The sequence below is a fragment of the Panthera tigris genome, chromosome E3 (genome assembly GCF_018350195.1).
Source record: "Panthera tigris isolate Pti1 chromosome E3, P.tigris_Pti1_mat1.1, whole genome shotgun sequence".
Taxonomy (NCBI): domain Eukaryota; kingdom Metazoa; phylum Chordata; class Mammalia; order Carnivora; family Felidae; genus Panthera; species Panthera tigris.
The window spans coordinates 9792082-10072345 of NC_056675.1; the positions used below are offsets into that span (position 1 = coordinate 9792082).

General features: G+C 46.3%; 7 protein-coding genes, 1 long non-coding RNA gene and 1 pseudogene across 20 annotated transcripts; 5 read left to right on the plus strand and 4 right to left on the minus strand.

Annotated features, from left to right (window-relative positions):
* Positions 1-537: 537 nt before the first annotated feature.
* Positions 538-51280, plus strand: LOC102970842 (nuclear envelope pore membrane protein POM 121C). Of its 5 annotated transcripts, none has more exons than XM_042970850.1 (14): positions 538-692; positions 7459-7595; positions 28740-28955; positions 29484-29642; positions 31275-31355; positions 32850-33021; positions 44349-44440; positions 45083-45156; positions 45591-45715; positions 45834-45936; positions 46364-46540; positions 47395-49014; positions 50317-50439; positions 50882-51280. In XM_042970850.1, the coding sequence occupies exons 3-14, from the start codon at positions 28891-28893 to the stop codon at positions 50977-50979; spliced, it is 2889 nt and encodes a 962-aa protein (XP_042826784.1). In that variant the 5' UTR covers positions 538-692; positions 7459-7595; positions 28740-28890; the 3' UTR covers positions 50980-51280. The 5 variants fall into 5 exon arrangements, with proteins under 5 accessions (XP_042826784.1, XP_042826783.1, XP_042826782.1 ...); XM_042970849.1 differs by lacking the exon at positions 7459-7595 and adding an exon at positions 23621-23639; XM_042970848.1 differs by lacking the exon at positions 7459-7595.
* A 1874-nt stretch (positions 51281-53154) lies between these two features.
* Positions 53155-66432, minus strand: NSUN5 (NOP2/Sun RNA methyltransferase 5). 2 transcript variants are annotated; one of them, XM_042970859.1, is made up of 11 exons: positions 66287-66432; positions 66070-66192; positions 65419-65596; positions 65209-65317; positions 54919-55057; positions 54721-54860; positions 54186-54364; positions 53793-54003; positions 53579-53719; positions 53369-53474; positions 53155-53278 (listed from the first exon to the last, which is right to left on the minus strand). In XM_042970859.1, the coding sequence occupies exons 1-11, from the start codon at positions 66377-66379 to the stop codon at positions 53264-53266; spliced, it is 1434 nt and encodes a 477-aa protein (XP_042826793.1). In that variant the 5' UTR covers positions 66380-66432; the 3' UTR covers positions 53155-53263. The 2 variants fall into 2 exon arrangements, with proteins under 2 accessions (XP_042826793.1, XP_042826792.1); XM_042970858.1 differs by having other exon boundaries at positions 54721-54836; positions 66287-66430.
* Positions 66433-71705: 5273 nt separating this feature from the next.
* Positions 71706-85394, minus strand: TRIM50 (tripartite motif containing 50). 5 transcript variants are annotated; one of them, XM_042970855.1, is made up of 7 exons: positions 85299-85394; positions 79259-79669; positions 76131-76193; positions 74932-75162; positions 74819-74841; positions 73600-73724; positions 71706-72681 (listed from the first exon to the last, which is right to left on the minus strand). In XM_042970855.1, the coding sequence occupies exons 1-7, from the start codon at positions 85359-85361 to the stop codon at positions 72092-72094; spliced, it is 1506 nt and encodes a 501-aa protein (XP_042826789.1). In that variant the 5' UTR covers positions 85362-85394; the 3' UTR covers positions 71706-72091. The 5 variants fall into 5 exon arrangements, with proteins under 5 accessions (XP_042826789.1, XP_042826787.1, XP_042826786.1 ...); XM_042970853.1 differs by having other exon boundaries at positions 74819-74838; positions 76131-76226; XM_042970852.1 differs by having other exon boundaries at positions 76131-76226.
* A 181-nt stretch (positions 85395-85575) lies between these two features.
* On the plus strand, positions 85576-114502 carry FKBP6 (FKBP prolyl isomerase family member 6 (inactive)). Of its 3 annotated transcripts, none has more exons than XM_042971752.1 (9): positions 85576-85805; positions 85899-86016; positions 86440-86529; positions 87267-87469; positions 88685-88804; positions 97080-97274; positions 97402-97511; positions 99079-99171; positions 113983-114502. In XM_042971752.1, exons 1-8 carry the CDS (start codon positions 85749-85751, stop codon positions 99167-99169), a joined length of 984 nt encoding a protein of 327 aa, XP_042827686.1. In that variant the 5' UTR covers positions 85576-85748; the 3' UTR covers positions 99170-99171; positions 113983-114502. The 3 variants fall into 3 exon arrangements, with proteins under 3 accessions (XP_042827686.1, XP_042827684.1, XP_042827685.1); XM_042971750.1 differs by lacking the exon at positions 113983-114502 and adding an exon at positions 113756-113960 and having other exon boundaries at positions 85669-85805; XM_042971751.1 differs by lacking the exon at positions 113983-114502 and adding an exon at positions 104832-105633 and having other exon boundaries at positions 85669-85805.
* Positions 114503-163764: 49262 nt separating this feature from the next.
* Positions 163765-165884, plus strand: FZD9 (frizzled class receptor 9). Its single transcript, XM_007073991.3, has one exon. It carries the CDS (start codon positions 163765-163767, stop codon positions 165538-165540), a length of 1776 nt encoding a protein of 591 aa, XP_007074053.2. The 3' UTR covers positions 165541-165884.
* An 886-nt stretch (positions 165885-166770) lies between these two features.
* BAZ1B (bromodomain adjacent to zinc finger domain 1B) lies at positions 166771-240849 on the minus strand. 2 transcript variants are annotated; one of them, XR_006212267.1, is made up of 22 exons: positions 240384-240849; positions 232364-232480; positions 227542-227686; positions 219082-219283; positions 214605-214726; positions 212079-212276; positions 202360-204061; positions 196571-196709; positions 195947-196077; positions 193828-193933; positions 192776-192874; positions 189777-189954; positions 187655-187837; positions 179726-179873; positions 178524-178671; positions 176209-176324; positions 173802-173947; positions 172519-172622; positions 171823-172191; positions 169034-169106; positions 167614-167755; positions 166771-166849 (listed from the first exon to the last, which is right to left on the minus strand). XR_006212267.1 is itself a non-coding variant. In XM_042970897.1 (20 exons), exons 1-19 carry the CDS (start codon positions 240488-240490, stop codon positions 171834-171836), a joined length of 4449 nt encoding a protein of 1482 aa, XP_042826831.1. In that variant the 5' UTR covers positions 240491-240849; the 3' UTR covers positions 169926-171313; positions 171823-171833. The 2 variants fall into 2 exon arrangements, 1 of the variants encoding a protein (XP_042826831.1); XM_042970897.1 differs by lacking the exons at positions 166771-166849; positions 167614-167755; positions 169034-169106 and adding an exon at positions 169926-171313.
* A 193-nt stretch (positions 240850-241042) lies between these two features.
* On the plus strand, positions 241043-250064 carry LOC122234548. Its single transcript, XR_006212325.1, has 3 exons — positions 241043-241126; positions 241879-242005; positions 249513-250064. It is a non-coding gene; the product is annotated as an uncharacterized LOC122234548 (long non-coding RNA).
* BCL7B (BAF chromatin remodeling complex subunit BCL7B) lies at positions 250009-267377 on the minus strand. The gene is made up of 6 exons (XM_042971210.1): positions 267203-267377; positions 263772-263847; positions 254378-254474; positions 252015-252185; positions 251359-251438; positions 250009-251094 (listed from the first exon to the last, which is right to left on the minus strand). The coding sequence occupies exons 1-6, from the start codon at positions 267292-267294 to the stop codon at positions 251002-251004; spliced, it is 609 nt and encodes a 202-aa protein (XP_042827144.1). The 5' UTR covers positions 267295-267377; the 3' UTR covers positions 250009-251001.
* Positions 267293-273660, plus strand: LOC122234755 (annotated as a pseudogene).
* Positions 273661-280264: the final 6604 nt, after the last annotated feature.

Below are 280264 nucleotides of genomic sequence, written 5' to 3' on the forward strand. Positions count from 1 at the left end.
TAGCTATTGTAAAGAAAGAAAAAAAAAAGGTGCCCTTTGGGTCTGCCTTCAGTCTAATTGTGCCATTTTCCGGGCAGTCTTTACAAAGGTCTGAGTAATTTACAAGGGAACAAAACAAAAACCCGACAACTAGCCGTGGGAGATCTCCAGCTACTTGCGGGTGCTCTGTTCCTGGGGGTCCCAGAGAAACCCTGCACAAGCAAAGGGCAGAGCCGCAGGGGGATTTGGGTTCTCAAAGAGCCACACAGCCTGGGAGGCACACACCACCCTAAGGGACGCGGGTCACTGGACGTGAGCGGATTCCCTTCTCCCTTGGGAAAGAGTCACCGAATGGGATCCCGCAAGTCTACAAGGCGAGGACGGAAGGCGGGAACGACGGACAGCAAGCGCTCTTCCCTTCCTGACCCGAGACTCCCGAAGCCCACTGCGGGCAGGGAGCGGCCTAGAGCGGTTGCCCGGCAACTGGCTCCCTCGCCTGCTCTCGCGGGAGTCGCCCACAGTGACGCGAGACGCGCGTGGTGCACGGCGGGACCACGCGGCGTTCGCCCGCTGGTGGCGGGCTGGCTACGGAGGTTGGAGACGCGTCCTCACGGCCCAGGCTGGAGTACGACGTGGCCTCCCGGGCCGCAGCCTCCTGGGCTGGCCGCTTGCTGGGGCCGTGGTTGGGCCACCGCCTGGAGGTGCGCCGTGGGGTAAGCTCCTTCCGCGCGCTCTGGCCGCGGGGCCTCGCGCGTCCCTGTCCTTGAGGCTCGCTTTTGGGCCGGCCACCAGCGCTTGCGACTCCCGCGAGGTGGGGGCCGCAGGACGCTGTGCGCCTGGGTGTGTCGGGCACGTGATAATGGAAAGGCAGTTCGGCGCATAGTAGGTGCGCAGCGTTTGCTGCTTAGCAGTCGCTGCAGCGGTCGATCCTGCGCCTTCTTCGCCGATTCCTGGGCCCCCGTGGGTTCCATGATGCCGCTCCTTCGATGACATTGGGTCTCCTCTGCCTGCTGCCCCTTCCTGGGTTTCTGCTCCTGAGCATTACGTCTCTGTTCAGGATTCAGTTCTTGGCGCTCTTTTAAGAGATGCTGGCCAGCCCTCCCGTGTCCCTCCCTGATCACCAAGGTTGTTTACATGGCTCCTAAATGCTGTCCTAAATGCATTTCATCTCTTTGTAGGGTAGCTTTGTGCCTTTTTCCCATATCGCAGACTCCGCCTGAATCTGGCCTCGTGATTTTCGCTTGTCTCCCAGTCTCCCTCCTCCTGTGTGTTGGCTGACTCCGTTCACAGCAGTCACTAAGGCATGAAACCGTCAGGTTTGACTCGTGACCAGCTCTTCAGCGCCATCATTCCGTGAGGTGGCGGGTCCTCTAAAGCCGTCCCCATCCTTCGGTTCCCACGGGTCTTTTTGGGCTCTGTTCCATTTCTTCGTTTAGTTTTCTTCAAACCGGATAATTTCAAAGGACCGGTCTTCAAGTTTGCTGATCTTTTCTTTTACTTCTCAGATCTGCTGCTGAACCCCTCTAGTGAGCTGTTCATTTAATGTACTCTTCAGTCCAGAATTTCTGGCTGGTTCGTCTCCCTAATTCTTTCTTTTCATAGATGTTCTCCTTTTGTTCATCTCTTGTTTTCCTGATTTCCTTTAGTTCTTTGGCCGTGATTTCCTGAGCTCACTGAGCACATTTAAGATGGTTGGTTTAAAGTTTGTGTTTAGTAAGTGCGATGCCTGGGCTTCCTTGGGGATGGTTTCAGCCAAATTCTTTTTTTTTTTCTTTTTTTTCCCCGGGAGTGGTCTGTACTTTCCTGTTTCTTTGTGTGTTTTATAATTTTTTTGGTGACAGCTGTACATTCAAATGTTATAATGTGCTGACTTTCAACATGTGATTTTCTTAAGTCATCAGGGATTGCTAATTTTTGTTTGCTGAGAGCCGGGACTGTGTTACCTTTCCAAACTAATTTTGCAAAATGTGTCTGCTTTGTTTTTGTATCATCACCGAAGTTTCTGTTCCGTTTTCTCTGCAGTCAGTAAGTAACCTGCCATAGATTTCCTTAAATGCTTGACTCTAAGTGGGGAAGCAGGCGAAGGGAATTCTGTCTCTTCAGGTCTGATAGATGCTCCCCGGGGAAGCCGTTGCCGCCAAGAAGGTCAAATGCACAGCAAGTATCTGTGCTGGTCGTCAGGGATCTGTCAGACTGTCCAAAACGTATAGCCCCAAATTTACGGAGGACGAGGTTTCCACAGCCTGCCCTGGGGCCAGCAGATTCTTCAGGAATGCAGGCTGCTACCCGTACAGCGGCAGCATGTCTGTCTGAGGAACGGGGGGATGTTGGCTGGTTTCCACATGCTGCTCGCTTGTGAAGAATCAGCAACCTCTCCGTTCATTTTGGAAGGACTCCTCTGGTTGTTAAAAGTCTCTGGTCATGTTCCAGAATTCCAAAATAGTTGACTCTAATCATTTTTCCCAGTTCAGTGGTTGCTTTGGTGAAGGGACCAACCTTTAGAGCTTCCTACTCCTCCATTTTGTGTGCCGTCGCGCTGGGTAGTTTGGTTTGTTTGTTTGTTTTTTTTTTAATGTTTATTTATTTTTGAGAGAGAGTGTGAGCTGGGAGGGGGCAGACAGAGAGGGAGACACAGGATCTGAAGCAGCCTCCGGGCTCTGAGCCATTCGCACAGAGCCTGACACGAGGCTCGAACTCATGAAGCACAAGATCGTGACCTAAGCCGAAGTGGGACACTTAACTGACTGAAACACCTAGGCATCCCTTGTTTTGTTTTTTTTTAATTTAACAGTCTGTGTTTTAAATTGGTCTGTTTAGATAATTTACACTTAATATAAATTTTGATTGGTTAGGATTTAAGTCCGCAATTTTACTTTTTTCTCTTTGTTCCCTCTGGTTTTTTCTGTACTCTCTTCCGTTTTTCCTTCCCTGTTGTGTGATATTTGAACATTTTTTTAGTATGCCATTTTAATATGTCTAGAGGGGTTTTTTTTATTTTTTTTAACGTTTATTTATTTTTGAGAGAGAGGAAGGGAGGAAGCAGGGGAGGGGCAGAGGGAGAGGGAGACACAAAATCTGAAGCAGGCTCCAGGCTCTGAGCTGTCAGCACAGAGTGCCATGCGGGACCCAAACTCAAGAACCGTGAGATCATGACCTGAGCCGAAGTCGGACGCTTAACTGACTGAGCCACCCAGGCGCCCCTGTCTAGAGGTTTTTAATGTAGCTCTCATTTTATAGGTTTTAGTGGTTGCTTTAGAGGTTGTATTATACATACTTAGGATAATTTACTAGTATCAGTCATTTTACCAGTTCACGTGGAATGTAGAAATTTTACCACCTTTGGGTCCCTTTGCCTTCCTTTATATGAGGCTTTAGTCTTAAATATTACCTCCGCACACATTGAGAACCACATGAGATGATGTTATAATTTTGCTTTCAGCCATCAAACATAACTAAAAATTCAAAAGATTATATTCACCCAGATATTTACACCAAAAAATGCTTTTTTCTTCATTTCTGTCTGATGTTTCAAGTTTCTGTTATTTCTTTTTCATTTGAAGAAGTTTCCCTTGATGACTTTTTTAAAAAAAAAGATTTTATTTTTAAGTAATCTCTACACCCAACGTGACGCTCGAACTAACAACCCTGGGATCAAGAGTCACATGCTCTTCTTTTTTTTATTTAAAAAAAATTATTTTTAACGTTTATTTATTATTGAGAGACAGACACAGAGCGTGAGCAAGGGAGGGGTAGAGACAGGGGGAGACATAGAATCTGAAGTAGGCTCCAGGCTCTGAGCAGTCAGCACAGAGCCCGATGCGGGGCTCGAACTCACAAACTGTAAGATCATGACCTGAACCGAAGTCGGTCGCTTAACTAACTGAGCCACCCAGGCGCCCCAAGAGTTGCACACTCTTCTCATGGAGCTTGCCATCCACCCCCCTTGATCACTTGTTTTGGAGCCAATCTGATGGTGGCAGATCATTTCATTTTCCTTTATTTCATAATGTCTTTATTTCCCCTTTGTTCCTGGAAGATATTCTCACTGGATATAGAATAATGGCTTTTCAGTTCTTTTCTTTCAGCCCTTTAAAAATATTTGCCACTTCTTTCTCTCCTCATGATTTCTGATGAGAAATTGTTATTCCTTTGCATTGTTCTTCCCCTGTAGGTAGTATTTTCCCCTGTCAAGGTTTTTATCTTTATCTTTAATTTTCAGACATTTGATTATGATGTGTCTGGGTGTTGATTTATTTGGGTTTATCCTTTTACGGTTTGCTCAGATTCTTGAATTGATAGGTTTACATCCTTTGCCAAATTTGGGATATTTCCAGCCATTATTTCAAGTATTTTTTTAACTTTTTTTTCTTTTCTTTTAATTTTTTTTAATTTCCATCCAAATTAGTTAGCATATATTTTTTTAACTTTTTTTAATGTTTATTTTTTTGAGAGAGAGACAGAGCATGCACAGGGGAGGGGCAGAGAGAGAGGGAGACACAGAATCTGAAGCAGGCTCCAGGCTCTGAGCTATCAGCACAGAGCCCGACACAGGGCTCAAATCCATGAGCCGTGAGATCATGATCTGAGCTTAAGTCCGATGCTTAATTGACCGAGCCACCCAGACACCCCTCAAGTTTTATTTATTTGTTTGTTTATTTATGAGAGAGAGTGAGAGAGCATGCATGCACATGCACAAGCTGAGGAGGGGCAGAGGAAGAGGGAGAGAGAGAATCCCAGGCAGGCTCTAAACCTAGCACAGAGGCTTGATCTCATGACCATTATTATATCATGACTTGAGCCAAAATCAAGAGTCAGATGCTTAACCAACTGAGCCACCCACATGCCTCTCTCCAAGTATTTTTGTGTCCTTCACTCTTTCCTCTCTTTCTAGAACTCCAGTAAAATGAGTAAGATCTTTTGTTATTTTCCTGTAGACACTTGTTCATTTTTTTCTGTTTTGTCTCTGTTCAGATTGGATCATTTCTACCGATGTATCTTCAGGTTCACTGACTCTTTCCTCTGTTAAATCTTCATTTTGTATTAAGCACATCCTGTGAATTTTTCACTTAACTGTAATTTTTCATTCTGAAATTTCTATTTGGGTCTTAAGATATTTTACTTTGATGAGGCTTTCTATTTTCTGGTATCTTTCAAGAGTGTTCATAATTACTTCTGGGAACATTTGTGTGATAGCTGCTCTAAAATCCTTATTTAATAAATCCAACATCTTGTCACCTTAATGTTGGCATCTGTTGGTTTTCTTTTCTCATTTGAGTTGTTTTTCCTGGTTCTTAGTATGAGGAGTAGGTAATTTTGTATTTTATCCTGGGCGTTTTGAATCTTCTGTTTTGAGGCTCTAGTTCCTATGTAAATCTTCTATGTTAGCAGTTAGTCAATATGTTTATATTCAAAATGCACATTCTGGTCCCTCTAGGTAGCCTCTGGTTTGAAGGTAACTTTGTTTTTCAGAACCTTTGCAGAGCTGTTTTGGCCTGCCCCGCTAGTGTGCTACCCAGAGGTCGGTTTGAACCCTCAGAGTATTTCACATTGTAGTTCAGTTCTCAGAGCTTCAGAGCTTTTGCCGTGTTGATGCCGGTGGGTTTCACACATGGGCTGCTTAGGGAGGCATGCCCAGTCCTTCATACCCATATTTAAAGAATCCCTTTTTCTAGATCCTCACTGTCTACTTGAGAGGGGAGGGGGTGCCAGCTTCTTTAGTATTATTCAGTTAGTGCAGGTAGTGGATGATGGGGCTCCTCCCCAGTCTCCTCAGTGCCTGGTGGGGAGGGGAGAGGCTCTACCTCTGCTTTGTTGGTGCAAAGTGGGCCTGGTCTACAGGGCTTCATCCCACGGTCTCTGCAGTACCTGATGGGAGGGGAAAGGTATGGATTCTTTTCCAGTGTTTGCCTGAAGTAGGGTGGCTGCAGTCAAAAGGGTACCGTCCTGCAGAACTACCCTCTTCCTGGTCATTTGGCTGGAGAGAGTGGGCTTTTCTTGGCACTTTTGTGTTTGGGGTTGTGGGGGTGGGGCCAGGGCCTGTTGGCGTATTCTGGTTGCAGACTGCTCTGTCACCAGAGCCAAGATACAGAGAAGGCAAAAGAGACAGACCACCCAGGGAACTCACCACTGGGTCTCCTCTCAAGTCCCTAGCCAGTTGGCCTTCTTTTTTCCACCTTTCAAGAGGTTTTTTGATAGTTGCCTCATGTATTTTAAACAGGAGTTTCGGTTGTAATTAGCAAAAGGAATGTGATGGAATGTCCTTACTCCTCCTTCTGTGGGGCCAGGAACAACATCAGGCGTTTTTAATTGTTTTCTTCATACGTTTTAGAGTGTTACTCCTCATTTTAGCAGTGATACATTCGCTGCCGTGTGATGAAAATTCCTATCCATGTTGTGTGGGGGTGACGTCTCATGGCCCCGTGCTGCGGCAGGCGGTGAAAACCCGACCCCAGTCCACAGTGTGCAGAACTCCACTCTCCAGCCCCTCTGCCTTTGGACCCTGGCCCATGGGACCTCTCCAGACCTCTCCCCTCATTTCGTCCATCCATTTGGGCCCTGTTCTCCAGGTGACCAGCCTCAGCCTTGTCACCCTTTGCTGGACTCGCAGCAGTAGGACTGGCAGGAGGAATAGGTGGATGATACGTGTCAAGCACTTAGAACAGCAGCTGGCGTGGGGGAAGCAGTCATTACATGGTGGTCGGTGGCTGTTACACCCTTCAATTTTGGCATAGTCTCCGCTTCAAGTAAAAGACAACCCAAAGTGTCTGTGCTCTCCCACTGAAGTAGGGGAGTCGGATTCTTGTTAGCTTCAGTTTGAAGATGAAATTGTCACTCCTCCAACCGTCTGCAGACATTTATTGAGCGCTCACGATGTTGTGCAGCCAAAGACGGACAAATAGTATATATGTGAATGTGCACAATAAAGTAAATAAATGCAGTGAGGGGTGCCTGGGTGGTTCAGCTGATTAAGCATCCGACTTGCACTCCGGTCGCGATCTCACGGTTCATGAGTTTGAGCCCCGTGTCAGGCTCTGTGCCGATAGCTCAGAGCCTGACCTGGAGCCCGGAGCCGGCTTCAGTTTCTGTGTCTCCCTCTCTCTCTGCCCCTCCCCTGCTCACACCCTGTCTCTGTGTCTCTCAAAACTAAACGTTAAAAAAATAAATGCAATGAAATTAGTCTGTACTAGATAGAACGGGGACCCCAGGGCAAGCGTGGCCATATGTTTCGGGTTGAGGAAGGGTTCACAGAGGTGGTGATGCTCAGGTTGAATCTTAGAACATAAGTAGGTTTTCCCCATGTGAGTAAAGGCATTTCATGCAGAAGCATACATCATTGTGGCAGGTAGTTTAGCGCCCACATAATCTGTGTCATGTCTTCAGGTGGATTGAGATTGTACGCTTAGAGAGGCACACAAGACAGACTCTAACCTAATTTACGAGGTTATGATTCTGGTTTTATCTCTTACCATTTGCATACAGATATTTATAATTTTGCCTGATGGAAAGTATTAATACTTGCACAGTGATACACAGTAACCATTTGAAAGACAAACTTCATGGATCTGACTCTGCAGACAAGACCAGCAGCCGTACACGCATTCAGTCCCAAGTAGAAGGTGAGAAAAGACCCACTGAGTCACTGATCTGAATGGAGGATGAAGGCAAGGAGTACGGGGTAGCAGATGCCTAAGTGACAGCAACTTGAGATTTTTCTGTGGCCGTGCCGGATCTCCCCGTAGCCGCCGGGCTGCTGATACACCTGTGCGGTCTCCATTTTTAGCTGCCTCGAGCATCTGTTAGAGGCAGAGCTGTTTTCTCCAGATTTCCATTGCTCTGTCTGGATACAACTTGGCCAGATTCCATTTTATCTTCCATGTGGGGGCCTCTGGGGTGGGATGGCAGCTAAACCGGGCAGCTTTCCCCGCACTGTCACCGGTCTGCTGCTGTCCTCTCGAGCTTCTCTTTTCCTAGGACACTGCTGCCTGGAGGCTGCTGCTAATATCGGGGGCAGCACAGAGGGCCTGGCCCAGAGGCCTCGGAATCTCCCCTGTGTATCTTCCTTCCGCACCACTTTTTCCTGCCTCTGCTATCATCACAGCCTCTCTTTGGACTGCAGCCTCTCACATTCCTCCACCTGAAACTCTTCCCCAGGCTCCTCTTAGCCCCTGGCCCCCTCTGCCTAGGACAAGACTTCCTCACTGAGGCCTTTGCTGGCTGACCTCTTCGGCTAAGTTGTGCCCCCACCGCCCATCCTATGCTGTCACGACAGCCTGGGGCAGATTGTATTCTGCCCCACAATACAGATATTACTTCGTGCCACACAAGATGCAGCACCCCGCGTGCTCTTCTTACCATATCTCCCACCCCGCGTGTTCTTCTTACCATATAACCTTACTGCTGCTCCCGTCACATGATGGTGGCAGTACGTCTCTTCCCCTAGAACCTGTGCACATCTTTGAGATTGCCTTGACCAAATACAGGAGGACAGAAGTGATGCCGTGGTACTTCTCAGGCTAGATCATCAAAATGCCATGCACGTCCACCTTTCTCGCCAGGAGTGCTCACCACGAGTACGGCCAAGCTGCCGCACTCTGCGGAAGCTCAAACTAACCAATAGGGAGAGACAACAGGCAGAAGCAGCATGTAGCTGTAACGGCCCACGGTTCAGCAGAGGTCCCAGCTGATGGCCGGCACCAGCCTCTCGTATGTAAGCTGAGATACCTCTAGATGATTCCAGCCCCCTACCGTCAGCCACCCCTAGCCTTTGAGTCTTCCTAGCTGAGTTCCCAGACATGGTAGAGCAGAAACAAGCCAGTCCCGTGGAATCACAGAATCCCTGAGGATCATAAAATGAATGTTTTATAACCACTACATATTCTGTTGGTTTCTTACGCTATTAGTAACTGAAGCAATCCTTTTCTTTTCTACTTCTGTACTTTTCGGTGCATTTCTTTTGGTTTAATGTATGCTCCTTGAGGGCCGGTACTGTGTCTGTAGTGGTCATTGCTGTATCTTGTTTGGCACAAAGAAGGTGGCGGGTGCACAATAAATAATGAATTCATGAATAGGAGCTATGTGTTTCTTCTTTTGATGTGGGTAGACACGTTGGTGTCTGTATGTGCAAGCAGGCACACATGTGTTTCTGCTTCCAGGGTAGCTTCTGGCCTGTGGTTCTGTGCTTAACGTGTTAGTCCCTCCCTCCCCAGGCATCTCCTCTCCCTCCCCACCCTGACTGATCTGTTGGTGTGAGACGTACTTGATTGTTTCTGCCACCTGGTTTTTTTTACTTGACATGTGGTGCCTGTAAATGTTCACATCACCACTGCAGGGACAAGGGGAGAAAAGGTGAAGACATAGGAGGCTAGGAGTTCCAGAGACAAACTTGACCCATTTCATAATTTTGTCAATGACAGTCTTGAGAGAATAAATACGAACCTTAGGTTACGTGGTATTTTGTCCTTCAGGGCTGGTCACAGGTAGTATGGACTGTGGGGTTATGGAAAAGCTTCAGCCTGCCCTCTAGTGGGAAGTAGCGCAATCCTACTGTAAGTAGGGAAGTAGTAAGATCCTACTATATTCCACTCCCAGGCAACCTGGATCTCGGAACAAAGAAATTAGAGTGTAGGGGCCAGTTCTGTCTTGCTGACGATAATCGGGGCCTACGACATCATCTGGCATTTAGTAGGAGCTCCACTAAGATTTCTTGAACAGACTAAACAACGTGCACTGCTTATGAATGCCAGCACATTTCTCAAGAGCCTCCTGTGTTTAAGACATTAAACCAAGCACTGTAGATGATAGAAATCAGGGCCAGGTAGTTAATATTTTGGGCGTAGAGGCCATATGGTCTCTGTCCTACTCAACTCTGCTCTTGTGGTAGGAAAGCAGCCATAGACAACACATAACCTAATGAGCGTGTCTCTGTTTTAGTGAAATTTTATTTACAGAAACAGGTGGCCTTCTTGCAGGCCATAGTTTGCTAATCCCAATATAAATAATAGTATAAATAATAAAAATGGGGATGTTTCTAGTTGGGTTCACCAGTAACTCCCATTGCCAAATCCCCTAGATCCTTTAAAAATGTTTTTTTTAGGGGCGCCTGGGTGGCTCAGTCGGTTGAGCGTCCGACTTCGGCTCAGGTCATGATCTCACGGTCTGTGAGTTCGAGCCCCGCGTCGGGCTCTGTGCTGACAGCTCAGAGCCTGGAGCCTGCTTCGGATTCTGTGTCTCCCTCTCTCTCTTCCCCTCCCCTGCTCATGCTCTGTCTCTCTCTGTCTCAAAAATAAATAACATTAAAAAAAATGTTTTTTTAAATTTTTTTTTAGTATGAAGTATTTCAAATCTCAGAAATGTACAGAGGACAATATAATGAATACCTCATTCATCTATCACCCAGATGTACCAAATGTTCATATTTTGCCATGTTTCAAATCTTGAAAAATAACGATACATTATAGGTACAATCGAAATTCCTTTGTGTAGGCCAACTGGATGCCATTCTCTTCTTTCTCTTCCTGTCCGGAAGTGAACATAATGTTGAAGTTTTGTGTTTTCTTCCCATGCATGCAGTTACGTTCTTAATATATATGTAGGTATTCATATTAGGTATATTATTGTTTAGCATCCTTTAACTTTGCATGCATCGTTATGCCACTTTGCTTTTCCACTTACCATTGTTTTTGACATTTATCCATATACTATGTGTACAACACTGAGTTATTTTTAATGGGAAGTGCTTTTTGCACACTAAGAAATCTTGGCCTCTCCCAAGGTCACAAAGATTATCTCCTATGTTTCCTTCTATAAGTTTTATAGTTTTACCCTTTGTTAAATTTTCTGATCCATTTTTAACTAATTTCTACATCCATGTGGGGCTCGAACTCATGACCCCAAGATCAAGAGTCATATGCTCTACCAACTGAGGCATCCAAGTGCCCCTCTCTGATCCATTTTCAATTAATTTTTGTGTATGGTGTGAGGTAGGGGTTGAGATTAATTTTTCCCATATGGGTATCTTGTGTGGGCATTTTATAATATGTTTACAAATTCTATGATACTCCTGTCTTCAAAAGATAGAACCCAATTCTCTTCTCTTAGGTGTGGACTGTACTTAATGACTTGATCTTAATGAGTAGAAATGTGATAGAAATGATGTTATGTGACCCAAGATTAAGGCATAAAAGGCATTTTGGCTTCCCCCTTGCTCTCTCTCCTTGATGATTCACCCTGTGGGAAGCCAGATGTCATTATGGAGAGGTCCACATGGTAAGAACTAGGCCTTCTGCCAATGGCTGGCAAGGAACTGAGGCCTTCTCTAAATGCTAAGTGAGTGAGCTGTCTTGAAAGCAAATTCTACAGCACTAGTTGAGCCTCCATGACTGCAGCCCTCACTGATGTCTTGACGCCCACCTCCTGGAAGATTCTGAGCCAGAACCACCTAGCTAAGCCACTCTCAAATTCCTGACTCACAGAAACTGTAAGATAAGAAATGTTTGTTGATTTAAGCCAGTAAATGGTGGGAAGCTATGCAGTAATACATAACTAATAGGTCCAATGTCCTAGCATCTTCCCCTTTGAATTACAATGGTGCCTATATTGAACATCAGTTGACTACATATATATTAGTCTTTTTCCTGGATTCTCTATTCTGTTTCAGTAATCGATATGTCTGTGTTTATGCCAATAACATACTGCCTTGATTGCTATGACTTTTACTATAGTCTTGAAGTCAGGTAGTGCAAGTCCTCCAACTTTGTTATTGTTATTTCTTTTGTCAAAATTGATTTGGCTATCCTGGGTTCTTTTGCATATCCATATATATTTGATTTTATTTATTTTTTTAATTTTTATTCATTCGTTTTTCGAGAGACAGAGAGAGACAGAGTGTGAGAGGGGAAGGGGCAGAGAGAGGTTGACACTGAATCCAAAGCAGGCTCCAGGCTCTGAGCTGTCAGCACAGAGCCCGACATGGAGCTCGAACCCACAAACCGTGAGATCATGATCTGAGCCGAAGTCGGATGCTTAACCGACCAAGCCACCAAGGGGCCCCTCCATATATATTTTAAATCAGTTAGTCCATGGGGCGCCTGGGTGGCTCAGTTAAGTGTCTTTGGCTGAGGTCATGATCTCATGTTTCGTGAGTTTGAGCCCCGCCTTGGGCTCTGTGCTGACAGCTCAGAGCCTGGAGCCTGCTTTGGATTCTGTGTCTCCCTCTCTCTCTGCACCTCCCCCGCTTGCACTCTGCCTCTCGCTTTCTCAAAAATAATCAGTCCATTTTTACAAGAAAAAAAACCTACTGGGATTTTCATTGGTATTGCACCAAATCGATAGTTCAACATGAAGATAGTGGCTATCTTAGCAATATTGAATCTTCTAACACATGAACATATATCTCTCCATTTATTTAGATCTTCTTAAATTTCTCTCAAAAACACTTTGCAGATTTGTGTGATGTTTTAGTATAGAGGTCTTGTACATATTTTGTTAGATTTATTGCTGTTTTTCAAGTTTCTATGCTATTATAATTGGTATTGTATTTTTAAGCATAAAATTTTAATTATTGCTAAAATTGATTTTTATATATTGACACTGTTTTCATGTACTTTTGCTCAGTTCACTCATTAGCTCTAGCAGTTCTTTTGTAGATTGGGTAGGATTTTCTTTGAACACAAATCATTTTCTCTGCAAATAAGGAACACCTTTGCTTCTTCCTGTCCAATTTGTATGTCATTGCGTTCTTCTTCTTGCCTTGATTGCCCTGGTAATGTTGAATAGAACTGATGAGAGTGGACATCCTTAACTTGTCCCAGTCTTTCCTCATTAAGTGTAGGCTGAATTAAGTGTACAGCTCATTAGCTGTAGGCTTTCTAACATGTCCTTTATTAGGTTGAGGAAGTTCCTTTTTTTCCCCAGCTCACTGGGAGATATTTTTACTTCATCATAAATGGGTGTTGAATTTTGTCCATTGCTTTTTACTGACTGGATCCTCTGCCTTTTAATTGGAGTGCTTCTACCATTAACTTTAATGTAATTATTGACATGTTAGGTTTGCTTTTATCCTCTTGCTGTTTGGGATTTGCTCTTTGTTCCTGTTTCCCTCTCAGTTCTGCATTCTTTTGGATTAATCCGGTACTTTTTGTTATTCCATTGTCTCCTTTGTTGACTTGTTAGCTTAATTCTTTGTTTTGCTACTTTAGTGATACTTTAAAGGTTTTCGTATTCATCTTTAACTCATCAGAGCCTACAAGTAATAGGTGGGCACATCATATATATGGCTTAAAAACCTTTTTTCCCCTGTCTCCCCATCTTAAAAACTTTTTAATATTATACTTTCATCCCTACCTTTATGGCCCCTTGTGCTATTGTTATTACGTATTTTACTATTACTCATGATACAAGCCCCTCAATACATTGTTATTGTTTTTCCCAGATTTATTGAGATATCATTGACATATTGACAAAGTTCAAGGTGTACAAATTGATGATTTGAAACATGTATATATTGTAAAATGATTACGATAAAGTTAGTTAATACCTCCATTCCCTCACATAATTACCATTTGTGTGTATGTGTGGTGATAATATGTCTTAACAAATTTCAAGTATACAATACAGTATTGTTAATTATAGTCATCATAATATACACTAGATCACCAGAACTTGTTCATCTTACGGCTGAAAGCTCTGACCAACATCTCCCCATTTTCCTCACCTTCCGGGCCCTGGCAATGACCATTCTATTCTCTGGGAGTTTGATTTTTTAATATTTATTTTTCTATGTTTATTTATTTATTTTGAGAGAGAGAGTGCAGGCAGGGGAGAGGCAGGGAAAGAATCTCAAGCAAGCTCTGTATTGTCATCACAGAGCCCAGTGCGGGGCTCGAGCCCATGAAGTATGAGCTCTTGACCTGAGCTGAAAATCAAGAATCAGACGCTCAACCAACTGAGCCACCCGGGTGTCTCTCTAGGAGTTTGATTTTTTTAGATTCCACATATAACTGTCTCTGACTTATTTCACTTAGTATAATTCCCTCAAGATCTAGCCATGTTGTCACTAAAAGCAGGATTTCTTTCTTTTCATGGCTGAATAATATTTCCTTCCCTGTCCATACCACATTGTCTTTATGCAGTCACCTGTCGATGGACACTTGGGTTATTTCCATGGCTTGGTTATTCTAAAGAATGCTGCAGGGAATGAACATGGAGAAACAGCTCTCTTCAAGGTCATGATTTCATTTCCTTTGGATATACACCCAGAAGTGAGATTACTGGGATATATGGCAGTTCTGTTTTGTATGTTTTTGAGGAACTGCCAAACTGTCTTCCACAGCAGTATTTGAGGGTTCTAATTTCTCTATATCCTCACCAACACTTACTTTCCTTTTATTATTATTATTATTATTATTATTATTATTATTTATAGTCCTCTTAGTAAGTGTGAAATGGGATCTCATTGTGTTTTCATTTACATTTCCCTTATGACTAATGGTACTGATTTCATGTCCTTGTTGGCCATTTGTGTCTCTTTGGAGAAATATCTGTATGAGTCCTTTGCTTATTTTTTAATTGCACTATTCCTTTTGTTGTTGTTAACTTGCAGAGATTTGCTGTATATTCTGGATGTTAAACTCTGATCAAGTACCTGATCTGCAAATATTTTCTCCCATTCTGTGGACGGGCTTTGCACATTCTTGATAATCCTCTTTGATGCACAGGGTTTTTTGTTTGTTTGTTTGTTTGTTTGTTTGTTTGTTTATCTTGTTGAAGCCCAGTTTAGTTCTTCTTTTGTTGTAATGCTTTTGGTATGAAAGCCAGTGTCATGAAGAATTTACCCCTTTGTTTTAGAAATTTTATGGTTTTAGCTTTCATATTTAGAATTGATTTCTTTTCAGTATTGTTTTGCATATTTGGAACCCTTGCAGTTCCTTAGGAATTTGAGGATTGACTCTATTTCTGCAAAAAAAAAAAAAAAAAAAAAAAAAGGCTACTGAAATTCGGATAGGGATTGCATTGAATCTGTAGATTGCTTTGGGTAGGATTGCCATCTTAACAATAAGTGTTCCAATCAATAGAGGTGTCTTTCTATTAGTTTAGGTCTTCTTTAATTTCTTTCAGCAATATTTTTTAGTTTTCACTATGCAAATCTTTGGTAAAATTTATTCCTAGGTATTTTAGTATCTTAGATTTTACTGTAAATGGGATTATTTCCCCAGGTTTTTTTTTTTATTATTTATTGCTGATGTATACAAACAAAATTTAACACAATTGATTTTTGTGAGATCTTATATTCTACAACTTTGTTGATTTTATTAGCTCTAGTGACTCTTTTGTGAATTCTTTGAGATTTTCTGTATAGGATTGTGTCATCTACAAATAGAGATGGTGTGATTTCTTCCTTTGGAATTTGGGTGTCTTATTTCTTTTTCTAGTCTAGTATCTCTGGTTAGAACTTCCAGTTCATTGTTGAATAGCAGTGGCTAAAGGCTGCATCCTTGTTCTTTATTTTATGGATGCTTTCAGTCTTTCACCACTGAATATGCTATTAAATGTAAAGTTTTCATAAATACCTTTTGTCACCTTGAAGAATTTTCTATTTCTGCTTTATCATGACAAGATGTTGGATTTTGTCGAATGCCTTTTCTACATTAATGGAGATGAGTATGTGTTTTTCCTTTATTCTGTGAATGTGGTGTATTACACTGATTTTCATATATTGAACCAGCCATACATCCTTAGGATAAATCCCACTTGGTCATGATGTATATAATACTTTTTATATGCCAGATTTGGTTTGCTGGTATTTTGTTCAGGAGTTTTGCATCTCTTTTTTTTCCAAGTTTTTATTTAAATTCTAGTTAGTTAACACATATGGTAGCATCTATCTTCATAAAAGATATTGGTCTATAGTTTTCCTGTGATGTCTTTATCTGGTTTTGGTATCTGCCCTCTAGAATGACTCACAAAGTGTTCCTCGTCTTCTGTTTTTTGGAAGAATTTGAGGATAGTTGGTGGTAATTTTTTTTAAAAAGTTTATTGTATTTTGAGAGAGAGAATGCACGCAGGAGAAGGGCAGAGAGAGAGGTAGAAAATCCGAAGCAGTCTCCACACTGTCAGCGTGGAGCCCAATGAAGGGCTCAAGCTCATGAACCATGAGATCATGACCTGAGATAAAATCAAGAGTAGGACGCCTAACCGACTGAGCCACCTAGGCACCCCATTGGTAGTTCTTTAAGTATCTGGTAGAATTCACCAGTGAAGCCATCTGGTTCTTGTCTTTATTTGTTGGGAGGTTTTTGATTATTGATTCAGTCTTTTTACTTATAGGTCTATTGAGATTTCTGCTGCATCTTTAGTCAGTTTAGATAATTTGCATATTACTAGGAATTTGTCCATTTCATTTAGATTATCTCATTTGTTGGTGTACAGTTATTCATACTATTCTCTTATAATCCTTTTTCATTTCCATAAGGTTGGTAGTGTTCCCACTTTCATTTCCGATTTTAGTTATTTGTGTCTTCTTTTTTTGTCAGCCTGTCTATAGGTTTGCACATTTTGTTGATATTTCCAAAGAACCAACTTTTTGGTTTTTATTGATTGTTGTTTTCTATTCTGTACATTAATCTCTATTCTAATCATTATTATTTCCTTCTGATAGCTTTGCGCATAGTTTGCTTTTTTTTTTCTAGTTCCCCATAGTATAAAGTTAGGTTATTGATTTGAAATCTTTCCTGATTTTAAAATGTAGGCATTTACAACTATACATTTCCTTATGAACACTGCCCTCACAGCATCCCACAGATTTAATTATGTTATCTTTTCATTTGAATTTGTCTTTTTAAATTTCCCTTGTGATTTCTTCTTTGACCCATTGTTCAAGAGTGTTAATTGTTTAAGAGTTTAATTTCCACCAACTTGTGCATTTTTTCAATTTTCCTTCTGTTATTGATTTCTACCTGTGTTCCTTTGTGGTCAGAGAAGATACATTGTATTATTAAAATCTTTTAAAATTTATGGAGACTTAGTTTGTAGTCTAACTTATGCCATATCCTGGAAAATATTCCATGTGTATTTAAGAAGGATATGTATTCTGCTGTTGTTGGGTACACTGTAGTTGTTTTATAGTATTGTTCAGGTGCTCTATTTCCCTGTTGAGCTTCTGTGTAGATAGTCTATCCATTGAAAATAGTACATTGACTGTTACTGTAGAACGGTCTATTTCTTCCTTCAATTCCTTCAATTTTTTGCATCATATAATTCAGGGCACTATGTTTTTGTTGCATGTATGTTTATAATTGTTGTATCTTCTTGATAAAATTGGTCCTTTTATCAGTAGATAAGGTCTCTTTGTCTTATAATAGTTTCTTAGTCTTTTTTGTGTGGTATTACTGTGGTTGCAACTCCCAGGTCTCTCTTGGTTACTGTTAGCATGAAATATCTTTCCTTTCCAATCTTTGATTCTCAATCTATTTGTATCTTTGCATCTAATGTGAGTCTTTTGAAGACAGTACCTAGTTGGATCATGTTTTTTCTCCATTCTGCCAAACTGCCTTTTGACTGAAATTTTTTATTTATATTTAAAGCAGTGACTCATAAGGAAGGCTTTCTTTTCCTTTTTCCTATTTGTTTCCTGTATGTGTTATACTTTTTTTTTTTTGTTCTTCATTTTTTCCCATTACTGCCTTCTTTTGTATTTAGTTACTTTTTTTTATAGTGAACCACTTTGATTCCCTCTCATTTCTTTTTGCAGGTATTTTAAAAATATTTTCTTTGTGGTCACCATGGAATTACATTCATCATCTTAAATGTATAACAGTCTAGTTTGAATTGATAACAACTTAAGCACACAAAAATTCTGCTTCTATACAGCTCTGCCACCCATTATTGTTGTCACAAATTACATCACTATATATGGTGTGGCCAATAACACAGATTTACAATTACTTTTTATGCATTTGTCTTTCATGTAAGAAATAAAACATGGAACTACAAACCAAAATACAATAAGGTTTTTGTATATGCCCATTTAGTTAGAGATCTTTGTTTTTTCATACAGCTTTAAGTTACTCATATCCTTTCATTTCCATCAAAAGGACTTACTTTAGCATTTTTTGTTAAATGGGGGTTTTAGTGTTATCAAATTTCCACAGTTTTTGTAACTATGAATAAGTTAATTTCTTTTTAATTTTTGAAGGAAATTTTTCCTGGATATAAAATTCTTGGTTGACAAGTGCATTTGTTACCACTTAAAAAAAAATTGAGGTGTAAACATAGAACACTGTGTAAGTTTAAGGTGTACAGTGTGTTGATTTGATATATTTGTATATTGCAATAAGATTACCACCATAGCTTTAGCTAAGACTACTGTCATGTCACATAATTAACACTTTTGGGTTGAGAACAATTAAGTACTAGGCTTTGAAGTTTATAATACAGTATTGTCGACTATAACCACTGTGTTGCGTGTTAGATCTCCAGAAGTCATTTTTCTCTTGGTTGCAAGTTTGTACACTTAAAATAACATCTCCTTGATTCCTCCACCCTCCAGCGTCTAGTAATCTCCATTCTACTCTGTTTCTAGGAGTTTGGATTTTTTGGATTCCACATATAAGTAATATCATATAGTATTTGTCTTTCTCTGACTTATCTCACTTAGCATAATGTCCTAAGGGTGCATCCATGTTGTCTCAAGTGGCAGGATTTCCTTTTCTGATGGTAAATAGTATCCCATTGCATGCATATACCACATCTCTTTTATCCATCCTTCCACTGATGGGCACTCAGGTTGTTTCTACATCTTGGTTGTTGTAAATAATGCTGTAGTAAACATGGGAGTGCAGATATCTTTCAATGTATCATCCTCTGCCTTCTGGTTTCAGGTGGTAAGTCAGCTGGTAATCTTACTGAGGATCTCTTGTACTTGACAAGTCACTTCTGTCTTGCTGCTTTCAAGACTCTGTCTTTTTTTTTTTTGCAGCTTCATGGTTGGTTTTGGCCAAACTTTTTACGTAGTATTCTGTAGTTGCTTAACACACACTTAAATGGTCTTATTGGGGGAGGGGAAAGGGGAGGTTCTTGTAGATTCCCAAGGAAATGTCAGAAAGGCAAAATATGGCCAGCATTATCCATTTGCTTTTTTGGATTCATTTGGTGAATAGCACTTTCCTTACATAAAAGCATCTGATCTCAGGTTTTACATACTGAGAACATGGAGATTTCAGTTTGAAGACACTCTGAAATCCTAAGAGTAGCATATCCCGACCACCCTCTAATAGCTAGCTTGTTTGTATAGGGAGAAGAATTCCACCTCTCTATTTTAGATGGCTAGATGTTTGTGGAAGGTCCTAGAATTGCTTGCCTCATTTACTGGGAAAAATCAAGATATAGGAAGTGACCTTTAGGGACACTTTTACTTGGAAAATCACAACACTAGTACACAAGTCAAGTCTTAAACACATTTAACATTTGCTTACTGAAAGCAATGTCATAAAGTCAAATAAGATTAACAGATTTTACTTTTTTCCCTCACAAGAACATAAAAATTATGGAAGGGGAACTTAACAGGAAATTTAAAAAAGGTAACACAATTTTTCCTTTTAGTAGTCCTTGGGTAGTTATGACAGAAAAGTTTCCACTGTTTTGTTTGTTTCTTTGAACGGGGATTTTGGTCCAAAGGTTTGCTTTTAATACCTGCTTCTGCCTCCCCCTCTATCAGATCGGCTTCCTCCACGGCCACCACCTCTTGGTGCTCCGCAGCTTGAACTGCTGTAGGAATCACGTGGAGGAGGGTACCCCCTTTCCATAGAAGGGGGAAGCCCTCTTGTCTGCCAACCTGATCACGACCACTTGAAGACTCTTTGTCTTTATACAGTTTGATTATAATGTATATTGGCGTGCATCTTTTTGAGCTCACTTTATTTGGAGTTTGTTGACTTCTTGGATCTGCTGACTAATATCTTTCACCAAATTTGGAAGGTTTTCACTATTACTTCTTCAAATATTCTTTCTGCCTTTCTCTGTCTCTTCTTTGAGACTCCCATAATGCATGTGTTTGTCTTCTTGTTTTTGTCCCACAGGTCTCTTAGTCTCTGTTTATTTTTTTCTCAATCTTTTTTCTTTCTGCTTCTCGAACTGGATAATTTCAGTCAAGTTCGGTGATTCTTCTGCCTGCTCACATCTGCTCTTGAAACCATCTAATGAATGTTTTATTTCAGTTAATGTACTTTTAGCTCCAGAATTTTTTTGGTTCCGTTTTGTAAGTTACCTCTTTATTAGTATTCTCATTTTGCTTAAACAGCATTTCCCTGATTTCCTTTAGCTCTTTGCCCATAGTTTCCTGTAGTTCTTGAGCAGATTTAACACTGTTCTTTTAAAGTCTTTGTTAAATCCAAGGTCTGGAAATTCTCAGGGCCAATTTGTGCCAGTTTATTTTTGTTACCTTGAGTGGACCATACTGTCCTGTTCCTTTGCATGACTTGTGATTGTCATCGAAACCTGGACATTTGTATAAAATGATATAGTAACTCTGGAAATCTGATCTCCCTCTGCCTTGCTGTTTGCTGGGGTTTGTAAAAATTAAATCACTGAAGGTTGTAATAGTCCTCTTATTTAGTGTCTTTTCCAAACTATTTTTGCAAACTGTATCATTGTCATGTGTGATTGCTGAAGTCTGTCATGTTGACTTGTATCCAGCTAATGTTTTGACAGAGATTTCCTTGAATACCAGGAGCTAAATATGGACGGGGAAAAAAACCCACTTCTAGTCTTTGTGGATTGCCTCCATGCTACAGCTTTTCTTCAACACTTGTCCAGGCCTACACTGATCTAGGGTCAGGCCAAAGTGAAAACTTTGGTCTTGTCAGATACATTCTGAGCATGCATCTTGCCTTGGGCATGCATGTGGCCTTCTAAATCCTCTGTTATAATGGGTGATTATGAACGCCCTGATTTCCCATAGAAACTCCCACAATTTCCCTCCCATACTTTAGTCAGTCTGTATTAGTCTGTTAGGGGATTGCCATAACAAAATACCACAGACTGGATGGCTTGAACAATAGAAATTAATTTTTACACAGTTCTTGGATGCTGAAAGTCCAAGATCAATGTGTTGGTAGGGCTGGCTTCTCCTGAATCCTCTTGGTTGCAGTTGTCTGTCTTCTGGCTCTGTTCTTACATGGTCTTTGTACACAGACATCCCTGGGGTCTCTACCTCTTCTTATAAGGACACTGGTCATGCTGGATTAGGGCTCCACCCATATGACCTCAATGAAATTTAATTACCTCTTTAAGGAACCTGTCTCCAAATAGAGTCACATTGAGGATTGGGGTACAGCATATAAATTTGGGGGGAACAAAATTCAGTCCATAACAGTGGTTCATTGTGTGTCTCAACTGTAACCTTTTGCCCCATGCATCTGTGGTTGCTTGTCTCCTTTGCAATGTTTTCAAGCAGTGCCCGCTGTTTTTCCAGCCTGAATGAGTTCCAAGTTTGGCAAAATAGAGATGAGTTCCTGCATCATTCCCTCAGGTAGCCCCCATACAGAGCAGATATACATAGTAATTTGCAAATAAGGTCTGCTGTGCTTTGTGGAACCAGGAACCAGGTTCCCACACTAGGAATGCAGGTTTCTGTCTTGAAGATTACTGCCAAGATGGGGAGTAGGTGGGAGAAGGGCAAGCAAAAACATTACAAAGCTTTCCACCACTTTAAAATTGCAGTTTTTTTGATTCAGCATTTGTTTCATTGATGTAAACCTTTTTTTCCAGAGTGCTGATAGAGTTGGTTCTAACAGTTACTGCTAGTTTTGTGTTCTGTTTTGTTTTCATTTGTTTGCTTTTGATGTTTCTGTTGGAGGATGGGAGCTTGAAGCTGTCTACTCTGCCATTTTGCTTATGTCACTCAATTATGTCTTAAAGAGATTTAAATAATGGGGGGGGGAGTCATATATCTACCTATGTAGTTACCATTTCCAGTGCTCTTCATTCCTTTGTGTAGATCCAGGTTTCCATCTGGAATTATTTTCCTTCTCCCTGAAGCACATCCCTTATACTGTTTTTACTTGTTTATATTGTTTTACTGTTTATAACATTTCTAATACTGTTAGTTTGACACTGACACTAAATTATACTGTTAGTTTTGTATGTCTGAAGACCTCTTTTAAAAAAAGATATTTTCACCAGGTATATATTATCACTCTAGATTTAGTTTTTTCTCTTAGTACTTTGATGTTGTTACTCTCCTGTCTTCTCTCTTGCATTGTTTCCAACAAGAAATTTGGTTATTATCTTTATCTTTGTTCCTCTGTAAGTAACATGTATTCTATCTCTAGCTGTCTTTAGGGTCTTACCTGTGGCACTGGTTTTGAACAATTTGGTTATGATGTGACATTACCATGTGACTTGTTATAGTTCTCTTTGTTTCTTGTACTTGAGGTTGAGCTTCAGATATGTGGGTGTATATTTTTCATTATGTCTGGGAAGTTTGAGGCCATTATTTCTTATATTTTTCCATATCTGTAGTTATCTTTTTGAACATATGGAATACAGTTAAAACAACTTTCATTGTCCTCTGATAATTTTAACATGTGTGTCAGTTCTGGGTCAGTTCTGATTGATGACTCTTCTCTTGGTGAGTCGTGTTTTCCTGCTTGTTTATATTCCTGATAATCTTTGTTTGGATGCTAGACACTGTGAATTTTATCATGTTGAGTACTGGTCATTTTTTTATCCCTGTACATTTCTTAAAACTTCGTTTTGGGATGCAGTTAAGATCCTTGAAAACAGTTTGATCCTTTTAGGTTTTGCTTTAATGATTTATAAGGTAGGTCCAGAGCAGTACTCAGTATAAGGCTGATTATTTCCCATCACTGAGGCAGCACCTTCCTAATACACCCCTAGCATTTAAAAGAAACTTAGTCGTCTTCTAGCCTACCTTGTTTCTGATGGGAAGCTGTGTTATTCTCTTAGTTGCTTTGTAGTTTGTTCAACTTCATGGATCTTTATGTTACAATTTGCATCACATTTGGGAAATTCAGACATTATCTTTTAAATATTTCCTCCTGCCCCAGTCTCACTTTTCCTTGTTACAGTCCAGTTACACAACATATGTAGACTATTTGATATTGTTTCATAGGTCCTGGAAGGTCTCTTCATTATGAGATCAGTTCTACTGATCTGTCTTTAAGTCCACTGACTTCATTTTGCTGTCTCCAATCTGATGTTAAGCTTATCTGGTAAAAAATTTCAATTATTGCTTAGTTTTAGTATTTCTGTTAGTTTCTTCCTTATAATTTCCATTTCTCTGCAGATTCCTTATCTGTTTACTCATTCAGACCATACTTTCCTTTAATTCTTTGGAGGTATTTATAATAGTTACTTTAAGATCTTGGTTGGCTAAATCTAACATTTAGACCATCTTGGGTTCATTTCTATATACTGCTTTTTTTCTTTCTTGACTGTGGATCTCATTGTTTTCTTTCTTTGTGTGTCTCAATGGCTTTTCATTGAATAGTGTATGCTGTCAACAATACTCTGGAGTCTCTTATCTCTCCATGAGATATATGGATTCTTGTTTTGGCAGGTAGTGTAATTACTTGCTAATGACCTTATACTTGTTTACACTTGGTTTTTTGTTTTGTTTTTACAGATACGGCCCCACTAACTTGGTGAGACTCAACCTCCAAACTCATTGCTTGTGGATCTTGTCATGGTTTGATTTTAGAATTTATTAAGGCAGACCTAGAGTAGGTCTTACTCTAGACTGTGGTCCTTACCTCAAGTTGTAGCCTTTCTGCTGTTTCAGCTGGATGCCAAGGATGTTAAAAATGCATTTATGAGATCTCTCCATTTTGGTAGGGCCAGAACTCCCCTGGCAATGCTCTTACCCCAGGATTGCTCTAACTCTAGTATTTCTGTTATAATCTTAACCCATTTAGTGCTTTGCTTTCTGGTACTCCTCAGGTGGTCTCTCTGTGCATATACAGCCCAACTATATTATTCAGGGTTCTCCAGAGAAACAGAGCCAGTAGGATGGATACACATCCACACGCACACACACACGCACACAGTATTATTAGGAATTGGCTGAGAAGTCCCAAGATCTACAGTCAACAAGCTGGGGGGACCCAGGAGAGCCAAGGGCATAGTTTCAGTCCAAGGCCAAAGGCCTAAGAAGCAGAAGAACTGATAGTGAGTTCCAAGTTCAAGTCTGAAAGTAGGGGAGAGAAGACAGATGTTCCAGCTCAAAGCCAGGCAGAAAGAATTCTTACCCAGGCCTTTTGTTCTATTCAGGCCTTCAACAGATTGGTTGAGGCTTACCAACCAATTCCCCTGTGGAAGGGGAATCTTCTTTACTTAGTATACCAATTCAAATGTTAATCTCATCCAGAAATACTCTCACAGGCATCCCCAAAATAATCTTTAACCAAATATCTGGGCACACTGAGCCCCAGTCAAGTTGAGACATAAAATTAACCATCACTCCAGCCTTCAGCCACAGATTTTTGGGGAACTCACACATAGACTTCGGGAACTCCCTGTCTGCATGACATCCTCCTTTCTCTTGCTCTGCCCAGTGGTTTCCAGCAATTTGAGCAATCCTGAAGTCTGATTTTTGCCTCCTCAGCCCTACTCTAGCTGTCTGCACTGAACTTGGGAAAGTGTCCCCAAGTAGAGGAACTAGGTGATTTTCAAGGCTCACTCAGGAGCGTCCTCTCAGGGATCAGTCTTGAGCTTTCTGCTGTTCTCTGTCTGACAGTAGTTGCCTCATAAATTTTGTCCATTTTTATAGTTGTTTATGGTGGGAGGACTGGCCTGGAATCACTTAATTATGGCTAGAAAGGTGGTTAATTTTTCAGCGGCCTTTATAGTATTTTATGATATGAATTATACACTGTCCATCTGTCCTTGGGTCGGTAGGCATTAGACATTTAGGGTTGTTCAGATTGCCGGTAATGCAAATGATGCTGCAGTGGCTGTCTTTGTACCCAGAAGTGGAACTGCACAGTTAGGAGGTACCTGTTTCTTCACTCTTACCTAGATATTGCCAAATTGCTCTCCAAATCATAGTTTTACGAATCCACAAACAGTATGTAAGTTCCATTTGTTCCACATTCTTGCCACAATTTGATCTTGTTGAACCGTTAAATTTTTCTCCTTGAGCAAAGGAATGCAAAATTTTTACTACCGTAAAGCCTTCCTAGATTACTAGTGAGGTTAAATACATGTACATATATATTTACTTATTACTACCTATTTGGGTTTCCTATTCAATGAATTAATTTTTATATCACTTGTACTTTTTACATTTGAGTCTTTTTGTTACTGATTCCTTATAAATTTCATTTATGTGTTTTTTTATATGAGGTTTATTTGCTTATATGAGAGTGGTTTTTTTTTTCTCAGTCTTAATTAGCTTCTCTTTTAGCACCTGTGTTGTCTTTTCCCATACAGGAGTGTTAACATTTTAATGTAGTCATACTTATCTGTATTTTACTAAATGATTTGCAGGTTTTGTGTGTCCATTTCTTCGACTTGTAAACACTGGGGTGCCCTGGGGCTCAGGTCTCAGACCTCTCTCGATCTACATTAATTCCAAAGTAATCTTAGTCTCCCAACATGTATACACTGATGGCTTTTATGTCTGGCTCTTCCTCTCAATTCCAGTAATATATGATAATTTAAAGGACCCTTGCTGAGCTAGATACTTTCTTTTTCCTTAGTATCCCAATTCTTGAATGGGAAGTCTGCAGTCACTGCCTCCATTTCCTCGTCTTCCATTTCATTGTTTAACTCACTGCAGCTTGGCTTTTGTCCCGCCATTCCGCTGCTGCTATTGACATTTGTTCCTAAATAACAGCCCATCCCTTTGCTTGTCAAATGAAGTCTTCTATGAAATCAAACAGAAGCCGAATTGCCCTTGCAGTGGGTTGGGGAGAACTGCGTGCCTCTCTCATCTCTTCAGATTGCTCCAGAGGCATCTTTACCGAGTCCTGCCTATCTTTCCAACCTCTTTATTCCCTCAAACTTCCCAGTCTCCAGCCACATTGAACTGTTCGGAGACTCTTGTATCATACTCCTTTCCATCTCTGTGCCTCTGCACAGTGCTCCCGTATTTGCCTTGAACTTGCTTTAGCCAGTTCTCTCCCCTCCAGTAACACCTCCCAGCCTATCTACTTCTTTATCATTCCCTCTCTCTTTTGTGCGTCTGTTATCACACTGGCCACACTGAATTGTAGCTTTCTACTTACACCTATTTCTTCTCTACTAAAGAGAAGGCTTGTAGAGATCAGAGACCCTGGCTTTTCCCCTTTCATCTCTTCAGTGCAGATTAGCAGTGGAGTGAGTGAATGGTCCAGGAAGCTCAGCTAGTTCAAAATCTGAATTGGCAGACCACTAAAGGTTTCTTTGTTTTCGGCGGTTTTATTAAGATACAATTCACATGCCATACAATTCACAGGATTCTGCAACAATCACCATAATCTAATTTTAAAACAGTTTTGTTGCCCTTCAAAAAGAAAACTCTACTTTTTAGCAGTCTCCGTTTTCCGACCCCCAACACACTCCCCAGCCCTCGACAACCACGAGCCCACTTTCTAAGACCACCACATTTAACATAGATAAATTGATCACAAATCCTCAAAATCTCCCCGATTCTGGACCCGATGTGAAATTTGGTAGATAACTGTACCACTGAAACAATTTGTACCGCAGCAACTCCGACTCAGGTCGCAGCTTAAGGTTTGATCCGCAATCTGTTAGACTCTTTGTTAGACTGCTTGAGCGGGAATTTATTAGAATTAGATACACATTTAACAAGGGTGGTTGGTTTGGGTTGGTCTTGCATTTCAGTGTTGCTGTGGAAGTAAACCCCCTTGGGCAGTAAACAGGGCAACTGAAAAAACTCACTACCTCTGGTAACACTGTTCCGGGGACGTTAGTCCCCTAGAAAATAACATGGATCAAACATCACGTCGCTTTCCGGAGCTTTTATTCTTAACGCGACTCTTCCACAGGCTCACCTCGGTATGGGTGGGGTGCGGTGCGGTGCGGTGGACGCGCGGCACCCGCCAGAAGACGAGCGCCGCGTTTCTGCGAGACCGCCTTTGCCGAGCTGGGTCGGGTCTAGCGCGTTGCCGGGCAGCAGCGGCGTTGCCCGCGGCGGTCGCGCGTCCGGGTCGCGCGCGCAGTGACGCAGCCGGCGCGCGATGACGCGGCGCGCGGCGCGGTGCACGCTGGGATATTTAAGTCTTCTCCGCGGCGCGGAGCCGCGATGTCTCCGGCGGCTGCGGCGGCTGGCGGAGGCGAGCGGCGGCGGCCGATAGCGAGCGCCAGGGACGGCCGGGGCCGGAGCGGGGGCTGCGGTGGGTCGGCCGGGGCGGCGCTCCTTGGCTTGTCGCTGTTCGGCCTCGTGCTGTACCTGGTGCCGGCGGCGGCGGCGCTGGCCTGGCTGGCCGTGGGGGCCACCGCGGCCTGGTGGGGACTGAGCCGCGAGCCCCGAGGTTCGCGCGCCCTCTCCTCGCTCGTTCGGAGCGCGCGGCGTCAGCGAGCACTGCACGCTTCGCCTCCGGCCAAGTCGGCGGTGAACGGAAGTCTCCTAGAGCCGCGGAGCCCGCTCGAAGGACCCGACCCGGCCGAACTGCTCCTCATGGGCAGTTACCTGGGCAAGCCCGGCCCCCCGCAGCCTGTCCCCGCCCCGGAGGCCAGGGACCTGCCGGAGAGGCCTGGCCGCCGCTGCGCGTCCGCGCGCGCCGCGTCGCCAGCGCACTCGGCGCATCGCGCTCACCACATTCACCCTTCTCTCCCCACTCCTCTTCTCCGACCCTCGAGGAGGCCTTCCCACCGGTAAGATACGCTCACCTTCCCCAGACCCTCCTCTTTGTCGACCAGCTTTGAATGGAGGGCTTAACTTTTAAATCCGATTTTCTTTTTCGTTAAGTCAAAGTGGATTCTGTGTCGCTTTGTCCTCTTTAAACACCTTGGTGTGTGTCAACCGCCTCCTGCCCTCCTCGAACCTTTGGGATGAGATGTGATGGCAGAGCTGTTTCCTTCCTTACAGTTTTTAAAACTTAATTTTCATACGGCATGGATTCAGCAGGATACTTAATAAGCTACTAAAATATCCCACTTCTGGTGAAAATATCTTGTTCTTTCAAGAATAGTTTAGATCGTATATTTTGTTACATTTTTTCCTTTCGACCAGTAGGAGAAGTACATCAAAGCGGTGTTCCCAGGAGACCCCTCTTTGATAAAATTTGATGATAAATATCAAAGAGGCATTTCCGTTTAGTCCCAATAGCTGAGTGACACAAGGAAATCCAAAACTTTGGTGAAAATATTAGATTATGGATAAACACAAGTAGTTGAAGGATCAACTTTAGGTAGTAAAAATGTTTGACTTTGGGTGTATATTACTTATGACTCAGCATAAAAAACTGAAATGCTTTGAGAATTCTTGAAAAGTGCCGCCTGGCGTGCCCTAACATGCACTTTCCTTCCATTGTAGTTTTCCTTGTGTGGGCAGGGTTTTCAATTTCCCTCTCAAAATTGTTGAAATCCATTGTAGGGACAGCTGTTCAACAGCTGCCACTTGCCACCCTTAGATGGAATGGGGGAACGTTGCCATAAAAATGCTGTTTTGTGTGGCTCAAAAAGCGGTCTGAGCTCTCTGGAAAATAACCGAACCCACGTGATGCTTTAGGAGTCTACGTTTTCTGCCATTCTTTTAAGCTTCTTTGATTCTATAGTGTGTCTCCCATTCTCCATAGGGATTGTGGGACTTTATCAAACCGGTTTGTCATAACACCTCGAAGACGATACCCAATCCAGCAGGCCCAATATTCCCTTCTGGGGGTACTTCCTACAGTGTGCTGGAATGGTTATCACAAGAAGACTGTGCTATCTGCTCGTAATTCCAAAATGGTGTGCAGCCCAGTGACAGTGAGGATTGCTCCTCCGGATAGTAAATTGGCTCGTTCGCCAATGTGAGTATTACTGCTGGCAGAATGAACTCCGATTTATTTCCACTTATTCTTCTATAGCTACTCCTCTGACAAAACAAATGTAAAGCATAGAAGGGAAGAAACTGCTTATTTGAATGAGAAATCCCTAAATCTGGTCCTTGAACAGTTTTTTATGTTTGTTTTGTTTTGGCCTTAGGCTGTAGCTTTAATTGCTAGGGGCAGTTTCTATCAGTGTATACCTTTGCTTATCAGTTAGCTTCTGATTTTCAGCGGCTGAAGTCTGTGCTGTATGGCATGATTATTTTTTTAACGTTCATTTATTTTTTAAAGAGAGTGAATGTGGGGGGGGGGGGTGCAGAGAGAGACCGGGACAGAGGATCTGAAGCAGGCTATGTGCGACAGCAGAGAGCTCGATGTGTAGGGCTCAAGCCCACGAACCGTGAGATCATGCCCTGAGCCAAGACAGAAGCTTAACCAACTGAGCCACTCTACTGTCCCTGACATGGTTATTAAAATGTGTTGATGCTAGAATATTATCTTTCCTTACAGACCAGAGCAGATAATCAACTCCACACTGTCCTCACCATCAAATAATGCCCCAGACCCATGTGCAAAGGAAACTGTACTGAGTGCCCTCAAGGAGAGAAAGAAAAGGACGGTGGAGGAAGAAGACCAAATATTTTTTGATAGCCAGGAAAATAAAAGAAGGTAACCAGCCCAGCAGAGTATTAAACAGGCCTCCCACATGGACTCCTGTGATTTGTTGAAATACAGATCATTGCCAAAAAGATACAAAGGCCAACTCCAGTTTGTGAGCTTTATATTTATAGTAGGCTTCTTTGGCTTCCGTGGAAGAGCTTGGTAACAAGGGCTTTAATGTTCTTAGTTTTCTAAGATACAAGTTAAACTTTATAATTTACCTTTCCATAAGTGCCAGAGATAAGCTGACAGCTGTTAGCCATGTTAGCCTCATACTTTTGATACAAATGTGCTGAATCTTATTTTTTAGAGAGAATGCTAACAATCTTTCCCTCACCAGCTTGTGTTGTTCAGTTATTTGGGTAACCCCCATTTCAAGTGTCTTACTTGTGCTGAAGAAACGTTTAGCAAAGAAAGGTGAAGACTGGAATATGGCAGATTTATCAGTAATGAGACTAAAACCAATTTCATTGTTTGATTTCTGATATCTTAATGAAAATGGAATAAACAGTCTGTCTCCTGAGTGTGGAAAGAGTAGAGGCTGAAGTCACTAGTTAGGATGCAGAACTGCTTATGGTTTTCCAAGAATCAGTTCAGGATTCCAGTCTTTTAATTCAACAGATTGAGCACCTTCTTTTTGCCAGGGCCTACTCCAGGTACTGTGGATAGGGCAGCGAGCAAGATGGAGTTCCCATGGGACTTGGATAAGAAGATGAGGAATTCTAGATTGTGTCTAGAGGTTAAAAAAAAAAAAGAAACAACAGGGTGGATCTAACAGACTAATTAGAAGGGGGGGGTTCTTTATATTAGACAAGGAAGCACTCTGAGGAGACAGTGGACCCCATACTTGTTAAATATATTGTTTCTATTACCTAGACTAGATTTTTCATCTCCTACAAGTTCAAAGATGGCCATCTTTGATACTGCCAGTGGAAAATTAGGTAGGGAAATATTAATAAGTGGAAGTGTTTTATGTGATGTGGGAAGATCTGATGGTGGAGAGATGATTTACAAGTGAGCACTTCGAACTAATGTTAGCTAGCTAAGCAGGGGTGGCGAGTGGGGGTTGGAGGCAGGAGAAGGACTCTTTTTTTATATTCCCAGTAGGTCTCCCTTGTTCTCCAGTTATAATTTTTCTTCACCCCATGAGCCTATATAACTGAAGACCCTGTTATCTTTCTCACACTTGGAGTAAGCGGTGATTATGGGCACCATGCATAGGTCCTTCTTATGTGTGTTATATGACATTTTTCCCTAACGGATTTGCCATATTAACCTTTAGAACACTATGGGATGTGTGGGTTGGTCCCTAAAGTGTTCATTGGTTTTTTGGTTTTAATCTGTGGATGGTAGAGTATCAAATTTGTGATTGTAAAACTTTGGAGAGAAGTTAGCAATTAATTGATACACCTTAATAAGGTCAAAAGGTCTTGAAGCATGTTTATACTTCCCTTGGTATGAGGACAATCTTAGAATAAATTTACCTTTCAGAATCTTTAGGATTTGAAGCAACTTTTCCTTATCTAGCGTGGAACTTATATGCCATGGAAATAGTATAAGGTTCCAGGAATATGAGGAGATACTCTAAGAAAAAAAAAAACAGTCATTTCATTTAATTGAGGGTTTTTTGATTTGTCACAGGCGCCATGATAGCAGTGGGAGTGGACATTCGGCATTTGAGCCCCTGGTGGCTAATGGAGTTCCTGCTGCTTTTGTGCCTAAGTAAGTGAGACTCTTATCTGAATGAGATAGACTGTTGGGGAAAGGGAACCCTCAGAGCTGTTTTCCTGTAGATTTTACTCTGTGCTTTTTTGTGATGCTTTATTAATTCAGGTTCAAATCTTTGAAATTGGAGAGGAACATTTTGAGTAATGTGCCACAGTATCATCTAATTTCTTCTAATATTTTTTCATTACTATGGATAAAATATGGTAAGGCTAAGAGTTTGTAAATGTATTTAACCACATATGTAAACAGGTTTGTGCAATGGATAAAATGCAACAGTGTGACATTTAAGATAAATGTTAAGTTTGTACGTGTGAGTTGAAGATTTAAGGAAGAATTGGACAGGAGGGAAAGTGGCTTAGAAATTGGTGAGGTACTTGGGGTGACTTACATGCTTATTGAGTTAGTAGTATGATAAGGCTGTCAGAAGAGCGGATGTGCTCCTAGTCTGTACTGATAAAAGAACAAAGACTGGCGTGGAGCAGGTGAGAGGCAGTCCTGCTTCCCTTAATTCTGTTCAGATCATCCATGCAGTGCTGTGCTTGCTTCGATGCCCTACACGGTAAGAGAAGATAAACACAACCTGACATTCATTCCACGTGAAGCAATTATAAGATGTTAAGGGGTGGTGGTGGCACATGAATGGGTTTTAAAGGTACAAAGTACTAACCCAAAGGAGAAAAAATCTCAAGGAGAATAAGGAAATGAGGGAGGGGAGGCTAATGGTCTTCAAGAACCTCAAGGACAGTCGCATGGAAAAAAAAGAAGGAAAACAGTCGCTTGGTTTGGCTCCAGATGGGATTCCCCTGGTGAAATAGGTGGACCTTAGGGGAAATACATTTCCTCCATCCAGCGTAAGAGTGGCTAACAGTCATCACTCTAGGAGATCGTGAGTTGTCTACATTGTAACAAAGGTTGGATGACTATTCTACAAGAAAGATGTTTAGAGAATTTTTGTTTCAGTTGGAAGCTTAGAAAAATTGGTTGGTTCCTCTTAACTCTGATTTTTTTTTTAATAGCTTTGTTGAAGTATAATTGACATTTATGATAAACTGTGCCTGTCTAAAGTGTACAGTTTGATAAGTTCTGACATGTATACACCTGCTAAACCATTGCCACAATCGAGGTAATAAACATAACCGTCACCTTCACAAGTTTCCCCGTGCCCCTTAGTAGCACCTCTCTCCAGTCCTGCCTCTATCCCCAGGCATCCACTGATCTGCTTTTTGTCACTGTAGATTAGGGTGCATTTTCTAAAATTTTTTTTTTTTTTTTTTAATTTTATTTAAGTGGAATCCTACATTTCACTTTTTGAATATTTGGCTCTCCCTTCCTGCCTTTGTCAGAGATATTTAGCTGAAGTGGTAACAGTAATATTAAGAGCTTTATCCTTTTTTATTAAGTTTATTTAAGAAACATTTTATGGCCACGGATGAAAGCCTTCAAAGAATGTTGCCTTGTGCACCTCACTGTCCTTTTCTCTTGTATTAGGCCTGGCTCTCTGAAAAGAGGTCTCAATTCCCAGAGCTCAGATGACCACTTGAATAAGAGATCCCGCACCTCTTCCATGAGCTCCTTGACAAGCACGTACACAGGTGGCATCCCTAGCTCCAGCCGCAATGCCATTACCAGTTCTTACAGTTCTTCTCGAGGTTTCTCTCAGGTACGTTCATCCTGTGCTATGGGAGAAATGCGTTCCAAGCATTAATTAGTTGATTAGCCAGTGTTTACTAGGCACCTTCTGTTTGTCAGATATTGGGGTTACCTCTGAGCTAAACAGAAGATACAAACCCTTGAACGGTAACGGTAGACCCAGGGATGGACTAGAAAGCCCAGAAAGCAAACCAGGGCATGTGGCACAAAACAGCCAGTATTGCAGATAAATAGACTAAAGGATGAAGAATTCCATAAATGATACTAATTTAATTGAAAAGGTAGATTCAGTCCCGATTGCACTGGGTCTTAGAAAAGAAATTCACCCTATTGTCATTGAGAATTTAGTGAAAGTTTTTAAAATATTGTCATTAAAAAAATTTCTTTTTTAGAAAAATTTGCAATTCTTTCTTAGAGGAAGTAGTGTGGCCTAGGGAACAGAGCAAGCTTTGCTACCAGACAGACTTGCGTTCAAATCTTGACTCTTGACTCTTAGTACCTATAGGGCCTTGGGCGGGTAAGTCACTTAAACCTTTCTCATCTCCAAAAGATTATTACAAAGATTGAGGGCAATGCTTGGAAAATGCCCATCACAGTGCCTGTCAGTAGTGGACACCCTATATATAGTAGCTAGAAAACAAATAAGGCATGTGTGAAAGATTTTTGAGAGGAGACCGTTTTTGAGATAAGATAATCCAGAAGGTTCTTAGGGTAATACAAATGAAAGATGAAGGCCTAAGCCAGAGCAGCCGTGGGAATATAAAGAATATTAAATAGTAACCTTTACCTGGAGCACTTACTCTGTGATAGGCCCTGTGCTAAGCACTTTACGTAACTTTCCTCACGTAATCATCACAACGCGCAGATTTAGGGTAATTCTTAAGGGCCCTAGGATTTTCAGAACGGTCAGTGAGCACTGGCTTCAACTTGAAGTCACCAGCTGCATTCGCCCGTGACAAGAGAGTCGGCCTGTCCTTTGAAGCTTTGAAGCCAGGCACCGACTTTATAGTTACAGAAGTCCTGGATGGCCTCTTCCAACGTAAGGCTCTCTGTACTGAAAATCTGTTGATTGGTGGAGCCGCCTTCATTAATGACCTTAGCTGCATCTTCTGGATAACTTTGCTGCAGCTTCTCCATCAGCACTTGCTGCTTTGCCTTGTTGTGCAGACGGCTTCTTCCCTTAAACCTCATTGAGTTGGCCTTTGCTGGCTTCAGACTTCGCTTCAGCTTCCTCACCTCTAAGCCTTCGTTGAATTGAGGAGCTGGGTCTTGCTCTGGATGAGGCTTTGGCTTAAGGGAATGTTGTGGCTGGTTTGGTCTTCTGTCCAGCCCACTGAGACTTCCTCCCTCTCAGCAATAAGGCCTCCTCACTTTATCATTTGTGTGTTCCTTAGGGTAGCACTGCTGATTTCTTCAATACCTTTTCCTTTGCGTTCACACCTTGGTTATTGGGTACGAGAAGCCTAGCTTTCAGTGTCTCGGCTCTTGACCTGTCTTTCTCGCTCAGCTTGATCATTTGTAGCTTTTGCTTGAAAGTCAGACATGCGACTCTTCCTCTCACTTGGACACTTAGAGGCCATTGTAGGCTTGTTCTTGGTGTGATTTCCGTACTTTTGTATCTCGGCAAATAGGGAGGCCCGAGGAAAGGGAGAGAGAGGGTGGGGGAAGTGCCAGTTGGTGGAACAGGACACATGCATTTACCAGTTCAGTTTGCCACCTTGCACGGGTATGGGTTGTGATGTTCTAAGACAGTTACAGTTACAGTAAGAGTATTGAGGATCACTGATCACAGGTCATTATAACACATAGCATGATGATAAAGAGTTGGAAATATTGTAAGACTTACAAAATGTGAGACAGAGACATGAAGTGAGCACATGCTGTTGGGGAAATGGCAGCAATAGACTTGCTTAAAGCAAGAGTTGCCACAAACCTTCAAGTTTGTGAAAAATAGTATTTTTTTAAAGTTTATTTATTTTGAGAGTGAGACAGCGTGAGAGGGGGAGGGGCAGAGAGAGAAACTCCCAAGCAGACTCCACACAGGTGCTCTTACCCCAGTAGTTTTTGATAAATAACTTCAGTCCTTTTTAACTTTAAAAAAAAAAAAAAAAAAAAATCCTTTGTGTACATTTCCAACTCAAACTGAAGTCTCTTTGTTCAGACAGCCTTGGTTTTTTTGAGTTGGAAATGATATTTGTAGGTACAGTCTCTAGGACCATTAAGGTATGCGTACCCTTTAGAAAGAGGACGCTCAATCGTTAGTTTGTACTGATATTTCAAATTCAGATTTAGGATTACAGAACTTTTTACATAATTTCTTTGATTTTATATTTTTATGTATTCTTATACAAAAAATGTCGCTTCATAATTACTTATTTGATGGGTCCCTAGTACACACGATTTCAAAATAATGATATCAGTGCCATTACAAACAATAAGACAAACCAGCTTAAGAATTATTTGTGACTCATTTGGTTGTTAGTGTATATCCTTGTATGGGTACTGGGGAATATACAATCAAAATACGTGTTATAAAGTAATGTGAATTCAGTGTTCTCATTTACACCACCAACTTGATATACGGTAAGGTTTATTCAGTGTATTTTAATGTTTTAGGGATTTCTTTTATTTTTGAATATAGTTTGCTTTTAATTATGTAAAATAAAATACTTAAATCGTCCGAAGAACGTTCGGACGTTCTTTATCAAATACGATAAAGCAAAATACACTCAGAAGTCCGGTTGCCACCTCTTTCTACTCCATGTTGTTCCCTTCCTGTTTTATTACTTTTTGATCGTCCTTCCACTGTTTTTTTTGTTTCCCCTCAAAACCATATGCAAATCCATGTCTATCTGTAAAGTCCACCTTCTAACCTTTGAGGCAGTGATAGGTGCAAGTTTGAGCCTTGCTTCGTCTTTCCCTCTACACCTGCATAGTCACTCTTTCCCTTTGGTGACAAACATTGGGTTGTTTCCATCTAATGCTGGGACAGATGGTGCTGTAGGTAATGCTCTAGTTCATGTGTCATTTCACACTTTGGCCTTTACACTTCTAGGATAGCTTCCCCAGAATATAGATTTCCAGGCCAAAGGTTAAATGCATGTGTAGTTTTGCTAGATATTGTTAACTTCCCCTTCTTAGAGTATGTACCATTTAGCATTCCCATCAGCATCGTATGAGTCACCATTTTTCCATAGTAATCAATAGATGAAGGTTGTCATAGCTTTGGATTTTTACCAGTTAGGTGAGGAGTAGTATTTGTGTCTCTTATGAGTGAGTTTGGGCGGATTTTCCTATATTGGAGAAACAGGATTTAAATGTAAAATAAAAGCCATGAAAGTATTTGTGAAAACGGTCTTCTTGTGCAATGCTGGTGGGAGTGTCAATTCATACAGTTCTCTAGAGGGCAGTGTGGCAGGTAATTACCAATATTAGAGATGCAGGTGCCCTTGGTCCAGCAGCCTTGCTTTTCGGAATTAATTCTACATATACACTGGAAAACATATACAAGGATGTTGATTGTAGCATTTTAATAGCAGAATCTTGGAAACAATGTAAATGTGCCTTTGGGTGGGGGGGGGGGGTTGAATGACAGTTTTTCCATAAGTTGAAATACTATGTAACTATCCAAAAGAATAAGGTACCTTAATAGGCGCTGATGTGAATGATCTAAAAGATACATGACAAAAGCAAGGTGCAGAACTGTGTCTATAGTATCCTCTGTTGTTTGTGCTGCTGGTTTCTTTAATCTTTTAAAGTGCATAGAATAATTCTGACAGATTTCATTAAAAACTGGGAATAACTATTGCTGTAGGAGGGAAACTTTTTACTGTGTACTCTTTTTGTTGGAATTTGTGATACCTGCTGCAAGTAGTACATTTCCTGGTTTCAAAAAGGTTTTAAGTAAAATAAAATTCCCCTGCCCTGGGTGTCCCAGGCTCTGTCCCATAGTACCTGTTAACATTCGTGCTATATGCAAACACAGATAATACGCAGAATTACTGGTCTGTGTTACACAAATGGGATCATCACGTGTGCTTTTTTGAAAAACATCCTTTTTTATCATATATTGCATAGCATTCTGTGTCATATGATCCATGTTGAAAATATTTTTTTTAAATCAGAGTCTAATGTAGAAAAACAAGTATTGTAAGTGTTTAGCTCCATGTAACCACCACCCAGGTCAAGTAATAAGTCATTTTCTTTTTATTTTTTTAACTTTGTTATTTTGAAAGAGCGAGAGCACAAGTTGGGGAGGGGCAGCGAGAGGGAGAGACAGAATCCCAAGCAGGCTCTTTGCCATCAGTGCAGAGCCTGACGCCAGGCTCGAACTCCAGAACCGTGAGATCATATCCTGAGCAGAGATCAAGAGTCAGACGCTTAACCACCTGAGCCACCCAGGTGCCCCAATAAATTTTCAACGCCCAGAAGCCCCTCTCGTACTCATTCCTTCCTTCTTGAATATTAGCACCATATAATTTTTCCTGTTTTAAAACCTGATATATAAATGGAGACCAGAATATGTTTTCTTTGGTATTTGGCTTCTTTCACTCACCATTTTCTTTGCGAGATGCATCCATGTTGTTGCATGTAGCAACAAGTCTTTCATTTTCTTGCTGTGTTCATTTTTGTTATATGAATATGCCACAATTTTTTCCTCCTCTTGTTGGGACATTGGGTTTCCAGTTTGGAGCTGTTATGCATATTAAATCTTTTGGTGCACGTATACAAAGTATGTGTAATTCTCAGTTTTAGTAGATTGTATTGAACTGTTTTAAAGTTATGTTTCAGGGTGCCTGGGTGGCTCAATCGGTTAAGTGTCTGACTTCGGCTCAGGTCATGATCTCATGGTTCGTGGGTTAGAGCCCCGCATTGGGCTCTGTGCTGACAGCTCAGAGCCTGGAGCCTGCATTGGATTCTGTCTCCCTCCCTCTCTGCCCACTCCCTCTTGAGCTCCATCTCCCTCCCTCCCTCCCTCCCTCTCTCTCTCTCTCTCTCTCTCTCTCTCTCTCAAAAATGAATAAATGTTAAAACAAAAATTTTTTAAATGAATAAATAAAAATTAAGTTTTGTTTCAAGGGTGCCTGGCTGGCTCAGTTAAACTGACTTTGGCTCAGATCATGATCTCACAGTTAATGAGTTCAAGCCCTGCATTGGGCAATAAACTTTTAAAAATATATATATAAATAAATAAATAGATGAAGGGAAGAAGGAAGGACGTTGTTTCCGTTGATACTCCTACCCTTACCAGTGCAGTATGAGATTTTGTTCCTGTGGTTACACAGCCTCACTGACACTTGGTGTTACCAGTCTTTAATTACCCATTCCAGTGGGTGTGAAATAGTATTTCATTGTGGTTGTAATTTCCTAATTGTAATTTGTGGTTATAATTGTAATTGCTGATTGCTAATGAAATAGAGGTATGAACTGTTCATTGGCCATTCATACTTTTTTATGAAGTACCTATTCAGGTTTCTTGGCTTTCTTCTATTTAGTTGTCTTTTTTTTACTGATTTATATACATTCTTCATATATTCTAGATGCAAGCTCTCTGAATTCTATGTATTGCAACAAATCACTGTCCTATTCTGTGTCTCACCACTTGGGTTTCTTCAGATTTACTCTTATGGTTAATGTATTGTGTGCACTGTTTAGGAACTTTTCGTCTACCTGAAGTCATGGTGGTGTTATGCTACCTTCTAGAAGCGTTATTATTTTTCTTCTCACATTGGGATCTATAATCCACCTGAAGTTGATTTTTGTATATGATGCGAGGTACGGATCAAAATTAGTGTCTTTCCACATAAATATCCATTCGACTTAGCAACATTTATTGAAAGGATGGATCACCCTTTCCCTCTTGCGCTGTGGCACTGCCTTTGTTATGATTTAAGTGTCCATAGATATATGTGGATCCATATCTAGATTCTGTTCTGTTGGTCTGTTTTTCTGCCCTGTACCTGTCTTCTTTTCTACGCTGTGCCACACAGTCTTTTAGTTTTGGTGTGTAGTAGAATAAGTCGTCCAACTTTCTCATTTCTTTCATTCCTCTTCAGAATTGTCTTCGATCTTGACCCTTTGCGTTTTTCTGTAAGTTTAGAATTAGCTTGTTGATTTCCACCTAAATAAAGACCACTTGCTGAGATGTTAAGATTGCCTTTAATCTGCCAGTTATTTTGGAGAGAAATGACCTTTTTACAGTGTTGAATCTTCCAGTCCATGAACATGGTATATCCTTCATTTACATCTTTAACTTCACCATGTAGTTGTTCTACGTATTAAACTTATTCCTAGATACATGTTTTTGATGCTACTATAATGGTGTATTAAAATCTGTTGCTGATGTATAGAAATACAACTGATTATTGTATTCAGGAAATTTGCTAAATCCCATAAGCATCTATATATTCTTTTGTGTGTGCATCACGTTGCCTACGATAATGACAGCTTTTTTTCTCCCTTTGCAGTCCTTCTGTTGTTTGCTTATGCCTTAGTGCATTTGGTTAAGACCTGAAGTACAACGTTGAATAGAAGTGATAGCAAACATCCTTGTCTTTCCTGATCTCAAAGGGAGTGCTTTCCACATTTCCTGTTACATGTGCTGTTTAATACAGGTATTTTGTAGATAGATACTCCTTATTGGATTAAGGAAGTTCCTTTTTCAAGGTTATGTATCAATGAATTTTAGAAGTCACTTTATTTTATGTTTTCCTTTTTCTTTAATTTCTGCCCTTATAGATATGACTTCTTTTTTTTTCTTTTTCCTTTTTTTTTCTTTTTTCATGTTTGATTTGTTGGGATTTCTTTCTGGCTTTTTAATCCGGATTCTTAGATCACTGGGGTTTTTCCATTGTTTTCCCTTTTCTAATATATGTATTTAAGGTTACACAGTTCCTGCAAACTTAACCGTAGCTGCATTTCCACAGCTTTGTAATAGAAGAATTTTTCATATTCATTCTTCGATTCATGGGTTACTTAGAAATTCATTGCTTAATTTCAAAACCATTAATTCCTTGTCCTCTTTGTTACTGGTTTTTAGCTAAATTCTATTAGCTCACAGGATATACTCCTCTGTCCGTTCTTGTTTTGAGATTTGCTCTGTGCCTGAGTACATGTTTAGTTTTGGTAAGTGTTCCAACTTCACTTGAAAAGAAATTTTATGAAGTGCTCGTTTACAGTTTATATTCCTCGGAGTTTGTCTTGTGGCTCGATATGTTTTGAAAAACTCTCAACCTAGTATTATCTCTTCAGATACTGTTCTGCCCTATTTCCTCCCCCCCTCAGTGTTCTAGGGCACATGGTAGACCTTTTCCTTTTGTCCGCGTCTGTCTGTGTCTCCCGTCATTTCGTCTCCACCTCTAGTCTTCCTTCGTCTAGTTTACTGATTTACTTTAGCCTTCTGTCATCCACTGCCATCCGTCTTAAGTAGTTTTGATTCTCTTTCTTACAGTTGTTACTGGTGTGCCAGGATTCTCCATATTGTCATTTAAATTCTTGTATAACAATTCTTCTAAGGTTTTATTCAATAATTCCAGCATTTGAGTCTTCTGGTCTGTTGTTGATGTCTGATTTTTTCCTCTGGGGTATTGGATAACTATTACTTTCTTATATATTTTTGTTGTTGCTTTATTTCTGTGTCAGACCAAAAAAAAAAAAAAAAGTAATGGTGACTTAAAGCTCTGAATGATGGTGTCTTCCTCCAGGGAGGTTTTACTTTTTTACTTTACTTGGGCAGTAGTTAGGATAGTGGCAGGTTACTTCTGTCCAGGTAGAATTGACATGGTTTTGAGTTGGTTGTCAGTTCTCGTGAGGGCTGCTTTATTTCTGATTTGCCCTATCTCCTCGTATGTAGCCTTTGGGATCCCAACCAGAAAGCTTTAGGTCTTATTAAGGACCCCCTACTTTGGAAGACCCTGAATTCATTTTTGTCTTTCCAGCCATATGAGACTGCCAAAAGCTTTTCCGTGCCTCTCAACTACAGCTTTTGCTTTTGGAATTGGCATTCGCCATGAGAGAAAAAGTAGCCTTAAATATGGGGGCTAACCCTTGGCTCCACGATGTCTACTGCCCCGCTGGCTCTTCCGTACTGCCATACCTTCAAACACACGTAGCTCAGACCTTCAGCATTTGCTTCTTGTCTCTGGCGGGAGTGTTAGTGTAGAACAACACGGTCAGCCTTTGCCTGGAAGTGGGTCAGATTTTAAGCAGCCTCATTTGTGGTGGAGCCTTTGACCTGTTGCAGGAAATACACTCCCTGACACTAATAACTGTTTGGTATTCTGTTTTAAGTAGTTACTGGTCCCCTCTCTGCTTGTCCCCTGCTCACATGCATGCACTGTCTCTCTCTGTCTCTCTCCATCTCTCTCCATCTCTCTCTGTCTCTCTAAATAAATAAATAAAGTAATATGAAAGTTCTTTATTTGCTTATTTATATTTAGAGAGAGAGACAGCATGAGCTGGGGAGGGGCAGAGAGAGAGGGAGACACAGAATCTGAAGCAAACTGGGAGATTATGACCTGAGCCATAGTTGGATGCTTAACCGACTGAACCACCCAGGTGCCCCAATATGAACGTTCTTTATGTTTCTTTGGAAAAAAATGTACTGAGGTAGTGATCATCTCCAGTAATCAATTTCAGTGTCAGTCTTTACATTTGGTGCAGGTGGTAGTAGAGGTATTTAATTTAACTACATTTTTCCAGGGGAACACTAGTAAATATCCACATCTACAACCGTCTACACTGGAAGTCCTAGCATTGATACAAAATCATCACAGATGTTACACTGGTACCAGTTATAGAAAAAGTAAACTGTCCTCTGACCTTTTGTGCGCGGCGTTGATATCTCCCTGTGTCTTAACCAGATTTCTCATTTTCCAGAGTAGGCGTATGTATTTACCCTTGCCGTCAGTGCTTCCAGGCCTAACCTGCCTCTCGCCCTTGTGCCCCTTAACTATGTTCTACGTTGCAGCCAGACCGTGACATTTATCGTCTACCAAGAGCACTTCTACCTGCTGCCTTCCCTTGCTTTGTTCTGGTCTCCCTCTGGAATAACACGTCCATCCCACTGCAGGCACTCTTCAGGTGCTTTCTGTTAAGTCATGAAAGGCTGTCTTATCTTTTGGCTGTTACAGTCGATTTGTGTTCTTTCCTCTTTTTCACACCGTAAATTTCTTGATGGAACCGTCTTGCTCATCTTGGCATTCTTTGTAAAGTAGAAAGGTCTAGAGCCTCTGAGAAGTGGGGACTCTGCAAATCAAAGTTGAGTTATAGCGCAAAACTAAATTGACTGTTAGAAGTGTAGATTGACTATTTTTTTTAATGACTGTCCTTGTTACATCTTTTGCCTGTTTTTCATTTGGTACGTTCATTATATTTTTGTGGAGTTGCAGGACTTGCATTTTTCATGTTAAGGATAATAACTCTTCCTGAAAATATTTGCCTTTTAATTTTGTTTATAGTTTTTGTTTGTTTCGGGGTGTGTTTATTTCCAGCCTACATAGATTTTATTTCGATTTTATGGAAATGTGAGCATGGTGGAAAATACAGATGGCACCTAGAGTCTCCCTGCTGCGCGGTGATACTTTTGCACAGAGAGGTTCTTTACGTAGCGATTTTATGTGACAGTCTGTCATTTTTCTGTCTTCTGTCTCTGGCACAGACTTCTCCCTGTCCCATAGTATGGAACAGCTAATCTGTTTTAGTCCTTTTGTGACACTTCTTACATGTAAACCTTGGTCACGTCTGGATTGTGTGTGTGTGTGTCACCTGTGACAGACATAGTGGGGATACAGTATTTCCCCTTAAGTGTTGAACCAGGTCATCCTTAACCCTGGCTAAACATTGGAATCATCTTTGGTACTTTATTAAAAATGTAAGATGTGAGGTCCAAGCGTTTAGTTTTTGTTTTGTGTTTCTTTCCCTGAGTGCCCCAGCATTCCTCTCACACCCGTTCTCAGCCTTGGGTGTCCTGATACTGGTCTCGTGGAGCTGTCCTGTTTCACCACTTTCGCCACCTGCCTCCGAGTTTAAATTCTTCTTTACCTCTTCAGACTTTTATTAAAGATTGTTGTCTGCTTGTTTGTGCTTATATAACTGTTACTGAGTAAGAAACTTCTGGAAGAATGTCTGCAGTGAGAAGTTATTAGTATTTTTGTAATTAAGCTAAAGACTTCACGAAACTTCACAGTGCTTGCTCTTTGTCCGTTATCGAGGCTGCTTTGCATGAGGGGAGGTGAGAACAGACCTTCGCTGCCAAGGAACCGATTGCCTGTTTGTTGGAACAGACAGGTGTCTGGATAATAATCATGTAACAGCAAATACCATAGATACTGCATAAGTCATAAATGTCATGATAGGACACCTTAAAAAAATAAAGTTGAAGCAGGGGGCACCTGGGTGGCTCGGTCGGTTAAGCATCCGACTTTGGCTCACGTCATGATCTCATAGTTTGTGAGTTCTAGCCCCACATCAGGCTCTGTGCTGGCAGCGCAGAGCCTGCTTGGGATTCTTTCTCCCTCTCTCTGCCCCTCTCCACTTGCTCTCTCTCAAAATATACCTAAAAAAAATAAAGTTGAAGTAAAACAAAACTAATAAAAGCAAGACTATTAGTTTACTGGCTTACCTTTGCCGTAATAGGTTTTTTGAGGCGGGGAGGGGGGTTGGGAAAGCTTCTTAATTGTATAATTTCTGCAGACAACATAAAGTAAAGCTGGATGCATCATAGGCTCTAAACCATGACTGAATGTAACCTTCTACTTTTTAATATATGCAAAAGTACATTGTTCCTTGTACTTTATTAGTTAGCATTTCCTTACTTGTTCAGATTTTTTCCCTGTAGTTAATACTGGCAACTGACTTTCCTTCAGGGGCCTTCCTTCACAGAGAAATGTTTTTCTTTATTTTTATTTTTCTAAATTTATTTTTGAGAGGAAGCTCATGCACCAGGGAGGGGCAAAGGGAACGGGAGAGAGAGAGAATCCCAAGTAAGCTCCACGCTGCCAGCAAGGAGCCCAGTGTGGGGTTTGAACCCACGAACTGTGAGATCATGACCTGAACCAAAATCGAGTCAGATGCTTAACCGACTGAGCCATCCAGGTACTCCTTTTTTGTTTTAAAAGATCGTATTTTTAAGTAATCTCTACACCCAACGTGGGGCTCGAACCCACAACACGGAGATTGAGTCTCTTGCTCCACCACGTCAGCCAGGTGCTCCACAAAAGATGTTTGTCACTGAGGAGGAGACCCTGTGTGTGGCGATGAACAGAATACAAAGTTGTATTGAAGGCGGATGTCACGCTGTCCAGTAGGGTAATCATGTCACTGCTTTTTGCCTTTTAGCTTTGGAAGAGAAGCGGGCCCAGCTTGTCACCGTTCTCCAGCCCAGCCTCATCCCGCTCGCAGACACCAGAGAGGCCAGCAAAGAAAATAAGGTAACGGGTCCTTGTTTGCACTGCAGACTAATGAGAGGGCAGGAAAGGAAGCACACGTACTTGGCTCTTAGGCCTCCTGCGGCTCCGATCCGGAGGACCCAAGATTGCCATCCAGAAGGACAGTGAAGTACCTGCCCAAACTGCTCTCGTCTCTTAAATGTCTTCTGTGCTGACCCTGGAGGCTCTGGCTCTCTTCCTCATCCTGCAGCACAAGCGACTGGGGTGTGAACGCAAAGGCCACAGGGTAGAGGGGGCACAGAGAATCAATGGCAGGGGCAGGAGAGTTCATGTTCTGGACCCCAGCTGATCTCCAGGCACCGACAGGCGACTAGACTGCTGCTCTTAGGGGTCAGCTCTGTGGCTACAGCTCTCGGGAACTGGGCGAGGTGTAAGTAAGGTTGTGAAGGTTCTCGTTTCGTGCTGGTTGTGAGACAGAGGTTTCTCCGTGGCTTCCATGAACTTCTCCCTTCGTTTTGTAGGAATTTCCTTTTGATTTCTCTTATTTTTTGTCCTGGCCTGTGATCTTAAATCACAGTTGTTCTAGACTTTGGCTGGGTTGGTAGTTACGAGGCTGTAAGTGGTTCCCCGATACTCTGTATCAGGAAGTCTTTCTAAATGCGCTTCTGCCTCTTCTGCCCTCAGAGAGGACGAGCTTTCTCACCGCTCCAGTTCTTCAACTCCTTTGGCAACAGACAAGGAGGCCCAGGGAGAAAAGGGTAGGTTGTGAAGCGCGCAGGAGTGGCTTCTGGTGGTGGGAGCGTTTATGGAGCATGTGAGACCCCTGCTCATCCGGAAGCATGCGCTGAGCCTCGCTGTGTGCAGGGCCTGGTAGGTGCAGAGGTCTGTGGTCTGTGGCACAGGCAGCTACGGCACCGGCCAGTGGATCTGTGGGCTGGCGATGAGCGCTGGTGGGGGCCTCTGAGCAGCCTGGGTGACTCCTGTCAGTAAGCACTTGTATGCCTGTGTTTGGAGCAGTTATCTTGATACCCTCCTGGCAGAAACCGTCTTGCAAACTCTCCAAGACCCCATCCACGGAAGACCAAATCTTTCAGACATAACCAGTGAGAATTCAGTGTTAAAAACCAAGTGTAGACAAACTTGGCCATTTCTGGAAGAGGAGGAAGAAGACAAGTCCATGTTGTTTCTTTAGCTACAGATACAACCACATGGAAGGCGCAGAACTCGTGGAGCTCCCCTCCCACACCTGGCAGCTCTGGGCAGCGGAAGCGAAAGATTCAGCTCCTACCCTCCCGGCGAGGGGCTCGGCTGACCCTGGTATGGCTTTGTCTGTCCACACCCGCCCACCCCAGCTCGGCATCCCCAAGTTCCAGGGTAGCTCAATACAGGTTTCTTCCAGCTTCCCTGATGGGCCTCTCGTCTTTCTCTCTGGCAGCCCCCACCTCCCCAGCTTGGCTACTCCATCACTGCCGAAGATCTAGATTTGGAAAAAAGAGCTTCGCTGCGGTGGTTTAACAAGGCCTTGGAGGATGGGACTGGTAAGGAAGACTGACCAGCTTCACGCTGCAAAGAGGAGTTTCCTCTGGTCTTATTTGGATCTTTCTCATCTGACAAATCCTTTTGGGGCCTCAGTGGAATCTGGAGAACAATGAGCATTGGAATCAAGGAGAAGCATTTCTTTCTTGCTTTTTTTTTTTTTTTAAGTTATTTAGAGAATGCCAAATGGGGGAGGGCAGAGAGCGAGAGGAGAGAGAGAGAATCCCAAGCAGGCTCCATACTGACCGTTCAGGGCTTGAACTCACAAACCGTGAATCATGACCTGAGCCGAAGTCAGTCGCTCACCCGGAGCCACCCAGGTGCCCCAGGGGAAGCATTTCTAAATAAGCAGATACCGAGTCCGTGAGCATCTCGTGCTACGTGATGTGCCCCTGGAAAGAATTTCCCAGCACCTTTCTTTCTCCTTAGATACGGCTTCTAACTCTGGCACCGAGAAGCCCCCTACTACTCAACCTTCTTTGACATTTACCCTGCCAACTACTGGGACTGCCGCCTCCCCAGCTGCCCTCCCAGCCCCAAGCCCCAACCCGCTGCTGGAGAGCTTGAAGAAGAAGCAGAGTTCTGCAGGCCCACCCCCTTCCTCGGGTGAGTGGGCGAGCTCCATCTGCGGCGTCGAATGGCATCCGTCCATGGGTCACGTGGAGTAAAGGCGTCATGCCTGCCGGTCCGTGAAGGTCTTCGGGAGCTTGAACTTGCTGTGGCTCGGCAGTCCTGAGCTGGCGCACGCTTCCGAGCTTCAGAATTCTCTCATCAGGAGGTTCTAGGGAAGGGGGTCCGCGGCTTAGTCTCAGCAGTCGGAGGCTCCGGAGGCCAGAGCCACTCAGAGCCTTGCTGTTGTCCTCTGTAAAATGCACGCGTTTACCTTTGAGGTGGCTCTGAGATGTAAATGTGATCCCATGGTTACCAAGTCTTGTCACGTGACCACAGGCACAAGAGGACGTCATTTTTCCCTCTAGGTTTCCAAGGGTCCTTCATGGTACTGCATGTGCCCACACTCCTCTTGTTGCCCTTTAACATAGAGTAGTCTATCCGGCATCAGCCCGTCCCAGGGCTCAAGGGCAGAGACTCTTCCATTCGTGGTTATGTGCCCTGCACTCAGCACAGTAGGCAAACAGAGGCAGTCTTTGTTGGGTGAGTAGTAAGTAAGGTGCATCTGGGAAATTAACGGGACTGGAGTTTGGGTGATTGGGTTTTCCTTAGTTTCTACACATTACCCCCCAGTGAGGCCACATCGTATCCCCTCATATCTTACGATCGGGGAAGGGTGGAAATAATGAATGTTTCCTTGATTTTAAGGGGTGGATACTTTAACAGTCTGTGGTGTGGATGTCGTCACAATTTGTTGACGGACTCTGAATCCCCAGCACGGTGCTAGGGAGAGAAGCGTTGAATGCCATCACGTTTGAGGTATTCAGAATTTACTCTCTCTGTTCTTCCAGAATCTGCTGGAGTGGCAACCACTGGGGCCCACACACCTCCGAAGACACCCAGCCTTCCGGCCCCTCTTGGGTCTTCACAGTCGGGACCGCTTCCGGGCACCTCCTCGGACTCCAAATCCACAGCCGCTTTCTTAGGGCTGACCCCTGCTGCTTCCCCGATCCCAGCCACTGACCCCACCAAGTCTCCTCCCGCTCCTCAGGCTGAGACATCTGCCCCGTCTCCCACCCCAAAGCAAAGTCTTCTTTTGGGAATGCTGAGCACCCCACCTGCCGACCCCCCTACCTCCGCGGCCCCTGCCGTGTCCTCGGCATCTCCCATGTTCAAGCCCATCTTTCTGGCCCCGCCAAAAAGCGAGAATGAGGGCCCTTTGCCATCCAGCCCACCCAAGGTCACCACCGTGACCCCTTCCGGCTCCGCCCTCCCTGCGCCTGCCAGCAGCCCCAAGCTCACTTTCGAGCCGATCTTCGGCAGCATCGGGCCCCCTACGTCTGTGCCCTCGTTGGTCCCCTTCTTCAGTCAGACGGCCGTTCCAGCCACTGCCACGAGCACTCCTCTTTTCACCGGCCAGGCCGGTGCCACCTCAGCCGTGGCTCCCACGAGTACAGCCAGCACGTCCACAGACTCTGCTTCGAAGCCCACGTTCAGCTTTGGTGTGAGCAGCGTGACCAGCACCACCACTTCCGCTGCCCAGCCTTTCCTCTTCGGGGCTCCCCCTGCCTCCGGTGCCAGCTTCACCCCGGCCGTGGGCTCCATATTCCAGTTCGGCAAGCCTCCTGCCGCGCCCGCCTCGACGACGGTCACGACCTTTGTCCAGTCCCTCCCCGGGGCCGCGCCGACGACCGCCAGCGGCGGCGGCGCCACCGGCTTCGGCGGTTTCGGCGGCGGCGGCGGCCTCAGCACCCCCGCCCCGGTCACCAGCAGCCAGCCGGCGCCGACCTTCACGAGCGCCGCCACCCCGGCGTTCCACATTCCCTTCGGCTCGAGCACCAAGCCCCCCCTCTCTCCGTACCCGGGAGCCAACCCCCAGCCCACGTTCGGGGCCGCCGACGGGCAGCCGCAGGGCGCCGCCAAGCCGGCCCTCGCCCCGAGCTTCGGCAGCTCTTTCGCTTTCGGGAACTCCGCGGCCCCGGCCCCGGCTGCGACCCCAGCGCCCGGCCCGGCCCAGCCCGCCTTCGGCGGCGCCACGCAGTCCGGCTTCGGCGGTTTGAAGCCCGCGGCGTCCGCCTTCGGCGCCCCCGCCAGCACCCAGCCGGCCTTCGGCAGCGGCACATCCGTGTTCTCCTTTGGGGCGGCCGCCGCCTCCGGCTTCGGAGCTACGCCCCAGACCACCAGCGGCGGGACCGGTAGCTCCGTGTTCGGCAGCACGACGCTGGCGCCTTTCACGTTCGGGGGCTCGGCCGGCCCGGCCGGCGGCGGGGGCTTTGGGATCAACGCGGCCACCCCCGGCACCAGCTCTGCCTCTGGAGCGTTCAGCTTCGGCACGGGACAGAGCGGGACCGCTGGCGGCACGACCCCTTTCGGAGGAGGCTTGAGTCAGAGCACGTTGGGCGCACCCAGCCAGAGCACACCCTTTGCCTTCAGTGTGGCGAGCGCGCCCGAGAGCAAGCCCGTGTTCGGAGGTAAGATGAGGAACGGACTCGGGTGCTGCTCTGAGGGCTGGCCCCGGCCGCCCTCGGAGCTTTACGGTGTGGCGGTGACTGACGTTAGATACGGGGTCAGGGAGCTGTGCGTCCTGGGGGAAGACGGTCTGGTGGTCGAGGAGGTGGGCCTTGCTGAGGCAGTTTGAGCCGAGACTCCCCGTCTGTGATGCAGGGGTCGGGAGCGTGGGTGGGTAGGTGTGAGCCAGAGCACACTCTTCGGGCGCAGGAGAGCTGGCAGAGGCCCAGGGGTGGAAGCAAGCTCTGGTCACAAACAGCGAAAAGTGAGGTGTAGCTAGAGGATCGAAGAACAGAAGTGCTCCAGGATGATGTGGGGAGGCAGAGTTGACGGTCACACGTGGCCAGGGTTAAGTTTGGATTTAAGCATTGAGGGAAATCCTGGTAGAATTTCAAGCAGAAGAATGAAGTGATCTGATGTGCCACGTGGAAAGAGACTCCCAAGGAGCTCTGATCCCGATAGCGTGCTTTCTTCAGGAAACGGGAGAGGTCTTGGGGAAGGTCCGTGTACAGAGGAGGGCGTCTCGAAATGGTCGTTTGGAGAGTGGGAAAAGGAATGTAACGAGAATGTTGGAGAATCGCGGTTATGAATTTAAAGCGAGGCCGGCCCGTGCCATCACACGTTGTTAATCAGCGACATCCAGACTGAGGTGGAGAACGGGTGCAGGCGCGCCTGTCACAGCCCCAGCTGGTGCCGCGAGAGGGGCAGGGCTCGGCAAGGTGGGGGCGATACTTGAAGTGCTCGCGGTGGCCATCTGGGTGCTGGGCAGTCCCGGGCAGCGGTGAGGGGTGACGGGGTGGGAGTGGGGTGCGAGGTCAGGACTGGGAGCGAGGCGGCCGGCACTCCCTGAGGCCTGTGGGGGGAGGCGGTGGCAGGACTGGACTTTGAACGTGGCCACGAGAAGGCAAGAGGACCCACACTGGTGGGGTGTTTGGAAGGTTCCAGTTTCTGATGCCAAGGGACAGATAAACAGGCGGCAGAGGCAGAACTCAGTCATGACAGAGGGAAGTAACCTGGTCCAGGTGGAGGCGAGGGGGGTGGGGGGCGTTGAGTGTCCCCAGGAATGCAGAGACTCTGTTCCTGAGGTGGCCGAAAGGCAGCACGGCGGTTAGCAGGCAGAGAGGCACTTTCTACCAGCGGGGGAGCCAGCTTTGGTGGTCCAGGGCTGAGGTGCCCTGTGGGGACACCCCCCAATTCGTCATCCCGGCTGTTATGCCCTCTGCCCACTGCCTAGTCGCTCATTTTCTACGGTCTCTTCGTTCTAGGCACTTCCACACCCACTTTTGGTCAGAACACCCCTGCCCCCGGGGTGGGCGCATCGGGCAGTGGTCTCTCCTTTGGGGCATCCTCAACACCCACCCAAGGCTTTGTTGGAGTCGGACCTTTCGGTAAGCAGCCAGCGTGACCCTGCTTCTTTCTGCAAAGAAGGAGGGCGGCGGGGGGCCGGGGGAGGTGGAGGAGGGGGTGGGTCTTGGCAGGTTCCTGGCTCTGGGGCTCCCTGCAAAAGATCAGGCTCACAGGCATGAGAAAGATGTGGCCTGGCTACGAGACTGGCAAAGCCCAGGTATGGAGTTGAGGAGTTGAGGGTGGAATGTTTCAGACCACTGGAAAGCCAAGGGCAAATGCCTTTTTGCTCACTCTCAGGTGTTCTGGGATTCTGTACTTTCAGTAGCCACCCCCCCCCCCCACACACACACACACAGCTGCCACTGTTTGGAAAGCCTGGTTTAAGTACCGGATTCTGTCGGCCTAACCTTCCGGAGATTAGGGTACCCAGGGAGGTGTCCCGGATAGCAGCTGCCCTGATGAGACCTTGTTGAATCTTTCCAGGATCGGCGGCCCCTTCATTTTCCATTGGTGCAGGATCCAAGACCCCGGGGGCTCGGCAGCGACTGCAGGCCCGCAGGCAGCACACCCGCAAGAAATAGCCTTTGTCCCCGTTCCATACCCCCCCCCACACCCCCCTCCTTGCCCACATCTGGACCTCAGCACCTGCTAGGAAGAGCCTCTGACCCTTCTAGTTCCATAAAGCAACCTACCCCAGATCTCTGGCTTCCGCCACCAGGGAGGCGGTGGCAGCCCCGGTGGCCGGTTCCTGCTCCTTGAGGAAGAAGCCCCTGGCCTCTCGAGGGAGGGGGCGTGGGGTGCGCAGGGCAGGAGCCTGATCCCTTTACTTGAATGGCTCCGTGGTGAGGCTGGAGAAAACTGAAGAAACATCTGTACATACTGTCCTCGTCCTCCCCTGACTCTTGTCTGGTGTATGAGCTTGGTCAGGCGGCCTCCCTTCCCGCCTTGCCCCCAGAGCCATCTCCTCTCGCCTGGCAGGTCGTAGGCACGGCCCTACCCACACGTGCCGCCGCCGTGCAGTGGATGATGGGAGTCGGGGAAGTGGGTCAGCCCCGCGGCTTTACCTTGCTTGGCTTGCCTATAAAAAGCGGTTCTCCTCGGGTCCCGTTAGGGGACTCTGCTTCCCCAGTTCTTGCTGCTTCGTCCCTCCCTGGTTCCCCGCAGGCTCTACCCCTTTTTAAAGGACCTTGAATCTAGCTTTGCCTTTGGAGACCCCAGTGGGGCTGCTCCTGCTGGTCCACTTCCTCCTGCCAAGTCTGAGTCCATGTTTGTCCTCAACCCTCTGCCAGTTCGGCCCCTAAAAGCTCGGTGGCTCAAGACTGTTAGCCTGGCAGCTGCAGGGGAGCTACCTCGCTCCGGGGGAGTCGGGGGAGCGCCGGGAGCGGGCAGGATGTCCCCCGCTGCCTCCTCGCCCGCCTTCCCCGCTGGCCTCCGTGGGGCTCGTCCGCCTCCTCCCCGGGGTTGTATGTTTAAAGCCTTGTCCTGTGTTACTGTCTGATGCTCGCGTCTATTGCTCTTTGAATCGAGTTTGGAGGAAGAATTGAATTGTATGAGTGGCGGCATGTTGGTAGTGCCGGACTTCACTGTTTCAAGTTTCTGGGGCCTCGCTAATTGAATGTGGAAAGTAGCACCGCTTTATGGCTACACGTGCTGACTCCTGGATTTTCAAATGGTGTTTTGACTTTAAGGGCTGGCAGCCCAAGAGGATGGGGCCGAGGGGGAAGCAAAGCCCTCTTCCCTCTGCTGTTTCCCTCCCGCCTACCTGACCCCACCGTGGGCTGGATCCTCCCCAGAATGTTAGAAAACCAAAATTAACCAACCACGCTTCAAAATTCATCCCCCCACCCCCCCCCTTCAGCAGAGCCTCCCCTCCGTCCCGTTCTTCCCCTGTTCCCAGATCACATACCCCAGGCCCAAGAGCCTTGCTGCCAATGCCCATCCTCTTTGGGAGAAGTATGAATGCGTGTGTCTAAATTAAAAGAAAAAAATATTTAAACATTTTTTAACGAAATAAAAATTTATTTTTGTATTTAAGCTAAATTGCCTTTTAAATTCCTTCAAGCTTGGTTCACTGAGGTGGTTAAGTATAAATGCTATTGACTAGGAATTAGCTGTATAGTTAAGTTATGCCTGTGTGGACAAGAGGCTCAGACTGTCCCAGGCAGCTTTCCCGAGGGACTAGAGCCCCTTCGGGACACATTCTATAAACCATAATTCTTATTTTATAAATAATGTGACGTAGATGTGACTTGTTCCCCCCTCCCCCCTCGTGACTGAGGTTGAGTGTGATGCAGGGGACTGCTCCTTCCCACCCCCCAGGAAGCAGACAGTATTTACCTGTGTGTGGCGCCCAGAGGCCTGGACCTCGAGTCCCGAGTCCCTGTTAGGATCGGTGGGGGTGGGGGTGGGCACGGGTCTAGAAACCAAGCTTCTAGCGATACCTTCCGGAAGGTAGAGCCTCGTTAGTGTTAGTGTTCCGAGCTAGTTTACCTCAGGTCCACAGGCAGGACACTTGGCCCGGGAGCCCCCAAAGAGGGTGTCCCGGCGCGGCCTGAGTGTGTGTGTGTGTGGGTGTGGGTGTGGGTGTGTGTGTGTGTGTGTGTGTGTACACGTACGTGCACTGGACAGGAACGGGAGGCTGGGACTTTCCATTACAAATAAAGACTTAATTCCTGTGAGGCTAGTTGGAATTTTTAGTATGAATGTGAGATTTTTCTCCTTGCTTATGTCATTAAGAATAAAAAAAAACTGTGATCTATCGTAGACCATGTCCTGCTTTTTATTTCTGTGGGCAGAGCTGTCACGAGCAAGAACACGGCCCAGGGAGGGGCCCAGGGGACAGGCAAGTCCACACTCTCCCTCCAGCTACCGCTTTCCTTCCTAAAGCAATAAAAAGAAAAGAACCTTAAAACCCGCCGGCTGAGCTGCGGGACGGCGGGGTCCCCCCGCGCAAGGCACAGCTCTGCGGACCTGCTCGGTGCGGGGCGGCGCCCCAGGGGCCGCCGCTCTGCGCCGTCTCTTCCTCCGCGGGGCGGCCTCGGGTGGAGGTGCCGGTGCTTCGGCCCGGGAGACCGAGCTAGAAGGAAAGTACCTAAGTTAGAGGTGCCCGGGTCGTCCGGCGTCTTCCAAGCAGCACCCCCCCCCCCCGCCCCACCCCGCCCCACCCCGCCCCCCACTCACCTCGGCACCTCCACCCGTTCAAGTACGGCAACAAAGAAGCCGCCGGTGAGCGTGGTTTCAGGGGAGGCCCGGAGGCAGCATTCAGCCCCCGGAAAAGTGCCGAGGCCACGGTGGGGCCAGGAGGGGAGGACGGGGACTAGCCTGTGGAGGTGAACAGACTTCTGGGTAAAAGACAGCAGCCCCCTTCCCCAGGACCCCGGCGGGTCCCCACTACCTGAAGGTCCCCGAGTTGTGCTGCAGGGCGTCCCGCACCACGTCTTCATTCTCCTCTTGGCAGAGGGAGCACGTGGAGTAGACCAGACGCTGCAGGGAGGGGAAAGTGAGCGCGTGGCACAGTGCTCGCCGCTGGAACCCAGCCAGGGCCTGCAAGCGCGCCTTGCTAGGTGTGCCCGCCCCGGGCTCCTCCAGCCGTCTGGTCGCCATACCTAGGGACAAAGCCTGTCAGCTGCAGACGGGCCTCGTTTCGCACCGAGATCCCTGCACTGCAGGGGACAACGTCTGCCCAGGGTCACCACTGTTAGACCGAGGCCAAAGCGAACCGCTGCCCCTTCCGCCACGAGGTTGCCCCGCGTCTGGGTCCCGCGGCCAGGCTCTGTCCCCATCTCACCGGAGCCGCTACAAGAAGGATCCAGCAAGATGTACTGGACCTGACGGTAGCGCTGGTCGGAGGGCGATATCGCCAGGAAGTCCTCCTCGGCCAGCTCGCAGCACGAGACTCCGGCCCGGGCCAGCAGGGTAGCCATGGACGCCAGCCGCCCGGCGTCCAGGTCAAAGGCAAAGATCTTGCTGGAGAAGAGGGGAGAGACGGGGCGAACTGAGAATCCACGGGGAACCTCAGGGCCCACAGTTCTGACACGAGAACATGTCCCTTCACAGGGACACAGAAGAGAAGGGACAGTGGTTAGAGGGACCTGACCTGGAGACTCTGCCCCAAGGGCTGAGGGATTCCTATCTCGCACCGGCCACCCAGAGGGCAGCTGAGCTTCAGGCTCTGCCACCAACTGCTCTGGGTCCAGAAGCGAATATTTAAAGGGAGATCCTCCTTTCGGCCTTCAAGCCCCCACTGGGTCACAGTTTTCCTCATCTCGTCCTCCAAGTACAGGGTCAGACCCCAGCTCCCTCGGGCTGACCATGGCACTCACCCCTGGTTCTTGAGAAGAGCAGCCAAGTGACTGGTCTTGTTGCCTGGGGCAGCGCAGGCATCGATGACGTAGGAGCCGGGGGGCGGGGCCAGCAGCACGGCCGGCAGACAGCTGGCCTGGCAGGCAGAGCAGGCCCTGGGCTGGCGCACAGAGGCCCGGCTCCCTCTCGGTCCTCCCCTTCCCACCCACCTGCCCTACCTTGTCTTGTAGAATGAGGTGGCCGGCCTGGTACAGCGGGTGGTCGTGCAGATCCGTCTGGGCTGGAAACACCAGCAGCTCCGGCAACAAGGGATCCAGAAGAAAGCACTTCCCTTTGAGGGCCCGGAGGTCCTCGAGGCTGCCAGGGAACAGGAAGCATCGGCACGTCTGAGTTCCTCCGGGTATGCGCCAGGCTGGCCATTTCACACGTTTCCTCACTTGAACTGTTCATTCACCCGACAGATGCTCCAGACCGCCAGGAAGCGAGGGACAGGATCGATTTGATACGAATGGGCAGCAGAGGGGCGCCTGGGTGGCTCAGTCAGTTAAGTGTCCAACTCGACTTCGGCCCAGGTCAGGATCTTGAGGTTCCTGGGCTCAAGTCCCATGTCAGGCTGCCAGCGCCGAGCATGCTTAGAATTCTCTCTCTCTCTCTCTCTGCCCCTGCCCTGTGTATGTGCACACGGGCTCTCTCTCTCAAACAAACAAAAAAACCACCTAACTTGGACAGAGGTCACTCCTGGGGAGGCGGGCACCGAGCTGACTGCTCAGGGGCAGGGGTCTCCTAACGTGAGGAGCGGAGACGGAAGCATCACGTTCCAAACCCTCGCGAAGCGGGCCGACAACGATGCTCAGTTCGGAAAGCCATCCACAGGGGCAGAGCTGGAAGCCAAACCCAAACAGCCACTGCCTGGCGCACCGCCCGGCCTCCCAGCCACGTGCTGCGGGCAGGACGACAGAAGGACCGTCTACCACGGAAGGGGAAGGCGGACGCAGGGGCGGCTTCCCAGGATGAGGGGGATGGGAATGCAGGGGAGCAGCGGGGAGTGCACAGGAGCGGTGGCGGGCAACGGAAGCAGTGGGCACAGCACGAGAGAGCCAAGGACGGTTCAGGCAGGGGAGATCTTTCTGTGGCCGACCACATGACACGTCTGGAGGCGGAGAGACCAGGTCAGGGGCTGCTTCTGCCAAAGAAGACGGAAAACCACGGGCAGAGTGGGGGGAGGGGGCAGAAAGACGCCGCAGGCAAGGGCATAGGTGACGAGGGTGAGAAGAGAAGCATTTCCGGTGACTGGGTTCGTGGCCTGACCAAATGGTTGTGTGATGGTGAGGTCAGCTGCCAGGTTAAGAGGGAATGCAGAAGGGGCAAAGGTCAGGGATGCAAGGACGGGTTCAGAGTCCACAGAGCAATCCCCGTGCTGCACTACACTCACAACAGGAGGGATAAAAATCCTGATCGGCTCATCTGACAAAACTCAGCATGCACTGAGGATAAAAACACTCTCGGCAAAGCAGGTGCAGAAGGCACACGCCTCGCCACAATAAAGGCCGGATGTGAAAAGCCCACAGCTGACATCCTCGGTGGGGAAAAGCTAAAAGCCCTTCCTCTAAGATCAAGATCAGGGATGCCCACTCTCACCCCTGTTACTCAACCCAGCCTGGTGAGCATTTGGGCGAGATCAAGAAGAAAAAGGCGCCCACGATGGAAAGGAAGAAGTAACACGGTCACTATCTGCAGATGATATATATAGAAAACCCTAAAAACTCCCAACCAAAAAAACTTGTCAGAATTTTTTTTTTTTTAAGTTTATTTGAGAGAGACAGAGCATAAGCAGGGGAGGGGCAGAGAGAGGGGAAGGAGAATCCCAAGCAGGCTCCTCGAGGTCAGTGTGCAGAGCCTGACTGGGGGCTCGAACCCACAAAACCGTGAGATCATGACCGAAGCCAAAATCAAGAGCCAGATGCTTAACTGAGCCACCCAGGCGCCCCCAAACTGTTAGAACTTATAAATGAATTCAGTCAAGTTGCAGGATACAAAATTCATACGCAAAAATCTGTTGTGTTTCTACACACTGACAACCTATCTGTTGGGGGAGGTCACAGAGATGTGACCACCTGTTGGGAGCAGGACCCGGGCAGTCAGAGGCTCCTCACCCCTGCCCCGGGATGAGCATCCTGCTTGCCTTCGCCCCTCCCAGAGGCTGCCTGAGGACACAGCCTTGAGAGTAATACGGTGTTGAGACCATCTGGAAGGTATGAGACAACCCATTAAGGCCTCTGTATAAACTGAAGATTCTGGCAGGCAGGTGTATGTTCCCTCGCTTATGAAACCTGCCACCTAGGGGCGCCTGGGTGGCTCAGTCAGTTGAGCGTCTGACTTTGGGTCGGGTCATGATCTCACAGTTCGTGAGTCCGAGCCCCGGACCGGGCCCACTGCTGTCAGCCTGTCAGCACAGAGCCCGCTTTGGATCCTCTGTCTCCCCTCTCTCCACCCCTCCCCTGTTTATGCTCTCAAAAACTAAAACATTAAAAAAAACAAAACAAAACAAAAAACCTGCCACCTACCCACCCTTTGGTCTCTCCTTGCCCTCTGCATACAGGGGCCAGTTTCAGATCAAAGGCTGCAAACCAACAACGGAGGAACAAGCCTGGAGACCAAAGACACGGGCCTTGGGAAAGGCGTCCACAGAGGAAGTCCGCAGTTGGCCGGCGACCTCCGTGTGGGGAGGCGTGGCCCATACGTCGGCCTGGGGATCGCACGAGCACGGGGCCGCCCGGGGAAGTGCGGGCCGCTTAACCACATGGATCGCACGGCTGGGAAAGTGAGGACGTGGAGGGCGCTGTGGTGGTGGACAGCAAAACAGACGAAGCACCGGGGCTGGCGGACCCCTCGTACAAGGGAAAGCGAGAACAGCCACGGCAACCCCAGCCAGCAGGGCAGTCCCCGGTTCAGGAGACACTCCTGATGAGTCTGCTCCTGCCGAGCTCACCGACGTAGCTGCCAAGCTCCAGCAAAAAGCCAGGGAAAGCAGCCAGGCGCAGCTGGTGCGGCCACGGGGCAGTGGCTTTTCCCTGACCGCGCACGAGGCGGAGATGCCCTCCAGTCGGGGCTGCCTGGCGCTACTTCCTTCCTTAGACACCGGATTACTCTAGCCCGCGGGGAGGCTTGGCCCTGTGAGGGGGACCTTCCCGGGCTTGTGGGACCCTGGGAATCTAGAGAGGAGATCTAGCAAATTCTTAGGGGGGCTGGGAGCGAGATGGGCCATCTGCACCCGTCTTTGAAGGCTCTGATCAGGCCACATGATGGCAGGGAAGAAAACCGACATTCTCCAGTCCACCCCCAGCCCCGGGACGGGATGCTGGTGTCCACGCTGAGCCCACTTGTGCCACAAAACGCTTAGAATGAATGCTGGGCAACGCGCTGCTGATCTAGGGGAAGTGGAGCAGTCCCGGGGACGGGTGTGGGTCGTGGGGAAGAGCCGGGCCTGAGAGGGAGCTCAGAAAGCCAAAAAGGCTATCCCAATGGGCCACGAAGGGTCTGGAGAAAGTAACCTGGAAGCAAATGTGATCTGACCGCATCACTGCAGGGACCCCACCTGAACAGAGGTCAGCCCGTGGAAAGCCTTAAAACCCGAACAACAATTTCGGTCAAGAAAGTCCCTTGGCACTGCAAGCTGGGTGTTCTGCCCCTGCCCGCGAATATGGGGTTTCTCTCTCTCTCCAGTACGAGGGAACACACCGGGCACAGACATCCCACAGGGCTGAACTCTACAAGCCTCTTACGGTGAATTCACGCCGGTGCTGAGGGGAAACGCAGCTGGGAACCTGTAAACCTGTTACCCCCACGAAGAGTGACTGTCCGACAACACAAGCCACACAGGGAGACCGGAGGAACTACCTAAGATCTGCGCGAGTGGGCACTGTGCGCCCTGCACATAGTCCTTCCAAAGCCTAGCAGGGCAGACAGAAGAGCCAGAAGGCTCCTGGTGGGTGACAGCCAGGACCTCACAAAGCGTGAGATCACGACCTGAGCCAGTATCAAGAGTTGGACACTTAACTGACTGAGCCATCCAGGTGCCCCAATGTTGGACCTTTCAAGTGATCCCCCAAGGTCACCGGCACAACCCCACCATGTCATGGCATGGCGGCCAGAGACCTGTAAGATGGGCCCGCCGCATTAACGCGATAATGGTCACATGTGCAGACCTGCCTCTCTCACAGGACATCCTGCAGGCTTTGCTGGAGATCTGAGAGAGGCTGGGCGGTGAACCCATGGAACATTCCAGGCCCAGACACTGCCCCAAGGTTTTGGGAATCGTTTGGTCGAGTAAGACCCGCCTTGTCCCAGACGCCGTGATTGCCAGAGGGCACACTTATCCAGCCCCTAAGAACGTGGAAGATGTGTGTGAGCCTCTGCAGGGGTTTTTGGAGTCTGGAGGCCTCTTATTCCCTACCTGGCACAGTGCCGGGTCCTCTATACCGCCCGGTAAAGAAAGTGCACGTGTGCGAGCGGGGATCAGAGAGCGGGGCTGCCTATGAAAAGGCAAAAATACCAGTGGGACAGATGAAAGCCCTGGGCGTCCCCCAAGCAGGGCTGCCACTGGAGTTCAAGGTGTCTGTGACTCTAGAAGGTGTGGGGCGGGCGCTGTGGCAGAGACAACAGACGGGAAGGGTGCCCCTGGGATTTGGGTCTCGGCGCCGGAAGGAGACAGAAGCCACGCATTCCGCCCCGTCCCCCTGGGCGGGGGGCAACAGCTTCCAGCGGTGTGCCCCACGCTCCTCCAGGCAGAGCCTCTCAGGAAGAAACAGCACAGAGAGCGTTCTGACTGGTGATCTCTCAGAGCCCTGGCCCTTAACCCTCCGCACGGGCAGCGGGCTGCGCCAAGGGCACTGGCCCCGCGGCTCGGACAGAGGATGGTGAATAAGCCCCTGTGCGGTCAGGGCATATGACAAGACCCGTGGTTCCCCTGCAGGAGCCCAAGACAGGCCTCACCGGCCTCCACACCCCGGCTCCGAAGGCACTGACGCCCCCTGGCGGTCAAGAAACTGATGCCCTGGCTCAGGTACGAGCCCTAGCAACTGACCTTTGGCAGGCAGTGTGGACTAGGCGCGGAGGAAGCCGACCCACCGTCGCCCCCTGGCGGGACGGCCTGCTGCCAAGGAAGCCAGATTGCCCCGCAGACTCTGGTGACTTGACTTGGTTCACCCGGTTCACTCGGTAACACGACCTGTGTGTTCTAAGTAACGCCCGAGGCAACTGCCAAAGGTGCCTGCGGCCATCCTCCTGAGCTCCCAACCAGTAAGGAATTGGCAAACTGACTAGACGGCCCCTCCCTCCAAGCGAAGGTTCTAACTGCGACTTGGTTTGTGTGGTTATCACATCTGGCCCAACCTGAGCTTTCCTGGCCGCCGCACCAACTGGGCCGCCACCGTTGGGAGACTGAAAAAGACCCGTGGAGAGACATCCTCATCGACCAGTGACTGGGGGTCACGTTTGAAAGGCCGTGACGTGCAAGACCGGGCAGAAGAACATGATACTGAATGGAGGATCCTTCACCCACACACCCTGCAAGCAGCAGGACCGGCAGTCAGGAAAAAGAGATGTTTAATTTTTTTTTTAACGTTTTTATTTATTTCTGAGACAGAGACAGAGCATGAGCAGGGGAGGGGCAGAGAGAGAGGGAGACACAGAATCCGAAGCAGGCTCCAGGCTCCGAGCTGTCAGCACAGAGCCCGACACGGGGCTTGAACTCACGGACCGTGAGATCATGACCTGAACCGAAGTCCGACACTTAACCGACTGAGCCAGCCAGGCGCCCCGGAAAAAGGGATGTTGTAACAAGCAGATTACGTCACTAACAGAAAACCACCTTGGCTGGGTGGACTAGGCACCGTCCCTGCCGTTAGTACGTCCGGACGATCCACCGGTAGGGCCTGCTGCCCCATATGCCAGACCGGGGACCCTGCCGAGACACCCAACACCATAAAGCAAACAGCTGCCGCCCCCTTACCGTGCAGCAACGTGAGGCCACTGAGCACGCCAGGCTCCACCACGCCTGGGAAAGGAGTCACCCACTGACACGCACGCTGGGATGTCCCACACCTAGGCGGGGAGCTACCCGTCTCCCCCGGGATCCCGCTGCCCTGCGGCAAGCTGCACCTGCAGAAAAGCACCCCACCTGGAATGGCACACGCGTTCCTGGAAGAGGGGAGGAGGTGGGGGTCTCGGTCTGGCACACGCACCCCCCAGTCCCATCTCCTCATGGCAGACAGCGCCGCCTCCCCCCCCCCCGCCGCCGACACTCATGCTGTGGTCAACCTGGTCAAGAAACTAAAGCTGCCAGCCTCCCTCTCCTCAAGGCCAGATGGGCACAGTCTGTCGTCTTTGAGGATATGATCATTTGGATGGTGCCTCTGTTCCTTCCGCGGAACTGGAGGACATTCTAGCACATACAGAAGCCCTTATGAAATTCACCCAGCCCACTGTGAATGGCAGCCAGTAAAGCCGGTCCTTACAGAACACTGAAACGTCTCTAATAACAAAAGCTGCCCTCCAAAACAGGATGGCCTTGGAAATTATTACTGCCTCACAAGGAAGCACCTGCGCCATTATCCAAACAGAATGTTCTATGTTTGTATCTGATGAATCCACTAAAGCACCATCTTTACTAAAATCATCTAAGGACACAAGTAAATGCCCTGAGTGATCTGACCTCCAGCCTAGAGGATTTTAAGAAATCAATGGTTTGGATCCTGGGGTTCTTGGAGGAAGAAGTTATCACTGATTTGGGGAATTTCTGCCTTAATCTGTTTTCTTCTGCACGTGCCTATACTGTTGCTGTGGCTTCTGCCTCCAGGGCAGCCAGCCAGCTACCAAAGGAGCTGTCTCTGTGCTCGTGAGACCCTCGCTGACCGCTCAGGGCACACTGAGGACAACAGTCACGTGGGATTTTAAGAGCTTGTCACAGGGGTTAGTGTGGAGGGAGGTCACCGAAAGGACATGACTACCAGTTGACCTGTGAGCTGGACCCCGGCAATCAGAGGCTCCTCCCCTCTTTCCCTATCCTTGGGATGGGCATTGCCACTCGCCTTCTCCACCAAAGGATGCTCCAAGGACAAAGCCTTGAGACAGGGTCATAGTGTTGAGACCATATGGACGGTGAAGGGGCATACCTCATTTCATTGCATTTTGCGCTTCACAGGTAAGTGCGTTTTTTACAAACTGAAGGCGCCATTTTTCCAACGCTATCTGCTCACTTCTTGCCTCTGGGTCATGTTTTTGGAATTGTCACAATATTTTAAACTTCTTATTATAATATTTATTATGGTCATCTCTGATTAGTGATTCTGACTCGCCAAAAACTCAAGTGATGCTCAGCATTTTGTAGCAATAAAGTATTTTTAAAATAGTTTTTTTTTTTTTTTTTTTTTTTTAGATATGATGCTCTATACACTTAAGAGATCACAGTATAGTAGAAACATAACTTTCATAGGCAGTGGGAAACCAAAAAATTCATTCCACTTGCTTTATTGCAGTGTTCTGGAACTGAACCTATAATATCTCCAACATGGGGCCTGTATGTGACTGAACCCAATTAAGGCCTCTCAATAAACTTTCAAGATTCTGGCAGGTGGGGGCAAAGATGTACTTGCCTTCCAGTTACCCAAGACAAGCCTCGTATAGAAGTTCCCTTGCTTATTAAACCTGCCACCTATCAATCTGGAGCAGCCTGCCTCTTTTTTCATTCCTTCTCTGGCCCTGCCCTCTGTGTTTGGGGGCTGGTTTCAGATTATATCTGGGAAGCTCCCAAGGAGGTTGCAAACCAACATTATCTTGAAAAAGAAATTAACAATCCCATTTACACTTGTATCCAAAAAAATTCAAAGAGGTCAAAGTCCTGTACTCTTAAAACTATAAGATAGTGGGGTGCCTGGGTGTCTCAGTTGGTTAAGCATCTGACTTCGGTTCAGGTTCTCATGGTTCGTGAGTTAGAGCCCTACATCAGGCTCTGTGCTGACAGCTCAGGGTCTGGAGTCTGCTTCAGATTCTGTGTCTCCCTCTCTCTCTCTCTCTCTGCCCCTCCCTGCTCATGCTGTCTCTCTCTCTCTCAAAAATAAACACTAAAAAATAATAATAATAGTAATAGTAATAATAAAACAAAATTACCTATTCTTGAAAAAGCAAAGACGCAAACAAACAAAAAACCTCTAAGATACTGATGAAAGAAACTAAAGATGATACAAACAAATGAAAAGATAGTCCATTCTCAGGGACTGGAAGAATAATGCTAAAATGTCCATACTACCCAAAGCAATCTACAAGTTCAATGTGATCTCTATCAATTCCGATAGAATTGTTTACAGACAGAACAATCCTAAAATGTAGAACCACAAAAGACCCTGAAGAGCCAAAGCAATCTTGAGAAAGAAGAACAACGCTGGAGATACCACACTCCCTGATATCAAACTATATTACAAAGGTATAGAAATCAAGACAGTATGGCATTGGCATAAAATCAGACACACAGATCAATGGGACAAAACAGAGAGCCTAGAAATAAACCCATACTTAAATGATCAATTTATGACGGAGAAGCCAAGAATATACAGCAGGGGGAAAAAAAAAAAAACAGTCTCTTCAATAATGGCGTTGGGAAGACTGAAGCCACACGCAAAAGAACGAAACGGGACCCCTACTTTACGCCAGACACAGAAACTAACTCAAAATGGACGAAAGACCTAAACGTAAGCCCTGGAAGCAGAACACCCCTGGAAGAAAACATGGGTGGTAAGCTCCCTGACATCTGTCTTGGTTTTTTTGATTTTTTTGGATCCAACTCCTAACAAAAAGCAAAAGCAAAAATAAACAGGTGGAACTATGCCAAACTAAAAAGTTCTGTAGGGCACAGGAAACCATCAACAAAATGAAAAAGCAACCTACCGCGTGGAAGAAAGTATCTGCAAACCACATATCTGGATAAGGAGTTAATATCTAAAATATGTAAAGAACACTAACTCAACAGTTAACGAAAAAAAGGGGGAGGTGGGATTAAAACACACGTAAGGAATCTAAACAGTTGTCCAAAGAAACAGATGGCCAAAAAGTACACGAAAAGGTGCTGAACATCACTAGTCATCGGGGGAAATGGAAATGAAAGCCACAATGAAACATCACCTCACACCTGTGAGAATGGCTATTCCCAAAAAGAAAAAACGAGGGTTGGTGAGGATGTGGAGAGAGGGGAGTCCCCGTGCACCGTTGGAGGAAATGTTAACTGGTGCAGCCGCTGTGGAAAACACTATGGAGGCTCATCAAAAAATTAAAAATGGAACTACCATATGATCCAGCAATCCCATTTCTAGGTATTTATCCAAAGAAAATGGAAACACTACTTCAGAAGGAGATCTGGACCCTGTTTACTGCAGTACTGTCTATAACAGCCAAGATGTGGTCGACGTGTCAACTAAGAGATGAGCAAAAAAAAAATACGTAACTATATATACGTGTATGTGTGTACCTACACCTGTGTACACACACACATAGGAATATTATTCAGTTCCCTCTAAAAGAATAAAATCTTGCTATTTGTGACCACATGGATGGACCTTGAAAGTATTATGCTAAGTGAGACAAATCAAACAGAAAGACAAACACTGTATGTTCTATTGGGTGGACTCTCTTTTTAAAAACAAAAACCAAACCAAAACCAACCAACCAACTCATAAATACAGAGAACAGATTTGTGACTGCAGACGGGTGGGGGGGGCATGTGTGCAAAAGGGGGAAAGACAGTCAAAAGGTACAAGGTTCTACTTGAAGTCTTGGGGATCTAATATACAGCATGGTGACTAATAAAAACACACTCCTGCATATCTAAAAGATGCTAAGAGATCTTAAAAGTTCTCATCACAAGAAAAACAAACTTTCTGTAACTATGTGCGGTAACAAATGTTAACTAGATTTCTTGTAGCAATTCTTTCGCAGTGTACAGACATACAAAGTCATTAGCCGTCTATCTGAAACTAATGTTATGTCAATTATAAGGGGGCGGGGACACTGCAAAATAAACCAACAGCCGTGTGTTTAAGCATGCTGCTTTGGAAGGATTTCTTTTAAATCTTGAATTTTGAATAAACAGGATTTAGCAATTTAAAAAGAAGAAGGTGCAAAGTTCAGAGGGGAGATGAATTTAGTATGACACACACTGTGACTGTGGGGTCCGTTTACCACTCATATGACCCCGAGGGTAGGAACACTGAGAGAAGTCTAGACTGGGAGACACAAATCATCAGGCGAGAAGCAGGAGTTAAGAGTTCGAGAAATTGAGGGATGCATTAGAAGAACATAGGAGGGAACCACAAGAATCCCTGTTTAAGGGACAGAGGAAGACAGGCCTTGGAAGGAGAGGAAGCAACTGCCGGAAAAGTCCAAGAAACGGATCCCCGTCTCCCAGTGCCCCCCAGGCACCTCCCCTGGAGGAGGGCAGCCAGGCGGGGTTCTCAGCTCACCTGGAAGCCCGACCCTGGTAGGAGAAGCCTTGTCTCTTGAAGTAATCAACCGCATCATCACAACAGGTCTTCAGAGTGTTCACCCGCACAAACCGAGGCACCTGAGAGGCTGGGAAGCAATCGGCAGTGAGCGGGCAGGATCGAGGCCTCTCTTCCCAAGGCCCGCGAGCTACCCTCCTCCACACGACTCCTTCCTGGGAGAAAGCTCACCTGGGCCAGGCTTGGATTCCACCTGCAACAGGTCCTCGTTCTTACTCACACCTCGATGAACCTTGAGCCGGGCCAACTCAGCCTTCAGCCTTGCCTGGTGCCGGTCCAGCAAAGGTTTCCATCGGCCCCCACTGCCACCTTTAAAGCCCTTTCCCAGCAACAACTCATACACTAGTACCTGGGGATGAGGAAAGAAAGAGAAAAAACCTTAAACGTGAATGTCTTGGAACTCCGTAGTGTTGGAACGCAAGCGCTGAACCAATCCCCTATCCAGACGGCAACAGATGAAAGTGAGGTGTCCCGCCCAGGATCACAACGGATTTACGGCTGAGCCCTGTCCCGAAACCTGTCCCCAGGGCTGCTCAGCCCAGGGCTCTTGATCCCAACCTTCCTCCTTGTCAGCATCATCCATTTGTTTCGGCCAGTGTCCCTGCCACGGCTACTTTGCACTTTCGTCCTTATTTCATCTTCCACTCGGCCCGAAGTTAAAGCACGGTCGTCCCACCTCAAATAACCCGGCTTAAGAGTGCTCACCCTCATTTCAGAGGGGCGACTTGCCGAAGTCACACCGTGGACGGTACCGCGCGGCGACCAGGTCCGGAGGGGGCTCACGGCCCAGCCCCGCCCCGCCCCGCCCCCCGGCCCCGCTACCTTGGCCAGGTGCGGCCGCAGTTTCTTCTCGGCGCGGAGGAGGCCGGCGCTGGTGATCACGGCGTCCAGCACGGAGGAGTAGCGCTGGGTCTCGCACACCAGCGCGTATAGCTGCTTCACGTTCTGCTCGTGGCCGAGAGGACACCGGCTGAGGCAGGGGCCCCCCGCCCGGGCTCCCCTCCCGCCCCTCGTCGGCCCGAACCCCGAACCCCGCTACCTGGAAGCTGCTGGCATACACCAGCCCCTTGATGGAACCCCGCCGGCTCTCCACGCCCGCCAGCACGGACGCTGCCGTCGCGTAGAGCGCCATGCTCTGCTCCCGCGCCTTTACGGCTCTGTCGCGAAGCGTGCCCGCCTCTGCACCGCCCTGTCTGCCTGCACTTCCGGAGTCAAAGGGCACGGAGGTTCCAACCCGGAAGCCCCAGAGCTCTTCCGAGGCTCTCGGGCGTGTTTGCGGCCGAACCCTGGGAGCGCGTTTCCCTGTTTCGTAGCTCTTCGCTTTTTTTCTAACAAATCTTTGCCAATCCCATAAACAATGGAATTTTGCTGTTTTAACTTCCCTGAGGTTGACTATTTTCCTATGCTTATTGGTCCTTTGTAATCTGTTATGGTAACATGCTAATGTCTTTTGGTCACTCTTACAGCATCCCTTAGTGTCCTTTGTATCTTGACCGTATATAGCTCGTCTTAGGTGTTATTTTTTCCGGTTTGTTTTTGCCTTTAATGTGGCTTATAGTTGTTTTGGACAACTGTAAATGTTTATGACAACATTTATAAAACTATAAAAAACGTCTTCACTTTTTAAACTTTGATGGTGTCTGCCTTCGGTGTCATGCTTGGAAATCCCTTCACACCTTTATAATATAGAAATCGTGGCTTCGTTTCTTCACACTTAAATCTTTAACCCATTTATAATTCAGTTTGCACATGATGTGAGGAAGAGCTCTTTGTTTCCAAATGGCTAGCTTTTCAGGCATTGTAATCATTCATTTACGGGAAAGTTTCCCCAGCCTGAACTCTAGTAGGAGAACAGGGATTTTGCAGTATTTGCCTCTGTCCCAAGCCCCCATGTGGTTAGTGGTACATATTGAGTGAACAGATCCAGTGCGTGTGTATCTCAAGCATTCAAGTAGGCCTCCATGGACCAGAATATTCCTGCCTGTATAGTCTCTGTATTGTCAGCAGCATGTCGGCAAGCATTTTGCAAGAAGGTTGACTCTAAAATTGCTGAGTTGTTTAAAGGTTTAACCCAGTCCTGTGCCTCTAGGTTGGTTAATAAGTGATCTTTTAGTGGACTCCCCCAACCCGATCAAATCACATAATCTATTTTATTTTCTTCATAGCATCTGTTCCATATGTAGCTATGATTTATCCTCTAGCTGGCTCCATGAGGGCAAATCCTGTTTGACTTATCAATCCCTACCTCCTAAACCAGTGTTTTTCTCACAATAAGGACCTAATATATCTGTTGAATAAGTGAAAGAGTGAATGAATTGAGCACAAATTGATGTGGACACGTGGACAGCTATGCCAGAGTTGACCCGTCCTAAATCCCAACCCCACTCCTTCAGGTGAGTGGTTAAAAGTGCAACAATACTAATAAAGTCCATAGTTGACTCAGATGTCCTTAATTTTTACCTAATGTACATTTTCTGTGCCTAAATACCAGGACACCACATTACATTCAGTCATCATGTCTCCTTAAGGCAACTCTTGGCTGTGAGTTTCTCAGACTTTCCTGGTTTTTGATGACCTTGATAGTTTTGAAGAGCCCTGGTGTTTTGTAGAATGTCCCTCCACTGGGATTTATCTGAGGTTTTCTTTCTCATGATCAGACTGGGGTTCTGGGTTCTGGGGAGGAAGACTCCCAGTGCCATCCTCATCAGATCTCATCAAGGGCATATAGTATCAACATGACCTTATTCACTGATGTGAACCTTGATCATCTGGTTATGGTCGTGTTTTTCAAGTTTCTCCACTGTAAACCTCTCTATCTTGTTCCCTCTGAAAAGAAGTCACTATGCACAGCCTGCCCTTAAGCAGTAGGGGGTTATACTGTCCTTGAGGGCAGAATAACTACAGAAATTGTTTGGAATTCTTCGGCAGAACGGTCTCTTCTTCCAGATTTATTTAGTTAATCACTTATCAGCATGAACTCATGGATATTATACTTTGAGTTGTAACCCAGTACAGGTAACCCCCGTTTTGAAAGTTTACATTAATTACACTGCTTCATTTTTACAAAAGACCTACATCAGTACCTGTTTTTGTTAATTGAAAGAAATCCTAAGAGAATTTTCACTTTTATGGAAAAAGGGGAGAATATAGCATCAGGGGTTCGTTTTGCTGCGAGCCCTGGTAGAGGCAGTGAGTACCCCAAGCAGTGAGAGCGATGCCACCAAGTTCCTTCCCCAATATCTCCACACATCTCAGCATCAACCTTCCATAGCTTGGAACTGTGTCTGTGAGCACCTGTGCTTTGCCTTGATTGACTGTGTTTGCAAGATGTATCCTAAGATAGGGGCACCTGGGTGGCTCAGTCGGTTAAGTGTCCGACTCTTGATTTCAGCTCAGGTCAATCAAGACATCTGGACCGCATCAGGCTCTGCGCTGGGTGTGGAGCCTGCTTGAGATTCTCTCCCCCCTCTGCCTCCACCCCTCCCCCCACGCACTCTGTCTCTCTGTCTCTCTCAAAAAAAAAAAAAAAAATATCCTAAGGTAAGAAAAGGTTAAGAGCAGTTAATTTTTTAGGTCTGGAAACACTAAAAAAATGTTTCCATATAAATTAATGGTAATTGCTTCTTCACTTTATTGCATTTCAGTTAACGAGAGATTTCATAGAAACACTCTACTTTAAGTTATTTATTTTGACAGAGTGCAAGAGAGTAGGGGAGAGGCAGAGAGAGAAACCCAAGCAGGCTCCGCCTGTCAGCACAGTGAGCCGGAACTCACAAACCATGAGATCATGGCCTGAGCTGAAGTCAGCCACCGAACTGACTGAGCCACCCAGGTGCCCCCACTCTACTTTTTGATAGCAGGGAAACCTGTACTACTTGATTTTGTTGCTCAAATTCTTCCCATCTTGGCCACTGGGAGAGCTTTCAGTTGGCTCCCATGTCCCTGCGACAGTCCTCTATTATTGCAGAGGTTTTTCCCACGGTTGTTTGGTTTTGAACATTCCTAGCACTAGGAGACTCATGGCTTAGCTTGTGTATTTCCTCCCCCAGTCCTCGAAGCAGCCATTTCTCCAAGGAGCCCTGGTTCCATTTCACTGGAGAAGGGTATTAGGAGCCAAGATCTGGAGGCCAGGTGACCTGTGCCTTTTAATGTTTAATATGTGACCACTAGAAACCTTAAATCTACACATGTGGCTCTTCTATTTCTGTAGGCCAACACTGTTTTAAGTCTCCTCTATCCTAAAAAAGCCTTCCCTTAATCCCACCTTCTCTCAAATTCGTGACCCAGTTCTCTTCTTCCCTTCCCCATCAAGCTGCTTAAAACAAGAAACAGCAGTCATTGCCTTTACTTCTTCCTCACGTGCTGTTTAATTCCCTGCAGTCTGGCTTCCACCCTAGTCCACTGAGATGGCTTCCTCCAAGGCCACCAAGAATCTCCTGATATTCCTCAGGCCTTTCCTGCTGAGGCTGGGCTTTCACAGCACTGTTGGCACACCTTCTTTGCTGGAAAGCTTTGGCTTCTGTGACCTTTGCTGCTGGTACACACACCCCCACCCCCAGTTCTCTGACCATTTCTACGTTTCCTTGGCAACCTTGTCTTAGCAGCTCCTTTAAGTTCTGGTGTTCCATCCTCTGACCTCCTTTCTACCAGTCTAGTATTTCCTCCTGGGGCAGACTCCCTCCCTTCCACACCGTCATTGCTACAGGACAAAGTTAATACGCACTAAAGTAGCATCAACGGCCCTCCCTGGTCTGGCCTCCACCCCCTCTCCAGGTGCAGCTCCAGCCGCAGCACCCCTCGGTGGACTAGACCCCCAAAAGCTCTTCCCCTCTGCCTGTATTCCACTTTTTTTCAGCTAAAATGCCAACTCCGCATAAAGAATTCACTGCTCTTTCCTCTGCCTTCTCCATATTGGGTGGATCTTTCGGGTGCAAGCAGAAACACGAACTCTGGCCAGCCAAACAAAAGAAGGGATTTACTAAGTGAGCGCAGAGGTGTCTATTGGCACCTGGGGCTGGGGGGGTGGGGGGAGATGAAAGGTGAACGCACATTGGTAGTTGAGATGAGCTTAGAGAAGGGAGTATTTATAAAAGAATGGTCAGAGTTAAGGGAAATCATAAGAGATGGTGCAGGACTCAGGGCTAGTGACAGAACTGCTCGCCACCCGGCCTGAAGGAACAAAGGAGAGCAACAGAGGAAGGGACCCCCTGTTAGTGATCTCTGGATGAGGAAAGCTGTCAACCCACAGCCAGGCAGGCAGGAAACCAAAAAAATAAGTACCTGAACTCCTTCTCCTGCCCTTGGATCTCCGACCAGTCCCTCCCATCTGCTGACTCCAACAGGAAGCTAGAGGGTTTTGCGTTCCACCGGGGCCAGCCTCCCAGGACACAGAACAGGGGGGAGAGGTAGAGGGGAGTGGATGCAGAGGGTGACAATCTTCAGCCCAATCATGGAACTGAAGGAAGAGCTTCATAACCAAAAACCAGGTCTGCAAGGTGTCAAACAAGCAGGAGCCAGGGCCAAGGCCTCACAGATTCAGCCGGTAAAGATACAACAAGCACCTTTTGGCTCAGACAGCCTATTACTTACATGGGCAGAAGGAAGATCGGCCGAAGGTGCCTCACGGCCCTTGTCGCACACAACGGAAGGATGGCTGCAGTGAGGGCCGGGGGATCTCCTGTTGCTGAGAAGCCAGTTCTAGATGCAGCCAGGCTGTTTTACCGTCTACAGCTCTGTTCGGAAGGAGGTGGGGCCGGAAGTCGCAGACCTATCAGAGCCTGGGAGGTGATGGTTCCTGACTCTCCTATGGGATAAGGTCAGTGGAGATGGCCTTGGGTCGGTGCCTCACAAGCCTCCCATCCTCTCTGGTTCCTGGAGGATCTCCCAGACAGCCTGCAGGTCAAGCCTTCGCCTGTGTGGCCAAGGTGAGTAAGTGCCAGGGGACCAGGACACAGCTGTTCCCCACAGAGGTCTCTCAGGCAGCTCCACAGACCTCAGTGGCACAAGGCTGGGGAGCTTCTCTCTAAAGCACCAGGTCTCAGATGACTCGGCCCCCGCCACTCTCTCTTCCAATTTTCAAATTCTTGGCAGAGAATTCAGCTGTCCCAGCCTCGGTCTGGAATGGACACCATCAGCTGTGGCCAGGGGCAGACTCACCACGGACAGAGGGAGGCTCTGAGCCACTCCTGTGCGCCCAGCAGCTTTCAGAGACAGGCCACACCCGTCTAGACCCTACTTGCTTCTGCTCTGAAGCAGTGTTATTTCCATTCCAACGAATGGGAGGGAAGTCGAGAGAGAGGTCTTTGAAGACAGCGAAGACAGAGTGATTGGCGCAACTCTAACCACAGCCCAGCCTGCACGGCGCAGAGGCAAGATCTGACCTGACTGGAAGCTGGAGCAGTTTTAAAGGCCTGAGTGTAAAGCGGCGTATGTACAGTTGTTAACATTTGCAAATCATCTAAAGAGAAAGACGGTATCAAATTTATTATCCTTAAGTTCACAATGACCTGGAGAAATCACGTGCGGGAATGTTTCCAGCTTCAGTTAAAAGAGGAAGCAGAAAGTGTGCTTAGGAGGGACCAAGGGAAGCCTATCTTAACCCGTGGACACCCAGGCCTGGTTCTGCCGGTTTATGAGGAGGTGAATAACCCGGCAAAAGGTGAATCAATAGGCCCCTGGCTGTAGGGGAAGGGATTATGGTCCTTTTCTTCCTATCATTAAACGTTTCTAGGAACACACAGGCGTGAAGACCTTCCCACACGGTAAAGAACATCATCTCTGCACACTGGACCCAGCAGAGCCCCGGCTGGGAAGAGCCCGCGGGCAGGCAGACCGACCGGCAGTCCTACAGCTTGGTGGGCTGCGTGGGGGTGAGGTGGGCAGGCCCGCTGGGCGGGGGCAGCACCAGAGGCAGCGCGTTGCCGCCCTTCTCGTGCCAGCATGTGTCCAGGATGGGGTAGAGCTTGCCCTGGAAGTCAGCCTGGAACGTGTAGAGCGGCCGTAGGTCATCGGGCCGGTCAGCATCAAAGAAGGTGAGCTCGCCACGCTCGTAGTGCAAGTAGACGCCGATGCGGTGGGGGTGGCCGGCCACAGGCAGGGGCACCCGAGGGCAGCCGAAGGCCTCGTACACCCGGCCCTCCTTCAGGCCAATGAGCCACACGCCATTCTCCGGGGACTTGCTCAGCCTGCCCTTGCGACTGGCTGTGCCCTTGATGACCCCCAGGCGCCAGTCGCTCTTGCTGCCTACCACCACCTCCCAGTAGTGACGGCCGCAGGAGAAGCCCCGGCTGGCCAGGACACAAGTACTGTAGTCAAAGCGCTCTGGCTGGCTGGCTCGCCGCTGGGCCAGGAGCCCACACTGCACCACCGTGTTGCCCTTGGAGAGTTCCAGGAGTGGGTGGGCGGTGGCGGGGTCCAGCTTGAGGGACTCCGGGGCTAGGAAAGATCAAAGAAGTGTGTTTTCCAGCTGCACAGAAGGCAGCAGACCCTACCCCAGAGGGAGGCCCTGAGCTCCTCAGGAGAGGAACTGCAAAGGCCTCATCCCAGAATCGGAGGGGCCTTCTGAGAAGGGGCACAGAAGAGGCAACCCTGAGGACTGCTGAATGAACAAACAATGCCTGAACGGTGGAAAAAATGGGGCAGCTGTGAGGGAGGCATTCTGGTTAAGGGAAAGGGCACGCACCTGCCTGCCTAAGATGGCGGTGCAGAAGGAAGGTCCTGGAAGACAGCCCGTCACTTGTGCACCACAGCTGAACTCCCCAGGAGAATCCTTATCAAGTGCAATTGTTTTGATATCCTACCAGCCTATTCAAGGACAAACTCCCAACTGACCTCCGGATTACCTGCCAACTAATCAATTTACACCAAAACCACACAAACAACATTCACGGACCAGAGATCATCAGGTTTTTTCCTCCCCTCCCCTTTTTGTTTTACAATAAACCCTATTTTTGTCTTTGTTGGATGAAATCAGCTTATCGATTGATCTCCCTTATGTGCTAGTAACAAAGGAATTCGTTAAATGTCTTCGTGTTATTTTTTGACAGAGCGATAGCTACCATTTATTAAACACGAAACTATGCACACACATTTGAATGTTTATAAACTACACAGCCCAGCAAGGTGGACTTTAATACCCCCTCCTTGCAGATGAGGAAGCAGACTCAGATTACAGGTTGGATCTTCAGCTAGTAAGGGACAGAGCTGTCTGGTGGAGCCCCAAAGCCATGCTCTCAACACTAACCTACGCGAACACCCTTCCAGTCTTCTGCACCCTAAACTCTGGCACAAGTGACAAACTGCTACCCACCCCGCATGGCAGCCCTCAGGGAAGAGAACGGGTTGGAGCCTTACCCGGCAGAACTTTTCGGAAGAGCCTTTTCCACACAGTCAGCTTGATGTCAGCCTGGTGGAGGCCCGGCTTGAAGGAGATGGGGCTGAAGGCGCCTTCCAGAGGCCGGGCCTGCTGGAGCTCTGCTCTGAGGGCGACAGACCTACGTGATGGCGGGGATGCACACCGCGCACCCCAGCCCTCCACCCGCGGGCAAGTCCAACCAGCCAGTCACGGCTCAGGACACTGTGCACTCAAGAGGCCCATCATTTCCTCCCCTCCACCCCACTCTCAGAGGCCCCGCCCCTTCCTGGCAGGAGAAACACTACATCAGTGGTTCTCAAAGGGCATCACCTGGAGGCTTGTCAGAAATGCAAATTTCTCGGGGCCACCCCAGACCTGCTGAAAGCGATTACTAAGGCTCAGTGACGTTTTAAGGAGCCCTCCAGGTGGCTCTGATGCACACTAACATTTGAGGATCACTTCTCGATATTGGGCGACCCTGGCCCCTGGCCACAGCTGGAGCGGACACCTGCTCCCAATCAGCTACACTGTCCATTCTTTTAAACCAATGCTCCTAACCTGACTATCCCGAAGACCAAAGGAAATTTAAAACAGACAAGGAGATTCCCACAATCAGGATCTGAGGAAGGCTAAGAACTGCATGGCTATTCATTTGTTGGGGCTGGAACATGGATCCAATCCCTTCCCACAACCCGTGGTGCAGGATTCAAGGCCCCTCATCCTGGCTCTTGCCCACCTCTCCCACTCATCGCCCATTCTGCCCTGTAGCCTACATTTTACCCCATTCGTACTGAGTTCACATTTCTCCCAAGTGTGCACACTTGAGCCTTTCAGATGACCCTTCCCCACTCTGCTTACCTGGCCAACACCTGTCCTCTGCCCTAAGCTCGCCCCCCTGTATGCCATCTTTGCCAGTCCCGCCCCCCCGCCCCGCCCCCAACCTCAGTCACCTCCTCCTGTTATTTCTGTAGCCTGTGTGAACTTCTCTGGTCTTAAGTACCCACAGTGATCAGTGATGTAACCGGAGTTCACCATCCGCCTCCCACCAGTCTTTGAGACCCTTAAAGGCAGGGGCATGACCTTCATCGCCCTGTTCCCTGGGCTCAGTACAGAGCCAGATGTGGGCAGCTGCTGACAAGGCACTGGTGCAGCTACAGGCAGGAAGTAGGGTAAAGGAGCCACCAGATCCAAGCTGAGAGCTCCCTCCAAGGTTATTACCTGGAGGCCGTGGAGTGATACTTCTGGAAAACAAGACAGGTGGGTTAAGGCATGGGGGAGGCTCTTGGGACCCTGGGGACCTGGGCGTGGGTGACACTCCCTTGTCCACTCACCCGGATGAACTCATAGTGACTCTCATTACTGAACTGCTCGAGCACACGTTCAGCGTGGCCCAGCCGCTCCTGAGTGCCCTTGGCCTGCTCCAGCTGCATGTCCAGGGAGGCCACAAGGCCACGGGTATGACCCTCCAACCCCTCCAGGCAACGGGCCTTCTCCTCATCCACCAGGTGGTGCAGCTCCTGGAACTCGCGACGGATCACCCAGCTGAAGACGTCAGATTCATTCTGGGACGAGAAGGGGCTGGTCACAGCCAGAACCTCAGCCAGAACTGCCTGCCTCCGGCTGACCCCCGTGTCCTCAGGCCCTGGCAGCTTAGGCCTTCCTGGGCTTTTCCAATCTGAGCCGGTTCTAGTACTTGAGTTGCAGGCTGACTTGTGCGCTGTTCACACTGTGCCTGGGCACCCCCCGTGTGGCCACGGGGGACAGCAACACAGGCAGGGGACAGACTGGGCCCCAGCACCCATTTCAAACACAGTGGCTCTGCTTTCTTCGGTCCTAACTATTAAACGTGCAAGTAAGATTTTGCTTCAGTACAGGGTTCCACAACTGGAAAAGGTCTGAAAGGCCCTGGGAGGGCAGACTTCAGAGAGCCAGATTCCCTGTGTAACCCTGAGTTCAGCCTCCATCAGACAGGGGAAATGCCGCCTCCCTGTCAGGCTGAGGAAGGTTAACCAAGAGGACCCTCAGGGGGACATGGGTCTCCTGCTTCTGTTTCACAACTGCCTGCAGGGCCTGGGCTCCACATGCCTGCAGCCCCAGTGTGCCTGTCATTCAGGAAAAGCAGAAAGCCACCAAGGGCTTCAGGCCTTTCTATGCTCTGCTCCAAGCTACTGGGCAGGCTCCACAGACTGTCAAGGTCAAGCAGACACGGCGAGTCAGGCGTTGGGGGGGGGGGGGGGGGGGGGCAAGAGAGTCATGCCCACACTTTGAACTGTTTACATCTGGTACTTAGGTTCTGTGTTATCTCAGTCCCAAGGACAAGAGGGACACAGCCAATTTGGACAGAGTCCTGACAACTGAGTTGATTCCCCTGAGGGGATTTGCCCTTTCCCCACTCCGCCCTGCAACGCTTTGAATTCTGGCTTTATATGAAAGCATGGGTTTCTGTAAAGGACAAATCACAACCGGGCTCTGCAGGAAAGGGAAGGTGACCAGCCCCAGGGTTAAGGGGACAGAGGGAAAGGGCACTCACGACAATCCGGGTCCTGTTGTTCACCAGCTTGGCAATATGCTCATCCACCTTCTTCTGCTCCTGCTTCAGGTCAGAGATGAGAGCCGCTAGCTCCTCCTGGAGGCAACATACCACGGCCTCATGAGTAGCTGACCCCTGCACGCTTTCGGCTCCTTGGGGCCAGCCCTGGGCTTCACCCATCCAGGGGACATCCCAGTGGCCACAAGCACTCCCAGTGGAACCAGGGAAAGGGCTACCGGGTGCTCTTGACTCCAAAACAGGTGAAATTATTCAAGAATATTCCACATCGAGGGCAGGAATTACCCAGACAGAAAAGGATCTCCAGGTCATTCCTCTGCAGGACATGGAGACAGACCCTAAACGTTGTTACAACTACCTGGAAGTCACCGCACGACATCCAAGGGGGGCGATGACCGGTCTGAAGCCCATACTCCCTGAACAGAACGATGGCTGGTCACCAGCAGATCTAGAATCAGTGGGCATGCGATCAAGAGCATCACAAAAAGGCTGGCTCCAAGTGAGGCCAATGGTGCATACAGTAGCCCAGGTTATACCTGGGGATTCCCCAATCCCTATTAAGACCTGACTCAATCGCTGGCAGGTTTGGGCCTCCCCAGGCTGAAGTAAACACACTTCTCCTGGCCTTCCTGGCCCCAAATCTGACGGAGTCTTAAAGATTCAACCAGGACCACCTAGACTCCCATCCAGCTGCACTACTCGAGTGATGCTGGTTCGTGCCCATGGAGCGTACACAGTCTTTGGCTTAGACAGCTCCCAAGCAGAAATCAGCAGCAAGAGGGGTGCCTGGCTGGCTCGGTTGGAAGAGCAGGCAACTGATGATCACGGGTTGTGAGTTCAAGCCCCACAATGGGTATAGAGATTACCAAAAATATATAAATAAACTTAAGGAAAAGAAAAAAAGGAATCAGCCGCAAGAGGCTTTCAGGAAAGGAGCAGAGTAAAGAATAAAACCAGTGGAGGGATAAACGGACAGAGTCTTGCTCTGGAAAACAAGACATCAGAAGATCTCATAACAACCCGAGAACGAAATTCCAGTAGGAACTCTCCTGAGGCAGAGAGAGATGGGATTAGTTCTTTTCGTCAACTGGGTCACAGTGAGAGTAAACAGAAACACACAAATAAATAATCTCAAGATCTCAATCAACAGGAGGACAACAGGCATGCATAAAAGGGATCTAATAAAGGAACATAATTTAGTGGCATCACAGCAAAGAGTCTTGGGATCACAAACAGCCACATCCAAAACCAGGACCCAAGCCGTCCCCGGCTCCAAGCCAGAAATGATGAGTGAGCTCCTGTGTGTCTCCTTCTCTCCAGGGCTAATAAAACACAGGCTCTCGATCTCGCTGCACTGCAATCTGGCTTCCTCCTCCCACACTCCACTGAAACGACTCTTGCCAAGATAATCAATTCTTACTGCTAAACCTAACAGACTCTTTCCAATCCTCAGCAGGCATTTCATACAAGTGATCTTGTTCTCATTAAAACGCTCTGTCCTGATCTCCAGGAGGCCGTATCCAGCCAGTGTTCCTGTTCCCTCTGCTGATTCTTTCTGTCCTTTTTTGGGGTTCTTTCTCTACCCGAATCTTAAACCCTGGTGTCCTTTGGGGGCATCGTCCGTATCCTATCACTCCGCAGACTCTCCTGATTGGTCTTCTCCCGTAGCCTCAATTACCACCCATATGTAATTCTCCCAATCTTTTATCCCCAGCCTCAGTCTCCAGTCTACCCCCCAGCAGTGTTTGGACCACATCACCACTCTGCTTAAAACCCTCCGGAGACCCCACCATGATGGTCCTCTGAATAAACTACAGATCCCTTCACATTTCACAGAAGCCTTTGCAAGACCTGGCTCCTGCTTACCTCTCTCCAGAGCTTGACAGAACAACTTATAATTCTTCAAATATGTCTCCTGATCTTTTGCAGGGCTGTCTTTATACATGGAATGCTTTCCTCCCCTTTTTTTTCCTACCACGTCCTCCCTGTGGTTCAGATCTTGGTTTAGCAGTCCACTTCCTCCAGAGAACCTTCCCTGACTGAGAGCATGCAGGAGCTACAGTCCAGATGGCCTCACGATTGCCTGTATTTAACCTTGATGCTAGCACCCAACACATGGGGACCATCAGACTCCCAGACTGTGAGCTCCCCGGGGCAGGCCAAACCACTTGCCCACTATTGTACCCTGTGCTCTAGCATACCTAGCACAGGTTAAGTGCCAAGCACACGTCTGTGGGTCAGAGAGTCTGGTGGATGGCCTGGCTGGCCCTGTGCACGTTTCATACTTGTCTCCCAGGGTTCCGAGAGCAAAGAAACGCTGCTCACTCAGCCAGGAAATCCCAGGAACAGTGACAGGGGACCCCTCTGCCTTCATATCTGGATGCTCTTTCTTTTTCCCCACCCCTATCACCTGTATTTTGTCATTCCTTACCTTTACTCTCCCTTCCTCCCGAACACTCTGCCAGGTGCCCTATAACAATTCACTTTCCAGGATCCTTCCTGCCTCTTTTGATCTGTTGGCAGTGGAAAGAAAACTGGCCAGTTTGTGTCCTACCTCTGCCACCGACAAGCTGTATGACCTTGGGTTAAGACCCTTGGCTTCTCTGAGCCTGTTTCCTCATTTGTAAAATATAGTGAGAACCCCACCTTTCATAAATCTTAGATCAGCGTTATTCATCTTAAATAATGACGTGCTAAATCTAAGTTCAGGAGGGCAGGAATCCACTGTTTCCACAAATACATTTTGAGCTTTTACTACATGCTAGTCATGGCTCTAGGCACGAAAATACCCAAGGAAACAAAGTGCTTTCCCTCATGTGGAGTCTGGGAGAGCACTCAAAAAATGGATGAAAGCTGCGAAGAAAAACCGAGCGAGGGAAGGGGCTGGCACCCGACAAGGACTCTCCATCATGCCTGTCTGCAGTGCCCAGCACCTGGAGATTGGAGCTGCTGAGAACACGATCTACAGAGTTCAGCTCCAGGACAGGGCTACAGGGCGCCGGCATCCTGGCCTGAGACCCTTCTGTGCCAGGCGATGGCGCCAGAGAGCGCAAGAGCTGGGCTCCGTGGCCGCCACCCCACCCCCCCCTCCCCGGCCCCCAGCAGCCCACCTTCATGCGGCTGTAGACGGTGGAGACAGGCGTGACGCGGTGGTGCTGGTGGGAGCCCAGCAGGCCGCAGAGGCCGCAGATGAGCTCCTGGTCCCTCTCACAGAAGAGGCTAAGCGGGTTCCGGTGGTGCTGGCAGACCTTGGGCTCCGGGTCCCCGGGGAGCTGTAGAGCTTCAATCACCCGCGCCAGAGAGACGTTGGGCGGGGAGCTGCTGCTATCCACCTCCTGCCGGCACACTGGGCAGCGGAGCTCCGAGTCCAGGTGGTGGGACAGGTTCACCAGGCAGCCCTTGCAGTAGGAGTGGCCGCACTGCAGCATCATGGGCTCCTTGAAGACCTCCAGGCAGATGGGGCACTGAAGGCGGTCCTCCAGCTCGGGCACGCTCACCTGCCACGCCATCCACGGTGCCGGCTAGAACACAGGGCAGCTTTCTCAAGTCTGCTCCCTCCACACTGTGCCCCCAATCCCCCCGCCAAGTGCCACTGGGAAGTTAGAGCGCCTTAGGGTCTCCAGTCCTGGATTCCAATCCCAACGCCTATGACCTTGGGCCTATTTCCTATCTTTATTTTCTTTTTAATTTATTTTTGAGATCATGACCTGAGCCAAAGTTGGACACTTAACCGACTGAGCCACCCAGGCGCCCCTTTCCTATCTTTAAAATAAAGGGCTTAATTGGGGGGGAATCACTTGTAGATATAGGATTCTACATTTTTCACCCCAATTTGTAGGTAAACACAAAACGGGCCGTCTGCTGGGTCATCTGGAGTGACACCAACAATGTGTCCTCCAGCCGCAGTAGGCGTACTGACTCAGAACTGGACAGCAAAAACAAGCAAAGGTCTTTCCCACCTTCTAGATCAGTTCTCAAAACTGGCGAGCAACTGTTGGAAGCACAATAACAACCGATTCCTGCGTCAGCCCCTCACACATATTCAGTGAGCCCCAGAAATCTGCATTTACAATAGCACCCTCCCTTCCCAAGGTCATTCTAAAGCAGAGAGTGCTGTCTTAACAACACTGGAGACTCGGAGACCAAGGAGGGTGGCCTCCTAAATTCGCACCCACTCCCTGTGCAAAATGATCGGCACTGAGAGACGAGAAGCACCAGGTGCAAGTTGGCCACGGACCCAGGGAGGGCCCCCACAACGAACTACCTGCTTTCTCACAATCCACTGAGACGTTCACTGGATCTGCTCTACCTTCTCTTCTCCCCAGGTTGGGACAGAGGCACTAAGAGATGTGGGGATTGTAGCTGACCGCCTGCTCCACCCTTTGTCTCTGCCCCTTTCCTCCTCCCCTTTCCCAGAAACACTCCTATGTCCTCAAGGTCACGCAGAATCAGGTGGAAACTGGGCCACATCACGAGACGGAGGAGGCAGCCTCCTTTCAGCTGGCGACGTTGATAATTCCAACATGCAGGCGCTCACCTTGGCCACGCTTCGGGGAAGCTGGGGAGACAGAGGAGTGGTCCCCCAGCCACACCTTACAGACCCCAAACAGGAGTGGATTCATGTTTTGACACAACTCTTTCTGAATCTGTTTTTTTGAAGACATTTTTATTTATTCAACTTCTTGAGACAGGACCTCTATAAAGTATGCATATCTTAACTATACACTTAATGTACACATTTCACACATTTACTCACCCTCGAGATCAACACACAGAATGTTTCCAGCACCCGGAAGACACTATGTGCTCCCCAGTCAGAAGCCCCTGGCAAGGATAGCTATTCCCCTGACTCTTATCATCGTAGATTTATATAGCTTTATTTTGACATTCAAATAAACAGAATTATCTAGGTTGTGCTCTTTCGTGTCTCACTTCCAATACAATTGAATACCATTAATACCATTACTCAATACCATTGAACTGGGAACCTTTTTATACAAAGCCTTTCAAAGGTTTAGGAGTTCAATGGCTTTTTTTTTTTTTTTTAAAGCTAATTTACTTATTTTGAGAGAGTGTGCACATGCAAATCGGGGAGGGACAGAAAGAGAGAGGAAGAGAGAGAATCCCAAGCAGGCTCCATGCTGTCAGCACAAAGCCCAATGTGGGGCTCGATCCCACCAACCATGAGATCATGACCTGAACCTGAAGTCAAGAGTCAGATACTTCACCGACTGAGCCACCCAGGTGTCCCTAACGACATTTCTTTATGCAGTTAATAAATATTACAGTCAGAAAATGCTACGCATATCATGGAGGTGGGATAAAAAAAATTACTGATTTGAAAAGGAAGAGATGGAAGCAGGTCTCCAGGAGTGTTAAGAAATAAGGAGCTCAAGGGGCACCTGGGTGGCTCAGCTGGTTGAGCGTCTGACTACTGATTTCAGTTCAGGACATGATCTCATGGTTCATGAGTTCAAGTCCCGAGTCAGGCTCTGTCTGTGCTCAGTGCAGACCCTGCTTGGGATTCTCTCTCTCTCAAAATAAATAAACACTAAAAAAAAGAAAGGAAAGAACCAAGGAGCTCTAGACCAGTAAGACACAACTCCCAGAGACCTAAGCATCCCTGTCTGCCAGTAGGGGCCATCTCTACCCCGTGACAAGCAAGACCAAAGTCTGGCACAGGCATGTTGAAGGCTAATTTGATTTGTTAATTCAACAAACATTTATGGAGCACCTGATATGTGTCAAGCAGCAAGCTGAGCATTAGGGAAACATCAGGGAACAAGACAGATGAGGTTTTTGTCCTTTCAAAATTTGTAATATAACCGTAGTAGGAGTGAGGTAGGATCATCAACAAGAAAACATCATCGTATTTAATGGGACGCAGGAAGGAAACAATGTGCTGAGAAAGAATGGCAGGAGGGAATAGGTTGTTTGAGGGACAGAAAGGCCACAAACAAGGACGGGAGAGAGGCCTCTGCAAGTGGACTGTGGCCCCCTGGCCAATTCCCAGCAAGGATGTGGGGACCTCAGATGTAGAGCCGCAAGGATCTAGGTTTACCAACACGAATGAGCTTTAGATTCTTTAGAAAGGGGCAGCGCAGTGTCTTTGAGGATGGATGGTTGAGACCCGAAGGATACAAACATGCCAACTGCCCGAAAAACTACAAGAGGGCAGACCAGGCCTGGGCAGCAAATGCAAAGGCTCTGAGGCTAGAAAGAGCCCAGTATTTAGGAGATACACTAGAGAAAATCTATGTAGCTGGAGCGTAGTGAGAGGGAACACCAGGAGAACAGGTCAGAGGGGCTGGCAGAGAGGGCCCTGGAGCAGGGCAAAGGTTCAGATTGAATTTCAAGGGCAGTGGGAGCTATAGGAGGATTTTAAGGCAAAGGAATATCATCTGACATATTTTTAAAAGACCACTCCGGCCACTTGTAGATAATGGATCAGAGTAACTTTAGCACCTGAGAGGATGGATTGTGAAGGCTGATAAGGAAAAGATCAAGGTAAAATGTACCTGGGAAATCTAGAGTCAAATGCCCAAGGACACCTGAGTAGCAGTGGTCCGCAGACTTCAGCAAACAACAGAATTACTCGGGGTGCTTGTGAAAATACAGACTTCTGGGCTCTAGCCTGAGTTTCTGATTCAGGAGCACAGGGATAGGCTCAAGAATTTGCATTTTTAACAAGTTTCCAGACAACACTGCTGCTGGTCTGGGGACTACACTTTGAGAACCACCGAAAAAGGCAATTGAGCACAGGAGCCTGGAGGTCTAGTGTGCAGGGGAGGCCTTAGGCTGGCCAGGTATATACCACCTGTTTACATCACATATTTAAACTTGTGGGAATGGCTGGGATCTCTCTGGGATTAGAACAGAGAAGGGCTGGGGCGCCTGGGTGACTCAGTCGGTTAAGTTCCGGACTTTGGCTCAGGTCACAATCACACAGTTCATGGGTTTGAGCCCCGCACTCGACTCTGTACTGACAACTCAGAGCCTGGAGCCTGCTTCGGATCCTGTCTCCTTCTCTCTCTCCCAAAAGTAAATAAACATTAAAAAATAAGAAGAACAGAGAAGGGCTGGGGCACCTGAGTGGTTCAGTCAGTTAAGCATCTGCCTTTGGCTCAGGTCATGATTTCACGGTTCATGAGTTCGAGCCCCACATCAGACTCTTTGCTGATTCAGATCAGACTCTCTGCTGAGCAGAGCCTGATTCAGCTCCTCTGTCCCCCACCCCCTCCCCCTCCCCAGCTTGTGTGCTCTCTCACACATTCTCTCTCAAAAACAAAAGAAAAAAAAACAAACTTAAAAACAGGGAAGGGCAAGGGTCCAAGGATAGGGCCCTGAGGTTGTTACTGTATACAGGTCAAGAAGATGACTGAGAAGAGACAGCCAGACAGACAGGAAGAAACTCAGAATATGGAAGCAGATCCATTTGACCCTGAACACTAGAGAACTTTCTCAGGCAAGACTCAGGAAGACTGAGAAGATTCGGCATGCTGTTGCTAACTCCAATGTGTAGAAAGGCCACGAACAAGGACGGGAGAGAGGCCTGTGAGTGGAGTGTGGCCCCCTGGCCAATTTACAGCAAGGATGTGGGGACCTCAGGTGTAGAGCCTCAAGGATCTAGGTTTACCAACATGGATGAGCTTGAGATTCTTCCCCAGAGCCTGCATTATTAAGGCTGAGGCCTTGATTTTAGTTCATTGAGACTGGCTGGTGTCTCTGACCTACAAAATTTATGACAAATACATGAGATCATAAATATCTGTGGCTCAGAACAGCTAAATCTGTAGTAGTCGATGGTGACGATAGGAAACTGATACAGAAGAGGACAAAAAACATTTAAAGAGGAACCAACTTTATCAAATGCTGACAAGAGTCCAGGAATCTGAGGACACGGCTATCTTATGGATTTGACATGAAGTGCGGTCTTGGTGACATGGAGCAGGGGAAAGTGGTACTGCGGTGGGTTGAAGAAAACAGGGAGGATAAGGAAGTAGAGACAAAATAATTGAAAAACGCTCTATAGCAACTTAAAAAAAATTTAAAAAAAAAATTTTTTTTAACGTTTATTTATTTTTGAGACAGAGAGAGACAGAGCATGAACGGGGGAGGGTCAGAGAGAGGGAGACACAGAATCTGAAACAGGCTCCAGGCTCTGAGCTGTCAGCACAGAGCCCGACGCGGGGCTCGAACTCACGGACCGTGAGATCATGACCTGAGCCGAAGTCGGCCGCTTAACCGACTGAGCCACCCAGGCGCCCCCCAAAAAAAAATTTTTAATGCTTATTTTTGAGAGAGAGAGAGAGAGAGAGAGAGAGAGAGAAAAGAGTGCGAGCAGGGGAGGGGCAGAGAGAGGGAGAGACACAGACTCCAAAGCAGGCCCCAGGCTCTGAGCTGTCAGCACAGAGGCCCACACGGGGCTCAAACCCACAAATGGTGAGATCATGACCTGAGCCGAACGAAGTCGGACGCTTAACCAACTGGCCACCCAGGCACCCCAACAACTCTTTTTGAGAAGTCGAGAAGACTAGGCATGGGACCACCTGCAGCAGGAGTGAGATGTGGGACAAAGGTGGGGCTTGTTTAGGGCGGGTGATTTTAGGAAACTTAGAAGCTGAAGAAATGATCCAATAGTCAAGGCATGATGGGTGCAGGAAATAGGGGCCACCTCTCAAATCCTGGAGTGGGCAAGAGCTGCAGGCCCCAGGGAAAAAGCAGGAGGGGGTGACGTCAAGGGCCATTCGTGCTTTGCACCCCCCGCCCCCACCACCGGGGAGCAGGTATGGATTCTGTGGATTTAGTGACCGCAACGTGAAGGACAACGTTGCCTTGTTCTCTGACCAACGAGGCAGTTTGCCTTGAAAGGCCTGTCTGCGTCTACATTTCTCTAGCACGAAAAGGTCGAGGAAAATTGAAAAAGTGGAGGTAACCCACTTAGCAAGGCCGCACACTTCCGGCAGCAGGCTGTTTCTGGAACTCCGTCCTCCCCAGCCTGCTCCCGCCTCGTGTCCCACCACAAGCCCCACCCCACCCCACCAAGTCCCGAGCCACTGCCAGTCCCGACCACCCGCGTGGCCCATCTCCCGCGCCATCCCACGCGCGCCCCCGGCGCCCCGTCTTGCCACAGGCGTCCCCTTCACGCGCCTCCTCCTGATCCACTTCTCCCCGCCAAGGGGCTCCATCTCTCCCAGCGCGGCACCGCCCCATCTTCCATCATGCTCGCACACATCCGGCTCCGGGAGTCCCTGTCACGTGCCCATCAAGTTCCGCGCATGCCCTCCACCTGCCCGGTCACGCCCCACGCGTCACTTTCACGAGCCTGGTCCCGCCCCGCCCCGCGTGTTCCCGCCACGTGCCCCATCAGGCGCCACACTGCCCCATCACGTGTCGCACGTCCCATCACGTGATCCACCACGCGCCACCGGAGGCCCCAGGGCAGTTGGCAGCTGTTGGTGCGAAACGTTGAGCGCCTCCTCGCGGGCCCCGGACGCGACCGGCGGGAGCGGGCGGCGGGGTATAAAGGGGGTGGCTGGGCCACCGCCAGGTGGAGAACGAGGGGTTGAGGTCTCGTGCGCGTCGGCAGGCCGCGTGGCGATGGGGGGCAGCGCGCGGAACCCGGGGGCCCTGCAAGGGGACAACGCTTCCGGCCAGGTGAGAGGCTGGGCTTTGGGGAGCCACGGGCAGGGGGTGTCGGAGTCGGGGTGCAGGCGGGGCGCTCTGAGGTTTTGTGTTTCTCCCCGCAAGTCTCCATACCAGAGGTTAAGTCGGAGGATGCGGGACATTTCCGGGGACCGGGGCGTGTTGAAGGACGTCATCCGAGAGGGTGCTGGAGAGCTGGTGACACCCGATGCTTCCGTGCTAGGTACCATCATCTGCCACCCAGCAGGAGATGTGAAAGTACCGGTCATCAAGTGTTTTCTGCATTATACCTAGAAAGGTGGGAGGGAAGGCTAGGTTTAAAACACACAAAAAGGAGGGTAGACCCCGCTCGCTTTATTACAATTCGGGCTTTTAAGGGAAAGCGAGGGAACCCATCTCCCCTTTGCATGAGGCCAGTGTAAACAAGGGACATTCTGAGGCCCTTGAACCTCACAACCAAGCTCTTGAATCTCACGGCCAAAGGGCAGGCATCTAAATGTTGACCAAAGATTTTCCTATCACTGTGGGTGGGAGGCGACTTGAGTACATCGAGTTCCCTTTTTTTTTGTAACGGAGAATTGATATGGAGGGGTGCATGTTCTTGATTTTCCTTGTATTGTTTTGTTTTTTTTTTTTCCTGTCCTAGTGAAATATTCCGGATATCTGGAGCACATGGACAAGCCTTTTGACTCTAATTGCTTTAGGAAAACTCCTCGCTTGATGAAACTTGGAGAGGGTAAGTTGAGATTAGCAACTACAAAAGGAGGAATTGTTTGGGGAAACTGTTCAGAGCATGGAGTCCTTGAGTTGGTTTCTCTGAGACCGGGCTTTGCTACACCAATCATGGTCTTGTCCGCATTTTCCCCTGAGGCCTAGGTACTTGGGAGATGGTTTACCTGGCAAGGTTCCCTTTGCATCCCAAGAACTATTGGGCTTGTTCATTTGTCAACTGAACACTTATCAAGCAAGGGTTTAGTATCCATAATTCATGCTGGAAAGAGAAGAGCTACTCAGATGATTAGAATATCTCCACTAACGTGGTGGAAGAGGTTGATTGCATTCACAGAATTGGATGAGGTCCTGGGAGGTATAAGTAGTGTTGCGGGAGTGTTTAATGAAGCCACAATTGATTCCAGCTGGGAAGATCAGGGAAGGCTTCATGAAGGAGGGGGTATGTAAAATGAGCCCTGAAGTTTGAGTAATATTTCAGTCAGGGTAGAAGCTGGGTGTGGGGTGAGGAAGCAGGAACTTCCTTGCAGGAAGAAGGAACACGAGCAGTGATGTAGAGGCCACGGAAATCTTGGTTTGGCAATGGTGGGGGTGGCGGGGAAACGAAACTGAAAAGTGAGTTGGGACCACAGTGCAGAACACTCGGAGTCTGTTGTGGAAAGATCTGGACTTCAGGAAGAAAGAAATTGATAACCTTGGATCAGGATGCTGGGCGAGCTTCAGATTCTTTGTCCCTTCTTCCAGATATTACACTTTGGGGCATGGAGCTGGGCCTTCTGAGCATGCGGAGAGGAGAGCTGGCCAGGTTTCTGTTCAAACCAGCCTATGCCTATGGAACGCTGGGCTGCCCTCCCTTGATCCCCCCAAACACTACTGTCCTGTTCGAGATTGAGCTGCTTGACTTCCTGGACTCCGCTGAGTCAGACAAGTTTTGTGCCCTTTCAGCTGTAAGTTCTGGAGCACAGATGTCCATACTAACAGCATGCGCTAGTGTGTTTGGTAATTCCCCTACCTCGATGGTGATAGTCTGCCCCATGTTCCACCACAAGGCTCCCGTGTGGCAGTGGTAGTGGCGGTGGAGGAGTTCCCCCGCTTCCTGGTACACCTCTGAGTATGGGCAGATGTTCTAGGCCAATGCTGGGCCTTGGGTTTGTTCTGGACCCGCAGTTTGAGGTGATTTTTTTTTTCAGTCATCATTTTCCTAGTTTTCCCTGCAAGACCATGAACGTTGGCTTCTCAACATTAAGTTGGGTTTCTAACAAGTCAAGCGTCGGTAGTGATCAGCTAGGGTGAAATATGGTTTCTTGGCCAACCCCGGCTACTTGATAGCAGAAGAGAGTATTAACTAGATGGAATACCAGGACGTCAGGTGTAGATGGGGAAAGTCCCAGGCAAGTGGGAACGCATGACCACTGCCCTCATAACTCGGATGTTGTCTTTTCTTTGTGGCCTCTCACTTCACACATCCCGTGGGTGCCGTATGCACTCTCAGTCCTGCTCTCCCACCCTGTATGTGTGTCCTTAGATGTCCACCCAGGTTTGTACCTGGATATGATGTCTCCCCAGCTAAGCTGTCATTGCCTCAAGGGAGGGCCCTTTCCTTTTTCTGACCTTCCATAAAACCAGTTCTTGCAAATGCCTGGGGCCCACCTCTGGTGTATTGATTGAGAATCTCAGTGGGAGAAGGGGTGGATAGGGCCAGGACATCTGTGTTTAAAAAGAGACTTCGTGGGTGATTGACCTGTACCCAGGGCACAGCATTGTGGCCATGAAGACCAGTAGGGCCCCGGCCAGACCAAAATCTCTTGTTTGTTGGACAAATGGTGGTTGTGAGACCCGCTTTCTGTTTGGCAAGTTCCATCAGTTTCTGATTTCGTGAGGCCGTGCTTCTTCAGGGAGCATCTCTAGAAAGACTGAGGGAGACCAGTGTGTGGCTCTGGTGTCTACGGTGGGAGTAGTAACAACAGCAACCCCCTTTGTCTTCTGCCGGGCATCACAGAGACGACCTCTGCAGGGGCACCAGGCCCAGTGCTTGGCACCCACACAGCAGTAAGCAGAAGTGCATCATCTGAAGCAGAAACCCTAACATCTGTAAGAACACTTGCACTGTGGTGTCACGGCTTTCAGTTTCCTTGTTGGGTGTCCTTGTCTTTTTTCCTCAGGAGCAGCAAGATCAGTTTCCGCTTCAGAAGGTCCTAAAAGTGGCAGCTACCGAACGGGAGTTTGGCAACTATCTTTTCCGCCAAAGTCGTTTCTATGATGCCAAAGTGAGGTATAAACGGGTAAGGATGCTTCACAAACATAAATTTAGGGGTGCCTGCCTGGCTTAGTCATAAGGGCACGCAACTCGTGATCCTGGGGTCATGAGTTTGAGCCCCAAGTTGGGTGTAGAAATTACCAAAAATAATAAATTCTTAAATTTAGACCCTTAAAATGGTCTCTTTTTTTTTTTTTTTTTTTTTTCTTTGAGAGAGAGCATGGGGGCCTGGGGGCGGGGGCAGAGAGAACCTTAAGCAGCCTCCGTGCTCAGTTAGACATAGAGCTCAGTCCCACAACCCTGGGATCATAACCTGAGCCAAAACCAAGAATCAGACATTCAACTGACAAAGCTACCCAGGCATCCCTGAAAATGTTTTTACAAAGTTCTTGGGGTGCCACGATGGCTCAGTCAGTTGAGTGTCCAACTCTTGATTTTTATTTTGTATTTATTTTTTTTGGCTCAGGTCATGATTTTCGCCTCAGTGTAGAGCCTGCTTGGGATAGTCTCTCCCCCCTCCCCCCCGCCCCGCCCTGTCCCTCCTCCTCCCCCCTCCTCCCCAGCACATGCAAGCAAGCACCTTGTTGCGCATGTATGGCTCTCTTCCCATCTCTAAAAAAACAACCTAAAAACTTTTTAAATGTTCTTGTTTGTTCTTATTTTTCATATGCAGTCTTTGAAAAAAAAAGTCTCATTAAAAAATTCTCATGCCGGGAATAATGACTGAGCGAGGGGACATGGGATTTGAGGAGCCCAGTAATGTTCTGTGTTTGTGTCTGGATGTGGTTACGTGGGTGTGTTCAGATTGTGAAAGGTTGTTGAACTGTCCACTTGTTTTACCTGTGTGTGTACGTTTGTGTGTATTTCAGTAAAAAGTCTTTAAAAGTTCTCCTTCCAAGATTAGGTCCTACCAACTGATTTTCCATCCCGCTTGCCATCTTCATTTCCTGTCTCTCTGACGGTGGAGCTTTCTCTAGCTCTCTGAGGTGACTCCATTCTCACCAGGCTTCTGATTGTGGTTTGGCTTCGTGCATAGGTTATGCTGACAGGAATTCACTGTTTGCTTTGTAACTCATTCAACAAATACTATAAGCATTTTCTGTGTGCCAAACTGTGCCCTAGGTTCTAGAGGCGAGTCTAGGGGTATTCTGATTTTCTCTCATTTGCGAAGGGAGCCTAAATCAGTCAGAATTTGTATTCAGCAGTAAGCAACAGAATCCTGAAAAACTTAAATCTTCAGATTTAATTTTTATTTAAATGAGAAGGGAGGCAGTCCAAGGGTGGTAGATCAGTTCCACAAAGCCGTCAGGGATTCAGGTTCCTTTTGTCTTTCTGCTCCACTACCCTTAAACGTCTCCTTGTCTTTTTTGTCCCGAGATGGTCCTTCAACCTGTAGCATCACATGGTCCCCTGGGCAGGAAGGAGGGAGAGGAGAAGAGTGTGGTGTGTTCGTGTTAAGAGCTCTCCAGAAGTACTCCCTTAACCCGGTGACTTTCGTTTTTATATCCTTGGCCAGACCCATATTCAGCAGACCCCGTTGACTGTAGGAAGCTAGGAAATGTAGTTGGTGTACCACTGCTTTGGGTGACATAGAGGCTCTGCTAGAGGGGGAGGGAGATCGAGACTGGGTAGGTGGCTAAAGGTATCTGCCAGGTTTGGTCTCTGCGTATTGCTTGAGAGAGAGACACGGAGACTGGAGAATGCGTGTGTGTGCGCGCTTTTGGAATGCTGATAGAACCAGGGTCCTGAACATGGAGGGTATAGGCTTGGGTTCATAGTTGGCTCAAATCGTGGATACTATTAATGTTGTGAAGTTTTTTGAAACCGAGCTTGCTCACATGGGAAAAAACTTTCCAGTGAACAGACCAGTCCTTCCATTGTTAGTCCTGTTTCCCGGGTCTGGTCCCCTGAGGTGGTCCCTCTTTAAGCCTGTTTGCTGCTTTTTCTGGCATTGTGAATTGATACTCGACATGCTTTAGTTCCTGTTTTTGACATCTCTTGCTTCTCGTTCTGGAACGTGGATCTCTAATTCCCACTAGGGCTTTCCCTCTGCTCTCTGGTGTTCTGGTTCAGTGTTCTTATCCTGGGCTGCCCTGTGGTTCTGTTTGTGGACTTCCTGTTGTTTTTCTCCACTTGCCCCCTTGTGCTGATAGAGCGCATCCTTACATTTCTAAAAATATTCTTGTAGTTCACACTTAGCAGTTGGCATACGGAGTATAGAATTCTAGGAATTCTAGCATGCAGCCATCATCCCTCAGATTTTGAAGAATATTGTTTGATTCTAGCTTTACAATGGCTGTCAGGAAGTCTGGATAAAATTTAGGTTCCTGTACCTTTATATGTGGCTTTTTCTTTTTCTTCTCTGTAAGGATGTAAGGATCTTTCTTCTTCTAGTGTCATTAAAAGTTTACAGTGGTGTTTGTGTTTTTTAAAATTTGTTGGTATTGAGCCCCTGGTGCATCTTTCAGGAAACCTGTCCTGTGTTCTGGAAACTTCCTTCATCTATTTCTTTGGTAATTTGCCCTTGTTTCTGTCTTCTCTTTTTTGGGACTCTTGGCTGTCAGTCCTCCTGGATTGAGCCTCAACTTTCCTTTTTTTCTGTCCTTGCCCATCTCGCTTTTGCCATCCCACTGTCTGGGAGCTGTCCTGGACTCTATTTGCCATCTCGTCTGAGGAACGGTTCATTCATTTGTTTTTGTTTTTTTTTTTTTTTTAACTTTCCCCAGCATTCTGTTCTTGTTTCACGCATACATCAGCTTTTCTTATGTTTTGAGTATTGGTTGTAATTTTCTTCTCTCTGCTTTTCAGATTAAAAAAAAAAAAAAAACAACTCCATTCTTTTTCTACCTGATTTTTTTTTTTTTTTCCCCTGCCCATTGGATATTGTCCATTTGTCTTAGGTTTGGTGGTAGGTCCCAGACTCCTATCATTAGGTCAGTGTTACTGTTTCTTATGTGAAAGGCTTGAGGTGAGTAAAGCAGGGCTGGTTGGTAGCTGTGCTCCGTAATGGTTTCCGATGCCGAGCACTCTTCCATCTCTCTGTGTTCCCATTTGTAGGGCAGAGCTCTGGGCCTTGTGGTTGAGAATGGTGGCCTCTAAATTCCAAGCACCGGAGGGAAAAGAGAGGGCTGAGACTATGTGCCTGTGACCCTCACACTGAGTGATGTTTTCCAGAACCTTGTCTTTTGGCTCTAACCAGCAGCTGCAAGGAAAGCTAGCAAATCCCTGTACTCCGATTGCACGTGTGCCCAGCAAAAAATCCTGCTACTATGGGAGAGGGGAGGACAGCCGCCGGGAGACAGGAGGCCGTCTCTTCCATAGAGGCTTTCCTCAAATGTCTCGCAACCTTCAGCTGCCCATTAGGATGGGAAAGAGGCATCGGAAGTGCTTGGTAGGGCACATCGCAGTGTGCTCACTTGGCCTCCCACGTGTCTCTGTTCACTTGTTTCCGCAGGAGCCACTCTGTTCTCCATCGCCTGCCTGTGTGAATGCCTGGCTACCAGCGACCTGGGAGCCGCTGGGAGCCGAACAGGGGAACGGGACAGAGGGCCTCTCCGGCTGTTACTGAAACGGTCCTCTAATACCCCTGTTACCAGTTTACCTCCCTCCTGCCCTCTGCTGTCCCTGAATCGAGAACTCTTTTGGTTCTATTCCATTTCTCCAGAAGATAGACTCCATGATCCTGGAGGTGGTGGGGAGGAGTGGCCATCTGGATGCATAGGGACAGGGACTGAGTGGCAATGTTCAACGTGTCCTGTTTATTCAGCTCCACTTCTACAGTAGCTCTGATGGCTCGTTCTGTCAGTTCCTGGGGCTCTGAGCTGCAGACCAGCCCCTTCTTTATTGGTGCTCCCTTCTGCTGGGTTGGTCAGACTCTGCCATCTGTTCTGACATGTTGGGCTTGTTACCAGTTCTCTTGTTCTTTGTTCTTTGTTCTTGTTGGATTGTGCCTTTCTGTTCCATAGGGCAGGAGAGACTAAAAGGTGAGTGTGAAGTCTGTCTTGCTCAGCCACAGGTTTTGCTACCTGCTCATGATAGAAATGTTCTCCGTCTTCAGAGCGGGAAATTGGTGTTGATTGAGTGCCATTGTTCCCAGCCTTTTGCTCAGCTTCATGTGGGACGTGCCATCTAGGCAGGGTCCTTGCCTTCACATAATGGTAACATAGGTAGGGAGATAAAAGGTACTCCCAGTGACCAAGAAATCCCTGTAGTATCTAGTACTAGCCTTTCGGAGGAGGAAAATCTTTGTGGGCTAGCCCACCTGGTAGTGGTTTCTTGGAAGCAATGGCACGGGAGCTGAGTCTAGAAGGATGAAATGGCAGAGAAAGAGGCAGAAGATAATTCTGGGCAGGAGAAAAGGATGAGCAAAGGTGTAGAAGTGAGAAGAGCCTGTTCAAGGGCCAGTTGGTGGTCACTTAGTCTACAGCACAGGTTACATTTGGAGAATACCAGGAAAATAGAGTTCAGGTAACCAGATTCAAGAAGGCCTTAAAATGTGTACGGATGGGTCTGGACTTGCTGAAGAAGAAGGAAGGGGAGAGTGAGGTTATAAAAGTGATATTTAGGGAGGACGTGAAGGTTGGTAGCACGCAGGTAGTGTGTAGGAGCTCGTGAGAGCCAATTGTAAGATGGCTCAGGAAGTTTTACGAGCTGGTTAATGTTACTTTGGCAGCTTGAGATCGGCCAGGGTTAAACTGTTTACACCACAGGAATGGGCACACCCTGCAAGGCACCCCTTCCCCAAGAGCTGATTGTTAAACATTTACCAGCACACCACCATATGCAGGACACGTTGAAGGGACAGACTTTTGTTAGTGAATTTTCCATTCCACGTGAGGCACTGCTTCAGGCGTGTTGCAGCTAAGCCTGTCACGGGGATCCCGGAATGTGTTTCAGAAGGTGGGAATTGTGCAGATAAAAGTTTTGGAAATATTTTCAAAACCAAGTAACTAGACCTGATGATGATGTTTTATGAGTGACAAAGGAAACCAAAGAATAGACTTGCTTGAAGCTTTCTCATTTGAGAAAAATTTTTAAACAGGAATAACTGGCAAAAAGATGTATTAACTTCAGTTTCACTCACTGGTGAGAACAGCCAGATAAAGGTGGCCTGTAGAAGACGGTTTCTAGGTGGCAGACTGTCCCATGATTCCGTTTAGGAATGGGGCCAGAGTTTAGGGGACAGATCCAGGTCGGTGATAGGAGACCTGAAGCAATTCGGAAGGTGTGAGGGCAATGGACAGAAACTTCTGTGACAAATGCCTGGGGCTTGGAGATGAAAGGGGAGGCAAAAGAAGGCTGGTGGCTCTGTGCCTCCGGCACCATCTTGTCTGATGTGTTTTCCAGTTTGGCTGTCGTCTTCCAAATGGGGTCCTGCCTGTGAGTCACACTGACACTGCTCAGGCTTTGTCTTCATCGCTTTTCTTCCTTTGCTATTGTTAGAATTCACATACCATGAAGTTTACACTTTTAAAATGCAGTTTGGTGGTTTGTCGTGTATTCATAAGGTTGTGCATCTATCAACACGACATAATTCCAGGTCGTTTCATCACCTTGAAAAGAAGCCTTGTACCTGTTGGCAGTTCCTCTCCTATCCCTCAACACCCCTTGATCGCTCCTATTTTGCTTTGTTTCTATGAATTTGCCTATTCCTAGACATTGTACATAAATAGAATCCCCAAATGTGTGGTGCTCTGTGTCTAGCTTCTTTCACTTAGGTGAACTTTGAAAATGTATTGCTATGTTGTAATGTGTATTAATGCTCTATTCTTTCTTTAAAAATGTTGTCTCAATTTTGATAGAAATGTGCAAACCTAAAATTCATCATTTTGATTATTTTCAGGTATGCAATCCAGTGGTATTAAGTACATTCAGTATTGTGAAACTGTCATTACCACTGCCCATTTCTGGAACTTTTCATTATCCCAAACATTGTTTAGCTATTAAACAATAACTCCCCATTCTCCCCCTCCTCCAGCCCCAGTAATCTTTATTTCTACTTCATGCTTCTCTGAATTTGTCTCTCGTGGGTACTCATTTAAGTGGAATCCTACAATATTTGTCCTTTTGTGATTGGCTTCTTTCACTTGGCATAGTATTTTCAAGGTTCATCCATGTTCTAGCATATACCAAATTTCATTTGTTTTAAGGTTGAACGATATATTGTGTGGATTTAACTGGGTTTTGTTCATTCATCGGTTGGTGGACACTTGGGTTGTTGTTTCCTCTTTTTGGCTACTGTGAATAATGTTGCTTTTACATCGGCGTACAAGTTCTTGTGTAGACCGAAGTTTTCATTTTTCTTGGGTTTGTGCCTAGGAGCGCAAGTGCTGGCTCATGTAGTAACTCCCTTGGTTAACTTTTTGAAATACTGCCAAACTATTTTCCATAGTGGCTGCAACATTTCACATTCCCACCAACAACACAAGGGTTCCAGTTACTCTGCGTCCTCACCGATGCTTGTTTTCCATCTTTCAAATTATAGGCATCCTAGTGGGTGTGGAGTGGTATCTCATGATTTTGACTGCACTTCCTGATAACCAAAAAGATGTTGCCCATCTTTTTATGTGTTTATTGGCTATTTGTAGGTCATATTTGGAGAAATGTCCGTTCATATTCTTTGTCCATTTTTTTTTAACGTTTGTTTATTTTTGAGAGACAGAGACAGAGTGTGAGCAGGGAAGGGGGCAGGAGAGAGGGAGATACAGAATCCAAAGCAGGCTCCAGACTCTGAGCTGTTGGTTCAGAGCCTGACACGGGGCTTGAACTCCCAAACCATGAGATCATGACCTGAGCTGAAGTCAGACGCTTAACCAACTGAGCCACCCAGGCGCCCCTTCTTTGCCCATTTTTAATTGGATTTTCTTCTTATAAAAGTTATTTATATTGTCTGGATAGTAGGTTCTTCTTAAATATGACTTACAAATATTTTCTCCGATTCTGTGAGTTGTCATTTCACATTCTTTTTCTTTTCAGGAATGTACAAGTGTCTTTTCATTCAAAAATACAAAATCATCTATAGGCATACACAGTGACATCAGTAAGCCACTGTGTTATTAGTTTAAACCAGTAAATGATGGTTATAGTGACTTTTTTCAGTCATTTTCTTTGTTTTCTTGATAATATCCTTTGAAACACAAAAGTTTTTAAACTTGAAGTCCAGCTTATCTTTTTTATGTGTGTGATTTGTGCTTTGCATGTCATGTCTAAGAAACCATTATCCAAAGTCAGAAAGATTTAGATCTGTTTTCTTCTAAGAGTCTTACAGTTTAACTCTTCCATTTAGGTATATCATCCATTTTGTTAGCATTTGTATATGTGTGAAGTGGAAATCCAACCTCACTCTTTTGCATATTGACAACCAGTTGTCCCAGCACCATTTGTTGAAAAGACTACTCTTTCCTCGTTGAATGGGGCTGGTACCCTTGTTGAAAATCCATGGACTCTACACAAGTGTAGGTTTGTTTCTGGACTCTCAATCTACATTCTCCATTCTATTCTCTTGATCTGTGTGTGTCCAAACCACTCTGGCTTGCTTACTGTAGCTTTGTAATAAGCTTTGAAATTGAAAGTGTGAGTCTTCCATTTTTATTCTTGTTTTAAGTATTGTTTTGGCTACTTGACATCCCTTGAATTCCCATGCAAACTTTCAGATCAGCTTGACCATTTCTGCAAAGACTGTTGAAATTTTGATAGTGGTTGCTTTGAATTTATGTATCAACCTTGGGAGTATTGCCTTCCTATTAAGTCTTATACGGGGAATGTATTTCCATTTAGGCCTTTAGTTTTCTCTTTAAAAAAAATTTTTTAACGTTTATTTATTTTTGAGACCGAGAGAGACAAAGCATGAACAGGGGAGGGTCAGAGAGAGGGAGACACAGAATCTGAAACAGGCTCCAGGCTCTGAGCTGTCAGCACAGAGCCCGACGCGGGACTCAAACTCACGGACCGTGAGATCATGACCTGAGCCGAAGTCGGCCGCTTAACTGACTGAGCCACCCAGGCGCCCCAGGCCTTTAATTTTTTCAACAGTGTTTTGTAGTTTCCAATATACAGTTCTTGCATTTTAAATTTATCGTGACTTCATTTTGATGCTATTATAAATGGAGTTGTCGTCCTCATTTTTGGATTGTTTATTGTTGGAGTATAGACTTACAGCTAACTCTCCTGTGTTGATCTTGAACACATTTTTTTTTTTTTTTTTTTTTTAGCTCTAATACATTTTTTTTTTCTGGATTCTTAGGTCTTTTAATAGCAAGATTACATACCTCCTCTTGACTACCTATTTTCCTTGTCCATAGGCCTTGCTGCTGCTTCACCGGCGATCAGCACCCCCTGAAGAGCAGCACCTGGTGGAAGCAGCCAAGCTTCTTGTCCTCCTTAACCTGTCCTTTACATACCTGAAGCTGGAGCGGCCTGCCACGGCCCTGCGTTATGGAGAACAGGCTCTGATCATTGACCGGAAGAATGCCAAGGCCCTCTTCCGGTGCGGACAGGTGTGTTGGAGGGCAGGGACTGGGGAACGAATGCCCAAGAAAAGGTAGTGGTGATGTTCAACTTGGGCCCTAGAAAAACACTGTCTTTCCTAACCAAGTGTGTTTTTAAAACTCCATCCTTTGACAGGCCTGTCTTATCATGACTGAGTATCAGAAGGCTCGAGATTTTCTAGTCCGAGCCCAGAAGGAACAGCCCTTCAATCATGACATCAATAACGAGCTGAAGAAACTGGCCAGGTGAGACCTCTGTTTGCGGGAGTGCGAACCAAAGAGAGAGAGAGATGAGCCTTGGGGCTGCGGTTCACGTCTGTCCACCTGGCGAAGGACTATTTGGCAATGTTGTGTGGAGCGTGTTACAAGGCAGTGCCCCCTAGAGCTGGCTTTAAGAAGTGCTAAACCAACAGCTCCCACTGAGGAGCCTGGGACAAACTTCAAAACTGCAAATCCGGATCCTATCCCATCTCCCTATTCCCCACCCCTTGCCCCCAAAGTAAGCACTCTATAACAGGCGGGCCAGTGTAATTTTTTAAAAAGGTCTTGTTCGGGGCGCCTGGGTGGCTCAGTCGGTTAAGCGTCCGACTTCGGTTCAGGTCACGATCTCACGGTCCGTGAGTTCGAGCCCCGCGTCGGGCTCTGGGCTGACTGCTCAGAGCCTGGACCCTGTTTCAGATTCTGTGTCTCCCTCTCTCTCTGACCCTCCCCTGTTCATGCTTTGTCTCTCTCTGTCTCAAAAATAAATAAACGTTAAAAAAAAAAAAAAAAGTCTTGTTCTTCAGATATTTTCCCCTACTTGCCACAACTGAAAACCACTGTTCTTAACAGACTGCAGAAATGTGTCATGTAGATCCTGGTTTGACCTGCAGTGGATCTTTCGGGTCTAATTCATACCCAGAGGGTGATTTTTTGTTATCCAAGTAATACCAGTACCAGTCTTTCAGTAGTGTAGCTTTTTCTGATTACAGAAGTTACTTTCAAAGTTTTCTACTTTGACTATATCAGCATATAAATAAGAGTTGTCCAGAATTCCATCACTTCCTAATCTGTCCAGTTTCTTAGGTATTATTTTTTTGTTCTTCTCTACTGGTAAGATTCTCTACTCCTGTTGACATTAAACATTTAATCTGGATTGCTAGTTGAAGCCCCTTGATGTTAAAAAAAAAAATCCTGTGTGCACCCCTTAACACTTGAATCCATTTGTTATATTTCAGACCTTTTAAGACTGTCCAGAAATCTCTTTTCTGATTGTTTTTAAACTGAAATATTTATTACGTAATTAGACTAAGTTCTACACCCAACATGGGACTTGAACTTACAACCCAGAGATCAGGAGTCACATGTTCTACTGACTGAGACAGCCAGGCGCCCCTCTTCTCTGGTTTTTAAAAGGATCCTGTCCCACCAAGGTGCCAAAAATAATAAGTGTATCCTTTGAAGATACTTACAAGTCCGATGTAGAAATTTTGGAATCTGACCATTATTTAGCAAAGAAATCTCAAGATAAGTCAGAGGTCACCGAGTATGAGGCCATTTGGGAAGACTCAGCCTGGCAGCCCTTACAGTGGCTCCAGCCTTTAAGGTTGTCATCTTCTCAGATCGTGGGCTTCAGGTTGTCCATGTACTTCTTAAACAGCCCTTCCCTGGGAGCCTCTCCTGGTTCCCCTACCCGTCCGGCTTCCATCGCCTCCAGATTCAGTTCAGGGCTTGCTGAATTTTCGATGTTTCTGGACCTGAGTGGAGTATTCTAGCCACCAGATGTCACCTCCTACCAAGACAGACTTTCTCTAATGTGTATTTTTGTCTCCAGCTATTACAGGGACTACACAGATAAAGAGAAAGAAATGTGTCACCGAATGTTCGCTGCTTATGATAATGGCTCTACAGTAGGAGAAAATTGAAGGTAATCAAAGGGCTGAAGCGTGCAAGGCTTCAGGATTTTGTCCAGTATATGGAAGGATGGTTGTTCTCCTCAGCCCACTAGTGAATAGTGGCTGTCTACAAGTGAGTATAGATGGGAGGGGCAGAAGGTTTCTGCGGGAAGCTAATGGCACAGTGACTGTGTAGAGTGCACATACCATGGGCCTTCTCATGAAGATGATCATGGTGAAGATTGGAAAGTTCCAGAGCTGGAGATTCAGTTTATAGGTGGAGGCGGTCTTAAGCCTTAAAATTAAAAACTTTTTCCATGTTTTACGTTAACCTTTCCCTCCCAGTAGCTCGGAACATGAAACTGTTGAGTATAGTCATTAATGTGATGGTTTATCTGGGCTTTGCAATGAAGAGTAATGCCTTTCTTAATCTGTTTTTTCCTGGAAGCCTCCAGCATCACTTTATGTCTAACACATTGTTAAGACAAAATCCAGATGTTGGGCAGTAGGGATGAGCTGTGACTCTTAAGTTCTGCTTACTGTCAGTTGGAGAGATTTGAAGGTGTTGGAACCACCAGGGATCACAACCTAACTTTCCTGCTGCAGCAGATGCCTTGGGATTTAGCAGGCACAGGGTTAAGGTTCCCCTGTGAGTTCATGAGATAATTCTCTAGTCTGGTTTACTATTACTTAAGAAAATTAATGGAAACAAAATCACCTGCCTTAAACACCTGCTTTGCTGGGTAGATAACTCAGCTCTCTTGAGAGAAGTTAAACAAGGAGCAACAAGAAAACAGCTGCCGAATGGGCTCATGGTAATAAATCTCTCCTTTGTTGCTACCTACATCCTCTACAAAAGAGATTGGAGAGAAGAAGGCAGTGAAAAGGCCTATTCATCCCAGACATTTTCGCAAGTGATCTAAAAGCTGTTGTTCTCTGCCCTGTCAAAAACAACCAGTCGGTATCAGAAGTAAATGTTGCCTTTATCACAAGCTCTGACCCAGTGACCCTGGCCTTTGGGTCTTTCGGGGACATTGAAGTATTAGTGGGTTTTCTGAACTGAGACGTGAGCCAGAATACTTCTCCTATTTGGCTGCTGTTAATGTCCAGCAGGAAGAGAGGTTTGCTGGCGTTTTGGACTGTCGTGTCATCTGGCATGTCCTACCATTTAGTGGAGACCCAGTTTTTCCAGGGTCTGTCCTGGAAACAGATCTTGGAAAATCCAGCAGGGCAGCTCCTCATCGTTGTCTCTAACCCCCCAGCTTTCTCCGTCTCGAAGGTGTTTTGGACCTGATGAGTTTTTAGATGGTTTCCCAGATATTCCTAAGTTTTGGGTGTTTTGTCATATTAGGAATGACTGTGTTTGAGTCTAAAATGGCCATTATTGGGAGGCCTGGGTGGCTCAGTCAGTTAGGCATCGGACTTCAGCTCAGGTCACGATGTCACAGTTCGTGGGTTCGAGCCCCGTGTAGGGCTCTGTGCTGACAGCTCAGGGCCTAGAGCCTGCAAAATGGCTATTCTTGTCTTACTGCCACTACTGTTGGGTCTTCAGTGTTCTATCACTTAACAAGTTTTAAGATTCTTTCGACAACCTAGTTTTGACACAATTGGTTTTTGTTTTCCAACATGTTAAATACTAGTGATCTGTCTGCATCTTGTCTTACGAGATGTTGGTCCTCCTGGTGGAATAAGTGTTCTCTTAATTACAGTCTCGAAGTTTCCGCTTATAACAGACTACATTTTTGGAGATCAGAGACTGTGTGTTTTCTGTCTTTGTATTTTCTAGTGTCTGGAAGCTTGCCCAGCCCATAATTGGCACTCAGTAAATGTTGGTCAGATCAAGCGTAAAATAGCCGAAATGCTAAACCAGCCTTTTTGAAACCATATCCTCCAAGCTGGCTCTTGTATTGGCTGTCAGGACCCTCATTATTATTGCCAGTGACAGAAACCTGTCTTCAACGAGCATCAGCTAAAAAAGAGATTTGCTGAAGGGATTTGGGCACTCACAGAATCCGAGTTGAACAGCCAGTACTTGAGCAGGTGGACACCTGTGGTTCTGAAGGCCTCAACAACTTTGTCTCTTCTGCTTCATGCTCTCCTACTGTAGAGTGCCCAAGTGTCCTTTCGCAGCCTTTCTATTTGAGAGCGGGCTCTTCCCTACCCCCACACCTTCCTCTTCTTCCTGTACCAGCCAGGGCTCCAGCTTGCAAACTCCTGAAGCAGGACTCTGGCCTGTTACCGTGTGTTGAGTCCCATGAGTGGCTCCCTTCTTAGCGCTGCATAGTAGGGCGGGGGAGCAATGACTGAAGGAAGAAAGCCACTTGTCTCAGAACACAAAGGGGAGGAAGGGGAGGGGCAGATTCGAGGGAAGATGCCCATCGAGGGCATTTAGCTGTTGCAGCTCTCACTGTTCTGCGGAGTGTGACTTCTGTCTCACTCTAGCGGAGGCGGCGGGTTGAACGAGGCATCTCTTCGCGGCTGCCGCTCAGCTGGCATCTCCACGGTGCAAAGGAGCAGACACGGCATTGCCATTGCGGCACCCTTTTTCCTCTGGGTGGATCTCCAGAGGGTATGTCGACCACACACCTACTTCTGGATGGGCGTATTCTTGGGGTGATCTAAGAGGTCAAGATGGAAGTCAACCTTTCGACTCCTGCACTTTGGAAGGCCTGAAGGTTTATAGCAAACCCCGAGCTGGTGTATGATAAGCTGTTTTGAAGCTGCAAACAAACCTGTGGTTTGCAGTGCAGTGGATGCAGTGTTCCTGCACGTGTACTTAACGGTGTTCAGACTTTGACAACTAGACGTTTCCTAGCTACCTACTTGGTGGAGACCTCCCATAGCTCCCTCCCGAGTACTAGTGGTTTCACCGGGGCCACCAGAGGGCTTTCATAACAGGTGCCGACCTAGTTGGAAACACTTGGGGTAGTGTTCTAACCTTTTTCCTAGTTCTGTTTCTGTGGCTTGTGTTGCTCTCTTCAGTTAGAGCTTGAGTGTGTCCTTCTTGTCCTGACACGCTAGCAGCATCTGAGACCATTGCCGTACTTCTATCGTGTCTGGAAAAGAGATATAAAGTGAGCACCGTAGCTATTTTCAGCTGAAATGGTTGACCTAAAATAGGTGAATTCAGGGGTGCCTGGGTGGCTCAGTGGTGTGTTCAATTCCTTACTTCGGCCCAGGTCATGATCGCAGGGTCACGGGATCGGACCCAGCGTAAGATTCAACACAGAGCACCTCCCAGATTCCCTCCCTCCCTCTATCTCTGCCCCTCCCCCCTCCCTTGTGCTCTGTCTCTCTCAAAATAAATATTGTTTAAAAAATAGGTGAATTTAGGGACAGTATCACCTATGCTCCCTTTGTGTGATAAGAATATTACTAACTGAAAACCCAATGTAGTGTGTGTGTGTTTTTAAGAGCTTTTGTTTTCCCTACAATTTATAAATGCCTTGGTTTTTGTTTGTTGAACTGTTTGCCTTTATCCTTACCTCTTTAAAACTCTGGTACCAGGGGTGCCTGGTCAGTTAACTTAGTTAAGCGTCTGACTCTTGATTTTTGGCTCATGTCGTGATCTCATGGTTTGTGAGTTCGAGCCTCTCATTGGGCTGTGTGCTGAGAGCGCAGAGCCTGCTTGGGATTCTCTCTTTGACCCTCCCCCACTTGTGCATGTGTTCCCTCTCAAAAAATAAACTTTAAAAATCCTACATATTAAAACTCTGTGATACCATTTAGTCTAGGACTTCCCTTTCTTCTCAGGGACCTCCCTCTTAGAAATCTCCCATTCTGTGTACCAATCCGTTGAGAATGTTCCATAGGCCTGATGCATAACTGCCATTCTGGGATTTCTTTTATCTGCTGGGCTGAATCCACTATTTACTGGCTCTCTTTTCTTGGTTTACTTCCTTGTGTGGCTGTTCTCAAATAACATCCAAAAATTGGGTGTATAATAGATAAATTTTTCCACTCCTTCTGTGTCCAGTTCACACTTGATTACACACTTTATAGCTTGGTATAGATTTTAGAACGAAAAGAATCCCCTCCCTAGTTAGAACCTATCCCCCATTTCAAAGCTCCCTTCCTCATGAGAAATGAGCCCCCTATTAGGACTTGCCTCCCACAGTAACTATCCCCACCCCCAGACCCCGCTTACAAGATCTCCACTCCAAGACTGTGCATCCCTCCCGCCTTAGCCCTCACAGCTTTCCCCTCAGGCACCTCCACCCCCAATGCCACTCCTGTCAGTAGTCCTGCCCCTTCTCAGAGCTCCTCCTCCTCAACTCCAGATGCTGGTAAAAATGCATCTCTTTATTTTTAACTCCTCTAAAATTTCAGTGTGTGTCCAGGTGCCCCCAGATGCTCAAGTCCTTCACATAGGTACCTTAATTCTAGAGGTTCATGTTCTTGAGAGCTAAGAGATTCTTCTATATTTCCTTAATGACATTCCCCCCCCTTCTTTTTCCCCTCTCTTCTTGTTCTAGGACTCCTGTTGGTTGGATGTTAGACCTTCTGCAGGGATCCTCTATATCCTTTATGTTTCTTTACATTTTTTAAAATACTTATTTTTGAGAGAGAGTACAAGCAGGGGAGGGGCAGAGAGAGAAAGAGACACGGAGACACAGAATCTGAAGCAGGCTCCACACCCTGAGCTATGAGCACAGAACCCAGTGAGGGACCATGGAACTCCCAAACCACGAGGTCATGACCTGAGCCCAAGTCGGACGTTTAACTGACTGAGCCACCCATAAACCTTTACGTTTCTGTAAAATTGTCTCTCTTAACTCCCTCACTGCCCTCCCTGCCTCCTGCCAGGAAACATACCTCATTTCCAACTCTCTCCTGTTGGCTTTTTTTCATTTCAGCAAATATTTGAAACCACGAGATCTTTTCAGATTTCCCTCTTTTATAGTTTCCCTCTCTCTCCACCTTTGTATGATGAAATATCTCAAACTTCGACAAGTAGAATAATAGGATTTCCCCCATGTATTCAGCATTCAGGTTTAATAGCATCAACATAGAACCAGTGTTTCCATCTGTGACCCCACCCATTTCTTCCCCACCCCTAGCACTGTTGGGGTAATTTGAAGTGGATCCTAATAATACTGTCATTTCATCCACAAGGATTTCCCATTTCCTTATGTACCTCTAAAAGATAAGGACCATTCTTGCACATTTTGTTTTGTACTCTGAGATGTTTATTTTTCTGCTTACTTGCTTTCATCTTTCTCTTTTCCATGTTTCATGTTGCAGACTTTCCACAGTTGTTTTTTGGTTGCCTGTTCACACTTTAGAACGTAGCAATAGAAAAATTGATCAGGAGTTTTGTTAGGGGAGCCTGGCTAGCTCAGTCAGTTAAGTGTCAGACTCATGTTTTCAGCTCAGGTCATCTCATGGTTTGTGAGTTTGAGCCCCGCGTCGGGCTCTGTGCTGATGCACGGAGCCTGCTTGGGATTTTCTCTCTCCTTCTCTCTCTGCCCCTCCTCCACTCATGTTGTCTCTGTCTCTCTCTCAAGATAAATAAATAAACTTAAAATAAAAAACTTCTGTATACCTGGGCAGGATATCCACTCACTCACTCTTAAGGCTGAGCAGGTGAGAACCAATCAAAATGCTTTGAGATCTTTAAATACCAGAAGGAAGGGGATTTGCACTGGGCCCCAGCTCTTAACAATAGTTTCCCCCAAAATTTTTTCCTCAGGTGGATTTTTCTGGCTGAAACAGTGGACACAAGTGCTGCATTATCTCAACTGTACATCTCCAATTTCTAGTGAAGTTGAGCGGCTCTTTGTGTTTTTAATTGGCTCTCTCTACTGTTAAAGCAACTTGCCTCTTGATCTCCTTGGCCTGCTCTCGTTTTGGGTCTTTATAGTTGATTTGTAAAAACCCTTTTTTATGTGAAGGATGTTAATTAAATGTTATGTAACTTGAAATATTCTCCAGGCTGTTTTGCCTATTGATATAGTTACACATGTCACTGTTTCTGTATGGCTTTTGGAATTCACGTTATGCTTCTGTCTGACCTACGGGAGTAAGGCCGAGCTCCGTAATGAGCTAGCAGGAGTGCCCCAAGTGAAGGGTTTTCAACAGTTCTTCCTGGAGTCTGAGCACTATTGTAGGTCTGTTCTCAAACCCATTCATCTTTCCGACATTCCTGAGGGAGAAATGATTGTTTCCACTTTACAGATTGGGAAAGGCATGAAGCTCAGAGAATTAGACCCTTTCCCTGTGGAGGTCTTTGTGCTTATGAATAAACAACTCTGACCATTTTCATTGGATTTGAAATCTAAACCCCAGATGATATCTGAAGCTTTAAATATATTCAGCAGCTCTCTTCAGTTGGAGTGTTACCACCAGGTGCCCATGGATTTTTCTCCCTCACTTAGATGTTTAAGAATTTCTTCCTTTTTTTTCCTGCTTTCCACACTTAAGCTGAAGCCTTTGAGCTGTAGAATTAAGAGGATTGAGCCATGTTGTGTGGCCAGCCTCAGGGAAAGAGTATCTTAACAGACTTAAAAAAAAAAAAAAAAAAAAAAAAAAGAATGTTTTCTGGGAAGCCAGAGCAGCTCCCAGGAGGCTCAGGTAGAAATAAAAGCCATGCTGCAGAGAATACATTCCTGTTCGCTGAAATTCTGAGATTTCGTCCTGCTTCAGAGAGTTGGCCTGAAGTGAGCACTAAAGCAGCAGGCCCCACAGAGCTTGGTGCCACCACAGAAGCTAGAGATGTCCTCTGGGGTCAGGGGTTCCCTCGTTCCAAAATAGCCTTCCTGTGTCCGGCCGGGCTAGTCCGTTGCCAGGAAACCCTAGGAGCAAATCATCTTTTCCCCATATCCAGTATGTGACTGGATCTAGATGGGGAATCTCTTTGATCCCCCTCTTCCCAAAGAGATTAAGAAGAAACTCACAAATCGACGCTTGAGTCTATAAGGATGTTTCATGCCTCCAGTTAGACTCGTCTGAGTCCTGAACAAATAACTCATTTAAAGGTATTTTTGTAATTTTATATATTATTATTCTGACTTTATTCCTCTGAGTCTCCACTTTTTTTTTTTCCTCTGAATCTCCAACTTTTTTTTTTCTCTCCTCAAAATGTAGTTGTATTTTCCCCAGGGTAACTGGGCCAGGCAGGCGCTCCCTTGTTGTCAGATGAGGGCCCTGTCGGTTTTTCAGGCAAACTGTTAGACACAGTCCCTTGATCTTTTGAATATCTGTGAAATGCCTTTTCTCCCAGCTCAGGAGGTATCACTGAAGTCATCCCTTTGTTGTGTGACTATAAATAACTCCACTCAGGTTGGCACCTTTTCATTCTACCCCTGCCTGGGAAAGCATTTCCCCTGGCAGAGTTTCTTTGGCCCCTTCACTCCTCTTCACATCCTCTCTTGGCACCTGTGATGGGCCTGAAACCTGCTTCCTCCTAAGGTTTACTTCAGTCCATTCTGTGCTCTCTGTGCATGAGGTATCAGTGAGGGCTACTTAATTAAATTACAGGAGATCACTAGGTTCCTTTTTCTAATTTTCAAAATCTGCAATCGTGGAAGTGCCCTTTACCATTCACTGCAGGGTTGATAAATGGGAAATTGGGCTTCTCCGTCTTCACTCCCTTGCTGTGACTGTAGCAAAGTCCTCGAACCCCTCTGGGCTTTGATCGCATCATGTGTAGGATGAAGTGATCGGATCTGTAGGGTCACTGTGTATTTCCTGAGGTTCTGTCAGATGTTGGCTTAGTCCGTTTTAATTTCTTGGGTTCCTAACCCGGTTCATAAACCCTGCCTCCAGGCATATGTAATCCCAGACACTGATCTAGGTGAACAAGGGTACAGGCGCACATAATGAACGGAGAGAGGCTAAGCAATAAGGAATGAACATCAAGTGTCTTAGTGTCTTGGGACACCTGAGGGAGAAGACAGTCTTAGCTGGTTTTCCTGGCTGCCCTCCTCAGGGTTTTGCAGAGAAGCTAGAAACATGGGGGTGAAGCCGAGAGGAACTGGGATGAGCCCCAAAGTTTCAAGAATCCAGTGAACGGTTTTCAAATCTAATAGACAAAGGGAGGGAGCTATGAGCAAAAATCACCTCTAGCACAGAGGACACAGTCTGCCCTGTTGTGACCACACCCACCACGGTTATTTTCACAGTCGGAACCAGAAAGGCTGTGAGAGACAGATGCGGGCATTTTCTCTACAATTCTTGTTGGCATCCTGATCTATCATAGGGCTTGTTTGTCGTTTTCTTTTCTGGGGCAGGGGGTAGGTGAGTTTATTGTGATATCCATGAAGATAGAGCAAATTCCTCTGTACTCCTATTGCCACTAGAACAAATGGCCCGTAGAGGCTGCTTGCATTCCTTGGCTAGTGGCCCCTTTCTTCATCTTCAAAGCCGTCAGCATAGCGTCTTCAGTCTCCCCCTGCCATGAATCTCTCTCTCTCCCTCTCTCTCTCCCTCTCTCTCTCTCTCTCTCTCTCTCTCTCTCTCTCTCTCTCTCTCTCTATCCTTCCCTCCTCTCTTCTTCTGTCCTGTTCTCTTCTCTTTTTCTGACCCTCCTGCCTCTTCCTGCCTCCTCCTTGCAAGGAAGGATCCTTCTGAATGTGCTGGGCCCACCCAAGTAATCCAGGTTAATCTCCCATCTCAAGATCCTTAATTTAATGGTCAAGTTCTCCTTGCCACTCTAACGGTAGCATACATACATAGTGTGAGGTTCCAGATGTTAAGACATGGACGTCTTTGGGGGATGCATTTATAACAACAACTGCTGGGAAACCACACATCTCTTTAAGATAACTCACAATCCTACATCCTAAATGTTCTGCACTTAATCCTTGTATCCCAAATAAGGTCACCGTAACAGCCTTCCTTGGAATCTTTCCTCTCTCGTAGTAATCCCTTCTGGTGGCTGGGGGAATAATGGAGATCAGGGGGAAACCCTGGGACCAGGAGACTGCCACAGCCAACCTCACAGCTAGCAGATGGGGGCCTGAATGCAGATACGGGGTGAGTGGAGAAAGAAGAAATTCAGGGACTGCTTTTGGTGGCAAGAATCACAGTTTGGTATTGCAGCAGGGGAAGGAATCAAGAATGATCCCCAGATTTCCAGCTCCAATAACTGGGTCCATGGAGGGGTTAGCAACTGAAGGAGTTTTAAGATGGGGATCTTTTGTCTGGGGCTTGAGGAATTTGAGGTGACTACAGGACATGTAGGTGGGGGTGGCTAGCAGACAGCTGGAGGGCTGGAGAGCAGGTGGCAGCCACAAGTATCTGCAGGGCAGTATGCCCAGGAATGGGAATGAGGTCACCCAGGAGGAGGGGTAGAAAGAGGAAGGAAGGCCAAGGTTGGACCCCGGAGTACCAGCTTTGAGCTGACAAAAGAGGACAGAAAGCAGGAGGAGAACGAGCCACTGTGAAAACAGCAAAGTAGAACAGGAGGTTTAGTCAGGAGTCAATGGTGGGCATCATGGCATCCACGAACCCCTGAATAGCTGTGTGTATCCCCAGAATCCATGCCTGCCATCACTTCTCAGAGGGGCCTCTGACTCCAGAAAAGGTGCAGACCGACTAGGGGCTCAGATTTCAAAGAGTAACCAGCAGGGTCAAATCTAGCAGCACAGAGGACTCAAAAGACCAGGACTGAAAAATGTTCATTGGATTTGCCAGTGGCAACTTACGGTGACCCGGGCAGCAGTGGAGAAGCGGGAACAAAGGGCAAGAGCACTGTGGGTGTGGAGTGAGCGGGAGCGAGAGGGTAGAGTGTGAGCACAGCTTCCAGAGCTTCTGGTTCCACAGGGCAGTAGGGCCCGAGAATTCAGGGTTCTAACATTCCCAGGTCATGTGGATGCAGCTGGTCTGTGGTCCATGGCAGCGCAGGCCTTTTCTCCAGACCTTTTTGTGTGAGGAGACGGGTTGGATGGTACTAGAAACCACACATGTTAAATGATATAAACCTTATTTTGAAACAAAGGTAGCAGTTGGGTGGCACTTTTTACCCCTTGGACCACATGCCCTGCTGCTTCCACCTTTGCACCGTGGAGGTTGATGGCCATAAGCTCTGACAGTTGTCATCGGAAGTGCAGCAGGGCTATGCTGTGGGTCCTGGCCATCTCCACTGGACTGGGGCATGCTTGGTTCAGCTTAGCCTAGAAAGGGTGGGCTTGGAGGGACCACTCAGAGCTTGAAAGGGTTCCCAGCGGCAGGGAACACCACTGTATGGCCCCTGACTCAGGCGGGCACTAAGAAGTCGAGGAATGTGGCCCAGGGAAGGGGCAGATTGCTGAGCCGGAGGACCACCAGGGAGGCCAAGAGGCCAGCAATAGTAGGAGTCAGCATGGAGCCACAGAAGCAGGGGCAGTCGAAGGAGGGCCCAGCAGCGAGTGTCTGCTGTGAACAGCTGCCTGGCAGGGTGGCAGGAGCAGGAGTGGCAGATTGGAGGACCTTATAGGCCAGATCAGCACGTCACAAGAGTGTGAATGGGTTCTGGCTCCTTCTAAAATAATTCTCCCCACCATGGAATTACTTGAGATACCCAGGCTAGGTTCTTCCGATGGGCTGAGTAATGCTTTTGGAGAAAGAGAACCACTTAAACAGCTTCCAGGAGGAGCTGTGAGTCTTCACCTTTACGTGCAATGTTTGTGCATTGGCTGGGATCTTGAAGAGGGATCCACAGCTTTCATCACTTTTCTCAACGACCCACCATTACAGGTGTATCTCCCAGATGCCGCTCAAGGTGGGCCCTTCACTCTGGTTCCCTGAGCGGCACTAGACAGAAGCGCTGCCGGAGAGGGCAGGGAGACCTGGTGGGTCTGGCACCCGACGCCGTGGGAACCCTGCTCACCCTGCCCAGCCCAGGGCTTTGGACTCCCGCCTCCAGCCTCCACATCCTGGGTTCTGCAGCCTCCGGCTCGGGCTTCCAGGATTACATCACCTCCCCGGCTCCTCTGTTACACTTTCACACTCTTCTCTGGTTACTGCTCACTTTTGTGTGCAGCTATTGTAGACGCCGATTGTATCCTCACTTGAGTCTCTCTTTCACATTGACTGCCTTTTCCCCGGGCCTGGCTCTGCGCTCCTCGGAAGCCGCTTGTTGAGTATGAATGTATTCAGCGGGCGTCTGCTTGCTGGAACGTGGTCTGGGTTCCCTGCCTAAGTGGGGCCGCTTTTGTCTGTGCAGGTCTCTGAGCTTATCTTTCTGTGAGCCCTGGAGACATGCTGACCTTTTCCTCTGACTGTGCCTCCGTGTGCTACGAGATTTGGTTTTGCAGAATGTGAACTTTTCTATTTTGGTATCTTTTTATTTGTGCTCAAGTGTTACTTTTTATTGGTTCCAGTGTGAAAATTCAACTACCTGAACCTCCTAAAATCCCAGTGTCTGATCTTGGCGGTTCTCTCTACCATCCGTTCCTGGGAACGTGTTCACACTGAATGAATATTGATCACAGCATTTTTATGTCTGAAGTCACTGCACAGGATACGAACTGGATTGAGACGGGGTTTTTTTTTTTTTTTCAGTTGATTATTTTCAAGCTATAATAATGATAAAATGGAGATTTTCAAACCCATTTAAGGTAGCAAGGATGGCGTGTCGACCTCCCCATGTATGCATTACCCATCTGACCATGATCAGCATTCTGCGTGCTGCTTCCTCTACTCACCCCACCCATACTGACAGCTGTGTGTCAGTAGTAAAATTTAAATTATGAAAATGCTACATGCTTATAGGCTTTTTTTTTTTTTAAAAAAAAGGTTGAGAAGTAAAAGCTCTCAGTCCCCAAGCCCACACTCCAGAGGTAACCAGTGTTGACGTTTTATATGTGTCCTTCCTGAAGGTTTTTTGTGAATATTTGAGAATGTGGGTGTATATGCGGTGTTTCCCACAAATAGAATTATGTATTTTGTATTATGTAACATGCATTTAAAGACATTTCAGGGGCCACCTGGCTGGCTCAGTCAGAAGAGCATGTTGCTGTTGAATGGAGTTGGGGGACAGGGAGTGAGACTACCTGTAAGAGGGGCCTCATCAGTTTGTCTCTCCTCCATTACTCTCATTTGTCTGTTTATGCTTCCCCTTGGCCAGCCAGTAATGTCTTGTTTCCTTCTAGTATTTTTATAGTTCTTTTTTTAGGTTTAGGGTTCTAAACTATTGGCAGTTTATTTCCATCCTTAATTTGAATTGGGGATATACATCTTTATATTTTATTCAAATGTCTAAAGTAGTTTTCCTGGTCGGCGGGGGGAAGTGGCACCTGGGTAGCTCAGTCGGTTAAGTGTCTGACTCTTGGTTTTGGCTCAGGTCAAGATCTCACAGTTCTTGGGTTTGAGCCCCGCATAGGCTTTGTGCTAACAGTGCAGAGCCTGCTTGGGCTTCTCTCTCTCCCTCTCTCTGCCCCTCCCCCACTCGTGCTGTCTCTCTCTCACAATAATAAATAAATAACATAGTTTTCCCAGCATGCCTGGCCAGGTTTGTCAGAGGAGCAAGCGACTCCTGGTCGTCGTGAGTTTGAGCCCCACGTTGGGTGTAGAGTTTACTTAAAAATAAAATCTTTAAAAAACAGTAATAAATAGTTGTACCCAAATTTCTGTTTATGGACTCATAATACCCAGAACAAAGGGTTCACATCTATACAGGGTAAATTAACTGCTTCTTACACTTTAATGGTAGACTGACTCTTCATGTTTGTACAACAAACGGTAGCATTCATAGTGGAATGACTAAATCATGCTCCATGGAAGCTCTGGTGGGTTTCCCTCTCCCCTTACTGATTCTGGGGCTTGAGCTCTGTCTTGTTTCATCAGTAGGTTCTGAAGTCCTGTTAGGCCTCAAGCTGGACAGTAGTTGCAAGTGATCAGAGGTGATGTCAGATTGGTTTTGGCCCCACAGCTAGACATTTCTCGGTGTGATTGCATCAGAGGTCCTCATGAGATTACTGCCAGCCTATTGTTTCTTCATAACTTCTCTTGGGTTTGGACAGGAAAGTGCTTTTGATGTTTCTGCCCTCACGCATCCTGTGTGGTCCCACGCCATCCCTCCCTTGTCTGGATGCCCGGCATGGTGCAGCAAACGCCTCCCACTTCTGGGGCTATAGAGAAGGGGCCTCATTCTAATCAGGCATGTGTGTGGACTATTGACTGGAGCCCACATGTGGCCTGTCCAGTGTGACGGCCTTAGAGTGGTTGCTCTGGTGTGGCAGCTTGGGTTTGTGGAGGAATACATGGGGATACATGTTGGGCAGCACAGCGCTGCCCAACAGAAGAGTGAAGCTGCCAGTCTCTGAAGGCCTGGACCCGCTTTGCAGCTCCCACCTCAGTGTGCTGGGCAGAGCAGCCTGAGAGCCTAGTGCCCCTTCAATCTCTTCCCCACAGGGCAGCCACAACAGTCCCTCTTTTCTTAAAAAGCTTCTCCAGGGGCACCTGGGTGGCTCGCTTGGTTAGGCATCTGACCCTTGATTTCAGCTCAGGTCATGATCTCACAGTTCATGAGTTTGAGCCCTACATCAGGCTCTGTGCTGACAGCATGGAGCCTGCTTGGGATTCTCTCTCTGTGTCTCTCTCTGTGCCTTCCCCTCTTGGGTGTATGCTCGCTCACTTTTAAAAATAAAGAGGGGCGCCTGGGTGGCTCAGTTAGTTAAGGGTCTGACTTCAGCTCAGGTCATGATCTCATAGTTCACGGCCATGTTTTACTGGTGCCATGTTTTTCTGTAATTTGGGATAAAGGTGGCCAACAAAGGCTTATAATGAGAAGAGTTCCACAGTATTTATAGGAACAAAAAGCGCTCTTCATAGATTTAAATGAGAGACAAGATGGACAACTGAAGGAGGAAGCGTTGGCCTTCCCCTCCCTGTTCTGGGGTGCTGCTCCTACACCAGGGGGGGCGTCCCACGCGGGCTTCTCCTCCCCTCAGAAACTGCTGTCCTTCATGAAGGGAGTGGAGGCAGTATCCTTACTGGCACATCTGCTTGCCCCAGTGCTGGGAATGCACACCCAGCCTCCCAGCCCTCTGTGTACCCACATTCTGCAGCTCTGGGGCCAGTGTTTAGTGCCAGGGGATCAGGGAGGAGGGATGGTGGGCAAAGACTGCAGAACCATCAGTAGTTGTTATAATGGCATCTGTCACATGCCCTCCTTCAGATAACTGTCACGATCGTACCAGCTCAGTGAAGTTCATGTTATCGTGCACGGTCTATAGATGAGGAAACGGGAGCACAGAGCAGAAGTAGTGGCACCCAGGAGTTGAACTGCGGTCTTCTGGTTCTGGATAAACCGCCACCCTGTCTCTTTGCACCAGTGTGCAGTGTGATGGCGGTTGTGCAGTGGAGCTGCCTGGGAAACGTTTGTCCAGGCTCTTAGTGTGGTGACATCCTGGTGGCTCGTGCTGCCCAGGTCTTTGGTGGTATCCCACTGAGAAGCAGCTGCTTCTATATTGGACTCTTCGGGGTGTTTTTCACATCTTTAAATGGCTAAGGAAGTGTCACTCCTTGTGGAACAGTTGAGAAATTCTAATGAATATGGCTCTACCTGCATTCAAAAATTAGTCTTTTATTTTTGGGGCTTCATTTGAAAAATGAAGTTGAGCTGGATGAAGTGAGGGTCCTTTCTGTTCTGATTTTCTGAGACTGTCCTGTGTTCGTGATTTCGCCTTTCAGAGCCGCCATGTTAATTGGTTACCGTTTCCCAGAGCCCATCCAGTAGGGCTCTACAGCCATGCGTCTGTTCCCCGACCCCGTCTAGTGTCGTCACCACAGACCTGGGACCGACCGGCTTTGGCTCCTTCTGATGTGTGGCTGTGACCGCCTGTGGCCCTTGCAGCTGAGGGCTCAGTGTGGGGCAACTGAGCCCTGTCGGATTCCTAACTGCTGTGCCTGATTCCTAGGTTCTCCGACTGAACTTCAAACAAGAGGAGCCAGGCTGCTGGAGTTGTCCGTCGTCGTTGGGGGCGGGGGGCTTTTGGGAAAGAACTGCCCAGGGCAGACTGTGTTGCAGGGACCTGCTTGGAAGTCGGGGCAGGAATTCCCCAGCCCTGGGCCATTGCCTCATCTCTGCCTGGCACGGCCGAAGTATGTTTTCACAGGTGCTGTTTTCTGTTTCACGTTTTCATACACGGAGTAGGGGGAAGTGCAGCTACTGACAAGCAGGAAAATGCTATTTTTTTTTTTTTAATTCAGTTTCTTTTTTTTCTTTTTCTTTTTTTTTTTTTTTTTTTAATGGAATTAGTCCTTGGCTTTTCTCCCAGTCTCAGCCCCCCTTCCGGCTGTTAATGTCCCTGGGTAAATACAGATAGAGATTGCTTTGTGTATTTTATGGGGTTTTCTGTTTGAGAGAGAGAATTATGTTACACATGTTTTCGTTGTCAATAAATAAAACCTTTCCCTGTCCTGGCAAGATCCAGTATACATTGTGTGAATTCGACTAAATTTGTAAAGTCAGTAGTGGGGGTAGAGGGACAGCTGCTCGTCAAGACCAAGGGGATCGGCAAGAGCCAGAACTGGGTCTCTTCTCCAGAGCACTTCTTCCTGACGTACCCGGGAATGAGATGCCCACGCACTGGGACGGGGGTTCCCTTGACACCTCCCTTCTGTGGGGAGGTGCTGCTGTGGGACAAATCCAGTAGAAACGCTGGAGCCGGCTACCCCCCATTTGGTTCCCCCCGGGCTGGGGCCTGGCTCCCTGCGGGTGCCGAGGCGGGAGGGGCCCCGTCTGGGCTCTGGCCCTGAGCCCCGCAGGCCACCCCACAGCTTTGTCGCCGTCTTCACACCAATGCGCCGGGCCTTCCCACCACAGCCACGCTGCCCTTGGGTCCTTCTGTCAACCCTGTGCCCTCCCTCCTCACCCTTCCCGACCCTCATCTTCCTTCCTGGCCGACCTTCCTCGAGGGTGTCGTCTACACTGGCTTCGCTCTTGCTGCCAGTTACTCCCCAGCCCACTGCCTTCCCGGTGTCTCGCCCTGACCTGTGGGGCAGTCAGATCCAGCGGGCGTTTCCCTCTTAGGCTCTTCCCTGAGTTTCCGAGCTGGAAGCTCTTGATTTCTTCCCACCCCTCGGGCAGCCCTTTGGTCTCACTCTTATTACCACGCCCCACCCCTCACTCTTCAGAATCACTCCCGGAACTTCCCATGTGTAGTCCACACGGCCAGCGGCCGAGGCCTCACAAGTGACCCAGCCAGACCACGGGGCCGGACCTGTTTCCTGACCCAAGAGGCACCTGGCCCGTGTCCCCACCCTCTGCAAAAAGCCAAGTCTTCCCGGGGCAGGCTGGGCCCTCCCACTGTGCCTGGGGAGAAAGGGTGCTGAGAGGCCTCCCTGGGTGACCCCTCTGGTAGCCTCGGAAGAACGGTTTTCTCGAGAAGCCGTGGAGACCTTGCCGATGGTTCCCAGATCAGCTCCAGACCTCATGACCACGGCCTGGGATCACCTGGAGTCGGACCTCCCTCAACCCCTCCAGACCAAACCCCCCCCCTCCCCCCCGCCCTGCACGAGCACCTCGCCCAGCCCTGCCTCCGCACCCAGCAAGGCCATCCGCCCACCTGCGCTCTCCTCTTTGGCCTCCGGTGTGGCCGCACAGCCCCGCTGTCTTAAGTGCCACCCTGGTGTCTTCGCTCCTCCGTCTTCACCGACCTCCTCTCCCTCAGTTCTTGCTGCTCAACTCCTGCCCCAGCCTTGCCTGCACCGCCCCCCCCCCCCAGCGTGCGCGCACGTGTACGCGCGTGTGTGGTGCACACAGCACCCTCGAGCGGTGGGAGCCGCCCCGTCACTGCCCGCTCCCCTCTCGGCCTCTTTCCCCAGCTTTTCCTTGGGGGATACTCGCCGAAAGCTTTAGCAGAGGAGTGGTCCCAGGTGGGGGTGTTTCAGGAAGGTCACTCTGGGCTGAAGCCTCTTGGGAAGACCGTCTGGAAGCACGACGAGTTGGAACACACACTCTTCAACCCGGCAGGTCCCACTTGTAATAAATCCTCTGCCCTTTGAGACCACTTGCGCTTGCAGACTAAAGGCGCGGCTCCTGTGCCACCGGTTGAGGCCGTGGCAAAACTGGAAGCAACCGGAAGTCCTTCGAAGGGGAGTGGCGAGGGAGCTCCCGGTGCCGCTGTCCTGGGGACACTTTGTGGCTTCGACCAAGACGGAACCTGGAGAACGACACACGGGGGTGTGAACATACGTATGTGAATAAGAACTGGAAGAAAGCACTTCAGACTTCCCAGTGGCCCTTCCGGCAAGCGCAGGCGTGGGAGACGGGGGGCTCCATGTTGCGTTCTGAGGGCTTCTGCATGGTCTGCGATGTGTCCGGGTGTGGCCAGTGTGGTCCAATGCTGAGGGACCGGGCGGCGGGGCCAGCCGGCGGCAAGGACGGAGCCGGGACTGTAGGAACGTGGTGGGCGTCACCGTGCGCGTGCGCGCGGGACACTGGGGTCTTCTCTTTCTGCCAGGGGGCCGTGTGGCCCCCGAAGGACCAGGAAACCAGCTCGTATGTGGCTGATCTCCAAAGAAACTTCGGAGAGGGCTCCTCGGGAGGCCAGCACGAGGCAACTAAGGTGCAGCCCAGGTGGCACTGGCCTCGTCCGGCCGCGTCGCGCAGTTGGCGCTCGGGAGACCACTCTTTCCCTCACGTGGGTTTGGCGGTTTAGGCTCCTCTGTAAGTTCAGGTGCAGACAATAGACGCAATTACGCCCGGCGGTCAAGGCACGCCACCACCGGCCCGTGCAGGGCCCCCCCTGTTTCCTCTCCGTCGTCCCCGTGTCCTCTCGCGCGCAGACAGCCGGGTTGCCGGGCCGCGTGTGCGGCTTGGTCTTTGCGTTCTCGCGAGAGGTGTGCGTCGGACGGCGCTACGAAGTCAGCCTCCCCGCGGCTCGGCGGGCAGTGTGGTGGCAGGGTAATGACGGGACCCTCGCGGCCTGGCTTCCGTTCATTCCTGCCGCGGCTCTGTGAGGTGAACTCGCCAAGGAAGGAGGAAAGTGGCTTAGGGAGGTTCCGAAACTAACCCGGAGCGGCCCGCCTCTTCCACGGGGCTCCCTCCGCGCGGCCCCAGCTCGGGGAGCCTCGCTCTCCCCGCTCCAGCCCTGCCAGCACCCGCGGCCCTGGGCGGCGTCGTCATCATCGGAGAGGAGGTGGCCGAGGCCCAGGGGAGGAAGCGCTTGCCCCAGGCCGTGCGGCCGCAGCCGAGCGAGGACCTGGTTCCAACTTTCCACCGGGTTGTCAGGAACCTCTCCCTCTCTGTCTCCGCCCAGGGCCGGGCGCCGTCTTCAGAAGGAGGGCTTGAGTTCTTTCCCCTCTCAAGCCAAGCCCGAAGGAAGGCCCCGGCTGACTTCTGCCGAGCAAACCAGGCGATAGGTGGCGACATAACCCACCGCATGCCTCCCCAAGCGAGCCAGGCGACCCCGGAGAAACCGTGGCCCACCTCAGCCACAGCGAGTGGCCTGCGCGGCCCCCCCCCCCTTTATGGGAGATGGTGACCTGTTGAGACGGGCACCCGGCCCCTCTCTGCCACGTCGTCAGCACGGTCGCTCAGTAAAGACTGGCCTGTGCCCGGTGCTGGGACCGGGCTCCGAGAGTCCGGCCGCTGCTCTCAACAAGGAAGAGGCAGCAGGCACCGCCGGCGCTGAGCGCCCAGGCCGGGCAGGCCAGAATGGGGCGGTGGTGGGGAGCTCCAGGGAGAGAGGAGGCAGGAACACAGCCTGCCCTCGGGTTTGAGGGGAGTGGGCAGGCCAGACCCCGGGGAGCCTGTGTGACCGGCCGGCCGAGTGACCCAGACCCTCCTGTAGGCCACGGGGAGCCCAAGGCGCTCTCTTCCCAGGGAAAACCTGCCACGCGCCTCAGTCTCTCACCCCCAAGGGGCCAGGCTGGCTGCAGAGAGAGACTTTGCTCTCCTTCTCCTTCCTCACCTGGTTAAGAGGCTTACCTTGACCTCTCTAATGTCTGGTCAACTCAGTCATGTAATGATACAACGATGCGAGCAGTCTGATTTAATCCAGAGTATCGGTTAAGCACAAAATGCCCGTGTGCTTGTGTCTGTGTGCATGCGTGCATGTTTGCACACGTGCACTCATGTGTTTGGCTTTGGAGGCAGACATTCTAGAAAAAGAAATGGCAGCAGATAATACAATAGGACAGAAATGTTGTAATAAATCAAAAACAATGTTTTTCTTATAAACCCAATACTCTTAATTCCATTCAAACCAAAAAGCACAGCGGCGGGTAGAGAGGGAGTTCACCCAAACCCCAATTTCCCCGTCCTTCTCCCTCCCGCTGACCTTCCCCCCCCTCCCCCCGCCCTGCCACCACACCCCTGCACTGCTCACATCAAGGTGGAGACACCCTGAAACATTCACACGCAGAAAGGGACAGGACTTGGGGGTGAGTGTGGAGAAATCCCAGGACACAACAGCACCCAGGCCACAGAATGCAGACACATGGCTACTTAAGAAAATAGGGGTTCCAGAAAAGGGGCCACGTGACCCCAGAGGGAGCCCCAGACTTATTCCTGCCAGGTGACCAGACGTCTCTGTAGCAACCCTTTGGGGCCTGTGCCAGGAAGCTGTTCACTCAGCGGTGGGTTCTCCTTATACCCTAGCAGAATCTGAATCCAAATTCCTTCTGGGAAACCTCGTGTTGGTTTCTAAGAACCTTTTTTTTTTTTTTTTTTTGAGATTTTTATTTATTTTGGAGAGACAGCACGAGCAGGGGAGGGTCAGAGAGAGAGAGAGAGAGAGAGAGAGAACCCAAGCAGGCTCCACGCTGACAGGGCGACAGGCCCCTCTAAGAACCTTTTGAGGCAGGGGCGCCTGGGTGGTTCAGTCGATTCAGTGGCCAACTCTTGGTTTGGGGCTCCTGTCCCGATCTCACAGTCCGTGAGTTCGAGTCCTGTGTTGGGCTCCGTGCCGACAGCGCTGGGCCTGCTTGGGATCCTGTCTCTCCCTCTCTCTCTGCCCCTTCCCCGTTCATGCTCGCTCGCTCTCTCAACAAATAAATAAACTTTGATATTTTTTTACAAAGAGCCTCTTGAGGTAAATTGTGAGGTGGGGCAATGAGAGACTGTGGCATCATTGTCTGATCTTAAGGAATGGGCTTCCCAAACTCATTCGTGTTTGCTCGGTGTGGCTTGTATTGGCAGGACCCCTACATAGCTCGTGAGAGCCCCCCCAACCACACACACACACACAAAACGTACCTCAACACCCTCGGCAGAAGGGAAATTAAAATCATTTCCCTCAATTGCTGCTGCTCCTGTCCCCTCCCCTGTTCCCTGAGCCAGACTCCCAGGGTCCTGCTGTTCTCCCTCCTACTCAGCCTCACCCCATGTCTGCAGGGCTGACAGTTCTGCCCCCTTAATGTCCCTTGTGCCGCCCCCAACTCTTCATCTCTGCCACGCTTGGATCTGACCCTAACCTTGATCGCCCTCCCAGCCAGCCTCCCCGGTCCAGTCTGGGCTCCACTATCCCTCCTCCACCTGCTAGCTCTGTCCTGCCCCAGCTTAAATGCTTCAGTAGCTCCCGGTAGCCTCGGAGATAAAGTTCAAACTCCCTGATTTAGCACAGGAGGCCTGGCTCCCCTCCAGCCACTATGTGCCAGGCTCCCTGCCTTCCAGCCACACTGAGCTGCTGTCGGCCCCTTACAGCTCACACCATTCCGCGTCTCTGTGCTGCTCTAACCAGACTCCTTTTCCGGAACTCAGTTTAAGATAGGGTCTCTGGTCAAAGTCCTGGTGGGACCCTGAGTGAAGACACACGTGTCCCCAGTTACCATCGGCGGTCCCAGTAAGCATGGCAAAGGGGCCACACGGCACGAGAGTGAATTTCTCTATCCCCCAGTCCATCAAACAAAATCACAGAGACTTTCTTCTTTCTTTGATATTAAAATATTTCTCATGTTTTTAAAAATCGTTTATTTTGGGGGCACCTGGGTGGCTCAAGTCGGTTGAGCGTCCAACTTTGGCTCAGGTCATGATCTCACGGCTCATGAGTTCGAGCCCCGAATCAGGCTCTGCACTGACAGCTCAGAGCCTGTAGCCTGCTTCAGATTCTGTGCCTCCCTCGCTCTCTGCCCCTCCCCCATTCGTGCTCTGTCTCTCTTCCTTTCAAAAATAAATACTAAAAAATTTTTTTGATAAAATCATTTAAATTTCTTTATGCAAAACCACGCATATAAGGTAGTTAAAAATACATGCATAAACCTAGAGAGGGGGAAGAAAGCTTGTCTTAAGCCCCGCCTCCTGCAGGCAGCCTTCCCTGATCACTCTGACAAAGCTACCTCTGAGACGCCCAGTCCTAGGTCCGCATCACACCACAGTCCTCAGATGGTCTGGCCTGACCTCCCCAAGAGTGAGAGCTTCTTGAGGGCAAGGACAATATTTCACCTGACTTTGGTCGTCCATTCTTCAGCACAGTCTGACAGGATCCCCAGTTTGTCCAAGGCGTACACAGATCTCATTATGAACGCTTCGTGGACAAGTCAGATAATGTGGAATAGGTGGCTTGGAATGAGGTCCGCAGCTGGTTTCCTGTGGGGAAAAAACCTGGTTCAAGGACCCTTGATGAAAAAGAAAAGACAAACCCTTTTTGTCTGTGACTGACTGGGAGCTCACTGGGGGCAGGGGGTGGGGCACGGTGACTGCTAAAAGGGCAGGACAGATGCTGATGGGTCAGGCTTGGGAACAGCACCCATACAGCAGGAGGGGGCCCGTCGTTTGTGCTGGCTCACACCCCAGCCAGGGACCCTAGGCAGGTCTGCAGGCTGCAGATTGGAGGACAGTCACCAGCCCAGAGAAGGGCCAAGGGCACAAGGGCACGTGGACGAAGTCCTGCTCTGTGCCTGGCTTCTCCACCTTCTTGAACGACTACCTCCCTCCATGCTGTTTGTTGAGAGTCAATCAAATCCGATGGCATCCCTGGGTGTCATGGAGAGCCCTTGGGGCCACAGCAGGCAGCAACGAGGTGGCTGGAAATGCAGTGAGGGTGTTGAACTTTGATTGTGAATAGTTGTCAAAAACGTGGCATTGGCTGGGAAGGTCGGAGACCACGGCATTGGCTGAAGTCCTGACCATTCAGTCCCCGCCCCACAGATGAAGCGACTCCCCAGCGCAGGGGCCTCTCCCTTGGGCACCATCACCCGTGTTCCTTTGCAAGCGCTGTGCACCTCTACCCCCACGACGTCCTCCCCGCTCGGTGACGGTGATGCAGACGCCCAGGCGGGCCGACCCCTGTATGGCCGCAGCCGATAGCTACCAGCCATCAATAGCACAGTGTCCCCAGCACACAAAGAGCCTCACTCAGGCTCCAAGGAATGGATGTGAAAATCACCAAAGTGCCTTTCCAACCTCAGGATTACTCAGCAGCCTCTCGTGCGTCACTGGTTCCTTTTCTGATTCCATGAGGAGGCCCTTCCCAACCTCACCATGATTCCCAGACCCCCTCCTTCCCTTCCAAGCACCCCCACTCTGCTCTCTGGCCCCAGAGACCTGGCCTCCTCCTCCACAGAGACAGTAAAGGCCATCGGGCACAAAATAAGGCCCCCCTCTCTCCTCACCCCTACCTCTTCTGTGTCTTTGCCCATCCTGCCCCCTCCCCTGTGTCCTGGGGGATAGAAGGGTGCTGCCCCTTGCCCGTCTGTGGTCCGTGTGATTGATCCTGGCCTCATGCAGATCATCCGCCATCCTCTGTGCTCCTCCTATGCTTCTTCCCTCCTGCCTCTGCACATGGCCCAGCCTCTGATTCCTACCAGAACATTCCTTCAGTGCCGCCCCTCTTTTCAGCCACAGCCAGACTGCTTTTATTTTATTCTATCCATTCACCTCTTGAAACTCATCCATGCAGTCAACTGTTGCCCCTCATCCCATCCCCAGTCCCTTCTCCTGCTCAGGCAGGGGAGTTCACAATTTTTACAGGAGAATCTCTTCGTATATTCTTTCTCCTTTGTTGAAAAAATGAAAAGTGATTCACTTACCATGAATGTCACTCTTTTGAAGTATACAATTCCGGGGCGCCTGGGTGGCTCAGTCAGTTGAGCAGCTGACTCTTGGTTTCAGCTCAGGTCGTGATCTCAAGGTTCGCGAGATGGAGCTCCAGTGTTGGGCTCTGTGCTGAGAGTGGAGCCTGCTTAGGATTCTCCCTCTCTGCCCCTCCCCTGCTCATGTTCTCTCCCTCCCTCCCTCTCTCTCCCTCTCCTTCTCTCTCTCTCTCTCAAAATAAATAAATAGACAAAAATAAAGTATACAATTCAGTGGGGGGGGGGTTAGCATGATCACAAAGTTCTCCAACTCTCATCCTATCTTAATTCAAGAATATTTTGATCACCCCAAAAAGAAACGCCATACCCATCTGCAGTCACTTCCCATTCCCCTCTCCCCTTAGGCTCTGACAACCACCCATCTACTTTCTATCTTGATGGATCTGTGTATTGTGGAGATTTCATATACGTGCAGCCAAACAACGTTCGTCCTTTTGTGTCTGGCTTCTTTCGCTAACCACGATGTTCATCCACGTGGTAGCATGTGGCAGGACCCCAGTCCTGTTTACGGATGACCAGTATCCTCTTGTGTGGAGACACAACCTTGTGTCCATCATTCATCAGCCGCTAGACGTTTGGCTCGTCTCCACTCGGGGGCTGTTACAAATAATGCTACTATTAACGTTCGTGTATATTTTTGTGTGAACACTTGTTTTCACTTCTTTTAGGTGTATACGTAGGAATGGAATTGGTGTGTCCTATGGTAATTCCGTGTGTAAATTTCAGGGGAACAGTTATACTGTTTTCCACAGAGGTTCCACCATTTTACATTCCCACCAGGTATTGTATGTTCTAGTTTTTCCACATCTTTGCTAGCACTTTTTTTGTTTTTATTTATTTATTTATTTATTTATTTATTTATTTATTTATTTTTAATGTTTATTCATTTTGGAGAGACAGAGTGCAAGCAGGGGAGGGGCAAAGAGAGAGGAAGACACAGAATCCGAAGCAGGCTCCAGGTTCTGAGCTGTCAGCACACAGCCTGACACAAGGCTCGAACTCACGGACCGGGAGATCATGACCTGAGCCGAAGTCACACTTAACCGACTGAGCCACCCAGGCGCCCCATTTTTTATTAAATTTTAAATGTTTTATTATTTATTTTTGAGAGAGTGCAAGTGGGGGAGGGGCAGAGAGAGAGGGGGGGACAGAGGATCTAAAGCAGGCTCCATGCTAACAGCAGAGAGCCCGATGCAGAGTTCCAACTCACAAACCGTGAGATCATGACCTCAGCCCAAGTCAAGAGCCTGCTTAACCAAGTGAACCACCCCGGCTCCCTTTTTTGTTTCTTTCTTTCTTTTTTTTTTTTTTTTTTTAAGATCTTATTTTTAAATAACCTCTACACCCAGCGTGGGGCTCGAACTCACCTGAGATCAAGGGTCTCAAGCTCCCTGGCCAGTCACCCCTTTTTTAAAATCTTTTTGAATATAGCCATCCTAGGGAGTGTGAAATGGCATCTCATTGTGGTTTTGATTTGCATTTCCCTAGTGACAACTGAAGTCAAGCATCTTTTAATGTGCTTGTAAGCCATTTGTAAATCTTCTATGAAGAACTGTCTATGTAGATCCTTTGACCATATTTTAATTGGGTCACTTGAGTTTTTATTGTTGAATTGTAAGAGTTCTGTATTCCACAAGTCCCATATCGGATTTATGATTTACAAAAATGTTCTCCCATTCTGTAGATTGCCTTTTCACTTTTTGATGGTGTCCTTGTGTTTGATGGAAACACAAAAGTTTTGATGCAGTCCACATATACCTATTTTTTGTTTTTACTCTTGTTATGCTATTGGTATCATATACAAGAAACCATTGCCACATCTAAAGTCATGACGATTTACCCCTGCATTTTCTTTTAAGGACTTTATAGCTTTAGCTCTTGTATTGAGGTTGTCGGTCCATTTTGAGTTCATTTTGTATATGGTATGGATATCCAGTTCAAGCACCATTTGTAGAATAAATGACTCAAGACCCATTGAATGGTCTTGGCCCCCTTGCCAAAAATCAATTGGCCATAGATACATGGGGTTCTCTATTTTACCAAACTATGTATCTTGAAGTCTATATTCTTATGCCACCAGCATACGGTCTTGATTACTGTAGCCTAGCAATAAATTTTGTCGTCAGGAACTGTGAGTTCTCCAGCTTTGTTCTTTTGTTTGTTTGTTTGTTTGTTTGTTTTAGCTATTCCAGGTTCCTTGAATTTTTCCGTATCAGTTTTAGGATCAGCTTGTCCATTTCTGCAAAAAAAAAGCAGCTTTGGGGGAAGCTTTGGTAGGGACTGATTTGAGTCTATAGACCAAGTTGGGGAATGCTGCCATTTTAACAATATGAAATCTTCCAATCCATGAACATGGTTGTCTTTCCAAGTCTCCTTTGCTTTCTTTGGTTCCACTCCGCAGCTTTCAGTGTGTCCTCCCCCTGCCTGTTAAGCCCGCACCAGCCAGGCTTTGGCTCCCTTGTCTGCACTTGCTCTCTCAGCGCCTCCTCCATTGGTCACCCCTTGGCCTGTTACTGTCACCGTTCTCCGGACACCACTCTGACCTAGGTCCTCAGTGACCCCTGAATTGACGGTCTGGTGAGCGCGTACCTCCTGGAAAGGTTCCCACAGACCTCTGAGGTCTTCTGCCAGTTTCGAACACTCCTTTGTTAAAATTCCTTCTCATGCCACTTTTGCAAACCACTCTCCGGTGCTCGGTGCTCGTGCTAGGTCTCTCTGCCTCCTTCGCTGACTCGCCTCCTCCCCTTCCTCCTGCCCCTCCCTCCCCTCCCTCCCCTTTCCTCGGTCCCTTAAATGTTGGAGCTGTGTCCTGGGTATTCTTCTCTTCCATATGAATGAGTTCATCTTGGGCAGACTCATTGGCTTCCAAGGCCTCAGCCTCCCTCTTTACCTCAGAGCCTCCCAGACCTTCTCCTCCAGCCCCACCATTTTGGAACCTTCGGTGCTGTATCCAGGGACCCTGAGACCACCACTCCCTGGTCCCTCTTCTCTCTCATGCTCCCGAGGCTGGCTGGTGGTAAACACCCCCACACAGGCACAAACCTAGGGGCCCCCATGCTTGACTCCTCTCCCTTGTCTTCACTCCCAAATCTCATCCACTGCCACATCTTACGGCTTTTGCCCCCTAAATACCTATTTTTAATGTTTATTTATTTGGGGGTGGGGTGTGGGGAGGGGGGCAGAGAGAGAGGGAGACAGAATCGGAAGCAGGCTCCAGGCTCTGAGCTGTCAGCACAGGGCCCAAAGCGGGGGCTCAAACTCAGGAGCCTTGAGATCATGAACTGAGCGGAAGTCCAATGCTCAGCCGACTGAGCCACCCAGGCGCCCGACCCCCTAAAGGCGGGTCCAAGGTGGCACAGGGCAGGCTGTGCGCAGCCGAAGCAGGGTGGGAGTGCAGCAGTCCAGCCTACAGCGTCAGGAGCACAATGACCGCAGGCAGGCTGCAGGCTCAGAGAAGGGGCCGGTAGGTGGGCACACACTGAGGTCAGCGGGGAGGCGGAGGGAGTTCCAGAGCCGCACAACGGTGGGACCCCCCGAGTGTGGGTTCAGGAACAGTCTCAGGCAGTGTGGCTGGGAGGGCGCAGGAGCACCGAGGGCGAGAGGCGGAATGCCATGGTCCGACACAACTTTGCAGTTCATCCTCGTGCCTGTGTGACCTCAGGTGCGGCATTTAATACCAAAGCCTCGGTTTCCTTGTCCAGCACGTGGCTTGTGGTGGGATCACGTCCTATCTGGCTCGTGAAAGTCCTCTGTAAATGGTAAAGTGCTGGGAGAGTGTAAGACCACTCAGGGCCAGAGAGGGAAACAGGTAGCTCATTGTGAAGGCCGCAAATACCAAATGAAAGCGCTCAGGCTTTACTTCAGCTACGGAGAGGATATTAGACGCGACCTTTTAAGATTCCACATGACGGAATGTATGGGGCGGGGCTGTGTGGCTTTCCCAACATTGATGAGAGGGCCCAGTTGGCAAACCATCAGGCTGCCCATCCTCCAACAGAACCTCCAACAGGTCCGTTCAGGACCAGCACTGGGCATCCGGGTCCTGTGGTAGGAGTGGGTTCTTCACCCCACCACCACGTTTGGGGGTCGGGGGAGGCTCGCACTGGACTGCAGGAGGGCCAGACCCTGTCGAGGGCTCGGACCTAAGGGGATTTGGGGGCGCGAGGAAGGCCCGAGAGAGTCCAGCGCAGGGATGACCCAGGCAGGCTTCACGGAGGAGGCGGCCTTGAGCCCCCTAAGCGCTCCCGAGGCTAGGCGGCGGCGGACGAGCAGCCCACGGAGCGGAGGGGCCGTTCCAGCGAGGCTTGGCAGGCAGGGGTGTGGCCCGAAGCCGGGAGCCGGGCCGCCCCGGGGGTGGGGGTGGGGGTGGGGGTGGGGGGGCCGCGCGCGGGTGGAGCTCCGGGGACGCCACGCCCCGAACCCCGCCCGGCCGGGCGCTCTCCTCGAGCGGCTCCCGGGGTCCCCGCCGCCTGCGATTTCGGCGCGTCAGCAGAGCGGAAACGGGAGCGGCGCCAGCCCCGGATCGGCGGGGACGCGGCCTGGCAGCGCGGCCGGCGGCTCCGCAGGTTCTGTTCCGCCCGCGTTTGTGTTGGCAGCTGCCCGCGGCGCGCGGCCGGGCGCGATGAAAGGGCCTTCTGTGTGCGCCGAGTGGCCCCGCTCGCCTTTCATTCTTAATATAATCTTCACTTCATTTTCAGCCGAGCAGAGGTTTTCTTGGAATGTTTCCCCTTCTTCCAAAAATACATCCGCGTGCGCGCGCGCGTGTGTGTGCGCGTGTGTGTGTGTGTGTGTGCGCGCGCGCGCGCACGTGTGTGTGTTTGCAAAAGTTCCTTCACGGTGAAGGTGGGGATTGTCCTGGGGAGGGGAAGTGCGAAACCCGAGGCGGGTTCAGAGCGAGACAGAATGCCTTTCTTCCTGCGCAGGGGCCTCCCCGGGGGTCGCCGCCTCCGTTGGGGTGTCCGCCCTCGAGGCCCCGGGGTCTGGGGGAGAAGGATGGGGATTCTTCTCTAACCACGGCCCACAGCCTGACCCCAGGATGAATGGGCTGTTTGGAGAGGAGGTCAGTGAGGAGGGAGTGAGGTGCCTTCTCAAGGGGTCCCTGCCCAGGGCTGGTCAAAGAGCACTGCCATCAGGTGGGGCCAGCCCCGGACTGTCCTTACAGAAATGAACAGAAAAGGAGACGAGACCTCTGTGTCCCGCGTTCTGCTGGGGGAGACAGTATTCGCTACCGATGCCCGCTGCCCGCTGTGTGGGCTTGAAACAGCCTGCAGCGGTGCCTGGGAACTGTCACCGGTCAGCCACCATTCACCTGGCGGTGCAGAGCGGCATTACACCTGAGAAAAATTTCAAGATTCTACCGAAGACAGACAGCGTCGCCCAGGCCAGGACTTTTCCCTACGTGGTTCCAGGCCCTGGGCGCTAGGCAGGATTATCCTGACTTCTTGTTCGGGAAAAGGACGGCTCAGAGAAGCTAAGTAACTTACCCCCAGTCCCAGAGCGTGAGGGTGCCGGGACTGGAAATGTGGAAGCAGGTGGCAGAAAGCCTGACTTCTGCCTTGGGCATCACTGGTTTCCAAGCTGTGTTCTGCCAAGCTTCTACCTGCTTGGAGGGCTCTGAAAATGTACAATTCTGATTCTTGTTTAAAAAAAAAAAATTAGTTCGTGTTTAGATTGGGACTTCTGTTTTGAGCAATAGAGTGGATTATATAACCTGAAAACCATCCGGCTCTGAACACCTAGAAAAGCCAGGCTGAAACCAAAACAGTCAAACAAAAGAAAACTACCAACAGCATCCTTTCCAATCCAAGAAGTGAAGAAACAAACCACATCCTTTTAAGTCCAAGAAGTGAAGAAACAAAAGGAAATTCTCCAACCCGAAATGAAGTTGGCCACAACTGCCCTCGCCGGGGGACCAGGGAGTGGTGAGGGCACAGGCAGAAAGTGGGGACCGGTTGTCATCCAGGGAAGGTGAGGCCTTGGACCAACCGAAGTGGGGGTTGAAGCAGAGACCCCAACTAGAGCCGAAGCTGTGGGGGGTGATACCCTCAGTGCAATCATGTGCTGGGGAAGAAGGAAGGACCTTTAGGCACAGAGGACAAGAAGGAAATTTGGCTTTCCAACCTGGCTGGTAGAATTTTTAAAAATCCCTCGTGATAGTTTGTTACCATGAGCCAGTGCTTATACAAGTTTTAGATTCACATTGACTCTACCCTGCAAAACCTAAAACTGAGAGATTAACATATCTGTTGGTCCCAGATTTAATTAGAGACAGACTCCAAACTTGCTTTAAAGGAACAGGACGATGGGGCGCCTGGGTGGTTCAGTCGGTTAAGCGTCCAATTTCGGCTCAGGTCGTGATCTCATGGTTTGTGAGTTCAAGCCCCATGTCAGGCTCTGTGCTGACAGCTAGAAGCCTGGAGCCTATTTCAGGTTCTGTGTCTCCCTCTGTCCCTCCCCCACTCGTACTCTCTCTCTTTCTCTCAAAAATAAATAAAAACATTAAAAAAAATTTTTAATAAAAATTAAAATCTAAAAAAGAAGGAAAATAATACCAGAAGGAAACCTGGAACATCGGGCTTGACAAAAAAGCAATAGAAATGATAGATGTCTGGGCAAATACAATAGACTATTCTAAGTTTCAAAAACGATGCCTGACAGTTGAAAGGAAAAAGCTATAACATTGTTTGGTGGGATTTTCAGCGTAGGTCCACGTAGGATATGACCACCACAATGTAAAGGGGAAGAGGAAAGGAACCTATATTATGGTAAGGTTTCTATACTCCATGTGAAGTAGTAAAACACTGATTCTAAATAGACTGGAAAAGTTAAGTCTGTATGCTCCCTAGAGACACCACTAAAAAACTATACAAAAAGATACAGTCAGAAACACAATAGATAAAACAAAATACTAACAAGTATGCAAACAACCCAAAAGACAGGAAAGGGGAAATAGAGAAGCATACAAGGGAAAAACGGAAAATTGATAAAATGGTACATCTACATCCCCACAGGTAGATAATAATCCTAAATGTAGATAAACACACCAACTAAAAGAAAGAGATTGTCAGAAAGGATGGAAGGAGAAACAAAACAAGACCTAATAATACGCTGCCTACGAGAAACTTACTTCAAATGTAATGATACACATAGGCTGAAAGTAGAGGAATGGAAAAAGAAAACATTCAAAAGAAAGCTGCAGTGGCGATATTAAGATCAGGCTAAGTAGACTTCTGAGAAAAGAAATTTACAAGAGACAAGTTCAGTTTACCAAGGACACCTAGCAATCTTAAACGTGTACGCACCCAAAAACAGAGCTTTGGAATATATGGAACAAAGGCTGGCAGAAATGAAAGGAGAAATAGACAAATTCGCAATTACAGAGACTATAGCACTTTTCTCTCAGCTGAGTGGGAATAGTCCTGGAAGACAGAAAACTAGAAAGGCCATTGAAGAAAGAACAAGACCATCAGTCAACTGGATCTAACATTTATAAAACACTCTATACAACAACATCAGAATACACCTCCTTTTCAAGTGCCCATGGAACATTCACCAGGATAGCCTGTATTCAGTGTCCTGAAACTAACCTTTACAAATGTTAAAGAAGTGAAACTATACAAAGTGTGACTCTAGTGCCCTGAAACTAGGCATCCGCAACAATAACACAAAAAAATACTCAAACACCTGAAAATGAGACAACATACTTCTAAATAATCCATGAGACTGAATACCCCTTATTCATTGTACATGGCCCGTATTACCCTGATGTCAAAGCCAGACAAAAACATACAACCACAGAAAACTGGAAACCAATAGCCTTTATGAATATAGGTGAGAAAAAAAAAATCTCAACAAAATACCAGCAAAGTGAACTCAACGGCATATAAAAAAGATGATATACCATGACCAAGTGGGATTTATCCCAAAAATACAACAGTAGTTCAACAAACAGAAATCAGTCAAAATTAACTCAAATTGTATCAAAACGTAAGAGCTAAAATGATAAAATTCCTATAAGAAAACATAGTAAATCTTCATGACCTTGAATTTGGCAATGGTTTCTTAGAAATGACATTAAAAGCGGGGCGCCTGGGTGGCTCAGTCGGTTAAGCTTCCGACTTCGGCTCAGGTCATGATCTCGTGGTCTGTGAGTTCGAGCCCTGCATTGGGCTCTGTGCTGACAGCTCAGAGCCTGGATCCTGTTTTGGATTCTGTGTCTCCCTCTCTCTCTGATCCTCCCCCATTCATGCTCTGTCTCTCTCTGTCTCAAAAATAAATAAATGTTAAAATTTTTTTTTAAAAAATACATTAAAAGCATGAGCAACAGAAGAAAAAAATAGATAAATTGGACTTTGTCAAACTCAAAAAAAAAAATTATGCTTCAAAGGATACTACCAAGAAAGTGAAAAGATAACAAAACGGGAGAAAATATTTGTAAATTATATCTCTGATAAAGAACTAGTATCCAGAATATATAAAGAACTCTAAAAACCCAACAATAACAAGACCAACAACCCAATTTAAAAATGGGTAAAAGACCTAAGTCACATTTCTCCAAAAAGAGATATACAGATGGCCAATAAGCACATGAAAAGGTGCCCAATATCATTAGGCATTAGGGAAATACAAATCAAAACCCAGTGAGAAACCACTTCGTGCCTACTGGAATGGCTATATTTTTTTAAAAAAGGAAAAACACGTTTGCAAGGATGTGAAGAAATATGGACAACACATTCATGGTTGGTGGGAATATAAAACGGACAGCCTCTGTGGCAACAGTTAACCATATTGTTACCATAGGACCCAGCGATTCCACCAAGAGAACTGAAAACATATGTTCACACAAAAATATATGCATGAATATTCATAGCAACAGTGTTCACAGCAGCCAAAAGTTGGAGGTAAAACTGATGCCTGAAGAAATCAAAAGTCCAAACTGACCTATAATTAAATAGATGGAACTAGTAGTTTGACATCTTCAAAAATGAAATACTCGGACGCCTGGGTGGCTCAGTCAGTTAAGCGTCCGACTTCAGCTCAGGTCATGATCTCACAGTTCGTGGGTTTGAGACCTGCATGGGGCTCTGTGCTGACAGCTCCAAGCCTGGAGCCTGCTTTGGACACTGTGTCCCCCTCTCTCTCTGCCCCTCCCCCCCCATACTCTGTCTCTCTCAAAAATAAACATTAAAAAAAATTTTTTTTAAAGATTCTCTTCCTCTCCCTCTGCTCCTCCCTTGCTATAAATACGTACGTACGTACATGCATACATACATACATACATACAAACACTAGGTTTAGGTGGCTTTTTAGGTGAGTTTTTCCAGGTATTCAAGGAACATAAAATATAAATCATGAACAAAATATTCCAAGGAAGAAAAAAGGAGAGAATGTTTTACTGACTCATTTTATAAGGCTGATAACAGTATCAACCCAAACACTCAACAAAAACAGTAGGAAAAAAAGGAAATTATAAATCAGTCTCTTCTAATAGCACTGAATATGTCACAAATGCAAAAATTCTGAGTAAACTTAGCAAATTAAATGTAGCAGTAAAAAAATTAGGACATTATGACCAACTTGCAAATTATACCAGGTATACAAATAATGTTCAGTATTATTAGGAAATATATTAATGCAATTCACTGTATTACCAGTTAAAGGGGAAAAGCCATGGGGCGCCTGGGTGGCTCAGTCGGTCAAGCGCCCGACTTCCGACTTCCGTTCAGGTCATGATCTGGCGGTTTGTGAGTTTGAGCCCCAAGTCGGGCTCTGTGCTGACTGCTCAGAGCCTGGAGCCTGCTTCAGATTCTGTGTCTGCCCCTCTCTCTACCCCTCCCCGGCTCACACTCTGTGTCTCTCTCTCAAATAATAAATAAATGTTAAAAAAAAAAGAAAAGGAAAGGAAAGAAAAGAAAAGAAAAGAAAAGCCAGATGATCTTCTCAATAAATGCAGAGAAAACAATTGAAAAAATAGCATTCGTTTATGTTAAAAATAAAAACTCTCAGTAAACTACAAACACAAGGGCATTTCCTTAATCTGAGACTGCTGTGCATACACCCCTACATGTTCTTCCCTCCTTTTTTGCCAATAGCATTTTTAGCTGGGCATCTGCACCACCAGCAGAAGGGTTAACCTTCCCAGCTTCCCTTGCTGTGGACTCTGTTGCAGTGGGGTCTAAGGGCCGATTTCTGGGAGCCTTACTTACCAGACAGCTACTGTGCACCCTTCGCCTCTGTTTCATCTTTTCCTTCATCCTGGGTAGAACTCAGAGGCCACCTTGGACCATGAGGACCATAAAGACTGTGGAGCAGTGAGCACAAAGTAGCTCGAGTCTCTGAGGACTTCTTGTAAACGAGATGTCATACCAGCCTCTGGTTGCCGACATCTGACCTGTTTTATCAAAGAGAGATAAGTGCGGCGCCTGGAGGGCTCAGTCAGTTAAGCATCTGACGCTGGATTTCGGCTCAGGTCGTGATCTCATGGTTCATGGGTTCAAGCCCCGCATCGGGCTCTGTGCTGACAGCGCGGAGCCTGCTTGGGATTCTGTCTCCCTCTCTCTCTGCCCCACCCCCGTCCACTCCCTATTTCTCCCTCAAAATAAATAAATAAACTTAAAAAAGAGAGAGAAATAACTTTATCTTAAGTCACCATTATTTGGGAATTTTCTGTTACGGCTGAAATTAATCTTAAATGGGCAAAACTGATAAAGGATGTCTACCAAAAGCCTAAATGAGAGGTGCCTGGCTGGCTCATTCAGAGGAGCAGGTGACACTTTTCTCCGGGTTGTGAGTTTGAGCCCCATGTTGGCTGTAAAGATTACTTAAAAATAAAATCTTAAACAAACAAAAACACACAAAAAAAACGGGTGTCTGGGTGGCTCTGACACCAGTTGGACATCTGACGCTTGATTTGGGCTCAGGTCAAGATCTCACAGCTGGGGGGCTCCAGTGTGGAGCCTGCTTGGAATTCTCTCTCTCCCTCTCTCTCTCTGCCCTTCTCCCCCTTGTGCACACATGCTCGTGCTCTCTCTCAAAATAAACTTAAACACACACACACACACACAAAAGCCTCAATCAGTTGTCATACTTAATAGTGGAATATTAGAAACGCTCCCTTAAAATCAGCAATTCTGTTTCAATTCAGGATTGTCCTGAAATTCCTGGTCAATACAGTAAGATCAGGAAATAAATACGACACTCTTCAAAGTGAAGGGGAGTCGCATGGTTTCCCCACCTTATCACCCAACAATTCCAATTCCATTAAGTATCCAAACTCTTGCACACATTCATAAGGAGACATGTACAGGAATGTTCATGACATCGTTGCTTTGGGTGAAAATGTGGGGTCAGCCTAAGCACCCATCAGTAAGTCAGTGGTCAAAGAAATCAAATTATTTTCCCCATGTAATCAAATTTTATGTAACAGCCAAAATAACAACCAAAGCTACATGTACCACGTGGATAGATGCAAGACACGCTGTTGATTTTCTAGGCAGTATCTTTCTCTGTTGGAAATATGTACTGCAATTTTTACAGATGAAATTTCATGGCGTCTGTTTTGCTTTAAAGTAAGTCAGAAGAGGGGCTTCTGGGTGGCTCAGCCAGTTAAGCAGCTGACTCTTGATTTTAGCTCAGGCCACTATCTCACTCTTCGTGAGTTTGAACCCTGAGTCAGGCTCTGTGCTGACAGCACATAGCCTGCTTGGGATTCTCTCTCTCTCTCTGCCCCAGCCCCACTAGCGCTCGCTTGCTTTCTCTCGCTCTCTCTCAAAATAAAAAAGAACTAAACTTTAAAAAAATGATTTAAAATAAGTCAGAAGAGTGAGAGGAAGTAGGTAGGGGGGTTAACAAAGCACATGTAGCCATAACTGATTGTTGCTGACTTTGGTATATGGATACACAGGGGTTCATTATATTATTCTCTGCTTTTGTATACATTAGGGAAAATAGTATGAAAAGAAGGCATTGAGAACAACATACTCAAAATGACAGTATTTTTACATAGTTTAACTTTTTTTTTTTTTTTTTTTTTTTTTTTTTAGAGAGAGAGAGAGAGAGAGTGAGTGGGAAAGGGGCAGAGGGACAGAGAGGGAATCCCAAACAGGCTTCCCCCTGAGCTCGGAACCCCACACGGGGCTCAATCCCACGACCCTGGGAGCATGACCTGAGCTGAAACCAAGAGTTGGATGCCCAATCAACTGAGCCAGCCAGGCGCCCCTGCATAGTTTAAAAGCACACAAAACATCACTGTATATTGTGCAGTGATTACATATATAAGGTTTTAATGTATATATTTTTATATATGGTTTTAAAATACATATATGGTTTTTAAAAACATTCATAAGAGTGATAAACACTAAATTCAGGAAGATAGAGGAATTAGGATGGGGAAGAGCTGCGTAGGAAACTTCAGCTGGTTTTGTGATATTTAAAAATTTTTGTTAATATTTATTTATCTTTGAGAGAGAGAGAGAGAGGGCTCGAGAGGGGGAGGGCCAGAGAGAGAGGGAGACGCAGAACCTGAAGCGGTTTTGTGATATTTTCTTTCTTAAAAGAAAATCTGAAGCAAATAATGCAAAATGTGCAGATTTGACAAAGCTGGATTGTATTAGCTGTTGGTTATATAATTTCTGAACTTTTTTTTCTGAATGCTTGACACATTTACTTTTAAAAACATTTTTAGCTGTTTACAGAAGAACAACATGCCTACTCAAATGACTTTTAAAGTTCATTTATTTTCAGAGAGAAAGAGAGAGCACAAGCAGGGGAGGGGCAGAGAGAGACGGAGAGAGAGAATCCCAAACAGGCTCCGCACTGTCCGCGCAGAGCCCGACATGGGGCTTGAGCCCACAAACCACAAGATCATGACCTGAGCCGAAATCAAGAGTCAGGCGCTTAACCGACTAAGCCACCCACGCACCCTTCAAATGAATTTTAAACCAAATGCTTACACATTTTCAATCACCAAAGCAAAATTTATGACTAAACTGAATTTAATAAATGATTGCTATTGTTAAAAAGTAAATGGGGCGCCTGCGTGGCTCAGTTGGTTAAGCGTCCAACTTCGGCTCAGGTCATGATCTCACGGTTCATGGGTTTGAGCCCCACATCAGGCTCTGTGCTGACAGCTCAGAGCCTGGAGCCTCCTTCCAATTCTGTGTCTTCTCTTTGCCCCTCCCCCGCTCGTGCTCTGTCTCTGTCTCTGTCTCTCTGTCTCTCTCTCTCAAAAATAAATAAATGTTAAAAAAATTAAAAAATAAATGAATTTGACACTATAATTATACTAATAAAATATCATTTCTATCTGTTCTGTATACTGAGAATCTCATACAAAAAAAAATAACTTTAAAAATCTTATTAGGAATTGCATCATAAAACAACTTTGTCCAGATAGAGTTCACAAAACATACGATTTAAAGTGTACAATTCAGTATTTTTTAGTACATTAACAGATAATGTACGATCATCACCACAGTCAACTTTAGAACTTTTCAACACCTCCAAAACAATTATAACCGTGTAACCTCTCCCATCTCTCCCAGACTTATGCCAAAACTAGTCTACTTGGTGTTTTCTAAAGATTTATCTGTATTGAACATTTCATATAAATAGTATCATATAATATGTGGCCTTCTGTGACCGGATTCTTTCATTTAGCAAAATGTTTTCAATGTCCATCCATGTTATAGCATATATGAGTACTTCTTGCCTTTTTATCTCCTTGGCTTTTTTAAAAAAAATTTAATGTTTATTTATTATTGAGAGACAGAGACAGCGCGTGAGCAGGGGACGGGCAGAGAAAGAAGGAGACAGAATCTGAAGCAGGCTCCAAGCTGTCAGCACAGAGCCTGATGCGGGGCTCGAACTCACAAACCATGAGATCGTGACCTGAGCCAAAGTGGGACACTTAACTGACTGAGCCACCCAGGCGCCCCATCCTTTTTTATCTCCTTGTATGGAACCACCAAATATTGTTTATCCACCCATCAGCTGATGAACATTTGGTTTGTTTCCATCTTTTGGCTACTATGAATAATTCTGGTGTAAATATTCATACACAAGTAGTTCTGTGGATGTATGTTTTCATTTGTCTTGGATGTATATCTAGTAGTAGAATTGCCAAATCACATGGTAACTGAACTTTAAACTGTTTAAAGAATTGCCAGGTTGTTTTCTCAAAGCAACTGTATCATTTTATATTCCCACCACCTGTGCATGAAGGTTCTGATTTCTCCACATCCTCACCAACACTTGTTATTATCTGACTGTTTGATTATAGTCATCCTAAGGGTGTGAAGTGGTATCTTGTGGATTTCGTTTGCATTTCCCTAATGCCTGATGATGCTGGACATCTTTTCATGTGCTTTTTGGCCATTTGTATATCTTCTTGAGAGAAATGTTCATTCAGATCCTTTGTTCATTTTTAAATTGGGTTGTTTGTCTTTTTATTGTTGAGTTGCAACTGTTCTTTATACACTATAGATACAACTCCCTTTTCAGATACATGATTTGCAAAAATTTCTAACATTCTGTTAGTTTCCTTTCACTTCCTTGATAGTGACTTCTGAAGCACAATTTTTTTTTTTTTAAGTTTGATAAAGTCTAATTTTCTATATTCTTACTCTGTTGCTCATGCTTTTGGTAACATATCCAAGAAACGTGCCTGGTCAAGGTCATGAAGATGCATCCCTATGTTTTCTTCTAAGAGGTTTATAGTTTTGGCTCTCATATCTTTGATCAATTTTGAGTTGATTTTTTTATATGGTGTGAGACCAGGAGCCAACTTCACTTTGCATGTGGCTCTCCAGTTGTCCCAGGAACCATTTGTTGAAGAGACCATTCTTTCCCTATTGGATAGTCTTGGCACCTTTGTGAAAAAAATCAGTGACCATAGACACATGGGTTTTTTCCTAGACTCTCAATTCTATTTTACTGATTTATATATCTATCCTTATGTTAGTACCACCCTGTCTTGATGACTTTGCTTTGTAGTAAATCTTGTAAACAGGAAGTATGAGTTCCCCAAACTTTTTAAAAAATTTTTTGAAGATTGTTTTGGCTATTCTGGGTGCCTTGTATTTCCACATAATTTTAGGATCAGCCTGCTCATTTCTGGTAGGGAAAAAAAGCGGTCATAATTTTTATGGGAGTTGCATTGAATCTTCAGGCTAATTTAATAATAAGCCTTCCAATCTATGACTTCACAATATTATTCTGGATCTCTTAACTTGTTCCTGTGGATTCACATTACTGTCTCATTTCCTTAGCTTTGCTTCCACTCATCTCTTCTGCGCTGTTGTTAGCCAAAAAAACAAGTCAAAACAACAACAAAAACCCATTACATTTCTATATGTTATAGGCTCAACAATACATTATATGCATGTTGTTTTATGCTATTGCTTTTTAAATCAGTTTAGAGAAATAAGAAGCAATGTGCATTTATATTGCCTTTTAGAGTTACATAATTACCTGTGGCTATTGTTTTTTCCCCTTCTGTGAATCCTATCACTTGTTTTGGGATCACTTGATCTCAGCCTGAAGAACTCCTTTTAGTACTTCTTATAAGGCAGTCTGGTTGCAACAAATTACCTCAGTTTTTGTTTATTTGGGAATGTCTTCATTTTTTCTTGATTTTTGAAAGATAGCTTTGCTGAATATAAGCTTCTTGGTTGACAGGTTTTTTTTTTTTCTTTGAGAATTTTAAATATGTTACCCCAGCACCTTCTGGCCCCATCGTGTCTAATGAGAAATAATCTATCTTATTGATGTTCCCTTGTAAGTGACCGGCTGTTTGCCTCTTGCTGTTTTCAAGATTTTCTCTTGTCTTTGGCTTTCAGCATTTACACTATGATGTGTCAGTGTATGGGTCTGTTTGTGTTTATACTATTTGGAATTTGTTGAGGTCCCTGGATGTGTAGATTAATGTTTTTTCAATTAGTTTGGGAATTTCTCAGCCATTATTTCTTCAAATATTTGTTCTGCTCATTTCTTCTAGTGAATTTTTCACTTTAATGACTGTAATTTTTAACTCGAGAATATCCATTTGATTTCTTGTATAATTTCTATCTCTTTATTGATATTCTCAATTTGCTGCAACTTAATCATCACATCTCCTTTTACTTCTCTTGTCATAGATTCCCTTAGTTTTTTTGAATATGTTTATAATGGCTACTTTGGGGCGCCTGGGTGGCTCAGTCAGTTGAGCATCCGACTCTTGATTTCAGCTCAGGTCATGATCCCAGGATCATGGGATCAAGCCCCATGCCGGGCTCTGCACTGAGTGTGGAGCCTGCTTAAGATTCTGTCTCTCGGGGCGCCTGGGTGGCTCAGTCCGTAAAGCGTCCGACTTCGGCTCAGGTCATGATCTCGCGGTCTGTGAGTTCGAGCCCCGCGTCGGGCTCTGTGTGGACAGCTCAGAGCTCAGAGCCTGGAGGCTGCTTCGGATTCTGTGTCTCCCTCTCTCTCTGCCCCTCTCCCACTTGCACTCTGTCTCTGTCTCTCAAAAATGAATAAACGTTAAAAATTAAAAAAAAAAAAAAAGATTCTGTCTCTCTCTCCCTTTGCTCCTTCCCTGCTTGTGCTCTCTCTCTCTCTCTCAAATAAAAAATAAATAAAAATCAAAAAGTAAGAATTTATAAAATGGCTACTTTGAGGGGTTTTAGATCCAATACCTGGTCACTCTCATAGGCTGTTTCTGTTACCTGATTTTTTTCCTGGTATGTGAGTCATACTTTTCTGTGTCTTTTTTTTTTTTTAAGTATGTATTTATTTTGAGAGAGAGAGGGAGAGGGGAGAGAGAATCCCAAGCAAGCTCCATGCTGTCAGCACAGAGCTGACAGGGGGTTCAGTCTCATGAACAGTGAGATCATGACCTGAGCCAATATCAAGGGTCGCACTGAACCACTCAGGTGCCCCAACTTTTCTGTTTCTTTGAATGTCTCATATTTTTTTTGTTGCAACCTGGATAATTGTAGGTTATAGACATTTGATTTCAGATAATATACTGTAGGGACTCAGTGTGGTCCCCCCTCCCCTGGGTCCCGTTATTGTTATTTGCTTGTTTATATATGTAGTGACTGAGGGGCGCCTGGGTGGCTCAGTCAGTTGAGTGACCGACTTCGGCTCAGGTCATGATCTTGCAGTTCGTGAGTTCGAGCCCCGCGTGGGGCTCTGTGCTGACAGCTCAGAGCCTGGAGCCCGCTTCGGATTCTGTGTCTCCCCCTCTCTCTACCCCTCCCCTGCTCACGCTCTGTGTCTCTCTGTCTCTCAATAATAAACAAACCTTAAAAAAAAATTTATATATGTAGTGGCTGAAAGGCTTATTTATTCCACCCTCTCTCCTTCTCTGTGTGTAGCCTCTGATGTTGCTTCCAAGGAGGCGTAACCATAGGCATGCCCACAGTTACGCCAGAACGGCCATGGTCTCGGCAGGCTTCCCCTTGACTGTCTCTTCCTCTGATTCCACCCGTACATTAAGCTCCACTAATCGCTGTAATTATACAATATTATTTTCAACAATGTGCTATGGCATAAATTGGTCTCACGCTGATCCAATCAAATTTGAGCTCATTTGATAGTTCCCGAGGTCAGTGTTTGAGATTTGTTCTGACCCCAGGAGAGCTCTTTCTGGTCGTCTCTCTCCCTGATCCTCTCTGCCTACAGTTTAGTCTGTGTCTCTAATGAATTTGCTCACTTCCTTCCAACGGCGTTGTACCGCAGTCCCCACTGTTTTTGAGAGCACTGCTGGGCCCCAGCTTCTTCACGCTCTGTTGTAAATAAGTCCGTTCCTTTGGGAAGAGATCCGGAGCCGTCTGTCCTACAGTCTGCCTCATCCTGTAGGTACAGTCTCTGTGCCGTGACTCTCGAGCTGGAGACAGGACAAGGGTATGCTTCCCTCTCTGAGAGACAAGTCTGCTTCAGGAGCCGAGGGCTCGGTAGAGGGGAAAGGCAGCAGCCTCCGGTCTTCCTGGTTGTCCTCTCCCGCGATGGAACCTCTGCCTCACAAGCCAAGGCAAGGGGGTCGGGGCCTAAGATTCTCCGTGGTCTCATGCTCGCGGCAGAGTGGGGTCTGGGCAGAAGGGATCCCAGAGCTGAAAAGTGCTGCTGTCCTGCCCCTTTGGGGAGAACAGCCCTCTTGACTGGGAGCTGGAGGGAAAGGGACTTCTCCGTTCTGGGCCACCCCAGTCTGGAGTGGAATTATCATCTTGAGGAGCTAGAGGTGGGGCTGGGGGGGGTCTTGGTTCAAATCCCACAGACCCTCACTGTTCCTACCAACCCTTGGTAGATTTGAATAAACGTTTCTTCTTCGTTTGTTTTTGTTTTGTTTTGTTTGAGAGAGGGGAGGTGCAAGTGAGCGAGGGGCAGAGACACAGAGAGAGAGGGAGAGAGAGAAGCGAGGCTTACCCAAAGCGGGGCTCAAGCTCACCTGATGAGGGACTCATGAACCGTGAGATCGTGACCTGAGTCGAAGTCAGATGCTTAACACCTGAGCCCCCCCCCACCCCGGGCGCCCCATCTCTTCATTTGTTATATGCCTTTAAGACCATTTCCAGGGGCGCCTGGGTGGCGCAGTCGGTTAAGCGTCTGACTTCAGCCAGGTCACGATCTCGCGGTCCGTGAGTTCGAGCCCCGCGTCGGGCTCTGGGCTGATGGCTCGGAGCCTGGAGCCTGTTTCCGATTCTGTGTCTCCCTCTCTCTCTGCCCCTCCCCCGTTCATGCTCTGTCTCTCTCTGTCCCAAAAATAAATAAAAAACGTTGAAAAAAAAAAAAAAAAAAAAAAAAAAAGACCATTTCCAAAGGGTGCCTGAGTGCTGTGATGAGCAAAGTCCCCCTCCCACCCCTGGCCGACAAGCCAGCGTGAGGGAGAAATATTCCTTTGCTGTTTTAAGTCACTGCGAGTAGAGTTTTTGTTGCCACAGCAAAGCTAGCTTAGTGGTTCTCACGCTGGAGCGCACATTGGAATTACCCAGAAGGCTTATTAAAATACAGAGTCCCGGGGCGCCTGGGCGGCTCAGTCAGTTGAGCAGTCTGACTCTTGGTTTCGGCCCAGGTCATGATCTCCCGGGTTTCGTGAGACTGAGCCCTGCTTAGGGCTCCGCGCTGACTGTGCAGGGCCTGCTTGGGATTCTCTCCCTCTCCCTCACTCTCTGCCCCTCCCCGACTCAAGCTCTCTTTCTCTCAAAACAAAACAAAACAAAACAAAACAAAACAAAACAAAACTTTAACATACAGAGCAGCTCTCCTCCTGAGTTTCTGATTCAGCAGCTCTGGGGTGGCGACAGAGAATTCCCATTTCTAGTTCCCAGGGAAAAGTGATCCGGCCATCCCACTTTGAGAACCACTGCTGCACTGAAACGCAGGGGTAAATAACAGCCCGGTAGCCCTGACCTCACTCGAGAGTTGTAGGAATCATGGCGTTAACATCCGCAAGTCATTGAGACTGTGGCACACTGGCAGCCTCAGTGCTACTGTTAATATGTCCCAAGGTTTTCTTAATATAAAGATATTCTCAGGTGGTTCGATTTTAATACTATTTGGCCTTTTACTCCAATAACCCCGATGACTGGACTTCCCAGGATTTTCAGTTGTCTCTTTTTCTTCCTTCCGGATCCACATAGAGCTCCCGCCAATTTGCCAGGAAAGAGAGCCAGCCATCCAGGCAGGATTGTTAACTAGACCGCATCACCTTACCTGCTTTCCCCGGGGGGGGGGGGAGCCGCTCCCCCAGTGCGCGGGGGAGGGGGGAGAGGGGGAGAGGGGGTCAGCCCTTTCCTCCCCCTGCACAAAGGGGCATGGGCTGTGTGACTGCGGTTCCCCTCGGTTCCCCTCAGGACTGGGCTTTGGGGAGGGGGCGGGTGTCCTTTTTTGGCAAAGCCAGTGCAAGGCCCCAAAACGGTGTTATTGGAGTAGTGCTGAGATTTCTTCCTGGCGGACAGATTGTGTAGAAGGAAAGACAGGCACCAAGCCGAGTCGGGGAGAAGGGGGGGGTACCTGGCTTCGGCCGCTGCCTCCATGCCTGAGGAATCGAGGAACCGAGGTTTGCTGCCCTTCAGGAGGCTGTGGCCCGAGAGGAAAAGGCAAGAGCCGTTCCCTTTGAATTCCTCAGAGGGAAAGATTGGTGGGGCTGCCGTAGTCTAAATGATGGCACTCCGCAATTTGGTGCCCCAGTGCCGTGTCATAACCCTCCCAAGACTCCCCGGGAGGGCCTCAGGTCAGGCACTGACAGTGAGGGTAGCCAACATTCTGTGTCCCGTGCCATTAACTCATTTAATCCCCCCCCCCCCAATAGCAAAGCCCATACCTCCATTACTGTCAGTTCACAGCTGGAGAAACGGAAGCACCGAGAGGTTCGGCGTTTTGTCCAAGGTCACACAGCTAGTGAAGAGAGCCAGGCTTCGAACCCGGTTGGTTCTAGAGTCTCTGCTGTCAAGCCTGACACTGTCGCACTGTAAGACTCCCCAGAGTGCAAGCCCCATGCAGACAGGGACCCGTCCTGTCTCGCCTACGTCGGAGCCCCAGCCCTGGAAGACTGCCTTCCCTGTAGGAGGTACCCCGTAACCATCTGTAGAATGAACGAGCAAGTCCCCACTGTGACGCTGGTGGGCGGAGACTGCTGAATATGTGCTGGGTGTACAAAGGAGGCTCAGAGAAGACTGACCCCTCCGAGATCTCCCAGGGCGTGGTGTGGCCAGAACCACTGCCCAAGGCTAATTAGACAAACGAAGTGCCTGCGAGTCTCTCCAAAGCAAGAACCTGGGGCAGGGTGAGGTTCTGCGGGCGGAGGCTGCCCCAGAGAGGCAGAGCCCAGTGAGTGGGCGGGGAGGGCACCGTGCCTGACTCTCATGTCCTAGCCATCACGAGAGACAGACGCCGAAGGCTGCTGTGCAATAACACTGAACTTGGACACAAGGAAGAATCTGGGGTTTTCCACCATGACCTAGACTGTGGGTGGTGGCCAGAGACCCAGGTTCAAATCCCAGCTCCAGGGGTACTGCCGCCTGGGAAAGTCCACCCTGCAGGTGATTGTGAATAGCTCAAGCAGGCCCTTACCCACTTGGGCTCCTCCCAGACCTGGCCCGAGCGCTTCAGCCCCCAGGGAGCTGCCTCTCCCCAACCTCTCGCCAGGCGTGGATTTCCCAGAGAGAGGCCTGGACACTGGTGAGGTGTGATGTTGCCTCAAATAGGTCACTTTTCCAGCCGGTCACTTTTTCCCTGCCGCTGCTGACCCAGAGAGAGCTGGCACATTGGCCTGCCCGAAGGGAGGAGGTGGAAGGGAGGGGGGCGAGGAGAGAACCTGGACCCTGCCCAGTCTAACACCTCCCAGAGCTCCAGCCCTGTGCAGGGAGCGGTGGCGGGGGGGTGGGGGGGGGGGGGGGGGCGGGGGGGGTGGGGGGGTGGGGGGGGGGGGGGGGGGGGGGGGGGGGGTTGTGCATCAGGGGAGGCCTGGGTCGCCAGCAGAGACAGCAGGCCTAAGACCGTGGGGGCCTTGCTTAAAACGCACTTCTGGCCCCACTCCTGGGAGTCCAGGGCCTGGAACCTCCATTGTGAGGAGCTCCCCAGATTCTTCCGACGCAGGCCTCAGACGCCCTTTGGGGCTCCCTGGCAGAGGAGCCCCACCCCAGCCCCACCCCCGCTTCCAGGGCGCCTTAAGTTCCTCCTTTCCTCTCTCTGTTCCTGGTTGCCGGGGAGGCCCGGGTGGTGCAGCAGGCCCCTCACCGCACCCGACCCTCATTCCTCACCCAGAGCTACCCAGCTCTGACTCTTCCCCAACCTGACTCAGCCAAGGATGTGCACTGGCCCCTCTGCAGCCGGCCCGAGCCAGCCTGAAAGTCAGCGGTCTCGGCCTGGGGGACAGAGCTGCGGCGGGGGACCCTCCCCGCACCCCCTCCTGTGGAGACCAGGGGCAGGCAGCAAGCCTGGTGCGTGGTGGGGAGGAGGAGGTGGAAACTCTGTCCGGATGGTCAAATGAGGCATGACCAGAGGGCGGGGCCTGGGGGTGGGGGGGCCTGGCCGGCCAGCTCTGTTCCATGCACAAGCATGTGCAGGATGCCATGGGGCTATTTTTACTCCTGCCAAGGAAATAGCATGATTTATGTGAGGCCTGGTCCCCTTCAGGGCTATGTTATAAATACACCTGGCCCCACACTCGTGTTTGCTTGGAGAGGAAGCTCGGGCCCTGTCCTGGGTGGCCTCCCTCCTGCCTCCCTCCCAGCCTCACTGGGTCGTGTCCACGTGTGGCCTCCTCAGAATGCCCTCCCTCCTCCTGTGGTGGCTCAGCTCTCCTTGCTCATCAGGGCCTCACATGCTTTCAGGAGTGACAGCTGTCTGGGTGCTGGCTTTGATGAGGGAAAGAGGAGAGAGGCCTTGAATTTGGGGTTCATGCTGCCTCCAAGGGCCAGTCTGGGTAACAGGAAGGAGAGAGGGGTCCAGGCAAGAGGGAGGCAGGCCTAAGAAACACACGGCCCCTCCTTGAAGATGTGCCCCTCCGACCAGAGTCCCTTCCTGGAAAGTAGGAGGCCAGACAGAGGGTGCCTGAGGGGCCTTTCTGGGCCCCGACTGGTCCCTGCCCTGCTCCCTGCCTTCAGCTCCCAGAAGGGCAGGTAGTGCTTCATCATGGAAAAATCTAGTCTCGGGAGCACCGGCTGAGCTATTCCCTGATCGGCTCCGTGGTCTTAGGAAGTCCCGCAATTTCTTCTGAAATGGGTACAAAGATGCATACCTTCTAGATTGATGTATGTGAGATTCAGCCCAGGCCAGAGGGACAGGGAGATATTCAGAGCAGGCAGCCTGCGTCTGACATCATTCTCATCCTCTGAGAAACCCTGGTCATGGGGCGGGGGGCACAGGGGCCGCACTGATCTGTGGACCCCACCTCTGCTCTGCCGGGAAGAAGGTAGGGAGGGCTGCTTCTCAGTGAGCTCCTGCGTCACTCAGTTCCTTCGTGGTCATTCAGTGCAGCATCCAAACCTTTCACAGAAGGCCAGGATTAGTCCCGTTACAGATACTAAGAGCTACAAGGGTCCCCAGAGGTCACCTAAGAATGACAGTCGGCTATTGCCACAATAATGCTGTGTACCAAGCTGCTTGAAGACCCAGAAGCTTGAGCCAACAAGCATTTATTTCTTGTTCATTCTGCCGGGCAGCTGGACTTGGCTCCAAGTCGGGTCCAGGACTGGCTCCACACGTCCCTCAACCTCTGTGGACAAGGAGGGGCTGGCTGGGGCGTGTCACGGCTGAGCCCAACCTAACGCTCCTGCCATGGAGGGGGGCGGTGGGGAAGGGAGTGACCATCGCTAACTGATAATCTCGTGAACTAACTTCCCGATCTGCCCCGGACGATGAGACGGGATCACGGAGATGCTCTGGGGCAAGGGGCGGCAGAAGGGACAGATGTCGCAGAATCCCCCCCCCGCCACGACACCCCACTAACCTCAGCTCCATCCAGAGCCTTCTGGCTCCTGCTTCGATGGTGGGAGGTGGAGGGAACTGCTTCGTTATTCATATGCTCTGCTCTTCTGCAGCTCTGAGCTACGTCCTGGGAAAGGCCATGCAAAGAGGAAGAGGAGATGGGGGGGGGGGGGATGTCTAGCATCCAACCACACAACTGTGCCATCTTGAAAAGGAATGAACTTAATGCCAGCACCTTCCGCTGTAACTGACCAAGGTCCAGGCTTGGAGAACGACACTGGACCATAGTGTTTATGGTGAGAAAAACAATCCAGACAAGAAGGAGGGCGGGGCGGGGGCCCCCACTTCCTGCACCTGGGATTCGTGGGAAAGCAAGTGACTACATTGCATGTCCCCACCTGGGCTTCTGGATAAATGGAGAAGGGAACCAGGGGTGGGGTTCTCTTGCCATTGGGACTGTGGAGGAAACCCCTTGGACTGAGCCACATCAAAGTGGACACGATGGCCAGCATGGTCAGGCAGGGGTAGCCTGGACACAGAGCTCTCCAAGGCCCCTCCGAGTGGGTCCTGCAGGACGAGTCGCAGGGTTAAAAGCCAGCCGTCAGTCACAGAGGCATCTGTGGTGGCCACGGTGCCACGTCAGCTAAGGGTGGGAGGAGGTGCAAGCCAGGCCCGCATCCTGGAGGCCGGCAGACCCCAGCAGGTGCCAGCACGGGCCCCAGGCCAGCAGAAGGCTGGACCCTTCATCCCTCGCTCCCTCTGCATCCAGGCCACCCTCTCTGGGAGGGAAGAGGAGTGTGGAAGCGGTGGTTCTGAGAAAGATGGGGTCTGTTTTCCTCTATGAAAGGCTAAGAGCCACTAGAAGGGAGCCTCATCAGTCATCTGAGCAGACACACAGGATACCCCCTGCCCGTCCCCACGCTAACACAGCCCTCACACTGCTGACATCACTCCCCCCAAGAATAGGTCTGAGCGGTTCGCTCTCTTGCTTAACACTTGGGGCCAGCCCCTCGCCCGTGGGGCAGGGGTCCACCTTCCCCGCCTCTCTAGTCCCCCGACCCCACAGCTGGATCCAGCCATGCCAAAGGAGAGAGACAGAGACCTCTGGTTGTCCCTTGATACCTCCTTCCCCTTCTTCTGTGGCATTTGAACCCCTGAGTTTTAGCTGGATATGCAGCCACCCAGAATAATCTCTTCGCTGTCCTTGTGGCTAGGGTGGTTACAAACCACATTCTGGCCAACAGGTTATAAACAGTGTCACCTGTCAGCTTCTGAAAGCCTTCCTTCAGCACACTGGCATGTATATTCCCCCCCTTTTTTCTTCACCTCTTCCTCCACGCCACTGCCTGGAATGTGGGTGTGATGGCCGGGACTCTAACTGCCATCTTGGGCCAAGAGGTCAAAACCTGCATTCCAGGGATGTGCGGTGAGCTGGAAAGAGCCTGGGTCCCTGAGGAATTCATGGAGCTGAGACACCAAGTTAGCGGTGACTGCCTCCCTCTGGATTTTCCCATGAGAAGGGAGGTGGGGAGGGTGGGGAGAGAAGCTTCTATGTTGTTGAAGTGGCTACTGCCTTTCTGTCTCTGTAACTGACAAACACATGGAACTCACTGTTTCCAGAACGGGCCACATTCTTTCAGCCCTCCAGGTCTTTGCACCTGCTCCCTTTTCCTGTCCCCACTGCCACCCAACAGCCTGAGAAACTCCCATTTAGCTTTAAAAACTCATGCCAGACATCCTCTTCCCTGCAAAGAAACCTAAGACTACACTTATTTTAGGTGATTAATGAGCCGTTTCTTCTCGTTTTTCTTGCATTTTATTCTTAAACCCTCACAGAGTTAGCTGCTTCCGGTTGCGGGTCCCTCCCCCAACTCAGATTCACCCCAGGGTCAGCACCGTCTAGACTCCTGTCTCTCCAGCCCAGCAACATGCTCCTCGGGGACTCTGTGTCTTTACCCTCCTGGTCCTTTGTGAAGTTCGATTCATCATGGGGTCTGGTGGGTTTATGCAGGGCGGGGGTGATTCTAAATCGCAACCCTGCCCTCTCCTGTCATTCTGTCCCCCTCACGCCCGCCCCGGGCTGGCAAGGTGGTGAGGGTCAGCCGAGGCCAAGGGCAGGCAAGGTGGCCACGTACCTGGACTGTGCCAAAAACAGTGCTGGGCAGTGGGAGATCCGCTCTGTGGAGTGGAGGTGGGGGCCTCAGACCAGGGCTGCGGGTGATGTGCTCAGGTGTCCGGGCTGTGGACGGAAGGGAACAGGTGCACCAGGAGAGTGTAGATTCCGCTGCCTAGAACCTTATCCGGCCCGGCCCGGACACACAGTCCGGGCATTATTGCTTCAGCCATGGAGGGTCAGCTGGCCCCGGCTCTCCAGGGCACTGACTTACACGAGACCCTCTTTGTAACCAACCTCGTTGCTAGCAGGGACGTTGACAGCGTGCTGGGCCCCTCCTGGGCGGAGCTCCCCTACCCCTTCCTCCCCTGGTGACCCTGCCGGGAGGACTGGTCCCCGCACACACGGGGGAGAGGAGGGCCCAGCCACAGATGGTGGACACCCGGACCGGCCTCAGAGCCACACACCCTGAGAACAGACGGAGCCCCAGCTTCAGACTGAGCTCCACTAGTCTGAACGTGTCCACATGGGACCGGGCTGAAGTCAATTATGTCAGAGAGAAAAATCCATCTGTCCCTAAAGGGTCTGTTGTCTGGTTATTACAGAGTAATTCGTTGGGCAAACGAACCACGTCCAATAAGGTGGTGTGATTACAACGAACGGAAGGGATTCAGGATATTCCCTGGACTGGCTGATGATGAACTGGGCGTTGGGAATCCAAGTATTCCCAGGTTTCTGAGCACAAACCCCTGGCTGGATGTGACGTCACCGGCCGCAGTGAGGACAAGAAGAGAGGTAGAGGGGCAGGTGGGGGTGAGGGAAAGACAAGAACCCCGTTCTGGTTGCTGTGGGCGTGGGCTGTCCTAGCGGAGACACATGCCAGGCACTCAGTTGGATGTCGGGACTCAGAGGGCAGGCTGGGTGGGAAATGGGAATTTGGCAGCCACCTCGTACAAATGAGAGAGGTCCTTGGGGGGGTGGGGGGGGCGGTGGTGGGGAAGGTGCTGCCCTGCCAGCATTCGGAAGTAATGGGAAAGTTTGAGGCACACCCAGCACACGCAGGTCAAGGTCAGGGAACCAGATGCCTTTTCGGAGGACTCTGGAACGGAAGCTCCATGTGGGCAGGGACCTTATCACTTGTCTGCTTCCCCCATCTCGGCCCTCCTGGGGAGACTTCCAGACCCGCAGGTGGAGCGGACTGTGCCTCGCGCACCCCGGGGGGCTCCCCATTGGCATCAGGCATGCTGTGCTGTCGGGTATATGCCTTTTAAGGGAACATAAGTGAAGGAAGGCAGGATTCGGGGCCTGAGGTTGTGGAAACAAATGTGAAGGATCGGTTTCAGGAAGTAGGTGCCACCCGATGGGCCTTCTCTATGGGCACCAGGTGGGAGCAGGCAGAAGACGGGGTGGGGAGGAGTGCGAGGGGTTGCGTGCAGCCCCCACTCCCTGCTCTGTGTCCTTCTCATCCCCACAGCTCAAGGTGGGCTCAGCCTGCACATGTGGGGGGGGGGGGCTGGGGGAGGCAGGGTCTGATCTTGCCACTCCCCTCACATCTGGACAAAAGAACCAGGACCACTGGGGCACGGGCCCTGAGTCTCCTTCCCCCCAATCCTGGGAGCTGTGACTTGTCCAGGTCAGGCAGCCCAGCGAGGGGCTTGCGGCCCTCCAGGCACTACACCCCCACCCCCTCCAGCCCTTTCTGCAGCTGGAGGCCATTTCCTTCCCCAAGGACACAGCCCCCCGAGGTGGCACAGAGGGTACAGGAGCCCGGGGACAGCCATCCACTGCAGAGCTCTTTCCACACCTCCGCTGCCTGTCCCCTGCCTGGGAACCCCTGCCGGGGGTCCCTGGCTCCTTGCTTCCTCTCCGGGGGCAGCCCTGGGTGAGGGCAGGACCTGGGGAGACTGGGAGGCCCAAATCTTCAGTGGGTCCTGTTCTCTCTGGGGCCAAAAAAATTCGGGGGTGGGGGCTCAGCCTTCTGTTCTGCCCCTGCGGCCACACAGCAACTACGGCCATGGGGTTGGGGTTGGGGGCGGAAAGAAAACCCCAACACCCCGCTTTCCACCCCAGGCCCCAACTTCTCTGTATTTGTTTATTTACCTTGGAAAAGGCCCCACGGCCCAGGCAGGAAATGGGCCAATTCCAGGAGGCTCGGCCGGGCTGGGGAACAAGGAGCCACATTGTGCTCCGTGCCCGGCTGCTCCCCACCCTGGGCCTGCCGCGGGAGCCCAGAGAGGGGGATCTGCGTGGGGGCCCGGCAGGAAGGAGGCGTGGGGCTCCAAGCCAGCCGTCCATGAAAGGGCTTCTGTGCGGGGGCGGGATGGGGGCTGCCGTGTCCCCACCCCTCCTGGGAGCGGACGCAGCAAGGATGCGGGGCAGGGGGCGGCCCCTTGCTATGGCCTAGGGCCCTCCTGGCACCGACCCGCCAGGTCAGGCGAGACACCCAGGAGCCGCCTGGCCACGGCGCCCCCTCCCCTTCCCAAGCAGATGCCACCCCTCCGTGGTGGGGACGTCCTGCCCTTAGCCTCCCCTCCCTGGTCCCAATTCCTGCCAGGCAGCTGGCCCAACCTCAGGCCTCCCTGCGGAGAAGCCTGTAGGCTGGAGAGTCCTGTGGTCAGAGCCCTGCCCTGGCTGATGAGGGCCAAGCCGGTGTGGAGGTTGATGTCACCGTGGGGGCACTCGGGGAGGGCTGGCCCTTCCCCAGCTCTGGACTCTTCCCTACCAGCAGACTGTGTCCATGGGGGCTGATCGTTCATTCGTTCATTCACGTGGCTCCCTGTCTGTAGCCGCACACTCCCTTCCTCCCTATTCGTGCAGCCCTGACAGGCCACAGCCCCCTCCCCCAGGTCCCAGAGTGCCGGTCTGAGAATGGCACCCCATCTCTACGGTCTTCTGCAGAGGCTTCCCACTACTTTCTGGGTCAAGACACTCAGGGCCCTGCACGCTCAGCCCCACCTGCCCTTAGGCCCCAGCACACCAATGATGGGATGTGGGGAGACAAGGGATGTGGGGGGACCTCCCCCTCTCAGCACTCAGTGGGGCTTTTGGATGAACATGTCCTTCAATCTGGAAGAGAGTCTGAGGGGGCTCAGAATTGGGATAAAGACCTGGGACAAGAAATGTATGCAGGAGTCACCTAGGACTGCCCCTCCCAGCTAAGTTACCACCCTCCACCCTGCCACTCAGGGCATGGCTCTGTGCCCCACACCTGCAGGCCCTCACAGCCCCACATCACCCAGCATGTGTGTGTCTGTGTGTGTCTGTGTGTGTGTGTGCACGCGCGTGTACCTATCTGCACTAATCTCCGAATGGATCATCAGCCTTTCCGGCCGGGACTGGGTCTGTGTCCTCACTGTGTCCCCAGATGTGGGCCATAGCAGGTGCTCAGTAAATGTGTATGGGATGAAGGAAGCAGGAGAGGAAGGGAGGAACGAAGGAAGGAAAAGACCCGAATATAAAGAGAGATAATCTGCTTCCAGATGGGTGGGCTCGATATTGTAAAAGCGTGAGTTTCCCCAAATTAATCTATAACTTCAATAAAGTAATCTCTAAATCCAATAGGACTACTTAAGGAAGTAGAAGACACAGTTCTTCTAGAAGAGAAAGTGAGCAAGAAGGAGCCAAGACAATGATCCAGAGGAAAAAAGACGAGGACCTGCCCTTCTAGCTATTAAAGCAAATGACACGTTCGTAATCATTCAAACCAACGAGTCCTGAGCAGCCGATGCTGGGGGCACGGACGTGTGTCCCACACCGTTAGGAGCGGCTCTTCCTGTATGGACTCATCTGAACCTCAAGTTAATCTCCTTTCACGGCTCCTGTCATTTCCAGGTAAGGAAACTGAGGAAACACCCCACGCAGTGGGTACTATTACTCATCCAGTCCAGCTAGAATATTTTCATGCTGTGTGAAATGCTGAGCCACGGTTACTCAGGGGGCAGACTGAGCTTTGAAAGGGCCCAAGACCCATCCAGTGAAAAAAAGCTGCAGAATGGTACATACAGCTTTGAAGGGGAACACAAGAAAACACCCGTTGTTCTGTATACACGTGCATGGAGGGAGGTGAGTGCATAGAAGTTTCCGGAAGGAAACAGAGTGAGACCCACCATCTCAACCCTGCAGGGGGGAGAGGGATGGGGACTTTTGGATTTCCCTTCATATACTTCTCGTGCCTCTTTCCTTCTTCCGTGGGAAAACCTAACACACAGAAACGTGCCCCAAATGTAGGTGTTCGCACTGAAACTTGTTATCAGATGAGCACCTGTGTGACGCCACCCGGCCAAGAGAGGGACACTCACTGCCAGTCCCAGAGCCCCTTCCTGCCCTTCCCAAACGTAACCAACTCCCGGTCCCTGCATGACTGCCACATCTACTTACCAATTATGATGTCACCTGCTTTGCATTTCTGTAACGTTTATCAAAAATAGCAAACCGGGGCACCTGGGTGGCTCAGTCGGTTAAGCATCTGACTTCAGCTCAGGTCATGACCTTACGGTTCGTGGGTTCCCCCCGCATCAAGCTCTGTGCTGGCAGCTCAGAGCCTGGAGCCTGCCTCAGATTCTCTCTCTCTCTCTCTCTCTCTCTCTCTCTCTCTGTCTCTCTCTCTCTCTGCCCTCCCCGTCTCTGTCTCTCAAAAATGAATAAGTATTGAAAAAAAATTGTTTTAAATAGCAATCTAATTTACTTTCGCCTGTTTCCAGGCTTTGTCTAAACGAACAGTAGGTATTCTGCTGGCCCTGGCTTCTTTCAGCCTTACGATTTAAGATTTACCACGTTGGTTCACGTAGCTTGTATAAAGACGCTAGTCTCAGGACGCCTGGCTGGCTCAGTGAGAAGAGTGAGCGGCTCTTGATCTCAGGGTCGTGAGTTCAAGCCCCACATTGGCTGTAGAGATTACTTAAACAAACAAACAAACAAAAATCATGCTAGTGTCACTCATGGGGCTCCACCCTCATGACCTGTCAGCTGCCAAAGACCCCACCTCGTTACGTTACCTGCACACAGAGGGTTGGATTTTGGCCCAGGAATTTGGGGGAACACAGACACTCAGTCTATAAGATGTACGTGCCATCTATAAGCAAGCCCCAAACTGGAGACGGCCCAGATGTCCGTCACCAGAACAAACTGTGTCACGTCCATACAGCGGAGCCCCACTCGGCAATAAGAGCAAACAAATCACAGAGACTCACAATGACACAGAGGAGTCGCATAGACACCACGCCGAGCGCAAGAAGCCAGACACAAAGAGCAAATACCGTAGGATCCCATTTATAAGACGGTCCAGAACAGGTGCAGCAGAGCTGAGACACAAGCAACAAGAACAGCAGAGCGTCTGGCTGGAAGGGGACACGAAGCAGCCCTCGGTGGGGGGGGGGGGGGGGGGGCCTGGGGGGCGGCGCGGGCGTGGGGGGAGCGCACATGCTCTGTTTCTTGATCTGGGTGGTGGTCACAGGGCCGTGTTCACTTTGGGATTTTTTTGTTTTTTAATTTTTTTATTTTTGAGTGAGAGCACGCGAGCAGGGGAGAGGGGCAGAGGGAGAGAGAATCTTAAGCAGGCTCTGTGCTGAGTGTGGGGCTCGAGCCCACAACCCTGGGATCGTGACCTGACCTAAAATCAAGAGTCAGATGCTCAACCGACTGAGCCACCCACGCGCCCCCATATTCACTTTGTTACTAATTGGTCAAGCTGAACACGCAAGACTTGTGCATCTGAACATAAATTATATCTCAGTTAAAAAAACACACAAAAAACAACTATATGCACGTATCACTTTAATTACAAAAGTATTGGGGCACCTGGCTGGCTTAGTTGGAGGAACATGTGACTCTTGATCTCGGGGTCATGAGTTCCAGCCCCATGCTGGATGTGGCGATTACTTAAAAATAAAAATCATTTAAAAAATTACAAAAGTGAGGTGCCTAGATGGCTCAGTCGGTTAAGAGTCTGACTCGTAATTTCAGCTCAGGTCATGATATCGTGGTTTGTGGGTTCAAGCCCTGTGTTAGGCTCTGCCCTGGCAGTGCAGAGTCTGCTTGGGATTCTCTCTCCCTCTATCTCTGCCCCTCCCATGCGCTCTCTTTCTCTCTCAAAATAAATAAATAAATTTTTAAAATGCTACCTTTTAAAAAAAATTACAAAAGTATTATAAGTAAACAAAAGCATCCCAATTTTACTCACCTGTAAGAATGTCTTTGAGTCTGGATAGACACACCTCCCACTGCCAACAGGGAACCTTCCAGAGAGGGGGAAGAGAAGGCATGAAGAATGTGAATTTTCACTTTTTTAAAAAATATTTTAATGTTTATTTTTGAGAGAAAGAGAGAGCATGAGCTGGGGAGGGACAGAGAGAGAGGGAGACACAGAATCCGAAGCAGGCTCCGGGCTCCGAGCTGTCAGCACAGAGCCCAATGTGGGGTTCGAACCCACGAACCATGAGATCAATGACCTGAGCCGAAGTCGGACGCTTAACCAAATGAGCCACCCAGGAGCCCCTGGATTTTCACTTTTTTTTTTAAATTTTTTTTTTTTAACGTTTATTTATTTTTGAGACAGAGAGAGACAGAGCATGAATGGGGGAGGGCCAGAGAGAGGGAGACACAGAATCTGAAACAGGCTCCAGGCTCCGAGCTGTCAGCACAGAGCCCAATGCGGGGCTCGAACCCACGGACTGAGAGATCATGACCTGAGCCGAAGTCGGCTGCCCAACCTACTGAGCCACCCAGGCGCCCCTGGATTTTCACTTTTTTTTTAAAGTTTATTTATTTGTAATCTCTACCCCCAAGATGGGGCTCAAACTCACGACCCCGAGATCAAGAGTCTCACGGTCTGCCAACTGAGCCAGCCAGGCGCCCCATTTCACTTTCTATTGAGTAAACTCGAAAGTGTGCACAGAACATAATGCTAGTTTTTAAAATATGTGTGATTATAAATTATATATATTCTGTTTCTTTCTCTTTAAAAAGAATAATCAGAAAGCAATGGCGATGAAGAGTCCACAGTCAGCAGAGGGTTGTCCTGAGCCAAGATGTGGCCCAAGCCCAGGGAGGCGGCACAGATTAGCTAAGATGACAGGTGCAGAGCACGGTTTGAACCCAGGCAGCTGAATCCAGAAACTGTGTCCTGAACCATCCTGCGTGGGGCCTAGAGGCGTCAAAGATCCACGTGTGGTTTGCCCCAGGGGGGTGGGGATGCCTGCCGAAATGGTAGTACAGGCCACAGGAGAAGACGTATGGGAAGGGGGCTTCTGTCCTCGTGGGATAGCGCTCCCCTTGCCTCTCCCCAGAGCACACCCAGGAAGGACAAGCAACCGGCGAGGACCAGGGAGGGACCAAGATGGAGGGACATCCTCCCTGCCTGTGCCGCAGCCGGGAGAGACACAATGACGGGGCCATGGACGCGGGGACTCCCTGGTGGGATGACCTAAGGCAGAGAGGTAAGGCAGGGCATAGGCCAAGTGTCTGGCCCAAGGTCCAGCTGACCACTCAGCCTCAGTTTCCTCATCTGTAAAATGGGACAAATAAGGTCATGGGTATGAAAGGGCCTCACAGGACACAGGGAGTGGTTGGGACCATAATCTGAAAGAGTTGGAGCCTGAAAGGGGAGGCGGTCTGGGCTGTGAAGATGTGGGAGGCCCTCCCTGGGCCGTACGGGGGGGGGGGGGGCCTGGGGGCAGCGTCCACACCTTTTCCTCCACACGTCCGTCCCTGGCTGAGAGAGGCCACGGTCCGGAGTGGCTAAAGGTCATGCTTCTGCATCTGACAGGCCTTGTCAGGCTTCTGCCCTCACACCTTGAGAGGCCAGTGTGGCCTAGAGCCAGGCTCCTATGCTGGCTGCCCTGGAGGGGGGGGGGCTGGGGCGGGGCAGGAGGAAGGCTCCAGAACACGTTCAGGAGCTCAGGACCGTCCAGCCTGGAGCCTCCCCAGGCAGGGGCGGAGTAAGGAGGTGAGACCCTTGGTGGTCAGGGCCCACTTGCCCCACAGGCAGGTGACTTTCCCTGGGGAAGCCCCAGAGGCCAGCCCTGCAGACCGCAGCTTCAGAAGGGGGGTGGTCCCGGGCCCTGGAGCCAAGGGAGACCCGGGCTGGGGAGCACGAGGCCCGTCCGCTGCCGGGACAGCCTATGGGCCTGGACCCGAGGCCCCCGGCTGCACTGGGCAGGGCGGCAGAGGCGGCAGGGGCCGGGCTGGGGCCTCCTTCCTCCCTGCTCGGCAGCTGAGGTTATTTTTTTCCCCTCCGCTGCTGCTGAATTTCCCTTCAAGTTGGATAAATAAGCAGCAGGTTCCAACGTCAACGAAACAGGAGCTGGAGCTGCCGCACAAAAGCGGCTTTCAGTAGCCGCGGGCGCCTCCCGGCCGCCCTGGCCCCAGGGTGGCTGCAGTAGCCCCAGCAGGGCTTGGGGCTGGACACAGGACGAGGGGCTCCCCAGAGGAGGGGTGCCTCTTCCCGGCAGCAACCCCAGAGTCCCTGCGCTGAGAGGGCCTGCTTCCTGCTCATAGCTCTGCAACCCTCTGCCTCAAATACCTCTCCCCTTCCCTTGGCCTGGTGAGAGCACCTTCCTCTCCAACACTCACGCACTCGCACTCGTCACCTCTTTGGGTCCCTGCCTGCACCCGCCCCCTGCCGCAGAGCCCACGCTTGTCCTTTGCCCCCCATAGCATGCCCTCCCTTAAAATCTTCCCAGGCTCCCCGTTGCCCAACGGTAAATCCCAGATTTCCAGCCTCCACTACGGACCCTGGCAGGCTGCTGCCTTTTTCTCTCCAAAGCTTTTGCAAAGGCTGTGCCCTCTGTCTAGAACACCCTTCCCTCTCTTCTACCTGGCTCCCACTTAGCTTTGAGACCCAGCTCATGTATCACCTTCTGACACGCACCCTGGCGTCTCTCTAACCGCAGCAATCGGCTGACACCACAGTGGTGGCTCTCCCATCTACGACTCGGGCTGTTCCTGGGCCGCCAGAGAGCAGGCGGCCAGGCCAGCCCTGCCTGTGCTGTGTGAGCAAAGGCTCCCGGCGCAAAGGAGGTGCTCAGTTAACATTTGCTGCCAAAAGATGTGATTCCTACAAAATCACATTAACGTTCCACTCATGTAAACTAAATGCAAACCAAACTGCACTGACCGCAGTCCAGCACCTGGGAAGGGGAGAGAAGGTACAAGACAACTTTTGGGGGTGAAGAATATATTCACGATTATTATTTTTTAATCCTGGCACTCTTGCTTGCCCTTAGGCCAGTAGCTTTAACTCTCCCTAAGCCCATGAAAACTAAAATAAGAGCCATCTCATAAGGTGTTAAGAGGACCAAATAAGATATAAATTAGGGGTGCCAAGCTGGCTCAGTTGGTAGAACATGCGACTCCTGATCATCTCCGGGTCCTGAGTTCGAGCCCCACATCGGGCACAGAGCTCACCAAAAAAAAAAAAAAAAAAAAAAAGGTAAATGAATACTTAAAATATGGTACTTTTTTTTTAAGTTTATTTACTTAGGGGTGTCTGGGTGGCTCAGTCGGTTAAGTGTCTGACTTCGGCTCAGGTCATGATCTCATGGTTTGTGAGTTCGAGCCCCGCGTCGGGCTCTCTGCTGTCAGCGCAGAGCCTGCTTGGGATCCTCTGTCCCCCTCTGTCACTGCCCGTCCCCTGCTCGCTCTCTCCCTCTCTCTCAAAAATAAATACACTTTTTTTTTAAAAAGTGTACTTATTTATATTGAGAAAAGGAGAGTGGGGAGGGGCAGAGAGAGAGAGGGAGAGAGAGAATCCCAAGCAGGCTCTGACCACAGCCCAAAGCAGGGCTTGATCCCATGAACCGTGAGATCATGACCTGAGCCAAAACCAAGAGTGGGATGCTCAACCAACTGAGCCCCCCGGGCGCCCCAGGACTTATTTTTAAGTTCGTTTCACACTATACTGGCCAGTTATTGTATCTAACAGTTATGTACCAGTTATTAACATTTTAATGTGCTAGTGCCTGGCAAGATAGTTGCATTTTAACCAGAAGATACTCATTATCTGCGTCGATTGTGGTGATGATTCCACAAGTATATCCATACGTCAAAAGTCATCAAATTGTACACTTTATTTTTTTTAAGATTTTATTTAAGTCGTCTCTACACCCAAGGTGGGGCTCAAACTCACAACACCGAGATCAAGAGTTGCACACTCTACCGACTGAGCCAGCCAGATGCCCCAAAATTGTACACTTTAAATATGTGAATTGCACATCAATAATGTACCTCAATGATGCTGTAAAAAAAACTCACATACCCGTTGATCTAACAAGTTCTCAGACTCTATGCTATAAAAATAAAAGCACAAGTACATTCAGCATTTGACAAACATTTTCTATAAAGGGCCAAATAGTAACTATTTTCTGCTTTGTGGGCCATGTAGTCTCTATCACAACTCCCTCTGCTATTGTAGCTCAAAGACTGCAGATTCTGTGTCAACCAGTGAGCATGACTTTGTTCCAGTAAAACTTTATTCACAAAAACAGGCAGCGGGTCCAGATTTGGCCCGTGGACCACCTTTTGCAGACCCTGAATATAGATACATATATTCATTTATCTGCATGGTAATAGAAATCATAACAGAAACCACCTAAATGTCTATCTAAAGGGGATTAGCTAAATAATTTATAATAATTCCACACAGTGGGAATCAGAGTGACAGTTAAGAAGAATGGGTTAAGGGCACCTGGGTGGCTCAGTCAGTTGAGTGTCTGACTTCAGCTCAGGTCATGATCTCACGGTCCGTGAGTTTGAGCCCCAAGTCGGGTCTGAGCTTGCTTCGGATTCTGTGTCTCCTTCTCTCTCTGCCCCTCCCCGGCTCGTGCTCTGTTTCTCTCTCAAAAATAAAAATTTTTAAAAATTAAAAAAAAGAAGAAGAATGGGTAATGGGTTGGATCCTGTGTATCGACACAGGAAGACATTCGTGACAGATTATTTTCAAATAGTTTATTATGAGACTTTAAAATGAACAGAAAGTTGAACCAAGAATGTAGATTCCACCATCGACATTGTGCTATGCTTATATTAATCATCTAACCATCCATCTATCTGTATCCATGATAAATTTTTAGGTGAGGAAAATGAGGTGTAAAATGTAGAATATTAATTCCATTTCAGTAAAACAAAAGCTAAGAAAAGACTAAACTATGCATGTATGTGTTTGCAAAGTAAGAAAGTATCAGAAGAGGTGTCTGAACTTTTTAAAAAAAATTTTTAATGTTTATTTATTTTTGAGAGAGAGAGAGAGAGAGTACAAGCGGGGGCGGGGCAGAGAGAGAGGGAGGCACAGAATCTGAAACAGGCTCCAGGCTAGGAGCTGTCAGCACAGAGCCTGACGTGGGGCTCAAACTCACCAACCGCAAGATCATGACCTAAGCCAAAGTCGGATGCTTATCCGACTGAGCCACCCAGGCACCCTGAGAAGTGCCTGAACTCTTAATGTTGGTTGTCTGAGGGCTGGGTTTGTAAAGAGAGGGGAAAGGATTACTTCTCTCCTCACCTCTAATGCTGATCAGTTGTGAAAACTGGAAATGCCCTAATAAGGAGTTTTTTAAATGCTTCTTTAGTAAGACTAGAACAGTCCAGGCCAGCCCTGGACACCCCCATAAAGGGAAATCGAGTCAGAACCAGGGTTCAGGGAGGTGGACCCATTCCCTGAGCACCACCGAGCATGTCAGCCGGCCCTGCCCCGTGCACAGGCACGCGTGCACACACACACAAGCAGCCAGGCCCCTGCATGTCCCTGTGCAAACGCACACACTTACCTCGCCCCTGCCTCCCCTGTCCCAGCACTGCCCACCTCTGCCTGCCCAGACTGTGGCGTCACTCTGCACCTGCCCCTGCCCAGGAGCAGGGGCATCATTGTAGCTTGGCGGGCCCTCCCCAACCAGTGACAGCCCCCCTGAAGGGTGTCCTGGCACCTGGGCACCCGGAGAAGGTGCGGGATGGGCCTGCTTACTCCCACAAACACCTCTGTGCTCCAGGGCCCAATCAATACCCTTCCCCCGCCCTCAGGCTCCATTTGCATTCAGGCTCTTCCAGAAAGATCTCTGACCCCCTCCTCATTACAACATGCTTTTCATTCAACAAACTTTGATGGGAGCTTGTCCAGGCCAGGCACCCAAGACACCCAGGCTGGTGGGGAAGAGGGCACAGCTACAGGCACCAGGGCCATCCAGCAGGGGAGTGTCCTGGAGGAGGCAGGGTCAGAGCCAAGCTGGGGAAGGGCAGGGCAGCAAGTGTCCAGTGGGAGTGATATGTGGCCATAGTCAGGGAGACCGTGGGAAGAAGGGCCTCTGGGAGTGCAGGCGAGGGTGACAAAAGGGGCGTGGGGGACACAGGTGGGGAGGTGTCCCTTCCCACGTGTGCAGGACCCCCAGGAAGGAAGGCCTCTCCCGGGAGGAGCTGAGAGAGGGTTCCACTACCCCCTCGCCCCTGTCTCCGGCCCCTCTGCCCAGTGAAGCAGGAATGGGGGTGGGCACTGATGGTAATCCCCCTCCTCCCAGTCCATAGTCTCCCTTTCAGGGAGCCCTCGGGTATTGTTCTGCCTTTGTAAAGAGGGAGATCGAGTGACAAAGCCGGGTGGGTGGGCAGGCGGCCCAAGAGGCCTCTTCTCTCCAGGCAGCATCTGCATGGGGGAGGGGCCCTTCCACACCCCCACCTCTGGCTTCCCAGGAGCAGCTGTTGCCATGGTGAGAGTCCAGGCATCCCCCAGCTCCTGGGGCGCCCTCTCCCCCATTGCTACATAGGAAGGGCCCCCAGACTCCGCTCCGCCCTGCTGGGGGACAGGAGCACAAAAAACCTGGCTCCCAGGCCAGGGCTGGTGGTGGGAAAAGCCTCCACTGGCCTCAGCCTCCCCGCCCGGCTGCCAGCAGAGGGGCACCTCTGGAGCCCCCACCTCCTACACACACCCTGACGCGGGGCCCCCGCTATCATTCATGCACCTCTGCCTCCTGGAGGCCAGACACACAGAGAAATAAAATGTTCCCAAGGTCCTCGAGCAGCTGCTGGTATTAGGGTGGAGTGGGGATGGATGGAGGGCTAACTGTGAGTGCACAATGTGGGGACAAGGACCCTGGGCCCACAGAGCAGACCCTCCAGCCCCATCTAGGAGAGCTGGGCTGGGGGACTGCCCCTGCGAGGTGATGCTGGAGGCTGGTTGTGCCAAGCAGGGCAGGAGAGAAAAGGCCTCCTGGTCTGGGGAGATTGGAGGCATGATGGCAGGATGTGGCTTGGTGCTTCCATTGAGGGGGTGGGGAGGTGGGGGGGATACAGTGGGCGGGGGGAAGTCACGGCAGGAAATGAAGAGGCGAGTTGGGGGCTGTGCCTGGAAGGGCTTCATCCCCAGGAGCATGGGCTTCACCCTGGGCAATGGGAAGCTGCTGCTGACATTTTGGGAAACTGTTATCCTTGACCAGGGGGTCAATGCCAGGTCCTTTTTTTGCAAGATACCTTACCTCCTTGGGAAGGTCGGGAGCTTGTAGCCGCACCCGTCGTGGCTCAGGTGGGCTGAGTGCACGCTATGCACTGGCCACAAGGCTGTATGCCCCTCCACGGATGCCCAATCTCACGGGGCCACTCCAAGAGCATGAGGCTGGGTGCACACCCAATACAGAGCGCCCCCCACCTTTCCTTCTCCCTTCCCTGCAGGCAAGTCTCTACATGGTGTGAGTGCACCAGCCTGAGTCTCCACCACGTGCCACAAGGGGCAGGTGCCCTTCCTCTGCTGGTGACAGGCAGCCTCATGCCGTGGAAGAGCCTGAACGCCCACCCTGATCCTTCCGAGCTGTGTAATCCCAGCAAATTATCTGGGGTTTCCTGTGCCTCAATTCCTCATCTGTAAAATGGTTACAGAAGTCCTTGCAAGACTGTTAGGAGGGTTAGAAAGGCCACTGTGTGAAGTGCCTGGCCCAGGGCCTGCTTCGTTCACGGGAGGTCCTGGGCCCCTCTCCCAGCCCCCCTGCAGGGCAGGTCTCTCCCTCAGCCTATCTCTCAGCACCCTGAGCAGCTGCTAGTGCGTCTGGACCTGTGGAGTCTGAGTTTTCCAGGTACGTCTAAGTCAAGGGGGTGAGGACAGACGGGGCAGGGCCTGGGGTGGGGGTGGGACCATAGTCTCTAAGTGAGTCCCAGACCAGAGCAGAGCCCTGTGGGTGGTCTGCTGGGTGGCATTTGTGTTTCCCTGCAGAGCTTCTCTGGGAGCCATGGTGGGAAGCGGGCAGGGCAGACACAGGTGCTCTGGGACTCCAAGCGGCCCCCAACAACCCCAGGCAGGGTGGGGCGGGGTAGGCCGCTCAGGGGTCGCCGTTCCAGATCTCACTCATTGTCACGGGCGGACTGAGCCACACCCGTAGGGGGTCACAGATACCGCACTGTGCACTGGTGAATCCATCTGTACCACGAGGACAGTCCTCCTCGCTCCCCGTGGTTGAGGAGCTGCCCATGGAAGCAGGGGGGTAACAGTCTCATGTCATCCTGATGGCTCTCAGGTTTAGGTGAGGAGGGTATGAGGTGGACTCCTAAGGTACCCGTGGGACGTTGCTGTGTATCGCCCCTCTGCTCTGCAGGCACAGGAAGGAGAACAGGGCTCTGCCGGGGACTGGCGGGTGGTGGGGAGTGAATCTTGGAAGTTCTCATCACTGGTGAAAAAAAATGTGTAACTGTGTACCATGCCAGATGGTGACCACTTGACGTGGGGGCTGATTATTTCCCAATGTGCGCAAACAGCGAGTCATGCTGTGCATGTGAAACTAATATGAGGTTATGTGTCAATTATACTTTGATTTAAAAAGCCCAGAGTCCATGGAGCACCTCGGTGGCGCTCTGGGGGGTCTGTTGAGCCTCCAACTTCGGCTCAGGTCATGATCTTGCGGATCGTGAGTTCGAGCCCCACATCGGGCTTGCTGCTGTCAGCCACAGAGCCACTTTGGATCTTCTGTCCCCTTCTCTCTGCCCCTCCCCTGCTTGTCTTCTCCCAAAAATAAATTTTAAAAAATAATCAGTAAAAAGCCCAGTCTTTCAGCTCTAAGGGAAGCACTTTCTAAGGGTGTCCCAGAGGTGGCAAGGTGGCACCCGGGGCGGGGGGGGGGGGGGGGGGGGGGGGGGGCGGAGCCTGTGTCCCCCAGGGGAGCGCAGCAACCTTATGAAACCAGTACGGGGGTGGGGAGAGCGCCTGGCTGGTGCAATTGGTAGAGCATATGAGTCTTGATCTCGGGGTTGTAAGTTCGGACCTTACTCATTTAAGATTAGTTAAAAAAATCAATATCTTAAAAACAACAAGAAAACAAAACAAGAAAAATAAGTTCGGAGACAGTAACAAATGCAACACCTAATAGCTTCATACCCGTGGGTATGTCACTCCTCTGAGCCTCAGTTTCCCCACCTGGATTGAGGAGTAGAGACCAATGAAGTCAAGTGTGCAGCGTGACCCATAAGCAGCATGTGTGCTTGTTTTTACAGGATTATCTATCTGCCTGTTTTACAGAAAAGGAAACTGAGGCTGAGGGAGAAGAGCCCAAACTCACACACAACTGGTGAAGGCACAGGAAGCACTGGAATACAAGCCACTGGAATACAAGCCGGAGGCTTCCCAACGCGTGGAGGCCTCTAACAATGGTCTGCCGCCTGGGGTAAAGAGAAGCGACCCGGGGTGGAGGGCGGGGGAGTCTTCGATTGTCATGTCGCTGGGAGAGCGGGGAAAGCAAGGGAAGGGGAAGCACCGAGTGCGAGCGCGCGGGTCCAGGACGCACGTGCAGCCCATACCGCCGGAACTCGCCTACGCGGATGCCCCGGCGCGGCGGCGAGACGCGGCGCCTTTAAAGCCCCGTGGGGGGCGTGCCCAGCGCGCGGAGGGCCCGCCTCTGGGCGTGTCCGCCAGGCGCCCCGCCCCGAGGCTTGTAGCGGCGGCCCCGGGAGGCGGCGCCCGCTCTGGCTCCGCGGCCGCTCGAGTGGCAGCGGCTGTGGCGGCTCAGCGGGCTCGGTGCCTCCTCTCCCTCGGGCGGCTTCCCTGCGCGCTGCCGGGGCGCCCGGACGCACGAGGGCGGCTCGGCGATGGCCAGCGCCCCGCGACGTGGCGGGCGGGCACGGGGGCGCCGGACGGCGCGGCCCGAGTGAGCCGGGGCCGCCCTCCCGCCCTCGGCCGGGGCCGCCCGGGATGGCCGTGCCGCCGCTCCGCCGGGCGCTGCTGCTGTGGCAGCTGCTGGCGGCGGGTGGCGCGGCGCTGGAGATCGGCCGTTTCGATCCGGAGCGCGGGCGAGGGCCGGCGCCCTGCCAGGCGGTGGAGATCCCCATGTGCCGCGGCATCGGCTACAACCTGACCCGCATGCCCAACCTGCTGGGCCACACGTCGCAGGGTGAGGCGGCCGCCGAGCTGGCCGAGTTCGCGCCGCTCGTGCAGTACGGCTGCCACAGCCACCTGCGCTTCTTCCTGTGCTCGCTGTACGCGCCCATGTGCACGGACCAGGTCTCGACGCCCATCCCCGCCTGCCGGCCCATGTGCGAGCAGGCGCGCCTGCGCTGCGCGCCCATCATGGAGCAGTTCAACTTCGGCTGGCCGGACTCGCTGGACTGCGCCCGGCTGCCCACGCGCAACGACCCGCACGCGCTCTGCATGGAGGCGCCCGAGAACGCCACCGCCGGCCCTGCGGAGCCCCACAAGGGCCTGGGCATGCTGCCCGTGGCGCCCCGGCCCGCGAGGCCCCCCGGCGACCCCGCCTCTGGCCCGGGCGGCGGCGGCACCTGCGAGAACCCAGAGAAGTTCCAGTACGTGGAGAAGAGCCGCTCGTGCGCGCCGCGCTGCGGGCCCGGCGTCGAGGTGTTCTGGTCGCGGCGCGACAAGGACTTCGCGCTCGTCTGGATGGCCGTGTGGTCGGCGCTGTGCTTCTTCTCCACGGCCTTCACCGTGCTCACCTTCCTGCTGGAGCCCCACCGCTTCCAGTACCCCGAGCGCCCCATCATCTTCCTGTCCATGTGCTACAACGTCTACTCGCTGGCCTTCCTCATCCGCGCGGTGGCCGGCGCTCAGAGCGTGGCGTGCGACCAGGAGGCAGGAGCACTCTACGTGATCCAGGAGGGGCTGGAGAACACGGGCTGCACGCTCGTCTTCCTGCTGCTCTACTACTTCGGCATGGCCAGCTCGCTGTGGTGGGTGGTGCTGACACTCACCTGGTTCCTGGCAGCGGGCAAGAAGTGGGGCCACGAGGCCATCGAGGCCCATGGCAGCTACTTCCACATGGCGGCCTGGGGCCTGCCGGCCCTCAAGACCATCATTATCCTGACCTTGCGCAAGGTGGCGGGCGACGAGCTGACCGGGCTCTGCTACGTGGCCAGCATGGATGCGGCCGCCCTGACGGGCTTTGTGCTGGTTCCCCTCTCCTGCTACCTGGTGCTGGGCACCAGCTTCCTCCTGACCGGCTTCGTGGCCCTCTTCCACATCCGCAAGATCATGAAGACAGGCGGCACCAACACGGAGAAGCTGGAGAAGCTCATGGTCAAGATTGGGGTCTTCTCCATCCTCTACACGGTGCCTGCCACCTGCGTCATTGTGTGCTATGTCTATGAACGCCTCAACATGGACTTCTGGCGCCTTCGGGCCACAGAGCAGCCCTGCCTGGCAGCCACCATGCCCGGGGGCCGGAGGGACTGCTCACTACAAGGGGGGTCGGTGCCCACCGTGGCTGTCTTTATGCTCAAGATCTTCATGTCGCTGGTGGTGGGCATCACCAGCGGGGTCTGGGTGTGGAGCTCCAAGACTTTCCAGACCTGGCAGAGCCTGTGCCACCGCAAGATGGCAGCTGGCCGGGCCCGGGCAAAGGCCTGCCGGGCTCCCGGGGGCTATGGCCGTGGCACCCATTGCCACTATAAGGCCCCCACCGTGGTCTTGCACATGACTAAGACGGACCCTTCTCTGGAGAACCCCACGCACCTCTAGGGACACAGGCCTGTGTGGGGCGGCTGTTGCCCCCTCCTGCCCCTCCCCCCCCGGAGGAGACAGCTGACTAGCAGCTGCCCAGCTGTCAAGGTCAGGCAAGTGAGTGCGAGGGGCCGAGGACCAGGGCGTGGAGCCTCTCCTTCCACCCTCATTCACGGAGACCCAGTGAGGCTCACTCCCCTGTGGCCCAGTGGAGGGGGCGGGCCTGGCCAGGTCCCCACAGGGTCCTGGGGGAGCAGGTGGAGAGGAGGAGGGGCAGAAGGGGGCGTGGTCCAGCAGGGAGTTTATTTAATGATGTAATTTATTGTTGAGTTTCTCTGGAAGCTGTGACTGGAATAAACCCCCGTGTGGCACTGCTGAGTCCTCTGTGGGCTGGGAAGGGGGTAAGGTCAGAGAGTGAGGGTCCTGTAGGAGTCCCTCTGGTGGGGTGAGCTGGGTGGCTGCTGGCCTCATGGCCCCGGCCCCATTCTCTGCCTCCCCGCCGGTCAGGAGGACGTCCCTGTGGAGCAGCTGTCTTTGCAGGAGTCCCAGATTCTGTGTGTGTGCGTTGTCCCTTCTCACCAGTCTTTGCCCTTTGCCCGAGTCCTGGGTTCCCGCTTCCCAAAGTGTAACCAGGATGCCTGCCAGGATACTCAGGAATCCCCTGAGAGGACACCTCTGGCCCTGGGGACTCTAGCCTGTTTGGTGGCCCTGGGAAAGACTGCTTTCTTCATTTGTATAGAAAACGAGGGCATCAGCCTGTCTCCAAAGTTCCCTTGGGGGCTCAGGACCTGCTCCCGCTGTCTCCTATAGGCTGTCCTACTGTCCCTTCCCTGGGGCCTAAGGGCTAAGGCTGGAGTGACTGTCCTCATTGCCTTCCAAGATTGCTGGTGTGTCCACCTCTCTCCTTGGGCTCCTAGTCAGGACACCCCACGGCATCCCTTCATCTTACCAGGTGGAGTGGAGATGGGGCAGGACTGGCTGGTATAGGGGCATCTTGGTGGCACAGACACAGGGGATGGTGAAACCCTTGAGCAGCTCCGAAAGGGCTGCCGAAGGACTTGGGGTGCTGGGCACCGTGTGAGAAATGGGGCAGGTGCGGGGGCATATGCGTGGCTGCTCCAGGCCAGCTTACACACTCATATGCCCAGGGACAGGAAAAGGTACCTGTGTATCCGTGCGCCGGGCTTCGTCATCTCTGCCCACTGTAAGGAGTGTGTGGCTGTCCCAGAGACGCCCATCGGCTTGGGGCAGGAGGTCAGACCCCAGAGCCCCATCTTGGCCTCTGCTTTGGCCACTGTGACTCCAGCCAGGTGTATCGGTCATTGTCCTGGGTGCATGATACAGAGCCGGCATTCAGTGTCACTGCCAAGAGGCTCCAAGGGTCCAGCCTCACTTCAGAACCAAGGGGAGGCTCAAGGCCGACTGCTTCCTGTGAAGCAGGGCTGAGTGCCTAAACCCAGGGCCTCTCAGGCCGGAGCTCTTTGCCCTGCACCAGCCACCAAGCTCTGCGGGACAAGAAGGAAGCCAAATGGAGCCCCAACAGGCTGTGTCAGACTCCCATCAGGAGCTAAGAATTAAGGGCTGTCCCTCAGCACAAGCAGCAGCCCAGAGCCCCCAGGAGAACTCTGCCGCCTCGGCACCTTGGGCTTATGCATTTCATGCACGGGACGGCCCAGCCCATCCAAATCTTTCCTTCTCCGAGCACACAGGAGACCCTCTTGCCTTCTCTACAGCAAAGCCAAGTGACCCTAACACCTTGTAACTCCCTAGGAGGGTCCTTGACTGACAGATTGTGCCTACTGAATGTGACAGGGGCCCAGGTTGGAAGGGGAGACGGTGGCTGTGTGGATTGGGCTTGCAGGCCAGGTCTGCAGGGAGTGGCCCCAGTTCACCCCTGTCCCTTGCCAGTCAGCGGCCCTGGGAGAGATGATGCTTGACTAAGTCCCACCCAGCGGAAAAAATTTGGGCTCCCAGGACAACTGGGAGGGAGGTGATGGAGGGTAAGGGGCTCTGCCAGCAGCCTCTCGGCACTTGGGGACACTGGAAGGTCCCAGACCCCGGGAGAGAAGGAAGGAATCGTTTATTAAAGACCTTTTACAGAAGTCCTCCATTAGATCTTTCTCTCCCCATTTTCCAGATGGGAAGCGTGGAGTGCTTGGCTGGCTCAAGGTCACACAGCCAGGTAGCGTGCAGCCTCCAGAGCCTTTGATTTCCACCGCGCCACGGATTCCACCTGGGTGGGCAAGGGATGGCGGGTGTTATAACCTAGGGTGGTTTTGTCCAGAGAAACACGCCCCCACCAGCCCCCAAAAGGAAATTCCAGAGCCCAAGGGAAGTGTCTCAGAAAGCAACACCTGCTGGCCAGTCACTGTGTGTCCCCGGCCCCTCCCTGCCGGCCTTGTGCGTGGGAGACCCAAGTTAAGGGAACTCCTTAGCCCTGACCTATTAGTTCCAAGGAAATGATTCAAAGTTCACAGGAATCGGTGGCAGTGATCTTGACCAAGGTCAGCCTGAGGAGAGGCCCCAGAGTGTCAGTGGCTGCTCACGGCCACACCCCGGAGGCAGAAACTCCAGGACTGCCCTGAGTGTGAAAAGGTCTGAAGGCTCCGGGCAGGGGCAGTGGTGGAAACTTCTCTTCCCACCCGGTTGGAGTTTCTCAATATCCTGCTAAGGAGGCCCTGGCTCCCGGCAATCCAGATACCACCTCACTGCCACACACCGCCCCCCCCCCCTTCCCCAGACACCGCAGCAAACCCCCCATCCCCTGGGGACACTGCCACCCCACACACACACCTGCAGCACCCTCCCCCATCCTCTGGGGATGGGGTCTGAGGAAAAAGCCCAGGCAGGACAGGGGAGAGGTCTCCGTTGATTCCCAGGAGCAATGCCTCAGACCCGGTCCTCAGGAGGAAAAGTTCTCTTGTCCCCTCTTGCAGTAGTCAACGGAAGTTAGGCGGCTCCCCGAGGTCGCGCCCACAGCAGGGAGGACGGGCTGATGGTTTAACAGGACCAGGGTGCTGACCTCAAGAAGACGTGGCCCCCGGAACACCATCCTAGGGGAGCCTGAGAAGCCCACTGAGGAGAAGACATCACAGAAGTGGCCGAGCCCCCGAGTCCTGCTGTGACTGTGTAGGAAATGCACAGAGGCCCACAGCTCCCTTCCCCAGAGTGTGAGCACTCGTCAGACCGGAGCTGACCTTGGAGCAAACTGCTCACTCAAGCCAGGGGCCCGGCTCGGAGCTCACACTCCCCGAGCGTGGACTCCACAGAGCAACCCAGGGTTTTGGTTTCTCCTTTTTCTGCCCATTTTACCCAACGCTGCCCCAGGTTCAGGTGGTCAGGAGTCGGCAGTGTCCCTTCTTGGTCAAGGGGCTCACAGAGTGTGCTCTGCAAAATCTTTGAATTCCAGAAGCAGATTGCCACCTAGCAGTGACCTACTGAACCAACCACTCTGACTTGATAAAAACGCCCAGCATAAAAAATAAATGGAGACATAAATAAAATTGCTTACGTGGTAGAACTGATGAAGCAGAGTACAAGGGAATTCATATTTTCACTCTTTTTGCGTTATGTTTGAAATTTTCCTGGAAAAGAAGTGTTTTAAAATGTCTGGGATGCCTGGGTGGCTCAGTTGGTTGAGCGTCCGACTTCGGCTAAGGTCATGATCTCACAGCTTGTGAGTTAGAGCCCCGTGTCGGGCTCTGTGCTGACAGCTTGGAGCCTGCTTTGGAGTCTGTGTCTCCCTCTCTCTCTGCCCCTCCCCCGCTCATGCTCGGTCTCTGTCAAAAATAAATAAACATTAAAAAAAAATTTTTTTAATGTCAGCAATTACCCCTAAATTAATTCTTCCAGCCCCATACAAATTCCCAGCTAAGCCTTTAGAAATATTTGTCCCTAATTACTAGAAAAATGTTTTTAAAGTTTGTTTTGAGAGAGAGAGAGAGAGAGAGAGAGAGAGAGCGAGCGCGCATGCTGGGGCAGGGGGGCAGGGATGAGGGCAGAGACAGGGAGAGAGGGAGAATCCCAAGCAGGCTCCACGCAGTCAGAACACAGAGCCAGATGCGGGGCTCGAACTCACAAAACCATGAGATCATGACCTGAGCCAAAATCAAGAGTCAGAAGCTTAACCAATTGAGCGACCCATGCGCCGCCCCCCGCCCCCCTGCCCGGAAATTTCCAATGACAATTTTGGGGGTTTCAAGAGACCAGGCCAGAAGCTTGAAAGTCACGCTCTGATTACTGGGCACCAGAAATCTCTCCAGGAAGCAAAGAAATGCAAATGGATGTGGCCTGTGGTTAAAAAGATGGTCAGAAGTCCTCTCAGCTCCGGGAAAGAGCCCTGGGGGCCAGGTGAGCCACTACCGCCCCCACAAACACAAAGAAAGATTCACCAGAACTGCTGCTTCTTTATAAACACAAGTACATAATGTTTATTTGAAATTCCAATTTATTACAAGTTTACCCTTGAACGGGGCCCTTCCTCCTTAAAGACAATTAAAAAAAAAAACAACAACAAACAATTCAGGTGTCACTGAAGTGGGAACACAGGATTCTCACTGTTAACAAGAACAGACTGGCTCTAGGGTAAGAGGCAGGGGGAGGTGTTGGTGGCTGGGATCACGGAACTGTAGCGTCAGTGCTAACTCCGAACCTGTGGGAGAAGGGACAGTAAACCTATCCAGCAGCCACTGGAGCAAATCCCACCCCGGTCTCTGGGCAGGGTAGGCGGGGCGAGACAGGGAACACACCTTGAAATTCAGTATTAAGAGGCTTTATTCTCAAGTTCTAGGAGCTGCAATCCCCTTGGTGGACATGTTTTCCCTTAACTTAAATAGTTACAGAAGAGCTGAGGTGCTCACATTTGCTAAATTCAAAGCTGGTAGAAAAGAAAATTAAACCCTGTTTTGCATTTTATCAAAATCTGCCATAAAAGGGAAAGAAGACTAGGAAGTCCTGCCCAACCAGAGCCACTAACGCCAGACTCCTTGCGGAAGGGCCGGCAGAGCTCCTCCACACCCCCCCACTCCCACCCCACACGCAGCTGGCGGACCGGCAAGATTCAGCTTCGTGGGGACACGGTGGGGGGAGGCGGGAGGTGGCGGCTGTAGATGGAGGCGGCAGAATGGGCGGTCGGGGCAGGCAGAGGGACAGCCCTTCCCCCCCAGGTCCCACCACCTGCCCTGATGACCCTCCAGCCCGGCTTCTCTGAAGGAGAGAGGATGGGCTGAGGGAGGAGACGGGGCAAAGTAAAGCGAACACGTTATCATATAAACTGTACTGTACATGTGCCAAAGCAAGATGACAGAAATATCTTACAAGATGTTCTTTATACAATATCACTGCTGAAACAAGCAACTTTTAATAACTAGAAAAGTCAATTAAAAAAAATTAAACATTTAAATTCTTCCTGCTTTTCTTCTCCCCTAAGAGCTTGTCTGGTACGTGGGTGGGCTGGGCTCCAACACCCGTCTGGCCAGACCCATCGAAGTAAAGGTTATACGCATGATTATAAGCAGGACTCCAGTCTCTAAGTGAAGTGCCTTAGGTTTTTTGTGGGGGTTTTTTTAGTTTTTTTTTTTAAGTGTTGTTTTTTTTTTTTTTTTTTCTGAGGGGGTGAGGTGGGGTGGGGTGGGAGCAGGGAGAGAGCGATCACAAAGAGGGGGAGGGGTTAGATTCAGGAATGGCTCCGGGACGTGTCCCTTTACTCTGCCAAGAGCAACTCAAAGGAGCACAAGTGTCTCATGATGCTGGTGAATACAGAACGTGGTGTGGCACTCACTGATAGCGTCACCTGAGGGAGGGGGAGCGAGACACAGAGGACGGGCTTGAAGAAACAAGACTGGGTGTAAATACAGATTAAAAAAAATCAACACCACCTCCCCAGTTGGCCTGATTACCCCCGATCCTTCTATGTAATGCAGTAACCCCTCCCCTAGAGACCAGAGGCTTGGCACTGTTGTGGTGGCCAAAGCGAGAGGGACCCCGGGAAAGAAGGTTAAAGGACGGGGGCTCACGACAAGGGCTGCACCCCCAGCCCCTCCCTGGACACTTTCAGGGCCAAGGCCCTCGTCTACCACCCGCCGTGTCTCTGGGCAGAGACCACCCAAGAGCAGGTTCTCCAAAGAGCTCTGCGTGCGGAGGGCCCTCTGGAGAGCTGGGAAGGGCGGCAGAAGCTCAGGATGACGGGCACTTCGGGACTCCCCGTGACTCCCTCCCTTCCACACTCCTGTCCGCCTTCCTCTCCCACCCCCTGCTCACCCTCCCCAGCTCTCTCCATTCCCCCCACCTCAGCTCCCTTACCAGGGCCCTGCCTATTTCTTCTGCCTTCGTCCCCTGGACTGTCCAATGGGCTCTGACTCACTGTCCCCTTCATCTTCAGCAAGCCGATCGGGAAACTTCTTGCGTTTCCTGCGGACATATGGGTGGCCAGGAAGGTGTTTATGCAACAGAGCCACCAGACACTGTTCTGTCTTCACCATACAGTTTAGCACATGGCTGCCCCGGCAGTTGTAGAGCTCAGCATTGGTAAACACTTGCTTCATGTCAGTAAGAAACTCCTGCACAGAGCGGTAGCTCCCACAGGAACATTTGTTCTGCATTGTCTGGAAGTCCATGGGGTGGGTGATGACATCATAGTAATCCTCGGCCTCGTCTCTGGTCACGGGCTCCCTGTGAAAGAGAACCAAACGGAGATGTGAACGTAGCCTCGAGAACAGACACAAACCTTGTTATCAAACCACCGCTCCCAGAACGCCCGCCCCTGCGGAGATCGGCCAGCTGGCAGGCAGAGAAGAGGTGCGTCCACCTTGTACAAAGTGCTCTCCCTTACCAGTTTGGGAAGCTAACTCCTCCACCACTCACACATGTCCTAAACGAAGGGATCGGGGTGGATCCCACGGCCTCCGCTCAGCACGCCCCGGGCCAGCTGCCTATCTGCACGCTCTGAGAACCCACAAGGTGGGTCCTGCTTCCCTGTGCTGGAGACACAAAGCCCACCTGAAAGGCCAGCTGAAGCGGTACTTCACAATCTTGTGGAGGATCTCTTCACACTTCTGCAACTCCAGGCTTTGCCTCCGGGAGCTCCGCTTGGTCTGGAGTACCTGGCACCAAAAAAGAGAGACATGTTATTACAGGTCCAAGAGAAGAGTGGACGGAACAGAAAATGTGTGTATCTGTTTTAAAAAAAAAAAAAAAAGAAAGAAAGAAAGAAAAAAAAAAAGGAGTTCAACCATTTTCTTGGAGCAGAGATAGTCAACATCATCCGACATTCAAAAGTCAGGGAGTGCGCTCAGCCAGGGGGCAGGCGTCTTCCCATCAGCCCACTTGCCTCCTCCCTGCAAAGGGAGCAGCAGAGGGCAGGCAGCAGTTGCCGTATTACAGCCGTCCTGCCGGAGGTCAGCTAGAGAGGCCACTGTCACCAGGACGGCGGCCTGAGAGCAGATGGACCTGGGATTATGTGCACACCATGGAGGGGTAAAAAACAGCAAGTGCGGAGAGCGGGACTGGTTACAGGGACCACTGGTGGCTAACTCTGGGGGGGTGGAGGGCCTGAGGGAAGAAAAGCGAGAGGCACGACTCCTTTCCTGGGCTCTCCTGCTGCAGGCATGTGGGAGCTAAGTGGCTGAGGAGGAAAGGGCGGGTGTCCCCTCCGGGGAGTTATCACTGCTGCGGCTCACAGTGGTCAGAGCCACGGGCTTGAAGAGTTAGTTAGAGTCGGGCCAGCAGAAGGATCTCGCGATGCCCCCGAGCTCCCTAGAGGCTCGCTTTATGCCCCCAACCCCAATTTGCTCTGTCAGAATAAGTTAATTTTCAAGAGCCTCTTTATTGTTCTTGGAAGCTCAAGTAAAATCTGAAGTAAAACCACTAAAATTACATTGGTTGGGGGAGCAGAGGGGAGGGTAACACCCCTCCACGACAACTGTCGGCAAAAGACTCAAGAGTGAGTGAGGCTCCAACATTGCTGACATTCCCACAATGGAGACCCAGCCCCTCTGAGCCACTGGAGACACATGGATACTATTTTAAAATCCCTAACAAGTCACAGGCTGCCTATTAACTAGGGGAGACGGTATCTGCAGGCTACAGCAGGGGAATGCCGGACATAGCTGCTCCCGGAGGGCCTGCTGCCTCCAGGCCCACCCATCTGCCACACGCAGCAGCCTGCAAAGTTGGGGAGGGGGGCGCCAGGGGGAGGCTTCCACCTGTTGCACACTGGCGGGGGGGGGGGGGGGGGGGGGGGGGGGGGAGGAGCGTTAGAGGGAAGGGGAGGAATCACTTACCAGCTCCTCCACCTCGGCGTCGTCCACAGGTGGTACCTTCGGCCGAGACTTCCTCGCAGGATGAGGCTTCTTGCCTGGCCGTCGTCCTGGCCTCGCCGCAGGAGGGATGACACCATGCTTGCCCCGGACAGTCTTTCGAGGTCTCACTGAAATAGAAAACATGGATTTGGAGTCGAACAGCTGAGGAAGAAGGGAACACATCTATGGAACGGGAAGAGCACCCAGTCGAGCAAAGCAACGGCTCCCCGTGGTTGTAAGGAGCTCTTACAGTTTCTCTCTTGCCTTACCTAACAGGACACTTTAAAGGTAGAGAAGGAGATGAACGGATAGCTTTCATCAACTGCCAAAGACCTGCTAAGAGTCTCTTCGGCAGGCTCTCTTCAGAACGGCTCTCTCTGCCCCACTGTTCACAGTCACTCCTGGGAACGAACGAGTCAGTGGTGAGCTGACTCACCCAGGAGGAGAGGCCGTCTGCTAACAGGTCTGCCCGGAATTCCCACAGCCCCAGCTCAGCCCGTCAACGTACGTCCTCACGTGGAGGGGGACTCTGAACGTAGAACACTTCCTAGTTCCCCAAGGAATCCTACATTCACCACAACCTTCTCAGAGAAAAGCAGATACCTATGCAAAGTCTCCCTCATCGAATCCAATTTCTGGCTTACCCTAGTCCAGCTTTCTCGCATTTCTGAAAACCACAGACAGTGGACCAGGCCACTTCCACACGAGCCCTTGCCCACAACCCCGAAAGGAACAATAAAGAATACAAAGACCCCCAAGATGACCTGTGTCTCAGGTTTACAACAGGTGGTCAATGTCAGACAAACCAACATTTCTCAATATGTCCTCCAGGAGCGATGCTCCATAAGGATTAGCTCAAAGCTTCTCCACTGAACACAGGGAGGTGACATGTGGACAGAGACGGGGGTATACACAGTCAGTGACACAAAGAATCAATAAACAGTGTTTTACATTCACTTCTGGACCCTGATAACCCTTCATAAGCTATTTTAAGGTCTCTAAGCTCAAGACCAGGCTTGAAAGAGAGAATAAAAAACTGACACCAAGGATGAAACTCAAAATGCTAGAGACAGCCACCAACCCGGGCCTCGAGCTGTACTAAGGAACACATCTTTGGTGGCCTAAAAGGTGCAGCAGACAAAGGGCTCAGAGGTATACTAATATTTCCTAGACCCTTTTGGCAGACAAGAACCTAGAAACCTGGAGAGAGAACAATTCCTTGGAAAGAGAAGATAACTCACAAGTGAAAGCATCCACTACTCCGAAAACAAACCAAATGAGTACACTGTTACATTCAGAATCTATTCCCAGACAACCGTGCATCTGAACTGCACTCTCTAGCCAGCAGATGAAGTCTCTTCCTGTAAGGGACTACGTGTCTCCTTACCCTGGATAACTGGAAAATTATGCCTGGGGAATAAATTAAAAAACAAAAACAACAACCCTATAGGAATGAGAGAAATTAATGGGTCTCAAATTAGAGCCCTGCAGGACTGGGAAGATGGGGGCAGGCGGGCACACCCAAACCTCTCAAGGTTTTAGAAGCACCACCGCCAGAAGACTGGTCACACCAAACACCTTCTCAGACTCTATACCAAGATGTGAATGTTCAGAGTGCTGTGATCTTGGGAACTGTATCATCTGTTCAAAAGCTCATCAAAATCTTGACTTGTGGTCTCTTTTCTACCAGCCTGCAAGGAAGGGTATATACTCTGCAAAGGAGAAGGCTGTTGAAAGTCTAGACTGCAGGACTTTAGGCTTAATCATGAAAAGGACTCATGAAAAATGACCATCACAGAAGTGACAGAGTCAACGAAGTAAAGTATAAATGAGGAGGCCTCCCCAACCCTGGCTCCTGCTGGCATCTAGTGAGAAACAGATCTGAACCTTCCAAACAACCACCCTAACCCATGAGAAAACAAGTCTTCTCTTTTTAAAACCAGCAAACCTATAGACCTGCATGCCACATAAATGAGAAAAATCACTGTAACCAGAAAAAAAATCACTTCTCTGACAGCAGCACTGCACCAGAGGCTAAAACAACCATTAAGAGATGACAATGGGCCTAGACCTTCCTTACCCATTGTCCCCACTGTCCCCATACACTGAGAGGTTTGAATCAGGAGACTCGTCATCAACACACTTGGGGGCTTGAATTCCACTCAATCTTGGACCAATTGGACCTACCATAGGCCTGATCCAACCTCCCACTAGGAAAGTGGTTAAATGGCATCTTGAAAGCCCATTTGAAACCATGGCAGTGGAGTCACCCACCCCACAGCCACAACATGTGAGAGCAATGCTGGGTGGGGGTCTGCTGCCAACGCAGTCTTCCTAAGGCAGCCTGGAAAACTGTGAGGTCAACTATGAAGGCAAACTGAATACTTACATCGCAAACCAGCCACCTCATAATCTTCTTCCTCCTCCTCCTCCTCCTCCTCTTCCTCCTCTTCATTGCTCTCATCATCTTCACTGTCCTCAGAGGCAGACTCTTCAGTGTAATTCCTGTGGGGAGGGAAAAGCACGTAGGGAAGGACCGTGGTTCTAGGCCTGAGCGCCCGAGGAAGGATGAATTCCCACACCCCTGTAGCTTTCTCCTCTTCACCAACTAGGCAGGTTTGATGACAAGGCCAGGACACGGGAAGCAGAACGAAAGCCTAAGCTTCAACAGCATCTCTCCCCAACCAGGCCATAAATGCTTTGGATGAGACACCAACAGCACCAGGAATCAAGCCCAAAATACAACCCCACCTCTCCTCACATAAAACAACACAAAACCTGTTTCTTTTGTCTCAACAGAATCAGCCAGGTAACATAACATTTCAGATATGAAAAGTTGCTCCCGACCTTGGGGCAGACTGAACGAACGAGCAGCCCGGACAGGTGTTACTCCACCTTGACGAACCCCTTCCAGGAGTGGGACAGCTTACAGATGACCACGACATCAAAGCAATGCTAATCCCGGCTCTGAACAGCTGGTCTAAAGCCCCGCCATTTCAGAGGAGTGTGCCTTACTCGGCTCTCAGTGTGGCTGGAGCGGAGTGAGAAATAACTGAGTAACGCTGTCACACGGGGTCGGGATCAAACAGCTCTGCCCTCTCGGAGACCAAGCCAGAGCACCCAGAAGCTGCCCTTTCACAACCTCCAATTGCAATGTGGGAAACGGGATTAACTTGGCCAGTATGAAGGCATCTCCTCTTTACAAGGCCCCAGTGTTCGGCCTTGTGGGGGTCAGGGTGGTGAACAAAGCACCACCTCCACTCTCAGGGCAACAGCAATCTCCTGGAAGACAGTCACTTGTAAGCCTAACCATGGAGGCACGATGCACCAAAGACCGCGAGACTGGATGCTCATTTGGAACACAGAGGAGGAACAACTAATTTTACGAATACAAAAACACTTCAAAAAAGTGAAATTTTAGGTAGGCCATAGGCAGTTCCCTCAGTACTGGGGAGAGGGAATATTCCCAGCTAGGAGGAACACACAGAGGCAAGGATACCCAATGAATAGTCTGTAACAAGCACACAAAATGGGAATAAGGGCTCATAAAAACAGACCGGGGAGGGGCCCCACGTCAGGCTCTCAGCTGTCAGCATGGAGCCTGGAGCCTGGAGCCTGGAGCCTGCTTTGGATTCTCTGCCTCCTTTTCCTCTCTCTGCCCCTCCCCTGGTCATGTTCTCTCTCTCGTTCTCAAAAATAAATAAATGTTAAAAAAAAATTTTTTTAACACAGACTGGGGGCACCTAGAGCTCAGTCAGTTAAGTGTCCAACTATTGGGTTCAGCTCAAGTCATGATCTCATGGTTTCATGAGTTTCAGCCCTGCATTGGGCTCTGTGCTGACAGTGTGGAGCCTGCTTGGGATTCCCTCTCCCTTTCTCTCTCTGCCCCTGCCCTACTTGTGCTGTCTCTGTCTCTCTCAAAATAAATAAACAACAACAACAACAACAACAACAACGACAAAGACCAGCATTCTGTAACAATCTCAAAAATTAGGCCCAGGAATTTGGACTGTATTTTCTAGAGGCAGTGGAAAAATTAAGGTTTTTAAACAGGAGAGTAACACGAACAGATAGATCTCTGCCTTATGTAAACTGTTCTGGTATCACCATAAAAGCTGGACGAATAAGAGGGGGAAAGATTGGAGGTAAGGAATTAAGAAGCCACTGGAGGAGCCCAGATGAGAGAGACAGGAGGGCCAAATGACAGCAGGGACCATGGAGAGTACACAGCAGATGACTGATTTTGTAAGACATCTGGACACACAGATAATGTCTGGCAAATGAGCATGGAAGTTGAGAGAGAGGACGACTTTCAAGTTGACAGCAAAGTTGTAATCGTGATCGGGCAGGAAAACAACAGGTATGCGTAAGGAAGGTCAGGAGTTTCGGGGTTTTTAGTGGTGGGTGGTTGCAGAAGTGATCGCAAATCAAGAAGTGGCCCAAGTGGAAGTAAAAGGCAAAAGGAGACATACTGCTAGGCAGGATCAAGAAGACACAGAACGTGTCTCACAATGAAGATGAGAAATGTCAACATTAAGCTAAAGTGAAATCACAGTCCTTTGAGCTCTTACTGTAATACCTTAAATGATCAGGCTCCATACGCAAAAGATGAACTTACAGCTCCTCAGAATAATTCAGTTTGAATAACTAAAGCTTAATTATAAACCAGCCATTTCATCTGTTTTTAAAAGAAGAAATTCTCACCTGCCACGGGAGTTGCGCCTGGCAGTAGCAGGCTGGCAAGCGGGGCACTGCCACTCACCATCTGGCACCTCATAGAGGGCTGGCCTCAGACAAAACAGGTGGAAGGCTTTGTTACATTCATCACACAAGATCAGTTTGTCATCCTCACCTGCAAGGAGATAAACTTGTAGAGCACTGTCGGGAGCACAGCAATGGTTGGCAAGCTTTAACAAAGAGCCACTCACCCTCCATTAACGCCATAGGGGAGCCAAGAGTCTAGCAAACTGTTATCCCTTTTTAGAAAAAATGCAGTCATTTCTGAGAAGAAATGAAGCATAACTACACTACTGGTAATTTAACACTCAGGTCTTCTGACTTCTATCCCCAAATCCAACTCCATCTAGGAGAGGACAGTTAAAACATTTACAAAGTGACAGCAAATACCAAGTCCTAGCAGGAAATGTCACTGCTCCTCTCCCACTAAGAAACAAATCCCCCATGAAGTATTAACATTTCCTATCCATCCTCTTCCTGGATACCCTCCCCCACTCTTCCCAACTCCTATCTGATATCGTTCTCTTAAATCACTCGATTTCAAAATATATGAAATCAACCTGACATGGTCATTTCCCTCTAGAACGTTTATTCTAAAACAATGTTGAGAGCAACTGATGGGTTTTACACAGGATCTTTTCATCCTTGGGAAGGGAATTAAATCCTAACCTAGTTCACAAAATAACTTCAGCCACTGAGAAGGCAATCACTTGAGGGCTATTAGTCATTAAGTTCCTTTTACACGGGCTCTGAAAGCTAAAAGCACGAAAGAGTCCCAAACGCCTTGCTCTGTAGGACTGTGACGGTTGGCCCAAACCTGAGTATTCTTCCCAATGCACAAATACTGCCCTCTGCTGGTAGAATATCTTACTTCATGGATGACTAAAAACTCAGATTTAAAATTGTAGGTTAATTTTGTTCCCTGTAGAAAATTTAAAGATTGGCAAGATAAACCGCTCTTATATTCAAAACTGAGGAACAAAGGGTTTGCTCTGATTTGCTGTCATGTTACTTCAAAGGGCAGCATTTTACAGATCTCTAGAAAAAGTCAAATTCTGTTCCATTACACTTGAAAGTTGTGCACAGAAATCTTCAGGGGGGGGAATATCTTTGGAATGGAAGCCCCAGTCCCTATTACACTCAGACACACAACACTGATTTAAATATACCTTTCTTTCGACAAACTTTGCATCTAGCATTTTCTGCTGACATATCCCACTTGATACAGGCATCAAGCATCCCAAGTAGAACATGCATTCTGGAAAAAGTCTGAGCTTCACGGATTGCTGTCTTCCATTTCTCCAGAGCAGACGCAACCTAAACAGAGACCACATCAGGTCAGCGCCGCCACAGCGACCTCAAGGACATGACATGCAGACTGTTGGCGAAATGCTGCCGGAGAGCATGAACTGACGGCATCAGGAACAGGTGGAGGGGTGAGAGAAGGCTGGATACATTTATCTCCTACCCAGGAGATAGGAGGCTTTTCCAGTCTCACCCGTTTAGTTTATAGAAGAAATCAAGGCTCTGAAGAGTGGAAAAAACTTACCAAAGGTTACATAAAGAATTAAGGCAGGGGATGGGGAGCGGGGGAGGGTGATCAGACACCTGTCTCTTCCAGTGAAATCCACTTAAAGATCGAGTGTCATTTAAAAGCACGAACACTTGTGTACACGCTAAGCGTGCAGTGACGTCATGGAGCTACCGCAACTCTGGTCAACAAGATGATCGGTTTCTGCGTTATGTGCCACAACCCCAGTTTACAGGGCCTGGAAATTATAGTAAATACTCTCCATGAAACATTCTACAACACTTAAAAAATATTTTAATTTTTTTTAAATGTTTATTCATTTTGGAGAGAGAGACAGTGTGAGCAGAGGAGGGACAGAGAGGGAGACACAGAATCCGAAGCAGACTTCAGGTTCTGAGCTGTCAGCACAGAGCCCGATGCAGACCCAAACCCACAAACTGAGATCATGACCTGAGCCGAAGTCAGCCACGTAACCGACTGAGCCACCCAAGCGCCCCAACACTTAAAAATATTATGCACTGATCTGAAGTATTCCTCTTGACTTTATCACCAACTTGTAAGTGAAAATTTCAGAGGCCCAGGGCTCAGACTCACTTCTTCCCGGGAGTTACTCTCAGCATAATAAGCACTGCCTCTTCCCATCTTCAGAAAATGCAAATTAATTCAGAATAAGCCAGGGAAAACAGTTAGGAAGGGGGAGGAGGGATTAAAACTCTCAACGACAGGGGCACCTGGGTGGCTCAGTCGGTTAAGTGTCCCAACTCTCGACTCGATTTCAGCTCAGGTCACGATCTAAGGTTCATGAGATTGGGCCTGCATTGGGCTCTGCGCTGACGGTGTGGAGCCTGCTTGGGATTCTTGCTCTCCCTCTCCTTCTGTCCCTCTCTCACTAGCACGCATGTGTGCCCTCTCTCAAAAGAAATAAACTTAAAAAAAAATTCAATGATAAACACAACCCTCTCTCCTATAAAATATACATTCTAAGGAAAACCAGAAATGCCATTTTTGGATAAGTCCTTTATTTGTATTACTGTTTCATTAATCAAAAGGTGTTTATATCTTCAAAACATTTCTTACCTCAATGATGAGGTAAGCATCTGCATGAACAAATGCCTCTAAAGGGATTATCATTCTCAGACAGTCAGAAAACACAGCAGCGATGGACGAGGGAAAGCTTGGGAGCTACACCGGAAGCTGAGAGATTAGGTCATCCTACTGTCATCCACCTTGTGGGGATCGTATTGCTTAACCAGGCCAACCTGGCCGTAACTGAACTCAAATTCAAGGAGCGATGCCTGCTGCTTTTACAACTTGGCTACCAGGCCTAGCTGACTAACAATACCACTGCTGCACATCTCTGCTCTACCCTAGGCAGAGGTCTATTTTAAGTAACATAGTCTTTATCTTATAGGAAAGGCTAGTTATCCTGGAAGCCCACAGGCTTTAAAATAGAGCTGCCAAGGGACACAGACCGTTGAGCTACTTCTGAAGCTGTGGTGTGAGGTTTGAGAGGGGAACAAAGGCTCCCCTTTCTCTTTCTTATGGAAACAGAGAACCACAGAGAGCCCTGTGTGTATCAATTCATGAATAACAAGAATACGTAATATAAATACAACAAAGAGTCTATTTAAGGGGCAGCTAAAATTCTAGTAGAATCTGGCTCATTCCTTACTCCAACCTCCACTGCAGATAATTTCAACATCTGCCTTCAAAATACAGTACAATTTCCTTCCTTCCCTCCTCAGAGCTCCTCAGTAAAATGTGAAGTCCACAATCGCAGCTTGCCTCGCTGGGCTGTTCCCATGATGCCAGGGAGAGCTGACCTATGGTACACAGATTCTTGTAGCATGGTAACAACCCACATGCCTTCAATGGAATACAAATTTAAGAATTTTAGGTTCAGGGGCACCTGGGTGGCCCAGTCGGTTAAGCATCTGACTTTGGCTCAGGTCATGATCGTGCAGTTCCTGAGTTTGAGCCCCGCGTCATACTCGGTGCTGACAGCTCAGAGCCTGAAGCCTGCTTCAGATTCTGTCTTCCTCGCTCTCTGCCCCTCCCCCGCTCATGTTCGGTCTCTCTCTCAAAAATAAGTAAACATTAAAAAAAAAAAAAAAAAAAAAAAGATTCAGTCCTTAAAAAGAGTGCCCTAACAGACAGAAATGGCTCAAATGGGCTTTGCTGTCCTCTAGTGGACAGACGCACGAGAGCATTCAAGAGTCCTATTAGCATATAGTACCCTCTTTTTTTTTTTTTTTTTTTTTTTTTTTTTTACTATTTCGTATGAATTACAAGATTTGAGTACTCAATAGCACATCTGGCCTCATTAAAATAAAAAAAATTTTTTGGAAGATCCTGGAAATAGGCTTACTTAACCTCATTTTAATACAGACTTGAGACATAATTTATGTTAACAAGTTCACCTGTAAAGAAAACAATGGTTTTTCATGTATTTGCAGAGCTGTACAACTAGCGACATAATCTTAATTCTAGAACATTTGCAGCACCCCCGAAAGAACCCCTGCACCCACTAGTAGCCACTCCACATCCTCCACCCTAACCCACCACTTCCCCAGACCTAGGCAACCACTAATTCACTTTTGGTCTAGAGATTCTCTTATTCTGGACATTCTGTATACCTTTTGTGTGGCCTTTTGTGACTGACTTCTTTTACTGAGCATAATTTTTCTAGGTCCATCCACATCGTAGCATATAACAATACTTCATTCCATTTTAACTGCTGAATAATAGCCACTGAATGGATAATTCACATTTTGTCTATCCATTCATCAGTTGAGGGACATCCGGGGTATTTCCATTTTGGGGCTATTATAAATAATACTGCTATGAACATATGTGCACATTTGTATAATCTTCATTTACTATTTTTGCCCGAAGTCTCATAGCAATTTGGGGCCAGGTCTCCTTCACATTTCTAGATCCCCAATCCCAGTGCTCTTGACATCATAGATACTGGATAATCACTAGCATCCTGTTAAACCCACTGAGTTATCCACTTAGACCAGCCTACATTCCAACCAACCTCTAATTTTGAGGGCAAAACATTAGGCATTCAAGATTTGAAAGACCATCCTGTTCTCCTGTCATTGTAAAAACTTCCAAACAGTCCAGCACATTAAAACAAAAACCCCACACCATATTCAACACACTGGGTTTTTTGTTTTGCTTTTAAAGACACTGTTTTCAAAACAGATATACAGTGGCAACAAAGTTTTGACATTCGACACTGGTGGTATCCAGGAAATCCTCTAGGTCTTACAATGCTGCTGGAGGCTAAACACATTATTCTGATGGAAAATTCAAATCTCTAGCATGTTTAAATAAAATTGGTCCCTAGGTAGAAGTGGATGTAACAGAATCAAGGGGAAGCCAGCTTACCTGCAAAGTTCCCATTAATCCTTTCACTAACAGTAAAAAGGCAATATCCTATCTTGGCTAGGATATGACAAGGCTTTCAACCATATTCTTCCACAAAAGAACATTTAAAATGGAAAAACAGATAATCAAGTTTAGGGACAAATACATCCAAAGTAAACAGCCTAAAAGAACTCAGGATTTTGCCAATTTATACAACGGCTTTCCCACTTAACGCAAAAAAAAAAATTAAATAAACATTAAATATCTGAAATCATCAACTATTACGAAAAGGGATTCGAGAAACCATCTACTTTTATAAGTAAGGAAACTGAAGACTGATATTTTAAAGACTGATATTAGTTCAAGCAACCACCTAGTGCCAGCTGAAAAACCCTAGCCTGTGCTAAGTGGAAACCTTCAAAGCAAAGGGCAGTGGAAAATTTCAGAGCTGTGGCAAAGCTGACCTTTGGTCGGGAACTGCAGGCAGGGCATAATGCCATTTTAATGGAGAACATTGTTGAACTACTTAGTAGGCAACCTAATTGATTTTCCAAGAAACTCTTCCATGCTTTCCATTTGTGCACCATGTGTCTGGGCCCCAAGGTTAAACCAGCAAAACGCTCATATTTTCCTCCCCGATCAAGTTAAGAATGAAGTCTCATATGACAAGCTAAAAAGAGGTTACTTTGCTATGGGGAGGAATATTAAAAAAGAACTTTTGACAAGAATTCTATAGCTACTGCTGCGCAATGAGAAACTGTTACTGGCAAAGAAATGTCAAGGGAACATCACGTCAAGAAAGAGACTCTTCTGGATACAGTTAAAAATAAAGCCCATGCAGTACTCAGCAAGGCTAAAACTGAGGCCTGATGAGAAAAGACTTAGCAAAGGAGACTATTAACCATCTAACATCTTAGACTTCATCTAGAAGCTTACCTGAATGCCGTGCCACCATCAAAAGAGAACAGAGAAGTGGGAACTAAATCCCAGGAAGATACCAACATGTGTGGAGTGTTTGAATCTAAGTCATGAATTAATAGTTAAACCTTTATTGGGGTGCCTGGGTGGCTCAGTCTGTCAAGCATCCGACTGCGGCTCAAGTCAAGATCTCACAGTTCATGGGTTTGAGCCCCGTGTCGGGCACTGTGCTGACAGCCTAGAGCCTGCTTCAGATTCTGTGTCTCCCTCCCTCTCTGCCCCTCCCCACTCGCGCGGTCTGTCTCTCTCTCTCTCTCAAAAATAAATAAAAACATTAAAAAAAAAAATAGTTAAACCTTTATCGGACTGAATCTTAGTTCTCTGCTCTGCTTACCTCCTTCCCAAAAGCATCCTTTTATCATGCTTCACCCTTGGCCTGAGGAAGAAATGGAGGGTAACTTGACAACAGTGTACAAATACCTGAGGAGCTTTAGAGAGTAAACTCATTCTGTGTTCTGTATCAATTTGGAGGGAAAACAAGGACCGGCTGGCCCATGAGGAGAAAGCCAATGTCAGCTCAATCTAACGAAGCCTATGTGCCCTTCCACGACTGGATTAACTCCTACTTATTCTTCAAAACCCAGCTGACATGGCCTCTCCTCCTGCCCCGCTTTGCCCTAGGTACCCCTCACAGGCAGGCTGGCTCCCGCACTTTCTCATCAGCGCTCGGATGCCACCAAGACCATCCTTCCCATGCCAGCGGGACTCCTTGAGGGCAAGGACTTCTGGCTTCTACTCATCACCATGACCTCCAGACTTCCCACACGACTGGCACAAGGCAAGTCTTTACCAGATGTTTGTGAACAGAAGGAAATGAGGGAGTGGAGAAAAATCAAAAACAGGGAAAAGTGTTCTTCTATGGGATAATGCCTGGGACCACTCCCTTCATGTAGTGTTTTCAAATTCTTTTCTTCCTAAGTAATCTTAAGCAGAAATCTAATAGACAAAACAAAAAAAATGGAGCTGATTATTCTAATAAAGAAAAACCAGAGACATTTCATCAGTAAGGAATTAAGATACTGAGAAAACAGTGTCACGTGGATCTATATGGACTGAAAGGAGACAGACAGAGATTATGCTGAGGGGTGAAAAAGCGCAGAACATGATGCAGATGACTCCATTCTGTACAACTGCCATAAAACTATCTTCATATGTATACAGAAAACACACCAAAGTACTAAAGACTGATATCCTTGGGGAGCAACACCAGGACAGGAGTGGTTTCATGTTCCACGTACCTCTCACACTGGATTTACTTACAATGAGCATGTTACTTTTAAAACTTAAAAACCAAAAAAACTGGATATCCACATGCAAAAAACTGAGGTTAGACCCTTACTCTACAAAAATTAACTCAATATGAATAAAAAATTCATTTAATTATTAATTTTTTTGAGAGAGAGAGAGAGAGCACGCGCGCACACACACCCGTGTGCACAAGCTAGGGAGGGGCAGAGAGAGGGGGAGAGACTCCACGCTGTCAGCACAGAGCCCAACGCGGGGCTCGAACCCATGAACCACGATATCATGACCTGAGCCGAAATCAAGAGTCAGGTGCTTAACTGACTGAGCCCCCCCAGGTGCACTTGGATCAAAGATTTAAGTGTAAGAGCTCAAACCCTAAAACCTGTAGAAGAAAACAGAGGGGAAGGACACTGGATTTGTTGACACTGGATTTGGCAATATTTCCTGGATGTGACACTAAAAGCAGAAGCAGCAAAAGAAACAACAGGTAAGGTGAATTTTGTCAAACTTTAAAACTTTCACACATCAATGGGCATCACCAAGAGAAGTAAAAGGCAGCGCACAGGATGCGAGAATATATTAGCAAATCACACATGTGATAAAGGATTAATACCCAGAACATATAAAGAACCTACATAACTCAATAGTGAAAAATATACAACCCAATTAAAAAGCAGCCAAAGGACTCAAAGCAACATTTCCCCCAAGAAGACAGACAAAAGGCCAACAAAAACATTGCTCAACATCACTAATCATTAGGGGAATGCAAATCAAAACCACAAGAGATCACTTCACACCCATCAGGATGACTGCAACCAAAGAAACAGAAAATACCAAGTGTTGGCAAGAATGCAGAGAAATCAGAGCCCTTGTGCACTGCTGATGGGCATGTAAAATGGTGCAGCTTCTATGGAAAACACGACCGTTCTTGAAAAAATTAACCAGAATTACTATAATGATGCAGCAATTCTACTTCTAGGTATACAGCCAAAAGAACTGAAAGTAAGAACTAACAGATAACTGTATACTGGTGTTTAAAGCAGCATTACTGGATGTGAGGGCCACCGGCTGCAATATCTGTCATGCCAATTCTCCAGGATGGATCTGGCACATGTGGTGGGCTAGCTGAATGTATCCTTCCTCCCTCTCTGTCCAGCCCTCCTGAACCTTCCCCCATAGAGCAGGACCATTCTTCAGTCAAGGGTATACAGTGGCACTCCCCTGCTAGAGGCTCCCAGCAAGCTCTCAAGGCCCACAGCAGCATCACCCACTAGAGCCAAAAGGTGGAAGTTACCCAAGTGTGCCTGGACGGATGAATATGGAATGTGGTATATACACAGAATGGACTATTACTCAGTCTTAAAAGGGAAATTCTGGCACATAATATAACACAGATGAGCTTTGAAGACGTTATGCTAAGTTAAATACACCAGTCGCAGAAGGACAAATAGCATGATTCCACTTCTATGTTACGGTGCTCAGACTAGTTGAATTCAGACACAGAAAGAAAGTGGTGGTTGCCAGGGATTGAGGGGAGAGTGAAATGGGTAGTTCAGTCTTTAAGGGGCAGAGTGTCAGCTTGCAAAGGTAAAAAGGTTCTGGAGATGGATAGGGGAGATGGCTACATAATACCGTAGGTACTCGACACACAACTGACAAAGAGCATAGAAACGGCTAAAATGACTAAGTGCTCATTACGAGTATTTTACCATTTTTGAAAACTTAAAAACTGCTACCACCTTTTAAAAAGAAATCAGCTCTGGCAAAAGGGGCTGGGGACACTCTGAGCCATTATCGAGCTCTGCTCCACAGACGAATCTGAAAACCACAAAATTTAGTGAAAGTGATAAAAATGGACCACTGGTGCAGGAACAGTGCTTACAGAAGGTAAAATCACAGGGTCAGACCATTTTAAAACCAGACCGCACTCTTCCACAGTCATGAAACTGCATCTTCATGAACAAAATACCTTTGCTTCCTCTGCCATTTTCTTCTCTTCATCCACCTCTTCTGTCTTTGCTGAATCTTCGCTTTGGAGTTTTCTTCTCTTTTGTTTGGGAGCCATGAAGCCTTGGAGAAACTTCTTTATGACACTGGCTTGTAGGGCAATCACACACTCACCAAAATCCTTCAGTTTCTCTAATGAGATCACCTACAGGAAATGATGGAAACACCAGAATGAATGAAAGGTCAAGATGGAAACACCAGAATGAATGAAAGGCCAAGATGCGAGGAGACTATCCTCAACTAAATTAAAATCAACCTGGGCCCCAAATGGGTCACATAGCATGAATTTACCTCGGTGCCTCAGTTCAGTGGGTGGTTTATACATTGAAAAGCAACTTATTACTTTCCATTTCCCTGGCAATGGGACCCACGGGATGCTGAAACTTGCTCCACTCAAGAAGTCATTCATTCACTCAGCAACTGAGTACCTACTATGTACAAACTGCAGTCTCAAGGCAGAGAGAAAATGAGAAGGAAAATAAACATTACCTGACCCACCGGCTTACAAACTATATAAGCCAGGTAAATATGCTTTCCATACTTTTTCACCTAAGCCTCTCATTTATGTCCTGGATAAGGAAATCATTTTGATTCAAAGCATGCGCTTAAGTGAACACTACCTTCTCAGTCACACAAAACATGTCAATTAGAGATAGCATTTTAGAACAACAAAGAAATAAAGATGAATGATGGCAACCCGATGTTAGCAAGGTGTGAGCCTGGGTCTGGCACAAAGCAGGCAATGGATAAATATATGCTAAATAAACAAAAAAGTAGATGTTGATTTTGAAACTGGCAAAATCCTTTAGGGTTGAAGAATTCTTTAAAAACATCATTAAGAACAACAAAGATGTTTAAATCCTTTTTCTCAGGAAATGTGCCACGCATTCATAACCAAATTACAGAGAAAAGGCTGGGGGTGCCTGGCTGGCTCAGTCAGTGGAGCAAAAGACTCTGGATTTTAGGATGGGGAGTGTGAGCCCCACAATGGGCATGGAGATTACTTTAAAAAATAAATAAATAAATAAATAAATAAATAAATAAATAAATAAATAAATAAATAAATAAAAGGAGAGAAAGCTGCATATATGTTTTACTAATTCTAATAGTAAAGACACAGAAATATGGAAGTCTGGCTGTAAGACATCTACCCTATCAACTCCTACCGTTATTATGTACCCCAAAGTAATATAAAGACTGAGAACAATGGAATGTATTTGTAAATTAGGAAAAATGGGGAGAAAAGATGCAACTGCTCATAAAAAAATCACATAATACATGTTTAATGCATACGTATGATTTGAAAAGACCCACAAATGTTATTACCTTTGGAGTTATATGGACTTTATCATTTAAAATCAGTAAAAAGCACTTTACAACAACTGATGGATAGTATTTTCCAATCTTCTCTCAGGCTGTGGTATCTAAACCTACCTCACGTGGAACATGGGGTCTCCTGAACTGGTTCATCCACAGCACGTGACAGTCTTTTGGAGCAGTAAATGACAAGACCGTAAATGGGCCTTGAAATGTATCCATTCACCAGCACCAGTGCTACCCAACATTAAGCAAACCCTTCTGAGCCAATCAGTGACAAGGATGGACAAATGGGAATACACAAACATGTTTCAGACCTTAAAGCATAGGCACCAATTACATGGGAATGTTAAATAACAGATACGTTAAGCAATGTTCCAGAACTGTGACTCCAAAACCAGTTTTCTATTCAACTTAATAGAAAAGAGATTTTTGGAGAGCTTGGCTCAGTTGGTGGAGTGTCTGACTCTTGATCTCGGGGTTGTGGATTCAAGACCCACAATGGGTGTAGAGATTAAAAATAACATTTAAAAAAAAAAAAAATAGAAAAACTCTTTTTGAACAAAGGATCTAAGTGTGTGATGAGATTTTCCAGATATCAAAGGAAAAATACCACATGTACACAGAGAATTTTTGGTTCCACAGGTCTTTCAGGACAAACCCACATGTGATTTCCGGGGTCATCTGGGGAAGTCAAGAACATCAGGGCACAATTCCGAATTGAGTTTACATAAGTAACAGATTTCATTGGGTGTTTATGTTCTTACCCGAGCTTCAAATTCTGATGTTTCTTCCACATAACCAAGTCCCCCCTTTTGCAACCTTGTTGCAACTTCAATGAGATCACTACGAAGAAAGTTTAAAAGCTCCTGGTTGCCATCACAGGATTTTAGACCCAAATTTGGCTTCCGGGCCAGATGAATAGAATGAATAATGTCCTGGTACCTAGAAAAGTTGGAGTAGAGGGAAGGGGAAATAAAGGAACATTTCAAAACGGTCTATAAATTTCAACGACTTGAATGGCAGGTCTCATTTCTAGAAGACTTACTCAGACTGTTTTCATCTCTCCTGGGTGTTTCTTCAGACTCACGGTTTCTTGCACAAATTCTCAAATTTTTCTTACTCATTTTAAAAACACCTTTCTTTTATTCTGTATTTGATAATCCCAGTATCTGAAGTGGAGTGCTTTACCTGGCTCTCATTCACATTTCCTGGTCTGGTTTTGTTTTGACCTTTTTACCTTGAGTTTCTTGGATTTCTATCTGTGGAAATTCTTTGAGGCCTGGTTTGAAGCTTACTTCTCCACAAAGAATGTGCACTTGCTCATGTCAGCTGCCAGGAATTGCTACCAACCTGAGATAACTTTAAATCACCTGCCTGGAATTCCTTACAACATAGAAAAAAACATGAAACTGAGCAGAGACCCTACAGAAGGACCTTCAAGTTCACTCTCACACTACAGATTAACCTGCTGAAGTCCCAGCAGCAGACTCTCTTCTCTGTTGGCTTCTTACAACAAAATGAAAACTAAAGCTCAAGGTCATCTCCGTTGAGTTAGACTAAGTTTCCATTTCGTTCATTCCAAGCACTTTTAATATTATTTTCCTCTGAATACAACCTTCACTGTATCCCATGGGTTTTCTTACAAAGGATTTCCCTTTCCTTGCTTTCTAGAATTCCCTTTTATTTTCTTCTTTGATACGTTATCTAGGAATACATTTAATTTTCAGTTAAGATCCTTTGGTTATCTTTAAAGAATTTATTTCTAACTGTATCATAATCTGATCAGAGAATGTATCCTGAAATTACTTTTTAAAAAAATTTTTTAATGTTTATTTTTGAGACAGGGAGAGGGAGAGGGAGAGACAGAACATGAACGGGTAGGGGCACAGAGACGGAGACACAGAATCTGAAGCAGCCTCCAGGCTCTGAGCTGTGAGCACAGTGCCTGATGCCGGGCTTGAACTCACAAACTGTGAGATCATGACCTGAGCCAAAGTCAGACGCTTAACCAACTGAGCCACCCAGGCACCCCTTACATCTGTTGAGATTGCTTTTGTGGCTGAGTATATGATTATCTTTTATAAATGTTGATGGATATAACAAAAAACTTCACTTCTGTTTCCAGTTGGCCTGGTATCTATCATTTTGTTTTTAAATTCCTTTTTTACTGAGATAATTGAGTGCACACTCTATATCCTCCATCACTTATTTTCTTGAAAAGAGCATATACGTTTTTGTTTTATAAATTTGAACCTCAAATGGTTTGTGATACATTATCCTATCCTTATCCCCTTGGCCATCCCAAAGGAAACTCAAATAACCACCAACAAAAGAACAGATAAATTAGATTCACAAAGATTACACAAATTCACAGAATCATATATAGAAAGGAAAATGATGGGAGTTCAGTTATAAAAATCACGGATGGAACCTGAAACTAGTATATTGTATATCAACTATACTTCACTTAAACACAATGATTTTTTAGTATAAGAATGCTAACTAAAAAACATTAAATCTCAAAGACCACATATGCTTGATAGCCTTTAAAAAGTTCAAAATCAGCAAAACAAGATAGGTGAGATTTTTTTTTAATGTTCAACAAAAGAAAAAAGTTTAAGTTTTGTTTTTAATTCCAACTATCAAAAATACTTTACCCAAACAGAAGGAAAGTCACAGAACTATATTCCTTTGTGATTCTATGTATTGACATTTTTCCTTGTCTTTCTTAATTTGCCTGGTCATATCTACATTAAAACACCATGATTCAGAATGCAATTTTAATCTCCACATTAAGTAGGAGACTAAAACTAGTATACTGTACCCACCATCACTCACAAAAGTCTGGAGAACTTGCAACGTACTGAATGGTATTTTCCTTCTCTCTTCAACCAAACCTAAATTAAACCATGAAAGCGTGCACTTGATACTAAAGGCAGCCTTAAGCCAAAACTTTGCCCTGTCTTTGACAGGAACAATGGCTAGAGCAGGACGGACACTAGCAAATCCCAGATGTAGACAGTTTTTGTTTTGAGGGGCTTTTTAAGACAGAATTCACATTAACATTAAACTCACCATTTTAAAGCATACACTTCAGTGGCTTTTATGTTGTGGAACCACCAAAACTACCTAATTCCGAGACTTCCATCACCTCAGGAAGAAATCCCACACCCGTGAGCAGTCACTCCCAATTCTCCCCGTCCCCCACCCACTGGAAAGCACCTGTATATTTTCTGTCTCTGTGGAGTTGTCTATTCTGAAAGTCTTACACAAATGAATCCTAAAACATGTGTCTGTTTACCTAGCTTCTTTGACTCCACCGTTTCAGCCATGTCGTAGCATGTACCAGTACTTTCTTTTGTCGCTCACTTTACGGCGATGCTACATTTTGTTCATCCGTCAGCTGAAGGACATTTAGGTTGTTTGCATTTTTTGGCTATTTTCAATATTGACAGAATACTTCCGAATGCCAACTGATGTGGCACTGACCTTGCAAAGATGCCTAACCACAATGAGGACCTCAGCTCGCTGCACGGCACACACTAATCAACAAATAACCCTGCCACCCTGTACATACGTTAAAGTTTAAAAGCAGACTTTTCCAAATAAGCAGGAGTCAAGAAAATACCAAGCAACAAGGACATTAAAGGGTTACAGACACTTTTAAAAAATGTATTTTAATAGCTTTTATGAATAAACAAAGATCCCCTAAGATATTTAAATGCTGAAGAGAAGCCGTGAGGAGCAAGATGAAAGTCCTTACCTCTTCTCCAGTCTCTCTTTAAGCTGACTTTCTCTTATTCCCTGAGGGTGAAGGCAGTTTAGCAACTCATCCAGTTCCTTCTGACTATCACATAAAAACCTGTAAGGAGCAAAACAGACCTAGTGACTCTGAAAAACAATCAAATACTAAGAAAGAGATCTACAGAGATCTAGGGTTGTTGGTGGGAGTTGGGAGAGAATTCCAAACTTGCTCACAAGTAGAATAATTTACTATTTCCATGAAGTGTAATGTTAAGTTTACCCTAGAATATTGAAGCCAAGGTTTCCTACTAAAATAGACAAATTTTATAAAGTTAATAAGCACAGTTGTCACACACCTTCAAAAGAGTAAACTTATATACAAAACTAAAAGATAAAAGGTCATTAAACCAAAAGGTGGATCAGAGGTGGAACAGTTAATGCAATCACAAAGTGAAAGGGACCCTCTCAAAACCTAGCTCCCTGCCTGAAAGAGAACTGACACAAAAGATTATTACTATGTACACAATATTTTATTCTTTAATTAATAAAGATGAAAATCCTAAATCTATTCCCAGAATTAAAAGCACTGCCAACGTAATGTAAGATTATAGAACATACACAGTTACTTTATAAGGGGGAAATAAAATTCCAAAGCTTAGAAAAAATATATTATTATCAAAAAAAAAAAGTGTGCTTTTAAAGCAATGAGTTTACATATTCAAGAAATCAAAGTCATACAAAATGATCTTATTTAATAATCACTGGTATCACTATATTAAATATTTTCCTTCTTTTTCTTAATTTATTATCTTGGGAGAGAGTGTGAAGATGTGCACACAGGCGTGTGATCAGGGAAGGAGCAGAGGAGGAGGGAGAGAGAATCCCAAGCAGGCTCCACGCTGTCAGTGCGGAGCCTGACACAGGGCCCGATCTCACCAATCGAACTGTGAGATCATGACCTGACCCAAAATCAAGTCAGAAGCTCAACCGACTGAGCCACCTAGGTGTCCCTAAAATATTTTAACGTGAAAAAAGAAAAAAATAGAGCAACCAGACAAATGCTCACATTACCATAGATTCTGTCCTTGTTTGGGTATGGTGGTCTCCACAGCAACTTCTGCTGATGGGCCAGGTTGTACGTTCATGCTTACGTTTTTGCCTAGGTTTGCTTTCTTACCTAAAAAAAATGAAAACATTTGGTTGAATATAGTAAATACCCAATTCCTACTTTCAAACCTCAGTGGGACACAGTGCCAAAGCCAACAACTAATAACACAGATGCTGCGTATTGAATATAGCCAATGTACAGCAGGTGCTAGTTTCTCTTAAACACCTTATGTACAGCACATCATCTGAGATAATTGCTCTCTATGCAGCTGAACAGCTGCACAGTCCAAGGTTCAGAGTGTGGCAACTTAGAATGGAATGGGAGCACTGAATAACTATCAAACAATTTACTTCTTGTACATCTGTAGTGAAGTAGAGACAACTGAAACATATAAAACCATAAACTTACCCCTGGAGGCTTCAAATGTCAAACATGATTAACTTTTTTGTAAACCAGCTCCTATCTACCATTAGGACATGAATACAGACAGATCTTAAGCCAAGGTGAAACCTGTACTAATACTCTCATGGCTCCTGTCCCTTGCTCCCATTCTGCCCTCTTTACCCTGCGGGCACTTTCCCTGCAATAGAACACATGACCCTGTAGTCTTGAGTCAAGTGACCCTGAAGTGACCTTGCCATGCCTGAATGAGGGAACATGAAGCAACAACATCCGCCAGGATGCGCTGGAAGTGAAGGGACTGATGTCCATCCTCTCTTGAGAGCTAGAACTACGGAAACCTGATTTCTAAAGACAGCCATTAAGCTTTTGAACATCATAAAATCAGTCTCTCCTCCTGCTGGAAACTCTCCCCCCAGATCTGAAGATCCGGACTTCACATTTACTGCTCTCACATACAACTGCCCTCATGTGGGTATTTACAAAGTTTACTAAAACTAGATCTTTCTACTAAGTACTACAATCTAACACTTAATACAATGCGCAATATGAAAATACCTGTGAAACTTTGAGCTATATATTAATTTCTTTAACAATTTTGAGTTTTAAGTTTGGGTTAAGAGTTTCTCTAAAATGAAGGAAAACTGCATTTTACAAAAATCTCTCCAAGAAATATAATGATCTAATATTTGAGAAGTAATTTGCATCAGGTTGTAGAAAGTAGAGCTAGAAGGAAGCTTGCAGATCATTTAACCCAGGGGTTCTCAATTGGGAGCCAGGCTGCCTCCCAGAAGCCATGTGGCAATGTCTAGGGACATATTTGGCTGTCACTATTGCATCTAGTCCACGGAGGCCAGGGATGCTGCTAAATATCCTACAATACACAGGAATGACCCCCAACTACAAAGAATTATCTCACCCAAAATGTCAGTAAGGTTGAGAAATCCTGACTTAACCTCACCATTTGGTTTCTTTCATTAAAAATTTTTTCTTTTAATTTCTTTCTTTAAATATTATACATATTATATATGTAAATGTTGTTATATATAATATATATTTAATATATACCTCAAGAAAAAGAGTGCCCCTCTGTATTTATTTTACAAACTGAATAGACCCGTGTAACTAGAACCCAGATCAAGAAAATGAACATCAGTATCCCTTTATGACCCTTTCTCCGTCACTTATTTTTAGTTATTTGCTGTTTCCCCTCACTAGAATTTTAGTTAAATGACATTCAGGACCTTATCTGTCTTGTTTGCTATCTTGTAGCAAAACATGAAAAGTTGGTTGGCACACACAAGATGCTCTATAAATACTGAATAAATAAGTTTTGGAAGATGTGTAACTGCCTTCTTAGCCCCTTCACCTCAATTCCAGCCATTAAGGTTCCTACAAAGAGACTTTTAAGGAACAAAGTTTGAAGACTACTTGTATAAAATCTAATACCCAAATATCCTAATATTCAAGCTCTTTTCACACTATACCTGGAACAAAATTGGTAATCATATGTTAGTTTCCTTCCTTCTTCCGTGCATTTCACATTCTCCCATCCCACTCAAATACATCTACCTAAGAAGACAATAAAGAATTCTTTCAAATGGAAAAAGTGACAGAGAAAATACAGTCCTTATTAATGACCCTACCCAAGCAAGGTAAAAGAACTGGTAGATATATACATACTTCGGGGACAGTAATCCTCATCAGGAGAGTCCGCACGGTCTTTGCGGTGATTGAATCGGTAGTCGATGCTGTCATGTACCCAGCCTTTTTCAATGAACAATCCTGGAACTTCATCTGAGAAGAGCCAGTACCTATAAATCACAACCATATATTAATAAGATAACGACAAATTATGAGCATGACTGTTAGTGGAGATGATCACACAATATCACTGAGAATTCAGATAGATACAAATGATAAAGTAAGGCACAGAATACCAACATTTTTGAAATTTGAGATTCACAGCTGTAATTTTTATAACTTCTAATATTTCTGTTTAGGTTCCACACAATGTACACATGCAAAATGTATCGCTATTTTTAATAAACTCTATTTGAATTACATTTCGCAAATCACAATAATTTAAGTTTCATATTTGTAGTATCTTCAAGAACAGGGTCATGTCTTACTTAACTTTGTAACTAGCATGTGGCACAGAAAATATTCAATAAATGTGTGAAGAGCAATTGTTTCTGACATCCATAAATAGGGAAGCCTGTCTATTCTTGGTACTTTAGGCAGTTTCATAACTAGGAACAATATAACAGCTCTAGAAGATAACAAAAATTAAGTTTAGTAACTTACCTGTTATGGTTTCGATCTGTACCAATAGGAGTCCTGCGCATGACCAGCTTTGCCTTGGCAATTCCTTCCTGGAAAGCCTTCTCGGCAGCTGCTTTGTGCTTTCGTATTCGTTCTTCTTCAGCTTCACGTTCTAGTTTCACTGTTACAGATAAAAAGAATCAACTAGATTTTTTCCCCTAATAAATTCCATCCTTACAAATTAAGTAGAATACAGAGTAGAAAGTATAAAGTCAATTTTCCATCAAACCTTATTAGTTTCCTTCTCCTGATTCTGATCTGTTATAAGAAATGATGTGCTATAAGGCTGGTTGCCCTATGTCCTTTGAATTCTCATGATACCGCAACCACCGACTCAATGCAAAATCTTTTCTCTTCAAAATCTAACTTCTTACTAATTTTAATAATCAAATTAGATTAATTCTATTAATAATTTAAAATGGAACATTAAAACAGTCCCTAAAGGGAATTAATTGATCCTCAAAATTATGAGAATGAATAAAACCAGAATAGTTATTTTGAAAACATATTTTGGTACTGAGGAAGCTGATTATTATTCAGCTTATTAGCCTTGGTGACAAGCAAAAAGAACTGAGAAATCAAGGGCGGGCAGGCAAGCACTTGTGGATAATAATCATCACTGCATACTGAATACCATTCGGGGGTTGGTTATTCAGCAAGTTACTACTGTTACAGATGAAAAAAAAGAAGTTTTACTCAATTTATTCCCGATCATTCATCCACCCAGAAATTTCCCTCAACAACAAAAGCAGCTCAGTAATCTTGTCTTTTTAGTTTTTCTATAACTGTCACAAATTTTGAAACAGTAAGTATACAGTGCTGCTATTTACAAGGCCAGAATTTGTAACACTGATCTTCTAATAATGACAGCCTCTACAGTATGATAAGAATCTGGAAAACACATCAATCTACAGGCGTTACTTTAGACAAGACAAATCTCAGTTATTTAAAACCAACATGATACTTGTTACCTTTAACAAAGTTTGCTCTCCTAAATGGAACTATGTTTGCAACAAGGATTACAGTAAATATAAGTACAAAGGTAATGATAAAAACAGTAATGGCTTCATCACAATACAAGTTCTTTCTCCTATGGCCACAAATAAACAAAAAACTCAGGGCGAGTCATAAAAAGAAGACCAAATTTAGTTTCAGAGGCTATAGAACTGAAGGAGACACTGAAAGACCTGAATTGTAATTCAAGTACTGGCCTTGGCAAAATATTAACAGGCTTTGTCCCTTATTTCTCTACATCAATTAAGAGTTCCATAAATAAATAAATATATATATATATCTCAACTGCCTTTCCTCTGTCCTGTGTTAAGATAAATATAACACACAGAAAGAAACACTTCAAAAACCCAAGAAGAGGGGCGCCAGGGTGGCGGTTTAAGCATCCGACTTTTTTTTTAATGCTTATTTTTGAGAGAGAGAGAGAGAGAGAGAGAGAGCGCGCGAGCACGTGAATGAGGGAGGGGCAGAGAGAGGGAGACACAGAATCTGAAGCAGGCTCCAGGCTCTGAGCTGTCAGCACAGAGCCTGACTTGGGGCTTGAAATCGTGGACCATGAGCTCATGACCTCAGCCAAAGTCGGGACACTTAACCTACTGAGCCACCCAGGCACCTCATGACTCTTGATTTTAGCTCAGATCATTATCTCATGGTTGGTGAGTTCTAGCCCAGCATTGGGCTCCATGCTGACAGTGCTGAGCCTGCTTGGGATTCTCCTTCCCTCTCTCTCTGCCCCTCCCTCAATTGCCCAGGCTCTACCTCTCTCAAAATAAATAAACTTAAAAAAAGAGGGGGGTGCATGGGTAGCTCAGTCAGTTAAGCATCCAACTTCAGCTCAGGTCATGATTTCATGGTTCATTAGTTTGAGCTCCATGTTGGGCTCTGTGCTGACAGCTCAGAGCCTGGAGCCTGGTTTAGATTCTGTGTCTCCCTCTTTCTCTGTCCCTCCCCTGTTCACACTCTGTCTCTCTCAAAAATTAACTAAAAATTTTTTTTTAACTTAAAAAACCATTAAAAAGAAAACTCAAGAAGAAATCATTACATTTCTGGTGAAACACAGCTAAAGTGTGATTATATATATATATATATATATATATATATATATACACACACACACACACATATATATATACACACACACACACACACGTATACATACATGTATAAAATAGTTATATATATACAATTATTACATATATAATATTACATACATATACACAATGACTATATATATAACTTTAAAACTGGAAAGTACACACATATAAATGCAATGTGTGTATCTATACATGTATATATATATACACATATATGTGTGTGTGTATATATATGTAAAAACATTCCAGCGGCCTTACTTAGTATAAACTAAAACCTGTTTTTGGTTTTTTTTTTTAGGTTTTCTTTATTTACTTATTTTGACAGAGCACAAGCAGAGGAAAGGCAGAGAGAAAGGAAGAATCCCAAGCAGAATCTGTGCTGCCAGCACAGAGCCCAATGTGGGGCTCAAACTCACAAAATGTGAGATCATGACCTGAGCTGAAATCAAGAATCAGATGCTTAACCGACTGAGCCAGTCAGGAGCCCTTAAAATCTGTTTTAAAAGAAGTATTACATATACATGAAAGAACTACTGAAGTTATTTCTATGTATCTAATTCTTAGTATCCAACTTTGACAAATAAATGGTTTTTACCATCTTCGTTTCACAAGCTGGAAACTTTCCTAAGGTTGGTGATACTGTAACAGCGATCAAAATAGCTTAAAAATCAAAAAACCCCAATAAACATAGCAGGTTTACTGTGGGTAACAGCAACTATGAAACTTATTTTGTGTACATCATAAGACTGAGCAAATAAGTATACACTGATATTGATGGATACACTAAGGTTCTCATGATGTTATAAGAAGGAAGATACAAATACAGAATGAGGGATGGCAAACCGGAACCCTTGGGTGTCAAAATTTAGGAATAAATTTAACAAAGTACAAAAGGTATACTTTGAAAACTACAAAATATTTGTTGAAAGAAAGTAATGATCTAAATAAAGAAAGCATCTGATGTTCATGGATCAGAAGACAAAATATCATTAAGAGAGCAATACTCAAAACTGACCTATCTACAGGGACCTATCTACAGTCAGTTGAGCGTCAGGCTTCAGCTCAGGTCACGATCTCACAGTTCAGGAGTTCGTGTCCTGCACTGGGCTCGCTGCTGTCAGTGCAGAGTCTGCTTCAATCCTCTGCACGCACCCCCCCCACCCCTGCTCCTTCCCTGCTTGTATTCTCTCTCAAAAATAAAACATTTTTAAAAATTTGTTTTTTTAACATTTATTTATTTCTGAGAGAGAGACAGAGCATGAGTGGGGGAGGGTCAGAGAGAGAGGGAGACACAGAATCCGAAGCAGGCTCCAGGCTCTGAGCTGTCAGCACAGAGCCCGACGCGGGGCTCGAACTCACAAACCACGAGATCGTGACCTGACCCGAAGTTGGTCACTCAACCGACTGAGCCACCCAGGTACCCCAGAAAGAAAACATTTTTTAAAAAAAGGAACTGAGGGGTGCCTGGGTGGCTCAGTCGGTTGAGCGTCCGACTTCGGCTCAGGTCACGATCTCACAGTCCGTGAGTTCGAGCCCCGCGTCAAGGCTCTGGGCTGATGGCTCGGAGCCTGGAGCCTGGAGCCTGTTTCCGATTCTGTGTCTCCCTCTCTCTCTGCCCCTCCCCCGTTCATGCTCTGTCTCTCTCTGTCCCAAAAAAATAAATAAAAAACGTTGAAAAAAAAAAAATTAAAAAAAAAAAAAAAAAAAAAGATCTCTTACAATTTAATAATAAAAAGACAACCCAATTTGAAAACGGACAAAAGATTGGAATATTCCTGCAAAGAAACACAAATGACCAAGAGGCACATATGGAGATGCCTGATATCATTAGTCATCAAGGAAACGCATATCAAAACCACAGTGACATACTAATTCACAACCACTAGAATCAAGGAGTCATTTAATAACAAGTGTTGTTGATGCAGAAAAATTAGAATTCTCGTACACTACAGGTACATCTGTATGTAAAATTGTGCACCCACTTTGGAAAATGTCTAGCAGTTCCTCCAAATAGTTGAGGATAGCGAACATATGACCCAGCAATTCAATTCCGATATATACCTAAGAGAAACGACAACGTCCACACAAGAACTTATATACCAATGCTTATAGCAGTCTTCATAGTAGCCAAAAGGTGGAAACAAATCAAACATCCATCAACTAATGAATGGATAAACAAAATGTGGTATATCCAAACAACGGAGTATCATTCAGCCATAAAAGAAATGAAAACTGATAACTACCACAACATGGATGAACCCTGACAACATTATGCTGAGTGAAAGAAACCAGACATAAAAGACCATGCATTCATTATAGGATTTCATTTATATATGTCAGAAAAGGTAAGTCTGGATGGACAGGGTGATGATAGCTAAAGAGTATAGGGTTTCTTTCTGAGATGAGTATGTTCTAAAATTATGATGAAAGTTACACATATAAGGGGGAGGGGGTGCCAGGGTGGTTCAGTTGGTTAAGTGTCCGACTCTTGGTTTCAGCTCAGGTCATGATCTCAGTTTGTGAGTTTCAGCCCCACGTCGGGCTCTGTGCTGACAATGCAGAGACTGTTTGGGATTCTCTCTCTCCTCCTCTCTCTGACCCTCCCCTACTCGCACTCTCTCTCTCTCAAGATAAACTTTCAAGTTTATTAAAAAAACACTCAGGACGCCTGGGTGGCTCAGTCGGTTAAACATCCGACTCAGCTCAGGTCATGATCTCGTGGTTCAGGAGTTCGAGCCCCATGTCCGGCTGGTGCCTGCTTCAGATTCTGTGTCCCCTCTCTCTCTGCCCCTACCCCTCCCCTGCTGGCAATCTGTATCTTTCTCAAAAATAAAAGAAAACATTAATAAAAAAAATTTAACACATTAAAAAAAACAACTATGAGTTATTCACTTAATGGACAAGTTGTATGGTATGTGAACTATTTAATAAAGCTGTTTACAAAAATGTTCAAGTGTGCCTGGGTGGCTCAGTCGGCTTAGCATCTGACTTTGGCTCAGATCATGATTTCATGGTTCGTGAGTTCAAGCCCCACAATGGGCTCACTGCTGTCGGTGCAGAGCCTGCTTCAGTTCCTCTGTTTCCCTCCCCCTCTACCCCACCCCTGCTCACAAGCATGGGTGCTCTCTCTCTCTCTCTCAAAATACTGAACATTAAAAAAAATGTTCAGGTTTGACAGAGTTATCAAAGTCCCAAATTTTTACATTCTTAAACCTTAACAAGGGAAAGATTAATACCTGAGTTGGCAACTGTGCTGAGGGCTTCAAAGACCCTGCCATTCAATTGTTGTAACAATCTTAACAAGCATGTTAAGGGAACTGAGGCATGAATAAGTAACTTGCCCAAAGGGAATACAGCTAAGGTAAGGTCTGAAACCAGGCCAGCGATTCCCAAGTTATAGGTTATTTCCACTATGGCCATTTGTGATTTTGGTCCTTTACTAAATCCAGAAAAGATGCCAATGTCACATTAATCTCAAACCATCCCTCACTGCAGAATGCCAGGATGAACACGCCTGCCAGAATATTGCCTAAGTGGGGTCTGGGTTACTGCATACAGAAATAACCGAACAACTGTGACAGAGAGAGACTGTACCCTGGCAATTTCCTTCCTTCTACTACCTTCTAAAGGGTTTCCCTTCTGCTCCCAACACAAGGCTTTCTTTACCTTTCATTTCTCTCTCCTGGATCTCCCGCTCCTTCTTGGCCTGGATGGCGAGCAGCCGCCTGCTCTTCACCGCGCTAATCATGTCTTCAGCTCCCACATCTACCTGGGGTTCAAACTTCACAACCTCTTTTTTCCTATCAGTTTTGCCCAGCCCATTCTCCTCTTTTCCATTTTCCTTGTTTCTGGCTTCCATTTCTTTCCTTTTCTGTTTCTCTGCTCTCTTCTTATCATTCTCCTCCTTCAGTACAGCAAGCCGCTCTTTCCACAACTCTGCAGACATCTGCTGTCTGGTTTCCATGTGGTCTTGCACCGAGTACGTCATGAGGATGCGGTGGCAGAGGGCCGTCAAGATCTGGAGCTTCTCTTCTGACGTCAGTTCAAAAAACTCCGAGGTCTCCAGCTTCTCTAGGAACTCATCTTGTACTTCATTATCCTCAAATGGTGCTGAATCTTTATTGTCGTCCGTGTCTGAGCCCTCGCTTTCTTCCTGAACGTCAGATTTGCGCAAGCAGAGCCGCACCAGCTCCGAGACAGAATGTAGGGTCAGAGGGATTTCTGACAGCTTCATTCCCAATTCACCATAGTCTTCTGCTATTTCATCTTGCAATAAGGTCTGTAAGAGGATGACCAACACTCTATTCAGATATAAAAAGCCACCTTTTTCTGCACTCAAGGCTTCCATGAGGGACACAGCAGTAATAGGATACTGAGCATCTGGTAAGAGGAGCCCAGAGTAACAGCTCAGGAACTCCACCACCATGGCCACGTCCCCAAACAGTGTGTTGGGCAGCCCTTCGGGGGTATCCACCAACCTAAACGCCGGAAGGCTTTTGCCAGTTAACTCTTGGTCCTCGTACCTCTTCTGCTTTTCTAGTTTCTCAAGCATTTCTTTCTCTCTCCTCTCCTTGGCTTTCTCCTTCAACTTTTCTTTCAGCTCCTCTCGTTTCTTTTTCAAATATTCTTTGCGCTGCTCTTCAGACATAGAGGCCCACCGCTTTTTATGTTCTAGAAGCTCAAAGCGTTTTTGAACAATACTTCGCAGCTCTTCTGGGAGACGAGCTCTATCTTCACTGGAGAGCAGACGAGCTGTTTTGGAGATAACACAGGACAGGGCACTCTTCTTGTCCTCCCTGTCTTTGTTTTCTTTGTAGTAGGCAATAAGGTGTAGGGCAGCAGGAGGCAGATGTTTATGGGGTTTACTAGAAGACCTGGGTGTACCCCCAGAATTCCGTGGGGCTCGGGTCATCTTCTGAGTGCCTTTGGCCATATCCAACAAAGTCATCTGCTTCATTTTGGTTTTAGGAGTCTTCAAGCCCTTTTTAGGAGATTTGGAATTACCTGTGGATTTCTGTCCATTAAGGATGCCTTTGCTTCTACCCTTCACTTTCAAAGGTTTGTCACTATGCTTCCCTGATTTCTTGGCAGGTGGGCCTTTCTTAGGAATGTGAAAGTTGGCGTGTAGCTTGTTGGGTGACATCATCTTCATCACTTCTTCCAGATGTTCTTCTGGAGACTTGGAATTCTTTGAGTTCTTCACTTTGAGTGGTGAGCCATTCAAGGATTTCTTCAAATGTACGTGACACCATAACTTGGGATTTAGTGGTGAACTCAGAGAAGAGTTGTCTGTCTTGGATTTTTTTGAAGGCTTCCTATCTGGGGATCCAGTATTCTTCCTCTTAGTAGAAGGGTTGAGAGTCATGTACTAGAATTTAAGGACAGGAGCAAAATTAATTTTAAAAACTAATTTAAAGAAGCAACACTTAAGCATCATAAAGGCCCTCTTCCCTAGCTATCCAGGTAAAGATACATATTCATTTCTGTTCAAAGACACCATGTCCCTAAACAAAGACATGAATGTTAGTTGATGTTTTGGCCCTATCAATACAAAACTGATAGCCAGACTTAAAAATCTATACTCTTAAACATTTTTGCTATGTAGCTATATGTGTTCTGTTTATATATGGTGCTAGCAATTCTTAGATATTTTAATGACATCTGTGAGCCCTTTCCCCAGAAGCAACATGATAATTCTGCATTCTATTTCAGAATCCATCTGTGGATCCCAGACCGAGGATACCTGATTTAGATAATGGCAACATCTAAAGAGTTAATAAAGTATTACTCTGGATTTCTTATCCTTTAAACCTCTGTTCCCACTAGGAACATTCTATGCTTTTAAGTAGAAAAATTTAAGTATTTTTGTCTAAATGCAGAAGCAGATTTTCTTACTTACAATACCACAACAAAAATCACTGCTCATAAACAGGGAGCCCTCCCGCCCCTGGTTCCTCACACTCCACTTTGTCCTGTCGCCACACATCGAGAACTCATTCCCATGAATACATTACTAACTATAAGCCCTCTATATTCTCAACCTCATACAATCCCCTCATGTCCTTCAAATTCACTCCCTCTAGTAGCCCAACTCTGCAATCCTTTAATCCCTGCCAGGACCTTAAATCCATTAGTTCTACCAAACTTTCTGCACACTCGCTTCCTTGTTCTTCTTACCCACATTAAATTCCGGTCAGTTGCTATAATCAATCTTGCATGAACCTCTGGTTCCCTGGCCTCTCTGCTCTACTACACCTACTTCCCCGGCCCATACATGTTCAGCTTACACAGGCATGGAATTAAAGATACAAACGCAGTGTGTGGTCTCACTTTAAATTCAGAACCAGGTACCTCAAATGCATCCTGAATACCACCCTTAATATATTCCTTATCGATTTAACATATTCCTTTAGTCCATTCACTTCCCTCTCCCCTGGACACATATCTATCTCCTATCTCCTCAAACCACCATATCCCCTTCACAGAGAATTAGTTAATAGGTTAGAACCCAGTCAACTTGTCATAATACCATGGTTTCTGTTTAACAGTGGATTTAAAAAAAAAAAAAAAAAAAAAGCTGTGGATTTTCAAATTTTAAATTTTTTTTTTTTAACATTTATTCATTTTTGAGAGTGAGAGAGACCGAGCATGAGCGGGGGAGGGGCAGACAGAGAGGGAGACACAGAATCTGAAGCAGGCTCCAGGCTCTGAGCTGTCAGCACAGAGCCTGAGTGGGGCCCAAACTCACGAACCGTGAAATCATGACCTGAGCTGCAGTTGGACGCTTAACCGACTGAGCCACCCAGACGCCCTGATTTTCAAACTTTAAAGAATGTAATTACAAAGAAAAAAGCTTGGCAGCTAAACCGTAAACTAAATGAAATAATAACCAAGCAAAGTAAAAGAGCCACTTTCAAAAAAATTCTAGTGACTAGGAGAAAGATTAGAAAACCTTTAGAATATTTGATTTCTGTTACCAAAAAGCAACTAAGCACAGAGGGCACTCAGAGACCTGAGCCTAACTCAAAGTTTCTGAGTGGGAAGGACGAACTTGACAGAAGCTGCATATAGACAGCAGCCTGGAGGCAGCTGGTAAGACAGGCCCACAGGAGAGGAGACTGCAGGTGAGGAAGCAGCTAAACACTATGGAACATGAAATGATGAGCTCCTTTAAAAAGGCGAGAAGGAAGTGCTACGAGGAGTACACCCCAGAGATGATAGGAAAGAACACCCATGCTCTTGTCAGGAGTAAACAGGTACGGTAAAATTTAATAAGCTGTACTGCAACACCAGGTAAGATTTAAACATTATGGATCTAATCACCAGAGAAACAAACTCACAGAACCAAGGCAGCACAAGTAGGAGAAATATGGTCTGCAATGAATGAGTGGACTACACCTAACATCCTCCTTTTGATTAAGTCCCCAGCTTCAAGGATTTTATTTTATTTTTTTTTCAACGTTTTTTATTTATTTTTGGGACAGAGAGAGACAGAGCATGAACGGGGGAGGGGCAGAGAGAGAGGGAGACACAGAATCGGAAACAGGCTCCAGGCTCCGAGCCATCAGCCCAGAGCCTGACGCGGGGCTCGAACTCACGGACCGCGAGATCGTGACCTGGCTGAAGTCGGACGCTTAACCGACTGAGCCACCCAGGCGCCCCAAGGATTTTATTTTTTTAAGTAATCTCTACACCCAACATGGGTTTAAACTCACAACCCCAAGATCAAAAGTCGCACACTCCACCAACTGAGCCAGCCAGGCGCCCCAAGTCTCCAACTTTTGCCTTTTACGGACAACAGGCAATTACAGATTATTGTTCCTCTAGCGGGCTGTTTTTGTTGCCTGACTAAAACTATAAGTTTTGTTCCCCAATTATCATCCTCCATATCAGCTGACAAAGAGGTTTCATAGTTTATAGAACATAAACAATATCTATCTGTAACTCAGGGGATATTTTCTCCAGAAGCAGAATTTCCCAGTCCTAGTTCCCCAGAACTAGATTTCAAAATGTTAACAAGAGTGAGCAAAGATAGCTTATGTGAGACTCCACTCTCCGCTTGGACAGTAATAGTACCAATACTCCAAAGACCACTCTACAAATCATAGACTAAGGCCCAAAACTACTCTGGCAGGAACTAAAGACAAATGTGTTAACTAAAGACAAGTTAACCATCCTCTTCAACCAGCCTTGGAAAATCTTCAGAGTATAGACATAACAGATGGATACTTTTTCTAATGCTCAGGATAACAGGCTATATTTAAAGTCATTCTAAAATGAAATTTATCACTAAAAAGGAGACTAGCGTGAGACTACGTTTCATTTTTACCATTTCAAATAGGTATCATTTAATAGGGCCTATTATATAATTTGGCCACTTCTTAATTTACTGATTACTTTTCTATTTAAAAAGTCACTCAAATGTTCATAAGGTTCTTTAAATTTCTTCTATTTAGAAGCATTATACTATGCAGAATTGATGTAAGAGCTGGGATGGCTTAGCCATGAGAGGGTCCAGCAACCCATTTATTTTTATTTATAAGGTGTGTTTTTTGGCCAAATCACACCATATAATTTTTTTTCTTAAAAATGAAAGAAATTAACTCACCCAACCCCCTCCCAACAGGCCGGCTCCCCGCGTGAGCAGTCCTTCAGTAACTGGATCATCTCAGCATAGGGCATGCTGGGCAGTCACAGCCACATGGGAGCCGGCATGGCTGGACTCAGGGGGATCTGAAAAAGTATAAAACCACTTATGTGCTAAGGGTCTCCCTATCCCCCATTCAGCATAAGTAATCTACCAGAATAGTGCACAGAGAGGGAGAAAAGAATGGACACCCAGAATAGCAGAATTACAGGTTTTAGGCAAGGCCCTTTCTAAGTGCTAAACAGGAACGCAATACTGATGAATGTCTCACAATGTGAAAGCCTTTAAGAAAAAGTGTATACAATTCTATACCTGCTCCCTGTCAAGTGAAACAAACCACCACCCCAAATAAGAAAATCTATTAAATAAGATAAAAATGAAGAAACTTTATTTATAGCAGCTCACTCTGATGCTAAATTTAACTTGATAGTAAGTGGCCAAGAGCCCTGCACTGGAAAACTCCAGCAATCTGTATTCTAACATTTACTTCTCTCTACATTCACCCCAGGAGCTGTGGTAGGAGTTTCAAGGTAACACTCACACAATGGGCTCGCCTCAATCTCTAGATGTCTTTATCAGGAAATGTGCAAAATAGGTTACCATAAAATAGTCTTAAGTACTTCTAAAGTTAACTTATTTTTAAAGTGCTTCTGCTCTAGTCTCTAACTCAAACAGAAAATTCCAAAGGCAAATTTAAAGAAAAACATCAAAACCCTGAACATTTACTTGAAACATTAATTAGGAGAGATAAGAAACATCTTTAAAAATATATAATGTCATTAAGTAATGAGACAAAATTAAATTACATCAGGTGCCTTTTGATATAATTCACTCTAAGAGGCACACAACATCAATTTTGTGGTATCTCCACCAAAAACCCATAACCTGAATGTAATTATATGGAAATAACCCTGAATTGAGAAGAAGCATCATATAAAAATAACTGGCCTGTATCCTTATAAAATGTCAAAAGTTTCTGAAAGACAAAGAAAAGCTGAGAGACTGCTCCATATCAGAGGAGACCTCAGTCTCCTAACAAGTCACAAAACAAGGAAACATAATACATGATACTACACTGGAGCCTGTGAAAACAAAAACAAAATTTAGCTAAGAAGACAATATTGGGACAAATTTCAAAACATGTGTAAGAACTGCAGATAACAGTATTGTTTCAATGCTAATTTCCTGATTTTGATACCTGTACTATACTTATGTTAGAAAATAGCCTTGTCAGGGCACCTGGGTGGTTCAGTCAGTTAAAAGTCCAACTTCGGCTCAGGTCATGATCTCACAGTTGGTGAGTTTGAGCCCCGCATCGGGCTCCGTGCTGACAGCTCAGAGCCTGGAGCCTGCTTTGGATTCTGTGTCTCCCTCTCTCACTCTCTCTCCCCCTCCCTCCCCCTCCCTCAAATAAATAAATAAATAAATAGATAGATAGATAGATAGATAGACAGATAGATAGATAAATAAATGTTAAAAAAAAAAAAAGTAGCATTTAGCCATTATATATTGATCCAAAAGCTTCCCTACTATGGGGTACCTGGGTGGCTCAGTGAGTTAAGCATCCAACTTTGGCTCAGATCATGATCTTGCAGTTCAGGAGTTTGAGCCCCCCGTTGGGCTCTGTGCTGACAGCTCAAAGCCTGCAGCCTGCTTCGGACTCTGTGTCTCCCTCTGTCTCTCTCTGCCCCTGCCCCTCCGGCTTGTGCTCTCCCTCGCTCTCAAAAATAAATATATAAACATTAATTTTTTTTTCTTAAACCAAAGCCTCCCTACTAGGATACACCAATCTAAAATAAGAGTAACAAAACACTAGAGCTGCAATGTTATTACCAAAGGGCAATGAGCCAAGATAGCGGATTTCATCTTAGATGACTGGGATCACACAAATAAATGCCTTATAAATCACTCTCCCAAGTCATTATCCCTAAACTCAACTGTCCACTGCACTTTTTTTCAATGAATGGTACTTCTTAAAGAGATGACTTCACAAGTCATCTTGTGTGGACTTCACACACCTATTATACCTATACTAAATATCACAGAACATAAAATGAGTAAGATAGCTCTTCTATTCAAGTTTTATGTTCTAGAGTTTGTAAGACCACAAACACACTCTCATTATCACAATAGGCCCTATTCGGCTCACACTCCAAAATTCCATATCCCTAAATAACTTTTTCCTCTTTCCCACCTAAGCTCTCCCTGCTGGTCCTTTCCTCAAACTACTGCTCAGAACTTGCTTCCTCTCTCCAGGTCTCCTCTCTCTCCACAGTAGCTACATTCAGCAGCCTGGGAGAATATCAAGTTCTACAAAATCCAAAGAGAAGGCAAAGAGAGAAAAACAATTTTTTCAAGCTATTGACTTTGGAATAGGCAGATCATAGATCTGATCAACGTGAATCCTCAAGGCATTATTTAAAATCTCCTTTAGATGAAGAAAGAAAATCCAAAGCATTGTTTTATGGTCTACTTATCTATGTCTTTACTGTATTCTGTCCTGGCTGAGATGCTATAAGTTCCTTAAGAAAACTACAAATAGGAAAAACACAACTTATATGCAAAACTCAGGAGACAAAATCAGCGGCAGGTCAAATCGTACAGGGAGATAAGAATTACTGTGTAGAATGGTATTGTACAGGAGTCTCAATTTCTCTAAGCATAATCACTGACTTCAGGCAGCACTTTGTTCTAAACAAGCTTACAATTCCTAACCTCAATCTTAATTATAGCCAGGTTCTATTAAGTTAGTATCTTAAGACCTCATTAGGTGATTTATTCATACACTCCTGGAATTCTAGTCTCTGGCTCCTACAGAAAGTGAGTTAATCATCCACAGAAAGTGTGGATCGGCTTTTTTGTTCTTATTAGCCCAAAAGACCTTTTACCCATAAATAATACTTAGTCTTTCTTCTTCTTCGTTTTAAGTCTTTCTTTCATGTCATTCACATACTTAAACTAAACTAAAATACATAAAAGACAGCTGTTAAGATTTAACAAGAGGAAAATATTTAAGGACTCAAATGATCCAAGGGTCTAAAAACTCATTCAGAGATGATTTTATACAGGATTTTCATACAGTAATGACAGTAATCTTATGTTATAGCCACTGAAAGCCTTATCAGAATTCCAAAACTCTACAGCAATGAAATGACAAAGAATTAAAACTTCCCCTCAGTAAATAAAAAACTTTAGTACTGATCTAGAAAAAGCCAATTGGGGCGCCTGGGTGGCTCAGTCGGTTGAGCGTCCGACTTCAGCTCAGGTCATGATCTCGCGGTCTGTGAGTTCGAGCCCCGCGTCGGGCTCTGTGCTAACAGCTCAGAGGCTGGAGCCTGTTTCAGACTCTGTCTCCCTCTCTCTCTGACCCTCCCCCATTCATGCTCTGTCTCTCCCTGTCTCAAAAATAAATAAACGTTAAAAAAAAAAAAATTTAGAAAAAGCCAATTAATTAATTTCTAATTTTCCTTTTTATGCAAATAATAAAAATTTAAAGAGCATAGGAAGAAAATGCTTGATCATGCCGGTCTGGAATAAGAAAACATGCTAAATATTAAACTATGGTTGGAGAAATAAAATTATTTCTCAATATAATTTTGTCAGCAAAATCAGTCTAAAATAATTGAAGTAATTTAATTGTATGCCTCAAGATGTGCTTCATTTTTCAAAATTGAAAGGAAGGGGAAAAATCTGTTTTAAATGGATCAGTAGCCCTCTGCCAGTCCTATCCTGGCCCAAAGACAAAGGTGAAATATCAGTATGCAAATCAGTGAAGTTGCCAACAAAAGACATATATACTCTCAAAACTTACATTAAAAAAAAATCTTATTGGAGGGGCACCTGGGTGGCTCAGTAGGTTTGAGCATCCAACTTCGGCTCAGGCCATGATCTCATAACTTGTGAGTTTGAGCCTCACATCGGGCTCTCTGCTGTCAGCATAGAGCCTTTTTCAGATCCTCTACCCCCTCTCTCTCTCTCTCCCCTGCTTGCATGCACATGCACATTCTCTCTCAAAAATAAACAAACATTAAAAAAAAAATCTTATTGGAGAAACCCTGAGATAGAAAAGACAATCAGAAATCTGAGGCCAAGGTCTTGGCTTTTGTCATTTTAGTTTCTGTTGGTTTTAATTAGACTAGCCTCAGTTCCTGCAACTGGAAAATAAGATTATGTGTATGTGTATGTAGGTATGTATGTGTGTATACGTATATAAAATACACATACACCCGACACAACATTATAAGAATTGTTTGGAAGATCAAACGAGTTGATTAAAGAAAACAAAAAACAAACAAAAAAAAACATTTTCAAGAGGGAAATGCTAGGTTTTCTACTAATCTGCCATACAAACCAATACCCATTCCAAGTCTTTTTCAAGGCTGCTGATGTATTTATCTTATCTGATATACAAAATCAGTTTTCATTCTTAGGAATTAATTTGTAAAAAATTGTTTCCTATTTATATCATACCTCATTCCAAGAAGAATCTGAGGCAAAAAACCGTGTGTGTGTCTGTGTGTCTGTGTTTTAATCAACCATAGTAAAAAATAAATCAATCTAGGAGAGATTTTCAATATCAACCCCACATCATCATCTACATAAAACAGATGGATGTCAAAATTTCTGAATCCATTATCTGATGTTAAGAGCTCAAAATCTAATCTAACTGGAGCCACTGAAGAAAACGAACTCGTTTAAGTGTTCTACCTTGCTCTTCAAAAATTAATAGTGACCTTACCTTGTATGGATCAAGTAAAAAGTCACTGAACTTGCTAGGCAGGGAATATTTCTTCACCAATTCGTCTTCTACCACCCATGGTGCATTTTCACCAGTACCAGCCCGTAATGCGTTATGCCGTATAAAGTATCGAAGTATCTCCTTATTTGGTGGGCGTTCTGTACGAATCAAGCTGTCTGCTGGCACATTACTGATGATCTAGGTTAACAAATATAAATAACTTACCACTGGGGTTAAAAGCAATTAACCACTGAGAACAAAGATTTATGTTCTTTCCAGAAAAATCATAATTCCCTCTATAAAACAGGGCTATAAACTAGATGAAAGAAAAATAATTTTCAGAGACAGAATGTTAAACACATCCCTAGGCAATTTATCTGTATGTATCAAAGACCTAAAAATGTGCATACCCACTGAACCAGCAATTCCTCTTGTTAAGAATTTAGAAATAAACAGACTGTCAACTGCTAATAAAAGGAAGGGGGGAAAAAAGGGGAAAACTACATAAAGGTACATCAGTAAGGGATTCATTTTTTAAATTAGAATACATCCATACAATGAATGAATGCAACCATTATATGCATATAATATATACATGCATATAATTATGTATATTACATATAATATACACAACCATAGGGGGAAAATGTTAATCAGGACAAATTTATCAGAATCGTCTAAGGTGCAGATTCTTGGCCCCCAAACTTACTGAATGAGAAGAATCTCTGGCAGTAGAGGCTGGGAATCTAGATTTTTTTAATAAAACCCCCTGATGACTATCATACACACTACAATCTGAAAATACTATTTTGGAAAAAAATTTAATGACATCACAGACGTTTACCATATAGTAAATGAAAAAAGCAAGTTACAAAATAGTATGTATAGAATCCTCTCTTTTTTCCCCCTAAAATTTTATTTTTAGGTAATCTCTATACCCAACATGGGACTCAAACTCATAACCCCAAGATCAAGTATCATACTTTACCAACTGAGCCAGCCAATGCCCCGACTCCTATTTTCAAAAGTCACTTAAAAGCTGGGGCACCTGGGTGGCTCAGGTCCTGATCCCAGGGTTGTGGGATGGAGCCCCGTGTTGGGCTCTGTGCTGAGCATGGAGGCTGTTCAAGATTCTCTTTCTCTCTCCCTCTGCCCCTCACCCCTACTCAATGTTCTAAAAAAAACAAACAAGCTAACCACCACTAACCACATCTATATTCACCAAATATCATCTCTGAGCACAGGATTAGAAATACCTTTTACCCTTATTTGTATATTCTATCTTCCTCTATTTACTACACGTAAACAAAGCAATTTACATTCTTCACACTCATCAGTAAGAATACAAACGATAATCAGGGAAGTGGATGAGACTCCCTAGTAATAATATTTTAATTAGCAACCCTGCTGAAGGTGAAGAAACTTAGTGAAAAACTGTATTTAACATCCAATATTCAAATATAAAGAAATCCTAACAATTTAGCAATGCCTTCACATCAACTATAAAACAAATGGAGTCAAAGTGCTGGGGGCGATTAGATGACTCAGTCAGAAGAGCATTCGACTCTTATCTCAGGGTTGTAAGTTCAAGCCCCACTTGGGTATAGAAATTACTTAAAATTAAAATCTTCAAAAAAAAAAAAAAAAAAGAGTCAAAATAGAATAAGACTTGTCAACTTTTTGAGGTGGGAAAAAAAATCCAACACGCTGAAGAGCCAAAAGAACTGGGTTATACTCCTTCCCACGCTCATTTACTAAATTAGGAACCTTGACAGAATTCTTCAACTTCTCAGGCCCTAGCTGTTTCTTCTATAAACAGTTGAACAGGAAGACAAATGCGCAGTTATCTTCCATATCCAGCAGCCCATCTTGCCTCTTTCTAAATACAAGATTTTACACATACAGGTATACAAGTACCTGAAACTAATATGCCATATTTCATGGATTCTAAGACACTATCAATGAAAAAACACAGCGTTTTATATGCCACTAAGAAAACAATTCTTGCCAATTCATTTAAGCAATGTCCTGACTCTGGACATATTAAAAACATTCAAACCTTAGAATCAATAAAACTTAGCACTAAGTTATTTTAAGGGTATTTACTGTTTTAGATTATTAGCTTCACAGATACCTTGTAAAAGTGCTGATGAGAACTGACTTGGTTTCTGAGTTTATTACAAATTGCTTTATTTTTAACTGGGAAGAGCTATTTCCTGGAGAAAGTCCGTAACTGCTGCAAACCGATTCTTATTTTTCAAATTGAGTTTGAAACTCAAATGCAAATTATTCTTAGACCCTAATAATTCTTATTAAAAGAAAACAGTATGCTATCTCCTAGGGGAAAAAAATACAATTTAACTTAAGGTCATAATTACAAAGACTACAAAAGCCTAGAATTTACCGTAGAAACACATTCATTCACATTTTTCTGTAGCACATTTTCTCCGAGAAAACTGGCCCTATGGTATTTTCTGAAATAGCATTTTTGACATTTAAGAGGTTTAATATAAAGTGCCAACTAACCTTATCTTCATTTTGTAATTTCACATCATATTTGTGAGGCAGAAATTTTGGCGGAGCCCATTTCCTTTCTCCTTTTTTTAACGAAGTAGGGAGTTTTCGTGGAGATCTACGTGCTCTGTCATCTAGTCAAATCAATAGAAAATTAGTGAAAAAAATACGTCTTTAACTTTATCCATTCATTTATTAATAATCTTATTGAACACCTACTCTGCACCAGGCACTGAGTGATGAGACACAAAGATGAATCATAAAGTCCTTACCTCAAGCAGATCAAGTCTGTGAGAGTCTACAAAACTTACAATATAGGGGCGCCTGGGTGGCTCAGTCGGTTAAATGTCCGACTTTGACTCAGGTCATGATCTTGCGGTCCGTGAGTTCAAGCCCCGCGTCAGGTTCTGTGCTGACAGCTCAGAGCCTGGAGCCTGTTTCACATTCTGTGTCTCCCTCTCTCTGACCCTCCCCCATTCATGCTCTGTCTCTCTCTGTCTCGAAAATAAATAAACATTAAAAAAAAAATTTTTTTTTAAATAAAACTTACAATATAATGTGGCAAAATACTGTAACAGAGATTGGGACAAAAAAAGTACTATGAGAACAGAGAGGAGCAACTCTAACTTGGTCTGGAAGACAGGCAAAGGAGAGGCCTAGAACGACTAGAACTTGTTCAGAGACTATAAGCCGTAAAATGAGTGAATATGATCTAGGCTATAGTAAAAACATCAGACTAAAGATACGCAGGAGCCAAATTATAAATAACACTGTACACCTTTTTAAAAAATTTTTTAAATGTTTATTTTTGAAAGAGGGAAAGTGTGAGCGGGGGAAGGACAGAGAGAGGGAGACAGGATCTGAAGCAGGTTCTGCACTGACAGCAAAGAGCCCAATGTGGGGCCCAAACTCATAAACTGTGAGATCATTACCTGAACTGAAGTTGAACACTTAACCCACTGAGTCACCCAGGTACCCCCATTAATTTTTTTTTTTTTTTTTAAGTAGGCTCCATGTCCAATGTCCAGCGTAGGGCTTGAACTCGAGACCCTAAGATCAAGAGTCACATGCTCTACCAACTGAGCCAGCAGCCAGGAGCCCTAACACTGTATACCCTTTAGAGACTAGAATTTGTCTCATGGGCACTAGGGAAACAAAGGATTTCTTGTCTACCTAACTAGATATAAATTTTGAAAGATTACTAGTCTGAAAAAAACTGAGAAAGAAAATAACACTTTTGGAAGTTAGAAAATGAGTAAAATGGCAAGGTGAGACTGAAGAATGGGGAAATCACAAGATGCAATACTAAACACCTGAATTAATGTAACTGGAATGGAGACTAAAAGAGTCCAGAGGTATTTAGAATACAAGACTTGGTAACCACCTAGATGGGGAAATGCTAACGGCTTCCAAGTTTTCTGCCTTGGGGACCAAGGAGACGACAGTGTCATTAACTGAGTAAAAGAATGCTGAAAGACTAGCAGGATTCTTGTTGACATGCCTTGGGAAGACAACATAAGCAAGACGATTAATTCAGCTTTACAGGTGTTAAATTTGAACTGCTTGGGACATGCATGTGAAGACTAGATCTAAAGTTTAGGAGTTAAACTGATGTGGTCCTGGAAATCGTCAGCCTTTATACAGATTAAGAATTTAAACTGTGGACGGAATGAAATGTAACAGTACACTTCTGCAGAAAAATAAAAAGGCAGCAAGGGTGCCTGGGTGGCTCAGTAGGTCAAGTGACCAACTCTTATTTTCGGCTCAGGTCACTATCTCATGGTTCATGAGTTTGAGCCCCATATTGGGCTCCTCACTGATAGCACAGAACCTGCTTGGGATTCTCTCTCCCATTCTCTCTCTCGGTCCATTTCCCAATCACATGCGTACACTCTCTCTCTCAAAATAAATAAATAAACTTAAAAAAAAAAAAAAAAAAGACAGCAGGCAGCTCTTCCTGCCCACAGGCTTTATCCCCGTACTTTAATAAAATCACCTTTTTGCACCAAAAAAAAAGGGGGGGGGGAGCAGAAAATTCCTATGAAAAATAATTTAATGAGAAAAGGAGGTTAAAAAAAAAAAAACAGGAAAGTAGGGGTTCTTGGCTGGTTCAGTTGGAAAAGTATGTGACTCTTGATCTCAGGGTCATGAGTTCAAGTCCCATATTGGGTGCAGAAATTACTAAAAATAAAAATAAAACAGAAAAGTAGTTGGGAAACCTAAGAGACTATAGTACTAAATAAGCTGAAAGATATGAGAGTGACCAACAGTGTTAAATGGAACAGAAAAGTAAAAAAAACAAAGAAGAAATCAGTGAATTTTGCAATTAGGGGGTCACCTATAACCTTATTAGGAACAGTTTTAGGAATAAAGAGGCAGAAGTCACACTTATACATAACAGCGTAAGGAATAAACTCATGGTCAGAAAGCAGAGACAACATTCTCAAGAATCTTACCTTGAATGAATTAAGATAGAAACAGAACAACAGGATCAAGGAAGGATAGTTTTTGTTTTTAGAAAATGGGACTTTATTTATAAGTTAAGAATGATTAGAAAAAGGGTTTAAAACATTCTATAGTAGAGTAATAAGTTTACCTATTCCTTGAAAAACTAGGAGGGAATGGAATTCAAAGAACAAGTATCTTGGCCAATTGGAAAGAAAGACCACTCCCTTCTAAGATGGAGGAAGAATACAGAAATTGCTACCAGAGAGGTTAGGAACACAAAGCTGATAAGTTCCTGCCCTAATACATTATTTCCACCCCCCACAAAGTAAAAGGCAAGGTCACATGATGAGAACATATTTTTCATACTGGAATTTGCCTATCATATTTCTATGAAAATTCTAATCAATTTTTCCCTGAAGACATTCAGAGTACACCGTAACATTCTTTAGCTCACCTACGACGCGTAACAATATACTAGAAATGACATTATATCCCAATAATTAAAACCTGAACTAAGGCACAGGCTCTAAAAAATAGCCAAAGCCTAAAACCAGCAGTTCCTGGTACATGATGCTTAAGGTATAAAACTAACAACTATAACACATCATTGGTAAGCCAATGATTTGATTCTATAATAAAAGAAGTGTTAGAAGACCTAACAGCCAACACTTAACCAAAACACTTATCCTCCTCAAATCTTAGGATCTGTGAAAAACACACATATTATAAACCTCCAGTATCAAAAAGGAGAAAAACTGAAAAACACAGACATTAGCATTCATAGTACACAGTGGAAAACAAAACTAAAGTATCAACAACTGCGGGGGAGGGGGACAGCTACACAACAATCTCAGAAGCTGCCTTGGGAGTAGGTAAGGACATCCCTCTAAAACCATCTGCACATATCCAAAACATCTGGAGACACAAAACAGAAGGCAGACGGTGGAACATTCTAATGCAACATTCTAACTCGAACTTTATGACAGTTAAATAATGAAGTAAAATTACTGGATCCTCTAACAGTCACAGAGAGGGGATCAGTATACACAAACCCTCTTGAGTAATCCTATTTTTGGAAAAAGAAGGGATCCAAATAAATTCCTTATTTACACAAATTTAAAAAAAAAAAAAAAAAGAAGAAGAAGGACTCAGAGACTAAAAGTCTCCCCGGTGAACAACATCTCTGTTTCTCAACTTTCAACACATCATGGTTAAGGTCTCCAGGCCCCCAAAATTTACTTTTAGAGTTTCACAATTCTGGCAATTCCTATCTGAGAGGGACCTGAATTTATGCAGATAAAATGAAATCTCTTAAAAGCACCGCAATGGCTTACAAAATGAAAAAAGAAAAAAAAAAAGAGCGGGACCCTTGGGTGGCTCAGTCAGTTAAGTGTCTGACTTCAGCTCAGATCATGATCTCACGGTTCAAGAGTTTGAGCCCGTCAGGCTCTGCACTGACAGCTCAGAGCCTGGAACCTGCTTCTGATTCTGTACCTCCCTCTCTCTCTGCCCCTCCCCTGCTTGTGCGCATGGGCTCTCTCTCCCTCTCAAAAATAAACCAATATGCAAGAAAGAGAGAAAGAGAGAGAGAGAGAGGGAGGGAAAGAGAGAGAGAGCGAAAGAAAGAAAGAAAGAAAGAAAGAAAGAAAGAAAGAAAAGAAAAGAAAAGAAAAGAAAAGAAGGATGGATTCGAATTAGCTCCTCCTATTCCAATCGCCCCCTTCCACGCATCCTTACGGATGTCCAACTTGGAGAAAAGGAAAGCAAACTCTTTCCCATCCTGAGTAGGCAGGTATGTGCACACAGATTTCTAAGCAGCCAGAGGTAAGACTTCTCCCTGGTCTTAACTGTGTGGGGAGATTTAAATCTTGATTCCCTTAGTGGATATTTTAATTGTTTTCTGAATCATAAATGAACAAAAACGTATCTATTTATCTATAAAACTTAATTACAAATTTAATTGTTAGAACTCAAAAGATTTATGGAGGATAAAATAAACAGAGTAGCATAACTCACTAAGGAAAGCTAGCATCATACATACTAATACTCTCTCTCCTTCCTTCATCCTCTTTTACAATTGGCTCCTTCTTCTGATGATCCTGAGCAATTTGGCTAGAATTCTCTTTGTCACTTGAGGGAGAATCACAGGCACCGTCTGATTTCTTCTCAGTGGCCTCTTCATCCACTTTCTCCAAAGGATGAATCTTCACAATCCTCACCTTGAGCATTTTTTCCTTCCCAACCTATAAAGGAGACAAGAGAGAATCAAAGATAATAAAGAACCAAGAACCTAAAGATGTTTAGAATATATTATCCAATATATATCCCACTTCACCTGACAAAAAAAATCCACTGAAAAAGTAGCCAAGTTGTCATTTTTTTTCCCAACTTTGTGTCTCAGACTTCTAAACGGCAATAGGATACCTTAAAAAATAAAATGATCACAATCTAGTTCATAATTCATGTACCGATGTACTAAGGCTAAAAGGCCATCACTACACTAACCTGACATATGTGTAAACACAGTTCAAGAACTTCCATTTTGTTAAAAAATCAACTATGTAGGGGTGCCTGGCTCGCTCAGTCAGAATAGCATGCAACTCTTGATCCTGAGGTTGTAAGTTCCAACTCCACGTTGGGTGTAGAGACTACTTAAAAATAATATCTTTGATAAATATATAACTATACATACGAATATCCAATTATTTTAGAATCATCTGTTGAAAAGACTATCTTTTCTTCACTTAATCATCTAACTCTATCAAAAATGAGCAGCGTGTGTATGCATGGATGGACGTATAGGAGTCTATTTCTGGATGCTATTGTGTCCCAATGAATCTATTAGTCTATCTTTACAACAATTTCATACCACCTTAATACTTGAAAATAAGGCTCAAAATCAGACAGTATTATACCTCTAACTTGGTTGTTCTTTGTCAAAGTTCTTTGCATTTTCACATGAATTTTACAATCAGCTTGACAGTTCCTATAAAAAAGCTTCTGGGATTTTTTAAAATAATTTTTTAATTTGAGTATAGTTGAAAAGCTGCTAGGATTTTATAGCATTTGTGGTGTATCTACACATCACTTTGCGAAGAACTGCCATTTTAACAATACTGAGTTTTCTGACCCATGAAGACAATATCTCTCTCCATCATTTAAGATCTTGTTTAATTTCTCTCAGAAACATTTTATAATTTTTAGTGTCTAGGTCCTGTATGCCTCTTGTCAGATTTACTCCTAGAGCATAGCATATTTTTGATGTTATCATAAATGGTACTGATCTTTCTAAATTTCAATTTCCAATTGCATGTTGCTAACATTGGTTTTCGTATTATTTACCCTATATCCTGCTACCCTGCTAAACTCACTTGTTAGTTCTAAGAGGTTTTATGGGAGATTCCAGATTTTCTACATGGACAATCATGCTGTCTACACATAAAGATAACTATACTTCTTCCTTTACAATTTAGATGCCCTTTATTTCCTTTTCTTGACATACAACTAGCTAGAACCTCAAATACAATGTTAAATGGAGTGGGAGAGCAAGCATTCAGTCTTTTACCATCAGGTATAATGCTAGCTGGTGACTAATCTGTAAATATCCTTTATCAGGTTGAAGAAATTTTTTTTTTTTTTTTTTTTTTTTTAGGTTGAAGAAATTTCTATTTGTAGTTTGCTATAAGTTTTTATTAGGAACTAATGTCAGACTTTGTTGAATGCTTTCTCTGTGTAAACTGGAGATGACCATATAGTTTTTCTTGGTTGTTCTTAATTGAATTATAAATTTAAAAGAGCCCAAATGTCCATCAACAGATGAATGGATAAAGATATGGTACATAAATATATACAATGGAGTACTACTCAGCAATCAAAAAGAACGAAATCTTGCCATTTATGACAATGTGGATGGAACCAGAGGGTATTATGCTAAGCAAAATTAGAGAAAGACAAGTATCGTATGACTTCACTCATATGAGGAATTTAAGATACGAAACAGATGAACATAAGGGGAAGGGAAGCAAAAATAACATAAAAAACAGGGAGGGGGACAAAACACAAAAGACTCTTAAATATAAAGAACAGAAGGTTACTAGAAGGATTGTGGGAGGAAGGTGGACTAAATGGGTAAGGGGCATTAAGGAATCTACTCCTGAAATCATTGTTGCACTACGTGCTAACAAATTTGGATGTAAATTTACAAATATATTTTAAAAAAGAATTATACATAAATTTATAACAACTTTGCATTTGGAGGATTAACCCCACTGGGTAATGATGAATTATCCTTCTCCTAAGGAAGTGTTGCATTTCATTTGCTAAAATTTTGATTAGAAAATTTTCCATCTATGGGTACCTGGGTGGCTCAGTCAGTTGAGCTTCTAACTCTTGATTTTGCCTCAGGTCATGATCCCAGGGTTGCGTGATCGAGCCCTGAGCTGGGTTCTGTGCTGAACGTGGAACCTGCTTGGGATTTTCTCTCTCCTTCTCTCTCTCTCTCCCCTCTGCCCCTCTCCCCTGATTGTGGTCTCTCTCTTGCTCTCTAAAAATAAAAACGATAAAAATAGGAGTGCCTGGGTGATTCAGCCAGTTAAGCATCCAACTTCAGCTCAGGTCATGATCTCACAGTTCATGGGTGGGAGCCCCACGTCAGCCTCTGTGCTGACAGCTCAGAACCTGGAGTCTGCTTCAGATTCTGTGTCTCCCTCTTCTCTCTCTGCCCCATCCCCACTTGCACTCTGTCTCTCTCAAAAATAAACATTAAAAAAAAATTTTTTTAATAAAAATAAAGAAATTTTGCATCTATGTTCACACAGGAGTTTTGTGAACACAGAAATTTTTTTTGCCTTAGTCCATAGTTTTTTTTTATAATGTGTTTATATGGTCTTAGTATTGGGGTAATACTGACCTCATACAATAATGTGCAAAGAATTCTCTCCTCCCTCCGCTCTTCTATTTTCTGGAAACGTCCGGATAGAATTGGTGCTATTTCTTCCTTAAATGTTTGGTAGAACTCACCAATGAAGACATTTGGGCCTGGAGTTTTGCCAGATAATTTTAACTACAAACTCATTTTCTTTAATAGATATAGGACTGTTAAGGTTTTTATTTCTTGCTGAATGCATTTTGGTAGTATCTTTCAAGGAATTTGTCCATTTAAGTTGTCAAATTTATTGGCATAAAGATGCTCCTAACATTCTCTTATAATCCTGTCAATATATGTAGACTGTAGTGACATCATCTAATTCCTCATATTGGTTAATTTGTATCCTCTCTTTTTTTCCTGAGAGTTTGGCTAGAGGTTTATCAATTTCACTGATCTTTTCAAATTACCAGCTTTTGGTTGCACGACTTTCCTGTTTTCTATTTTACTGATTTTCACTTTGATCTAAACTTATTAAATCTTTTCTTCTTGTTTTCTTTGAATTTGAAAGCTCTTCTTTTTCTTAATTTCTTAAGGTAGAAGTCAATAATTTGAGAACTTTCTATTTTGTTTGTTTAAAGTTGCTTGGTTGTTTAGTGCTATACATTTCTCCTAAGCCCTACCATAAGCAACATCTCACAAATTCTAATATATTGTGTTTTCATTTTTTTTTTTTAATGTTTATTTATTTTGAGAGAGAGAGAGACGCACATCCAAGCAGGGAGCGGGAGGGAGAGTGGGAGAGGGGAAGAGAGAGAGAGAGAATTTCCCAAGCATGCTTGATCTCAGGAACCGTGAGATCATCACCTGAGTCAAATGCTTAACCAACTGAGTCACCCAGATGCCTTCATTCACATTCAGTTCAAAACATTTTCTAATTTCCCTTTTGATTTTCCCTTAACTCTGAGTAAGTTAAAGGTATGTTATTTAGTTTCCAATTATTTGTAATTTCCAATTATTTGCAGTTTCCAGACAACTATTATTGATTTCTAATGTAATTCCATTTTCATCACAGTATATTCTCTGTAGGACTTGAATCCTTTTCAATTTATTTTATGGCCCAGAGTATGATCCACCTTGGTAAACTATACATTTGAGAGGAATGTCTCTTCTGTAGTTATCAGGTAGAGTATTTTATAAATGGTAATTAAGTCACATTGGTTGATAATGCTAACTCAAGTTTTCCATATTCTTGCTGACTTTCTGTCTCCATTTTCTATCAGTTACTGAGAAGAGAGGTGTTGAAAACTCCAACCATAACTATGATATCTATTTCTTCTTACAGCTCTATCCATTTGTTTCATATATCTTGAAAAACTCATTAGTAAATGCATAAACATTAAGGGCTGCTGTGTCTTCTTAAAAAAACTGACCCCTCTCATTATGAAATATTTCTTAACTAAAATTCAAATTAAAAAAAAAAAAATGTAGGGGCACCTGGGTGGCTCAGTCTGTTAAGTGTTCAACTTCAGCTCAGGTCATGATCTTGCAGTTAGTTCTTGAGTTCAAGCCCCGCATCGGGCTCTGTGCTGACAGCTCAGAGCCTGGAGCCTGCTTCAGATTCTGTGTCTCCCTCTCTCTCTGCCCACCCTTGCTCACACACTCTCTCTCTCCCAAAAATAAACACTAAAAAAAAAATAAATAAATAAAAAAATTTTTTTAAAAATTTTACCTATGGTAATACTTTTTGCCCTGAAATCTACTTTGTCTTATATTTACATAGCCATTCCAGATTTCTTTCCTTTTTTGAGAGAGAGAAAGAACACACACAAGCAGGGAAGGAGGGGCAGAGGGAGAGGTAGAAAGAATCTCAAACAGGCTCCAAGCCCAACACAGAGCTCCACACCGGGCTCAAGCTCAATCTCACAATTGCGAGATCATGACCTGAGCCAAAATCAAGAGTTGGGTGCTCAACCTACTGAGCCCCCCAGGCACCTTGCCATTCCAGAATTCTTTTTTTTTTTTTAAGTTTATGTATTTACTCTGAGAGAGAGTTGGGGGAAGGGGAAGAGAGAGAGGGAGAGAGGGAAAATCCCAGGCAGGTTCCACACTCTCAGTGCAGAGCCCAATGCAGCGCTTGGGCTCACAAACCATGAGATCATGACCTGAGCTGAAGTCAGCTTAAGTGACTGAGCCACCCAGGCGACCCCAGATTTCTTTTAATGTTAAGATGATATCTCTTTCTCCATCTTTTTACCATTATCCTATTTGCATCGTATAGGCAGCATATAATTGCATCTTGCTTTTTTATCCAATCTGGCAATTTCTATCTTTTAACTTAAATGTTTAGATCATTTATATTAAATAATTACAAATACCACTAGGTACAGTTGCTTTCTATTCAGCATCACGAAAACTAAAAAAATTGTGCTCTTTAAAAGACTGTTAAGAGAATCAAAACACAAGCCTCAACGGGCGACTGGGTGGCTCAGTAGGTTGAGTGTCTGACTTTTGGGTCAGGTCATGATCTCATGGTCCATGAGTTTGAGGCCCATGTCACGCTCTGTGCTGACAGCTCAGAGCCTGGAGCCTGCTTCGAGTTCTGTGTCCTCCTCTCTCTCTGCCCCTCCCCTGCTTGCACTCTCTCTCTCTCTCAAAAAAATAAACATTAAAAAACAAAAAACATGAAACACAAGCCCTAGTGGGGAGCAAATAAAGAACTTGTATCCAGATCTAATAAAGAACTTGTATCCAGAATAAAAAAGTCTCAAAACTCAAAAACAAGAAAACAATCCAATTTAAAAATGGACAAAGATTTTTTTTTTATTTTTTTTTAATGTTTATTTATTTTTGAGACAGAGAGAGACGGAGCATGAATGGGAGAGGGTCAGAGAGAGAGGGAGACACAGAATCTGAAGCAGGCTCCAGGCTCTGAGCTGTCAGCACAGAGCCCGACGCGGGGCTCAAACTCACGGACCGTGAGATCATGACCTGAGCCGAAGTCAGACGCTTAACCGACTGAGCCACGCAGGCGCCCCAAAATGGACAAACATCTGAACAGACACTTCATCAAAAGAAATATATATAAAAGGATAGCAACAAAAATATGAGAAGATCTTCGACATTAGTTATTAAAATGATATTCAGGGACACCTAAGTGGCTCAGTCAGTTAAGCATCCAACTCTTGATTTTACCTCAGGTCAGGATCTCAGTTTTGTGAATTCAAGCCCTGTATTGGGTGCAAAGCCTGCTTGGAATTCTCTGCCTCCCTCTCTCTCTGCTCCTCCTCACTCCCACTCTCTCTCTCTCTCTCTCAAAAGTAAAATAAACATTTAAAAACACCAACAAAAAAAGGTATCTAAGAAAAAAATCCTTGGTCAAAAGGTATGTGCACATTCAATTGTCTTCAATAATGTTGAAGTATTTATCAAAATAGTTCCACATTCTTGTCAAAACTTGGCATTATTTTTACTTTTTCTTATTTACTAATCTGATATGTATAAAATGGTCCTGCTATACTTTTTACTTGATTTCTTGGATCACTATGTTTTCATACGTTTTATGGACATACAGATCTCCCCAATTTTAATTTCTCTCTCCCCCTTTGTCAAACTTTTCCTCTTTCACCTTCCAGATGTGTACAGCATATTTTCCTCGTGCCACTCCAAATCTGTCTCCATTCTGGTCTACCTTGCTCTGGGCTTATACAGGCTGATCTTTGTGGCCTACATCAAAGGGCTCCCTTGTCCTCTAGATTTTGGTGAGTTCAACCCATGGGAAACAAGAGCAGAAAATCAGATAGTGGAAGAAAAGTGATGTCGGGGTATTTACTCCCATCTCCCTGTGAAATGGGTCACACCTTACTACCGAAATACTCTTCTCTTCCACAACTACATTACTCTCTTCTTGTTCCAGTACCCACTCCCTCCTGTTTCTTACAATTTTCTTACAATGCTTATATAAGCATTTTCTCACTCTGAATACAGTCGTAAGTTCACAACCAAGAGGCACCAAAGCTAAGGACAAAACCAATACACTGAGAAGCCCAAAGCAGAAAGGCAGAAAGATACAAAGCATAGGTCCTTGACAATATTTCCCAACCTCTACGCCACATCTGGTGTCACCCACCTCTAAGACTTACATGAGATAACCAAATGTTTTCACTGCCTAAACCAATGCTATACTACTCAATGCTATCCACAGAGTATCATCATCATACCCTAGAGCTTGCATACTTTTAGGGCCTATCCTAGACCTTCTGAACCAAACTATCAGAGGATGGCACCCAAGAATGTATATTCAGAAGTCCTTTAAGTGATTCTATTTAGGCTAAAGCTTGAGAAGTACTGGGCACTGCTAGTTAACTACTTCATTACATACAGACGAAATCACTCTTAACTGAAACATCAATATCAACAAGTTTTGTTTTGTATTTAGTTTTCTTTTTTGAGTGATCTCTATACTCAATGTGGGGCCTGAACTCACAACCCCGGAGATCGAGAGTCACATGCTCCACCGACTGAGCCAGCCAAGCGCCTCTGAACATGCTATTTAAATATCTGAGTGAGTGAATGAGTGAGGAAGGGAGAGAGGGAAGGAAGAAAACAAAAGAGAGAAGGAAGGAAGGAAGGAAGGAAGGAAGGAAGGAAGGAAGGAAGGAAGGAAAGAAAGAAAGAAAGAAAGAAAGAAAGAAAGAAAGAAGAAAGAAAGAAAGAAAGAAAGAAAGAAAGGTAGATAGATATTTGAGCCTATTTACTACTTCAACATTTCTGTGCATATTCTGCAAGACACTATGGTAAAGCAACCAGCCTAGTGTCCACTATAGATATTTAACAAATGTTAGTTCCCTTACTCCTGAATCTTACTTTAAGCTTTCAAAGGATTATACAGGGATTGCTTTAGTTTTAGGTTGTTATCACTTTAGTAATAGTTATCCTTGTGCTATCTGGGCTACAAAATTAAAAAACAAATATAGCAGGGGTGCCTGGGTGGCTCAGTCAGTTAAGCATCCGACTTAGGCTCAGGTCATGATCTCACAGTTCATGAGTTAGAGCCCCTCATCAGGCTCTGTGCAGTCAGCAAAGAGCCTGGAGACTGCTTCAGATTGTCTCTCCCTCTCTCTCTGCCCCTCCCATGCTCCTGCTCGGTCTCTCTCTCTCAAATAAAAACAAAAAAATTTAAAAAAACAAAAACAACAACAACAACAAAAAACAAATTTAGCAGAGAAAGAAAAAAGTCAACTTGCTCACTATTGTAGTGAAATGACATTCTTTGCTTTTGGTACCACAGATTTGGATTAAACATCTGAAAGTCTTTGAAACAAAGTATGAAAAAATTACACAACCAAAAAAAGTCAAGATAGCAGTTATCAAAAAGGGCTAAAACAAGGAAAACAAGGATGCAGCAGTACACAGTGTAACAATTTTTGTAATATTAACATAATGTTAAATATTCCCAACAATGATTATGGTTCTAAAATTTGACCCTTATAATATCTGACACTAAGCAAAGCAAACTTCAAATATAACACAATTTTGCACACAGAAATGTACTCTATAATCTATACTAGAAGCTCTAATCCTGACATATGGTTATGGAGTCAAATTGTACCAAAAAAGGGGGGAGCAGGTACTTACCTCAAAATCACACTCTTCTCCCACAGCATATTTGGTCATGATCTCCAACCAAGCAGTATCTACTAACTTCTCTAGAGAGGCTGTGTTATGGTGAACCATTTCCAGAACAAGTTTCTCGTACCAGGCAGGGAACTCTTCCTTCAAACTAAACAAACACACTATTAGTTACCAAGAAAATGCAGAAAAACCTATCTAGAGAATTAATTCAAATTCATTCAAACATTTCTTTAGCAAAGCTAAGTGAGGCACTGGGGAACACAAAGATTAAAAACCATGTGGCACACAGGACAAATAAGGAACTGGTAAAGAACTCTGTCAGATGGACCCATCCAGGTTAATTTTCTCATCTGGAAAATAAGAGTAACAGGCACATCATCAGTAAGGCTGAACATTTTCCCATTTGTTTTTATAGTAGACTTCCTTTTTCAGGTATGAATTATTTATTCATACCCTTTGCCCATTTTTTGTTAGAAGACTAACTTGAGTCTATTTGTGTTACACCTTCATCAAGAAAATGCTTCCCTATGCATTCATTCAGTTAGTACCCACAATGCCTCAGGAGGGGTGTAGAATTTTGATTTTATGAGTAAGGAAAATAAATCAGGAAGGACTGGAACCATGACTTGAACTCCAAAGCTCTTGCAAAAGTGAAACAATTAAGTGCTACTTTCTACTTATTAAACTCACGAACATGCCCAGTATAAGCAAGGAAAGAGTGCAATGTGCATTCATGCACAGCTGACAGCCTAGGTTTCTACTCTTTTGGAAAGCAGTTTGACAATTATCAAAAGTGTCAACTTGGGGCGCCTGGGTGGCTCAGTCGGTTAAGCGTCCAACTTCAGCTTCATGATCTCACACTCCATGGGTTCGAGCCCCGCGTCAGGACCTGTGCTAACAGCTCAGAGCCCGGAGCCTGCTTCAGATTCTGTGTCTCCCTCTCCCTCTGCCCCTCCCCTGCTCATGCTCGGTCTCTCTCACTCTCAAAAATGAATAAATGTTAAAAAAAAATTTTTTTAAAGTGTCAACATGTACACAAAGATGGTCATTGCTGGATTCTTCATGATAGCAGAAAATGGGAAGCAATCTAAATGGAAACTCATTAAGATCTCCAGTTCTGGGAGCGCCTGGGTGACTCAGTCGGTTGGGCGTCTGACTTTGGCTCAGGTCATGATCTCACAGTCCGTGAGTTCGAGCCCCGCGTTGGGCTCTGTGCTGACAGCTCAGAGCCTGGAGCCTGTTTCAGATTCTGTGTCTCCCTCTCTCTCTGACCCTCCCCCATTCATGCTCTGTCTCTCTCTGTCTCAAAAATAAATAAACATTAAAAAAAAAAAAAATTTAAGATCTCCAGTTCTGGCCAGATCAATTAATATTTGTGTTGCAAGGCAAGGAAGGACCAGGCATGAGAACATTCATACACATCCAAGTATTAGGCTTACTATCATCATATTCCCACTCTGTTCATAACTAAAAATGTTCCTCCAACTGACTGCTAGATTTAAAATCTCTTACCATACTGCCTTAAAATTTACCTGAGTTATATCTGCTTTTCCCCAGTCCCAATCAATAAGCTTCTAGTCTCCCTGCCTTTGTTAAGGCTTTTACCTTTGTCCTCTCCCCACCATCCTCCCTCCCAGCTTAATCATCCTCCAAAGATGTCCTCAGACTTCCTTAACTCCATGAGGCCTTTCCTGGCCCCTATAAATGCTTATTAATAAGCCTCCCAGTCACCAAGCTTTTTAAAACTTCATTGTCCACAGCTACTTCTGGGGAGTGAGGATGGACGATGATGTTCAGATTCTTTTACTAACTCTGTAGTGTTTACATACTTAAACAAGTATGCATTACTTTTATAAACCAAAAAAAAAAAAAAAAAAGATTTCTTCTTGAATAAAAATTGTATAATCATACTTTTTCAGTAATCCCTCTCATCATTCTCTATATTCTGTTCACTATCAAATCACATAAAACATTCCCCCATCTGTGTTCTTTAGAACTTCACTCTGCTGTAATGGCTTCTAAGATCAAGTAAGTTTGAGATCCACAAGGTTAAACCAAGCTACAGTTTCTTTACTGGAGGTCTTCTGAAAATCTTAAATACCCTAAGTATTATGACTTTTCAAGAAGTTTGTAGCAGTTTTCCAAAGTTATGGCCCAAAACCCTCTTTTCAGGAAGGATTACAGACTCCAACTCATTATTTCTATTCCCAATAATGCCATCACTCTCTACCTGAATACTATCCTAGCAAGCCCACATCAACTTCCCACCTGCTTTTCCTTCTTGAACTCTTCCTACACAGTTCCCAGATTAATCTCAAAGCCTAAACATCAATCACCAAATCCATCCCATGTTTCTCTCCTGTTCAAAAATTACTGCTGTCCTCCTATTGTTCACAGAATTAAATATGAATAGCTCATCTTGTCTTCCATAATCTGGTACAAACTATATTTCAAGTGTTACCTTCCTCATAGAGCCACATGAAGTTTTCCCTAACAATTCCAGGTTAGTCTCTACCCTCTAAATTCCCACTGCCTCTTTGTGTGGAGGAAAGCAATTTATTTATATTTTGAAACTGAATTCTCTTATTACTCCTAACAGTTTTTTATGGATTCTCTTTGGATTTTTCCCAAAGAGTAACAATAACTGATTTCCTCTTCAGTACTCTTCATACTCTTTGTTGTAGGTTAATGGTTACTATCTTTTATTTACATATAATTTTCACACACACAACTTTTTGTCCAAAAAGATACCCAGAGAAGGCAACATTATCTCTATTTGCAAAAAGCAAACAGTAAGTGCTCATATAGTGCAGAGGATAGTGTCTCAGCACTGTAATCAATTCAAGAATAAGTCAAATATGAGACCTGCCCTCAAGAAGTCCACAAGCTAGGAAGGGGAAAAAGATACTTTCAAACAGAGACGGAGGCAAACCATAAGACACTCTTGAATACAGAGAATAAACTGCGGGTTAATGAGGGGCACAGGGGCAGGAAAAATGGTAATGGCACTGAGGAGAGCACTTGTGGGATGAACACCGGATGTACGTGATGAATCATGGGAATCTACTCACAAAGCCAAGAGCACACTGTACACACTGTATGTTGGCTAACTTGACAATAAATTGTATTTAAAAAATAATAATAAATAAATAAAAAGATTTTCTTCTTAAAGTCCACAAGCTACTGTAGGGGTCAGCAAAAGCCCAAGGGCCAAATTCAGCCGACCACTGGTTTTTGTAAATAAAATTTTCTTTTATTTACAGCCATTCACATTCATTTACATTTTACCTATAGCTGTTTTCACTGTACAACGTCACAGACAAATAACTGAGACAGAGACCCTAAAATATTTACTAAGTGACACTTTACAGATAAAGTTGCACAACTCCTGGTCTAGTACACTAAACAAGACACATATGTAATTAACACTAATCCAGGGTGTTAATCCAGGGTGCCTGAGTGACTCAGTCAGCAAAGCATCCAACTTTGGCTCAGGTCATAATCTCACGGTTCGTGGGTTCAAACCCCGCATCAGGGTCTGTGCGGACACCTCGGAGACTGGAGCCTGCTTTGGATTCTGTGTCTCCCTCTCTCTCTGCCCCTCCCCCTCTCGCACTCAGTCTCTCTCTCTCTCTCTCAAAAATAAATAAACATTAAAAAACAAATTTTTTTTTAGGGGGGCCTGGGTGGCTCAGTTAGTTAAGCAGCTGCATGACTCGGCTCAGGTCACAATCTCACTCACAGCTCTTGGGTTCGAGACTCGCATTGGGCTCTCTGCTGTCAGCACAGAGCCCACTTCAGATAGATCCTTGGTCTCCCTCTCTCTCTCAAAAATAAATAAACATTTAAAAACAATTTCTTTTAAAGTAATAACACTAACCCAAAATGGAACAATGTAAGACTCAACTAATTATTAGTCAGTGATGGAGCCACTACTAGAACTAGGTCTTAACTGCACCTAGTGTCATTACACCAGCAAAAAAGCAGAACAGTATTAGATTACTAAACTGTATGCTCTCTGCTTATCTGCTACCAACAGAAGTCAATGAAAAGTCCACAGAAAGTTTCTATTCCCAATTCCCAAAAGAGTTCTGTTTATTATCACCCCTAGTTTCCATGTATCTTTTGCAAGCTCCTACTGCCCAAATTCTGAGTGTTTTCTGAGAGAATACCCATATGAGTAGGCACTTTCAACATACACAAGTGTTTTTTAAGTTTATGTATTTATTTTGAGAGAGAGAGAGAGAGAAGAGAGAGCAGGGGCAGGGCAGAGAGAGAGGGAAATAGAATCCAGAGTAGGCTCTGTACTGTCAGTGCAGAGCCCAATGCAGGGCTTGAACTCCCGAACCATGAAATCATGACCTGAACCAAAATCAGGAGTTGGATGCTTAACCGACTGACCCACTCAGGCACCCCAAACTGTGAATTTTTTTTTTTTGATAGCCGCTGTAAAGACTGTCCTAAATTTCAAATGACCACAAAATAAAGAAAATTTTCTAATTTGCTGCCTCTGTATTACTTCCAAATTGTGTCAGCTTCCTTTGCTTAGAACATTTCCAGGATATTTACAAGGTAAAAGTATAGAGCAAGAACACTTAAAAGCCTGGTAAATACCCTAAATAAGTGTACATACAACGATATATTCCACGTACTTTGTTACCAGCAAAATGCCACTAGGCAAAGGGACTCAGATACCAATACATTATACTAATGTATTCTAATGTATGCCCATAAATTTAAATACAAATATTGCTTTACTGTTAACATTCCCTCTTTCCCAATAATTTGAAGATGGTGCTAGAAGGGCAATGCTTCTATTACTTACAGTTCAGCAACTTCCTGTTCCTCCTCCCAGGCTTCCTTGTGTGTTAGCTGACTGCTTCCGGTACTCTTACAGGTCCAAATGCGCTCACTGTACCTTTCCAGGCGGGCCTCATACTCTCTGTTAGCAGTCGCTCAGGAAAATAATAATCAAGCAACTGAGAAAACTCATCCACATCCACAGATTACTTACACAGAAAAAAGTCTATAATATGGCAACCTTTCTATATCGTACAGCTTAAGGTAAAATTGAAATCACAGTTTTCAAGTGGCAAATTCAAACAAAATTATTAAAGCCAAAGTATGATTCAAATGGTTTGTCATGTTTTTGTTTTACAAATAAAATATTACTATTTTAGTACAAACGTGATTTATTCAATTCACCTGTTTCAGATTCCCACAGCACTAAAAATTTGTAAGACAAAGTAAAGGTAAATTAAACACAGGTTGTAAGGAATAAGAATGCAAGGTACGTGGAATTGTTACCTAACTTAGATGGTCAGCAAGTTTAAGAATCTTCCATAGAAAGAGGAGAGGACTACCCCAGTCTCACAGGCAATTTGAATAGCCCTGTATACCAGCTAATGATCCACTTACTATAAGCTTCCAGCCTACTTTGGAAACACCTGTTGAGTTTAAAAAATAAATTCCATAAAGCCCTAAAAATAATTTTGATATCATATTTATCCAGCCTTTATGTCGCCTCCAATAATACTACACTCACAAGTCATTTACCAGACATTGTTCGGTCTTTGTAAGGCAGATGGAGGAAGAAAACATCCTACAAGTTAGTGCCATATAAATGGTAACTTTCCACATCGTCCCAACTGGAATTCACTATCAGCCAGACACATTCAAATTCAAATGACAAGTTAACTCATTTATTTTATGCACAGCAACAGATGCTACCCAAAAAAATAAACTGACACCACAACGAGAGAATTAGCTGCCAATCTCTGTACTTTCCAAGTGACACTTTTTATAGTAGTTGAAATAAAAGTATTTAAGCAGCTCCCTCTGTAATACTACCTCACAACTCAACAAGTAATTCATTTTAAATATACAGAGATTCTTTGAAATCAGTGCAAAGATAGATGACAGGGACAAATGCATAGATAACCCAAAATAGTAGTTTTAGCCAATAGTATGAGCACCTTCCCTTACTGTAGCATTCTCTGGATCTGCCAAAACCAACAGTTTAAGTCTATTTTCCTCACCAGAGAGGTGATACTAATATTTAAATGATTAAACAAAATAGAGTACCAGTAAAAACCAGGAGTCAAGCTTCCATATAAAGCTATATAAATTCAATCTCACTGAAAATCTATAAAAATTTATAGAGAAAAAAGGAAATAGCATGACTTCCAAAGTGACATTATCATAACTAATCAATAAGATAAATTATTATGTTTCTGTCTGTTTGCACGGGGAGGGGGGAGGTGAATCAGGACAGGAAGAATCAGGGGCGCCAGAGTGACTCAGTCAGTTAAGCGTCTTGATTTCGGCTCAGTTGATTTCGGTTCTCACGGTTGATGAGTTTGAACCCCACATCGAGCTCTGCGTGGACTGCAGAGGCTGCTTGGGAGTCTGCCTCCCTCTCTCTCAAAATAAATAAAAATTAAATTAAAAAAAAAAGAATCAGAAAGTGGATTTATTAAAGCATTTAAAGAGCTTGATAACATTCTAATACGTTATTTAGTTATACTGAAGAAATTCACTGTAATCAGAGAGAATGTGAGATAAAACAAATAGATCTTAAAGATTATTAAGTTTCTGTTATTAGCTGTTATTTTTAAAAGTAGGAGTCATGTGCCCGGTGATTCTCCTTTGATCTAGACCTATGCAGCCAACAACATACAACTCGGGTATCACCTAGATGCTCAAATCCAACTTTTCCTAAACTCTTCTTTTTACCCCCTTCCCTTCCCTCCCCTCCTAAACTTGCTCCTTAGCAATTATTCCCAATCTCTCTTAATGGCCCTTGTGTCCAAGTCAGAAATGAGGGAAGCATACTCAGCTCTTCAGTCCCTAATTGCAACCACTTAGGTTTTTCTCAGTTCAGTCCTTCCTCTTCCACAACAGAGCCATTATTTAAATTTAGCCTCTGATCCTCCCTTCCCACCTAGCCATAACAGTTTTAAACATTTTAATTGACCTCACCGGTAATCCTCCTCAGGTCCTTTGTGCTTCTCACCCAAACATCCTTTTACTCAATCTTATTTGTTTTTAAACCCAGTACTACAGTTTACTTTAAAATCTCATTTGCCCTCAGGCCCCTGAAATGCAAATACGTTCGCACTGGGAAGTAATCCTCTGGCTCCCACATTACTGAAAATCACTCAAGATTTTGTTGAGCTTTACTTAGTGGTTTTTATTCTTTCTTTCTTTTTTTTTTTTTTTTTTAAAGTTTATTTTTGAGAGAGAGACACAGAGCACGAGCAGGAGAGGGGCAGAGATAGAAGGAGACACAAAAACCGAAGCAGGCTCCAGGCTCCGAGCTGTCAGCACAGAGCCCAATGCGGGGCTCAAACCCACCAACCAACCTTAAGATCACGACCTGAGACGAAGTCGGTCGCTTAACCGACTGAGCCACCCAGGTACTCCTATTCTTTTAAGAAGACAAAAAGGGGGAAACTTTTTTTCTCAAATGATACATATTTAAATATTAAATTTTTGCTGATTATAGTTTTTCAAACAATACAAGACCCTTCTACCTGGATACATGGCTTTCCCACCATCCTTTGAAAATCACTATCAACATAACATTCTCATTCGCGGTGGCAGTATCAATGCCCATAACTTCAATTACTATCTACATGCTAATAATTTCTAGCACCCAAACTAAACTTCCTATCTTCACCCCCCATTCCCAGTCAAAACAAAAAGAAAAAAAACACCAGATCCTCTTCCAGCATTCTCTATTATCAGAGAATGACCAACTAACCAAGTGATAACCAAAATACAATCCTTGATTCCTCCCCAATCAATTACCAAATCCTGTCAAATCTACCAAATTTATTTCTGTAGTCTATTGTACTTCTCAAGGGCTAGTACATTTGTTCAGATCACCATTACCTATTGCCTCGTTTATTTAGTAACTGCCTCACTAGTCTCAAGGCTACAGATTCTCAACACTGCAGCCACAGTGAGCTTTCAACCTAAAAGCCTGCTTCCATCCTGATTGAATTTTTCAAAGTTTATTTACTTTAAGAGAGAGAGAGAGAGAGAAAGAGGGAGGGGGCAGAGAGAGGGAAAGAATTTCAAGCAGTGCAGAGCCTGATGCAGGACCTGATCCTATGAATCATCACGACCTGACACAAATCGAGTCAAAAGACAAGAGTCAAAAGATGCTCAACCAACTGAACCACCCAAGCGCCTCCTGCTCCAATTTTTGAACAGCCTCCAATATATTTAAGGCAGAATCCAAACTCCTCAGCCTATCTCCCAAGGACTTATATGGTCCAGCCCCTTTGTGTATCTCACCACTAAGCAACTCTATCTCAATTCCCATTTCTTCACTCTAGCTATATAAAACTTCTTTCCATTAAAATTTAAGAATCTCCAAGTTCACAAACTCTTCTCTTCTTGATCTAACTACCCTAATCATACTTTAGATATGAACTTAAAAGTGACTTTCCCCTGAAACATTCCCTGAACCCTGAAACATAGGAGACTGTATTATTTACAAATATTCACCTCCCTTCCATAAAAGGATTCTACATCTCCACCCTCTGCCCTGTGGCTTGCAATGCCTCCTATGAAGAGTAATGCCCATTCCCTCTCCACTGATGTTAGCCTCGGTCACATGCCTTGTTTTGACCAACAGATGAAAAACATGACAGATGCCACTTCCAAGAAACTCAAAAAGCCACCACAGCATCCTCCAGATCTTTCTGCCACCAGAGGGGAGCCTGGGTGGCTCAGTCGGTTGAGTACCCAACTCTTGATTCTCAGCTCACGTCATGATCCCAGGGTTGTGGAACTGAGCCATGTGCATCAGGATCTGCACTGAACAAGGAGCCTGCTTGAGTTTCTCTCTCTCTGGGGGTGCCTGGGTGGCTCAGTCGGTTAAGCTGGAAAACATTTAATTACTTGTGGCTCACATTATATTTCTATTGGACAGCACTGTCTACCTAAGATTCACATCTAGGAATGCATGCCCTCTGACAATACATGAAAAATTTAACTAGTAATCAACGATTCATTCCGAAAATCAAAAACTTAAAGTCCTACAACCCAACATTGGATATTTTTAAGTTTATGTAACTCTGCTCTGGTTGTTACTTTGTCTTATGTTAAGAGAAAGAGAAAAAAATTAAAAAGAAGAGAAAAAAGCCCATTAGAAGGATACTGAGTCAGCTGCCTCTAAATCCTATTTCAGATTTTAGGTTACCAAAATAAGTCACTTACTCTCAAATAACTACTCAGAGCAAATGCCAATTGAGGTTTTTATGTTCCAGCCACTGTTGCACATATAATTGCAGACAAAATGTCAAAGCAATTCTCCAAAGGTTGTGTAAGTTATAAGTGACAAGATATTCTCAAATCCTATATATCTCATTATGCATCTACTTTTTCATGAGTTCAAGAGCTACCTCCTCACAATATGCTGCTTCATTGTTCTCTTTAGCCTTCTTTCAATAAAAGTACTTGATAGCCTGAAAGGAAGTGGCCCAGCAAAGTATGGAGGTTAAATAAGCATAACTATAACCCTAAGAGTTCTAAGTGAAATGACAAAGCACCAGCTCCAGATTTGCTTTTTATCCTATTTTCTGTCTCTGGAACAGTCTGTCATCAAGTTAAAAACAATTCTAATCTAGTTTAACTTCTCACTCTTAAGAAATTAAATTATAAAAACCAACCTAAGAAGTCATTATTCCAACTGTCCAATAAAATCCTGGCTTGCAACTACAATTTAACTCCAGCTCTTACAACTTGGCTGTAGTCACTCTTGCCTAGAGCCTGATTAACTATGTTCTAATAGCCCCTCCTCATTATGCCATCTAAAAGCTCTCATAGGGGCGTCTGGGTGACTCAGTCGGCTAAGCTTCTGACTTCAAGGGCTCAGGCCACGATCTCACAATTCGTGGGGCTCATAGGTTCTAGCCCCCCCCCCGACAGACTCTGTGCTGACAGCCCAGAGCCTGTCTCCCTCTCTCTGCCCCTCCCCCATCACGCTGCCTCTTTGTCTCTCAAAAATAAGTAAACATTAAGAAAAGAAAAAAATAAAATAAAAGCTCTCATATATTGATATTACAAGGTTATGAAGTAGATGTTCCCAAGCTTTACAAAGCAGGACAGTAAAGCAATACGACAAACATATTACCCTCAGCAGGCTGCTTGTAGCTTCAGTTTCTCCTTAAAACCCATCTGGACTTACTCACTGTATTATCCTATTGCCAGATAATAACATCAAGAACTGATTCTGATAATCTTTCTAAGGAAGATCTAGTGTATTGCCTTAGTATTAACCTAGGAAGTAACGTCCCATAGATTCAAACCTATAATACAAAAAACGTAATCATCAATATATAAAACCTAATCATTAAACGTGTGCATCATTCACAACTACCACTGGAAGTTTAATGAAGAGGTACAATAAAGCCTTCAAGAACATACCATCACTTAAAGCTTTAAGTCAATAAAATGTTATACTGATTTGCTATTGCATATACATGCAATCAAAAGGCAGGTATTAGGAGAAAATTAAAGATCAAATCCTATTAAAAACATAATTGTAAATATTAAGAACTGGAAACAGTATACTTTAAATGCAGCTGTTAACCAACCACATACCTGTTCTCTATGAAATCACTAAGAGCCTAATAAAGAAATAGACCAACCTGCCAACCACACAGCACAATTGTTTAAAACCATCCTCAAAGAGCTTCCACTTGTAGAAATTCCCATGCAAGCAATTTCCCCCTCAATATGCAATGCAATGTAAGGACTCCTTTGTTAAAGGGGTTGGTTCTACATACTGGTATAGGAAATACTTAAAATGAAGAATTTTTAAAGATACCTAACATATAAAAGGTGCAGGTTTCAATTTTCAATTGTTCTCATTAAGAGAAATTCCTCATATATATCATTACATTTCACCTATTTCTGTAAACGATATGAAAAAGCCTGTTACTGCCAATTCTAAAAAATTAGCTCTCTTTTAGCCATTTTTCACATGGCTCAACACCTATCACTGACTCGGAACTTGTCTCTATTGAGTGTGTCTTATGCTACACTCCAAGCAGACAGAAAAATAAACATCTGGTAATACTAGTGTGTGAGTATCCACCAACTGCTCAAAAAATGATATTTGAATAACATTTGAAAAGGATATGGCAGATTCCCACAATAATTTTTTTTAACCCCACTGATGGGGCTAAATATTTTTTTTACAAAGTAGGACACCTTTAGAATAATGATGGATTTAGCGGTTGGAGTACTTCTCCAAAGCTTCCCAAAAGTCCTTACAAGACAAGAAAAAGAACCAGATTATCATGGAACCCCTCCCTAAAATGCACCTTATCTCATACCACTGACAGAGGTTGACTAACATGAAAAACCAAGCATTCCACCTTCTTTCCTGGATTTGCTTACAAGGATAAGGTAGAAAGGCACTGCATTCTCCTCCTAACTCTCATCATTTCAGAGTGTTTGACCTTTAACAAGTCCACCAACCCTCTGGGTTCACTTGGCAAATGAGGCTAGAGAATCCAACCATCCCCAAGATCCATTTCAGCTACAAGATGCTCTAGCTTTATTTCTCCAACAGCTTTCCTACAGCACAGGCTCCCTTTCCAGGCCCCTTTGTATGTAAACACCCTACATCCACAAACTGCACTGGAACAAGAAACAGGCTATCCTGTAGAAGATCATATTATATCAAAGAGAGGATCAAAATGAAGTGAAATCAAATGATATCATCGCTCACATGGACACTTCCTCCCATACAGAAGCAAGCAAGCAAGCAAACAGAAACGAAGAAATCAAATCCTTCCAAAGGAAAAGAGCCGATAAAACTCAATATATTTAGCCTCCACTGCTGAAGAAAGCGTTGGAGAAAGCAAGCAAGCAAACAGAAACTAAGAAATCAAGTCCTTCCAAAAGGAAGGGCTGATGAAACTCAATGTATTTAGCCTTCACTCCTAAAGAAAGCGTTGATTCCGAAATCTACTTCTTTTTTACACTTGTGCTTCCAAAAGGACTCATCCGGCATCCATAAAAAAAAGTAAATAAGAAGACTTCAAGCTTACACAAGAAACCTTAAACGATGATTAGAAAAGAGGATGCGTCTTATTTAAAACATCAGCCTCCTGTTCCTAAAATACAACATAAAACCGTTAAGTAGGTCTTGGTATTTTTTATATGTTCATTTAAAGGCAGATACCGATCTCCTCCTAAAATCGTCAACATTTCAAACCTGTGCATGCCGGGGAAGGCAGGCATCATCTCCTCCAAGATAACTTTTTCTTCCCCTTCCCCGGTCTGGAATTCGTTCCGGGGTATGTGCCTCACGATCCTGTCAGCTCACGACCAGCCTAAAGTCCACTCGGGAGGAGAAAAACCCAAGTGCCCCCGCGGAGATGGGGGGAAAAAACGCACACAAAAAATCTTGCACAAGCCGGATCACGAGGCCGCATGGGTACAATTTCAAAAACTTCAAGAGGAAGGTTTAATTTAAAAAGGAAAAGCAGCCAAGGAACCCCATCTCCCGTTCGTACTTAGGGCCTAATGCCACCCGGGGGAAAGGGGGGCCGCTCCTCGAAAACGAGGCCCGGGGACAAAGTGCGGAGCCGGGAAAGGATGGAGGGCACGGGGCCCCGGGCCGGCCCGCGCCCCCGCCCGCCCGCCCACCCCGCGGAACGGCGGGCTCGAGCTCCCCGCCCGGGGGTGCAGGCCCGCCGGCGCCGGGCGCGCTGACAGCTGCCACAGGGGCGGGCTGCGCGGCCCGCCGGGCCCGGCGAGCCCCCGGCCCACCCCGCCCCACCCCGCGGGCGGCCTGGCGGCCAGGCTGGAAAGGATACTCCCGGGTGCGGAAAGCCTCCTGAGTGTGCGCGATGGTGAAGAGCGGCTCCTCGCCGGGAAGCGGCTTCACCAGCGGGAAGGGCTTGCGGCCCAGGAGCGGCGCCATCGCGGCGGCGGCGGCGGCGGCCCGGAAGGCGGCGGCTCCTCGGCGAGCCCGCGGCGCAACACTAGGCCCCGCGGCCCGGAGCGAGCGCCTGGCTCCCGGGGGTGGGGTGGGGGAGGGGAGGGGTGAGAGGGCGGCGCGAACTCGGCTCCCTCAGTGCTGGCGCGGCCGCGCGAGGGCCATGCAACGGGACGCAGGGACACGGAACTCCCACGCACACCGCTGCGCCGCCCGGCGGCCTCCGGCCCAACCTTCGCTACGGGTCCCCGCGTTCGGCAGTCACGACTCCTCCTCAGCTGCACCGGAGGAAATTATTGAAAAATGGCGGGAGATTCCCCTCCTCCCCCCCGCCCGGTCAGCGCACACACTAACTTGCTCCCCTGTGGCGCCGGTGGCGAATGCTCCAATAGGCGGAGAGCCGATCAGCGCTCACGGTCTACTGGCTCACGGGAGCTGCCGCTCTGCGCTTGGGTCCCGCCCCCTTTCCGGGCCGCGTAGTTGGGTTGCAGCGCACCAGAGGGCAGTATGAAGGGGTGAAAGGTCACGTTATGTAAGCGCTGGTGACAGGCCTGCGGGCCTCCAGCGGCGGAGTTGAAAATGGGGGTCAGCGGGGGACCGAAAGGCCTGGAATTCAAAGAGGTCAGACCAGAGAAGCCCCTTAACATATACAGACACTGCGCCATCTGTCACCGACAGCGACACCGACATCCGGGCACCACTGTCCGTGTGGTGCGCCGGAGGGGGAGGGGGAGCGCGCGGCCAGGGGCTTTGTCTTTCCACCGTGCTCCGCCCCCTCCTTAAAGGCGCCGCGTTCGGCCACGCCCGGGGAGGCGCGGGTGGGGCGGAAAGAGAGGAGGGGTTGGCGGGAATAAGCCCCAAGATCCTACCCAAGCGAAGGTTCTCCTGAAGAACAGCTTGAGCCCCCAGTCTTGCTCACCCCAAAGTTAACTTCTGGAAGAGAGTGTGGCGGAGATGTGGATACTAGTATGATGCTTGTTTTTAGGGGCTTGACGGAAAGGATCATACAGGAGCTTCTTTGGAAAAATATACTAAAAGACATACCTAGTAAAGATACATCCATTAATTCTAATAGTCTTTCGCAGCACCTCCAAAGTTGAGGGCTCTGGACTGGGAGCTTCAGAGGAAAAACAAAAAATAAGACCGAGACTGTTCTGAGAAAACAGGAGGCACGAATAATGCCAGTTCGGTGAAGAGTGCTGTCCGAAGTGCACAGTCCCAAGACAGCAGTAACTGCCTGGAGAGTGAGGCCATTTGAGCTGCTTCCCCGAGCACACTACACCCACATAGTCCAAACCATGTCCTATCCAGGACAAGCCGGAACACTCACGGATAATTCTCTCCCTAATTAAATTGTCCCCTTCCGTTCAAAGATCTTCACTGGCCTCAGAACATACCTCCCCAGCCTGTGCTTCAACAGGGCGGAGAAAGCGGTGGTGCATGGCAGTGCCAGACCCTTTTCGTCTCATCTTGAGGTGAGAAGTCTCCCCCCAGGGAAGGGTAAGTACCAGGTCAGTCGCCATCCCAATGGAGCCTCCTCTGGTCACCTAGCAGAGATAGGACTGCATCCTCCTTCGGTAGCTATTTCTTCTAAAAGGATTATGAGCAACCTCGGAGGACAGGACATTTGAGTCGGTTGTGAAAAGAGTAGCATTTCACTAAGCAGAGAAATGAGGGACGAACATTCTAGGCAGAAGGAGCCGCAGAGCCTTCTTGATAGATTCAGGACAGCACACCTTAAAACGTAGGGATTTTGAGGTGGAAAGTATCAACAGATGAGGGTGGCAACGGAAGCGATCATCCGGGCCACAGCGTGTGATGGCTAGAGTGACGTAGTTATTTGTGGCAGGGATAGCAAGGGACCCAAATGTAACAAAATCAGGGGAGACAGGTGGACAGATTTGAGAGGCACAGACGAGGTGACTAATGGGACGGACATTTGCAGGACTAGATCCCCGGTAGCAGACTACACACAGGATAAGGACTCCAACAACATTAAGAGACAAATTTTGGAAAAATTGATTATTTCAAAATAGTGTCTAACTGCCCATGAGAGTGGGGACCATCATCATTTCAGCGCTTGGGGCCACTGTAAGCTGAATCCAGCCCTGGTGTTGGTAAAGCAGAGATCTAAAATGGGAGAATCAGCGGGGACCTGGGTGGCTCAGTGGGTCAAGTGTCCGACTTCGGCTCAGGTCACGGTCTTGCGGTTTGCGAGTTCGAGCCCCAAGTCGGGCTCTGTGCTGACAGCTTGGAGCCCTCTTGGGATTCTCTCTCACGCTCGTTCTGCCCCAGCCCTGCTTGTGCCCACTCTCTCAAATTAAATAAATAAACTTAAAAAAAAAATAGCAAACTTTAATGTGACTCTTGCTTGGTTGGTGTCCTCCACTTCTGTGGGTCAAATTTACAAATGATAAAGTTGATTAACATGAGATTTTACCATCTTGTCCTGAAGATGTTGAGGAAGAATATAGGGGGCGCCTGGCTGGCTCAGTCAGTGGAGTATGTGACTCTTGATCTCGGGATCATGAGTTCAAGCCCCATTTTGCATAAAGCTTACTCAAAAGAATAATAATAAATTTAAAAATTTTTTAAAGAAAGAAAAAAAATGGAAGAGACTGTTAATGTAACTATCAGTTTCCTGCTCTAATATTTTCATTGACTCTTGTTGCAGTCAAACTCTTTTTTTTTTTTTTTTTTTAACATGTATTTATTTTCGAGAGAGAGAGAGAGATTGTGGGCTGGGGAGGGGCAGAGAGAAGCGGAGACACAGAATCTGAAGCAGGCTCCAGGCTCTGAACTGTCAGCACAGAGCCTGATGCAGGGCTCAAACTCACAAGCCTCTTGAGATCATGACCTGAGCCTCTCAACCAACTGAGCCACCCAGGTGCCTCCTCAGTCCTCACACTCTTAACCCAGCAAGCCCCTACTGGACTACTTCCTCCTAATTCCCAGAACTCATTAGCTTTATTCCTACCCACCGCTGGAAATGGACTTTTTTCTCCTCTGTGCATTTCAACCCAATACTTCCTTCCTAATGCCTTTTCCCAATTGTTCCAGCCCACATCCGCTTTTACTATACTCTCAAGTTTTTTTTTTACCATAATTTTAGCAAAATTCATTGTTCAGTGTGTTTTCTTTCCTAACATTTGAATAAACAAGTTAATCCAAAAAGGAAGAGATTAAAATGTGTAGCTTCCAGGGATCTGCACCAAAGCTTCTATTGCTCCAAGTCGGCTATGGCTGCTTAGTCGCAGGAATAAGACTGTCCAAGGAAGTGTAGCCATTTCCCTACATGGATCTCCACTGGGTAGTTTTAGGACATGAGCTCAGTCAGCAAGATCTGTTTCTGTGGTCTGTATCATGTGGAGCTATGCCCTGCCACATAGTCCTCGTTCATTGATGCAGGCACAGACCTTTGCTTAGACAGTTCCGGCTCCTGCCTGGGCTTTTCCTCCCTGTCCTGCTGGTTCCTTAAACTCAAAACATCCCAGAGCCACAATCTTACCGTCTTCCTTCCCTCCATCATCTGCTTTATCAGAATGGTTTTCATTTTTATTAACGGCCCACCTTCCTCACCACCTCACGGGCTCAGGTTTGACCTCTCTTGAGCTCCACGGGCATAGGATCAACCAGACAATGTCAGTTCTTGAACTGTCCTTTTCCTGCCATCCCCACAGCATCCTATTTCAGGCCTCTATTATTTCTGGCCAAAACTACTACTATAATGCCTTTCTTCTTTTGAAATGTTTTAGGGGTGCCTCTCAATTGGTAGAGCATGCTACTCTCAATCTTAGGGTTGTGAATTCAAGCCCCACGTTGGGCATGGAACCTACTTACAAGTAAAAGTTTTAAACTCCATTAAAATTATGTCTTTTTTTTATGGTAAAATGAACATAGTTCCCCAAAAGAAACATTTAAATGTACTTTAAAAAACAACAACAGGGGCGCCTAAGTGACTCAGTCAGGTAAGGTCCGACTTTAGCTCGGGTCATGCTCTCACAGTTCATGAGTTCAAGGCCCACCTTGGGCTCTGTGCTGACAGCTCAGAGCCTAGAGCCTGCTTCAAATTCTGTGTCTCCCTCTCTCTGCCCCTCCCCCGCTCGTATACTGTCTCTCTTCTCTCTGTATCAAAAATAATAAACATTAAAAAATAAAAAAAAAACAACAGCAATAAAAAACATCAACAAATAGTTCTACAAAAATCAGCCCTAGAGCACTTTCCCCATCCACTTCCTGTTCCCTCAAGCACTCATTTTCAAATTGTTAAACTGTGTTAAATTGGTAAAAGGAAACTTCATTGTTTTTTATGTTTTATTTTTGAGAGAGAGAGAGCAAGAGAGAGTGCGAATGGGGGAGGGGCAGAGAGAGAGGAAGACGAAATCCAAAGCGGGCTCCAGGATCTGAGCCGCCAGCACAGAGCCTGACCCAAGGCTCAAACTCCTGAACCACAAGATCATGGCCTGAGCCGAAGCCTGAGGCTTAACCAACTGAGCCACCCAGGCAACCCCCGGATTCCATTTTAATGAAGTTTCCTAGGGGCACCTAAATGTTTCAGTCAGTTAAGCGGAGGACTTCCGGCTCAGGTCATGATCTCACAGCTTGTGGTTCGAGCTCCACATGGGACTCTCAGCTGCCAGCTCAGAGCCTGGAGCCTGCCTCCGATTCTGTGTCTCCCTCTCTCTCTGCTCCTCCCCTAATCACACACTCTCTCTCAAAAATAAACATTCAAAAAAAAAAAAAATCTATGGAAGAAATTTCCAATTTCTTTTTTTTAAGTTTATTTATTTTTGAGAGAGAGACAGATTTCGAAATAACATATATGTTGCTATGTTTGTTTCTCAGTTTTAATGTTAGCTGTTGTCATTCTTCAATGGAAGATGAGGTCTCACCTCCCCCACAAATACCACACACATTCAATCATATTCCCCAAATAATTATTGCAATTGGTTAAATCCACATTCAGTGTAGAACTTATGATTATTATTCATAGATGATCCACATGGTGAACTGATTACATTTTTCTTTTGTTTTCACTGGTTTGCATCAGTCTATTTCCACTTCCTTTTCTAAGTACCTATCACTACTCTATCCCTCAACTGACACAACTCTAAGTCTCCTCTCAATACATGCAAACCTAGCAAGTCTTCCTATTTGTCCCCTGCCTCTTTCCTTTCCTAGGCATTTCGAACACAACCTCACTCCCCTGCTCTGGGCTTTCAATGGCTGGCTCCCTAAAGTCAACAAAGTAAAATCAAGCTCTTTGGTCTGGCCTTCCAGGCCCTCCACAATCTGTCCTCAGTCTTTTTCCTACTTCCCTCGAACCCCTTACTCCAGTAAACTAGGTTTATTTAGGTTTCTAAATACCATTCCCCACTAAAAGGATCCAGGGCTCCTGGGAAAAAGGAATGGGGCTAGCAAAGTTCAAGGTGAGTCAGGAACAACTTGTGCCTAAAAGTAAAGAAGTGCTCAAATAGAGATGGGGACATGTCAAAAGGACTCGGGAGCCAGCATGAAGGGATTCTAACTGACTAAATCTGGGACAATTTGAACAACAACAACAAAAAAATGACAGCAACAGATTGTGGCACATTGAATGTAAGGGGAAACCATGAGCCATAGTAATATTCAAAGAGAAGATCGCTTCTAGGCCTTTTGGCTAAGATCAAGTGCAGAGAAAGGAGGGAGGGAGGGAAGGAAGGAAGGAAGGAAGAAAGGAATGGAGGGAGGAAGGGAGAAAGAGAGGAAAGAAAAGAAAGGGAGAAAGAAGAAAGAATAAGGAAAAGGAAGGAAGGAAGAAAGAAAAAGAAAAGAGGAAGGGCAATGTGCTATTTACAGAAGGCTGCCAGTGAATGAATGTGAAAAGAATGTTAGATTTAGAAAACTCACCATTTTGCAGACTCTAGTGAAGTAACTTGATTCAGAAATGGACCGTCAATGGATACTAAAATCACTGGTCTAAGTGAATGGTCTAAGATTATCACCCGCCCCCCCGACCTACAAATTACTTATGTAAAAGTGCCCTGAAAATGGAAAGATCTGGCAGACACCTTGGCCAAGTGATCGATCTCAGCATTACCAATAATGAGACAAAAGGATGTTTCTCTTGATTCAAGGCAGTGAAAAATACATATCAACTCTGTAGCATTCTAACCAAAAACATTCCCCCTGAAATCCTTAGAAAATAGAAAAACCCAGTTCGTGGGACATTCTATGAATAACTGCCTAGACCCTTTAAAAATAACAATGACACAAGATACACCTATCCACCCACCTCCAACTTCTAAAAGGAAACTAAAGAGACATGAGAACTGTGTGTGCAGTGTGTGACCCTAGAGTTAGATCCTGGATCTGGGGACAGGGGCTAAAGAGAACTACTACCGTTATTGGAACAGTTGGGGCAATTTAAATATGTTCATATTAAATACTATTATTGTATCATTGTTAAGTTTCTTGGGTATGATCATGATACTCTGGTCATGTTGAGGAATGTCCTTGTTCTTGGGACATACAAGCTGAAGTATTCAAGGCTAAAGTGCCAGAATGACAGCAACCGATTTCAAGTAATTCACCTTACACCCCCCACCCCCCAAAAAAATAAAGAAAAAAAATGGCAATGTGGCAAATGTAATTGGTGAATCTAAGTGAAGGGTACACATAGTTTATTGAACTATTTCTTTCAGCTCTCTGTAGCTTTGAAAAGTCTCAAAGAGCTGGAGAAAATAGAAACTCAATTCCCTGGTTACTGCTACCCATTAACCCCGTGCTTCACTGCCACCATTTGTCCGCATTAACCTGCCCACAAGTAGTCTTTCCTCATAAGCAGAGAAAAATGTCAAGGCCCAGCCCCGAATGCCACCTCGACAAAAGCTTTCTGTGATCTCAAAGCCTCAAAGTTTTTCTCTGGACCCTGACAGTACTCTGCCTTCTCCACCCACCGTGGCACAGGTTGCTGCCTACCTTCTCTACCTCACCAGACTGGAAGCTCCTGCAAGGCAGAGACCTGTCTACCAATTGTAATTTATATAGAGAGAACCCAGAATGTGCTTTCAATATTTGTAAAATAAACGCCATTTTCCAAGATGACAAATACCTTAGGCATGTGGAAATCTGCTCCCAGGTGCTCAGCTTTTCCATGCTCCAAATTCTCTTGTGCAGAACCCATCAAGCTCTATTGATCTTTCTTTGGGCTTATTCATATTCAATGAATTTAGTTAGTGGGCTATCTATTTTTAAGAATTCAAGTGTGGGTTCCAGCAGTCCGCAAACTGTCATTGGCTCCACAGGGGAAGGGGGGGGGGGTGGGCCCAGGCAAAAAAGAAAAAAAAAAAAAGAATTCAAGTGTGGGGGGCACCTGGGTGGCTTAGTTGATTGAATGTCCGACTCTGGGTTTCAGCTCAGGTCATGATCTCACAGTTTGTGAGATCGAGCCCTGCACCAGATTCTGCTCTGACAGCGTGGAACCTGCCTAGGATTCTTTCCCTCTCTCGCTGCCCCTCCCCTGCTCGCGTACTCTCTTAACTCTAAATAAACATAAAAAAAAAAAAAGTTTTTTGGGGCTCCTGGGTGGCTTAGTCGGTTAAGCATCTGACTTCGTTCGGCTCAGGTCATGATCTCGCAGTTCGTGAGGTCAAGCCCTGCATCAGGCTCTGTGCTGACAGCTCAGAGCCTGGAACCTGCCTCAGATTCTGTGTCTCTCTCTCTCTTTGCCCCTCCCCCACTCACACTCTGTTTCTCTCTCTCTCAAAAATAAAGATTAAAAAAAAAAGTATTCAGTATTTCAGTAAGTTTTCATTAAAAAAAAACTTGCAAAAAGTCAATGTAAAATTGGAAAAAAAAAAGTTTTCGAGTGTGCATATACATTGGGCCTAATAATACCCAGAAGCATTTTTTGAGTTATTTGTGAGTAACTTGTGGTCATTGCTTGATGTTTCCTCTTCTCTTTTTCTTCTCCAACCCTTACCCCATCAACATTCTGGGACGGTGGTGGAGACTGCTAGCCTGATACCTTAGAGTATCAGTGAAGTGGTGCTAAGGTGATGTCAACAGAAGAAGAGAATGGTTTCCATCTCACCTTTTCCATTATCCCACATGTTCCTTCGTGGACTCCACTCCACACCTGCTACAGTATGCTCTAGAAGGTTCTATGCAAAGGTCTATTCCCTAGCCAGGCTGTCTCCTGAGGGATAGGATTCCTGGCTTCCTGTGTTCCCAGTTCTAGCACTCGGTCACAGAGTAACTGCAAATGCCAACTGCTATCTCCTATTAGTTTTCTCTCCTGCTTTCCTCGTGTGCCACTTGATTTCAGTAATTGTCATTTACAGAAATGATTTGGTTCTTTTTCAAATCTTATTGGTCATTTTTTATGATCCCAGTACACTTTTAATAACTTCCTTTGTTTAAACACATTAAACTATACTTTAAAAAAATTTTATGTTTATTTTTGAGAGAGAGAGAGATGCAAAGTATGAACGGGGGAGGGTAGAGAGAGGGAGATACAGAATCCAAAGCAGGCGCCAGGCTCTGAGCTGTCAGCACAGAGCCCGATGTGGGGCTCGAACTCACAAACCACGAAATCGTGACCTAAGCAGAAGTCAGACGCTTAACCAACTGAGCCACCCAGGTGCCCCTAGAATATACTTCTCTTATGTACCACTTACAATTCCCTCTCTGTGACATTCATTTGACAACTTAATAGTTCATATTTCTTATGTACCCAGTTTACTTTTAAGTAAACTGTACCCTCAACAAGGGGGTTCAAAATCACAGTCCCAACATCAAGAGTTGCATGCTCTCTCAACTGAGCCCAGTTGGGAAAAAGAGAAAAAAGAGAGTAGGGATGACAAAACAGGGCAGCAAAACTTGGGATGCTGGTCTCATCCATGATACCTGGAAGCCCCTGAGAGAGATCAGACGAATTACTTTACGGAATACTGAAATGAAATTCTTGAACATACAGAATATAGAATTCTTTTCCACTGTGACATGACTTTATTGGTTTCCTTAGGAATCAGGAGCACAAAAAGGAACTGGACGGAAAGCACATTGTGACTGCCAGAGCCTTGGGGGAGTGGCAAACACGGAGCACCTGCTTAACGGGTCCAAGGTCATGAAAAGGTTTGGAGAAAGCTAGCAATGGCCACACAGTGTTATGAATGTACTTATTACCACTAAGCGGTACCCTTTTAAATGGTTAAAATGGTAAATTTGATGTTATATGCACTTTACCATAATCTAAAAAAGTAAAAATGAAAGAAAAAAAAAACCACTCATGAATGCCTCCTAAAGACCTGGAGCCATGGCAAACATACACTGGTTGCATTCAGCGTGCAGAGGGACGGAAGTGTAAATCAGACTACGTGACAACTTCAAGAGGGATCTCCAAATCGTTTCTATCAGAAAGCTCCTCTGTGGGAGTAAGACAATTGGCAGGCACTCAGCCACCACCCCACTAGGCCCTGCCCCTACAACCTTCAAGAAAGAAGCACTCAAATACCAACAAGACGTATTTCAAATAGTTTAATTTTAAAAATATTCTATTCAGTGCTAAAATATGTCTTCACTCACTGTTGCCCATTTCCATTTTCTTAAACTTTTTTGAACAAAAAATAAAATCACAAAGTTCAATTAAACATGCAGATTTCAAAGAAGAGGGAACTTTCTAGAAAGTCTGAGCTGAAGGAGTACTGTGGGGGATGGGTACTGTTGGCAGAACCTCAAATCCTTGCTGGGGCAGAGTCTGTGGCAAGAGGCAGGGGATGTTGGAATGAAACATACAGGTGAGACCAGGGAAAGCTGTGTGTGTATGTGTGTATGTGTGTCTGCGTGTGTCTGCGTGTGTGTGCGTGTGTGTGTGTGTTGGGGAAAGGGGGTGGTTGCAGCAGGGGACAAAGGACTGTCAGCAGCTGGAGAGCCCATGAGAGGCAGGATAACCTCAGGAATGGGCAGAAGTGTCAGGACAGAAATCTCTACAGACTTTTCCGCCCTCGTGCACAGCCTTCCCTTCCCTCCAAAGTCTCTACCAGGCCTTCTCCAACAGCAGCTTACAGGCCCCTAGCCTGATAGGAAAGTCCATGAATCTACAGTCTCCATTCAAGTTCAAGTAACCCTGGGCACTCTCTTCTCTAGAGGGTGCCTTCCACATCTCCTTCCACATCCTCCTGTAGAAGGGCCAGCGGCTCAGTCCAGAGGTTCTGGAGCAGAGACTGCTACCTGGAGGTGACAGATGAACCTTGGGATGGCTGACGCCCCAGCCTACTTGGGGTGCAAAAAGAACAGGAGCGCTCCTCTTCTCAGGAGCAAGCAAACACAGGTGCCAGGGACGGGAAGATGATGCTATCACCCCAAGTCCTATGTCACCCTTCCAGCCCAGAAGGCTCCTATGTGCAAGCTCTGGAGCCCAGTGCTTGCCCTTACCCCAGCAACAAAGCACGGCCAGAACCAGAATGCAATAAATAGAGGCAGGGGGCCAGGAGGCGAAGGGCGCCAGGATGGTGCTAGCTTTCTGATGCTGTCTGCGGCACTGCGGGTTGGTCCACACAGAAGCGTTTCAGGGGTGGGGCACCTGAGTCTTCCTCTTCCTCAGCAATCTAGGAGCAGTCAGAGCATAAAATTATAGGACCATCCCTCTGTACCAGAACCTCCCCATCCACCCTAATTACAGCCCAGAAGCCCACCCCCAACCTTCTTGCCGATAAACAAACCTCTTCCCCTACCTTATAACCTGGAGACACCAGCTTCCCTTGCTGCCTCCCCACCCTGGTCATAGCACATCTGATGCCGTCAGCTCCAATTCGCATCAACAGAGTCCGGACTTGTTTTTAGAAATGGGGAAACCCAAAGTGGCTCCTTACCTGTGTCTCTAGTGGAACTGGTTCTTCCTTCGTGAGGGTGGGAGGTTCATCAGCAACTTCTGAGGCGGGCAGGGAGGGCTCTGAAAAAGGAGCAATGTCAGTAAAACTGCAGGGCCTCCTGAGACAGGAGACTCCTGTGGAATCTCCCTCAAGCTGGGGGAGCTTCCCTAAGAGCTATGTGGAGACACCTTGGGGAAGAGCAACACTGGCCAGAGAATCAATATATGTCATCAGAAGAAATTTACAGGATATAATGCAAAGAGCATAATCTCTGAAGTCAGAAGGAATGAAATTGGAGACATCCGGTTCCACCAGTTGCTAGCTATGTGATCTCAGACAAGCAGTTTACCCTTTCTAGGATTCTACTTTGTCATCTGTACATGGTAGAGATGACAGCTGCTATCTCATAGGAAAATTATACCAAGTATCAAACATGAAAAGTGCCTTACACAGAGCCTGGCACTTAATTGTGTTGCTTGTTTTCTTCTTTCATTCTGTGAGAGGGGAAAACACAACCCTTCCCCAAAACAGCTCAAACACTGACAAATGGCTCAAGGCTGCCAGGTCCATCTTCTCTAACCTCTTCCTCTAACGAACAGAAACATCAAGAGCACAGGCCCTTCCAAGATGCTCATCCTGGGCCAACTGCGACTCACCCTCGAGGATCTCCTGGCCCAGAGTAGGGGGCTGGGAGTCATCTGTGCGGAAGTCAGAGGTGTGTGCTGGGCTCAGGGACTCACTCTGCTGGGGGCTGGGGCTTGAGTTGGTGCTGCTGTCCACCTTGAGTTGATAGACGTCAGACACAGAACTCTGGTTGCTGTTTTCATCTGAAAACCAAACATGACAAAGGCAACAGCTGAGAGTAGTCATTTTTCTTGAGAGTAACGGTACAAGAGCCAAGAGCCTGGTGTCTCCTTAGACAGCCATGGGCACGACCAAACACAATGATCGCTGCTGCAGATGCCCCCGGAACCGAAGGCAAACAAACAAAGGTAGGGCAAATTATCCACAGTCTAATAAGAGAGTTCATTTAAACATTTTCTGTTTCACAACATATAGTCTCAGTGCCAGATGCAGCCAAAATCTTTAAGTTCACGCAACATTTACATTTCAGGAAGGTCAGGGTATACTTAGTAATCCCTTCTTTCTTACTCACCAAGTATAGTTTGGACCGGGTATTTTCTCACTGTCCAGTGGAAAGGAGTGACGTAGCTGTGCCTCTCAACCTTTCTCACAACACGAGAGGTGTAGAAAATGCTAAAATCTGCCTGGCATTCTCGGCTATCTCAAGGAGCGTGGTGCTATCTAGAGGCGGTCACTCGGGCCCTTCAGTGGCCCAGGCTCCACTTGGCCACCTCAAGGACCAAGAAATTCCCATCTGGCATAGTCTGTCTGAAGGCTTAAAATCACCACCTAAGTTAAAAACTAAGGAGTTAAAAGCTCCTTCCTTTCCCTCCCCTCCAGCAGCTGGTCACCAAATCTGGTCCGGCCTACCGCTCTGACATCCGTGGTGTTCATTCCTTCCTCTCCTGCCACCTTAGTTCAGGCCTCCTTGTCTCTGGCTTGGCCTCCTGCAACAGGCACCTGACTGCCCTTCCTTCAGTCTCCTGTACTCCAGCCCACACTTCACACCGTTGCCAGAGAGATCCCTCTAAATCCTTCAGCGGTTCTCTGCTGCACAAAGGATACAATTCAAACTCCAGGGCTACCCTGGGCAGGCACAGATAGCCCTATCACAACTCACAAAATCTTTTCTGACCTACAGGCTTACTGACGACTGTTCCTCCACACAGCAGGCTTCCACACTGCGGCCTCGGCTCCAGCGAAGCGGACTAACCTAAGGCCTGCTTCAAGCACAGGTGTCCGGTATGACCTGCTCTTTCTGGTCTTCCTGGAAAGTCCCGATACATGCCACCAATCGGCTCGAGCACCGCTTCCTCCGTGTCCCAGGTTCCTCTGGGTGACCACCCTATTATGCTCCTGTTGTACCCTGTGCACACCTACGTTTACTATTTTACACACCAATTTCCACTGTGCTCTGTGCAAGCAGGCTCGGGGGCTTACTTGTCCTGTCCTTGGATCTCCAGTGCAGTACCCGGTACCTGGCACACAGTAGGAGTTCAGCAAATGTTCACTGAATGAAAGGGATGCGATGTAGGCCAGATTGAGGAAATGGAGCCTCGGATGTCTCCCAGAGCTTTGTGATTATTGGCCACCCCAAACATAACTAGAAAACTGTTCCCTCGTATTCTCCTTCCTCCACCATGCTCACTGACCTCGGGTGGCTGGGGGAGATGGGGAGAGGATCCCTGCACACTCCCAGCCTCGTTCCAAGCCCTTTCTAGTCTTTACTCCTACAAAGACCACGATCTTCTATGCTAAAACAGAAGCAACATTCTATTGTAAAAAGAATAAAGCTCTGTCACTTTTGAGCTTAGGCAAACACCTCTTCTCGGAGTATCGGCTTCCTTCAATAGGGATGATGATAACCGCTTACTTTAGGTCACAGGCCGAGGGGAAGAACAAAAATGAGAAGCTCAGTGCTTCTGAACAGCAGCCACCACACAGGTGTGAAGGCAGTACTGGGACCACAGTGCTGACACAGGCGGGACACTTACTGCAGGCTGGTTCCAGAGGCGGAACTTTTGCTGACAGTGGATGGGAGAGGCCCTGGCTTTGGGTGGCCTGGTCTAAGGCCATACATACAGTCTAAAGAAAAGAGCTTCTCATCCAGAGAACCAGAACCTGACACGAAGCCTGCCACTTACTAGTTATGTACCTCGAGATATGGAACTTCATCTCTCTGAGCCTCGGTTTCCCTACATGGAAAATGAAGCTGCTATCATCTACTTTGCAGGGTTGCTGTGAGGCTTAAATTAAAAGACTTGATGTAAAGTGCCAGCAAGATACCAACAAAACAGCAGGCACTGAAGTGACACGCAAAGCTATTCTTCTCATTATTAATGGGTTCATCTAAGTGCTGCTTTTCCTGCAAGGAAGACATACGGATGCAACTCACCCTGGAATTCAAGAAGGAGAGAGGAATTGGCTGAAGCATCAGAGGGAAAGCCATTAGGTTCCCGGGCTGCTGAACTGTTCGATTTTGACTTTTCTTTCTAGAAAAGGAAAAAAAGAGGAATATGACACAGCCAAGTGGGAGACCCACAGAGAGGGAGAAGGGTGCTAGTAAGACACCACAGAGGTCTGGATTACGACTGAACAGGAATAATGACAACAGTTTGAGAATCCAGGACCCAAGGAATCACAGAATCCTGGACAAGGTGTCCCCAAGTCTCAGTGTCTCTATGCTGTAAAACGGACCCTTCCAGCACTAATATGACTCAAAAGTGAGAAACAGATACGTAGGCTTCCACTAGAGCTCCCTGCAGTTCTCTTCTGCTTCCTGCCCTGAGCGAATGCTCTATCCAACTTGTTCCCTGTGTGGATGGACAGGAAATACAGAGTACTGATTTGAGAAGGATTCTTGTTTGCGTAGCACAGCAGGAGAAAGTGAAAGAATGGACAAAGAAAGGAGTCGCTTTATATGTAATGCAAGCAGTGACGGGACAAAGGGGCCCCTCTAGTACGATTCCTGACAATCAACCCATCCACTCAAAATGATCACCCCATGTCTACCTCTGCCTAGAACATCATTTCCTTCGAGCAGGATGCAGGTTACACACATGGGTGACCACAGTGCGGAGGTAAGCACCAGCTTGCAACACAGGAGCCCACAGGAAAGGAAATAATCCATGCGAACATTTGCAAGTGAGAGCAGCCAAAGTTTAAATCTGGGTAATCTCAAATTTACTAATTTATACTTTTTATACAAGTCTATTTATTGCACATGCATTTAATATTTGGTAACAGCTCTCAATCCTCTCTCTGCAACGAGTCAACTGTACACACTCGTGCACGTCTTTCCCTTCATTCTTTCCACATGCAGACATAATTTTAAGGCAATTGCACTTTACATTTCACCACATGAACTACAGAAACACCAATTTTACTAGCTGCATTATATTCCATAAACCGTAATTCACTTAATCGCTTCTTACCTATTGGTAATTTTTTATAAATGTTTATTTATTTTGAGAGAGAGAGAGAGAGAGAGAGAGAGAGAGAGAGAATGAATCCCAAGCAGGCTCCACGCTGTCAGCATGGAACCCGACTCAGGGCTTGATCTCGCGAGCTGCAAAATCATGACCTGAGCTGAAATCAGGAGTCAAAATGCTTAACTGACTGAGCCACCCAGCTACCCCTCACCTATTGGCCATTTAGCTTTAACTTATTTCGGGTTGTTTTGTTTTGTGTTTTTTTTTTCGGTTTGTGTGTATTTAATGCCACTAGGAATAAAGCCACAATGCTCAACTTTCACTTCTTCTCTGGGTCATTTTATTTTGATAAATTCACACACAAAATATTCCTTCTAGATCAAAAAGTATAAACATATGATGTTTCTTGAAATACACTGTACCTCATGACTCTCTAAAAGGATCATAGCAATGTATTTGGTACAGATGCCAACATCTGGCTTCATCATTTTTTCCCGATCTCTCATTTGTTTTAATTTTAACGATTCTGTGTTCTGTAAGATACGTATTCAGTTTGAAAATTCTGAAAATACAGAAAAAGGAAATCACCTGTACAACCAGACAACCTATCTATATATTTGTATGAAGACGGATCATGATATAATATTGCAACCTATTTCCCTCCCCCAATTATCTGTATTAAAAACATTTTCCAGGGCACATGGCTGGCTCGGTCAGTGGAGCGTGCGACTCTTGCTCTTGAGGTTCTAAGTTTGAGCCCCATGCTGAATGGAGAGAGGACTTAAAAATAAAATCGTTAAGGGGCGCCTGGGTGGCTCAGTCAGTTAAGGGTCCAACTTCTGCTCAAGTCATGATCTCACGGTTTGTGGGTCTGAGTCCCGCATTGGGCTCTGTGCTGACAGCTCAGAGCCTGGAGCCTGCTTCAGATTCTGTGTCTCCCTCTCTCTCTGCCCCTCCCCCACTCACGTGCCCGCCCTCCCCCCAAAAAATAAAAACATCCAAAAAAATTTTTTTAATCTTTAAAAAATGTTTTCCCCTGTCACTTGAATACTCTTCTAGAACATCTTTTATAATGGTTACAAAGCTTTACAAGAGAACAGGTGCATGATAACTTAATGAATTCTCCACAATACAGTCTATTTTGTTTGCAATTCTTAAACACTCTGAACCATATTATAATGCTCAACGATGTAGATGTACCTTGTACACATCATGATTATCTCCTGAAAATAAGTTCCTAGAGATAAAACTTCTAGATCAAAGGGATAAACATTTTGAAAACGATCCCCCCTCCACTATACTGAGGTATAACTGACAACTAAACTGGTAAGGTATTTACAGTGCACACTGGGGACATGCCAGGCCATACACTGTGGAAGGGCTCCCGCCATCACTGAAAACTTTTCAATGTACATGTGAGAGCAGCCTAACCTGGGTAAAGTTTGTACCAATCTACTCTCGTCAATGGTGTCTCACTCCCTTGGATCCTTCCCACTTTCTCTTCACCAATTTGATCATCGTCTCCTATTTTGCCTAATGTAGCAGATATATACTAGTACCTTAGAAGATGGCACACCACTGTGAACCACTGGAGGACAGATAAACTGATGGACCTCAGCAAACACTGCGAGAAGCCCTTGGGAGACACAAAGGAACCAGGTCCTAGGCAGGGAGAATGTGTTGTTGTTGTTTTATTTATTTTTTTTTTTAATTTTTTTTTTTTAACGTTTATTTATTTTTGAGAGAGAGAGAGAGACAGAGCATGAATGGGGGAGGGTCAGAGAGAGAGGGAGACAGAGTCTGAAACAGGCTCCAGGCTCTGAGCGGTCAGCACAGAGCCCGACGCGGGGCTCGAACTCACGGACCGCGAGATCGTGACCTGAGCTGAAGTCGGACGCCCAACCGACCAAGCCACCCAGGCGCCCTGTGTTGTTGTTGTTTTAAATGTTTATTAATCAATTCATCTATTTAGAGAGAGAGAGCCTAACAGACTAAGACACTCAGGTGCCCCTGGCAGGAGGAATCTGAATTAGGAAATATGTGAGAAATGCATTGGGGCAGGGAAGGGCTTTCTACCAGTGCACCCCCCTCTCCACATACCCAAGAGATTTAATTGTCTGACCTTCGACCCTTAGTGGGTAATGGCACCACTAGAGCCAGGGCTGGATGAAAAATAAAGGGTGGCTCCAGAGCTCCCCTAACTTTCCACCCAGCAGCTCTCTGGGGCTGGCAATGACAAGGAAGGCTGGCGGCTCCCAGATAAAGTGGCATCTGGAAGACTGGTACCAGGGACTTCCCTGGGAGGCAGGGGAAGAGGGACAGGGGATAAGGGAAAGGCTGAATCCCAAGGCTCACACAATGGCCTAAATTCACTCAGAGGAAGGAAAACCAGAGCCTGGGCTTACATCCTCCCTCAGTTACACACTTCTAGCCATGGCAGCTCAGAGTCCCCTGGGAATAAAAACTGAGTGCACAGAAGAAACTAACCAGACTCCAGAGGAAACAAGCACCAGGAAAGACAAGAAACAGAACAAGCTATACCGGAAGAAGGACACTAACAGGACACGAGAATTTCAATAAAACACTGTAGGTCTCCTCAGAAAGAAGAGGATACTGGAAAGTTGTTCTGAAGAACCACCAACTTGAGGAAATTTGGTGTGAATGATGTAATTGTAATAACAGGACAAACATACAAAAAATAAGCAAGGATACAGAAAATTTGGGTAACATAATAAATGCTTGTTTATTGTTTAATTTCGTACCTAGAGAGTATATTTGTTTTAATCACAAGTGAATGGTCCAAAAATCAATCACGTACTAGACCAGATAAAAAAAAGTCCCGATAATCCCAAAGAACGAATATCCTACCAATTCAATAAAATCAGAACACCACTTTTAAAAAGACAGCTAAAAAATAATCCCACACAGGGGCACCTGTGTGGCTCAGTCGGTTGAGCGTCCGACTTTGGCTCAGGTCATGATCTCACAGTTGGTGAGTTTGAGCCCCGTGTCGGGCTCTGTGCTGATGGCTCAAAGCCTGGGGCCTACTTTGGATTCTGTGTCTCCCTCTCTCTCTCTGCCCCTCTGCTGCTTGTGCTCTCCCTCAAAAATAAATAACCATTAAAAAAATAATCAAAATAAAACAAACAAACTTTGGGTTAAAAAGGGAAACTAAAGAGGAATTTATAAAAAACTTAAAACAATTACACTATCGATGACATTTTGATATGCATATATGTCAAAATTTGGGAGACAACTAATGTGAAAAAAAAATTTGTTTTCAGTAATCTCTACGCCCAACGCGGGGCCCAAGGGAAGTGTGCTCTTCCCCCACTCATGTTCTGTCTCTCTCTCCTTCAGAAATAAATAAACATTAAAAAAAATTCTTTTTTAAATCTCACATCTAGAAATTAAAAATCATTGTATTAAACTTTGGATTAGGGCGCCTGGGTGGCTCAGTCAGTTAAGGGTCCAACTTCGGTTCACGTTGCGATCTCATGGTTTGTGAGTTTGAGCCCCACTTCAGGCTCTGTGCTGACAGCTCAGAACCTGGAGTGTGCTTCGGATTCTGTGTCTCCCTCTCTCTCTCTGCCCCTCTGCTGCTTGTGCTCTCCCTCAAAAATAAATAACCATTAAAAAAATAATCAAAATAAAACAAACAAACTTTGGGTTAAAAAGGGAAACTAAAGAGGAATTTATAAAAAACTTAAAACAATTACACTATCGATGACATTTTGATATGCATATATGTCAAAATTTGGGAGACAACTAATGTGAAAAAAAAATTTGTTTTCAGTAATCTCTACGCCCAAGGCGGGGCTCAAACTCACAAGATCAAGAGTCGCATGCTCCACCGACTGAGCCAGCTAGACATCCCTAAAGTGAAATGTATTTTTTTAAAAGAAAACAAAGCTGGAAAAAAAGTGCTAAGTTTAATACAAGGAGCTAGAAAAAGTACAACAGAGTAAACCCAATAAAACATAAAAGGAAAGAACAATGGCAACAACTAACGAAATAGAGAACAAAGCAAACAAAAGATGAACAAAAATTACGAGATTTTTTTGATAAAGATTTTAGGAGAGACAATAAACTCGATCATATTATGGAAATATGAATATTATGAATAACTACATACCAATACATTTGAAAACTCTGATCAGTGTTCTTCAGCAGGGGTGTTGCTGGCATTTGAACAGGGCCAATTAATTCTTTATTATACAAGACTGAGTCATGAACTGCCAAAAGGTTAGCATTACTGGCCAACGGGGAAGTGCCCTGCCTCATTTCTACACACTTCTGGGGAAATGAAGAAAGGTGGAGGACCTAACACTGCACTCTCCTAAAGAACCAATTTCTGGGAAATACATAAAATGCAAAATAAATGCCAAAAAAAAGAGAAAATCTAAATACACCAATCACCATTAAAGCCACCATAACAATCATCCCTCAACCAAAAGCCCAGAAAGTACTAAAAGTGAGTTCTACCAAACTTAATTTTGTTCTAGAAATCAAAAGAGAGGGGCAATTGCCTCATTTGTTTTAGGAGGCTAATGTAATCTTAATGCCATAACAAGGTAAGGATAATATATTAAAAGAAAATTATAGGCCAATTTCACTTATGACCCAGATGCAAGTACCTCAAATGAAGTATCTTAAATGTGAATTGAACACCAGGTTATATGTGGGGAAGCATATCCAAGTAGAATTTCTCTTAGGCATGTAAGAATGTAAAAGGGTCAACATCAGAAATTTTATTAATTCACCATACTAATACATTAAAGATTAGAGGAGGCAAATCACATGAACATTTCAGTAAACTCAGGAAAAGCAGCTGGATCAAGTCTAACATCTATTCATAATTTTTAATAAATCTTAGAAAGCTAAAAAGAGAAGGGAATATTTATTTTATTATTATTATCGTTAATATTTCAGAGGTAGCACACACTAGCACGAGAGAGGGGCTGAGAGAGAGGGAGAGAGAGAATCCCAAGCAGATTCCATGCTCAGCGCTGAGCCCGATGTGGGCTTGATCCCGTGACCCTGGGATCATGACCTGAGCCGAAATCAAGAGTGGGATGCTCAACCAACTGAGCCATCCAGGCACCCTGGGAAGTTTTATTTTGATAAAGGCTATCTTCCCAATAAACCTACAGCAAGAGAGAAAACTCGCTCTAGTTAATATTAATAAATACTAAAAACTGATGGTAAATAAAAATCATTCCAGTGCAGGAGGAGATAAAATTACAACAAAACAGAATGGAGAGCTGAAAAACAGATCTAGATATGAATATGGCACACAACACAGATGACATCCCAAGTCAGCGGAGAAAGAATAGATTGTTTAGTAAACAGTATTAGGTGAAAAAGCTCTCTGTATGAAGGAAAATTAAAATTAGATCCAGATCTCCATCATTAAAAAACAACAATAGCCAAAAACCTAACAGGACCAACTCTTGATTTTGGCTCAGGTCACGATCTAACTGTTCATGAGTCTGAGCTCTGTGTCAGGCTGTGCACTGACAGTGCGGAGCCTGCTTGTGATTCTCTCTCTCCCTCTCTCTCTGCCCCTCCCTGGCTCACACTGTCTCTATCTCTCTCAAAATAAATAAAGAAACCTAAGAAAAAACCCAAAACCTAACAGAAGATGGAGATGTTCTTTATGACCATGCAGTGGAGAATAATTTTCAAACAAGATTCAAAAAGCAAAACCCGTATGAAAAAATTTGTTTGACACAAAATTAAAGGACATTATTGACAAAGTTCTCAGACAGGTGACATGTCAGACAGATGCCTGCAATGTACAAAAGTGACCAGAGTTCTCTGTAGCTACGGTATCAATGAATCCATGCAAATCAGAAAAGACAGGAAACCCAATACAAAAAATGCAAAAGAAATCAGAGAAGAGGTATTTAAATGGATAAAAGGAAGTATGAATGGAAACCTGAAGAGAGACAATTATCAACCTCCTGACTAATCAGAGAAATGCAAAATAAACAAAGAGCTTGAAGACTGGCAGGACTGGTTATATCCAATGCCATGAAGTTGTGGCAGTGTGAGCCCTCGGGTACCCCTGGGGATGTGTACTAACTACGTTGGTGCAGCCCTTCTCGAGAGAGATTGGGCAGCAGTCAGTAAAAACAATTCGTGTGCACGCCCCGGGACAGCAATCCCACTCCTGGGCATCTAACCCACGAGTCCTCCAGAAGAATGGGACGGTTTAGGGGATGTCATCTGTGCTACCAAAAAGCTAGAGCTTTTGGTAGAAAGTACAGACACAGACCCATATTTGGACACTTGAAATACGACAAAGGTGGCTCTACAGAGCAGGAGGAAAAGAACAATCTTTTCAATAACTGGCGCTGGGACAAATGCACATCCACGTGGAAAAAAAATGACATCAGGCCCTTACTTCAAAATACACAGAAATCAGTGCCAGGTGTGTTATAAATGGGAACTGAATAATGAACTTTTAGAAGACTACACGGAGATGATCTTTGTGGCCTCAAAGAAGGAAAAGGTAATTATTAAAAAAAAGATTAATTAATTCGTCTACATTAAAATTCAAAACTTTCAGGGGCCTGGCTGGCTCAGTCAGGATAGCATGTGACTCTTCATCTCAGGGTCGTGAGTTCAAGCCCCACCGTGGGTGTAGAGATTACTTAAACATAACACCTTTAAAAAAAAATTTTTTTTTTAAAGTTATGTACTCAAGGCAGCCTAAAGAGAGTGCAAAGACAAGCCACGGAATGGAAAAAGGTATGAAAAGTATACAATCGATGAAGGCTTTGTGTCCAGAATATAGAAAATTCCTGTAAGTCACAAGGAAAAAAACAATCAAAGAGACTTAAAGAGCCACTTTCTGAAACAGGAAATCCAAAAGGTTCAGTCCTAAACATTAAAAACATGTTCAAACTCATTAGTTATTACATAAGTAGTCACCAAACTAAAATCACAACTTATCTTTACATATAAGTAACAATACCAACTGTTGAGGATTTGGTGCAATGAGAACTCTATTCCTGGTGGGAATGTAAATTGGTACAACCACTCTGAGAAACAGTTTAGCATTAGCTACTCTAGGTCAACATACGTACACTCTAAGACCCAGCAATTCCACTCATAAGAATATCTCCTAGGAAAACCCATGCACAGGCTGACCCATATACTGAATAAGAATGTTCACAGGAGCATTGTTTCTATTACCCCAAATGGGGAACAACCCAAAAAGCCATCTACAGGAGGATCAGAGAGGTAAATCAGGGCACGAGGCCTATAATAAAATTCCAAACAGCAATGAAAAGGGACAAATGGCTCCAAAGATAACATGGGTGAATGTTACCAACCTAACGCCGAGCAACAAAAAGCAAGACACAGGAAAACAGACACTTCATGATGCTGTTTATATAAACTTAAAAATGTTTACAAAGGACTAGAGAAGTGGTAAGAAAAGCAAAAGTAGGAAAGAGAATTCTAGCGGGGGAGGGGACACCATCAAGGGTCAAACACAGGCCTCTGGGGAAGTTGGCAATGCTCTGTTTGTTGACCTGGGTGGTTTTTACAAGGGTACTAGTTTTATGTTTTTTCATTATACTGACCGTACATTTATGTTTTATATACTGTCTGTATGTGTTTGATATTTGAGCTTTTTAAAAACAATTAGAGAAGAAAAGTTGGAGACAATCTACATGTTTGTCACTTAGGGAAAGTAGATAAATGTGGTCGTTGCATATAAGAAAATACAATGCAAGATTCGAAGTTAATAATTCTATTCACGGCTACAGAAAGCACAGTGCTCTATAAATTTTAAAATATGAACATGATACAATGCTGTGTATTTTTCAAGAATACACAGCTATGCACATAAACCCATGGAAGAGGAATTTAAAAAGTATATATATATATATTTAAAACACATATAATGTACTATAACGGACAGCTATTTGGCTAAGAGCAAGAGTCAGCAAACTTCTTACAAGGCCATGTAAGAAATATTTAGACTTCGCAGGCTTTTAGGTCTTATGGCAATTACTCAACTCTGCCATTTGAACTCAAAAGCGGCCACAGACAATAAGGAAATCAACAGGCATGGCTGTGTACTAATTAAACCATACTATCACAGGGAGCAGGCTGAGGGTGTGGTTCATCGAGCCTTGAAAAAGAGGAATGGGTTAAGGAAAGGAAATAAAAGCGGGTAAAGAAAGAGAGACTTTCCATGGATCAACCACAGAGGGTGCCCCTGATGTACTTGCAGCTCAATTCTGGGGAAATAAATTCCTTTATAATTAAGAGACAATCAAGGAAAGAAAGGAAGGAAGTAAATGGTACCTTTTTGTTGTTTTGATTTTCTTCCACACTTACCTCCTTGCTGTCTGTTACAGGAACCCATTTAAATATCCTAAGGGATGTGTCACCCACAGTCACCCACTTTTTCTCCCTGAAAGAAAGACACTTCTTAAAACCGATAAATAATGAAACAGATTTTCTGTTCATAATGTGATTTTATACTTCTCAGCAACTCACTCCTTCAATCTTTTACAAATAACTTTTTTTAATGTTTATTTAATTTTGAGGGGGGGGTGGATCTGAAGCAGGCTCCACGCTGACAGCAGAGAGCATGACAAAGAGCTCAAACTCACCAACCGGGATGTCAGGACCTCAGCCCAAGTCAGACGCTTAACTGACTGAACCACCCAGATGCCCTCCCACCAATTTTTAAATTTATTTTAGTAACCTCTGCACCCAACATGCACTCAAACTCATGACCCTGACATCAAGAGTCACATGCTCTTCCAACTGAGCCAGCCAGGCACCCCACATTCCTTCGATCCTAAATGCCTTCCAAACTTCCTCTCCATCAAATTATACTTTACCTTTTGATGCAAAATCAACCCTTCCAAAAAGACGTCTCTGTCAAATTCCTTTGGGTCCAAACCCTCTACTTGCCTTTCCTCGTGTGCAGTGTACCAAAGCCCTTCTTACCTCACTGACTACACCAAGTACTGGCACATTTTCACACTCTGGTATCTACCTGGCATTACTTCTTTATTTTCCAAAAATGAATTCAATTCCACTGATGTTTACAAAGCCCTATTATACAAGACCCTGCAGAAGACAAAGGATGTGTTAAGATACGGTCCTGACCTCGGGAGCACAAAGAAATAACAAGTCAAGTAAGGAAATCAGTGTAACACATGAAGGTGATAAGGAAGTTGAGAAGGCTGCAAGACGGTTGAGATGAGGACATCACCTGGCAAGGGGAACTCCTAGGACCCCTGTGGAACTCTAGGTTGAAACACGATTCTGTTTCAAAATAATCTCAGGAACAGGACAGGATGCTTCCAAGTCTTACACTGGTTTCTGAAAGAGGTGAAGACTAAGCCACAAAAAGACTGCTTTAAGGTTTTATCTTACAAAGGAAGTTACTTAAAAAAGGAGCAGTTTTTCCCCCATTCTTGAATAAGGACGAGATTATGGACAAGCAGAGTTGGGGAGCCTGAAGTATGACTTCTGAAAATTTCAAGTCCAAATGTGAGGTTACAAAAAAAGCAAAAAAAGTAACTGTTGTGCCTGCTGATATTGAGAATGCTGTTCAGCAAATAGAAAGAAGAATGAACTACATACTTAAGACACTGAAATTAATTCCTATACAGAGCACTCCACTTTCTCATTTATTCAATAAATATTTGCTACACATGACCCTGTGCTAAACCCTGGGCACACAGGGAGCAAGATATACGGTCCCTAGCCTCACAGAGCCTCCATTTCAATTGGAAACAGACACCAAACAACTCACTTCACAGTCGCTTAATCATTAGGTTTAACCACATCAAATTTCCACTTGTGTTAAGTTGAAAAGTCAAATATAGGAAATATCTTACAATTCAACCTAATACAATTGAGGAAAGTACTATGAAAGGGACCTGATTTAGACTGGGGATTTTGAAAGGTGTCCCTTGAGAAAGCAATTAAAAAAAATTTTTTTTTTTAATGTTTATTTATTTTTGAAAGAGAGAGACAGAGTGTGAGTTGGGGAGGGGCAGAGAGAGGGGGAGACACAGAATCCAAAGAGGGCTCTAGGCTCTGAGCTGTCAGCACAGAGCCTGACAAGGGGCTTGAACCCATGAGCCATGAGATCATGACCTGAGCCAAAGTCAGATGCTTAACTGACTGAGCCACCCAGGTGCCCCGAGAAAGCAATTTTTGAGCAGATCTAGTAGTTAACTAGGCAAGGAGGAAGAGAGGGTAGAGAAGGATGCCTGGCAGGACATGGCTCCAGCTGAAAGACGGCCATCAACCCCCCAGGAAAAGAGGGCAGTTTGAACCAGGTGGGTAAGGTAGGAAGGATCATCTTTGATCTTTGGTCTTTAACCTAAGAGCAAGAAGGGTTCACTGAAGCGTTGTTTCTTAAGCGGGGGAGTGCTATGATAATATTTACACTGGAAAGAAAGTGAAATCACTCTGACTGCAATGTGATGAATGGACTGAGTAATGAGGAAGAGTTGAAGCAAGGAGACCATAGAAGCTAAGAGTTCCAGGTGAGAGGATGGTCATCTGGCCTAAACTGCAGGTAGGAACAGAAACAGCCAGAAGACAAAGATGTGCCGATTCTTAGGTTTCACCAAAAAACCCCAGGATTAGATTTGGAGGGGAAAAGAAACCATTGTTTAACTAGTATGTATGAGTCCCAACTACAATAAAGACTTTACATATAAACAGGTAAGGAACTTAAACTTGAGTAGAAATGAATAAACACGCAAAAGAAAAAAAAATTCCAAGGTAACAACGCCTCTAAAAGGGGGTGGAGGACGAAGGGCTGGAAGTCTCCCGCTGAGGGAGTTAACCCCTACTTGGGCTTTAAAACTATTACTAGCTGTCAGCTAGAGAAAAGGGCTCATGAACTTGGTGCAACAGTTGTCTGTTAAAGTTTAATGTGAAAATACATCAAAGTTCCTAATACAAAATAGGCGGTTTGGGGTGCTTGAGTGCTCGGTTGAGCCACCGACTGTTGATTTCGGATCAGATCATGATCCCCCTGTCTGGCTCTGCGCTGAGTGTGGAGACTGCTTGGGATTCTGTCTACCCCTCTGTCCTTCTCCCCCACTCGCTAGCTCTCTAAAAAAAAAAAAAAAAAAAAAAAAAATAGGCGGTCAACCGGCCCTGCAATGAACATTACACCAGCCGTTTCCAAATGAGGGTGGGGTCTCAACTGCTTAACCAACAGCTGGCAGCACCAAGGAAAAAACGCCTACCCAGTTGGCTGCGTGTGGACCGGTATCAGGAGAAAGAGAGGGAGTTTGATTCCGATGACCACGCCTGTTCTCGTGACAGGTAGGTTCAGCGTGAGCTCTCACCAAACTTACAGCGAGTTACTACGCAGAGCGCTCGGTCTGGCCGGCGGGGACCCCCCAGGGATTGTTAGAGATATTATTTGGGGCAGTTAAGAACGCAAAAGGCTCCTGAAGCAGGCGGGCGCAGGGACAGAACCGCGGAGCCCGGCGTCCAAAAGAGGTCCCGCGGCCCCAGCGCGGCCGGAAGTCGGCAGACCCTCTGGGAGACGCGCGACCCTTGGGCAGGTGGGCGGGCCTCGCGAGCCGGGCGACCCGCTGATTGGTGGCAGCCGCGCGCCCTCTGACCTCACGCCGACGCGAGCTGCACCCTCCTCCCGCCTTCTCCCGCTCCCCCCTCCCCCCAAGCGCCTGCCGGTCGGCTCCCACCCTGCCAGCTGGTACCGCGCTCTTCTGGGCCAGGGCCGGCGACTACCACCGGCACTCTCTGCCCCAGCCCCTCACCATTTCCGCACTTTCTCGATGGCCGCCATCACCTTCTTGATGTCGTCCTTGGCCCGACTGCGGGTCTCGGCCCGGACCGACCGGCCCGACATGGCGGCAGCGGGAGCGGCGGGGGCTGGGGCACTGCTCCCAAGACACGGGGAATCGCGCGCCTCACGCGCCGCCGCCCGCCCGCCGCAGCAGCGTCACAGCGGCAGTCTCCCCCTCCGTGCGCGCGTGCGCGAGGAAGCGCGCGCACCCACCCGCCTCTTGGGGCTCAAGGCCTCAGCGCGCCTGCGCGCCCCGCCCCGGGCGTCCCTCCCTAGGCGCCCCGGGAGTCCCCTCGGCCCCCACGCGGGCCGGGATGCGCGGCGGCCAGGCGGCACGTGCTGTTGGCAAGGCGAGGTGCGAGGCGCAACCGGTGGGGTCCCTGGCTCTCAAGTGGTTTGGATGTAGGCACCTTTGTCCTCTGGCCCGGGTTGCTGCCATTACCTATGCTTTATGCACTTGACCCTGACGGGTGCGGGGTCCTGTTACCTCTCCAGTGCCCTCGCTTTCCAGTTATACTGCGGTGCTCTAACCACAGAATTTCACACCTTTCTTCAGGATGCCTTCTGACTTTTGCACACACCTGTTCCCTACTTGGAAGTTTCTCATTGCTTTACCTGATTAACTACTTACTCGTTTAACCTCCAGCTCAAACTCAGGGAAACCTTCCCCGATATTCTCGGGTTTCACCTAGCATGCCACATCGCTGCCTTATTTAATTCTGCAATCATTAACTGAATGGTGCCTGCCTTGTACAGGGCTCTGTGCTCAATGCAGAGAACGAAAATCTGGGGTTTTGCCTTCAGAGCTTCCAGTTTAGAAAAACCCGTAGACCGGAAAGCAGTCATTTCAAATGTCATTTTATAAATGATAGGCTTAGGGAAGTTCAAGATGCTATAACAGCCCTAGTCTACAGGAAGGGTATCCAGAGGCTTCTGGGAAAATATAACCTTGAAGCTGACCTCTGGAAATAGGGTACATGCAATTGCTCCGAGGCCTGTGTCCACAGACATTGTAGAACATGTTCCATAAGTTCGGGTGAATGTTTAGTTTTGAGTATAGCTCCCTTGCTCTCCCTACCCCACCCCCCAACAGGCATTTATTGATGCCTGCAGTATTAATGGCAGGGTCCGATAGTAGCTGCCTCAGGAGACATGAAGGAAGCAGGTGACCGTTTGAGTTGATTGGTTGGTAGTGGCTACTTCTCTCACCGCTAAAGAAACTTCCTTCTGTGTGCCCCAGAGAAATGCCTCGCTAACTCTGAACTTGACACAGCCTGACTATGTTCAGCCTTTCATGATCAACTAACATCATGGCTTGATAAGCATATGCTGTCTTGCTAATGAGAAGCCCACGAATAACGGCTGCCTGACTGAGGAGTGGAAGAGCTGAAGCAGCATGTGAAGGGAAGGGATGATTCTAGAACTAGTGGAATGAAAGGTGGCACATCTGTTTCTCAAGCCCAAATGATCCAAAATAATTCAATGTAAGTGCTGCCTGAGCACCTGTTATATGCCCTATGGCATATAGGACACTGTGATGCCAAGATGAGTAAGACACACTCGCTGCCCTTGAGGTGAGGATAAGGAAAGCGGTAAGAACATAAAACGAGGCAGAGCATGGCAAGTGCCGTGGAAGAGGCCAGCTCCCTAGAATTCTCCAATCCCGTTCGGAGGTCCCCCTGGTCTAAACACACAGCTCAACTCCTGACAGTCATGTCTAACTTCTCTCTCACCCTTGTCCAAGTCCTGGCCAGTCTTCCAGCTGACGTTTCTCACCTATTGCTTCTCTCCACTCCAAGGCTGCTACTCCCTCTAGCAGCTCTAGCCTTCTGTGCCCCTCTCTCCTCCAGCCCCCCCTGCCAGTCCGCCACCTTCCTCAGGCCATCCCCTGCTCTGAAGACCCAGTGAGCTCCCTTTCCCTGCCCACATTTGTGCACCTAGCCCTACATTCCCCCACCTCATCTCCACTGGGACTCTTCCTGCATAAGAGGATGATTAAAGTGAGTACCTACCAACTACTCCCCAAGGGCCACACAAATGCCCTCTGTTGACATCCTTTTCTAAAAAAAATAAAAAAAAATAAAAATCACACATTGACATTTTTTAGGTGCAAGCCCTGTGCCAGCTGCTGAGGAGGATGCAGAGATGAGTCAGCCCAGACCTCTGCCTTGGGCAACTTGCACTCAAGACAGTGACTTCCTCTCTCAGAGTAAAAGCCACTACGGTGGCCTGCAATGCCCCATCTGTCCCCAGGCCTCCTCTCACTAACTCTCTGACTTCCTCTCCTAGAACTCTACCCTTTGCTGTCTCTGCTCCAACGACACTGGCCTTCTTTGCTCATCTGAAAACATCCAGCAAAGTTCCTGCCTCAGGGCCTTTGCACTGCAGGTCCCTTTACCTGAAACACCCATACCATATATATTTCATGGCTCATTCTCCCACGTCCTTCAGTTCTTTACTCAAATGTTATCTTCTCAATGCAGCCTTTCTTAGCCACCTGTGGAAGAATGCAGTATCCATCCCCCTGGCACACTCTGTATCCCCCTTCCACAATTTTCTCCAGAGCATGCATCACCACCTGAAACACTATTTTACTTGTCTATCTTGCTTATTATCTATCCTTCCTTTCAGTAGTTCTGTGAAGGTAGCAACATGGTCTGTTTTGTTATGTTCACTGATTACCCCTAGTGGCATCTAAAACAAGAGACTGAGGGCACTTGGCTGACTCAGTCGGTACGGCATGCGAGTCTTGATCTTGGGGTCATGAGTTCGAGCCCCATGTTGGGTGTAGAGATTACTTAAAAATAAAATCTTTTAAAAAAAAATAATAAAATGAAACAGAGCCTGGGACTCAGTAGGTGCTCATTACATATTTGTTGAATGAATACCCCACCTCAATGCACCCTCTTCCATGAAGCCTTCCCCAGGTCACTCTGAGTAGGAGGAAGGATGCCTCCCTTCCCTGAATCCCCACAGGACCCTGAATACAGTCTGCATTACACTCAGCAGCAGGGATTTCCAGGACAGGCAAGAGAAGCCACCCTGAGGACCACAGGACACTGGGTGTACGTCATCCCTCATATGTTCCCAAAGATCCTATGCTTAACCACAATTTGAAGTTCTTGTTCATTTGGTCTTTATTTACTTTTTAAACATTTATTCATTTTTGAGAGAGAGGGAGCAAGAGAAAGAGAGAGAGCAGGGGAGGGGCAGAGAGAGAGAGGCAGACACAGCATCTGAAGCAGGCTCCAGGCTCTGAGCTGTCAGCACAGTCTGACACGGGACTCGAACTCATGAACTGTGAGATCATGACCTGAACCGAAGTCAGATGCTTAGCTGACTGAGCCACCCAGGTGCCCCTCATTTGCTCTTTATTATCTGCTATCCCCTGGAGCATCAGCCCTGTGAGGGTGGGGACCCCATGCTCAAGTCCACCATTACATCCCTAATGCCTAGCACGACACTTACGACAGGAGATGTACTTACTAAAGAGTGATGGAGAATGAATGAATGAATGAATGAATGAATGAATGAATGAATGAATGCCATTCTTTCCCAGCAGACTCTCTTCAGGACCCACCATCCACCATGTTCTCCCTCTCTGCCCTGTCCACGTGACCTGTAGAGCACCCCACTTTCCCTGTCAGAGTGACATAGCCCCACGGCAGCACTCAGGCTCCCTCAACCAGCACACGTACCTACGTCCCAGCACACTCGCGACGACTGTGGCTCTTCTAAAATCCTTTCTGTGGCTCCCCATTGCCTCAGTGCAAACTTACACTGTGGCGTTACTCAGGCCCCCCGATATGACCTTGGTCACAGGGAAACAAGAATGCTAGGAGAGAGAAGCTGGGGCCAGAATCCCAGCTCAGCCACACACTTGTGTCATGGCTTTGCCATAGTCACCTAACCACTCTGAATCCCAGTTTCGTCCGAGTTTTTGTTTTACTTTTCTGTGAAGTGAGTTCACTAACGACGGCTCTGTACCTCACAGGGTTGTACTGAGGATCTGGTGAGGTGGGAGAGTGGATGAACTTGAGAAAGTACAAAGTGCCTTGCAGGCAGAAATGCTTTTCAGTTTCCAGTGCCACTGCTCTGCCTGTACTTAGTTCCAGCTAAACAAGACGTGTTCCCCGTTCCCTGCACAGACGTCGCACATTCCCAGCTCTGTGCGATGACTCACACTGCCTCTCCCCTGAGCAAGGTCGCTCTCTCTCTCTCTCTGAACCTGCTTACCGCCCTCCTTTTGAAATGCCCACCTCTCAAGACTCACCTCCTCCACTGTGGTCCTCGAAGCATGTAATCCCACCCTTGCTCGGACCCCCAGGGCACTGGGTTCACCTCTGTCGGCCCCCTCCTTTTATTTTACCTTCTGGAAAGCTGAGATCCTCACCAGGCTGCTTCAGTGGAGGACAGGGCCCGAGGAACCTGGTGATGCCCATGGTTCCAGCCTAGAACCCTGAGTGCCCATCTCCCATGCTGGTATCTGCGAGAACCTGTTTGAAGACAGGCCTCGAGGAGGAAGAGCCTGAACTATGCTGGAGTTCTTCTCCCTTCCCTCCATCTTGGGTTGTGTTAAAAGCCCTGTTGAGAGAGAAGACAGAGGACCAGGATCAGGGTGGTCTTTCTGTGAAAGGCACTTTGCAGCTGTACTCCCCTACAAGGCCACAGAGGCCCAAGAACCAGTCCTGAGGCATAAGGGAAACCTAGGAGTGCTTGTGAAGGACTCCCCATGCCTTTGTAAGCTGGGACAGTGAACTGGAATTCCTTGAGAGGTTGTATGGGCTAAAAATGGAAGGTTCAAGAAGGACTTTAAAATATTCACAGGCGGTGGGTCCCTCATGCATTGCTAACGAGCAGTGCCAGGAAGTGAGAAACAAGAGTACAGCCAGCAGTGAGGAGCTTCGCACCGTGGGAGCGCTCTCCTTTCTCTCTCCCGGCCATCCTGGTGGCGGCTCTTGGTTGGGGCCGGCCGCACCTAAGGCGGGAAGACGGTGGCTGCAAAGGAGATGAAAAAGTCGCTGTAGTCAATCAGCTCTAGGCTCCAGCTCGTTATGGAAAGTGGAATGTACTTGCCAGGGTACGAGCTGACCGAAAATGATCAGGCATGGCGAAGTGGAACTGGTCACCCTCGCCAACAACTGCCCAGCCTTGAGGAAACCTGAAAAAGAATACTGTGCCACGTTGGCCAAAACGACGGCGGCAACAATGCTGAGTTGGGCACCGCTTGTGGGAAATACGGGAGCTTGCACACTGGCTATCACTGATCCAGGTGATTCTGACATCATTAGAAGCATGCCAGAAGGGACTGCTGAAAAGTCAATCACACAAAATTTCTCTTTAATAAAACCGGCCAGGGCGCCTGGGTGGCTCAGTGGTTACGCGCCTGACTCTTGGTTTCGGCTCAGGTCACGACCTGGCGGTTTGTGGGCTTGAGCCCCACGTCGGGCTCTGCGTCGACACTGCAGAGCCTGCTTGGGATTTTCTCTCGCCCTCTCTGCCCCTTCCCTGCTTGTGTGTATGCATGTGAGCTCTCTCTCTCTCTCTCAAAATAAACAGATACTAAAAAAAAACACAAAAAACTGGCCAGAGCCCATTAAAAAAAAAAAAAACAGAAAAGAAAAAAGAATACAGCCAGTGAGGGCTAGACAGAGGCAGAGAGGGTCCAGTGCTGCCCCCAACTGTGATGACTACTCCTCCCCTCCCCCCTCTCAAGAAACTTGTTAAAATGCAGATCCCTGGACCCTGTCCCCAAGGTTTTAATCTCCGTAGTTCTGTGATACAGCTTGGGTACATGTATTTTATTCTCATTATATTTATCTTAATATATAACACATCCACCTGCTGGAAAATTAAAAGGTTACAATGATGTTAGTAATTTTGAAGCTGGGTGATGGGTACGTGGGGTTCGTGATCCTGTTCTCCCTCCTTTCATTATACTCTGAAACTGTCTATAATAAAACATTTTTGTAAACATATGCAGTGAAGTTCAAAGGTTAAAACAATAAAGCAAGCCCCTCCCTTTCCTACAGTCACCTTGTGGTCACCCTGTTCCTCACTGCCTCACCTTCCAGAGACAGTCTACACCCATGGTCTCAACCTGGATGCACCTGGGAAGTTTCAACATGTATTGAAGCCTACTCTCCACACACACACACACCCCAGTCCCCACCCCCCCTCCAGAGATACTGATTTGAGAGTCTGCAGCCTGGACATCGGGGCTTGTTTGGTAAGCTTTCCAGATCCCTCTAAAGTATGGCCAAGATTGAGAGCTACTGGTCCACACAGTTATGAACACACATACAAAAGTACATATTCCTTTGTTTTTCCACACAAATTATAGCACACTCTATGCATTATATTCTACTTTGATTTGATTTTACCTAATATACCATTGTATTTGTTTTCTGTTGCAGTGGTGGCAAATGACAACAAACTTCCTGGCTTAAATAGCGTAAGTGTATTGTCTTTTCTTTTTCCCCCATGATAAGTGTATTCGTTAATCCCCATCATCTACTTCACCCATCCCCTACCAACCTCCCTTCTGGTAACCAGCAGTTTGTCCCCCCATAGTTAAGAACCTGTTTCTTGGTTTGTCTCTCTTTTCCCTTTGTTCACTTGCTTTCCTAAATTCCACCTGTGAGTAAAATCATTTGGTATTTGTCTTTCTCTGACGGAGTTATTTTGCTTAACATTATACTCTAGCTCCATCCATGTCATTACAAATGGCAAGACTTCTTTCTTTTTTATAGCTGAATAATATTCCATTATATATATGATATATATCATATATATATGTATGATATATATATGTACGTGTATGATATATATACATATACATGTATAGCATCTTCTTTATCCATTCGTCAATCAGTGCACACTTGGGCTTCTTCCATATCTTGGCTATATGTAAATAATGATGCTATAAACATCAAGGTGCATGTGTCCCTTTGAATTAGTGTTTTTGTATTCTTTGGGTAAATACCCAGTTGTGTGATTACTGGATCACAGGGTAGTTCTATTTTTCATTTTTTGAGGAACATCTGTATTATTTTCCAGAATGGCTGCACCAGTTTCTATTCCCACCAACAACGTGCAAGGGTTCCTTTTTCTCCACATCCTTGCCAACACCTGTTGTTTCTTGTGTTGTTGATTTTGGCCATTCTGACAGGTGTGAGGTGACATCTCATTGTAGTTTTGACTTACATTTCCCTGATGATGAGTGATGTTGGCCATCTGTATGTCTTCTTTGGAGAAATGTCTGCTCACGTCTCCTGCCTATTTTAAAATTGGATTACTTGGTTCTTTATGCATTTTGGATACTAACCCTTTATCAGATTCTATGTCATTTGCAAATATTTTCTTCCATTCCGTAGGTTGTCTTTTAGTTTTGTTGTTTCCTTTGTTGTGCAGAAGCTTCTTATTTTGATGTAGTCCCAATAGTTTATCTTTGCTTTTATTTCCTTTGCCTAAGGAGACATACCTAGAAAAATGTTGCTGTAGCTTATGTCAGAGAGATCACAGCCTGTGCTCTCTTCAAGGATTTTTTTTTTTTTTTGGAAAATTGTTTAAAGTTTATTGATTTGTTGTGTGAGAGACACAGCGGGGGCTGGGGGGCAGAGAGGGAGAGAATCCCAAGCAGCTTCCACCCTGTCATGTCAGCACAGAACCTGACATGGGGCTCGAACCCATGAATCGTGAGATCATGACCCAAGCCTAAATCAAGAGTCGGATGCTTAACCAACTGAGCCATCCAGGCATGCCTCTCTTCAAGGATTTTTATAGTTTCAGGTCTCAATCCATTTTGAGTTTACTTTTGTTTGATTTTTTAAATGTTTATTTATTATTTTGAGAGACAGAGAGAGACAGAGTAGGAGCAGGGGAGGGGCAGAGAGAGAGGAAGACACAGAATCTGAAGCGGGCTCCAGGCTCTGAGCTGTCAGCACAGAGCCTAACGAAGGGCTGGAACTCACAAACTGTGAGATCATGACCTGAGCCGAAGTCAGAGACTTAACTGACTGAGCCACCCAGGTGCCCCAATTCTGAGTTTATTTTTGGTGTAAGAAAGTGGTCCAATTTCACTCTTTTTCATGTAGCTGTCTAGTTTTTCCAACACTATTTGTTGAAGAGATTGTCTTTTTCCCACTGCATATTCTTGACTCTTTTGTTGAAGATTAATTGACCATATAATTGTGGGTTTGTTTCTGGACTTTCTATCTTGTTCCATTGATCTATGTGTCCATTTCTGTGCCAACACCATACTGTTTTCATTGCTGCAGCTTTGTAGTATAACTTGAAATTTGGAATTGTGATACCTCCAGCTTCGTTTCTTTTTCAAGATTGTTTGGCTATTTGGAGTCTCTTGTGGTACCATACAAATTGTACGATTATTCTAGTTCTGTGAAAAATGCTGTCGGTATTTTGATAGGAATTACATTAAATCTGCAGATTTCTTTAAAAAAATTTTTAATGTTTATTTATATTTGAGAGAGAGAGAGAGAGTGTGTGAGCTGGGGAAGAGCAGAGAGAGAGGGAGACACAGAATCCAAAGCAGGCTCCAGGCTCTGAGCTGTCAGCACAGAGACCAACGCAGGGCTCAAATTTGTGAACTGTGAGATCATGATCTGAGCCAAAGTCAGACACTTAAAGGAGTGAGCCATCCAGGCACCCCTAAATCTGTACATTTCTTTAGGTAGATGTACATTTTAACAATAGTTGTTCTTCCAATACATGAGTATGGAATATCTTTCCATTTTTTAAATGTTTATTTATTTTTGAGAGAGAGAGAGAAGGGGAGGGGCAGAGAGAGAAGGAGACACAGAATTTGAAGCAGGCTTCTGGCTCTGAGCTGTCAGCATAGCTGACAACGCCTGGTCTGAACCCATGAACAGCAAGATCATGACCTGAGCCAAAGTCGGACGCTTAACTAACTGAGTCACCCAGGTGCCCCTATCTTTCCATTTTTTTGTGTGTGTTATCTTCAATTTCTTTCATCAGTGTTTTATAATTTTCAGAATACAGGTCTTTAACCTTCTTGGTTAAGTTTATTTCTATGTGTGTGATTATTTTCAGTGCAATTGTAAATGGGATTGCTTTCTTAATTTCCCTTTCTATTGCTTTATTATTAGTGTATAGAAATGCAATGGAATTCTGTACACTGATTTTGTATCCTGTGACCTTACTGAATTCATTTATCAGTTCTAATAGTTGTTTGTTTGTTTGTTTGTTTTTTTGGAGTCAAGTTTTCTACATATAGTATCATATCATCTGCAAACAGTGAAGTTTTGCTTCTTCCTTGCCCATTTGGATGCTTTTTATTTCTTTTTCTTGTCTGATTGCTGTGGCTAGGACTTCCAGTACTATGTTGAATGAAAGTGGTGAGAGTGGACACCCCTGTCTTATTCCTGATCTTAGGGGGATAGCTCTCAGGTTTTCACCATTGAGTATGATGTCCTCTGTGGGTTTTTCATATGTGGCCTTTATTATGTTGAGGTGTTCCCTTTAATTTTTTTTTTAACGTTTATTTATTTTTGAGACAGAGAGAGACAGAGCATGAACGGGGGAGGGTGAGAGAGAGGGAGACACAGAATGTGAAACAGGCTCCAGGCTCTGAGCTGTCAGCACAGAGCCCGATGCGGGGCTCGAACTCATGGACCGCGAGATCACGACCTGAGCTGAAGTCGGCCGCTCAACTGACTGAGCCACCCAGGCGCCCCGAGGTATGTTCCCTTTAGACCTGCTTTGCTGAAGGCTTTTATCATAAATGGATGTTATACTTTGTCAAATGCTTTTTCTGCATATATTTAAATTATCATATGGTGTCTATCCTTTCTCTTGTTGTGATGTATCACATTGGTTGATTTGCAAATATTGAACTACCCTTGCACTCTGGGAATAAATCCCACTTAATCATGGTGAATGATTTTTTTTTTTTTAATGTATTGTTCAATTTGGTTTGCTAACGTTTTGTTGAGGATTTTTGCATCTATTTCCATCAGAAATATTGGCCTACTGTTTTCTTTTCCTTTTTTGTAGTGTGTTTATCTGGTTTTGGTATGAGGGTAGTGTAGGCATCCCAGAATAACTTTGGAAGCTTTCCTTTTCCATTTTTTGGAATACTTTGAGAAGAATAGGTATTAACTCTTTAAATGTTTGGTAGAATTCACCTGGGAAGCCATCTGGTCTTGGACTTTTATTTGTTGGGAATTTTTTGATTAGTGATTCAATTTCATTGCAGGTAATTGGTCTGTTCAAATTTTCTATTTCTTCCTCGTTCAATTTCGGTAGGTTATATGTTTCTAGAAATTTATCCATTTCTTCCAGGTGGTCCAATTTTCCGGTATAATTTTTCATAATATTCTCTTATGATCCTTTGTATTTCTATGGTCTCAGTTGTTATTTCTCCTCTTTCATTTCTGATTTTGTTTCTTTGAGTCCTCTCTCTCTCTTGCTTCCCTTTTTGTATTTGTTTTTCTTTTTCTTTTCTTTTTTTTTTTTTTTTTGATGAGTCTGGCTAAAGGTTTACAATTTTGTTGATCTTTTCAAAGAACCAGCTCCTAGTTTCATTGATCTGTTCTGGTGTTGTTGTTTTTTTTTAATTTCTAATTATTTTATTTCTGCTATAATCTTTATTATAATTTCCTTCCTTCTACTGGTTTTGGGTTTTTTTCTTCTTCTTCTTTTTATAGCTCCTTTAAGTGTAATGTTAGGTTGGTATTTTTCTTGCTTCTTGAGGCAGACCTGTATTGCTATAAACGTCCCTCCTAGAAGAGCTTTTGATGCATCCCAAAGATTTTTGGACCATTATGTTTTCATTTTCATTTGTCTCCATGTATTTTTAAAAATTTCCTCTTTTTGTTTTTTGTTTGTTTGTTTGACCCATTCATTGTTTAGTAGCAATTATTTAACCTCTATATATTTATGCTCTTTCCAGATTTTTTTCTTGCAGTTGATTTCTGGTTTCATAGCATGTGGTCAGGAAAAATTCATGGAATTACTTTGATCTTGAATTTGTTGAGACTTGTTTTGTGGCGTCATATGTTACCTATTCTGGAGAATGTTTCACGTGCATTTGAAAAGAATGTATATTTTGCTGTTTTAGGATGGAATGTTCTGAATATATCCATTAAATCCATCTGGTCCAATGTGTCATTCAAAGCCACTGTTTCTGTTTGGATGATTTGTCTATTGAGGTAAGTGGGTTGTGAAAGTCCCACAAGTGTATTGTCTTGTAGAATCAGAAGTCTCACATGGATCTCACTAGCCTCAGATTAAAGTACATTCCTTCCTACAGGCTCTGAAGGAGAATCTGTTTCCTTTCTTTTTCCAGCTTCTAGAAGCTGCCCACTTTTCTTGGTTCTTGGCTCTTTCCTCCATCTTCAAAACCCAGCAGTATCAGGTTGAGTCCTTCCCTTGCTGCTGTCTCTCTGATTTTCCCTTCTGCCTTGCTCTTCCACTTTTAAAGATGTTGTATCCCTGTGTTACATTGAGCCCACCCAGATAATCCAGGATAATCTCCCTATTTTAAAGCCAGTTGATTAGCAATCTGTAATTCCACCTGCTACTTTAGTTCCCCTTTGGCATGTGTCCCTACAAAATTCTTATGCTAAAGTCCTCCACCTCCCCACTCTCCTGATGGTGTTGGGAGGTAGGGCCTTTGGGAGGTGATTAGGTCCTAAGAGTAGACCCCTCACGAATGATATTTGTGACCCTATAAAAGAGAACTCAGGGGCACCTGGGTGGCTCAGTCAGTTAAGTGTCCAACTCATGATTTCATGGTTCATGAGACTGAACCCCACATCGGGCTCCACGCTGACCATGCGGAGCCTGCACGGGATTCTCTCTCTCCCTCTCTTTCTGCCCCTCCCTCTCTCTCTCTCAAAATAAATAAATAAACTTTTTTAAAAAAGGACCTCAGAGAGCTCCTTTGCTCACTTTCTGCCATGTGAGGATACAAGATGATGGTCATTTATAAAACAGCAGGCATGTTCTCAGCAGACATCAAATCTGCCAGCACCTTGATCATGCTTAGCCATCCCATCCTCCAGAACTATAAGAAATAAATTTCTGTTGTTTAAGCCACCTAGCTTATGGTGCCTTGTTATAGCAGCCCAAACTAAGACAGCATGTAACCTAGCAAATTCACAGGTTCCAGGGAATAGGATGTGGGCATCTTCGAGGAGGCCATTATTCTACCACAGCATAGAGATTCGTCCATACCAGAGGCAAATGTACTTTTTAAAAGGTGATCGTATGTATAGCCCAGTTTGGAAGTCAAAGTGGGGCCCAGTTCAGAAAGAACATGCAAGGTTGAGTAGTGAGCTCTAACCTGTTTGTGTATGTATGTATGTATGTATATACTATATACACACACAATAGATATAGATATAGATATATAGATATATAAGTATAGATTTTGTATAAAATCTGTTTGTTTATTTTTATTTAAATATTCTCCTTACCTTAAAAATAAGCAAACAAAAATACTCTTTGGGATTTTAACCTAGGCATGTACAGCCAGGCCTGCCTTTTCCCTACAGCCACAGGAATGAAACATCTTGTGTACTTCACACACAGCCCGTAGAAGTCTCAGCAACTAAGTCTGGAAGGAATGAAAGAAGAAAAAAAGAGGGAAGGAGCTCTCCTTACCACCCTCCTGATCCTGGGTCTGCCCGGTTTTCCACCTGCCTCTCCGAGTGGGCCTGTTCTGTTTTCTTCTCCAGCCTCTGTTGTGACTTCCACTCACCTGTAGAGATAGGACACACCCTCAGGCAGGGCAGTGGCATAAGGAATAATGGAGGTATTTCTGGAGCCACAAAGAAACCCCAAATATTATAACAAAAGTTGCCCCTATTGCTCTAATCACTTAGAAAATTACAAGGGCATGGGAGCTGTGAGCCACGAGCCATGATTGAAGACCGAAATATGTATCTCTTATTATGATTCGTATCACAGGAGTAACTGAAGAGATATTCTGGTTGCTCTGTCTTTTAATAATAACGTAGTGTGAAAATAAATAAAGGAAACATCATTA

Excerpts from the sequence above, each read along its gene's own strand:
- NSUN5 (XM_042970859.1), bottom strand. The coding sequence starts at position 66,379 with ATGGCGCTCTACGCGACGGCAGCGTCCGTGCTGGCGGGCGTGGAGAGC. Across the intron at positions 65,318-65,418 it reads GGAATCCAAGCCTGGCCCAG|CCTCTCAGGTGCCTCGGTTT; the intron begins GTGAGCTTTCTC and ends ATTGCTTCCCAG. Across the intron at positions 54,004-54,185 it reads TCCTTCTTGTAGCGGCTCCG|GTATGGCGACCAGACGGCTG; the intron begins GTGAGATGGGGA and ends CTTTGTCCCTAG.
- FZD9 (XM_007073991.3), top strand. The coding sequence starts at position 163,765 with ATGGCCGTGCCGCCGCTCCGCCGGGCGCTGCTGCTGTGGCAGCTGCTG.
- LOC102970842 (XM_042970847.1), top strand. The coding sequence starts at position 27,245 with ATGTCTCCGGCGGCTGCGGCGGCTGGCGGAGGCGAGCGGCGGCGGCCG. Across the intron at positions 33,022-44,348 it reads CTTCTCGAGGTTTCTCTCAG|CTTTGGAAGAGAAGCGGGCC; the intron begins GTACGTTCATCC and ends TTTGCCTTTTAG. Across the intron at positions 45,716-45,833 it reads GAGGGGCTCGGCTGACCCTG|CCCCCACCTCCCCAGCTTGG; the intron begins GTATGGCTTTGT and ends TCTCTCTGGCAG.
- FKBP6 (XM_042971752.1), top strand. The coding sequence starts at position 85,749 with ATGGGGGGCAGCGCGCGGAACCCGGGGGCCCTGCAAGGGGACAACGCT. Across the intron at positions 85,806-85,898 it reads GGGACAACGCTTCCGGCCAG|TCTCCATACCAGAGGTTAAG; the intron begins GTGAGAGGCTGG and ends TCTCCCCGCAAG. Across the intron at positions 86,017-86,439 it reads ACCCGATGCTTCCGTGCTAG|TGAAATATTCCGGATATCTG; the intron begins GTACCATCATCT and ends TTCCTGTCCTAG.
- BAZ1B (XM_042970897.1), bottom strand. The coding sequence starts at position 240,490 with ATGGCGCCGCTCCTGGGCCGCAAGCCCTTCCCGCTGGTGAAGCCGCTT. Across the intron at positions 232,481-240,383 it reads GAGGCTTTCCGCACCCGGGA|AGAGTATGAGGCCCGCCTGG; the intron begins GTATCCTTTCCA and ends GACTGCTAACAG. Across the intron at positions 214,727-219,081 it reads AGGAAGGAGAGAGAGTATTA|ATGACAGAGCACGTAGATCT; the intron begins GTATGTATGATG and ends TGATTTGACTAG.
- TRIM50 (XM_042970852.1), bottom strand. The coding sequence starts at position 85,361 with ATGGGGCGGTGCCGCGCTGGGAGAGATGGAGCCCCTTGGCGGGGAGAA. Across the intron at positions 76,227-79,258 it reads CCGTCTACAGCCGCATGAAG|GAGGAGCTAGCGGCTCTCAT; the intron begins GTGGGCTGCTGG and ends TGTTGCCTCCAG. Across the intron at positions 73,725-74,818 it reads TATCACTCCACGGCCTCCAG|AGCAGAGCTCCAGCAGGCCC; the intron begins GTAATAACCTTG and ends TGTCGCCCTCAG.
- BCL7B (XM_042971210.1), bottom strand. The coding sequence starts at position 267,294 with ATGTCGGGCCGGTCGGTCCGGGCCGAGACCCGCAGTCGGGCCAAGGAC. Across the intron at positions 252,186-254,377 it reads TCTCCTTCTTGAATTCCAGG|ATGAAAACAGCAACCAGAGT; the intron begins GTGAGTTGCATC and ends TTTGGTTTTCAG. Across the intron at positions 251,439-252,014 it reads GGGCCAGGAGATCCTCGAGG|AGCCCTCCCTGCCCGCCTCA; the intron begins GTGAGTCGCAGT and ends CTCCTTTTTCAG.